Genomic DNA, 288,358 nt, shown 5'->3' with positions numbered 1-288,358 from the left:
GTTTGAAAATAATTAAAAATAAACATGAAATGATGAACACATGCAAATATGTTTATTTGGGAAATTAAATGTCTTTATTTGGGAGATGAAACCCAATCACTGTCTTTCCCTTCGTTCAATTTCCATGTTATTTCTCAGCAATTTTAGTGCCATTGACATTTGGCAGAGTCTAGGGGAGTTGGTTTATTTTCTGTGAAGAAAAGTATGGACAAATGTTACTACATCTCCTGGTCTCTGTCTTTTTATTTCTCGGTTTTCTGTCCATTTTCTATCAATTTTTGACTAGAATGGGTAGAGGCAGGCAGAGGCAGTCTTTGAGGCTTTCGGATCAAATTTACCATGAAATAGAACATCTTCATAAAAGGATGAGGTCAGTGCTTTGGTTAGGACTCACTCCTCTGGCACCTCCATTCTCATTTGGAAAAGCAGAGAGGTCTTATAAAGCTTACGAACTCTGGGAGAGAAGCTAAACATCAGAGGAGAGTGAGGGCCATAAAAAGCCTATTCATTCTTCACTGTATTTTGTGCTCATAAATTTTGGCACACTAATAAATACGTGTTTTGAGTGTAAAACAAACACCCCTTAGGGTTTTTTGTTTGTTTGTTTTTAAACATATGTACTCATTTTCAGTTATTGCACTTTATTTACCCTTCTATGTGTTTAAAATGAGATTTGAAAGTGAAATATGATTAAATCTGTTTCCAAGGGCTTTGAAAAAACTCTGTTGAGTCTTGAGATGCAGATTCATCACAAATTCAGTGTGAATTTCATTCTTATTGTTGAATGCCATCTGTACTACAGTGTTTGAAAGTTGAAATAGATTAAAATAGCTTTCCTAAACAATTAATAACTTGTCTAGGACAAAATAGCTGTCGACTGAGTTCACTTGGATTGAATAGTGTCTAAGAAGATTGCTGAAATTTAATTTTGGTTGTATTCTGCTCTAAGTAATGAATGTTTATGAGATGCCTCATTGGCATTCAGAAGGGATAAACGTGTTGAATAAAGAGTCGAGAGGTAGACGAACAGAACGCCCTGGAGGCAAATTACTGAAATCACACGTACGCACACACAAACACTTTACATTTTTCACCTGTTTTACTATTATAGTTGTTTTTTATATTTTCACTATCATTCTCACTTCAATTGTCAACTGCCTTTTCAGTGAACTTACACTATAAGACCCAACGGTCATGAAGGACAGCATTTAAATAAGCATTTACAGTTGAGTCACTTTGGCATGTGGGACCTGCAATTCAGTTTAACCTCTAAAGTTAAATCGTTGTTATGCCAATTATAGGTTTATTATATATAGTGTCTTTTTCACAAAGCTTTTTACCTGGTGCAATCCATGTTGCACTATTACTGCCCATGAAATTGAATTTTAAAGAGATATTTTGTTTTGATTTTCTGTTGATCATGGCAGCAGTAATTCATCAAATGATGTACAAGAGCATTATAACCGGGCATATATCTAGATATGGAGGGTAGATAAGTGTGCTTTTTGTGATTTAAATGTTTAGATTACTGTGATGGAGCGATGCTGTACACTCCCACTAAAAGTACTACCATTCAAATTTTTCGGTAGGTAAAAGTCAGGTAAGATTTTTTTAAAAGGCTTTTGAAATAAGTCACTTATGCTCACCGAGGCTGCATTTATTTGATCAAAAACTGTAAAAACAGTAATATTGTGAAATATTATTACAGTTTAACCTGTTAGATACAATATAAAAGTCTTTACTGTCACTTTTGATCAGTTTTAATGCATCCTTGCTTAATAAAAGTTTTAATTTCTTTTAAAAAAGTAAATCTTTTGAATGGTATGTCAGATCCTGATATGTTAAAGGGTTAGTTCACCCAAAAATGAAAATTCTGTCATTAATTACTCGCTCTCATAATAAAAGCCTAAATTAAATCTGTTCATCATATAAAGCGATCGTGTCTCTTCAGAAAATTTGGACTAAACCACTCAATTCAGCCACGTACACACTGCAGCTAAATTCGGTTGTCAGCTCACCTTTTAGTGCTAAATCCCACTCTGTACACACACAGTTCAGTAAAATACGAGAGTGACAACCGAATTAACTACCGAAAAATACAGGTAGTGACAACCACATTTACAGAAATGCTATGCAGTGTGTACGGAACCGAACTGAACAACTAGTTGTTAATGACGTTAAGGTGCATTGGAGGTGTCTCTCTTCTGTATGCGTGCTGAATCACAGGGAAAGCGTGAGCCTTGGCTCATTTGAGTTGCCAGATCTTGCTAGAAAAATCAGCAAACAATAGAATAAGCCCACCATTAACCGAAATAAATCCAAATGCTTTATGCTGAAAATAAGACCAAAATATCGCGATTAATGTCTGCTCACTTTAATAACTCCATAAACCCGTTCGCTTTATGAGACGAGCTTAAACAACAACCCAAAAACGCTTATAATGAGTGATCATGGCAACACAGAAAGAGCGCGCTCTTTGTGAAACCGGCTGTACAAGCATAAACAAAACACGACGCCTCCGTCGACTGTTTAGTTAAATTGCTTAAAATAACGAGTGTTTTGTCACTGTAATATTACTTTGCTCACCATAACGGATACCAAACACGCGAGACGCCAGAACGTTGCTATGGTTTCCAAGCTGTCAATCATTGCATTTTCGAGAGTGAGTCGTACACACATGTAACGATAATTTAGGGGATTCACTCCCGGTTGTCACTCCTGAAACTTACAATGTGTACGTGGCCATAGACTATTTTTACGATCTCTTTATGAACTTTTTGAAGCGTCAAAGTGGTAGTCGCATAGCTGTCTATATAGGGACAGTGAGCTCTCAGATTTCATCAAAAAGATCTTTATTTGTGTTCCAAAGATGAACGAAAGTCTTATGGGTTTGGAATGAAATGAGGGTGAGTAATTTATGACTTAGAATTTTTATTTTTGGGTAAACTAACCCTTCAATCTGAATTCTTTGTTTACCTTTCTAAAAGTTGTACAAGTAATTGAGTTTTAAAATGATATTCAGTATTATTATTATTGTTTTATCAAGAACTGAAAATAAAAAAAAATAAAAAAATGTAGACAATAGAAAGAAACATGATATCACATTAGCTAACAGTAGTAGATTATTTTGGTCATCTGTAATGGTCTTGGCTGTAGCACTTTCAAGTCACAGAGAATCTTTGATGTCTAACGTAACATGATTCCTGGTGCACATCTGCCATAATGGCACAGAATAGCACAGAAGCTAATATGAGCGCTTTCAGGCATATTAAATCAGATTAGGCAGGCAATCACCTGAAACAATGTGTCTAGCCAAGGGCTACACTGCCCCATCAGAGCCATTCAACTGCCGTCATTTATTTAATGTAATAGAATGTAATTCAGTTTGTAATTTAGAATGATTAATTGTATTATACTGTAGGAACATCAGTGATCCCAAAGGGAAAATCAGACGGGTACTGTCACTAATATTTGTCTGACTGTCTGTTTCATGTTTACGGATAAAGCTCACATCTGGATGAATCATGGAGTCCCGAGGACATGCCTGGAATCAGCCTCTCTCATTTAATCACAGTACGTAAAATGCATACAATAACAGACTGTTGAATACAAACACAGAGGTTAACTGACTGATGGCATCTTTAATATATTAAAAAAAAAAAAAAAAAAGAACAAATGTGCAGGTTGTGAATAAGACTATTCATTATAAAATAAAAGCTCACTTTAGTCCACCAAAACACTGACATTTCTCTGTAAATTTTTTTGTGATCCTCAATGTGAAGCACAAACATTTCAATGTGCCTAACTACCTGTATTCTCCCATCTTCAGTAAAAACACGCAGATAAGCAGAAGGTAAGAATCATTAAAGTTTATGACTTCAGACATTTCAGATGCCAATTCTATCTTCTTTCTCCCTACAGAAATAAAATTTGATTAGATATTATAAGGTCAACAAAATATTGATGCATCCATCAAATATTATTTTCCAGGCCTCTCTCAGAGTATTGCAATCCCCACAAGAGCTTATTTACTTGGATTATGCTGAGGGGGTTGAATCCAAAGGGATGTGAAAGTTTCTTTCTTTCAAAAATGCTTCAAGATTTCCATTTATTTCAATGAAAATCATTACCCATATTAGAAAAAGAACATACACACAAAACCCCATCTTTTTGCTGTGGAGGGAGATTCTGATTCATCTTTTGGTCGCTCTGCATAGAAGGACTGAATCCGATAATGCTGAACTGAAACCCCCAGGTGTCCCGTTAATACCAAGGAGGTCTATAATACTTGGAGAAAGTTATCTGTTAGGATTCACATTCATCTCACTGGCAGTTGCTTGTCTTCTGCTGCACTGAATCAGAATAGCATGAAAATTAGTTGCATTCATACAGTAGTGAGTTGAAAATGTAGCTTAAAAGTTTAGAGGTTTTTCAAACTTTTTTAAAGAACAGGAACATTTTGTTTCCTTGGTAACTCTGTCTTAATAGATAATAGCAGCAATTTTGCATTATACAGGAATTAAGAGATTTCAAATGAGAATACTTTATCACATATCTAAAGCTGTTAACTTTTCAAGTCAGCCATCTTGTTCTGTTTAAGTCCAACAGATACTTATGCAAAATTCACTTTTACATTTTGTTTGAACATAAATGTATGTTGGCAGTGTACACAACCACCTTATAAAAATCCACCCACTCCTTTTTTTTTTTATCCCCATAAAACCTCAACAGTCTCACGACCTTTGACACCGTGAATCATCAGATCCTTCTGTCCACCCTCTCATCATCACAGGAACTCCACTTCACTGGTTTGAAATGTATCTCACAGGCAGGTCTTTCAGGGTTGCCTGGAGAGGGGAGGTATCCAAAGCACATCAACTGATCACAGGGGTTCCTCAGGGTTCAGTTCTTGGACCGCTCCTGTTCTCCAGATACACTACATCACTGGGTCCCATCATACAGGCACATGCTTTCTCCTAGCATTGCTATGCTGATGACACACAGCTCTACCTTTCATTTCAACCATGTGACCCCCCAGTAGCTGCAGAAATCTCAAGCTGTCTGGCGGACATCTCGGCATGGATGAAAGAACATCACCTGCAGCTCAGCCTGAGCTTCTTGTCCTCCCTGCCAATCCGACTCTACAGAATGATTTCACCATCCAGCTAGGTAAATCATCAATTACCCCATCAGGGTCGGCCAGAAATCTTGGAGTAATCTTTGATGACCAACTGACCTTCAAAGACCACATTGCAAAGACAGCTCGGACATGTAGATTTGTACTACACAACATCAGAAAGATTAGGCCTTTCCTAACAGAGCATGCAACACAACTTCTCGTCCAGGGCCTGGTCATTTCTAGGCTTGATTGCTGCAATCCATCACAGAGAGGCAAAAAATCATTCTCCAGAACATTTTCGTTCACTGAAAAATGATCGAACATTTTCGATCATTCCACCTTGCTGGTGGAATGATCTCCCTTCCTTCATACAGAATGCAGAATCCCTGGCAACACTCAGAAGACAGCTGAAAACTCATCTCTTTCGTAAACACTTAACCTCATCATTAAAAAAAACTGCTTTCACTTCTTTTAATTTCTCTCTATTTTAGCTTATGCTACTCTAAGCAATGTCTGAAACTTTGTATTTTGAGCACTTCTTGTGTCTATTTGCCTTTACGGAATACGGAATATCCGCGGCACTGTTACTTGTAACTGATTTCGCAGATAATTTGTTTCAGAATAAAAATGTCGACACAATGTAGAGTATTTGCTATGTATGTTTGGAGACCAGCAATATTAATTTCTCATCCATTTTGATCTGTTCTCTGCTTGTTGATGTTGTTGTACAGCAAGAATATTGTGACGGTTGGTGTTGTATTTGTCCCGCCCCTCCTCCACCCTGACTGGATGGCTTGCTAAAAAGTGACAGTGATGAGCACAGCTTTTTACTTGAAGTTGAACATTCTTCAACTCAAGGTGACCAGTAAAAAATGCAAAGTGCTCAGCACTTCAGCGGAATAAAGATGCTCAGTGCCTCGTTGCCCTCTTGGCGTTTAAAAAACGTGGTGCTCCCATTGAAAACAACTGGAAAGTTATGCTATCCGCCGGAAAAAAAACGCTTAGGTGGACACACGGCCTAATACTCACGAGACGTGCCATCTGAAGCCAGCATTCTGCGTGTGCTTTAGATGTGTGTGCTCAGAGAATGATAAATTAGAAGTTTAAACTGATATAGCTTTAAAGTGCATGCAGATAATAAACTTTCATGATGAAGACCAACTGCAATGTCCCTGATTGCGATATAGATGATAATAAAAACCAAGCAAATGTTTTGTTAGTTTTGTTAGTGGCAGAGTATTTGATGCAGACAGGAGCTGTTGAAGGAAGCACTTTTCTGGAAAGGGGATGGGGAGCAGCAGCTCATTTGCATTTAAAGAAACATGCATGAAAACAGCATGTTTGGGTATTAACAACATGGTATTATAAACTATCTGTGGAGTATTTTGAAATTAATCTTTCACAGACACATCCTGGGACACCTGAGACTTAAATTACAAATTGAAAAATTGGCATAATAGGTTACCTTTAATCATAGGCCATATACACACTGTAAAGTTTCACAAGTGACAACTGCATTTAAATATGGGAGTGAATGCCCTAAATTATCGTTCCGTGTGTGTAGAACACGGCTCACTCCTGAAATTGATTGACAGCGTGGTAACCATAGCAACATTCTGGCATTCTGACCAAATCAATATTATATTGACCAAAAACTCCAAAAATGATATTGTGCAATTTTAAATTAACCACCATCCACAGATGTGTTTTGTTTATGTGTGGAAGGCTGCTTCGTGGAGTGTGCACTTGAAGTGTTGCCATCTTCACTTATTATAAGTGTTTCTGGGCTTGTTTGAGCTTGACTCATGAAGCGTTTGAGTTTAAGGAGTTAATAAAGTAGGCAGGTGTGGGTCGTGATATTTTGGTCTTGTTTTCAATATTAAGCATTTTGATTTATCTCGGTTTATTATAGGCTTGCTGCTGTTTGCTGTTTTGTTTTGTTTTTTTACATTTATTTAAGTGCAGTGTGTACACAGCCATAGTTTTCGGTCGTTGGGTTGAAGAAGTCATTCTCTTTATGTTTGTTCTGTTTACTTGGTTCATTTATAGCAACAAAGGTACTTAAAAATCAGATCAGAAAACAGCATACAAGCTCAAGGGCAGAAGACTTTCAGAAGTATCGTTCAGCTGAGTGCTTTGAGATTGAAAGGTGCTTTTACTTCATCTCTGACGTTCCATCTTCATCATCATGACATTGTCATTGTAATACAAATGACTTTATCATGCACCATTCTTTCAGATTACATTCTCTCTAATGTAGCTTTTAATATTTCCCTTTCTAAAAGGGCTGGGAAGTTTTTTTTATATGCTCCATTTTCCAGACTTCCATTTTCTGGATTGTTTGTTATTGTCACTCCCATACAAAACTGTAATTTATGCTCAGGCCCACACAGAACCTGCGCCCGGAGAAAGCTCAGCAGATTTTCCACAGAATCAGAACAGAATTCCGTTTAGAGGAACTGTCATTCACAAAGTTCTACTTCATCCTCTACTTCTTACATAATTGAAATATTTTGGGTAATTTGACCATCTTTCATCTACATTTACATTTATGCATTTAGCAGACACATTTAACCAAAGTGACTTACAAAAAAGGAACAAAAGCAATTTGTCAAAGAATCAACAATATTCATAATACTGCATATATAATCTACCAATCAGAGCATAGGCTAGTACTTTCATACGTTTCACCTAAATCATCTCCATTTGCCCATATTTAAGGAGACTCCTAATTTAAAAACACCTCACGGCTCATTTAGCTCTGGATGTGTCTCATATAGTATATATCATTTTGAACATACGATTTATCATTCTACAGATTATGTGGTAAAATTAGTTTAAAGTGTGAGGTTTAAACTGAGAAGACATGCTCTCTGTCTAATGTCTACACACAAACTGAGTTTCCCAAACCCCTATTCAGATGTGAGAATGTATACTTGCACACAAAACTGACACAAATGATCTGTTCCTTCAAACAAGCATCTATCTACACCTGAGCTGTGGTTTTGTATTTTAAAGGGGCTATATGTAGAATTCAGAAACCCTTGTTATTAGGAACACCAGTGGCCATTAAATGAACTGCAGCCAGCAACTTTTTGCTTGTGCACATGTAACATACAAGAGACTGAACGTGATTCAAGGCCCTGGTATAGTCACGACGGAGTTCTTTTTTGTTCTTCTTCTCTTAGAAAATACCTCTGTAGCGATATACTTTTAACAAACATCCCGACACCATCCACACTGCTGAGAGCGTTCGTTTAGATAAGTATGTAAATATGTGCTGCACGCTTTCCTCTCAATAACAAAATAATCACAAACAAAAATGACAGCGGTGAGAAAACAGCAGTTGAGAAAGCATCTGATCATGACACATTCACATTACAGTACAGTACTTTCAGCATTATCCTGAACATTAGCATTCGTTACATGTGCAATTGAATGGAAGAAAGGTTCTTGAAAGTATGTGTAAACGCCATGTCCTTTTGATATTTCCGACAAAAACGTCCCAAGCCCTTCACATAAAAATCAGTCTACAGGTTTTCATAGACAGGCTAGGAAGTCGGGGAAGGTCTAATTTTGTTTCCTTACGAGCTGTTCACACATTAGCAATAAAATACATGAAAATTCTTACATGTAGCCCCTTTAACAGTGCATCTTATGTCCCTTTGTTTCCTATTTTAGTCAGCCATTCTGTTTACATAATTGTAGTCTATTGAGTTCTGAGTCAAGAGGTCTTTTAGAAACATCCTTTTCCTGTGCAAATTTATATGTCAGAATTTAACAAGCTTGAACTTTATATACAGAGACAAAAGTTTATTTTCACTCTGCAGAATTCTCATTTGAATTAATGGGGAAAAAGAAGAACAAGAACAAGAAGAAGAAAAAAACAGAATATAATGTCTAGCAAGACTGCACCTTTAATGTTATACAACCAGAAAATGTCCATGTAAGTTTTGTCTTCATTTTGAATAGCCACACCATATCGATTGTTTTAAAATTTGTAGCTTACACACTTCACTTTGTAAAAGTTAAACAGTATGCTTATATATATATATATATATATATATATATTGTAATATAGTGCAAAAAAACATTCATACATTCAGTGTGTCTTTTGATGGCGACTGTACAGAATATATTTCTTTAGGATAAAGTTTATTATTTATTCATCAATTCTTATTTATACAATAATTACATATATTACATATAATAATTAAGTATTTCAATTTGATTGATATACAGTCTGTACAGAATCTGATATACAGACTTTTAACTGTTTGTATCATACCTCTTATCTGTCTCGCACGCTACATCGTTACGCCAGTAGTGACAAGTGATATTCTTTATGAGTGAGTCATTCATTCAACATATTTGTTCAAAAACACTGATTCATTTAGAAACAAAAGTCATTGAATCATTCATTCAACCAATTTGATTTGAAACCGCACTGTTGTTGCTGCAGTTTTGCTGTGACTTTGTTTGGAACTATTTTCGTTGGTGGAGAGAAAACACATGAAGTCACTGACAATATTGTATCTAGAATTACTAAATATTACATTATTTTATTATTTTTTAACTATATTGTATAAAAGCCTATGATCAAATCAAGCCATACAGCCAGATATATGGCCAAAACAAACTCTTGCTCATGTATTATTGCTTTATTATTTCTTAAACTTTCCTTTTTATTTACTTATTTATTTTTATAGATTTTATATATATTTTATAAGACTTGGCAGGTGTTTATGGGCCTATTTACAAGTCACTTCATGCATTTTTTAAAATTATTTATTTATTTTTCCCCCTCTGATCGGATAGCTATCCGATCGTGAAAAGACCGGGTGTAAATGCCCTCTGAAATGCTTTTCGAGATGAATTTTAATCAGATCACTCAAACCACTTGGGCTATGTTCAGAATGAAGACAAATCAAAACATTTTCTCTCAGCAGATCTTTTCAGGCAGACCAAGATAGCTATCCGATCAGTAGAAACACATGAAGTGAACAGGTGTAAACAGGACCAAAGAGATGTGTTAGATGTGTTTAGATTTTTCTTTTTTCCTTTTGATTTGCAGATAATTACTTGATCTAAAAACACTAATATCGCTTTAACTTGTCACAGAAAAAGAAGTGGATCTAATGACATTGTAGAATCCTCACAAGTTTTTGGTCCATTAGAAGATCTTAGCCTCAGGTTGAAAGATCAGAAGCTCAACACCAGACAGCGTTTCATGTGCCCAGCATGACGCTGCCATATGCTACAGATTGACACTTTCAGTGTGTTTAATATCCTTATTTAAATCAGCTCTCTCTTGCTTTTGTTCTTGACATAAAAAGTGAGAAGCTAAAACTTTAGAGCTCAGCGAACTCGATGACTGCTCTGTCTTTAGAAATAGTGCAGTTTCAAATCTCTGTTGGATTCTCACGTCCAGAAGGAAGTTATGTATAGCCTTTGATCATCCCCACCACCGTCCTGACATGGGGATTGTATAAATAGACGATACTGCTTTGCCATTTTTTGGCTTGCCCTGCTTTTTCTCCTGATCTGCCTGTGTAACCACAGCTACTTAATTATTTAAGCTCAGAAGAAGAAAGTGATGTTAATGACTTGTGTAATCAAGACTGAACATCACTCCTACCTGCTGATATTTAATGAACACAGAATACAGTAAACATGGGCCCTCGAGGCATTTTTGTGGCCTGTGTGATCTTGTCATCGTCATGGCAACTGAAACGATCATGTGTTGGCGGCGTCCGAAAGCTTATGCAGCTGACTTGTTGCCTCGCTGCCATATCAGGCAATGACTTTGCAGGCAACGTTTGCGCATGAAGGTACCTCACGAAACTGATTTCGGACAGATTTCTGAGGCAGCATAACGGTTTAATGATCTACAACAAAATAGAGAGAGCTTTAGTGATAAGCAAATATTTAATTACAATACTTTTTCTCGCTACAAATGACATCAAAAGTGGAAAATGTTGGTCAAAAATGTCCACCAACCCCAACATTCTGATGCCATCTTTATTTTTTAGCTCAACTGTCACAGAATGGAAAGCACAGGATTGTGGGATATCAAAGGCAGTGAAAGGTACATCTATGCTACCTTCAAAAATTGACTAGATTAAGATTCTCCGGAGACAGAAAGTGAAGTTAACATTAGATTGGGATGTGTTTTAATGCCTTCCTACCTTGGAATGCATCCTCCGAAGGCAGCATTTTTAAGCTTTTGGATGCAGTCGTTGTTGTCATCGTCTTCGTCTTCTGCTTCTTCTTCTTATGAATAAATGTTATTACTCTATAATAACATTTGTGAGTATGTAAATTGCTTTAGTATGATGTACAGTATTTGTACTTTTGGTCATACGAAAAACCCAACATCCATACATCCAAAACAAACATCTCATTAATATAAAAATAAAATAAATAAATGAATATATTTAAATAAATAATATATAAATAAATAAAATAGGGTAAGTTGTGGTAAGCTACTCCTCATCTTTATGTATTTTATTTTATTTTATTTTTTTATTATTTATTATTTTTAATAAATCTTATCTCAAAACATTTATTGATTATTTATACTATTATAATTTGTTTCCATCTGAACAGTTTTAAGGTTAGATTATCTAATTCTTTGTAATAGTAATATGTGAATTTATTTTATGTTGGATATTTTGAAAGTTTTATCTTTATCTAAGTTTTATGTATTTGTTTAAAGGGCAATTTGTGTATTTGTATTATATTATATTATATTATATTATATGTAAGCAATAAGGTACGAGAGGCTGTGCTGTATCGTGAATAAGTCACGGATAAAGGGCGTTGTTGGGGCCTGCAACCCCTTCAGTTGTGACTTATTCACGATACAGCACTAGCCTCGAGTACCTTATTGCTTTTATAAAACGTTTACCACACAATACAAATATTAAAGCCAAAAATATATGTATCAATGCAACTTTCATGAAGTAAAATCACTAAAAGCCTTCCTTCCGCCGAAAAAAATAGTCCCTGACCATGAACAGCAACAGAAGTTACATTATTATGCCATTAGATGGCAGCAAAGACTCTCTTTATGAGTCTGTCAGTCAGTAGCGAAGACTTTTACATTGAAAAGACTGAATTGTTGTGAACACAGAACAAGACACAACTGACAAATGCTTTGACTAGTGCTGTTAGTCATGGGAAAACCCCTTAACTGTTAAAAGGACAAGATATTGCAGCAGACGTTTAAACAGATTTTTTAATATGAACATAGGACTGACCTGAAGGAAAATGCTAAATCTGAATGGAGGTAATAAACTCACTCACTTGATCTCTTTCTCACAATTCTATATAATACAGTAAGTTTCAATGAACAATATCAATTGAGAACAAACAGTTTATGTTGCTAAGAGTGGTTGCTAAGGGTGGTTGCTAAGGGTGTTGTGTAGTGATACACAGAACCGTTGGGTGAAGCGTTCATAGCCGTGTTTTATAGTGAATAAAACACAGCTATTGACCAATCAGAATCAAGGACAGGAACTAACCATTTTATAATATATTATAAAAGATCCCCTTAGAATTGTGATATTCATAGAATTATATTTTAAGATTGTTATTGGTCTGCCTGTCTTTATTCAACTGTATTGTCAAAATGCTTACACTTATGTAGAATGATTGATTTCGTATTTGGTTTGATATCACTGGTAAAAAACAGTGGCCTATCTAAAGTTAATTACCGCCAAGCTTACTACCATCATACCCTTGACTGTAGCAATATATAGACCTATGTGTTTTAGGGTTACAGTATGGCAGAATTTGTGTCCATCCACAATTCTCTGACTGAGAGCATCCACATTCAATTCATCCAAGTGAGAGAATTCCCACACACGGCAAACTGCTGTGCATGAGCCAAACAAGACCTTGTTCGCATTACGCCTACAAACAGCATTTATTTCTCAAACTCATTTACATGTTTTTCAATTATGTTTGAATGAACCCAGTGTTGTCCCGTAAACACGGCGCAGCACTGCTCAATGCGTTCATCCCAGAACACTGCAGTTCTTCTTTAGCCATTCCCCAGTTTGGTCGACTGACCTGTTGATGTTGCTGTTTTATTTCCCAAGGTATGTGACTTGTCCTCCTGAGTGACTGCAATTTTTGTCATCGCCTAATTGAATGCATCGACCTCTGCATCAACCGAGATGAGGGGAAATTGAATTATGATCTGCTGTCCCTGAAATTGCCCTTATGATTTCTAGTCGTAGGGATCAAGGGCTCCTGGAGGGTTATTGCACTGGGGGGTTGATGAGGGGGTGGGGGCTTCTGTGAGGAAGTGAAAGGAGATTTTGAATAATGATGATCAAACCTTCATTTGTCTTTCATCATGCACCATTGATGGAGACACTCACATGAGGGGGAAAAAAAGATGACCCTCAGGACACGTTTCTTTCTGATGAACAGAGAAAGGAGGTACTGAAGGAATAGTTCACCCAAAATGGAACATTCTATGTCCATTTACTCACCCTCATTTCTTTTAAAACAGGTTTAACTTCTTTCTTCTGTGGAAATCAAAAGGAGAAAATTATAGTATTATGTCCAAGCTGCTATTTCCATACAATGAAATTGAATGGCTACCACAACGCTCAAGCAGGATTTTCTGACAGATCATTTCTTACGTATTGTGACGTACATCCAAGTGAAATGGATAATCGAAAAAAAAAAAAAAAAAATGTAGGGGAGGGGCTTGGTTCTAGTGTTATCAAATGTACTGACTTCGATACCAAGTCGGTACTGAAATTTTAAAAATGTGACACTTTGAGCGCTGATTCGTAGACACCTCTGATTGGCCATTGTGTTCATGCGCTCAACATATATGTCTGTGATTGGCTACAATGATCAACGCATGGGAGCGTTTGAATTTGAAAGCGGGAGCTGGAGCATTTGAAAGCCTGCTTTCAAACGCTCTGGTAAGTATCTGTGTAAGCGTTCGGTGAAGAATGTCATTGTTGTCTATTTACAACATGTTTTTGATGCGTTGATCATTGTAGCCAATCACAGACATATATGTTGAGTGCGTGAACACAATGGCCAATCAGAGGTGTTTACAAATCCACTCAACAGTGCTCAAAGAGTCAAATTTTTTCAATTTCAGTACTGACTTGGTATCAAAGACGGTACTTTTGACAACTCTACTTGGTTCAGTCCACCAATTTTTGATTGAACGGAGGCAGATCTGAATTTGAGTTTGCAGTCGATTGAATGAAAGGAGTGGGGTGTATGTAGACGAAATGGAGAAGTCTGTCATTTTGCCGGAAGATCCAGTTATGATATTTTGATTAAAACATTATGAGGTCAAAACATTAAAAAAATAAACATACACTGTAAAAATAATAATAATAATAATGTAAATAAAATAAAAAAATGTAAAAAAAAAATTACAGGCATCCATGTAAAGTGGCTAACATTAGGTTACTAACATGTTATAAAATATAAGTCATGTTTGAGGTCCTGCGTCACCTTCTTGTGGTCATTCTTCACCCCTCGAAATGTTCCCACACTTTGGATTTTCAACCTGACATATCGCATGGACCAGCGATCTGTCACTGCGTGATTTCGCCAATTCCTGTGGATTTTTTTTTTTTCTGCGACTACCTGACTAATCAAATCAATCAATCATATTCTGTTAAACTTCAGGATGGGGAACACATTCACTATTAACTATGAATTGCCTGCTTATTAATAGTTAGTAATGTAGTTGTTGTAGCATTTAAGTTTTGGTATGGGATAAGATTAAGGGATGTAGAATATGGTCATGCAGAATTAGGCATTAATATGAGCTTTATAAGATACTAATAAACAGCCAATATGCAAGTTATTAAGAAACTAGAATTGTTCCCAATAGTGTTACTAACTTCTCTTTTTGTGTTACTGTATGTAAACAACATACAGGTGTGAAACCTTATGAAGGTTAAAAACAGTGAGAGAATTTTTGGTTTTGGCTGTATTATCCCTTTAAATGTTTCATGGTGACGTTTAACCCTGCCTTTCCTGGTCTGATAACCTTGCCATCCATCTCGGCCCACTTCCACCAATGGATCTCACTGAGGGCTACTGTAATGAGTTTGCTTGTCTTGCATTACTGCCGTGATTGAGTTATGGAAGGCTAAATGAACTCTATTATGGTGCGTATGTGTTTATTATCAACCGAAACTCCATGGAAATAGCTGTTGAACACTGGGGCCTCATAACCTGACGGTAAATGAGTTAATCTGTGGTTCTGATGTGATGCTGGTTCATTACCCCATGTTTCTAATTACCAATACTAAAGACAAAACCTCCGCTTCGTTCCTTCATTTTTCTTTCCCTCTCTTTCAACTTCACTATTGTGTGTCCGTCCTCTCTCTCTCTCTCTCTCTCTCTCTCTCTCTCTCTCTCTCTCTTTTTCTCTCTTGCTCTCTCTCTCTTGCTTGCTTTTATTAAGCAAGGGATCTTAGAGGTTATACAAGGGTGGTTGTTAGTGCATGCAATGTCTAGAACACTTTGACTAGAAAATAGCTCTGTTATTTTACATGTTCCTTTGGGGTTTAAAGAAGGAATAACAGGGGATGGAGGCTTATTATTTGGAGGATTTGTTATTCATAAAATGCTGTTTTAAGTAGCCCATTTAAAAGCAACGGTCTCTAGACCTGCAGTCCCTGTTGAATTATCTGCATTATTAAGCTGCAATACTTGACGAGCCCTTATGGTTTTAAATCAATCTGAAGAGCAGGTATGCTGCATACCCGGGCTGAATTTACTCACAGCTCTTGCCGCTCCGAGAGAGGAGCAGAAAGAGAGAGTGAGAGAAAGAGATCAAAGAGACATGTGAACACTTAGATAAGTGGAACAAAGTGTGATTCAGAAGCCTGAGTAATAAAAGCAGAATAAATCTCTCTCCGTTTATTTCAGTATTGATTCATGCCTTTGTGCCATTTCTATCAGTCCCCGTGCAACATTCTATATCAAATCAAATTTCTGATTGGTTCATTCAGCCTGGAGAACAGCCCTTTGAAACAACTTGTTTCTCCTCAACAGAACAAATGATGAATTAGGGTTGCTCCAACCTGTTCTCAAAAGTTCACACAAGTTAAAACTTCTCTCTTACGAACTTTATACTATTACATTGATAACCATTTTCATTCACAGCTCAGAAATGAAAAGAAGTCAAATGTTAATGAAAATTAATAATTATTTAAACACCTAATCACCAGGCTCTTCATGCCAATTGTTTTTGACATTTCATTTTAATAGCACAATTATCAACTTATTGCTTGAATTTCAATACCATGCTTTCAGAATATATTTAAACTGCTCGAAAGGTTTTACCTTAACTATTGGAGATTGGATTGTGAAATTCAAATGAATGGTTCACATTGTGCCATTAATCTCAGTGCAACATGTCCTCCAACCAATACGCCCATATAGGTCGTTTATCACTTCCCTGCAATACGACCCATAGAGCGTTTACTAAAGTTGCGCCCCTATCGACAACAGGACACATTAATTTTAATGCATTGTACCCTTTTATCTGTATCATATTTCGGGTTTTGCGTAGCTCAGTTGGTAGAGCATTGCAATATACAACAATATGCAATCATGCGATTGTGGGATCGATCCCAGGGAACGCATGTGCTCATGTAGTGTATATGCACTATAAATCACTAAGGGTAGGTTTAGGGTTGGGGTAGGTGTAGTCGTTAATAAAAAATAAAAAAAATGAGTTTTGCTAAATGGAAATAGGACAAATGGCAGGTAAGGGACCGTGTAAAAAGTCCACACATTGCATGAATGAAATGAACACACATTTTGATTGGTAACGACGGTCATATGTCATTTCATGACGACAGACATAACACGACACTGTCATTATTTTTATGCCAGCTAGAGGGTGCATGACTTTAAAATGTAAATATAGGTCATAATAAGGTGCTATAACGACCTTTTGGTGACGTTTTTTGGAGGAGGACAGTCTCTCTCAATAGCTATGTTTCTATCCAACGTTGTGAAGTTAACTTATGCGCAAAATTAGTATATCGCATTAAACATTTGCGAATAAAGCATTGTTTCCATTCAGTGAGTCGTCGAGAACAAAATCATCACTTCCTGATAAACTGGTGCTAAATATCACTAAGAAAACTGGAAGTTGCTGCAGTAGGATAAGGCATTGTATACATGTACGTTTAGCTTTTCTCTAAATTCACCCTACATAAAGAGGAATGGTAACTGGTTAAAGTTTTGGCCTGCCAAGATTCTCACATTTAAAAGGTCCAGATCTTAATATCACAATATAATAACAAAAATAGAGGTGTGTGCTTGTAATAAAAGGGTTCAAGGCACATAACCCAAAATCTTATTGGATTTTTAAGTTATTTTCCCCCAGAAGACGAAATAAAAACAGCCTTTGAAAAGGTTTGATTTAACGTCAAAGTGAAATGATGTTGCCAACCTATTTTACTTTCATAAGCTGACACATTTCAGACAAAAAAATGTAGGAAAAGTGTAGTACTGTATAACACCCAAATTAACTCAAGTCAAAAATATTGTTTATTATAACTAAATCAGCCTGACTAGGGATGAGGTTTTGTGAGCAAAAAATATAAATTTTGGAAAAATAAATCAATGGCAGCTCAAGAAGAAATAGCTATTAAAATGAATTTTTATAATGTGGCCGTTTAAAATATAAAATCGGTCCAGGTGGTTGGATAGAAGAGAAAGAGGGGTTTGTGATGTCAGACAAAAATTATTACAAATTACAAAAACAAACCTATTTTAAAGGGGTCCACTGCTTTTCTTTTTCTTTTTTACATTTTCAACCTTCTTTAGTGTGTAATGTTGCTGTTTGAGCATGAAAAAGGTCTGCACAAAGCACAAAGTCATTCCAAAGATAGTTATTCTCTACTGTACATCAGTAAGCACTGTTTCTGAACTCCCTGAAACACCTCCACTGTAGTCTTGAATTTACCTTCGGGAATGTACACGCCACAATATCCCTCATTTAAATAACTCCTGCCTAAAGCCCGGGACACACTGCACAATTTTTGGCTGTCCCAAGACGAAAGATTGCCATCGTGAAGCAATCGTGGCGGTTTCTGTGATCGTGGCTCTTAATCGGTGCTTGCGACCAAAAATAGCCTACGATAATTTTCTGACAGTGTCAGAAATTCAGCATAACGCACAGTGTGTTTGCTGCTACGACCTACATCTACTGACCAGCCAGTAAATATGCAACATGAAAATGTTCCCAAATTTTTGACTAATAACAACACACTGGTCCAGCTGACCAGTCAGAGCACCTTGCACTTTTCAGAAGGACAAGCCTCATAGAGACCGGAACTAATCAATCTGTCTCATTTCGAAGGCTTCGTCCTCCTGAGGTCGCATTTGTTGGCCGCATACAACATAAAGGATGTCTTGTTTCAGAACAGTAACTATTATAATATTGACCATTATTCCTATTGAAGCGTAAATTGTTGTAATTTCTTAATGATTTTGGAATGTAATGATCAGTTTACTGAAATGAAGCAGGACGCAATCTTCGAAATGAGACTGTGAAGAGAGGTGCTGCGATAATGTAAAATATGTGATTTTTTTAATCAAGCATGAAAACCTATTCTAGTAGACCCCATAAACAAAATCAAGACTTTTACAAAGAGTATAATAGATCCCCATTAAAACAATTTTTAAAGACCATCAGCGTCCATTATGGAAGTAAACAGGGCCCATTTTGATTTCATATTGACTTCTAAAATCTTGTTCACTGTGAATTTTCTCTCTTGGTGTAAATAGACCTTAGTTTATAATTTCTCTTTGATGTTTCTTCCATTTAGGATTAGGGTTACAGCCGTGCACAAGGAATCGTTCACTATTTAAATATTCTGCTGTGAAGCCTGCTTTCTTTGTTCACCACAAGTCTGTGCGCATACTGATTTGTGCTTCCATTAATGTTGTATGCTGTCCATTGTTTAGCTTTACTGATTATATTCTGTGTGTGTGTGTGTGTGTGTGTGTGTGTGTGTGTGTGTGTGTGTGTGTGTGTGTGTGCGTGTGCGCGTGTGTGTGTGTGTGCGTGCACGTATAGGGAATGGCTGCCCAGTTGATTCAGTGGTTTGGATCAACATCAACCATATGTTGAGGTTAATGATTAATGTTTACTAAGCCAGAGAAGATACACACAGTTTTCTGAAGGGGGAAAAAAAAAAATGATGCATTACTGTTTTTATGTAACCTTCCAGATCTTTTATTAAAGATTTAGTGGTGGTCGTTGAATGCAATGCTTTTTAAATGCTCTCAGGATTAGGCTAATGACGCATGAATTCATATTTTCTATATTTTCTGCAGAAGATCCATATCACCAGGCAGAAGCATATAACACATTATGTATTCCAGCCACTGGGGACAAAGTGATGGAACAATGCCACATATGAGAAATACCCAACATGATCTCATTAGTATTCCTAGGAATTTGTATATAGTCCTATACCACATATTTCATAAGATTGGATAGACACTGAAACCTTTGCAAATCATTTGAGGTTCATAAAATATTGATGGTTTTTTTTATTGTATTTATAATAAATTTGATTAATTGTGTTTAACTTTTTTAAAGTGTTTTAAAGTTTCTCAGCAGTTTTTTATATATGCTATCAATATGTTGTTAGTGTCTATTCAAACTTACACACAGTTGTGTAAATAATGAAATCACGAGGCTCAAAATGTTTAGCAAGTCCTGCTTGGAAGACCGCTTGTCCAATCAGATTAGAGAACCTGAACTATCTTTTGAATAATGATAATCAATGTTCACGACTACCATTTTAACCTGTAGTTTCTTTAAGGTGGAGAAAAAAAAAAAAGTTTCTCCTATGAAATCCATCTTTCTTGGACAGATGTGCTTCAGGGATTAAGTGCACATTAAAGTCTGCTTCATGTCAAGATTTTTCACCTTTGATCAATGCTTTAATGTGTGTGTATATGTGTGTGCTCTGACAGCCATTATGCAGGTTCAGACTTCAGAACATTTTTCTCTCTGTCCTGTCTTGTGAAATGCAGAGCCATAGAGATTGACAGATAGAGTGAGTGTCTTAGAAAAAAAAAAGGAAGAAAAAATATGGTTTGCTTTTACCCTTCTACTCTAGTGAGTCCACTAAGAACAGGCCTGCATTCCTCAGAGGCTTTTATTCACCAATGAAAATGGATATCAGTTTTTCCTGCAGCGGGAACAGCGATCCTATCCGGAGCTTCTCTCATCCTAGATAAAAGAGAGAGGAAAAGAGATCTTGAGCTTAGGCAGTAGGAGGTATTGTGCTGCATTTCCACGGCCTGTGATCAAACAGGTGTCAACAGCAGTGATGCTGCAGAATTTCTCTTGTGATTATGTAATTTATGTCAACGGAATTTCTTGAGCTGTGGCACTTTTCAAGCCCCAGTTAAATCTTAAATCTGAAGGCCTAAAGTCTAGAGTCTAGTTGGTGTTGTGCAATTTGTTACACTTTTAAAGTTTGTGAACATTTAAATATGAGTGAAAACACATTTTCAGTCTGAGTCTTTCATGTGCTGCAGTTGGTCTTAGCATATACTATTAGGTGAAAGTTACATAGCAAATTAAACAATAATCTGCTGATTCAGATCAGGTCATTCATTTAACATCCATCAACCTGATTGCAAACCAAATTATAATCCTTCGTGGTTAATTTATACTTCTGTAACAGCACTAAGAAAGTTGCTGTTTGTACATTTATTGGTCAAATAACACACTGATCAAAGGACAGTGGTGTTAGATTGTGCCAAAATGTTAGATCGGAAGGATCTAATGAAAAGCAAACAGCACACCACCCAAAACACACCATACCTACTGTGAAGCATGGTGGTGGCAGAATTATGTTGTGGGGGTGTTTCTCTTCAATGGGGACTGGGTGATTGGTCAGGATTGAAGGGAAGAGGGGCAGGTCATTCACCTTCCAACACGACAATGATCCTAAACATATCACCAAAAGAATAACATAATTCGCTTAAAGGGTTAGTTCACCCAAAAATGAAAATAATGTCATTTATAACTCACCCTCATGCCGGTCCACACCCGACTTTTTCAGCTCTGAGGTGTGAACGACCAGGCTAAAACGGGGGTGTTTTAAAGGGTGGCTCTACGAAGTATTAAATCAGGTGACTGATGACTCTTCCCAACCCTGTTATTCTAGTTTTTCAGGGTTTTTTTTAATTAATTTTCTATAGGCACTAACATACTTCATCAACAGAGGAGTAAGTTCTTTATCAAATTCAAAAAATATAAAAGTACAGGAATTTGGAGCAGTCTTTGTCTGAGTTTCTGTCTGAATTTCCTAATTTCTCCTAATTTCATAATAGCCAACTTTTCTGCAATTATGTTGTTAATCTTTAAAGGGATAATTTACCTAACAATGAATTGTAATTCTGTCATATCTTCTTTTGTGTTCCGCAGAAGCAAGTCATACAGGTTTGGACCACAATGGTGATTGAATGACAGATGACAGCGTTTTCTTTTTTGGGGTGAAAGATTAAATATATTTAAATAATTAAATATAGGCCTACACTTCTGTTCAAACATTTGGGGTCAGTAAGATTTTTTTTTTTTTAAGAAATTAATACTTTTATTCAGCAAAGATGCATTAAAAGATTAAATTGATCAAAAATAATGGTAAAGACATTTATAATGTTACGAAAATTTAATTTTCCAAATAAATGATGATCTTTTTAACTTTCTATTCATCGTGAAAAACTGGAGTATCGAGAGGTGCATCATTTTTGGGTCAAGATCTTGTATTGATAATGCAAGAGGTGAGCACTCTGTAAAGTCTCCTCCAGCACATCCCAAAGACTTTCAATGAAATTAAGATCTGGACTCAGAGGTGCCAATTCATGATTCTTCATGCTCTCTGAACCATTCTTTCACAATTATAACCCTGGTGAATCTTGACATTGTCATCCTGGAATATGGCCATGATGTGTCTTCCTACATGGTTGTTTAAGAAATGAAAAGCTACACACTCCATCTTTAAGGGTTAAAAGAACCGTTGCCAAACATATAACATGCTAGAAACATAATAATCACTGTAATAATGATCCATTCATAGATTCTTAAGTATTTGCCTATTAAAATCCAAACAGTGACTTTTGGTTTGGCCGGGCAGTGTATATTAATATTTAAAAATTGTAATAATAATTTACAATATTACTGTTTTTACTGTATTTTAATCAAATAAATGCAGTCTTAGTGAGCAAAAGTGACTTTTCAAAAACATTAAAAATCTTACCGACCACAAACTTTTGTTTTAGCTAGATTGCATGGGCCCAGTGTTGAGATTGTGGGAAGGTCTTGGATTAGCTCATATAGGATTAGTCCATCTGAGGAGGGTTTTTGTCTGAGAACAAATATGAGAAAAGGTGTTGACTGCATGTGTGTTTGCTTTTTTTTTTTTTTTTTTTTTTTTTTCCCCATAGGAAGCAGAGGATGTTAAAATCAACCTAATCAGGTTTTTGTTGCTCATTTTATTACACACACAGTTCTGAGCATTCAACACAATCCTTCATAATCCTTCGTAAACATTCAGAATCACAGTCGATGCCATCCAGGCAGTGTCATTCTTACACAATGCTGTTGTCAGAAGGATAATGTTCAGATTTTGTCACGCTGAATTTTTAAACAAGATGCCATTTAATGGAATGAGCAATGTATAGAAGCACATACATCTGTCTTGATGGAGAGCTGCTCTTCTGTGTTGAATATCCTTTCGTGTCCCCGAAAGGTTAGTTCTTTTGTCAAAGCAAATCCCCATTATTTGTGTATCGACTGGCTTGCGGTTTAACAGGTGTATACAAGTCTCTGTATCACTATCCAACATCAGCTGAGGCAGTGAAACATGCTGAGTCCAGATAATCTGATCTCTTTGACGCTCCAAAAGCACATCCTATATATAAAACATCCTATGTGTGTAGAATAGGAGGGGAAGCGGGATGTATTTGCTCTCTCTTTTCCTCTGTAATGCTCTGGGCCATTCTGTTCTCTTGTAGTTTGGTTCCTATTATATTAATGAGCCATCTGTGAGTATCTATAATGAATCGGTGCAGACTTTGCACCGTTGTAAAAATAATGGTTCTTCAATGGTTCTTTGGTTCAGACAGTAGCATTCTTATCAAGAACCATTTTTTTTCCTCAGGTTTTTTTTTTTTTTTTTGGAGATTAAAAACATTCTTGAAGCTGAATTTGCAGCAGCCATTATTCCAGTCTTCAGAGTCACATGATCCTTCAGAAATCATTCTAATGTGCTGATTTGGTGTTTTAAGAAATATCTCATATTATTAGCAATGTAGGAAATGGCTGTACTACTTTTTATCTTTTATATATATATATATATATATATATCTATATAAATTAATTTGCATGTCCCTATTCATCAACATTATGTACTGTTTACTGAAAACTTACTTTAATGGTGTTGGAATAATATAATGCTTTAGGCTCAGGATTAGGGTTGACAGCCATAAATAGCTTTTTGTGCTTTGCAAAGCTGTAACCAATTTTTTGGATTTGGGAATTAGTCATTGAACCCATAACCCATATTTGTTGACCATTATTCTGAATTACTGGGGGCAATGCACCCCATATGGTCATTACAGCTTTAGTACTTCGGGTCTGAGGTGGGAACATTTCTTGAATGCAGTAACCTTTTCAAATGAAATAGAAAAGAAAAAAAAAATCCTTACAATCAGGCACAAAATGGCACCATTTTCTGAGAATGACCATTTTTTTCTACATAGATATTCTTCTGTGGCATTAGTATAAACAACTTAAAAGTGGTTTGTAATTTACGAGCCACTAGCTTGCAGCTCACAGCTATGGAAATAACTTTTGATGATGACATTATGGCACTTTTTTATTGTTTCCAAGAAACTGATATCAGTCATTTTTGAATAATATAGTCATACACATGATGAGGTAAGAGAATTACCGATAATGCCTCATTTTGATAAAGAATAAAAAAGATGTACAGCCTTAATGGCAAATTTCCTCAAGCAATATGTGACCACCTGAAGAGTTATTTCATAGCTGAGACTCAAAACACAAAGCTGCCTGCTGCCTGTTGTGAGCACTGATGTGCAGAGGCTATTATTTGAACCCTCTATCACTGAACTGCCATAAACATGCTAGTGCTTAAGAGCAGTCACAGCTCTAATTAATCACTATGTGGCCACGTGACTTGGCATGTCCTGGCATGGGTATTATTCACATCCATATAGGACCTCGAGAGTAAAATTGCTGTATTCTTAAAAGGTCACATAACACACAATGAGGCAACAGCAAGTGCATTTACTGTATTATAATATAGGCTGATTAATCAAGAGTGCTACACTGTAAAGCCTGATGAATTGAATTTGCTTGTTTGCCTAAATTAAATAAGTAATGGAGTATTTCAAAACTTGTCATCAATTTCATAATTATCAAAAAGACATTTACAAATAATGATAATTGTTTTGAATTTCAGTTTAATTGGCTAAAATCTATTTCTATCATTACAACCCTCTGAAGATTTTTAGCATGGTAATTGACATGACAATGTTAATGTATTTGGTCTTGGTGGAATAGATCTACTATGCTGCTGCTGCTGCTGAATTGCTGATATATATATCAGCAATTCAGATCTATACAAGTGGAGCTGGGAAAGGTGGAGGGTTTCAGAGGAAAGCGCACTGCAAACTGCTATAGTGAATGCTAACCAGCCATTTAAATGTTGTGCAGCAAGCTCGATGCCTGCAGATGTGACTCGAACCAATCAGCTTCTGTCAAGTAGTTAACGCTGAGAATATCATCAGTTTGCGTTAAGGACCCATCAGTCTGTGCCATCTAGAGTTTCATGACAGAACTAGGCATTTATATATTGAATATAAATGCCTTCTGTCATGAAACTACAATTCTGTCATGAAAAGGTTATTTAAAAGTGTAATATTTTAAAATATTACTTTGTTCAAAAACAGGTACCCTTATAATTATCTTAATATTTATTTAGAGTAATATTATAAGTTATATTTAAAACAAGTTGAATTTTCAGCAGCCATTTCTCCAGTCTTCAGTGTCACATGATTATACAGAAAACATTCTAATATGCTGATTTGTGCTCAAGAAACATTTTCTTATTACCATTGTTGAAAAGTAGTTGTGCTGCTTCATATTTTTTGTGAAAACTGTGATGCATGTTTCTTTTTTTTTTTAAGAACAGCATTTATTTGAAATAGATTTGAAAGTGATGTCTTTACTATCACTTTTCATTGGTTTAATGGATCATTGCTGAACAAAATTTATATATATATATATATATATATATATATATATATTTATTTTTTTTTTTTTTTTTTTTTTTTTTTTAATATTCCCATCCCGAACTTTTGAATTGTAGTATACATACTTTTATTGACCAAGCATACAAAATTAATTTGTGTAAGTGCATGTGTTTATGGGTATTCCACACAGCATATTTTTTGTATTTAATCATATTAGCACTATATTAGCACTTCTTAATCTCAAAATTTTTAAGCAAAATAAATACAGCATACAGTAAAATACAGTATTTCAGTTATCTGTCCAAAATGTGACATATCAAGTACAGTTTAATTAGCCCAACTTGATTATAAATGCTTGATTGTCATTAATAAAAAACAACAACAACAACAACAGTAATTTAGTTACTGTATTAAATATTATTTACAGAGAAAGAGAGAGTTTATGCCTTTAGCAGTGGATGAGTTGACCTTCAGTATTTATTACTCTAAATATATCCACCAATGATGAGAAAAGAAGAACAGACAATGGGGGGAAGAAGCAAAACAAGTATAAGGTGCCAAACTGTGGACCTTGTTTGAAGAACAAGACAGAGAGAAAATTAGTGCAGTTACATCCTGTTGTGCTCAAACATAACTATGGCGTCCTATAGTCCAATACAGCACAAAGGCAAACGGACGCAAGCGCACACAAACACAGTCCACGGGATGCCTGCTGAGCGACAGTGCTGGATTTAGACTGATTACAGGTCTATTAAAGCAAAAAGAGGAGACTGAAATTACAGCCCATCTCCAGCTGAGCTTTAGACATGCTGCTTGTCTTTTCTTTGTATTGTTTCCTGTACATTCTCTCGTCAAATACATGTGTGATCCATCGCTTGTCCTTCATTCCCAATCTTCTTTCTTTTCACTCTCTGTCACTTTTACTGTGTGTGGCCATTTGCTTCAGAATGGCCTTAGACTTGTATTACTTCCAATCCAAATTATGCTATTTACCTCTCGTTGTGATGGTACTCTGGAAACTGCAACTCATTACGTGGACTCATGGGGTGCTGCCTCTGAATTCAGCCATAGTTTCACACTTTTTCCCCCCAGCATCTACTCATTCCAAACTTTTCTTTTGAGTGAAACAGGCAAAAGAAAGTCCAAATGGTTGAGCTACTGAGTCTAGGCAAATGAGTTCTGCAAATGAGTCCAAATCTAGTTTGGAGCTATGTTCTAAAGCATACATATTTAATAACCGAATGGCTCTAGTCGTTTGCAAAAGTATTCTCATGTTGTTGGAAGGGTCGGTCATATTTGGGGTTGGCTCATGATATGGTAAGTTGGGAGACGTCCAGCCTGTTTTCAGACATTACATTATAAGATGTATCACTCACGATGTGGTTTTTACTCAACCTTATGTTACTCCAAACCTCTAAGACTTTTCTTTATTCTGTGGGGAAAGGAAAAAAAAAAGTGTGATCTCATTAGTAATCATAGGCATTCATACATAAAGTGTGAAAAGTTATTTACAGCATCTAAAATAAGAAATGTAGGCCTATGTACTGTATGTATGAACAACTTTAGACATGTACAGATGTTTACAACTCCTTTATAGGTTCTTAGAACAATAAATACATGGATTTAATAAGAATTACTATTACACAGCCATCACATTTCTTAAAGGGGTGGTTCATTGCAATTTCACTTTTTAAACTTTAGTTAGTGTGTAATGTTGCTGCTTGAGCATAAACAGTATCTGCAAAGTTACAGCGCTGAAAGTTCAATGCAAATGGAGATATTGTCTTTTAAAGTTATGGCAGTTTAATGCCTACAAAAATGACTGGTTTGGACTACAACAAGCTTCATCCCGGGTTGGTTACATCATAAACCCTGCAATTAACATAAACCCTGCCCATGGGAACACGCAACAAAGTGGGCGAGGCCATGTCACGTGGCATTACGGAAGCGGAAGAGTTGTTTACACCAGATGCGCGTGACGCGACACAACATAACCAAAGGCAATAGATAATAGAACCCATTAGAATCGGTGATATTGTTTACACTGGATGTGGCGCTGAAGACAGCTTCCAGAATCTACACGAATTCAATGCTGGATTTGCACCAAGGCTATTACTGAAAGATGAAGCAGTTCCCACTTTAAAAGCAGAAGCTGCTGTTTATGGGCCCCTAACTGTAAGTACGTTTTATTGTTTATACATGTCTTTTAAATGTATTATGTTGCTATTTTTTGGTTGCATCAAGGACGTAAACAAAGACCAACGCGTTTTTGCTTCGCTAGCCAGTTAGCTAAATTCTATTGCATACTTCAACAAACGCCAACAAACACCAACAAACTTCTATGTTCATAGACAAACAGTGTTCATGCTATAAATTAAACGATACCTTTACCAAAATGCTACTACTCAGTCATGTATTCAGCTACAGTAAAGCTTTAATCAGGATAAAACCGTATATTGAAAGCTAACAAACAACATTTACAAGTGACAGCATATCTAAACACTTTGACACAAATACAAACGGAAATACTTATGATTCATAAACTTCCTTTAAAAACTGTGCTTGACCCTCTTCATCATTACTGCTATCTGGGTCTGATTCAGGCTCAATTTGATAAGGCAATATAGATGCCATTATTTACATTTCCAATGAAGCACATGTAACAACTAATGGTAAGGGGCGTGGCATTTCCAGACGCTTCAGCGAATCACAATACACTAGGCCAGCTAATCTGAGACCATTGCTATTTCGGAGGGAGTGGTATCATAGAACCAGGAAGTCAAACCAGCCGTTCAAATGACAATGGAAACAGCTGTGTAGAATAAAGGTAAAATATATGAAAAATACAGTGTTTTTTTTTTTTTTTAAAACGAAGCATTAAGACATGTTGAAACTGTGCCCCATAAACACAATCAAGCCTAGAAAAAAAACAGTGAATCACCCCTTTAAATGTATTTACCTAATTTGACATTATAACGGTGTCTTTCTGTTCTCTTTGAGTTCTCTTGAAATCTCTTTACCCAGTCATTTTTTTTAAAGCTTCTACTCCCAGAGGCCCGTTGGTTTGATTTATACTAACAAATGAGTTAAAATGGCCATAAATGGTGCGAGGACAAAGGCAATATTGCATCTAATCTGAAGTGTTCAGGCGCTAATGCTGTTTTAACCAATCTGCTACTTATTTCAGGTTATTATATACGTGACAGGCTATTCGTTTGGAGTCTAGTGTCTCCCTTGAGGTTCTTGCACAGCGGAGAGGCGGATTGGCCTGCGGCTTATCGAAATGTGATGATGCTCAGGATGTTCACTTCATGATTTAAAACTGTGGTCAATTGGCCACTTATCTTCCACCACCTGTCTTCATTGTTGCTCTTCTAGAAGTGTGAAATAATCGTTGTTTGAAAAGATCCTCTTTGGGAGTTGCTGATTCTGCTGGTTGTCGCCAATCAGATTTCCATCTCTTTTGCCTGTTGGCAAGTTGATTTCATATAGTTGATTTCTGAGGCCTGCTTAGCGTTAGCTTTGGCTAACAGCCCTATATCTGCTAGCTCACCTTGGAGAACTCCTGAAAGGCCTGGGGGAGAAAAATTCTGGGCGTCGTAATTTTATTTTTCTATTTATGATTCCACAAATGCGCCTCTTGAGAACAAGATGTATGGATAAGCAACTACAATGCTACGCTAATGCCTAAGAATTATTTTTGGGCCGGCTTTTCTGCAAGCATAGCAGTAGCTTGTTCATTAACGACTTTTGGAATAAGCAATTTTTTTTTTCGTTCCCTTCCGCTCCGCCTCTGTGTGTGTGCAGATATCTCACAGAGTATGAGATGGATTATGGTGAGGAGCTACACCTTGCATTACTATGCATCCTGCGTCAGGCTCTTGTCCACATTTTCGTAAGATGGCATTTAAAAACACAGACGAAGACACAAATGTGCATCCAGCACCAGAGATTGATGGATTGGCATTGGATGAGAAGTTCAGTTTGTGGAAATATAATTAGCATCTGTTTGTTTTCAGCAAAAACTGAAACGACCAACCCATTCAAAGGCTCTGAGGTAAATGAACAGCCAAAGGCACTCAGACAGAGAGAATGAAATGTTTCCTCATGAGGTAATGAGCTGATTATAGATACCATTTAGAGCTTACGATTTGTGTCCGAGGAGCTGACAAAATAGCACAATGTGGCATAATGGTTAAACACATCCGTCTGATGCATGTGTACCTACAAAGACGATTAGTAAATAGTGCAGATGGAATGTGCAAATGTCCCGGATAAACAGCCTCTATGTCTCCTTCTGATAGATGACTTTGAAATTTTAAATTATTTTGTTAGAAAATATTGGGTCATACATTTAGTTTAGGGTCCAAATCTCACTAAACTAACTATTAACTATGACTTTGACCTCAATAAACTTGGAATTACTGCTTATTTTATAGTTAGTAAGGTAGTTTTAAGTTTAGGTATTGGGTAGGATTAGTAGTTAATAGTTAGTTAATAGTGAGAATTGGAACCTAAACTAAAGTGTTACCAAATATTGATAAATGGGATTTAATTAGGCCTATTAAAACATATAATTATTAACCATTAATTACTTTTTATTAGCCATTACTAAACTAGTAAAGTTTGCTAGTCACTAGTACATGTGAATGATTTTCAGTGTAGAACAACATAAATCTTTGAAATGAAAGATTGCTTTGCAGAGTGATGTTTTCCATTGCCTGACGTTTCTCTTTCTTTCTTTCTTTCTTTCTTTCTTTCTTTCTTTCTTTCTTTCTTTCTTTCTTTCTTTCTTTCTTTCTTTCTTTCTTTCTTTCCATACATGTATTTGTTTGTTTATTTGTTCAACAAAATGTATTTATTTAAATTTTCATTTTCATTTGCAGCATTTTCTTTTATACCAGGGTTGAGCATATATATACCTATATCAATTTTTTAAATGAAAGATTGATTTACAGAGTGAAATTTTCCATGAGCTTTGATTGATTGATTGACTGATTGACTGATTGATTGATTGATTGATTGATCGATTATTTGATTGATTGATTTGTTTGTTTGAATGCTTGATTGATTGATTGATTGATTGATTGATTATTTGATTGATTTGTTTGTTTGAATGATTGATTGATTGATTGTCTATTTGTTTGTTTAAAAAATTACATTTATGCTGTATTTCATTTGTAGTATTTTTATACCAGAGTTTGACATAATATAGATACATGTGTCTCTTATTATTGTGTATTCCGCCATGTAGACAAAATAGGACAGAGACAAACAAAACCGTAATCATTCATCATAAATTTACACATACGTCTCTGACTCATCCATTTCTAGTCTATGCACAAAGATAAGACTGTGTGGAATTGCTATAGATTGTGGAGGGTTGACTAAATGGGTTTATTAGTAACCAAAGTCATGCATGAGAGTGAGAGAGCGGCCTCAATATCTACTGCTTTCCCCTTGTGCTGCTACACAGATTCCTATCAGACAGCAGCATGTCTTTCTGGAATATTCCACTCTTTTACTTCCTATTTCTCTCTGGCGCTCTAACATTCTCTTTTCTCTGTCTCCCTGCTCAGATGGACACAGCAGTCTTATGTCTGTTATCAGCGCTGACAGATAGAGTCTGGGTAACAGCATCCTTCAATCTTTTATCTCTCTCACCTTCACACCAGTTCAGTCAGAGACCGTGAAAAAGCCCTTATACACACACAGAGCTGGGAGTAACGCTGTAATCTGTGCACTTTCTCAGTAACATAGTAGCGTAACAAAGTGGTAAAGTGCTTTCCGCTGGTTTGAACTCAACAACAACCATTTTATCACATACAATCTAGAAAGCATTATGCTACCAAAGGTCATGAGTTTGAATACACAAAACTGACAAAATGTGTACCATAAGTTGCAGATAAAAGCATCTGTCAAATGCATAAAGGTATTTTTTTTATTTTTTTTAATCATGTTGCTGAAATGTTGTTATGGCTTTCAATTAGCATTAAAGTGCTAAAAGCACTTGGGTGTTGCATTGTATTTTCTGTATATTGCTTGTGAGGGTTTTAGTAGCAAGTCATTATTTGTAGCATCGTGGTCAAGCAGAAACCTTGTATCTCCATATTTCATCATTTTTATTTTTCTAAATCATTATTATTATTGGTCATCCTTTATTGTATGTATGTCATGTCTGTGGGTTTTGCAAATATTTAACCAATGAAAAGTATTTAAAAGAGCTTGTGACTAAACATTCTAACTTATCCTCGAACTGATGGTAAAACCTCATTACTCCACCCGCTTCAATCTTGAATGAAGTTTTGCACACATTTTGGACTGTCTCTGCTTGTTTGCAATGCAAGGGTAAATAAAGAACTGGCTGTTTGAATAAGTACAGCATTTTCTTTATTTAGCAAACACTATAGGGTCATTCCGTGTCAAATCAACCAAATTTCGGAAACTTCCCCGGCTCAAATTTTTGATTTTGTTAATATTTTTTCTGTAGAAAGACAAACACAAATAGTGATGAAAGCCAAAACATTAGATGTCATTAGATGTGTATTTACTGTGTAATCCATTATTTTGTAGAGGGGGGTCAAAATGACAATTTTCACCTGAGATCTGGAGACGATTTCAGGGGTGTAAAAATGACTTTAAAAAGATGGCAGCATCATTATTTTATTTTTACACGGAGATTGCTATGTCTGTTAGTAAAAACTTTAGCAATCTTTTCATTATATGCCAACAATGACAGTTCAAAAATGGCAAAAGCACTTTTTTTTTTGCCTCAAGTTTGCATGCCTGTACCTCAAGAAGTATTAAAGATATCTTAATATCGTTTTAGATTCTGGTTCATAACCAACTGTCCTTTTGTTATCTGCATTTTAAATGCCCTCAATGGTTCAATCCCAGAGATATGGAGATCTTAATGCGGCTCCATGGGTAAATTGGTAAATTGTACAAATTTTCAGTGGTCAAAGACCAAATGTGGGTCACTTTGCATAGAGCTGATACTTTTGTTTCTTTTAAAGAGGAATATCTGAAAAACAAATAACATTGAAACTATTAATGTATCTCATGTTTTTTTCTATCAACTCAATTGCATAGAACATACCTGTCTGAGTGCCATAAATATTCATTTTTCAAAGTTTGCCTGCCTGTAACTCTAAAAGCATTCGAGATATCTTAATATCCTTCTAGATTTTCATTCTTAATAAACTTCCCTTTTGAAATCTTCATTTTCCATGATTGAAAACCAAATGTGGTTCGCTTTGCACACAGCTGATACTTAATGCATTTAAAGAGGAATGTCTGAATAAATAAATTTTAAACTAGAAATGTATCTTGTTTCCCTCTATCAAAAGAATTGAATCATTAAAATGAAGATACCAAAAGGAAAGTTTGTTAAGAACCAGAATCTAAAAGGATATTGAGAAATAATTCTTGAGTTACAGTCATGCAAACTTGAGGCAAAAAAAAACACAAGTAGTGCTTTTTGCCATTTTTGAACTGTCATTGTTGGCATATAATGAAACAAAGATAGCTAAAGTCAACCGATTTTACTAATAGACCTACCAGTCTCTGTGTAAAAATAAAATAACAATGCTGCCATCTTTCTAAAGTCATTTTTACACTCCTGTAAATTGGCTCCAAATCTCAGGTGAAAATTGTCATCTCTACAAAATATAAATTCAAAATGTCTTTCTACAGAGAAAAAAAAAAAAAAAAATCTAAAATTTGAGCCGAGGACCTCTGGTTGATTTGACACAAGGCTAACGCCCAACACCGACTAGTGATTACTTTTTTCGGTAACACTTTAAAATAGGGTTCTATTTGTTAGTTAACTATATCAGTCACTAACAATGAAAAATAATTCTAAAGCATTTATTAATCTTAGTTTGTGTTCATTTCAACATGGACTAATACATAATTAAAACAAAAGTTGTATATGGCAATATTATTAAACAGCTAACATAAACTAAGAATGAACAGTTGTATTTTTATTAACTAACGTTAACAAAAATAAATACCGTAACAAATGAATCATTCATTGCTAGTTTTAATTAATGCATTAACTAATGGGACCTTATTGGAAAGTGTCACACTTTTTATACCTTATTATAAAGTGTTACACTTTTTATATATGAAAATGTAATATATTATAATTTAGGAGAAGCTAAATGTACATATGGATAGCCTAACCTGTGGGCGGATGATGTGAGTGTAGCTGATACCAATTAGACCAGTCTGCAACATTATTATAAACAGCTGAATATTTGCATATTTTTGTAGCTATCGAAATAAAAATGCATGTTTTTGGACTTGAATTGACCTGCTGTCAAATCCAACTGCCCTGCGAACATCTGGGTATCTATGTGGAGGGAAAGCGTCTGAGTGCATGTTCAGTGATGGCGTCACATTTTGGTAAAAAAAAAAAAAAAACGCCACTAGAGGGCATATGTTTGACATTAAAATATTTGATTATGGTTGAATCAATTTTTTCAAGTTCCCTGAACCTTAAAAAAAAAAAATAATAATAATAATAATAAAATATTTAGTGTTAACATAATTCTCTGATAGATGTTGAATGAACTCAAAAATAAAAGTTAGTTAAACTTTTTGGCACATTTTGAGTAAAAGGTACTTTCCATTATAAGTTAGTTATACTGTTTGGGTTTACAGTGTACAGCAGATCTACTTTACAGTGTATCCTCATATCTTTAGTGCTTATTCTTTATGATGTTCTTGTAGTTCACTCTGCAGTAAAAGTTCACTCACAGAAAAAGAATATCACCACCTTCGCATCATTATCCAGCAGTGTCTGTGGGTATGGGTTAGCTCTTAATGCATTCAGTGAGCGTGTTTGGACTTTCAAGAAGACAAGTTACCCAAAAAGTTGTATCCATCAGCAATGCTAGGCCACAAGCGATGTACATTATGTAATCAGGTCACTTTTTTAAAGTAACTTTTTGTGCTACTTATTTCAAACATGTCATATGGAAATATGGAAATATGCATTACATTTATGCATTTGGCAGATGCTTTTATCCAAAGTGACTTAAAATGCATTTACATAAGTATACAAAATGTACACTATTTTTTCAGTATATGTATTCCCAGGCCAATCTATACTAGATGCAAATGAGCATACAGATGTATACCATAGGCAGTTATACGTATACATATGTAGAAGGCTGAAAAAATAATTAACATTTTTTTTTTAAATCATACATCAGCATATTATATCACATATGCAGCAGTGCAAACCCATGAAAACGATTAATCACCAATAAAACACCTAAAACTTCATGAAAAAAAAAAATAAACGAAAAGCTTTTCTAAGGGACTTTTCTATAATTATTCCCCACTCAGAGATAAATATTCCTTCCCTGAAGTTATCCCCATGTAGCCCGTTCTTTGTCATATTAATTGATTTAGCAGTGGTTCACATTGCCAAGCAACACAAGTTCTGATCAAGCAAGAGAAGATTAAAAACAAACACAGCACTGTGATGAATAATTGAAATTGTAACATAGTCTTTAATTAACATTCTTTATTTCGGCACCAAGATGTATTGTGGCCAATTTATCTGAAAATTTGATAAACATATCCATCAAATAAAAAGAGTGGTTGCATTTTAATATGGGCGTCTGTGGTTCATTGAGCCAGTCCGTGATGTTTCTTGGGTTTAATTAGACTTCATTCTCACGCGGGTACTAATCAACTCGCAGTTGGAGTCTTCCCTTGTATCACCATGGAGCCAGAGAGCATTCACACCCCAGAGCCCTTAAAACACAGCCACAGTAAGGCGTGTAAAAAAATTAGTTCCTACAAATTTCCCGTTCACAATCCTTCCAGCCAGAAGAATTACTTGGAACCTATTCAGTTAAAAGCTCATGGTAATTGTGAATCTTGGCTGCTTCTTTGGCGCTTGTCAGAAATATAATTGCGCTTGTGAATCCTAAAGTACAGATGCTAAATTGAAGGATATTTGAAACTCTTTCAGTTATCTTTCCTTAGCACTTGTACATATGCTTCAGCCTGCTGCTTTGTTGTACGTCTGAGTAAAAATGCTCCCTCTTATGGACTCTTACGCACTCTCTCCATTCATTCTCATCCACTTCCTCTAGGCTAGTAGTCGAGTAACTCTAGTAAACATGAAGATGTAAACTTCAAGAAGTTAGCTTTTGAAATGTAGCCTTGTTACAGAAAGTGGAGTTGTTTACTCCTCTAAAGAAGGGACATTTATTAGCGGCCGGAACTAACAGGACAAACAGCAATTAAGCACTGAATTGACGTTTTCACTTCTGCTGGCTCAATATTTCAGTATGCACAACAATACGTAATCACATTTGGACAATATGTCTCTTCTAATCCTAAGTAGTTTTTAATTTATGGTTTCCTTGAGCAATCTCATAAATCAGCAGGCTTATTTCAGTGTAAGCCAGCAATGGGGAATGAGCCCTTGGCTCTTTTCCACAAACGGTGTGATAATGGTGCTCTTACGTACTGCTGTCTCTCTTTTTCTATCTGGAGGTGTGGGTATTATCCAAGGGGTCAAGGTTTGGCCGGTTTCGTGTGGCCTAGTTATTCCCTGCTGCTAGGTGCCATAAGTACACCATCTGCCTGCAAAAATCATTGTATAGGGGAGAGCGGGGCACAGCCTAACGCTTTTTGACTTTCTCAGTTTGTGTAAATGTACTTAGGGTTCAGAGAATTTCTTTTGTTCCACATTCATTTTACACGTGTCTGGTACAAATATGTGGCTTTGTCTCATTAATACAGTGTATACTTTTTTCTTTATTTACCCTGAAAGAAGGGAAGTGAAATGTGACAACATGCCCCATAGGTGGGGCACATTGTAACATGTGATGGGGCACGTTGTAACATGACCATATGACAACTAAAAATGTTATCTGATTTAATTAAAAAAATATACATGACAAACTAAAATATTTTGTCAATAAAAGATAATTATTATTTTTTTCATATAAAATAATGGCATTTTTTTTAGAAATTCAGAACACGAGATAAATAGACGAGCCAGTACAAATGCTGTAAATTTCTTGAAATAATATTTTCTGAATATTCAGGTTCTTCCTCTCAGTCTTTATTCACCTTTTTTCCATGGTTTCTCAACAGACATTCATAAAAGTTGATTATGCCAGTTATATCGTAACTGTATAGAATAGTATAGTTCTAATAGCGGGGCACATTGTAACGCAGTGTTACAACGAACCCTATCTGCGCAACTGGAATTTAAACCTGGTTAGTGTCTTCTGAGTTAGTGAAGCATTAAAGAACTACTCAAACTGCTAAACAACAGATTGGAGTTTAAAATAATATTAGATTTTTCTAATTTTAAATAAACACAAAAAATATAGATGAAAAATTAGCTTAAGTAAGAAATTTACTTTTGCTATTGTTAAATAAATGTTCAGTGATATCTTCCAAATATTTCTGAATTTTGGCGCAATCTTTTCTCTATATATTGACGATATGGCAACTAGTAAATATGCTAAGTTTCTTCATGCTAGCATGTGGAAGTATTTAAACCATGCATCTAACCCCAAGTTTGTGCACCGCGCTCCCCTATTCAAGGCCATGTTTCATCTTTTTCTTTAAATTGCACATCTAAAAGTATTTCTGCATTCTTTCTGACCATATTTTTTTGCAAGCAAAGTAAATCTGCATTTATTTATTTACGCTATATTATACAGTAGTACAGTAGATGTTTCACCTATCTGCAGAAAGGAGTGTGCGCGTGAGTTAGGATGGCTTTTTTTCAAATATGGCCATTTGCCAGCAAAGCAATTGCAATTGTGATGAATGGAAATGCTAACGGATGGCTTTCTCCAGATATTAGAGACCTCCTTGGCATTATAACTTAGTGTATGTGTGAGTGCATGTCTGTCTTTTTCTCCTTCACCTCTCCTTAACTACTGTGTCCTTAATGTGAAGGAATTTTTTTTATATTTGCAGGGCTGAATGAAAATGGACAGAGGTCAAACTTATGAGTGCTGCTAATTGTAAGTTGAGCTTTGCCCGATTGGTTTCATTTTCTTTTCTAGGGAAGTGCTTAGTATCAGAGGTCTCATCTCCACTTCATTTGTTCTCAGGCTGGAAAAATGATTTTATGCTTAGCAGTAAATTGTGTTGGGGAAGACTATAAGTATACTGACTAGTAAACCATTTGTATTATTATTATTTTTTTTTGTGTGTGTGTGTTGGAGTTTATTATATTATATTATATTATATTATATTATATTATATTATAAACGGTTAGTTCCTGTCCTTGATTCTGATTGGTCAATAGCTGTGTTTTATTCACGATAAAACACGGCTATGACCGCTTCACCCAACGGTTCTGTGTATCAGTACACAACACCCTTAGCAACCACTCTTAGCAACGTAAACTGTTTGTTCTCAATTGATATTGTTCATTAAAGCTTACTGTATTATGTAGAAGTGAGAAAAAGATCAAGTGAGCGAGTTTATTACCTGCATTCAGATTTAGCATTTTCCTTCAGGTCAGTCCTATGTTCATAATAAATAATCTGTTTAAATGTCCGATGTATTATCTTGTCTTTTTAACAGTTAAGGGGTTTTCCCGTGACTAACAGCGCTAGTCAAAGCATTTGTCAGTTGCGTCTTGTTCCGTGTTCACAACAATTCAGTCTTTTCAATGTAAAAGTCTTCGCTACTGACTGACACATTCATAAAGACAGTCTTTGCCGCCATCTAATGGCGTAATAATGTAACTTCTGTTGCTGTTCACAGTCAGGGACTATTTTTTTCTGGCGGAGGGAAGGCTTTAGTGAAAGTTTACTTCATGAAAGTTGCATTGATACATATTTTTGACTTTAATATTTGTATTGTGTGGTAACCGTTTTATAAAAGCAAGAAGGTACTCGAGGCTAGTGCTATATCGTGAATAAGTCACGACTGAAGGGGTTGCAAGCACTCCGCGAGTGACTTATTCACGATACAGCACAGCCTCACGTACCTTATTGCTTACATATTATATTATATTATATTATATTATATTATATTGTTATTCCCTACATTGTTTACTATATAGAAACTTTAAATGAAAAAGAGTAACGTCTAAAATTGGCTTTTTATTTACTTTTGAAGTGCTTCCAAATAAAAATGGTTAAATCAAAAGTCAATTTTTGCCATTGTAGCTTTAAATGTTGCACTAGAAGGATATGCAAACACACACTTCAAAATTAATTATGATTAATTAATGTTGGAACAGCTTAGTGTGTTGTTAAGACTGAAGAACTTATCTCACAAATGCAGACCTTTGCATATGACAAATGTGTTTCATACATTATAGTTACACTTTCAGGAAGACGTTATGTCTATATTTGTGCTTTGATAGTACTGATAGTAACCAGTAACCAATTTTTTTTAAAATTGGTTACTCTATTTCATTTAAAGTTTCATCAGCTGCTAAAATTGTCATTCAATGGGTCAGTGCATTATGGAGCTCTCAGCATGATATTGAATATACGCACATCACATGTACACATTAATCGCAACTACATGTCCAGATGTCTCGGACTTCTCAGCTTAAGCATGTGGCCAGTGTCTCCCAGCACCTAGTGAACGCCTCATTCATTGTCAGCTGCCCTACTAACGGAGGAATCTATTTCTGTTATGTATCAGCCCTGACAGCTTTTTTCTGAAGCCTGCTCTGATTTATGGATCTCTATAGTTTAGTGTGTTTTGGATCTGTTCCTCTGGAGGCCATTGTGTGGCACATACACACACTACACACAAACACACACATCCTTCAATCTCCACAGAGTCTGAGAGTGTCTGTCTCATCTCTTTAAATCACCTAGAACAACAAACCCCCCACATGCACACACAGAACATGTATAGAAGGATGAGGATTGCAGAAGCAGAGATTACATTTAAAGCTAAATAACATGAGTTTGCTATATGCCTCAAGTATTTAATTATGTATTTTAAGAATTCATCAGCTGCTATTTTTTTCTTCTCGTCACCTCTCATCTCGTCTTGACTCAAGCAGGCGTGGGTGTATTTATTTCTTTTTCTCTTCTAATACCTCTGACGAAAAGAGATGAGACCCTGAGGTGAGATAATAAGAATCTGTTTACATGTCTGATTAACACAGGAGTCTGCAGAGTGTGAAGAACAGCAGAGAAAATACTATCTGCTAACCGGGGCTTTCCCTCCGAGCACCATCAGTTCCACTGCCAGTGTCAACAGTTCCACCGCAAGGTGAGGCTTCACTGGATTGCTTAAGAGAGCCGTGCTGCATCTCCATTGCCCTCTTATGGTTGTGACCAGCACTACAGCAGGTGCCCAATGCCGTTTTCTCTTTCACACTTATCCATTTACCATTAGCCTCTCCTGTGATGCATGTCAAACTACCTCCTCATGTAGTCTGAGCAATCGGATTGCAGTCTGGATTGCTTCAATACATGATGTTACCCTTATCTGATCGCTAAACGATCAGACCAAGACGCATGATCTAACTCAGCGTAAATAGGCTTCAAGATTTGCAGGTTCTTGCACATGGGTAAGACTGTGAAAGCTGGTCTTAGATCAAGGGCAAGAGGCAATTTAGAGCTTATGATGCAGAGCAGAAAAGCCATAGAGGAAATTAGCACAGAAGCAGGAACACGTCCATTTGTTCTTTTTGTATCACCACTATAGCACCGGCAAGTCTCCTACATCGATGTTGCCTAAGATAAGGATCGCTTTATTTAGGCTGTTAAGTCTCTTAGGCACATCTTTGTGCAACAAAGTTTCTATCTAGCAGAATTTACAGGGCAGTCATGTCTCTCGTAGCTAGTTGAAACCATTTATCTCTTTAAAGAGAGCTCCAACAATTTGATGACTCAGGTTTGCCTTTTGCTGCCTGATCTCTTGTTATGTAAGAATGACTGAATGTAGCGTAGGGATCAGAGGAAAACAATTAAAATGCCATCTGGTGTTCTTCAATGAATCATCCTTTCTCATGCTTCAGTTATTGTTATGAATGCCCACATTTAATTGCAGTATTTATGTAAATTAGCAGTGGGTCACCACCCAAAAATGGGTCGCAAGTCGCTTCTGAAAGGGTCGCGGACAGACTACATTAAATACAGGTTCACTTGCAGAGATGATAAACATGAGGTTTGTCTGAAATTGCATTCTGTCTGAGTAGGTACTGCTTTTGATGAGGAACAAACTTCGCGACCCGTTCTAAATAGTATGAATGTGTAGTATGAATGAAATTCTATCCAGTACATTGTACAGTACATTGGCTTTGTCATGTGACGTTCAGCATCATTTGCCATTCACTGCCTTCACTGCCATTCCCAAACTCCTCTTCTCATGGCCTCATGCGATAGTAAAGTGTCCATTGGATGCGCACTTCAGAATCTCTGCAGAAGAAGTATGTCATCCGGGTATTTTTGCGCACTGTTTTATGAGTATTATGAATTTGGACATGCTACTCATTTCACATACTGTTTTTCACCTATCACAAAGTATGGGGAAGTATGCATATTTGGACGCAGGTATTTTGTTGACCATAATGTGTTTTGTGTGAAATATTGTTGTGAAACCATAAAAAATTTTGTATGCTAAAAAAATGTTGGTGCTGTGTTTGGTTCAGGGTCAACAAATTTACTGACAAAAACTTTTAGTTTGTATTAACGTGCATTTAGCTTGCAACTGTACAAATTGACATGAATGAACAAGTGAACTTGAACTAAGTTGTGTGCTAGTCAGATTGTTGAAGTCACATTGTGAATATATTTGGTAACCGCACACTAAAAAACAGACAATGAATTTCTAAAGGTTTCTGTTGTGTAAGTGGTGCGACTGTACCGTATCCCTTAAATCAGGGGTTTTCAACATTTTTGGGCATGTGGCCTCTTTTGTTTATCTAAAAAAAAAACACAAAAAACATGAACATCATTGCTATATTACTTAATATGCCTGAATACAGTGTGCAAAAACCATTTCTACACCCCGGACGTGACCGTTGTCACATCGAGCCTTGTCGTAACACCTTGAGGATGTAAACACTGGACGCAACAAAGTGACCATTGCAAATCAATTTGTTCTTTGTGTCAAAAGAAACACAGGCGCTTTGGAGTATGTCAGAAATACCGGTAGAACAAGGCATCAGTTTACTGTTGGGGATTTTGTGTTGCATCACGGCGATCGCGTCCAGTGTAGACAGGGTTAGCTAAAAACTGAAACATTAAAAATATAAACAGCTTACCGACTTTAGAGTGACGGCTGAGCTTGTTTTTTGTTCAGTTTAACCTTAGTTTTGATCATCTCTTGTATTTTTACAAGCCACCAGTCCATTTTGTTTTTAGTTGTTTTTGCTCAAATTCAGTTGCGCCAAACCTGCTGTAACCATATCCAACGATTAGCTGGGAGAATAGTCAAATTGCCCCCTCTAGTGAATGACTAAAGATTTGCTAGTAAAATCTTACTTTTATAGCTGTTTCACTCAAGAATTTCACTTTCACTTTTGAACTAACAGGTGCTCGCTCCCCACTTAATGCCCCACAGGTTGAAAACCCCTGCCTTAAATGCCCATCTAGTGTGCTTCGCTAGCAACTGCCCTCTCTGCGGAAGCTTTGCGTTTAAAGAGCTAATAAAATATGTCAACTCAGATCAGTATTTCGTGTCTATTTATTTACTTATGTGTAATAACCGGGATAATGTACATCCAACCGGTTGTTATCTCAGAATAAAACCCTTCAGGCTGATGCAAGACCCCTTCGCTTCACGTCGGGGTCCTGATCACCCTGTCGGGGTTTATTCTGAGATAACAACCAGCTGGATGTACATTATCCCTTACTTATACTACTCTAAGCAGTGTCTGAAACTTTGTATTTTGAGCACTTCTTGTGTCTATTTGCCTCTTCACTATGAATCACTTGCTGTATTCTTCACTTGTAAGTCGCTTTGGATAAAAGCGTCTGCAAAATGAATAAATGTAAATGTAAACCTGGCAGTCTGAGCAACAGTTAAAGATGATTTTTTTATTATTATTATTAACCTTTAACTACCACATTCTTGTCAGAAACGGTCCCACAGCTGTAGCTCTTCCTAAACCTGACAAGCATGGAAATTCATGTTGGTCTAATCTGGTCAACAGGGAAGAGAAAGTACAACACGTGTGCAGCGTCCAGCTGGTGAGTCCGATCAGACAGCTCTCTTTCCCCCCTGCAGACCTCCCTAACAGTTCCCCAGCCTCCACAAACCACAGATTAGCTCCCATTCCACAATTAACTGGCAGGGGAGGGATGGGAATCGAATGATTTAAAACATGCTGGCTTCTCTCCCGCTGGCCCTGCAGACACCACGCATTTACCACATGGTGAAATGAGAGCATGCTGCGCCTGGCTCCCTCCACGTCCTCCGATCGTCCTGGGTGGGTAGACCACCTTCCTCCAACATTCTATCTAATTACCTCTGGCCTCCTACTGTAATACCAAGACTACCCATTGGCACCCTCTTATTCACCCTGGTTTGTCTGGACACCCTCTGGAAGAATGAAATATTTGTCTTGTGTTGTGTGATGTCACCTTTGTCCCCTCAGCGATGGGGAGCTAATCTTTAATAGGTTAATATTCATAAATCCATAGAGAACATGGTTTCTAAAACCCATATCCAAAAATGGAGTTTGAAAGAGTTGTTCCTACTACTGTCTGATTTAAGCTCTCTCACACTTTTTGTTGGTACCAAAATTCTGCTTCAGCCGCCCTTATGACATACCATGCACCCCATTATAAGCCTTTCCGCCATTTCCATGGGCAGCTAAATAAATCAGGGCTGTTGTTCTCCCCAGGAGAGCCTGTAACAATCCCGAAGCTGCTCGTCCGATCCACAACAGTCCAATTAGCAGTATTGGGTTGGTGCTGATCCAGCGGTCCCAGTTGGCTACATGGCATTGAGGTCATGAGTAGCAACACTATGGGAACATGCAGAACAGATTTTAGAAACTTTCACCTCACAGCAAAGAGTCTTGAGTAAAACTCCCTTGGTCTAGTCGACTTTAACTAGTGTTCACCATTAGGTGAGAGGCTGCTAATTCAAAAACGTGACGATGAAAGGATAAAATATGGTACTTGTTGCATTAAATATGCTCTCAACAATGACTTTTTTTAGGGGCGATTTAATCAAATTTATTTGAAAAGGAAAGGCCTTTTAGACTGATTGAGTAAAGAAGAGATCTGACAACAGATGTTAGATTAGATGAGAGGTATATGTTTAGGCTACTATATACATTTACAATGTCACTTCTTTAGTCTTTTTGAAATGATAACTTTTGTTATGTATGTATTTAATAGATGGAGATGGAGTAGAACTGATGATTCTTCTCATTTATAAATATGTACTCCATGGCATTGTTGAATACCTGTTTCTGATTTGCTGGCTATAGGGGCCCAAATGTAACTCAGTAATAATTGAGTAAATGATACAGTAAATGAATGTAGAAATCAATAAATCAACCAACCGAGAACTGGATAAACCCTTATTATGGCATTTGAAAGGTTCCTATTTTTGTTTTGGGAGTCCCCAACAACAGGTTTACATGCATGCAAGGTCAAAAAACACTTTCATTGTCTTATAATATGCATTTATTTCAAATAAATTGACTGCGCGAAAAAAAGCTGCGCGAAGCGTACACAACACACACAACTAAATATGTATTGTGCATGCTACAGAGAACATAACAGCAACAATTATTAATCAAACTTACAGGTTGTGATTTGGAGGAGGAAGAAGCTGGTTCAAATAAACTGGGTACTGAACCATCCTTTAATAACAACCGGCTTCGAATCCCTCGTTGAACTCATTTAGGTTGAAGAAGCAGTCGTCAGTAAAATGACGGAAACACTGCACAAGGTTCGGGCTATACTGCTGTGGTATCGTTGTAAAGATGAACTTTAACCACTGATTCTTCACATGCTCATCCTTGAGCAGTGAAAAAAAAACCTGGCTTTACTTTTACATTGTAGAGCACAGCGTCTTCTCAACATGATGCTATCCAGTATCCACAGGAAACAGCTGCAGCGTTTGAGGGGGTTAAAGTTTTCCCTGGTGTCTGTGCGCACAATAAGTGGGTGGGCAATATGCTAATGTTTCGTCTCGACATCACAACGAAACAGCTTGGGATTCGTTTTACAAATGACTTCTTTAATTGACTCAGAGTTGACTCTTACTTTTGAAAGACAATAACTTTATATACGGTGCACTTTCAGATTTAAAACTTTGCAGGATGTTTTCATTCACTTAGAGCTATGTTACACACCACATGAAAGGTCATTTTCAAAAATCCATAATAGGGGCACTTAATAAAAAATAAATAGGCAAATTGCACAATTATGGATGAATCTATTTTTTAATTTGTCTGCTTTTTAGCTTTAGTTCCTGAAATAAATATTGAGTGTTTCAAACACATTCCAAGGGTGTTGATTTATTTTCTGTAATTACATGGCAAAGTAGTAGTTTCAGGTTTGTTGAACTACATTACAGTTGCAAATCAATTCACCACATTCTTTCCAAATGGTTACAGGACAGACTGGACTGTTTCGAAAGATGATGAACCACTTGATGTTGTGCCTGCATTACCACCGAAAGCACAGTACATTTTCAATAATCAATGTTTGCTGTCAGTTATTGCTTATCTGGTTTGGTTTGGTTTGGTTTTGTTGACCAGAATGTTAACCCATCTATACCACAGCTGTGTATGTATCTCAGTATTTCCTGTACCTAATTGATTCGTTTTGGTTAAGGGCCAGGGTCAGTGTTGATGAGTGGATTGATTATGTTGAGGTTCTTTCTTCTGTCAACTCCTCCCTTTCTTGATTCAAGTGATAGTAAACTGTGAGAGTGTGTGTGGGCGTCCGTGCGTGAGCATTTGGTTGATGTGTGTGCTTGGCAGCCTGAAGACAGAATAGTGGTAATCCTTTTATTAAATGCTCAGATGGAAACAGATGACTTTTGCTCCCTCTGGGCTAATCTCCATCACCATGGCCAAATCATTAAACATGAGAGAGTAAGGGAGGGATGGAGAGAGACAAACATCTGAAGGTCAAATCTGTTCATGCAAAATATACATATAGGCCTACAGTACAATACTAAGGCTTACAGACACACACCAATATGTAAAGCAGCCTTAGATTGGAAGCGGTTGTTATTTGAGCTACATTTCTCTTTATACCGTATTCTCATTCTTCACACTTAAGATAATATAAGTGAATCAGCCTAAGTACATTCAGTTATATCAATGAAATTAATTTGTAAGGGTTAGATCTAGTAGAAATAGCTATCCAAGGCAAGGTAAGGTAAGACAAGTTTATTTATATAGATTTCATGTACAATTGAAATTCAAAGTGCTTTACAATGACCTAATAAAGAGATAGAGAGAGAAAAATGTAAAAGCCAATTTTAATAAAGTAAAAAACTTTAAGAATATAAAAAAATAATAAGAAATTAAAGTTTCATTTAAAAAAAATGCATCAAAATAATACAAAGGATTGCAATGTATTCACGATGTGTTGGTCCAAGGTCACTGAGTGATTTAAAAAGTAGTAAAATTATTTTAAAATTGATTCTAAATGTAATTGGAAGTGAGTGTAAAGACCCAAAGACAATATTATATTCTCACAGCCTATTTACACATTGATATACATTAATGTGTGTGTGTGTGTGTGTGTGTGTGTGTGTTTGACTTTGAGAGTGATTAGGTAATTTTCTCCAATTTGATGAAGCAATGAAGAATTACTTTACATGCATCACCTTTAACATAGCATTCATTTGTTTTCGTCTCGCAACCACACTTGATTGGGCATTTATAATTGAAACCTTGAAACCTCACAAATACGACGTTAACGGTCACTAAATATGCACAAATATTTCTTTGTGAGCTTCTTAATCAGCGCAACCATTTTAATAACCACACAGTTCTGTGATTAATATGGTGATCGCGGGATGCAGACTTTACAATCCGACATCATAAATCATCAAGAGCACAATAAGACTTTATGCGCCACATGTCGCAAAGAATACATTTAGATATTATCTGAACAAGATAAGGGAGGATAAAGAAGAGTGGAAAAAATCTAATCTACCACTAATCTAATTCTACAGAGAGCACAATGACATGTTTCATTTAAGAAAATAAGCAAACACAACAGGGCTCAGTAAGAGGAATAACTGATGCAATTAGTAAAAAGAATGTTTTGCTAATTAAATTTTCCTCACAAATCAAAAGGGGTAGAGAAAGAGGGAATATGACATGATGCCAGTTTAGCTGAGCTTATAGTCAAATGGAACAGATGCTTAGAAGCCTTTTCTTTCTCTCCCATTCTTTCTCTTGCAAACACAGATGCAATATATACAGTGTGTAAGAATGTGTGTGCTTTTCTTTACAATTTGGGGATGAAATTGAGTACAGAAATTAGACAATTGTCCTTTAATAAAAAATGTTTTGAATGTTTAAAATTTGAAGTTAAGTTTGAAAAGCTCATAATGTTTAATGGGTAGGCTGTAGTAAAACTGTGGTATGACAAGCACCCTCAGGTGGTATGCAGCACAACCCAGAATATTTGGACACACACACATACATAATTAAAGACACCCCAGATGAATAGGGTTAAAAAATAATTTAAAACATTCTTTTTTTTTTTTTTTTTCAAAGGTGAATCTCTTTGTATCTTTGTATTACTATCAGAAAATACTGTCAACAGCCAGATTTGTCACACTCCTGATGCTTGAGGTCAAAGAGATCAATATTAAATAAAAACCTGAAAAGTTTGAGAACCACTGGGATAGGGTTTAGGGTATATCAATAAATATCAATACAGTAAACCATTATGTATATGAGAGGTCCTCACTAAGTTAATGAATTAATGAATGAAAGTGATCTTAAGACTCTCCAATTTCAAAAGTCTAACATGAAGAAAAGTAATTGTGTGTGTGTCAGTCAGAGTCAGGCTGCTCTCTGCTGGCCCTGATCCAAGAGTGTAGTGGCCCAGAAGACAAGTCCTCTCATCTGGGTAAGTGCTGTGGGCCAATGTGTGTGTGTGTGGATGCATCTTCAGAATTATCCAGACGAGACACACTGGTGTGACAGCTCCAAACCTAGTGGTTTTGTATGTGAGAAACAGCTCGATCCACACCTCTGTGTCCTTATGTGGATTTGTCCTTCTCAATCTTGAGGGTGTATCTAAGTGCCAGTGTGTGTGTATATGTTTGTGCGTGTGTGTGTCTTTCTGTGTGATGTGATTTTTATTATTATAGTTATTTTATTTAATGTGTAATCAAAGTTTTTGTTGTGTGATCTCTGTTGTATGTTATCATGTCCTTGGATGTTTGACGTCATTTCTGTGTGTAATTGTGTAAATATGTTTTTCTGCATTCTGCAAGTGTATTTCAAACCTGGAGTGCAATGATGAGATTCAGTGGCAATACTGGGGGAAAAAATGGTGTAGAAGCAATTTTCACTCATAAATTGCTAGTAAATTTTACAAACAATTTTCAACAGCAAGCAACACATTGAATTAAAACATAAAATTTTGAAACAGAAAAACTGAAATGGTATTTTCTTGTAAAACATACTCCAATAATCTTTGTTTTATTTACATCTTCAATCAGCATTTTTTTTTTACAGTGTGAGTGTCACGGTTGCTGTGTAGTTTAATCCGAAGAACAAAGCGTGAAGCAGAATGAACGATCAAAGGAGACTTTGATGAACACAGAGAACGAGAAACACTACATAGTACACTCTCAGGTAAACAGGAGCAGGGAAAACCATGAAAACGTCCTTGTACTATAACAAGGCCCATGTGGAACCGATGGAGAGAGTAGCCAGGGAGGAGCCAGGAACCTGACCAACAGAGGTGGAGACATGAAAGGTGGAGACCCAGGTGGAGCAGAGGTGACGAGGGCCCAGGATGACACCGAAGGTCTGGAGGGCTAAGGCGGAGCCACAGGCACATGTGACCGAGGTGGAATCTGTGGGACTGAGGACAATGTTGGAATCGTAGGGAAGGAGGAGCCCCGGCGGAGCCAGAGGAGTGGAGGGTCGAGGCGAAGCTGGAGACCTGGAAGTCCGAAGCAGAGCCACAGGGACAAGGGAGCCTGGTGGAGGCTGAGGGATGACAGACCATGGTGGAGCTAAGCAAGCATGGAGCCAAGGTGGAGCTGATGGGCTGGAGGGTCAAGGTCGAGGCCCAGTGCTCAGAGGTTCGAGGACATGAAAGGTGGAGCTAAAAGAGCTAAAAGATACTCAGACCAAGGTGAAGCTGGTGACCGGGAAGCCCAAGGTGGATCCAAGCAGCAAGGCAGAGCCACTGAGGGATGAGTCGAGGGGCTGAAGGCAGGCAGGAGAAGCATGGCCATGGAAATGGATGGTGTTGGCAGAGGAGGAGGGAGAAGGAGGCTGGACGAGACTTGGAGCTCTCTTGGAGTATTCTCAACCACTTGTTGAGGCTGGTGTGGAAAAAGACGCAGAGCGAGCAGTTGGGATAATAGGTGAGGCATGCCAGATCTAGAAAATATCTCGTGTGGTCCTCGAGGGAACGACCCTCCTGTTCCAAAAGGAGGAGATGAACATTTTTCTTATATACAGAATATATCCATTTTTTCTTGATTTTTAATCCTCCCTTGCGGTTCGGTATTCTGTTATGTATGCTGTGTACTATAATCCAATAATCAAAGATACATGATGCAAAATACTCAAAACAAAGAGACTTAAATGACACACAGAGAAGCAGGAAAAGCTCTAAACTCACACTAACATATACCAAACCAAGAAAAACGAGAATAGACTGCTTATATACACACAAGGATAATCAACGGAACAAGAAACATGTGCGTAACTCTTGTAACTTTAAAGACCCAATAAAATAGTTTGACAAAAAATGTCATCAATATTTTAGTCTATTCTTTGAGAAGATAAAGACTACATTGTGAATGTTTCCTGTAATTTTTTTTCTAGAAGTAAACTAGTATATTGATGATCTAAAAATTCATATTTGGACTAAAAGACACCAACCTTTAATTTTGATTTGTAGCTAGAATCCTGCAAGATTTTAACTGATTGCCTTTCTGGGCTTGTATGTATATGGGATGTGCGTATGTTGGATGCATGAGTGACAATTATTTTGTGTGTGTGTGTGTGTGTGTGCGTGTGTGTGCGTGTGTGTGTGTGCATGTGTGTGTGTGTGCGTGTGTGTGTAAATCCTTTTTCCATTATCATCAGGGTGAATCAGTAGTCTCTCCAGGGACAGGGCTCAGTCTGATCCCAGGCTCAGCTGGCCTCTCTGGGCTTCATCTCTCAAGCAGGTGTCTTCATATGCTGGAGCCTGTTCTCATCAGCCTCTCACAAACTAAAGGATTCAGAGAAACCTGCAAGACCTCAGGGGAAGACTCAGGAAACTCTGCCTGGGAGAGATTTTTTTTTACTGTGTATTGCGTAGACATAAAGTTTTCTGGAAACTTTGCAAGTCTGTGCAATCATATGTCAAAGGTAAGATCATTCTGTTTCTTACTGGGTAGAACTGCAGAACTGTCCACACTCAATGATTTTTTATATATATATATATATATATATATGTTATTGATTCAAAAAATTAATCTTTGCCATCACATGAATAAATTACATTTTAAAATGTATTAAATAAGAAAAAAAAACTGTTTTAAATTGTAATCATATTTCACAGTATTGCTGTTTTTACCATAGTTTTAATCAAATAAATGCAGCCTTGGTGAGCATTACTGTGTAGCTGACACTTTAATCCAAAGCATATGTATTATAACAAAACAATTTCTGTTAATTTTATTCATTCATTAATTCATTGATTAATTTATTTACAAATGTTAATTTTCCTAACTCATTGAATTGGAGTTAGCCTGGAGTGAGATGACTCTTGAGGATTGCGCTATATGGTATTGGGATGCTGAGGTGTTCTGTCAGGCATGTGTTGCTCTAGATTCATGAATGTTGTGGTGAACCTCTCTGCTTTGCCCACTCAACCACACAGTCATCACACACTGCTGTTGGCATTAGCCTGCTAGCTTTGTTCCAACCTGAGCTCCATAATTATGTGTGAATGTTTGAGTGTTTATTCGTGTCACAACCAGGCCCACATGGAATCTGCACACAGAACTTCACAGTAAGATCTGCGGTATTGAAACACCTGTTATTTACAGTTTTACACTTCCCCCAACTCTTGCATGTTTGTTTATTAAATATTTGGACATATTTGATTAATGCTTTCTGTAATAAGTGTGTAGTACTTATAGTTTCATTTAATGCATTTTTAAAACACTTTACAGTCAAAATCAGTGCAGAAAATGCTGAAAAGTGCACAAATTCTGTCTAGGTCTGCTCATAATTGTCTGGTTTATAGTACCTGACTAAAAAGTTATTACAGCCTCTCGATATGCCTTTAACCCTGTTCCAACCCCCAGTGAGCCGTTTACTGTTATTTAAGGCAGCAATATACACAAAATGGAGACTCATAAGTAGCTGATATGAAATGCCCTTTGTCACTCACACACACACACACACATACACACACCGCATAAATAGTAGTCCCCATATGAAGTGCATGAAAGATAAAACTCGCATTTGATTCAACAAAATTTGACAAAGGCTCAATATTAATTAGAAATTCATGTTGGGTGAATTTTGATTGAGATGGAACTATTTTTCAATACTCAATAATTAGATATATGCACTACTGTTCAAAAGTTTGGGGTCAGTAAGAATTTTTTTAAAGAAATTAATGTTTTTATTGGTCTCACTTTATATTAAGTGTGTGTTCACACTTGTTGTTCAGTTCTCTTGGTCTTTTGGTCCAGACGGAAAAAAAGAATATGATACATTTAGGCCTGGTTTGCTCAGTGTCCACACTGTCATCTTTGAAATCTTTAAAAACATTTTTTTTTGTCTTACCAAACATCAAAAACAATAATTGGGCTAAATGCTGGGCTAAATGTATGGGCTTGTTGTATGTCTGTACATAAGATGATATATTTACAGTTGAGCTCAAAAGTTTACATACCCCTTGCAGAATCTAGAAAAATGTCAATCATTTTAACAAAATAAGAAGGATCATGAAAATTGCATGTTATTTTTTATTTAGTACTGTCCTGAATAAACTATTTCACATAACAGTTGTTTACATAGACAAAAAAAATGCTGAATTTATAAAAATTACCCTGTTCAAAAGTTTACATACCCTTGTGTGGTTACCTGGATAATCCACGACTGTTTTTTTGTTTTGTTTTGTTTTGTTTTGTTTTGTTTTGTTTTGTTTTGTGATGGTTGTTCATGAGTCCCTTGTTTCTTCTGAGCAGTTAAACTGAGCTCTGTTCTTCAGAAAAAGTGACTGTATGATTCTGAGATCCGTCTTTTCACACTGAGGACAACTGAGGGACTAATAAAACACAACTAATAAAAAAAGGTTCAAACATTCACTGATGCTTCAGAAGGAAACACAATGCATTAAGAGCCGGGGGTGAAAACTTTTTGAATTTGAAGATCAAGGTAAATTGTACTTAATTTGTCTTCTGGGAAACATGTAAGTATCTTTTGTAGCTTCCAAAGGGCAGAACTAAATGAAAAAATATGTTCTTTAAACAAAATTTAAAAAAAACTTGCACACCAACTTCTTGTTCAAAAGTTTTCACCCCTGACTCTTAACGCATTGTGTTTCCTTCTGGAGCATCAGTGAATGTTTGCAGCTTTTGTAATAGCTTTGTCTGAGTCCCTCAGTTGTCCTCAGTGTGAAAAGATGGATCTCAAAATCATATAGTCACTGCTGGAAAGGGTTCAAATATGCAGAAGATGCTGGAAAACTGAAGAATCTGCAGGACCTGAAGTATTTTTCTGAAGAACAGAGCTCAGTTTTACTGCTCAGAACAAACAAGGGACTCATGAACAACCATCACAAAACAGAAAAAACAGTCGTGGATCATCCAGGTAACCACACACAGTATTAAGAATCAAGGGTATGTAAACTTTTGAATGGGGTCATTTTTATAAATTCTGCTATTTTTTTGTCTTGTGGACTTTATGTAAACAACTGTTATGTGAAATAGTTTATTAAGGACAGTACTAAATAAAAAATAACATGCAATTTTCATGATCCTTCTTATTTTGTTAAAATGATTAACATTTTTGCAGATTCTGCAAGGGATATGTAAACTTTTGAGCTCAACTGTACTATCTGAGAACTCACAAAAAGCTTCTAAAATGTGTAAAGGAGTCAAAACAGCACCAGGAATTCCTCTATCGCACACAAGCGAAGATCTACTGCAAGGAGACACATTTCTGACGCCTGTACCGAACTGTAATGAGCAACATCGCTACTATGACGAGAAGACCCAGGTATCCTTGAGCATTCTGTCATTTTTAGGGTCGCGTCCTGTGACATTATGTCCTACTTTTGGTTTGTTTAGATGTCTTTGGTCCGAGTTGTGTTCATATTTCAGTCAGTCTGCACCAGAGTTTGTTTGTAAGTGGACCAAGACCCCCTGAAAACATGGGTCTCAGTTCCGTTGTTTGGTGCGCACCAGGGTTCAGATGGCAGTTATTCAAATGAACCACACTAACAGAGCAATCACACCAGAATTTGTTTTAAAGGGGACATATCATAAAAATCTGACTTTTTCCATGTTTAAGTGCTATAATCAGGGTCCCCAGTGCATCTACCAACCAAAAAAAAATGTGAAAAAGGACAACCCAGTGACATTATTTTGGTAAGCCTTTCTCTGCAAGCATGTGAAAAAACAAGCCGTTCAGATTCCGCTCCCCTTGTGATGTAGGAAGGGGATCTTATTATAATATTACCACCCCTTAATTTGTATGTTTACAGTTACCATTGTTTCTTAGTGTATTCACCTTGACCAGAGCCATGTCGTTATTGTTATTTTTAACCCAAAAACACTTGCAGTCTGTATAATTCATAAATGCATCTTCATTGTTATTGAGTCTCTCCAACAGTGTGTAGCTTTAGCCATGTTAGCCTTGCAGAACACTATCAAACTCATTCAGAATCGAATGTTAGCAAAAATCCACAAAATACATGCCATACCTACGTGATCCTATGCTGCATCACAAACAATTTGTAATGATCCATTATGAGAGTTATATTTGCTGTGTGAGCTTCTCCTGTATTGTTTATGCCTTAGTGTGTAGGAATCACGAGCTTGGGGGCGGGGAACATGAGCTCATTTGCATTTAAAGGTAAACACACCAAATCAGCGCATTTTTTCTCCCACCCAAAAATAGGCAGTTAAAACATGGTATAATAAACAATTCATGGGGTATTTTGAGCTGAAACTTCACAGACACATTCTGGGGAAACCTGAGGCTTATATCACATCTTGTAAAAATGGGCATAATAGGTCACCTTTAATTGAACCAAATTTGCCAAGTCTATATATACTATATATATATATATATATATATCTATATATATCTATATATATAGATATATATATTGAAAAATCTCACAGACCATTAATTTGTGAATGATAGTGTATATAATCAACATTTCTCTTTACTCCATTTTAAATCTTGGCCGAAGTGTGTGTTCTTAGTTAAAAATGTGAAGTAAAAACTGATGTTGATCTCTATAGTGCTTGAATGATAGCTTTACAGTACATCATGAATGTGATTATGTGCCTAAAATCGTTGTCTAGGTGGGAAGCTCACTAGATTTTGGAACAGATTTTATGTCTCTATCCATCAGACCTGCATTTTCCGTGTGGGTTACAATGCAGTTGTTTTTCTACATTTTCTTTCTTTTTTTCCTCCTATTTCCTCACCAAATACACTTTGAGCTTGAGTTGGAGAACTCTAAATGAGATTAATCTTTAGCCCAGGTCATGAAATCCCCTTTTATACAATTATATTTGAAATGGTCAACTTGCAATAGCTTATTTTCTCCTCCACATATGAATTTCTGTGTGATATACTGTATAATGCAGTGAGATCTCTTCAAGATTCCCATAAACCTGCCACCATGGTTTCTAATCTCCTTTGTTGTGGATGTTAATGAGAGCATGTAGGCCGATGAACTTGCATACGCTGCTATCTCCTCACTCCCCCCGATCTCATGCACACTCCTCACGTGCACAGCCCTGAGTCTTCCTGTGAGCCACTTCCTTCTGGTGCTGCTGTGGCAACCGTATCTAGGGACAGAAGTGTTGCCTGGACCTCTTCTGAGGTAGTCATGCCAAAGCTGACAGTTTCCAGGAACACACACACACACACGTGTACACACACTTACATATGCTCTGGCTGTGCAAGAGCCCATCTGGCCTGATGTATGACAATACACCAGGATGACTACAGCTCGCTGTGTGACTCACGGTTAGTCTGGGAAAATATACAAGTATTTTCAACCATGAAATAGACATTGAAAACCTCCATTTTGACGAAGAATCGTTCAGTCTTTTCGTGTTTTATGAAAAGGATGGAACATTCAGAAGCTATAACCTTTCCCTAACAGGCACACAAAGCTCTTTCTTCACAGTCAAACACGAGCATGACCTTTTTAAAAATAAACATGATTCAAAGATCTTGAGAGATTCTTCAATGGTAGTGCCAGGAAGACCACAATCTGCTGAAGCTTTTATTCGGTTCCGTCTCCCTCTCTCTCACATTGTATGGCAGAGGCTTGTCTCTGGTATCAGGCTTCCATATTCATCTCATTTCATTTGCACTGTGGGTCAGATGGCTTTAATTTCGCTGACTGCACCCCGGCCGGCCAGAACACTGATGCAATAATGTGGCAACAATAGAAAGCTGTGCATGCCGTGGGGAGCTGTGCTGGACAGGCTCTGTTTTGGCATCCCATTATTCTAGGTTTGATTTGTTTGGTGGGTTTGCATCCACAGTCGTCTCCATAGATTTGTTCTTTGACCATTCTTGCTGCTCCCCCCATCTAGACTCTCAGCTAAGCCATAAAAAATCTAGAGTTTCTCAGTAACATGATAACTTTCAATACCGAAGCACAGTTTTGCCTTATGTGTAACAGATTGTTAATGTATTATATTTAAAATTATATGTATAGAATATCTGTTCACACTTTTAGTTTAGGGTCCAATTCTCACTATTAAAGGGTTAGTTCACCCAAAAATTAAAACTCACCCTCATGTTGTTCCACACCCATAAGACCTTCGTTCACCTTCGGGTCACAAATTAAGAAATGTTTGATGAAATCCGAGAGGCATATGACTCATGCATAGACAGCAATTTAATCAACACTTTCAAGGTCCAGAAAGGTACTAAAGACATTGTTAAAACTGTCGATGTGACTGCAGTGGTTCAACCTTAATTTTATAAAGTGACGAGAATACTTTTTGTGCGCAAAAACAAAACAAAAATAGCGACTTTGTTCAATAATCTCTTCTCTTCCCTGTCATTATCCTTACACAGTTGACGCAGTGAAGGCTTCCATGTTTATATCTGAATGCCGGCTATACCAGCGTTCTGATGTAGAACCTGGAAGCACTGGACATAAACAACGTATGAGAATGACACAGAAGAGAAGATATTGTTGAATTTGTTTTGTTTTCGCGCACAAAATGTATTCCCGTCTCTTCATAAAATTAAGGTTGAACCACTGCAGTCAAGTTGACGGTTTTAATGATGTCTTTAGTACTTTTCTGGACCTTGAAAGTAGTGGTTAAATTGCTGTCTATGGACGAGTCATATACCTCTCAGATTTCATCAAAAAATATCTTAATTTGTGTTCCAAAGATGAACAAAGGTCTTACGGGTGTGGAACGACATGAGGGTGAGTAATTAATGACAGAATTTTCATTTTTGAGGTGAACTAAGCCTTTAACTAACTATTAACTATGACTTTTGCCTCAATAAACTCCTTATTACTGCTTATTAATAGTTAGTAAGGTAGTAAGTTTAGGTATTGGTATTAAGGGATGTAGAATATGGTCATGCAGAATAAGGCATTAATATGTTCTTTATAAGTACTATTAAACAGCCAATATCCTAGTGATATGCATGCTAATAAGCAACTAGTTAATGGTGGGAATTGGACACTAAACTAAAGTGTTACTGAATATTTTTTTAAGAAATCCTATAGGCTACTTTGATATAAGGATTACTGAGAAATGATGGCCAAAATATATTTTTTAATGGAGAAATATCTTGGTTTTATACATTACCCCCCAATGTTACATTTTCAGCTATTATTTTGTTTAATTACTCTAAAAATGTCAAGTGGTGTAACCATCAAGAATTGAAAATAATTAAAGATAAATAAATAAATCATACACCAACACACTGAGGTTGTTCTGCTTGAGCTTAACCTTGCCTTTTCATAAAAGCTTATAAAAAATCATCAAAAATACAATATTATCAGAAAGAAAGAAAGAAAGAGAAAATCAACAATTGGTTATGTCATTCTTAGTAAGTACTTGACAAACAAATATAAATAACACTTTAGGTAACACTTTATTTTAAGATGACATAGTTACACATGGTACATGTACTAATAAAAACAACAGTAAATTGTGCATAGTTACAAGTAACTAACCCTTATCTAAACCCTAACTATAACCTGAAGTAAGTGCATATATTTATTAATCAATACTTGTACTCTTCACAGTGACAGTTGAATCTAATCTCATTTTATCTCATCCATCCATCCATCCATCCATTCAACAATTACTGTCTTTTGGACAGTTACACAATTCAGTTACAAAATTTAAGCATCACAAAACATTTCAGTCACAAAATTCATTTCAGTTCATAAAAATCATCATTAAAGATTCATATCAATAGTCAGTATTCAAGTCAGAATACAATTTTTAAGGTATTTTTTTGGGGGGGGAAAAAAATATTCAGAAAGGAATGCAGATTACCAAATGAGTGTTCTTGCGAATGCATTTCAGCATATTATGTTTATTTTAAATGTCTATTATGCAATGTGTAACCATTTGTGCTTGTTAATGCCATAGGCTGTTAGAAAGGCCCTACCTGTTCCCTATTTTGATTTCTGTATTCATACACTCATGTAACCAGAGACAAAACACACACACATGGTGAGGCAACAGCACTGTAACAATACTGTCCTGAGCTAACCCTCAGCTGAAACCAAAGAGACCACACTGCCACCTGCTGGAGGACTCGAGTGAAGCCAGTGATCTGTCAGTTAGGCAATTTTAGAGGATTTTTTAAAATTTATTTTATTATTTTTTTTACAATCACTAGGACGCATTTCTCAATAGTTAGGTCACTTTTTCAAAACTCTTCCCACAGTTTTCCTAACTAACTTTCGGCTTGGCAAAAGCAGTTAATTTCACATTGAAAACACACTAAAACTACCAAAACATGCCTAAATCAACTCATTCCTCCGTAACACTAGCAAAGGTTGTCAACCAGTAAACACACTTTGTCACTCATAAATCAAAGATCTAAAAATACGAACAATAGGTAGCATTACACAGTTAAAATTTCTTTACAAAACAAGAATGACACTCTGTTTAGAATTCACTGCAGTATACATTACAGTACAAAAATATTCCTAAGTTTTCTCCTTTTGTAAAGATGGTAATGAAATTGAAAGACTAACATCTGTGTAGGTGTTCAGCTGCATCTAATTATTTTGATAGTATTTTTAGATATATTTCAATATGATATTGTTTTAGAAATGTAGCAAGTTGCTGTCTGTCTTATTCAGTTTTGTATTATGTAAGGTTTTAAACTCATAACCATAGAATTTTTTGAAGTTTTGAAAAAGTGACCTAAGTATTGAGAAATGTGTCCTAGCGAACACAACATGTTACGAACATAACATGTTGGAGGTAATATCATGCCATATGTGCTGATAGTATTTTGTCATTCAAGACATTATAGTATGAAAGGGTTTAGAACACTTGTGTTCACCAGCAGTGCAAGCACAAAATAGATCAAAACATCTGTTGTGATTTTTTTTCCACACTTATGAGGCCCTGTTACTATTAATTGTAACAAGTTCAACCAGTCTAAAAGACAAACGCACAGCATGTCAACTGACCTACTTTGTGTATCCAGGCAGACAAAATCATCAACAACTTTTTGGTGGTGTTATTTATTTACAGCTTCTTTTGTATTATTTCTCTCTTTTTTAATCTTATTTATTTTTTATGAAGAATTGCTGGAAAGCAATACTCATTACAGATATATGGCCTCAGTCCAGCAATACCCGCCCACTCCTGCCAGTCATGATTTGCATGGTTCTGATTGGCTGATTGTGCTCATCAGTTGCAGATGGGAGCTTACTGCCTTCATCAAGGGAGGAATATAAGCAGCCCAAATCGCCTTAGCTCTTTTTAGAGGAACATTGGAAGGCTTGAGTGTCTGGTAATTGTGTTTCTTGTAATGAGATGGATGGGAGAGAGTGAATGAGATGAACACAGAATGAATGAATAGAGTGGGAGAAAGAGAGATGAATAGCTCTTTGGACAGACAGGTGTGGTGTTTCTGGAGGAGGATGAACACAAACACCGCAGAATTATACAGGCCATCAGAATAGACTATTGCTGAAACCATTGGTGTCCTTTAGCTGGGTGGTTCTCAACCAAGGGTCCAGGGCCCGCTAGGGGGCCTCAAATCAAGATGACTTAAGATGATTTAAAATAAGACAAAACAAGTATTAGAATAAACTAAAACAGCTAAAAATCAAGATATTTCTTATTTTTATTCACAGCCCAACAACTGTCATTACCATTTAAAGTCCCATAGTCAATAAATTTATCCCTTAAAACTCATTTTTAATCACCAAAATGACATATTTAAACATTTTTTCCTGAGAAAAAAAAAATGTATTTATGCCTTAAAATAGCTTGAATGCAACGCTACACCCTTGCTTCATTTAGTATACGTGAAGCTATGAATATGCAAATTAGCCCCACCTTCACTCAATCAGACCAGCTCAGAGATCCACTCGGTCAACTTTACTGTAGTAAAGGCTGCACAATGGCAAGTGGAAATACTGGTTTAATTCAGCCATATATGTTTTAACCAGAAACTGATTCAGAAGAAGAAGGGGAAGAATGAATTATGCCGACTCGTCTACAAAGTCAGAATGGTAATCTCTACAACGTCAGACGCATAACAGTAATTAATATGGTTAACCTTTTGCTTGACTACGTTAACAAACAGCTAATAATGTGTTGCTAATGTTACACAAACCATGATCCTGTTTGCCATCTCAGAGTCAGGCAGCTATGTACCCAAATGTACCCAATTTTTCATATCAACAGAAAAATATACTAGGATAATCTGGCTTTTCTTGAGACACCCTACTTCGATATGTTACAAGGTAGATATGATGATATGAAGTTACAAGGTAGTGACGTAAGAAACATTGGCGATTTCAAAACGTGTTTTTTGAGAATGTCTTTTTTCACTGCAGAAAATACTCAGCAATAGTGTTGACTTATGAATATGCAAATGGCTTGTCTTAAAGCATATTAAAAACACCACATAGACATATAAACAACATTAAAACCTTGGTTTTCACCACAGGGGGTCTTTAAGAATGGTATGAGGAAGCTTAATTTTAAAAGTGTGGCTTTCTAGATCTGAAAAACTCATGTAAATTAATATAATCTTAACAAGCCATGGATATTTTTATAATGAATATTAATTTATGAACACATACATGAATACATGTAGAACTGCAATTCAGAGTGGAGATCTACAGTATGGCAAACGACTTCTAAAATTTCTGTTCCTCATGCAAAGCTTCCACATGACTTTAGAATACGTCAAATATCACACACAAGTCATATGGACTACTTTTTATGATCCTTTAACAGTGCTCTTTGTCGTTTTAGAGCTTGGCAGCCCCAAGTTACGGAATGAAAAGAGCAGCACTATTTTGCATACATAGTATCTTGTTTCCACAGAAAAAAAAGTCATACAGGTTTGGAACGACATGACGGTGAGTAAATGATGACAGAAATTTAATTTAATGGTGAACTCTTTAACATACAGCTGATTTGTTGTGACTGTCCTCTGTTTCCCTTTTCACAGTGTTGGCACACAATTGCTCAGACAAGGCGTCTCAGAGATACACATTTGTTCCTGTTTGTGCTGTGCCCGTGAGGTCTGATTATGTGGTCTGTGGGCATCTAAAAGACATTTCTTCAAAAGCGCTATGACACTGCTTCTGCTTTGGGTCAGTGCATCAAGCCGCATGGGCCGCCCAACACTCCAGACTCCACCGCACAGGAAAATATAGGTGAGCTAGTGGTGGGCACGGAAATAAATCAAGCAAGAGAGAGAGATCAGTCCTAATTAAAACAGACTTGTTTAAAAAAAAAAAAAAAATGAATCTTTGAGAGGTGTTATCACGGTTAATGAGCAGGAGGAAATCTGCCCACATCTAATGACCAACGATGCCCCTTTCCACACAATGCAGGAAAACACTGACATTTGCCTTTTTTCTCACACTTCATCACTCACTAGAACATCAGTCAGTCACTCACAAACAATCCCTTGCTCGCAAACACTCTCACGGTAATGATGATAAATGGTAGAGAACATTTACCTGACATCCACCAACTAAAGGTCCAAACCTCAGAAAGTTTAGAGAGATGACTAGGTTTTTTCATTATCTGAAGAAAATGTAAGTGGTGCTTATTTGTACAAAACTCACTGCCGTGATGCTTGGGTGTTGTGTTTGGTTGCTAGAGCATCGTATGTGGTTGCTAGGGTGTTTTAGGTTGTTGCTAAGTGGTTATTTACATTCCCAAGGGCCAAGGCAAAAGGCGATTTTTTTTTTTGACGATTGTTGAAAAGTGACTTGTTGTTGTGCATGTTGTTGTCGTTTGTTATCATTGTACAAGCAGAATGTGACGGTTGGTAGGTGTGGTATTTGTCCCACCCCTCCTTCACTGTGATTGGATGACTGGGTTACAGTGATGAGCGCTGTTTTACCCAAAGATGAACATTCTTCGACTCTTTGCGACTGGTAAAAAATTATGCGCAGATGCCTCATTTCACCGCTCGGCACGCCCGCCATCTTGCAACGGTCAGGGTGTTGTCACGCACAGTAAGAATTGCACATTGCGCAGCTTCTGGTTGTGAAACCGCTGAGATTTAAATTCCTGAAGAAATGGGATAAACTTTCACAGGTGAGAATGTGTTAGTTTGTGTTTTTATATGTAGGCTTTTAACTCAATATTACATGTTTTTACTATGGTACTTTAATGTTTTTTACTTTTACTATGGTAACTTTTTCATGTCGTGCCAGCTGACTCCTTCGTCTTGTTGTAGCTATTGTTTAGTTTAGCTAAATCATCTTCTGAAGTCTATTTCATATAGATATTCATACATGCATCTGACTTTGGTTGCAGACGTTGTCAACTTGCTCTCAAATGTTCATGGACTGCTCCAATATGGCGGACGGCTTACGTATATCGGCCCATTGAAACGGCTGCTAATTAGGCATCTATGTATATATTTATTTGCTGCTGCTGCAGAGCAAGTACAGGAACTTGCTACTGCCAATACATATGCCGATATGCTGTTGTGAGTAAGACATAGTGCTGCTGCACAATAGCATATCAATAACCCATAGCATATCTATACAGGTGGAGCTGGGGAAGGTGGAGGGTTTTAGAGGAGCTCTAAAGCGTGCTGCAAACTGCTATAGTGAATGTAACCAGCCATTTAAATGTGTGAGCAACAAGCTCAATGGCTGCAGAAGTGACATGGACCAATCAGCTTGTGCCAAGTAGTTAATGCTGTAATTATTGTCAGTTTGCGTTAAGGACCCATCAGCCTGTGCATCTAGAGTTTCATGACTGAACTATGTATGTATATGTTGTAAAACGATGAGTGCTTGGCACTCAGCATGAAATAGGCACTCAGCGCCTCGTCACGCTGCTGGCATTTCAAAAACACGGTGCTCCCATTGAAAACAATTGGAAAAATATGCTAGCCTCTGGGTTTGGGAGGAAGCTTTGGTGTTATTAGTGCTGATTGGTTATTTTATTTTGGTTTTCACTATACAGAAAGAGCCACTATAAAATCCCTCAAAATCTCAAATAACAAAATAAGTCTGTGTTTTCCTAAAGAACAATACAGAGAAACAGAAACATGACTAGTGATTAATGGGGAATATTCAGTCATTTACCTTCTCAATAACTTTGCCAAATTCAGAAACAAAACAAATATTTAATCATTTGTTTAATTTAATTAAATTTTATTATATTCAGGCTTTAGTCACATGACTGAATCAATATGTATGTCATATTGAAACAAATAGTCTAATACATTAATGCATATTAATAAATCAACCAAAAATCCATTTTAATATGCACACAGATTGTCATATTTGGAAAAGCAGTCATAATGCTACATTGTGTTTTGAAAGCAAATGCAAGTATAATCACATAAATTGGTCTGAAAAAAATGAAAGTGAAAACATTGAAAAAATTATTAATTTAAGCTGAATAATGAGAAACATTCAAAGGGGATGAACAATTTTAACTCAATTTAAATTCCCATTAAAAACATAATTACCCAAAGAGGACAGAGCGATTTAATCAAAGTTGGTAATGGTTTAGAAAAAAAAAAAAGAGAGATCAGTGCTGGGGGCAGTGAAAGCCATCGTACAGAGAGAATACAAGAGCATACAACTCTGGAATAAATCCAAGCATCCCAGAAGTCAAGCACAGTCACCATTGACCTTGGAAATGGATCATCATCCAGAACTGTAATTGCAAAGGCAGAGAAAAGCTCAGTGCTTAACCCAATGCTTTGTTGAAGGCCCATGTGTGTGTGTTTTGGGGTCAGCCATGACCAGAGATCGTGGGAACAGGATATGGTGGTTATTGCATATAGTGGTGGTCCTGATCTCCAGGCTCAAGCAATCAATCTAAAGCTCAGTGTAGGGTTCCGTGTTGCCAAAGAACACACTGGTAAGATCTGGGATTGACTTGTCTCCCTGGTCAAGCTTTGCTTTCATGTCTGCCCATGCACTGTTGTATATCTACTTGAAAATTTCCATGTTAATTAAATACTGAGTTAGAAGCTTAACATACAAAACACACAGTTAGATATTACTATAAAGCAGCTTCAGCACCAACCATAAATTTGTTGTGTAGCTCATACTATACTGTGCTTGACTTACGTTATCATTAATTTTATTATTATAAAATGATTTTATTATCTTATTTAATTATTATTAAAATCAGAATTATCAGTTTTTTAACCAAACCGTTAATTTAAAAAAAAATAAATAAATAATGTAGAAATATAAAATCTTATAGCATTAAGTTTGATATGAAAGGATGGAGTCTTTACATATGCAAATTTGTAATTATGTATTGATTCTTTTTTTATTACTATTATTTTTATTTATGAAACTAACATCATTAATTACATACTAATTAATATTTTCACTGCCTTAAAATTTAAATGCGTAACATTTTTATTTTAAATTAAAATATTAAATTTCCATTTTATAGATTTAACAAAATCAAAAATCTGGAGCATGTTTATTATTATTATTATTATTATTATTATTATAGTATAATCATCAAGATTCCCTTGTAAACGAAACTTTAAAAATTTGAGAAAATAACATCTGTTATTTATAACTGCATTTAGTTTAATATGAGTTTACATATGCAATTTTGTCATAAATACATATATATATATATTTTTTTTTATTAAATTGAAGACATTAATTTGTTGCTAGATGCTAATTCATCTTTTTGCTGCTCTAATATTTTTATTCTAAAATTAAAATGTCAATTTCTGTTTTTTAGGGTTTAACAAAATTAAAATCGGGATTTGCTTATTATTATTATTCCTAGTCTGGAATTGTAATCAGAAAACTGAAGTTTGCAAATACTTTTGATGGATATGCACAGTTGTACCTGATCTACTTCCTCCCACTTTCCATGCAAATGATGAAACCGTTTGTCTTCCATCTCAGTAAGCAGTTGTCAGACATTTGTATCAGATTTGAAGTTGACAACTTTTTCACTTTCCCCTTCAAGTGAGCGAAACTTTCCAGCATCCCCACATGGCCACCTCAAGTTAAACTGACCATCCACCAATAATAAACTATACGACACAGGAATGTGGGAGCATTTCCTCTGGACACTCTGAGCAATGCTTATGGAGCACAGGGCAGACCAGATGGGACTTCTGAGCACTTCATGAATGGCTCATTCTTTATCCAGAGTCATGTGACTAATGATGCTGTTATGTGAGAGCGGAACTCTCATGGTCCTAAATGGGCATTCTTCCGCTCTGGAGGAGCAAGTGTGGGTGTGTTTCAGTATTTTGTAGCAAAGATGACAGGTTCCTGCATATATATATATATACACCATTTTCTATTACTCATAGTTAAATAACAGTATAACTTAACCTCAAATGATGAATATGGCTGAGAGCAGCAATTTTTTATAATATGCATGAGCTGTTCATGTATCAAGGTATTATGATTTTCAAAGTTTTAGGAAGTAACAGTTCATTTTGGTCAGAACACAAAATTGCATAGTGAAGCTGAATATTTTAAATGTAATTAGTGGAGAAACTGAGTCACACACACACATGTTGGGTTTCCATGGTTTTTTGGGGACATTCCAAAGACATAATAATTTTTATACTGTACAAACTGTATATTCTATCCCCTAACCCTACCTGTAGCCCTAAATTACCCCCATTTTCAAAAACATCACTTAGTATGATTTATAAGCTTTTTTTTTTTTCTCATGGGGACCAAAAATCATTGACAAGTACAATGATTTCAGATATTGCCAATTTTGTGGGGACATTTTGTCCCCATAACGTAGTGTATACCTGAACACACACACACACACACACACAAAACCAACTATTCCTGGTCTTTCAAACAGTCACAGTCTGATCTAGACCTACTTTGTGTTGTCATGAGTTCATGTGATGTTTGGCCTCTGGTCAGAGGAGCAGGAATAGCAGAGGTTAAGAGCAGTTAGAAATAGGACAGTACAGTTTTCCCATGAAAAACTCCTTCAAACAACCTCCCACACACAAGGCTTCTATCTGGGAGCTTGTGAGTGTGTTCAAAATCAATTTGCTTAACTATCATGGAGAGAGTGAAAGGATGGTTTTGGCTATACAAACAGAAGGCCATGTGATAGATAGCGTGTTTGTCCGTTTGTGGGTTTTATTGTCTGCTTTTCAGTTTTATCCATTTTGTCAGTTCATAACAGTATCATTCCATATGTGGAGCATATATTATGTCCACAGAAAGTTGGTTTGAATTTGATGGACAAAAAGAATGTAACTGAGAGAGACAGAGATACAAAGGAAGATGGTATTTCTTTCTTTCTATTTTGTTTTACAGAAAAACAGTAATGAAATGAAATATTATTACAATATAAAATAACTTTTTAAAATATATTTTAAAATAAAGATGTAATTCATTCCTGTGATGGCAGTGCTCAGTGTCACATGATCCTTTAGAAATCATTCTAATTTGCAGTTTTCAGGGCTCTTTGATGAGTAGAAATTTCAAAAGAATAGCATTAGACATTACATATCAAAAGTACTATTAATATTGTTATTAATAGTATTAATATATAACTATGTAACTCATATTATTTGATACTATTTTGTACTTTTTACTTAGGCATAGGCATAATTTGCAGTTGGGACAGGTGCGACATGTCCCCAACATTTTCAAGTCATTTTTTTTTTTCCTCACCACTTTTTGAAAGCCACTGAAAAATGGTTTATGGTGAGCTGAGTTATTGGCTATATTGAATGTATGATCACAAATGGGATTTCTATTCAAAATACAATGTCATTTTATTTTGACAAGGAATCAGTTTTCTTGCTGCGAAATATGAATATTATGCAGAGGAAAGTGTTTAGATTTAAACTCATGCTGTGTGTAATACATCATATCATGAATAAGATGAACGAGTATCAATATATGAATCACTCACTCAGAATGCCGACCATTTGTGGCATGGTTTTCCTCGTATATTTATATATATATATATATATATATATATATAATTGTATTGTTGCATGTGGGGCAGACACAAGTCATGTAGTTCAAGGCAAAGCTTACCCAAAATTTAAAATTCTATCATCATTTACTCACCCTCATGTCATTCCAAACCTGTTTGTGGAACATAAAAGAAGATATTTTGAGAAGTGCAGAAGAAAGAAAGTCTCACATGTTTGGAACCACATGAGTACATTATGACAGATTTTTTATTTTTTATTTTTTTTATTCCTTTAAATCATAACATTAACATTAAGTCACAATAGTAACTTTAGCTTCTTTTTTGTCTTGCCTAGATTAATTTGCATAATGGGTATGGGTAACTCATATGGGTTACACTTTTCTCAACTGTGTTGTGTTGCTGGACACAAACATGTCACCAACAATCACTGTTGCAGGAAATTGCTAATCCTCATTGAAAGAGAACTTCCGGTCACTTAAATGGCCGTCAGTGTGAACGACCCTTTACTCTGTATGGGTTCCAGGTCCTTTCCCTTTAAACAACAGATCGAGAGTAACAGAGAGAGGGTGACCATCAAGAAACATGTCTATATTAGGCAATGAATAGCCAACTCACACACTGAAATGCACTGTACCTTGTTTTTCTTTGAAGCTGCCCAAGAACAAGCAAGCCACTGTCAAAGAGTTTTGACATGGCCCTTTTCCAAGATATGTAGAAAAATGTCCCTCAAGCAATTCTGGCTATAAGAGTTCTAGTGATTTGATCAAGACCTCTTAAAAATCATTAATAATAATAATAATTATTATTATTATTATTATAACAACAATAATAATAATAATATAATTATTATTACTATTATTGTTGTTGTTAATTATTTTTTTATTTTATTTTAGAAAGTACTTGTGTAAAGGGTTAAGTTATGTTTCTATATAAATATAAGAAGAAAAATAGTAATTTTATATCAAGTCTATAATAATTGTAAAATATTAACAACAACAATAAAATAATAATAATAAGCTATAATAACTGTAATAATTATTTTATCAACATTTTAAAGTATTTGTGTAAGGATGTTTGAGCTCATTATTATTAGTAGTAGTAGTAGTAGTAGTATTCAATTTTAGAAAGTACTTGTGTAAAGGATGTTTTTGCTAAATATAATAAGAAAAATAGTAATTTTAATTAAGTCTATAATAATTCAATAATATCAATAATAATAATAATACTAAACTATAATAACAGTAATAATTATTTTATCAACATTTTTAAGTATTTGTGTGAGGATGTTTGAGCCAATAATAATAATAATAATAATTATTATTATTATTGGCGTTTAAGTGTTTGGATAAGAATGCTTGAGCTGTTGCGTTATAAAGTTGTGTTAGTTATCAGAAACGCGTGCCAAAACATAACTGCAATCTGACTTGGCCCTCTGACTCAAACCTTTACACAGCAGCCTGTCTGCTTCTAATCAAAACCGGAGAGTGCTTTTCCCAGCTAACACACTGACACACACACAGAGAGAGGCGTGGAAAGAGTGCATGTGTGTGTGTCTCTGTGTGTGAATGTCTGTGAGAGGAAAGGGAATGTGGCATGCCGATTTTATAGGAAGAATTAAATGTTATGAACAGCACGAAAATCGAGAGGGGGGAAAAGAAAAGCAGAGAGAGAGAGAGAGAGAGAAAGTAAAGGGTAAGAAAAGTATACAGCTGTCAGTTTCCAGAAGAACTGCACATTAGAGAGGATATGAAGAGCCTGGTTTGTAAAAAGAAAATTTGAGGAAGAGAGAGAGAGAAAGAGAAACAGTGACTTAAGACTGTCAAAAACAAAAACAGTCATCCCAAGCAAAGACTTCTAATACTGTCAAGATGACAACACGCTCTCCACTTTTCAAGCTCCACGCGTCTCTGTTTTCTTCTCTTCCTCCTTGTTTCTTTCAGAGAGAAAAAGCTCCGACGGGAACTGACCAAGATCAGTGATCGCTCCAGACGTCTGGTGAGAGATTGGTGGAAGCGAATGGCTTTCTCCTCCCTCTTGTGGAGTTCTTGCATCATCTCTCCAACCGCTTCACTGAAGGAAAAGCGCAAATTGGTTGCTGAACCAATTAGGGATGCTTATTGTAGAGGAGCGCTGCCGTTCTGACAGCTGAACATTTGATATATCAACAGAACTGAAGTACTAGTCTAGAGGCTTCAAACTTGGATTCATTTATATCTCACCTTGGAGAGTTATTTAATACAGAGTGTATTTTTCTGTATTTCCCTTTAGTCCTCTTCAATGCTGGAATTGTGTTTGATTGCATTGCATGGGACCATAGAGAAGTTGTTGACCCCTGGAGACACATGACCTTGACGTCCTGGCTGGCTTGAGAACAGAGCTAGCTGTGTCAGAGGGTGAGCTCACCACACGACGGGGAGAGTGGGTAACTGGCCGCTCCATCGCCACAGACGAACCATACCAACACGGAGTGACACAAGGCCAGAGGAGAACAAAAGGAGAATCATCCAGGTACTAATGCTTAGACTGTCCATCTGCTTATGAACCTCTTAAAAATGTCCACTGCGCTGGCTTAACTGTCATTGTTTATATACAAATTAAGACATTTAGTTATTCTAGCAGGCACTACAGACTAATACTGAGACTTAGAAATTACCAAACATGCACAAAAAGTAAGTTCAGGATGTCAGTGACGTGAGCAACTAAGGATTATCTTTCTTTACGACAAGATAACTGTCTTTATCGAAAACGAATAATCCACGAAAGCGCTTGCCAAAGGAAAGCAAGCTCTGTCAGGCTGGACTTCACAACCAGATGTTCCAAAGAGGGAGTAACTTCTGGCCAGATGTGAGAGGAATGTCCTGGTTAGGACCTTCTCTGAATGCTCGCCACTAACCGCTGACTTCACATAGACGTCATGAAGATCTATCAGACCTAAGGGACTACAAGAGCTTCTGCCATTTCACCACGCTGTGTGGTTTTCCCCCAACGGTCTTTTATTACTGCACTTCTTTCCATCTTAAGACTTTCCTTCTGGTCTAATTTTAAAAAGAAGTTCAGTCCTTGGTGGCTAATCACTGAAGAATGACTTGTGCAAAATGTAGAGAAGTATTACTGTACTTTTGAGTGGGTGGAGGGTCTGGTGAAATGCTTGGCTGACTCAACGTTTGGCGCAAGGGTAAATGTGATTCGTCTATTTTTTTCTCTTCATGATTCAGTCATGCAGCTGTTTTTTTAAATCTGTGTTATATATATACAGTCAAACCAAAATTTATTCAGACACCTTGAACATTTCATTCATTAATACAGTTTATTCACTATAGTTTAAAAAAAAAAATGGTAATATAATATGATCTCCGAGTTAAACTGTGTCAGAAAAAAATTATCTTAATTATGTCAGATAACACTTAAGCAAAACATGGTCAGGTCAAAGTGTCTGAATAATTTTTGGTTCCAAATTTTCATACATTTTGGTAGTCCACAGTATGAGGAATTTTTGGGTAGCCTATAATATGTCAGTTTATTTTGCTATCCTCACATAAATGATCTATAGTGTCTTGCGCGCACTAGTAAAAATATATCAAAAATATCAAAAACGTCTGAATAATTTTTCATTAAGGTCTCCTGTTAATCGCAATAAGCTCTGTGTTTTGTTATTTTCGATAAGAAACAAAGTGTCATCCTTCAAATTCTGTCCACGAAATCACGAAATTCAAACAGAAAATGCCGTTTTGACGCACTTTGATGTGGCGTGACAGATCTCTGTTCATTCAGAATAAACATGAATGAACATCTAAAGGTATGTTGAAAGATACAGTACAACTTACTGAAACGGTCATATCTCTTGTAACCGCTCAATCTGTGTTTCAACGGCGGAAAGATGTCAATAAAACAGCTTGTAAACAATAGGCTATTTCACGTAGCATTTACCTCAGAAAAGCCATTCAGTGGCCGCAGCTTGTTAGTTCGCCAGAGAAACTCTTTTACTTAATATATGCACTGTATTAGCCCATTCATTATATTTTACTTAACCTGTTAGTGATGTCTTGATTATTTAATGTATGTTTAAATAAATCTGTCAATGACAGCCACTGTGTATATATGATTATATTTCAACAACGAATTGGAGAAAAACTTAATTTTATAATTAGATTTTGTTATGTCTTATGTGCAGCTTACAGGTTTGCATACAGTTTGTTATTTGAGTGTTGATTATTATATCAAAAAATAAATAGCGATTGAATTTAGGCTAATAGTTTTTAATATTATAGTAGCCTAATGTTCAAGTAAGGGCTCCCTACATAGTTTATAGCATTAGCAGAGATATTTTTTTTTTATCCTTAAGAGACAATTTGTTTAACTACTGTTTAATAAAAAATTAAAAAAAAAAAAAAAAAAAAAGCAATTTTATGTTTAGTTTACTCCCCACCTGCTGAACCGTGACTTCAAAACCGAGGTACGTACCGAACCGTGAGTTTTATATATATTTTTGTGGCATATTAAATTGTCAATGCACTTTGCAGTATTACATAGAACAGACTCTTCAGACTAAACAACTTTAAGAGCACTTGAGATTCAATGTCAGTAACATTCATAACATGTGGCATTTTCATTTCTCTCACATATAAAGATCGCATCATAAGTGTTTGACAATGAAGTAAGAAACTCTCTCTCTCTCTCTCTCTGCAGATCTGGTTTTGTGCTTTCCGTGGGCCGTAATAATAAGGCTCTATGGGCTAACAGAGGGATCTGGCCATGCCTGTTGCTGTTCGTGAGAGAAGCTGGGAGGATCATGTGACCCCACGCACAGGATTACAGTACAGCTATGATGACCTAGACTTGGTCTGCTGCCATGTGCGGTACCAGCGTGGCAGGTGTGCCTCGATGCCTGAGTGTGGCCCTCACCGGACTTGGACTTTATCCTGCCCTGAAAATGATATTGGAGATGAAATGAGAAGGATTGAGAGAATAGTGCAGGGTGGATCTCAACCTAACTGTGATGGTGCAAAGGGCCGATCATTGATGCTTGGAGACACTGTCAATGAGACAGCACAGCACAAGAGTGACCAAGATAGCAGGCTACCTTCAGACAACGTGGCAGATCAAGATGAATTGCAGTGTTCTGCTTCGGGAAATTTGCAAGCTCACAATGGAGATTCAGATAATAAGGAACTAAACAAGGATAAAGTATCTGCTCCCCATAGCCTGACACATTCTGTGCCTACTACCACAGTATTGGCTCAAATGGAGGAAACGGATGATTTATCAAATGTGTTGAAGGACAGTATCTCCTTAAACAACTCTGTCAAAGTTGACTGTTCTGAACTGACTTATCCCAAAAGTCGAACTTCTGTAGAAAATGCAGAATCATTGATGAAGGTCACTGTGAGTAGTCAGATGTTATGTGTCACAAGCGGGATCACAGATATAATAAATAAACCTCCCACCTATGACTCACAACAGAAATCTGCAGACCCACACATTATTGAGGAAGGACAATGTTGTGAAATGTCTGAACAGACTATATTAACATCTGGCAAAGTTGAATGCTCATACACAGATGAAACTATGATCCCGAACTTTTTATCATCATCAACTTCTCAAGAAACTCATCACGTTCCAGAAGCTAGCTTAGATGCTATTAAAGCAAGTCTAGTGTGCAAACATCACATAGAGACTCAAGGTCTACAAGACAATGAAAATCAGGAGGGTCATGGCATTTTTAAAAGTTCTGATCATGTGATGTTAAAAGTTGGAAGTTTTAAAACACCTGCTTGTGAAACTTCTCAACTGGAACCATCTGGAAAAATTGACACCATGGAAACATGGCATGATTGTTCCTCAAAACTCCAGACCATCCATGAGGGGTCCTTTCCTGAATCAGGAGATGATGCTTCTGCTCAGATATCAGCAGAGATGCCAGAACATTCAACATTTACAGACTTAAACACCAATAACTGTGAGAATTTGACAAACTTAGACGATCAAAACTCAAGGCTAAAGGAGCCAACTAGAGGAGAACCTCAACCTGAAGGACTCTATGAGGAAAATCGGGCAAATCAAAATACAAATACAGCTAAAGGCCCTGAGATTGTCCCAAAAGCAGAAATACCCCTTGTCAAGCTTCGTACAAGGAAGGTAAGATGTTTTACATTATGTTCTTTTGTGAGTTAACAATAATGTACAGGTATGATTTTGATTGGACTGAAATAGTCAACATCTTTAAATTATGTACAGTTCAATAACTTTTCCATTCAGTTTTATTTATACTAAAGGAAAATAAAAAGAAGAGTAGTGATGAAAAAATGTGCTTTTTGCCCATGAGTTTGTTTCCATTATGTATCATGCTTATGAAGGTCAGCAGTCAGTCAGTAAGGGAAATTCTGGGGGAATTTCCACATAAATTTTCTGTAACAAAGCAATTAAGCATGCAAATAAATTCTATTTTATGCATCACAAGATTTCAATTAGTTTCGCATTAAACACTGCATTGACTGTGTTTCTTATTTATTTATTCTCGGGTATGCTTGCAGTTTTTATTATAGAGGCCATATAGAGAGCAAATCGGGAGTTATGGGGGTGGAAGACAGTGGGAATGGGATCAGGCTTGATTCAAACCTGCATCTCCCATGTGAGCACCACAGCTCATACTGTACTGTAGTTCTGTGTTTTTTTTTTTTTTTTCTCTCTCTCTTTTTTTTATTTCAATACTCCAAACTCCAAAAAGTGTTAAACTTTAGAGTGCAGTTCATCCAACACATTTGTGTTACAAACATGATTGTACTGTAGCTTGTTGAAGTAACACAAATGATGTGTTGTAGCTTGTTGAACAGATGTGTGTCATTACCTTTCTAAGTTATCAAACTTACGATATTCACCTGAATCTCACCTATAAAAGAGGTGAAAAAATTGTGTAGACTTAGTCATATCTATTCACACAAATGAATGGTCACTTTTGACTTCAGTCAGTAAGCAACCTAGTATCCATCCAGAATAACTTAGCAACCTACCCAGCAATGTGCTATCAACCACTCAGAACACCTTATTAACCAAATAGCAATGCCATGGTATATATTTAAGAAAAAAATTGTTATATTTATATATAATATAATGTTTTCACATGCAGAGTAAGCACTTTTTTTGTCCAGAAAATGTTCAGTTCAGTCAAAAGTTTTGAAATGATGCTCATCAAGACTGAATTTGTTTGATCAAAAAACACCAAAAACAGTAATATTGTGAAATATTAATAACATTTTAAATAATTTTCTATTTGAATATATATAAAATGTAATTTATTTCTGTGATTTATTTATTTATTTATTTTTTTAGCGACCATTACTCCAGTCTTCAGTGTCACATGATCCTTCAGAAATCATTCTAATATGCTGATTTGGTGCTAAAGAAACTTTTTTTTTAATATATATTATTATTATTATTATTATTATTATTGTCCATGTTGAGAACAGTTTTGCTGCGTAATATTTTTGTGGAAACCCTGATTATTATTTTTTTCAGGACTCTTTGATGAATAGAAGTTCATAAGAACAGTGTTTATTTGAATTAGATTTTTTTTTTTTTTGTCACTTTTGATCAATTTAATCCATCCCTGCTGAATAAAAGTGCTCATTTCTTTCAATAAAAAATAAATATATTTTTTTATCATTGTTCTGTGCACTGCACACGTCTCTTTATGAGTGGTCAGTATGCATGCTGGCTTTTATTTTTAGCTGCTTACAAACCAGTTCCAGCATGTTTCTTCTACAGACGCTTTCTTCCTTCTCCATGTTTGTTCTTGCTTGTATACACAGTTCTGATTAAAAGCATTTATAAAGCGCCATGCTTTTCAAACACCACATCCTAAATCACTATGCCAGCTCACTGCCACGCCCTTCTGAAAGCAATGACATCACTGCAACTTACATCCTTGGCCATGGGCATCTGTGGAATGTTCCACAGTCCAAGAAACTGGCGTCACAAGAGACCTAAAAGGGCACGAGTATGTTCGAGAATGTGTAGTCATTGTGTGTCTGCTGATGTGTGACGGGTGTAGTATGTGTAATCTGTTGTGGGTGTGCTTGTATGCATATATATTTTTACCTTTATGTGTTTACGTAGGTGATTGACAGCAGCCCGCCTTGCCAACCTCGGTCCCTTAGGTAAAGTCTCTCATAGCTTTCTGTGTTTATTCATCCTTGCCCTATTCCACAAGACCCTGGAGGCGTCGTCCAAAACACAGTCATTATTTATACAGCAGGATCCATTAGACAGGAACCAGCCCAAGCAAAACACGCCATGCTGTGTAATTGTCATTTATTTGTGAGGCTGAAATCCAGGGCTGGTGGCTGGAGTTCTTGTGGGGATTTGTGTTTGTTACGGAGCGCTGGAGTGAATGCTAGCCATTTAAGGGCTTGAACGACTCTTTTTTTTACTGCTAATGGAGACATGGACTGTTATAAGTTCAAGGACAGAGTGAGAAACATGAGTCTTGAGTGTGGGAGTTTTTGTTTGACATATGAGTACAGAAGGAATCCTGCTTATTCCAATTATCTCTTTCTATGAATGAGCAATAAAATTAGCAAAGGATTGTATTAGTAATGTAGATGGAGAGATAGACGCTCATTTGGTTATTCTCTGAACAACATAGCAATGTTGATTATGGTGATAATATGACCAATGCTAACTGAAGTATTTCCCTTTTCACGCATGATGCTGCTCACACGCAGACACTCTGAATGTGCTGGATTGTGTCAGTCGGGGGATTTATCAGTGAGTTGAAGTATGAATCTGGGCTTCATGGTGGATTTGAGATTCTTGGAATCGTTTAAGTGGCACTAACACAGCGACTGTTTCAAAAATCACTCCCCATATTGAGCAACTGTCTGGAGATCACATTCTCTCTCTCTTTGTGTTTGTGCGCTTTTGACTGTGTGCATGAATTTGTGCATCTGGTAGGGGTGTGAATTGGGTAGACAGAGAATTCGATTTGACTGTATTTTTTATACAGAATATTATCTGATACATTCAGTTTTCTAAACTTCTCAAGCAAATATATTAAAAAAAAATAAAAAAAACAGCAATGTTCTAAGACCGCTTAAATGTTTTCTGCTTGCCTAAATAAACAATTATACCAGTAAAACAACAGTGTTTTACCTTAAAGATAAAATGTCCCTGATAATTTGCATATGTAAGTAATTTAATGTTTGGAATATTGAATGATTTTTTACCGAATCGTGATTCATTCGAGTTTTAGCATTTAAAATTGACTCTTGACCTAAACAAACAATTCAAGATTAAAAAATCCACGTTTCAATATCATATGCATCTGCATCAGCCGGATTTGTAAACGATGCATCAAGATAACGAGTGAATCATTACACCCGTGGCATATGGTTAAAATGATAATAATTTAACAGGACATGTGAAAATGAAATATATTTTTGTGCATATTAACACAGAAAAAAATCAGAGGGAAACCGTCAGGGCCCTCTAGGCCCTCAGAGAGTTTATTGTAAAATAATAATAATACTATTTAAAATATTTTAAATAATAGTTTAAAAAGTAAAAACTTTTTAATAAAAAGTCATCAGTTCTATTGTTATTTTAAGAATTCATCATTTGACAATTAACATCTAAATCTTTTTTTGAGGAAATAAATGCTTTAAATCATCATGAAATCAAAATTTACCCTATTTACTTTGCGTCATAACACTGGAGAAAAGTCGTTTGCAACTTCCAGTTCACGGGGCCTATTCAGTTTGTGTTGTGTTGTGTAGACAACCGTTTTCTCCATATTAGGATTTTTCCGCCTAATGCTTTCAGCTCTGTGATTGGTGGTCCAGCTGTGAAATTACAATGAGAGACTAATTTTATATACAGGAATATTAACCAATCATATCGTCCCTTTTAATGGGTGGGGCTTGTTATCACTTTTATTATGACGCGTTCTGCCTGCTGTAAGGTAACAACATTAATGAGGTTAATCGGCTAAGGAAGACCTACACCAGGGCTAATTTGGTGCAGAAAGCCAAAGCTTTTTAAAGCATTTCAACCCCAGCAATTACAAGCGATGCCACTGGATAACAGCATCAAACAAGAAGCTAAAGCTTCACTGCTGGAATTGTTTGCCATTTGGGTGAGTTATTTAAAATCTAACAGGTCACATGACTGATTTTATTCTGGCCGCCACTGCAACTGTTTTAAATATGTTAATCTTTATTTGAGAAAACAGTTTTGTTGAATCACTGGTCAATTAGTACATTTACAAACTCAGTGCTGACCTGGTTCAAGAGTGATGGTTTGCTAAAATAGTGGTTGGGATTTTGATTCAAATCAGTGATTTTTTTTTTTTTTTTTTTCTCTTTTGAATCTGTTCAGCAAAAAGATTTGTTCCGATGCGTTCATTGAACTCTTTCAGATTAGTTGCAGACACTTGTCTTTTGTTATCGATGAATCACCAAATCATTGAACCAAATCAATTAAACAATTTGTTAAATAACAGTGTTGTTCACAACTGAAACAATTATTTATTATCTATTTAGAGACTTTTTTTTTTTTTTAATCAAGTTTGTCAGTGAAAAATAGGAGTCAGTGCATGAATTCATAAATGGATAAAAGATTTGTTCAAAAATACAGATTCACTCATAAACAAATCACCACTAAGTCATTCTACCACTCGAAAAAGAGGATATTTAGCACTGTTTCCTACAGTGGTATGTTCAAAGAACATAGCATACCTGTAGTATATAGCACATGCTAAGCTGTCAGAGAGTCTATGTGTTGGTGCCGTGATGCTAGACATCAGTGCCCTTGATGTGTGATACAGATTTATTCTCCATTACATGTTTGTTCTTTACATCAAGGCTGTGGTTTTGTATTGTTAGAGTTCTTAGATAGCGCATATGTGTATGTGCATGCATGTGTGAATTTCTAATAAAGTTTCTAATAAAAAGGCAGTACCTCGCCCCATCATAATGGTTTATATATCACTTTTCACTCACCCTTAGAGACAAAAGGATCATTAAATTGTGCAAAGGTACAGTAATTACGATGATACAGATATTAATGATGAAGATCAATCTCATAATTAGCTCCCTGATGAATACTGCTGATTTGGCCTTGAGATGCTCAAAGTTTCTAGAGCAGCCCTGTTGAACATATAGTATTTCACTTTTCACATTTTTCACATTTAATGAGCATGTTAACCAGCAAAACTGATGAAGCAGTTGACCAGCATGGCCTTTTTAGTGATGTTTATTGATCAAGAAAGTGGTAGTTAAGCTAGTTAGTTCACAATTTCATCATTTACTCATCCTCATGCATGTGTTTCTTTCTTCTGTGGAACACAAAATAAGATATACTGTAAGTGTCTCAGTGGTTTTTTGGGTCGTCAGTGGGTTCCAACGTTGTTTGGGACCCAAATGATTTTCCTTCTATTGACAAAAACAGCAATAATGTGAAATATTGTTACAATTAGAAATAATTTTTTAAATATATTTTAAAATGTAATATATTCTTGTGATGGCACAGCTGAATTTTCAGTCTTCAGTTTCACATGATCTTTCATTCTAATATGCTGATTTGGTGCATTTCAAGTTACATTTCTTATTATTTATTATTACACATTTTTTTTGTAACAATGTAAAAGTCTTTGTCACATTTGATCAATTTAAAGCATGTTTGCTGAATTAAAGTATTAATTTCTTAAAAAAAAAAAAAACCTTACTGACCCTAAACTTTGAACAGTAGTATACTGGTGGTCAGTCAGCTATGTTAAAAGTGCTGGATAAGGGAGAAAACTGATGATGTATGTCTTGTTTAAATGCTCTGAGGTATACTGTAGTGCCAAGCACTTTGTCCTGCAAAGCTAGAAACAATAAATACACGTGTCAAATGAACTCAAAATGTCTAGTAGGAGAATGAAATGGGCATCTTCTGTTCTCACAATCACACTCATGCTGAGTTATTCTAGCCCCCGACAGGGTTTTTGAGGAAGAATTCCGTCAAGAGCTGACTGTGCAGTTTTCTTTAAATGAGAAAATAGTTATAAGAACTTATTAAACACCCCCTGTAGTTCACACGGCATTTTGATAAGCCCAATCAGGCTTAAAATATGGACTCATAATTATACTATCATTTTTCGTGTTCCTAGAGCTAGAGTGTGCGTGTGTGTGTTTTAAATTCATTTACCATTCACAAACAATCAGTGTTCTGCATGTACAACCAGCTGCACTGCAGTATGTTTGATTCCTTTGAACTGTGTTTTAAACTCGGTGAAAGAGGTCAAACTACCCGCTAAAGGCCTCTGTGTACATAGAGCATTTGATGACCCTTGTTCCTCACTCTAGTTCCTGTGCCTTTTATTTTCAATAACTCCCAATAAATGATTCAAGTGGGAACTCTAAAGCAGGACAGGAGTTCTGAACTCTCCTCTGTTAAGAAAAGCTTTATGTCAGGGCCAACCAGCAAAACAAGATTAGAAATATGTGCCAGCAAGTTTCAAAAGAGGACATGTGGCTTAACATAGAAGCAATATGTCCAAAGGAAGAATTTACTATAAAGTGCAATTTAGCCATCAGACTGTAGTGTTCCCTTTTCATATTTGATCTGGGCAGTATCTTGTGATGCTCTTCACCTGCTGCTTTCAGTGAGTGAACTCATGTCACCACGTTTTGTTTAGTCTTAGTGGATTGAAAGTGTAATGACAAAAGTGTAATGTAAAAGTAAATGACAAAATGTCCTGCAGAGCATTTTACATCCAGTAGAGGGCGATATGATGTAGCATAATGACTGTGGGCTATCCAGGCTACTAACAATATAGCTTATAATTGGCAAAGTGAAGGCTCAGAAAGGATTAACGTTACAGACAGAATCGCAAACTATCCAAGTCTGTTAAAAGTATGGTAGAGGTAAAGTGATTATCTGACAAACTCGAAGTAATGCGCATACGTCCATCTCGCGAATGTACAGTCTTCTTCTGCCATCTTCACCCATTAGCCGCTTTTCCACTTGCCAGCGCGAGCACAGAGGCCGAAATCATGCCGCGTTTCCACTGTCGGGCCAGTAGCCTCGCTGCACTCCTGTAAAACCCGCCCTAAACACGCCTTCACTGGACTACGTCACACAATACAAAGTTACACCAGCGAGAGGGAGATGAATGAAATAAATCGCTAAACAAATATATCAGAAGCTGTCATTTAGTTTTTATTTACAAACTTGGACACCACACGCAGCTATTGACTGACCACGAACAGGTAATAGAACTTACTTGCGACATTTTTCATTCGTTGAAGTCCACTTTCTAATAAAAATTTCCTGATAATTTACTCACCCCCATGTCATCCAAGATGTCCTTATTGGACTTCAATTAGCCCCAAACGGTTGAAGGTCAAAATTACAGTTTCAGTGCAGCTTCAAGGGGCTTTATCTAGCGAAACGATCGGTCGTACTCTTCAAAAAGTTTACGCTGAATGTCCTACACCTTCCCTATTCAACTTACGTAACGAACGGCGCCAGTTCCATTTTTTTCCGTAAGTTGAATAGGGAAGGTGTAGGAAATTCAGCGTAAGGTTTTTGAAGAATACGGAATCGCGGTCTGGTGGAAGCACTTGTGATGTGATCATTTGTGTCTAAAGCATATACATTTTCATTTTTTAAAGAAAACGACCGATCGTTTCGTTAGATAAGACCCTTATTCCTCGTCTGGGATCGTAAATCCCTTTGAAGCAGCACTGAAACTGTAATTTTGACCTTCAACCGTTTGAAATCCACTATAAGGAGAATAATCCTGGAATGTTTTCATCAAAAACCTTAATTTCTTTTCGACTGAAGAAAGAAGGACATGGACATCTTGGATGACATGGGGGTGAGTAAATTATCAGGACATTTTTTTTTAGAAAGTGGAATAATCCTTTAATGTCTCGCGGTCTCGCCGGTTTTTTTTTTTTTTTTTTAACAATTAAATTTTGGGCTAAAAGTGTGTTGTAACGCAAGCGTTACTGAACATGTACCGAGTAAAATTAAAATATTACTGAAAATTGATGCCTTACACTACTGCGTCACAACAAAAAAGTAATATGTTACTGTAATGCATTACTTTTGTAACGCGTTAGTCCCAACACTGGTGTTGACGAGAGAATGAGTTGAATAAGATGCTAACATCCATGGTATTACCGTAGATTTTGCACTTGGTATTGTAAAACTATGTAAAGAAATATGCCATATTTTAAAAATATATTAAAATAGAAAACTTTTTTAAATTGTAACAATATTTAACAATATTACTGCTTTTACTGTATTGTTGATCAAATAAATGAAGCCTCAGTGAGCATGAGACTTCTTTCTCAAAAAAAAAAAAAAAAAAAAAAGTTTTGAATGGTAGTGTATATGGTAATCATTCAGTATGATGTATGATGTACAGTGGTGAAGTATGAAGTACAACTGTAAAATCGTCTAGAATATAGTATTACTATGGTACATGTCCAAACAATGCTGGATGAAATTATGAATATCAGTTTAGATAAAAGTTTAGATAAAAGTCATTCTAATTTTGCTAAATATTAAAACTAAGAATGTATAATCTCACATTTGCGACAACATGCTAAAGAAGAGCGATCCTTCCAACCACAAACTGCAACTTTATTTTTTCTTTGGTATCTGCTGTGTCCGTAGAGCTGAAGTAAGGTAAAGGATTCCTCTGTGTGTCCTTGAACAAACCAGCTCTCTGATTGACCTTATTCAATAATATCCAGCACAATAATTGGGAAGGAAATTCTGAAGCTGTCTCTCTGTGCCTTCCCATAATACACCCAGTCTCTGTCCCACTTAAACATTGACATCTGCTCCAGTCACATGATGCAGTAATGTCATGTTCAAGACTTAGACCAAATATCTAGCAAAATACTTAAAATACTGAAGTAAATGAGTTTACCAAAGGAATGTTGTAGCTTATGCCATTTCCTGAAAATCTGTGATGAGGTTATGCTTGCAAACACAATATACAGTTGGGCTTTTCTTCAGTATGTTAGGCCTATTGTTTCAGTTTTATTATGATCATGTGGTTTTTTTTTTTTTTTTTTAAATAACCTAAAATAATTTTATAATGTTTTCAAATGTGTATCTGCAGTGACATTTTTGTGGTGGTCGATCATAAGTGAATTTGTAATACTGTGAGCTAACTTTAGGCAAGTGATCATGTATTTTTGAAAGTACATGAGTCATACTAAATGAGTCATCAGGTACCGCTGTATGAAACAACATGTGAAAGTAAATATTGTATGCTGACGTTTTCTATAATTTGTCATACTAAAACAAGGTAATTGCCAAGTTTTTCCATGACCAATGTTCTGTATATTTACTTTATGATAATTAAATTAATTTAGCTCAGAGTTCTTCAGCCTTGCTTCTGGAAACCCACTGCCCAGTAGTGATACAAAGTACCATCTAAAAGGTTGTTGTCATTTTATTTTATTTTTAAAAGAAACTAATACTAAAACAGAATCCTTAAAAAAATCTAGCACCGTTTCCACATAAATATTAAGCAGCACAACTGTTTTCAACATTGATTATGATGATGAGAAATATTTATTGAGCACCAAATAAGCATATTATGAAGGATCATGTGACATTGAAGATTGGAGTAATGGATGCTGAAAATTTAGCTTTGCCATCACAGGAATAGTTTTAATTTGAAATTTAATAAAATATAAAAAAGTCATTTAAGTTTAATTAAATAAGTACAGCCTTGGTGAGCATAAGAGACTTCTTTCAATAACTTTAAAAGGTGGAAAATATAAACTTTTCATATCTTGACTGAAGGATTTACTGTAATTGTAAGGTAGGATACAAATCAGAAATGCCGTTCCCCTGATGCATAGTGTGAAATCACTTCATTACAATAAGAGTTAAGGCCTGAAATTGTGCCATAGCATCTTTCAGGAGTTTTATCATGTCCCTGCTCTCTCTTCTCTAAGCCTGTCTTCCTAGTGAAGGATTATGCAGTATAGTTGGCTGCTGACAGCTTCCATTTTATATTAGTGGCTAACCAGCGATGTGTCACTCTGCAGGACACACTCATTTCAGATGTTGAGGTCTTAAGGAAAGATCTGTGGGGTCACTGAGGACAGATTTGAGTTGGCCATAAGCACATTCCCCAGAGATCCTTGGGAAAGAGGAAGAGAGCAGGAGGATTCTGGGAGATCTCACAGTGTGGGGATTCAGTCATATCAAAACAGGAAGAGGCCTGTAGGAATGTGACCCCTAGAAGACACTAAAAGACAGTGAAACTGGAATAATTTTCATACCCATTAAAGATGCAGTTCTTAAAAAAAGTTTTTTTTTTTCTGGTATATTCCTCCATTTAAGACTCTGCAAGACAGTTGCCACTTATATCAGAGATGGAACAATACATCACATGAGAGTGAGAACAGAGGGCTCTGTGTGTATGTGCTGTGTTTATGAGCGTTTCAGAACAAGTGTGTGTCATGGAAAAGCTTAGGCATACACAACTAGCTTTCACCACACACACACTCGCATAATTCTGGCTCACCTCTGCAAATCCAACAGCAAAGCACTGACTCTGACAGGATAATTCTGTGCTAAATGGAAAATAAACGGGGAGGCAGTCACAAGACATAATAATAGAGAGAGAACACACAAACTTGCGCATAAATCTTTTGATTTCTTTCTGGCCCTCCAAGGCCTTCTTAGCTCTGTTTTACAGCGTATGCAGAAAGCAGTGTACATTTACAGGTTAGTTTTTACACTGCCCATACAGTATAAATTATATATATATATATATATATATATTATACTGTATATACTATACATATATGGAGTCTAAATGCTTGATATATGTCTGAATATTTGATTCTGATTGGCCGGAAGGTGCATTAAACCGTTTAATGTACAGGTAGTACCAAGTCAGTTTAATTATTGTTCTATATTAAAGGGATAGTTCACCCAAAAATGAAAATGATCCCATGATTTACTCACCCTCAAGCCATCCTAGGTGTAATATGACTATCTTCTTTCAGATGAACACAATCAGAGATATATTTAAAAATATCCGTGGTCCTCCAAGGTTTATAATGGTATTGAATGGGGGGCTGTCTTTTGAACACACACACACACACAAAAAATGCATCCATCCATAATCAAAGTAATCCATACGGCTCCAGTGGGTTAATAAAGAAAGGTCTTTATTAACCCACTGGAGCCGTATGGAAGTGAAGCAATGCATTTTTGTAAGAAAAAGATCCATATTTAAAACTTTATAAATTCAAATAACTAGCTACCGGCGGATGACTATACGCATACTGCGCAACTCGACTTGCACCAAATGAGTAATTCCTCTGACGCAATGTATGACAAAGGATGTAGGAGTTTGCTCTCTCCTCTGCGCCTCCGCATTTGTCATTGTGTTCGGGTCAAAGTTTGCTCTTCCGGCCAAGTTGAGTTGCGCAGTATGCATACGGTTGTCCGCCGGAAGCTAGTTATTTGAATTGATAAAGTTTTAAATATGGATATTTTTCTTCCAAAAATGCTTTACTTCAAAAGGCCTTTATTAACCCAATGGAGCCGTATGGATTCTTTTGATTATGAATGGATGAATTATTTATTTATTTATTTATTTTTCAAAATGCGGTCCCCCATTCACAACCATTATAAACCTTGGAGGACTAAGGATATATTTTAAATATATCTCTGATTGTGTTCGTCTGAAAGAAGATATTCATATATACCTAGGATGGCTTGAGGGTGAGTAAATCATGGGATCATTTTCATTTTTGGGTGAACTATCCCTTTAATGTGCTGCTTTCATTGATGCACACACAAACACATGCCACTCGCACACAGAGATTGTGCTGCGCACACACATTTAGGAGCACAGAGACATGTTGTCAACGTTGCCCGGTGTCTTTTATTAAAGGCGCAGTATGTTTTTTCGCCACAAGGGGTCTCTAAACTCTTCAAAACAATAACAAAGGCGTAAATTGATGATGCAGTGAATGAGCGTGGACTCTTGGAACTTGTCCTCATTCCGATGGATCTAATTATGTTTATGGCGAACTAATGTTTATGGATGAGTGAATGCATTCATGTTTTTAACATGACTGTGGTATAAAGCAGGGCGTGGCCGAGAATCACAGGCGCGATTGCTAATGAGAGACAGATATCTGTGCCACACGCGAGTCCCAGGGGATATAAAGGAATGAGGACATTTCATTCTACCGAACTACTCGCAAAGCTGAAATACTACTAATAGTAATTCAGTTTATTTGACAAATTAAAATTGTGAGGTAACGCAGCACTGTTTCACTTCGTCTCACGTCACACTATCATACTAAACTGCATTTGAGTGTGTTGATGTATTAGTTTGTTGGCTGTATGAGACTAACAGTAAGCTAGATTAACATTAGAATATCATACTGATGATATTCTGACATTTTGTCGTGTTGAGCTATATAACATTGATAAGTCTTATGTAGCCTACATTTGCTTACCTTGTCTAATAACGAAAAGTTGTTGCAAAGTTCTCATCTCGGAAAGCACACAGCTGAACGAAATATATAACACAGTGCAAGTGGTTTTTGGATATTCTAATATAAATATCTTACACATTGTACCTTTAATATATTAGCTTCGCTATACTGAATCGCTACATTACTCAACAAGGAGTTTGTAACGTTGCTGTTTTTGAAGTAATTCAACTCACAACTTCATTGGTAGTAGAGAGATGCTACACAGCCGCAGGTAATTCACACGCATATCTCTGTGTCTGATTTAAAGTAGACAGAATGCTAGATCTAGAGCGGTAACTGACAAAAATAACTGTCATTTGTTAGCGCTGCAAACATCAATGAACTTTAACTTGTCATTGCTGGCAAATGACCATGGTATGAGTGGGATTCACCTTCCAGCCATTCAGAATCAAGTATTCAGACAGACCACGGTATATGTAAACCACGGCTAGCTGTGCATTAAACAATTTTAATGCACGATTTGGAGGCAAAAAACCATACCTCTATTGTACAAATATTCTTTGTTACAGGCACTTGCACCAACAAGTCAAAAGTAAGATTTTATTTTTTTTTTTTTTAAATGAAATTAATTTTTCTTTCTTTTATTCAGCAGGGATGCATTAAGTTGACCAAAAGTTACAGTAAAAACATTTATAAAGCTACAAAAGATGTTTTGTCAAAAAAAAAAAAAAATCCTGAAAAAAGTATTCACACTTTCCACAAAATGAGCAGCTCAAATGCTTTCTGCATTGATAATAATCTTGAGCACCAAATCAGCATATTCAAATTATTTCTTGTCAATGTAATGCACAGACTCAAGTGTTCAGTGACACACAGTATTCATTTACATTTAATCATTTAGCAGACCCTTTTATTCAAAGCGACTTACAAATGAGGAGAACATTTGTATTCCATCAGTCTCATAAAGAGACTAGCTATACAAACAGTATAAGCCAAACATTTGAATCTTTAGCTTACCATGCAAAGCATCTTTATCACCAGAATGCTATGTAAGATGAAGAAAAAGTATGAGAGCGGTGTTGGTCAAGGTCAAATGATTATTAAGCATGAAGCAAAAATCTTGACACAAAAAGAACTAAAGCAAAGGAAAAAGTAGATTACAGTTTAAAAAAAAAAGGAAAAAAAAAAAGATACATAACGGACAACAGCTGTCCAAGGACTGAATTGGCTGAAATCCAAATACTGGGAATAAACTCAATGACCTGTACCATTCACCAACTTTAATAATTTTCTCTATTTTCAGATCTATATTAACAAATCAGTCATGGGTGATAGTAAATCATTTTATTTTTTGAGGAAAGTGTTTCAGTGTAACATTCAAATAAAAAATGCACTTCCAGTTTCACACTTTATATCGAAGCTTATTAAAACACAAGCAGATGCACAGTCGAAATGTCAATTAAAGGTCACTGTAGTGAATGGTGTGCTGTGTGAATGTGGAATGTGTTGTGTAGTGTGAGAGCATATGTGTGTGTACATGCTTTGCTGTCCTTGTAGCTTTGAAAAGCCTCACCAAAAAAAAAGAAAAAAGAAAAAAAGACATTGGGGACAGAAAATGGTCTATAATGACATAAAATGTCCAAATTCCTATCTAAAATGTCACCAAGTCTGCTTTCTCCATCAAGGGGTATTATTTGCCGCCTGGAGTTGATTTTCAGGGGCATTTTTTATAAATTATACTGAATATATAATTTGTTCTTTTGAATAATTTTTTTTGAATATTACTTCTTTATAATGCTTACAGTATATCTACAAGCTATGCTTATAATTGAATATTAAGAGCTATATCAAAACACATTTACCTCCTCAATTTTAATTGTAGGTGCTTGCCACTTTCTGTGGAATTTTTGCCCCGAGCTGCCCTTAATTTCTGATCCTATATACAAGCTTGCGTTTGTGTATCTGTGTAAAGCTTAAAGCTTGGCTTAGAATGTCCACACCTGTAGTGTCTTTCTGAAAACACACCACCTGAGGTCAGTGTAACACCTGATATCACATACAAGCAAGACAGATGAGAGGACTCTTTCTGTAGTTCGTAATTTCAAGCTCGCATACATTACGTGCAGGAATGTGATGTCAATGTCTACTTATAGGTGTTACCGTGACCACTATTTACAATAAGCTTTTAAAAATTTCTGTACCATTTTACTTTTTTCTGATAATTAAGTAATTTTTTAGTTATCAAATGTGTCCTCTTTTTCTTAAAAAATACTTTGGAAAAATAAAAATACAAGCAAATAAAATATAAGATATTGTCATTAGTCGAATTAGAGCTATGAATGTGCTGTGGATAGCACGTATAGCTTGGATAATTTGGTCTTGGAAGTACTAGATAAATCATGTTTGAGTTTAGATTGAGATCTCTGACTTTTGATTGCAGACTTTGTTATCTTGGCAAACACAAGCAGAGTTTGTGACATTGTTGAGATCTCTTCTGAAACTCTAGAGGAGATGTATGTGGCACAGCTGTGGTCACCAGCTGGGGAGGTTTTCTCTTGAGAAAATCTGAGAAGCAGGAGACTTAATCAAAAGTCTCTATTTGCTCTCCATTTAATTTAATTTGTGTTAAAGAGAAACCATTTAGATTTTAAAGAGATCTCATTTGTAACTGTGATAAGTGCATTCACACTGTGCATTTTAATTGCCGTAAATTTTAACTTCAAAATTTCAAACTTTATATATGCGTAATGGGTATTTCGTGTTTGTTTTCTGTTTGAATGGGTTTTGAATCATGTTTCAGTTCTGTGTCCTAGTTTTCAGTAGTCCCTGTCCACACAAACGTGGGTATTTTCAAAACCACAGATTTATCTGTGCGGTTTGGCCATCCGTCCACATGCAAACGCAGTATCTGGTCACTGAAACCGAACTTTTTTGAAAACTCCTGCCAGGGTGAAGATTTTTAGAAACTCCGGTTGCATTATTGTCCTGTAGATGGTGAAACCAGAGATTTTGGCTTGTGACATTAAAACCGGAACCGATAATTACTTTTTTTTTCAAGCTTCTGATTGGCCAACATGGCTTTACAGTTAGGGTTACAGGTGCTGGTCATATAATTAGAATATCATCAAAAAGTTGATTTATTTCACTAATTTCATTCAAAAAGTGAAACTTGTATATTATATTCATTCATTACACGCAGACTGATATATTTCAAATGTTCATTTCTTTTAATTTTGATGATTATAACTGACAACTAAGGAAAATCCCAAATTCAGTATCTCAGAAAATTTAAATATTACTTAAGACCAATACAAAGAAAGGATTTTTAGAAATCTGGGCCAACTGAAAAGTATGAACATGAAAAATATGAGCATGTACAGCACTCAATACTTAGTTGGGGCTCCTTTTGCCTGAATTACTGCAGCAATGCGGCGTGGCATGGAGTCGATCAGTCTGTGGCACTGCTCAGGTGTTATAAGAGCCCAGGTTGCTCTGATAGTGGCCTTCAGCTCTTCTGCATTGTTGGGTCTGGCATATCGCATCTTCCTCTTCACAATACCCCATAGATTTTCTATGGGGTTAAGGTCAGGCGAGTTTGCTGGCAAATTAAGAACAGGGATTCCATGGTCCTTAAACCAGGTACTGGTAGCTTTGGCACTGTGTGCAGGTGCCAAGTCCTGTTGGAAAATGAAATCTGCATCTCCATAAAGTTGGTCAGCAGCAGGAAGCATGAAGTGCTCTAAAACTTCCTGGCATACGGCTGCGTTGACCTTGGACCTCAGAAAACACAGTGGACCAACATCAACAGATGACATGTCACCCCAAACCATCACTGACTGTGGAAACTTTACACTGGACCTCAAGCAACGTGGATTGTGTGCTTCTCCTCTCTTCCTCCAGACTCTGGGACCCTGATTTCCAAAGGAAATGCAAATTTTACTTTCATCAGAGAACATAACTTTGGACCACTCAGCAGCAGTCCAGTCCTTTTTGTCTTTAGCCCAGGTGAGACGCTTCTGACGCTGTCTGTTGTTCAAGAGTGGCTTGACACAAGGAATGCGACAGCTGAAACCCATGTCTTGCATACGTCTGTGCGTAGTGGTTCTTAAAGCACTGATTCCTGCTGCAGTCCACTCTTTGTGAATCTCCCCCACATTTTTGAATGGGTTTTGTTTCACAATCCTCTCCAGGGTGCGGTTATCCCTATTGCTTGTACACTTTTTTTTACCACATCTTTTCCTTCCCTTCGCCTCTCTATTAATGTGCTTGGACACAGAGCTCTGTGAACAGCCAGCCTCTTTTGCAATGACCTTTTGTGTCTTGCCCTCCTTGTGCAAGGTGTCAGTGGTCGTCTTTTGGACAACTGTCAAGTCAGCAGTCTTCCCCATGATTGTGTAGCCTACAGAACTAGACTGAGAGACCATTTAAAGGCCTTTGCAGGTGTTTTGAGTTAATTAGCTGATTAGAGTGTGGCACCAGGTGTCTTCAATATTGAACCTCTTCACAATATTCTAATTTTCTGAGATACTGAATTTGGGATTTTCCTTAGTTGTCAGTTATAATCATCAAAATTAAAATAAATAAACATTTGGAATATATCAGTCTGTGTGTAATGAATAAATATAATATACAAGTTTCACTTTTTGAATGGAATTAGTGAAATAAATCAACTTTTTGATGATATTCTAATTATATGACCAGCACCTGTATATCGCCACCTGTTTGTTTAACATGCTCTCGACAGTGCTTCATAGCGTGTTTTTGCATTTTTATGTGGACGCGTTATGTGTGAACTAGGCCTTAGTTTCCTGTGTTTCAATCATTTACTATGGTTTCTCATTGTTTCATTATCGTTTACACCTGGCATTCATTCAGCTGATGGTTTGGTCCATCTATTTAAGCTCTGTGTTACTTTCAGTTCATTGTCAGTTCTCGTCGCATTTGGTTGTTTTGTTCATGTTCTTTGGTTATGAGCGTAAATAAAAACGAATACTGCTTGTGTTTAGATCCGTTTATTCATTCTTTATTGCAACCAACTATGACAATGGGGAAGAAGTTTATTTGTTTGTTTGTTTGTTCGTTTTAGTTAGGTTTTTTGCATCTTTTTACATTTTACTTTAATTACAACTTCAGAATTTTAAACTATTTAACAAGACAACTATATGTTTGATTGATTGATTGATTGATTGATTTGATTTGATTCAGTGTCAGAGATTAACTAAACTTGTTAACTAAAAGCATAAAAATGTCATTACTTCAAATAAAATAAACAATAACTGAAATAAAATATAAAAAATAAAAATATTTCAGCTAACATTTCTATAATACAGTTCTATAATAACTAAAAAAAAAATATAAATATAAACATTTTTTTTATAAAAAATAAAATAAAAACTAAATCTTGAGATATATATATATATATATATATATATATATATATATATAGATGTAGATGATATAAAGATTCCAAGAATTTATCATTTACATTTTATCATAGTGTATTTCCAGGAATAGATAAGAGATGACAAATAGCGCGTCTTTGTCTGATAGCGTCTCTATTCTGTCTGACTCTTCTGACAGAGAATAGTCCTAAACAAGCAGTTTATTCTCTGTGGCAAAGTGCTCTAAATTAGCGCACACACACACACACACACACACACACACACACACACACAAAGCAGAATGAGGAACTTGATTATATGCATGTTTATACCTCCATCAGGGAGAATGTGTGAGCTTTTCCTGTTCTCTGGCCCTGTTGTCAGCTGATGTATCATGGGTGGCACGATTGTGTTTGTTTGACCTAATTTAATGGATTCATGCTTTTAAATAGAGAGAGAGAGAGAGAAAAATACATAAAGCACAGTGTATGGAAATTCGAATGAGATTTTCAATAAATAATTATTTGAATTTCAGTCAATTTGTCGTGTTAAGGCTCGTGTTAAGGTTAAAGTTTAAGAAGTATATACAGTACACATATACAGTATATGAAATAGTATAAAGTTAATGATAGCACAAATGAACATTTGGCATTTTGGGGGCTAGACAATATCACTCCCCTTTCACTTTCATTATATAGAACAGAGCAACATTCTTCCTTGTTTTCCACTCAAGATAGTGATACAGTCATAACATTAAGAGAGAAATTTTCTTTTTTGGTGAACCGATTTTTAACCCTGCAAGTAAACTTCTAAAATGGCTTGGGCAAACTTGTTTCCACATAGATTTGCTCATCAAAGAAGTCTATCAGCTAATCCTCATGACCTGTGCTCTATTGAAACACTAGAACAAAAACAAACTCTTAAAAACCTTCAAGGTGTCTGGAGATAAAATGTGTGTTTTGGACAATGACTTGTATTTTTGTTAGCTCATTATTAGCAGAGTGTCTCTCTTTCTCTCCCTGTGTGCTCTGTGATAGACAAGCGTGTATTAAGGGTAAATACCAGAACAAGCTACGCAAGCCCTTTACACACTGCACTGCTTTGTGTGGGGCTGTTTGCACAGGCCTGGTTCAGACACGGGGCAAGTGCCAGCATCATTCCTCTCTGCTTGAGTAGCATTACAACTTCTGTTTTCCAATCTCTCTGTCTGTCTCTCTCTCTCCTCTCTGTGTAGCTCTCTGCTAGTAATTTAATCATTCCGCCACTGTGGACTGTGTAGATGCAGAAGGTCATTTTGCAAACCAAAACTAATTAAATAATACTATCTACTTTCTGCAATTTCTATTGTCTTCAGATTATTTTGATCCCTTTTTGGTAAAGAATGCAACATAAGCAATTCTGGTTGTAATGCATTACTAAGTACTTATTTACTCTAATTTAATTACTGTTCCTTTGAAAATTGCATTACAATTTATTTTTTTATTTTTTATTTTAATTTTAATGCAGTATTTAATTGCATTAAATAATGTATAAACAAACACAATGAAGGTCAATTCTACATTAGTTAGATAGAAGTCTACATTCTACAATCTTTTGTTTTCTATCGACAAACAAAACTCTTACAGGTTAAGAAATTATAGATTACATTTCTCAAATAAAATCTGATTATATTTCTGTTTTTCTCATTTCAGAGCTCACGGGAGGAGAGGGAGAAGGAGAGGTCACGTTTGGACTCCATGGTTCTGTTAATAATGAAGCTGGATCAGTTGGACAAAGAGATTGAAAATGCTCTAAGCTCCTCCCTCAATGACACTCCCAATTTAAAGAGGCGGATCATCTCTGTGAGTGGCCACCAATCAGAAGCTTTCATGCAAATGATACACTAATTTCTTCTGAAAGATGTGCGATGATGTATGAAATAATGGTCAGCAACTGCATCAGATCTACCAGTACTAAATCTATGTAAAGTACCTGACACAAAGGTTTGATACAGTATGTGGTTGTTTTTAAAGTATGACAATGTTTTTTTTTGTTTTTTTTCTTTAACAGGAAGTTGATTTAGAAATGCTGGATTCAGCAGGAAGTCTTTCAGCATCCTCCCAGTCTCTAAACACCCCACTTTATCGCTCTTCATCATCACTGTCCTCATCAGGACCCTCTGGAACTTCTGGAGCTAGACCAAAAAATGAGGTTAGTTAACTAAAACCTGTCATTGATCAATTGATTAAATCAAATACAAATAACTGGTATAATACAAGGTTTTCAGCTTTTCATTATTGTGAGGAGTACCTTTACATACCATTCATACTTTCTCAGGGTTCTGGAATTGGTTAAACCTGATGTCAGTCATCACTTATTCACTTGTTAAAGAGGCGACTGAAGTGTCCAACATTTAGACATGCTTTTCTGTACGCTGAATGACAATGTAAACAGCAAAATAGAGTGTGCTGTGGTACCAGCAGCCACTTTAAAGTTTACTGAGGAGAGACACTCTCTCTCTCTCTGTCTCTCATCCTCCTTCTCATTTTCTTCTTTCTGAGTGGCTAAAGCTGCTGGAACATGATAATAACAGCCTTTACCGCCTGCCAAGCTAAAACACACTGAGAACATACTTATGATCTTCCCCTCTGGTGCATGCACATGTCTGGATGACTGTTGATGTGAGCGAGTGATTTTTTTTTTTTTTTGTGTGTGAGTTTGTGTTCTGAGTTAAGCGTAAGAGTCTTCCAACTGATTACCCATTACATGCTTGACTCCACATTTCAGAAGCACATGGCAAACAACACTTAAAGTGTCAGCGAGAGGCAGGGAAAGATGGACAGAATGTTTCCATATCTGAATGTGTGGACAAAGTTTAAAAAGGTCTGTTTAAGAGCAGAAACAAGTCAGTAAAGGCAGATATGGGTAAGTGAATGTGAGGAAGGACATAAAAGTTGGTGTTATTTATCAGTGTCAAAGGTCATAATATTTTCAGTAGATAAGTCAATGTCATCAAAAATCTTTGAGTTACAGATATATCAGCAGATTATAGCATTTATGAACAAAATTGAAATTGGTGATATAAATTTAAATTGTGTCTGACTTATAGACTCTATAATTATACAATTTATAATATTTAAATGTTATAATAAATTTAAGGCAGCGGCTATTGGCACTAAGTGCAAATAGCAATAGATTCTATTTACACTAAGTGCAAATAGCTGTAGATGCTATTTACACTAAGTGAAAATAGCAATATATTCTATTTACACTAAGTGACAATAGCAGGATTTTCTTAGCGATATGCTATTTACACTAGGTGAAAATAGTGATAGATTCTATTTACACCATGTAAAAGTATCAGTTCTTTGCAATAAGGGTAAATAGTAATTATGCTATCTATACTTTATATTGGCAGATACTATTTGCACCTCAGTATTTTTGTACATTAACAGGATTCAATAATATCATAGATTGTAAATGATTAGCTATATTTATTACAATTAAATGGATGCTGCCTTATTGGGAGAATAAAAACCCTCCCTACACCTTCCTCTAACCCCACCCAATAAACACTTTTAATATTATTAAACACTCGTTCACAGTTTATTTCCACTTTTAGAACATTATTTTAATTTTTATTGAAAATAAATGTGAGCTCAGCAAAAGGCGGATTCGAACCCACATCGATCGCATTAAAATTGCTACTGCTGCACCACTGAAGACGTTGAATTCTACATGTCTTTTTTAAAACTTGAGTGGTACAACCAGACATTGGTGGGTGGAGCTAGTGTAAATAAAGTTTACCAACAAGGGACGCTATTTGCACTTAGTGCTTAGGGCAAGGTAATGCTTTACAATAAGGTCTCATTTGTTAGCATTGATGCATTAGTTAACATGAAATAACAATAAGCAATATGTGTTTTACAGCATTTATTAATCTTTGCTAATGCTAGTAAATAAAAATACTATTGTTCATTGTTTATGTTCACAGTGCATTAAGTGATGCTAACAGATACAACTTTAAATTTTTAAAATGTATTATTTAACGTTGAAATTAACATTAAAAAAGATTAAATTCTGTAAAAGTATTGTTCGTTGTTAGTTGTAGTTAACTAATGCTATTTATATTAGTGTTAATATTTATGATCACACTTAAGATTAGGGTCCAATTCTCACTATTAACTATTTTGCCTCAATAAACTCCTAATTACTGCTTTTTAATAGTTAGTAAGGTAGTTGGTAAGTTTAAGTATTGGGTATGATTAAGGGATGTAGTATATGGTCATACAGAATAAGGCATTAATATGTGCTTTATAAGTACTAATAAACAGCCAATATCCTAGTAATATGCTAATAAGCAGCTAGTTAATAGTGATACTTAGAGCCTAAACTAAAGTGTTACCCTTTTATTACACTAATTGATACTTTTATTCATCAACAATGCATTAAATTGGTCAAAAATTTCAGTAAAGAAAGCTACAATACGTTTGTTTCGAATAAATCCTGTTCTTCAAACTTTCTGTGTAACAAAGAATCCTGAAAATAAAATCACAACTATTTTCAACATTGGTAATAAGAAGTTTTAGAGCACCAAATCAGCAATGTATATATATGAAAAACTTAAATTGTCTTAATTTTTTACAGTATGTTTCTGAATGTAATCTGTACTTAAAATTCCCCCTTATCTCAATTTGATCCTTCAGTTTCATCTTTAATTCTGTAGTCATCTTGACTGAGATAATGGAAAAAATGAAGCAAGTTTCTCACTGAATGACTGTATCCATTTAATCTTGATTAATGGGTCAACATAGCTGAGTGCTCAGACAGAGGTCAAGGAGATGAGATGAGATGAGAAATGGAGCCAGAGAGAAGATCATTAAAACACTATAATGCATGGCACAGGGAATGCAAGCTTACACATTTGAGCAAGTACCCACAGACACACGCAGACATCGTAGCGTACGTGGAGCATGTGTCGCAAAGTACAGATTCCTGTTTACAAGAGAAACTACTGTTTACACTGACACTTATTCAATGTCTGTGTCCATCAAGTGTGTGTGTGTGTGTGTGTGTGTGTGTTTGTTTGCAAGTGTGTGTCCACTCAAACACCTTTTTTGTTTGTTCGTTCCTGCCATTCCTAACCGGATTACATAAGTGTACCTGGTAAACACATACAAAAAAAGATTAATCCTTTTGATACACACACAAGCTAACTAGCACATACTTTCTCTTGCTCTTACATCTTTGCTCTTGCTCAGGTATGTTAAACACTGACGGAGTACTGCAAGCTAAAAGGCCACGGCTACCATTCATTGCTAATGTATGCCATTTGAGCTACCAATGACAGTGAATTTCAAGAATTAAGTTTATTGAGGTTTCACTGTATGTCCATAATATGTTTGTGTGGTTCAGTTACGCTACGTTATGAGGGGGAAATGTCCCTACAAAAATGGCAATATCTAAAGTCCTTGTCCTTGTGGGGACATTTTTTGGTCCCCGTGAGCTTATAATTCATATTAAGTGTTGTTTTTTGACTATCTAAAAATACAGAATGTTTTCTGTGATGGGTAGGGTTAGGGTTAGGGTTAGATGATAGAATATGCAGTTTGTACAGTATAAAAATCATTATGTCTATGGAATGTCCCCATAAAACATAAAAACCCATTTATAATAATGGTAACACTTTACAATAAGGTTCATTAGTAAACATTAGTTAATGTATTAGCTAACATGAACTAACCGTGAGCAATACATTTGTTACTGTATTCACTAATCTTCGTTAACGTTAGTTAATGAAAATACAGTTGTTCATTGTTTGTTCATGTTAGTTCACAGTGCATTAACTAATGTTAACAAGATTTTAATAATGTATTAGTAAATGTTGAAATTAACATTAACAAAGATTAATAAATGCTGTGTAAGTGCAGTTCATTACTAGTTCATGTTATCTGTAGTTTCTCAAAAATATTAAGCAGCACAACTGTTCAACATTGATAATAATAATAATAATAATAAAAAAATGTTTCTTGAGCAGCAAATCAGCATATTTGAATGATTTCTGAAGGATCATGTGACACTGAAGACTGGAGTAATGGCTGAAAATTCAGTTTTGTCATCATAGAAAGAACTGTTCACAATAATCCTGTTCAAAATTTTACTGTATTTTTTAATCAAATGCATAAAAGAGACTTATTTTAAAAGCATTAAAAAAATACTGACCCTAAACTTTTGAAAAGTACCCTTATTTATTACCCTTAAAATTAACATTCAGCTGTTTTCTAAGTAATGTATTGTAGTTTTAGTACCAATAAGTAGCAGTGAAGTGTGAACACTCTCTGTCTAAATCCTTTCTAGCTTAGAGAGTAGTTCTCTTCAACAATATTACACATTTTTCAACCCAAAATATTTCAGTAGTTTTGTCTGGTTTTGTAACCCCTTTTACTGCAAACAACATTAATTTGTACCACTTAACCATTAATAATTCAAAACTCCATCATATCAAAGTTATGTTACCACCTTCCCTAAGAGTTTATGAATAATCTACCTCCGTTGCTCTTAATGGAGCTGAAATTAAAGGATGTGTTTGTTCTTTTTTGTTTGTTTGTTTGTTTGTTTATTTTTTGTTTGTTTTTTTTTAGATACCAAATGACAGGTTTTCCATTAAATGCTGATAAACAGCTAAACTGTGGAGAAGGCTTATTTCCCCTATCAGTTTTAAGTTAAATCTGGCCTTGAGAACGAAAGAGATACTGGATAGCAAAAAAAAAAAAAAAAAATGATGTTTTTAGAGAAGGATGTGGAAAATTGTACCTCATTTTTGACCTTAAGCAGGAAATCTGTGTTTTCCGAAATGTTCAAGGTCAGGCGTGCTGTATCAGGCATTCTTAGAGTGCAAAACAAGGGCTTTGTCTTGCTCTGTGTATCAGAGAAAATAAGGGAAAAAGCAGACATGACACATGAATAGAATGATATCATTGATTTTACACATCACAAAGACCCACTCTGAGATTTTGGTTTATGTAAGAGGATTAAAATGAAAGCGATAGTTGTGTTTAGGGGATGCTAGCAGTCATGGAAAACATCTAAGCTGCCTTATGAATATGCTTTCTCCACATTCAGATTAATTTATATCTGCCATGAGTATTTCCAGAAGTTGTTGACTAATAATATTCATTCACTCAAAAATGTTCTCTATCAGCAGACTGAAGATGTGGTATAGTACATCTTACACGTGTGGTTGTGTTTGCCTGTAAGGACCATATTACAGTCTTTGTGTCTGTCCTCATATGAGCCAGAACCCTGAATGTTTCGGCCCACTTTCATCTCGTAACTCAAGCTTGTCAAGAGCACAAGAAGTTTAGTATATTTGGCTTGCAGAGTGGTGTTGATAGCTCATTGGCCCGGCATGGGCAGAACTCAATATATTTGTCTGAGGCCCCTGAGGTCTCAGCATAAGAAATCTATCTGTCTTAAGGGGTTTTCATCCGACGGAACTGCCGTCATATTTGTATATCAAACAGAGGATGCCAGCCAAAGTGAAGTATAGTCATTTGTTGACTATACATTTATAGGTTTGAAATGGCAGGAGATTGAGTGGATGTGCGTGACAGGATCCCTTGTGTGTGGAAGCATTGATAACTATAAATCATGATGTAAATATGCAAACATGCACAGACAGAGGGGAGCTGGAAACAGGTGCTATGTACAGTACACACCCACAAACATGCATGCTTACAGGGATATTATATTTAATGTTTTTTTTTTTTTTTTTTTCAAATGTGAATATAAATATCACATAATGCAGCACTTTGTATTATGTGATATTTATAGTAAAAATAAATGAATGAATATACTTGGCATTATATAATATTCATAGTAAAAATAAAAGTGAATGAATTAATGAGTATACTTTGCATTGTGATATTTATAGTAAAAAATAAAATTGAATGAATGAATGAATGAATATACTTTGATGATCATTGATATTATGTGATATTCATAGTAAAAATAAAAGTGAATGAATGAGTATACTTTGCATTGTTATATTCATAGAAAAAAGTGAATGAATGAATAAGTATACATTGCATTGTGATATTCATAGTAAAAAATAAAAGTGAATGAATGAATGCATGAATTAACGAGTATACTTTGCATTATGTGATATTCATAGTGAAAAATTAAAAGTGAATGAATGAATGAATGAATGAGTACTTAGCATTGTTATATCCATAGAAAAAAATTAATGAATTAATTAATTGAGTATTTTTTGCATTGTGATATTCATAGTAAAAAATAAAAGTGAATGAATGAGTATACTTCGCATTATGTGATATTCATAATAAAAACATAAAATTGAATTAATGAATGAGTGTATTTTGCATTATGTGATATTCATAGTAAAAAATGAAAGTGGATGAATGAATAAATCAAGTTTTTATTAATTATATGGCTTTGTATCTCATAATATGACATAGTTTGGGGTTTTTATCTCACCATTGCAACATTATATCTCGTAACTGAAACTTTATTTCTTATTGTGACTTTTTTTTCTCCAAAAGCAACTTTCTATTTCACTATGTCTATTTCACAATATCTTATTGCAAACTCATTTTATTTTAATAAATGAAGGAATTAATTCTTATTTATTTATTTATTTATTTATTTATTTATTGTGAGGCTTCCATATTTATGTGCAGAAAAATGTCATTGCTCAGAGGTTCCTCTTTCATTGCTCTTGTTTTATTCCATTTAAGTATCGGCTTGGTGTTTATGATAAGTCTAAAGGAAATTTAAAAATAAATACAAATTAGAAAAATGTTACATAATATAAATATCCAAAGCTATAAATGAATATGAATAGGATAACTCAGATATGATCTTGGAAGAATTTGATGAGAAATGTTGGAGTTCATGTTAACATCTCTGACTTGTGATTGTAGACTTTAGTGTCTTGGCAAATCTGAGCAGTTTGTGAGATGGATCTTTTTTGAAACTCACATGTGAGAGTCTTTTACTCAGCAGAAAAATCTGAGTAGCACAAGACATAACACAGTATCCATTTGATCTCAATTTATTCTTATTGCTGTCCAGGACTAGTCATGTGATTTTTTTTTTTTTTTTTTTTTTTTTTTTTTTTTTTGTGTTGCATACAGTGTATATGGTTTCCAGGTAGAGTGAAATGTATAATATAGACAGATTTATTAAAAGTATAAAAAGACATTGTCTACAGTATCTGAAAAATGACAAACCAAAGTGGATATTTCAGAGGTTTTAAGATGGATGTACAAGGCTAGGCATAAATTCTCAATCATCTTTGATTTTTAGCATCCAGGCAGCATTGGTTTTGCTCTTGTGTCTCTTTCTCGGACCACTGTGCCCAGCAGGGTAGTTAGCCCCCTCCTCATGTGCCTCTGCATGGCACCCTAATCCTGCACCATAGGTTAGCCTCATTTCTTGTTTTCCCAAAGTGCCGTCTGCTTAATTCAGCATCTTCCATTGTTATTGGAGCCTGGATTATACTGGATTACAGGGATTAGCATCCCGACTCTCTTTCTCTAATCCACAGAGTCAATTAGGGCCGGAAAAAAGGGGAAAATACCAACTATTGTGAGGTTAGTGACATTTGGAGGGAATGTTCTTCACCCTAAGAGTATGATTCTCTTCAGAAATGAGACATATTTCCTGATCTTGCCTTTTTAAATATTTTGTATTGAGCCATCAACCTTTCTAGCCTATAGGGAATGCAAATGTACTTTCAAGGCATAGAGAGAGAAAGCTGTCCCTTATTGACCAGTTCCGTTCAATTCTAATTTTGATATATAGCATTTTACAGTACAAACTGTTCTAAACCAATGGATGAAAACCCCCAGTGAGCAAGCAAAAAGCAACTGAGGCACGACAAAACTTAAAATACTATTAGCTTGGGATCAGTCATTGTCCTCTTTATGTCCTTCGTAAGTAAAATTGGTACAAATGTTTTTTTCTTTGGTACCCTGATTGTCCACTGCTGTACTTTTACTTCCTGTGGGTCCCTAAACATAATATTGTTCAGACCATACCACATGCAGAAAAAATTGTAATATATTTTTACAGTGGCATGATAAGACCATTTTTTTGATATTGCAATATCGTAATGATAGAAATACCAGGATATTCTTTGAAATACACTTGTTGGTTATAGGATTAATCATAGTATTAAACTTTTGAGTTTGTATGTTCAAATTCTCATCAAAACGATTGGACCGTTTCCGTATGCAGCTGGCTGTTTTTAGCTTGGATTGTAGCTTGAAATGTCAACAGTGATCACTGAGTCAGGGATACAGTTTACACCATGTAACATGCCCTGAGGGACAATTTACATCACTTCCTGCCAAAACGGTTTGGATAAAACATATGGAAGTTATTATGGGGTAAAGAAGAGAGTGTTCTCACCGTGGAGAGGGAGAAAAAAAAAGATGGGTCGTTTTTTTCCCACGTTTCTCAGTGCACGTGCAGGAATGCCTTCATTAGTTATGGAAAATGTTTGCAGTTCGGGGGTATAGATAGCATCTGTGTGTCTACATACTCTATGAACAGAATGTGTGTATATATATATATATATATATTATACAGTGGGTATGGAAAGTATTTAGACCCCCTTAAATTTCACTCACTCTTTGTTATATTGCAGCCATTTGCTAAAATCATTTAAGTTCATTTTTCCTCATTAATGTACACACAGCACCCCATATTGACAGAAAAACACAGAATTGTTGACATTTTTGCAGATTTATTAAAAAAGAAAAACTGAAATATCACATGGTCCTAAGTATTCAGACCCTTTGCTCAGTATTAAGTAGAAGCACCCTTTTGATCTAATACAGCCATGAGTCTTTTTGGGAAAGATGCAACAAGTTTTTCACACCTGGATTTGGGGATCCTCTGCCATTCCTCCTTGCAGATCCTCTCCAGTTCTGTCAGGTTGGATGGTAAACGTTGGTGGACAGCCATTTTAGGTCTCTCCAGAGATGCTCAATTGGGTTTAAGTCAGGGCTCTGGCTGGGCCATTCAAGAACAGTTACGGAGTTGTTGTGAAGCCACTCCTTCGTTATTTTAGCTGTGTGCTTAGGGTCATTGTCTTGTTGGAAGGTAAACCTTCGGCCTAGTCTGAGGTCCTGAGCACTCTGGAGAAGGTTTTCGTCCAGGATATCCCTGTACTTGGCCGCATTCATCTTTCCCTCGATTGCAACCAGTCGTCCTGTCCCTGCAGCTGAAAAACACCCCCACAGCATGATGCTGCCACCACCATGCTTCACTGTTGGGACTGTATTGGACAGGTGATGAGCAGTGCCTGGTTTTCTCCACACATACCGCTTAGAATTAAGGCCAAAAAGTTCTATCTTGGTCTCATCAGACCAGAGAATCTTATTTCTCACCATCTTGGAGTCCTTCAGGTGTTTTTTCATGTGTCTTGCACTGAGGAGAGGCTTCCGTCGAGCCACTCTGCCATTAAGCCCCGACTGGTGGAGGGCTGCAGTGATGGTTGACTTTCTACAACTTTCTCCCATCTCCCGACTGCTTCTCTGGAGCTCAGCCACAGTGATCTTTGGGTTCTTCTTTACCTCTCTCACCAAGGCTCTTCTCCCCCGATAGCTCAGTTTGGCCAGATGGCCAGCTCTAGGAAGGGTTCTGGTCGTCCCAAACGTCTTCCATTTAAGGATTATGGAGGCCACTGTGCTCTTAGGAACCTTAAGTGCAGCAGAATTTTTTTTGTAACCTTGGCCAGATCTGTGCCTTGCCACAATTCTGTCTCTGAGCTCTTCAGGCAGTTCCTTTGACCTCATGATTCTCATTTGCTCTGACATGCACTGTGAGCTGTAAGGTCTTATATAGACAGGTGTGTGGCTTTCCTAATCAAGTCCAATCAGTATAATCAAACACAGCTGGATTTAAATGAAGGTGTAGAACCATCTCAAGGATGATCAGAAGAAATGGACAGCACCTGAGTTAAATATATGAGTGTCACAGCAAAGGGTCTGAATACTTAGGACCATGTGATATTTCAGTTTTTCTTTTTTAATAAATCTGCAAAAATGTCAACAATTCTGTGTTTTTCTGTCAATATGGGGTGCTGTGTGTACATTAATGAGGAAAAAAATGAATTTAATGATTTTAGCAAATGGCTGCAATATAACAAAGAGTGAAAAATTTAAGGGGGTCTGAATACTTTCCGTACCCACTGTATATTGAGTATAAACACTAAATAAGGCCTGAGACCTGAAACAGAAGCAAAAATGACCTGGTTTGTGTATACATGCACAAAATATGTGTATAGGTATCTTTATCATTGCGTTTATCTTTAATAAACACATTTGTATCTGTCAAAGACGGTGCAGTAAGAATGGTCATCAAGACACATGTACACACACACACACTCACACATACCCAGTCAGACTTTGGGTGGGCCAGTCTGACCCCTACCAGCTGCACATTCTTAACCAGACTAGGGGGCTGGTATATTTTGCTCTTCAACCTGCTACACACACACACACACACACACACACACACACACACACACACACACACACACTCTCACTCTATCTTTCTCTCAAAATTTCAATAATTTTATGAAGTGAATAGCATAATATTAAAGGGCAATGTAGCGATGTAGAACTAGATTTGTACATGTTTTGCACCTTACAGTTAGGGAGTTTTGAAAATCCTCTAACCCCAAGTATGAGCAATGTCGTAGCAAACATCAAAAATAACAGTTCAAAAACAATAATACATTTTCCAGACCAGAATTTTATCACACACATACCAGTAAAAACAGTCTTAAAAAAAAAAACACTTTGGAATAATGTCAAATCAAACTTTAAAGTACATTTTAAATCATTGTTTCAAAAGCAGTGCAAGTCTGCTGAATTTAATGTTAGTTGTCTGAGTTGATGAGTACAACATATTTAGCTGGTGGAGTTTTAATTATTGATAATCATCACATGTTTGACTTCAGATTTTCCTAGTTTAACTGAGTGAATGCTGACTTTCAGTGTATATCCACATAATTCAACCCTACCAACTGGTTAAATAAGTTTCTGCTCAATGTTTATCCCATCTCTCTATCTCTCTCTCTCTCACTCACACACACACACACACACACACACACACACACACACACTTTGCCCCATTGTTTTTTCTGTTGGACACCTGATACGACCTCTGATCCCTAATGCCGTGACAACCTGTGCCCAGGGACCTTACAGGCCAAAAAATGTGACCCAATCCTGCCCCATAACGACATGGGACACACACTTGCACACATGATTGCATACTTAAACACACACATACAAAAAAAAATACCTCTCACTCTCATGACTGAAATGTAACATATGACATTTGTGTACTTGGGTGGTCCAGTGCTGCGGGGCAAGTGTGATGGACCCTGAAGAATTACTACACTGTAAACAATTTTTCCGCACTCAATTTTAAAACGGTGAAATGTTTTAAGTTCTAGATTTTCAGTTTTGTCATTGCAATGATTCTAGGGTGTTGTTGATAGTTGTCATGGTGTTGCTATGTGTTTGTTAAGGTGTTCTAAAAAACATTAAGATGTTTTTTGGTCGATCGGATCACAAGTAGACGAGGCAGACACATAACCATCTAATCCATCTCTTTTGTCCTCTTTTGTCCACTTTCAACCACTTCTGTCCAGATTTCTTCAAGGGGAGGGTCTATGGGCAGGTAAATGTATTTTTTTTGTTGTTGTTGTTTTTTTCAGATCTTTCAATGTAATGGACAAAATAAGCTTGAGCAACTTACATATGAACGCGTACATGACGACGGAAAACATACAGAGAGCATCAGCTTTTGTTCCTGCTCCGACAGCCACAAGACTACGCCAAACGCTGTGAGTGCGTGTTAGAAATCAGGAATGGCGAGAGAACATTGTCCTTGGTACGTTTTTCGTCTTCAAACCAAACTTGGGGCCCATCTGGCTAGCACGCTTCCGTAAACATTATGTGTATTCCCATAATGTTTACACATTAAGTCAGTAGGCGGAGAGTAGGCGGTCTTTTGTGTCTGTTTGAACAGACCGCATGATTTGAGGTATCATTTGAGCTTATAACACAAATGCAATTTAATGTTTTATAAAATAAATATAATAACATGTAATTTGTAATGTTCATTTCCATATGCACTGGCTGTTTTTATATCAATTAATAATTTCAACAAACCCTTGACCACAAGTATGGGAGATGGTAATAGGTCTTGCTTGTCTATTTTGCTGTTATTTCTATTATTTATTCATTTCTATTCATTTATTCATCTCATTGTCCTATTTTTATTCCACCTCATTCCCTGCTTCCTCTCTGTCTTTTCTTCTTTTGTTCTGAGCTCATTTTATCTATCTTTCCACTCATATGAGGGTGGTGGGTGGTGTGTTTGGAATAGCACATGATAACAGTGCTCTGACTCAAATATAGTTATTCTGGGTATGCCAGAAGCTCTCCAAAGTATTAATAGTATTTCACTGTCGGTGGCCTTGAGTTGTTTCTGTGAATTTGAGAAAACAACAGGGCCACACATAAAGGAATGTAGAGTGTGTTACTGTGGTGGTCACAGTCACGCTATGATAATATGGCTAACTCTCTACTGCATCATGTTTCATAGTATTTGCAGACTCGTAATTTGACATTATGGTTGCGAAACCTGAGTTGATGGGTTGTGGACTTTTTAGTGCACGTCGAGGTATATTTTGTGCAATACTTTACAATCGCGTTGGTGTTGGCGTGCATGTCTATATATGAGTGTTTGTGGGTGATTTACTTTTGATATCTCGCAGTGTGCCAGCAAGGGACTTTTTTTGCCGTTAGCTAACATTGCAAAGGTCATTATTTAGCTGTAAATCTGAGAACCATCACTGTTGTTGGGAAGTTTTTTTTTTTTTTTTTTTTTTTTTTTTTTTTTATACTGATTATGTCTATCTATGTTTATCTGTCTGTGTGATTCAGATAAACCATTCAGGTATGTGTGAGTAACACCATGTGTGTATTGGTGTCAGTGTGTGTTCCCTAGACAGATTGGGTGCAAGACAACGCTTTATCCAGACATCAGTATCAGCACCATCAACAAGGAGTGGAATGCAATGGGTGGATTTGTCCTCAGCTATGGAGAAATAGTGCTGTTTGGTAGAATATATTTTAAGGAGAGAAAGTCTTCAGTCTAACCTGAGCATTTCAGAAATTAGGGATCTTATTTTTTTATTTTTTATTTTTTATGTTAAAATACTTTCTCTTATTCCAGCTTAATGCAGATAAAAGGTGCTTTCACGCCATGTCGTAATTACCGTAAAGCCTTCATGTGCTTGTAAAACGTGTAATTACAACTTGTTTCTGAGAGCTATGACTTGTACCACGTGGCCGCTGTACCACCTGACCACTGCAGATTGAAGGCGTTCGAGCAGACCAATCGGTGTATAATATCAAAGTACTACGAGCATTTCGAAAGCATACAGAGCTTTATTTACGGTAATTACAACATGGCGTGAATACAGCTAAAGCTATAAGTTAGCCAAATCCTGACCAGCCAAAATGCAACAATGATTTGACCAATGGTGAGAGTTTGAGGCAGGACTATCTGTTTTTAATTACTATAATATTAGGTTACAATTAACAATAGAGCCCAAACTATTCAATTCAGTTCCTGTTTATTTTTAGATATAATAACAAAAAGTCAAACAAAAAAATAAACATGTAAATTGCACAAAAGGCAGGTTTTGCAATAACTTCTAAATCCAATTATAAAATTATTTTTTAATTATTTTACTACTCTTACTACTTTTACTACATTTTTGAAATATTATCTTTTACACAGTTACTGCACTTGTTTTCATGACAAGTTTATTTCAACATAAATAATTAAGACATTACTAGCACGTAAAATAAGTATAATGAATATATAAGCTAATATAGTGCATATGTTTAGTGAAATGCTCCCCTCTAGAGTTCATTTCTCTAGTGAACTAACATGCTGTGGACACTAAATGACTTGCCTGAGGTAAATGTAATGCTATGTGAGAAATTATTCTCAAGCTGTTTTTTTGTCTTTCCGTGGTTGAAATGAGAGATTAGACATAAACATATCTATGCATAGATCGTCTGTTCTTCTTCTACACTTTTTCCTGTTGTGGCAGTTAGCAAACAGCATTGCATTACCGTGCACGACCCCTTCTGGACTGAAGTGTGACTGACTGTATTCATCGTCACACTTCACCTTTGAACATTTGCTCGTCATTCACACCAAAAATCCTTTAAAAAATTTTCCATATCTCTTTATAGTGATGCACATGCTTTGCTGTGAGAATAGATATGATACTAACACGAAAACCAAGGCAGATATTTTCACATAATGTGATTTTAGAATGTCTGAGGAACACTATGTCCATTAAGATCACAATCACTCTTTAGATAACACTCCTTAGATATGACACTCGCACCCCTCACATGCATGTATAATACCCAGCATGCATCTGGCTTCATGAGGGGAGGATGGGTGGACGCAAAGATGAGGGTATGTTAACAAAAGCAAAAGAATGTAGACAAAAAACAAGGGTAGATAAAATAAGACAATGTGATAACAGAGGGCAATAAAGGAATTGGGAGATAGAGATAGAACATGAAAAAACACAGAAGAAAGAGATAGATAAAGAAGAAGAATATGCTCTGATGTTTTGAGGAGCCACATTCTTCATATAACAGGATGCATCGCTCTTTTCGAGGCAGATGATGGAGGTGTTTCTGTCAGTATGATCTGTTCCAGGGACTTTGGGATTACACGAGGTCAAAGATCAGCGGACAGAGCTGAAGTTCTATGGATGAAGGTCACCCGGAGACTGAGACCCCGACATTCCTTTGGAACCACAGAAATTCCTGTTCTGTCTGACTAAAAAGTCAACACACACGAATAATGAACAATAACTAACAAAGGAACAGTTATTATTAGTCATTGCTCTTTCAGGAAAGAGAGTCATTTAGAGGCCCCATTAAATCAAAATTAGCTTTTTGTCAATGTCTTTTAGCTTTGAGGTCATCTAGTGTCAGTGTTATTGTAGTATTCTTAGTATAGTACAGTATTATTCATTATTTAGTATTTATTAATAATTTGAATTGGCTTTTATTTTATAATTTCAGTTTTCATTTTAGTGTACATTTTAGTAATTTTGTTTGTGCTTAACATTTTCTTTAGTTTTCATTTTTTTATTTATTTATTTATTTTTATTTAGCTTTAATTTATTTTTAACTTGGTTTTATTTATTTTAGTACTTCAGCTTAAACTTATTTTAGTCAGTTCCCAAGGCAACATTTGTAATTTATAATTTGTTTTTTCACATGCAAGTTTTTAATCTAATACTTATTTTATTTTAGAAATGTTAAAAAAAAAAAAAAAAAAAAAATATATATATATATATATATATATATTTTTTTTTTTTTTTTTTTTTTTAACTACACTTAAAATTTACAGTCTCTCCTTTCTAGGAAAACAGACCAAAAGTATTAATGACTCATCCTAGACTATGTAGATTTTCTCAGCAATGAAAATGTCCCACCACAAACTACCACCTGGAACTGACTAGCATGGCAAGGATAGTATGGCAAACCATGGCAAACCAGTCATTGTTGTGATATAACTAAAGCCCTTCAATATGTCCCACCAAAACTTCCTGTTTAAGTACAGGAAGAGATTTTACAAAGGTCATTAACTAAATCCGCAATTGTGCTAAATTTGGAAAGCATATTAATGTCTTTGCCAAGCAGATTAATCATTTTTCCAGGCAAAATACTGTGGCTGAAATAATCACTTAGACACACTTTTTTGGTATTTTTCATTTGTGTGTTTTCCACTGAGACGTGCCGACATGGTAAAACTATGCAGCGGTTTCTTTTTGTCTCATACCCTCCGTGTTGAAAAACAAACTTTTATCAGTGTTATCAGTAAGTACATGCATGATCTAACAAATTATGGATAATCACATTCAGTCATATGAAGATAAAACAGACTATCAGGCATTTTAGAGGATATGTAAGCATATATGTATCTCTCTGTCTGTCTGTCTGTCTCTGTCTCTCTGTCTCTCTGTCTCTCTCTCTCTGTCTCTCTGTCTCTCTCTCTCTCTCTCTCTCTCTCTCTCTCTCTCTCTCTCTGTCTCTGTCTCTCTGTCTGTCTCTCTCTCTCTCTCTCTCTCTCTCTCTCTCTCTGTGTGTGTGTGTGTGTGTGTGTGTGTGTGTGTGTGTGTGTGTGTGTCTCCTCACAAAGATGGCAATATCCAAAATCCTTACGGGGAATTTTTTTGGTCCCCATGAGGAAAACGGCTTATAAATCATATAGAATTATGTTTTTTGAAAATGCAGAAAGTTTTCTGTGATTGGTAGGTTTAGGGTTAGGGGATATAATATACAGTCTACAATATAAAAATCATTATGTCTATGGAATGTCCTCATAAAAGACGAAAACCTAATGTGTGTGTGTGTGTGTGTGTGGTGGGGTATCTCGTATCTGGTTCATAAGGAGGAGGGTGTTTTCAAGGTTGCAGAGGCTACACAAATGGCCTTATTTCTTGGCCAGCTGCACTTGGTGGGCATGAACACATACACAAACACACACAGTGTTTTACTCACAGGGACAGGTGGTAGGCTAGTTTATACTGGCTTGGTTTGAAATGTAAACTGTGTTTATAGAGTTACATTGTGAAACTGAACTGTTTTATTGGTCCTCCCTGGATCTTGATGAAAAGTGAAATATGGATTCATACAACATTATCTGAATTCCATTTCAGGAATTTCAAATCAAAGCTAACCTTCAGACATGATAAAATGGATTTAAAGGGATAGTTCACTCAAAAATGAAAATCAAAAGAAGATATTTTTAAGAATGTTGGTAAGCATATGGGGCCCCATTGACTTGCATTGTATTTTTTTCCCCATACTATGGAAGTCAGTGGGGTCCATCAACTGTTTGGTTACCCATATTCTTCAAAATATCTTCTTTTGTGTTCAGTAGAAAAAAGAAATTCATACAGATTTGGAACAGTTTGTGGGTGCAATTACAGAATTTTCATTTTTGGGTTAACTATCCCTTTAACATACTTTTTTTTTTTTAATCTTATTGTATTTACTTGTCATTTGCAAAATATTAATTTTTCTTCATTTACTTTCTTTCAGACCTCTGCTGTACTTTCTGAGAAAGACAGAGCAGGTAAGTCCACATAATCTCAAGTTTTATTATCATTACCTACATTAAGCGATAGAAGCGATGAAGGATTGATACAGTATGGAAAGCAAAACTGTATGTTCAAAAGAAGAGAAAAAAAGAAAGTGTCTTATGATATGATAATGTTTCCAATATTAGGATATCAAATTCAGTTAATGTTTTCAATACTTGTTTCTCACCATTTTATTAAAGTGAAAAGTCTTATTAACAAGAAGGTTATGAAAAACGTTTATGAGATTTTGTAAATCCAAGTCAAGTCAAGACATACAACCTTGCTTTCCCACCAAAGTATGTCAAGTGGTGGCACTGGATCTGTCTTAAACACTAGCAGATGTTGTTCAGTCAGACAATGAACTGCCTGCTATCAGAACAGAGACCTGTAGATGTGGCTGGAAATTGAAGATTATTACTAGAGTGATATATATCTAGAACAAACCTCTTTGTTCCCTTATGGATACATGACCATTTGCTGGCTAAAAGAGATGCTTTGTCGAGGCACAGGAAAGCATTTACCCTGATTTCAGTCTCACCCTCAGGCTAAGGACAAATGTAGCATGCTAGCTATTAACAGATAGCCGTTAGCCATTCGCTGCTGCTCATGTGGTCATTTGATGTTCGCTGACTGCTATATATCAACTGTTATACTTGTACATTTGTCAGTTGTTGTGTACTTTTTGTTAACTAAAAGTTGTTTCTTAGTTACATCAGTGCTGCCATGCTTTTTACCAAACATATCATAATCTAACTTTGAGACTTTTGATTGTCATGTAAAATGTAATTACACCAGGGTCAGAAATTACTTTGGACATTCATATGATAAAAAATAAATAAATAAACCAACACTACCATTCAAAGGTATGGGGTCACTAAATAAAAAATAAAAAAAAATAAAATAAAATAAAATACTTTTATTTAGAAAGGAAGAATTTAAATTCCTCAAAAAAAAAAAAAAAAAATTTTTATCATGACCAACAATTTTGCCTTTTTTTTCTTTTCTTTTTTTTTGAATTAGTGTAAGTGTACTTGTTAAGCAAAGAGACAGTAGAGTTAATATGTTCTAGGGTTGAAATTTGTGAAGAAAACAATCTACAAATCTGGAAAATCACTTTTGAACAGAATATTTTTATGCATCATTTACAATAAAGCCTTATTGTTACAAAATGTTGCTACACGTATGAAACTATTTAATTGTTTCTATTTAGGATACATAAAATGCTAGCAGAAAGGAGTAGACCACTTTGTGCAATAAATAAATAAATACAAATGTAATTTTCCACACAGAATGCTATTAAACACATATAATTGAGATGTGATTCAAATGACACTGTGGTGAAAATGGCTTTCATAAATCTCCAGTGATGCATGTATATCCAAAGGTAGGTGAAGTGTGAGTGGGAAACTTCTGGTCAATCATGTTGACCAGACACCAGACGAACCATAAGAGATCATTCCGCTTTGACCCCTGTGTCTCCCTGGAATCAATACCAGAAAGCAACAGGAGCTGGAGACTGTCTGTCTCCATCATCTCCTTACTTATAGTGGTGTGTATGCAATGGAGACAAAGGGATGAAAAGACATTGCATCATGCATTTTCCAGAGTCCATCAGATTTTGGTGGTGTTGATATTATTGATATCACTTGCATGCTCTGAATTTTGAGATGATCAGAATTTATGTGTAGGCTATTTTGCGTTATGTAATGACCCCCTGTGGCTCTGCGGCTTGGTATTCTGGTGTGTGATGGATGATAAAATGCAGGCCAGATTTTAGCACAATGGCCCCCTGTTTCAAAGCACATCAAAGCTTCTCTGTATCAGCCCAGGAATGTGGGGTGCACAGCCTGGTTACATCACGCAAACCTTGCCCCAAGATGGAGAGCATTCATGGTTAATTTTCGGGTTGTTATGGCGATGGACTTTTGGGTCACAACACTGGAGCAAACAGTATTTATGTTGTGCAAGGAAAGTGATTCCCATCTAGGCGTCATTCCTTACTGTACTATCCCTTTCCAGACTGGGCTAAAACACAGCAGGGTTTTGGCAGGAGCAAAAAAGACCAAAACTCCAGCAGCAGTGATTTTGAATGTGTGTTTGTGTGTGTGTATGAGTGAAGAAGTTCCTGTTATCTAACACAAGCTCCATGGCCATGAAAGTCTGACATTGTTACTGTAATTTGCATTCAGGGTCATTTTAAGGGATATGGGGCACCAGAATGGAGTATTTGGCTGCATTATGTGCTCAAGTTTCTTGCTGAGGTCTTCACTTTTCCTTGCTTTATTGGAGACAAATGCAAGTGGCTGGAGGATTTAGGTTTGTAACTTTGTAATGGCATCTTATCTTTAGAATACTATCCAGGGTCCTCACATTTGTACACATAAAGATAACCACGTAGAACCCAATGTAAAGACTATTTTATTTAAAATAGAAATCTTTTATAACAATGTAAAAGTCTTCACTGTCACTTTTGATCATATTAATGCATTTAAAGGGTTAGTTCACCCAAAACTGAAATTTCTGTCATTAATTACTCACCCTCATGTCGTTCCACACCTGTAAGACCTTCGTTCATCTTCGGAACACAACTTAAGATATTTTTGATAAAATCTTATGGCTCTGAGGCCTCCATGGCCAGCAAGATAAATAACACTTTCAGATGCCCAGAAAGCTACTAAAGACATATTTAAAACAGTTCATGTGACTACAGTGGTTCAACCTTAATGTTATGAAGCGACGAGAATACTTTTTGTGCGGCAAAACAACAAAATAACAACTTTATTCAACAATATCTAGTGATGGGCGGTTTCAAAACACTGCTTCATGAAGCTTCAAAGCTTTACAAATCTTTTGTTTCAAATCAGTGGTTCGGAGCGTGTATCAAACTGCCAGTCAAGTCACCTGATTTCAGTAAATGAGGCTTTATTACGTCATAAGTGTTTCGAAATTTCAGTGGTTCACCACTGGGGGCTGTGACTTTGATACACGCTCCAAACCACTGATTCAAAACAAAAGATTCGTAAAGCTTTGAAGCTTCATGAAGCAGTATTTTGAAATCGCCCATCACATTGTCGAATAAAGTCGTTATTTTGTTTATTTGGCACACAAAAATTATTCTCGTTGCTTCATAACAATATCGGAACACAAAAATATCTTAATTTGTGTTCCGAAGATGAACGATGGTCTTATGGGTTTGGAATGACATGAGGGTGAGCAATTAATGACAGAAATTTCATTTTTGGGTGAACTAACCCTTTAATTTAATAAATAAATAAATAAATAAAAATATGACTGACTCAAAATTTTTAGGGAGAATATTTTTCTGTACTAGTAAAATTGTACTCTTCTGTCTGCTTTTGCATTAGATTCAATATTTTGATCTAGACTTTTCTCACCAAAAAATGTTTTAATGGTATAACTACTGTTGGCACACATACATGTTTCTTCTACTAAAAGATAAAAGGTAGATTTGTGGTAACTTTAATCATAACTTTAATCGTAAAATATGCTCGAAAGAAGCGGCAGCGGCCAACTGCAGCATATAGAGTGGTCTGAGAGTTATGGAAAATGTAAAGCATTACAGTTTGGCTTTTCTTTCCCATAGAAGGACAGCGGAGGAAATGAAAGACACAGTTGGCGGTTTTCAAAGCCTTTGCTCCCTCCTTGATTGTAATTCCCTGTAATTCTGATCTGGGATCAGGCCTCCACATTCTCACTAACATCTGCCATTATTAAGAGAAACTACAAAACTGATCTCAGGTCTGTGCCTGTCAAGCGCAACAATAACCTCTCATTCTTCCTTATCACCAGTGAGTTCGGTACCTATAATCATGTCCGCAGAACGCCTCCCTCTCGGGCCTTTTGCCTGTAGTTCTTTGATGTGCGTTCATCCTAGAGAATTCCTGCCCCTATCACACCCATTCCCCCTGTCACGGCTCAGGCTCTGGGTCCAGAACAATGGGTCTATTGCTAACTTCTGATCTCTCTACCTCACCTGCATTTAGGGTCAAGCCCCAGCTGGGTAGAGCCAGGTCAGTCCTGGTACAGGTTGGTAAGAAAGTCTCTGGGAAGAGAGGAGAGGAAAGGGGTGAAATTGTAATGGAGTGCTTGAGAAACTGTCAGTGCTGGGATTAGCCACACAAGCTTGCTACTTCCTGGAAGCAGTTTCCTCAGATCCATGATTGCATGAACACAAGCAGCAACCACATACACATACGGGCCTGGCTAGTGATACGGAGTGTTTTCTTTCACATTTTATATTTTTAATTTGGAATACTCCTCCCATTCTTTTCTTCCGGCTTGATAATTAAAAAGTGTGGAGGAAAATAATTGCTTCAGGTAGTAATGAAAGTATAAAGACATTGTATGTAGGGATGTGGGTATTTTCAGAAATAGTGATGGTATGCCTGAACAACTTGACAAAGGATGACCATAGACTGGATTCGATTGACTGGGTTTCTTAGTGGGTTGTTGCCACAAGACTCTTGTGTATAAAAACTGTATGGAGAACAACAGAATGCACTATATATGTACGTATGTGTATATATATACTACTGTATATATATATACAGTAGTTAATTTGTGTAAGTGAGGATAGCAAAATAAACTGTGACATATTATACTCAAAAATCTTAATACAGTGGACTACCAGTAAAATTGATAAAAATGTAGAACCAAAAATTATTCAGACACTTTGACCTGACCATGTTTTGCTTAAGTGTTATCTGACATAATTAAGATTCATTTTTTTTCTGACACAGTTTATCCCTGAGATCTTGTCATATTTTATTACCATTTTTTAAACTATGGTCAATAAACTGTATTAATGAATGAAATGGTCAAGGTGTCTGAATAAATTTTGGTTTGACTGTGTGTGTGTGTGTGTGTGTGTGTGTGTGTGTGTATGTATGTATGTATATATATATATATATATATATATATATATAGATATATAACTGATATATGAACTTTCTATTCATCAAAGAAGTCTGAAAATCTTGTAGCTTTCCATAAACATTTGAAGCAGCACAACTGTAAATACTGATAATAATACGAAATGTTTCTTGAGCAGCAAATCAGAATATTAGAATGATTTTGTGGATTATGTGACACTGAAGACTGGAGTAATGATGCTGAAAATTCAGCTTTGCCATCACAGGAATACATTATATTTTAAAATATATAAATATATTAATTAAAATTATAAAAATATTTTGCAATATTACTGTTTTTCTTGTATTTTTTTTATCAAATAAATGCAGCCTTGGTTAGCAAACGTACAGACCACAAACTCTTGAACAGTAGTGTGTAAAATATAATGTAATATAATTTATATTTACATGGTTATATATTTTCTAAAACTGTTATAACCTTATTGGCATAGCATATAGTTTTCCTCTACTTAAAATCTGCATCTCATAATGTCCTGATATGAGCATTAAATTCCACCAGTTATTTTTTAAATGCATAATAAAAACACATCTTGTGAGACCCATCCATAATCTGTATGTGGTTCAAGAATATGCCCAATACAAATGTTATTCATGATTTTGTTTGTACTTAATATATTTATACAATGGCTGGTTGTATAATCTTGATGGACCTTTATAACCTTAACAACCTTTAATTTTATGTCTAGGCATCCAGGAAGTAGGAATGCCATTTTCATAAATGGCTTTTATGGGTAAAGGGTTATCAGAGCAAGATTTCTGCTTTGTCTATTAATATTGAAAAGGGGAAAACATCAACAGCACTCAGTTCCCGGCATTCATCCAGTTGGAATGGTACTGCCTGACCTTTTATTTGAACTGCTCAGTTGAAGAAAGAACACCGAATACAGCACATGCGTACATGAAGGAAGCTTTCATGACATGACTTTTTTAATTTACGTCATATTCCGTAAGCATGCATGTTTAATCAATAGTCCACTTACTGGACCTTTAATCTTGGGATTTTATCTTTTTCTATGTAACCCTGTTAAATTCCACTTAAGTCATCAAGTTCTAACCATAGTTTTAATACCTGTGTTCCCATCAGTCTGGATGATTAATATATATTGCTATGGAAGCATCATTTCGAGAGGCTATGGAAAGAGGAAGTTGTTGAGTCACTTTCTGAGAAAAGTAATTTCCTTTTTGGCTTTTTATTTTGGAAAATCTCTTGGAAATGTGTTTCCTCGTCTGCATAGAGGCCTTGATTAGCTACCTGCATTTCCTCTCAGACAGAACTGGTGTTTTGTTATTGCTAGCTTGTAACTTCATTCTCTCTCTCCTGGTTTTTATTCTTAATATGAATTTTACTTAAAGAGATATTTTATCATTATTTTCTCATCCTCAGGTTGTTCTGTACCCTTATTTCTGTGGAACACAAAAGGCAAAGTTCTGAAAATCGACTTGTGCATTCTGCATACAGTCATCCACCGGAAGCTAGTTATTTAAATTTATAAAGTTTTAAATATGGATATTTTTCTTACAAAACGCATTGCTTCACTTCAGAAGGCCTCTATGAACCCCCTGAAGTCGTATTGTTTTTTGTTTTTTGTTTTTTTATGAATGGATGCATTATTTTTTACTTCAAAACACGGTCCTCCATTCACAACCATTATAAACTTTGGAGGACTAAGGATATTTTTAAATATATCTCTGATTGTGTTCGTCTGAAAGAAGATAGTCGTTTACACCTAGGATGGCTTGAGGGCTTGAGTAAATCATGGGATAATTTTCATTTTTGGGTGAACTATCCCTTTAATTAATTGCATTTTATTTATTTATTTATTTATTTATTTTCATATCCACCAATGTTGTTATGGTTATCTAAAACTCTTAATTATTAAAAATAATTTCTGTTAATTGAAATAAAGCTGAAATAAAATCAAATATAAATATTAGACAAAAAACATAAACTTAAGTTGAAGCACATAACAAAATGATTAAAACCTAAAATAAAAACTGAAAATATTAAAATAAAAAAGAAATTCTAAAAATTAATTCATACTTTAATAGTATATACAATTGAAAAGACTGGTATTCACGTATTTGCATATTGTTGTAGTGATGTGACAGAAATGTACACCCCAGCAGCAAACAACCCAATAAATTCATACAAACATGAGAGAATCTCTAACCTATGATTCACTGAATCACCTCAAAAACCCTATACTGAGTCCCTATCTAACTAGCGATTCCCATACATTTCCATGCCAATTTTTGGAGACGGTCATGCCCAGAAGGGTTAGGTTTCACATGAAATAACCCAGCTGACACAAATCCACCCTCTTCTCTGAACAGATCCTGTCCTGATCTCATGTTTGTCTTCTTCATGTCCAGAAGCAATAGTAGCATAGCATTAATGAGAGTCTGAATTTTGGAGCTAATGTGTTCTTAGGCATGTCTGTCATGCTTATTTGATTCTAAGAACTTAATGCCCTCTCAATCCTAGCCTTTTATTTCCCACAGTTTTATTGGCTTTGAATTATTGGTAAGGAGACTTAGGGTTTGCGTAAGGGTATAATTCTTGGCCACTTCATCACTTTAAAGGTAGGGTAAGCAATTTTGGAGCGGCTAGCAAAAGCAAGCTAGCTTTGAGAGCATTAGATCCCACCCTCCCTTTAGCAGGGCATCTCCAAAGCCACGGCTCGTCCAAAACACATGAACGCACAGGTTGTGCACATGAGCAGATTCAGCAAAGCATTGTAAGAGACAGCGTTAAATTACCTCATGTCTAAAAGCACATACATTACAATAATAATGAACGTAAACAACTTACAGATCTCTTACTTGTACCACCTGACTGCTGCAGATTCATTTTGGCGTTGATAGTGTTGACATAGAAATGCATAAATCCAAGTCTGAGGATGTGAACAGCTCTGAGTAGAGCGTCACGTCTCTAAATTACGGTTATGACATGGCGTGAATGCAGCATAAGCTCATTGTTTTGGTTCAGGAGGAACTGTAAAAGTGGCTGCTGTTTGTTAGACTTATGGAACGCACTGATGACATGTGATGTCTGCACGAGCAAGGTGCGCAGAGGTACCTAAATACATATGTTGACAGGCAGGTAGGACATTGTATTACTGCATTAGGACTGAATGCAATGATTGGGCCTTTTTTTTGTTTGTTTGTTTGTTTGTTTGTTTGTTTGTTTGTTTTTTGTTCCTGAGACCACTTCTATTATTGATTGCAATTAGGATGTAAAGAGAGTTTCAACCAGAATAACAAAAAATGTTTATGAAAACAAAAAGCCCTACCCTACCTCTAAATCTGTCTTGAATCTGTTTCCACTACTAACATCCCCTGTTTTTATCCTACTTCTCTACTTCCTGCTGTGTCCTTTGACTCCCAGACTTCTGAGTTTTACTGCTTTGTTCCCCTTTTGGAGAACCAGAAGACTGAGCTGTTCAAATCTGGAGAATGTACACTTACAATTCCTGTGCTGTTTTTCATCTGTTTGACGACTGTTGTTCTGTTGGAGGGTGTTTCTTCAACTAGGCGCTTTTAGGCCTGTGGGCCTTTTCGAAAAGAAACTTTATACAACACATTTCTCACACTCTCACAAATTTATTTAATCATTATATTTGTCTACTAAAAAAGCATAACATATATGTATTTTTTTTTTTTTTTTTTTTTTTTAGACTACAGTGTTATTTCACATTGGCACTAAAGGAAATTACATTCTGAATACTTTTTTAAATAACATTTCTCACTTCTTTATGAGTTTTTCATAGCTAATAGTTTATCCTAAATACACACAATAAAAAAAAAAAAAAAAAAATACTTAAATATTTTATTAACATTTCATAATCTTGTCTATAAATCTCCAAAATGGCAGATTCATAATTAAAACATAATAAAAAAATCTGTTCACAATTTTTATATTTACAAGTACAAAATACTGTCTGAAACAGACATTACATTTCTTTTTCAAATTTTAGAAATAGTTTTCAAACAATAAATATCAAATTTGTTTATGATTATTACACTTAAATATATGACATTGTAAATATGACATTTATTATGGGTTTATGTGAAGAAGTTCACTTAAATTATAAGTTCACTTAAATTAAAATGGTTATATTTTTGAAGCCTAATAAATGTAAAACAAACAAACAAAAAAATTATATAGCTTTCAATTACACTGTAATGTTGAATGGCTATAATTCATGTTTAAAATTGGGGGAAAAAATCAATTTCATGCTGTAAGCTATTAGTATCAGTGATACTGGCCTTCATTCATAAAGAGATGCCATTAAACAAGTATTTAAAATATACTGTCTTCATGTTGTTTCTTTATGTTATTTTAATTTGGAGATTAACTGTAAATTTATTACATTATAAAATATATTAAAAAACGTATAAAAACGTAAGTGTTTTTAATTGCGATTAATCACCGAAAAAATGTGTTAATCGAGTTTTGACAGCACTAATATATATATATATATATATATATATATATATATATAGCCACTTGATATTAGCAAGTAATTGATGAAGGCCTGATAAAAAGTTTCCAAGTAACCTTCATGTAACAACAAAAAAGCTTTAATTTTAGTTTTCTGTTAGTTTTAATAAAACGGCACAGTGCCATAAGTAGGAATGTTTCTGTTTGACTAACTGAGAATGATCTGACACTTTTTTATTTTCTTTTTTTTTTAGCTGATGTCACTGGTAATTCCCAGTTGTCTATTCCCAGGGTCATTCCCTGACTGTGGTAAGATATAGGGCTGCTGGACAGGAAACTGACAGTTGTGCATTATGAGTTAATGGGATGAGCAGCTTGTTCAGTTTTTGTAGAACAGGAAATCATCATTTCAGATTTCTGTAAAAGAGCACTTTTAGCCCCATATGTGGGCCTTGAGCAGTCTGTGATCTGTCCCATGATTCAATAGCACAATACTCAGCATGGGTCTTATGATTTTAATGTCAGCTTGTTTGCTTATCTCTGTGTTTGTCTCTGTGGGGACTTTAATATTCTGTTGACTCCATAGATGTTACCTCTTGAACTCATTCCCTATTGTTTTGTGTTGTAGGTCATTGTGTATACTCAGGTAATCCCTCTGTTAAGAGTATCGGGATCAGTATTTTGGCTGCTACACAATATCATGATGATCCACCAGCTTTCTTTTGCTTATTATGTATCTGTCTCTCTCTATCTTAAGAGCATCACCTTAATAACGTTTCTGTAACAGTGTCTCAGGTGAGACATAGAGTGAAAGAAAGAGAGACACATTTATTATCCTTCCAGAGTGCTAGCCAGAGTGAGACATTTGTTCTTCTCAGACAACAACAAAGGCTCCTCATTCACTGACAATGAGATGAACTTTTCATGTTATTGATGCAATCACTCCAGGAATGGAATGTTCAGGAGAGATGAATGAAAGAGTTTGGATGAGTCCCAAAAACGTGTGCGCTTATTTGTGTAAGTGATTGAGTACAAAACTGAAAGTTTGGGCACTGAAAGTAGGGCGAAGTGTTTCCAGACTTCTAACATTACACATGGGGAGACTTCTTGGTATTTCCAAGAAGTTTGTTTTTATATTGTAAATTATATGGCGAGGGTGAGGTTTCAATGTATGCGTTCACGTTCTCTTATTTGAAAAACTTGACAAATTTAGATCATTCCCTTCATGAATTATGCTGATAACAAAGGTTTTTTTTTTTTTTTTTTTTTTTTTTTTTTACTTTTTAATACTTGTATACCTATAAAATCTTACAATTGGGGTCCAAATGAACTTTTTGAAATTCTTTCCAATGGCAGGTGAATTTAGAAAATACATATTTTTTTGTAAACAAAATAAATATTTTGTGTCTGCAGTATAAAAATTTAGTTGTCTTCCCTCTGTTTGCAATAAACTTTAAATTACTTTATACATTTCGTTTACTAACCCTAACCATTTCACTGGTCATTTCCAGCCCTTACAGTTTTTTTACGATTGCTTAAGCACAATTTTGAAAACAGGGCCCGGTTTGTCAAAACACTACACACAATTAACACAACCCTACACCATAGTAGCACAACACTTCAGATCATTTGCAAAATGAAACACTTTTGTCAAAACTATACACAACTTTATAAAAGCAATATTTTGTTACCATACGAAACACACACATTTCATATGACTTTAATCTTTTTGAACCAGTTACACACTGCTGTTGCTAACCTAAAACACTTTTAGCAAGTCTAATTCTCAGTGATTAGAGTACTGTAAATTAAGTACACAGAGAAAGTGCAACTATACAATAGTTCACCAAACACTACACGAGACCAATGCTGCAGACTGAGGAAAATATCATTGTTTTCTCTCCATATACCCAAATCAGTCAACATGGAGAATCACAACAAAACATGTCCTAGTTGTCATGCTACTACAGTAGTGTGCATAACACTGTTAGCTCAGCAAACAACAGACAAACGTAAAATACTGTATCCAGTACAGGTTACAATTACAGTAAATAACAACAACAACAACAACAAGAAACATAAAAAATAATCTGAAAAAACTGGCAGTATTGTACAGAAAATACTACAGTAAACATACTATACATTATCTCTTCGCCTAGCTGGATCGGGCCAGAGAATTTCATCAACATCACAAGCAATATCCTCATTAGCAAGACAACGCGGGAAGAACCGTCTTGAATGTCGAATCCATCCTTGCACAGCTGCGGCGTCGACTTGGTCACAGGCGTCCTCCATGGCCTGAATGAGGGGTACCTGAGCCTGGGGCTGGAGATCATAAACCTTCCACCGCCATGCAGAGAAAAACTCTTTGATAGGGTTTAGAAATGGAGAGTATGGTGGAAGGTATAGTACTGTCAACTGTGGATGGTGTTGAAACCAGTTCTGGACCAAAGCAGAGCAGTGGAATGACACATTGTCCCAGATGACAGTGTATTGTATCTGGTGCATTTCATTACCTGCTGTGACGATGTGGAGCAATCGGTCCAAAAATGCGAGAATGTGAGGTGTGTTGTAAGGGCCCATTTTGGCATGACGGAGGAGAACCCCATGCTGTGAAATGGCAGCACAAAGGGTGATGTTACCCCCACGTTGCCCTGGGACATTGATTATAGCCCTGTGGCCAATGATATTTCTGCCTCTCCTTCTTGCTTTTGTGAGGTTGAACCCTGCCTCATCAATATATATGAATTCATGCAGGATTTCCTCAGCATCCATCTGCAAAACTCTCTGAAATACAGTGAAAGACAACATTGTGTAGTATATTACAGTCAATGTAAAAAAGTAATGTGTGGAGTATGCAACATCACAGTGCTAAAGTGAACAATACAACCCTCAATCCTATGTAGAGAATAATACATGTAACTTACTGTACTATGTCACAGGAAGGGGTATCACAAGTGCTGATATGGTGCTTACAATAAGCGGCTGATTACTGTAACTGTAGACAGATCTTTTTTTTTTACCTGTTTTCCTGTCGAAAAGTCCTTATGACAGATGCCACTGTATATCTGCTAAGATTTGGCTGAACTCTCAGTCCAGCCTCCCTCAGTGTCAATCCGTTGTTCACAACATGGTCCACTAGTGTTGCACGAATGTAATTTGATAAGTTTGGTCCTCTTCTTCTTTGTGCACATTCTCCTCCTGCTTCAGGTCTTCCTCGGCCTCTGCCTCTTCCTCTACCTCCTTCTCCTCCTCTGTGTACTCCTCCTCTCACCCTCACTCTTCTTCTGACTCCTTCCATTTTGGTTGAAGGCAGGTGAACCTACCTGCTGCATTTTTATAGTGCTTAAATCTGATTGGTGTGTCTACAATTTAGCAATCATGTGTTTGTGCACCTGATGGCTGTGTTTAACAGATTGGCTCATAGGTGTGGTAATTTGACAGTCAGTGCTTTGGAATTGCAAGGAAGTGACATCATGATATACTTCTGTGTCAGATGTATACAAGTGTGTTTAGTGTTTTGCAAATCACTGTGTGTAATGTTTTGCAAACAGTGTGAAGCTGACAATGTGCTTACAGTTGTGCAAATCTATCCTTGTGTTTTGCTCCTTGAGTGTAAGGTTTTGCTAATTGTGGGAAAAGTTTAATTTTAGTGTGTAAGCAATCGTAAAAAAAACTGTAAAACTCAATTTTTAAACTATTTTAGAAGTGTTTTTATTTATTTTACACCATGGTGCTGTGTGAAAGCTTTAATGATTGAATCCTGATCTGGATCTTTGAGTAGAAAAGACAGGAAGAAATGAAGCTTATCTCCTCTAGTTTTTCCTCAGAGGTCATAAAGTAATTTAGCTGCTGTGTGTGTGTGTGTGTGTGTGTGTGTGCGCGTGTGTGTGCGTGTGCGTATATGTGTGCATATGTGTGCGCGTGTGTGTGCGTGTGTGTGTGTGTGTGTGTGTGTGTGTGTGTGCGTGTGTGTGTTTTCTGTGCTATTATTAAGCATCCATTGTAGTGCAACTCTTAGCTGGCCAATTAGCCGTCATCGCTCGCTTCAGTGGTGCATTACTAGGAATGCAAAAGCGCTAATCCCAAATTTACGTTCTTTTGGCAAAGTATTCTGAATACATAGTTGTTACTATTATCTTCAGTTATCAACTCTCTTTGAACACTCATAAACCCAGTCATTTCCCAACCCAACACACACACACACACACACACAGAGAGAGAGAGAGAGAGAGAGTTCGTCTCCTTACTTTTAGAAAATTCAACATCATTAATTTTTATACATTAGAGCTAGTGTTAAAAAGAAAAAGAAAAAAAAAAATACTGTTGTGGTTGTTAAGTTTGATTCATTTATGTTTGAATCAGTTCAAACTGTCCATTTCATTGTTGTCACATCAGAAGTTTGAAGTGATTCACTCAAAAATCTTTATTAATAAATATTTATTAATAAAATGTAGGTAATTATTGCTTTGTATGTATATGCTCAATATTTGAAATATTTGAAAATATAAAAATATGTGGTAATTAATCAGTAGTAAAGCCTCGGTGGAATGGAGCAGAGTTTTTGTGTGTTTTTTTTTTTTTTCCATGGAAATTTGACTGATTGTATTCCTGTGACGTTGTAAACTTAATTATTATACTATAAAAAAAGGAGTTACCATAAATCATGACCATTCCATTAAGAATAAATCACAACGACAGTTATGTGGTTCTGAGTGTGTGAACAGAGAGGCAGAGTGAATGAGTGCATGTTGAGTGTGAACTCAAATAATTAAACCTGCAAATGATTTCTCTTTACATATATATATATATATATATATATATATATATATATATATAATATACTGTTACAAGAGTGTAAATTATTTCCCTGTCCAAAAGGCATGTGTATCTATTAACAGCTCAGCCATGCAAAACAGCATCTATTTGACAGGCCTAATCCGGTTCATTTACATATTACTGTTACATAACTAAGAACTTCCATTTGGAGTCTGGTACTACACTGTAGCTTAGAGAAGAGTGTGGATTTACTTAAATTAGCAAAAATGTACTCAGATGTTAGCTAAACCAGACAAAACCATAACATTTTTTTTTTTTTTTTTTTAAATGCAATTATATTTCTAAGTTATTGCATTCTTCTGCAATTATATTGTAACTATAATTAGTTTTATATGAAAAAAAAAAAAAAAAAAAAAAACTAGCTTGATTAGCTTTATATGAGTCTATGTTGTGTCCTCATTTAGATTGAAAAGATGTGATGCACTGAATATAATATATATGTATTGTGCTTTAATGCAGGAAATTGTTTCCTATACTTAATGTACTTCAAAGCTAGGAAACAAATATATGTAACCCTGGACCACAAAACCAGTCATAAGGGTTGAAACTGATTTATTGATTGATTGATTTATAATCTGAAAGCTGAATAAATAAGCTTTCCATTGACGTATGGTTTGTTAGGATAGGACAATATTTAGCCAAAATACAACTATTTGAAAATCTTGTTGTCCAAATGAAGCCTTTAGCAAAGCATATCCACTCACAAAAATACATTTTTGATATATTTACGGTAGGAAATTTACAAAATATCTTCATGGAACATGATCTTTACTTAATATCCTAATGATTTTTGGCATAAAAGAAAAATCGATAATTTTGACCCATACAATGTATTGTTGGCTGTGGCTACAAATATACCAGTGTGACTTATGACTGGTTTTGTGGTCCAGGGTCACATATGTGGGTTGTTTTTTGTAAATGTGCAATACCTGCTTCTTTTTGGTTGCATGTGTAATCTTAGTGTAGGACGATTGTTTGTTGCTTCCTCTCGTGTAAGAGTACATGCTCGCTCAAGCAGAATGAATGAATTCGCTAAGATGAATGCAGATGACGCACGTTTTGCCTCCATCAGTACAGCCACTTAGATGTTCCGAATGCAAACTGACAACATGAAGACAAGTAGCAGCTTGAAGGACACACAAAGAGAGTGAGTGAGTGCACTTAAATTACACAAATGTGGCTTTTTGAAAAATTCACATTGCGGGGGCACTGAGGCCTGAGTCGGAAAGCACTCTGTCCTCACGCACACACACTCACACAGTAGCGCAGGACTGAATGTGAGAGCATTGCAGTGGGAACTCCCTAATGCACACTGCAGCACCGCACGCAGAACCGGACATAGAAAATGGACTGAGTAGAGAACGACAGACCCGGGAGAGAGGAGGAGGAGAACGAGAATGTAGAACCGAAAGAGCACAGGAGAAGATGTCGAGGTCCATGCGTCTCCTGCTTCATCAGAGATCTTTGAGTGAACACATCAGATACTCCACCTGCAGGGCTCTGGATCTGTTTAACGGAAACACACGAGATCAGAGGCTGACAGGTGAGTGTGTGACTGGATGTGGAAGAGGGTGTGGATGTGCGAATGTGGACGAAGTGTTTAAAAAAAAAACATGTTTCTAAGTACGAATATGGCCTCTTTATGATGCTAGAGGTGCTATTGATCTTTTAAAAACATTGTAATGGTACCATAGTACAATGAGATATGGAACTCGAATATATGTACCATTGTACTGAATGATTACAACATTCATATAACATGATAAGAGGTACCTCAGAGAATACTCTGTTTAAAAAAAATGGCTCTGCTTTGAAAATTTTTGGTCCCACTTTATATTATGTGTCTTTAACTGCTAAGTATTATCATTTAAATGAATTGTTTGATGCAGTGCTCTTATTGTGCACATACATGTTATTCCATTTATATTTACCCATTCCCTACATGTTAACCCACTCTTAAACCTAGTCATACCACTGACCTGTGCCTAACCTTACCTGTATCCCACCTCAATAGCAGCATGAACAGCATGAACACAATAAGTATATTGTACCTTACACCTTTTTTTTTTTTTTTTTTTTTTTTTTTTTTTAAATGTAAGTACATAGTACACTGTAAAAAGAATTGTTGGTTTAACTTAAAAGTTACCTTAAAAGTAAGTTACCTGGTTGCCTTAAAATTTTGAGTTCATTGAAATGAAAAATTTGAGTTAATACAATGAAGGTGATTGGTTTAATCAACAGAAACTCAAAATATTCTGTTATCTTAACCACATTAATTATTGATTTGACAAATGAAAAAAATGTGATAACAAATCATCAAAATATTTTTTTTTACAGTGTAGTTAAAGACACCTAATATAAGGTGTATCTAATATACACCTAAAATAAACCAAATTTTCCACTTTTGCAGCATTGAAATGTGATATGACTTAAAAGGGGTTGCTAGATAACCCACTTGTACTATCCCTTTTAGGGTCGTAGTGCATTTTTGAGTTAGGTTATCTTTTGTCCATAAAGTATTGATATTTCGAATACTTTGTGATTCAATGCATTATGAATATGCCACCTGATACTCAGTTATGAACTCTGGAGAAGACAGGAAATGCTGTGTCATTATTGAAGTGTTTTAAAGATGGCTGACTATTAGTGCCGGGAAATCATAAGTGATTTATTGTGTGAGAGAGCATGAGAGGGATGGAGAGAGATGGATTAAGTTTTTGTGGTTTTATATGTGTGCATCTAAGGTCTGGTCTATAGTGCTTCCCAAAGACTTAGTCTGCTAGAATGCATGCACTTCACTTTCTCATGAATTAAATATGGCAGACAGTGAGCCATCAGCTAGTTGAAACATTTATGCTCTGTTTTGGTTTAATTCTAGTTCCTCATTTTCCTGCCACTAGTTAGTTTTTTATGGTAATTGATTTGAATTACACACCTAATTATCTTCCCATGTGTATTTAAGCCCTCAGTTCATTCAGTTCCTTGTTTGGTGTTGTCATTGTATATGTGGTTGTTTTATTTCTCCTGCCTTCTCCTGTGTGTTCATTTTGGATTTATTAAAGACGTTTTTGTTTCTACTCCTGCTTTGTGCGCTTCATCACAGCCTCAAACCCTGACACTGGTAAGGCAGTATTTTTCCCATAGCTATTTCAGCAACAACAAAAAATAAACTCCAAGACAATCTTGAAACCCACCCTGGATGCAGCAGACACTAAAATTTTCATGACCAGTATAGCTGTGTGGTCTAATGGTTTATTCAATAGTGTGGGCTTACAACCTGTCCATGGATATGGGTTTATTTGTGCGCGGAAAGGTCTGTGCAACCGATCATGTCAACTAACAAACAAAATCAAGTTTTTTTAAGAGGTCGACAAATGACTTTTTATTGTTGTTGTTGTTTTGATTATAAGTTCAATTTCTAATGTAGTTTAAAAATGTAACTCCACAGGTTTTCTTTCCAAAAATAACCCAATATTGGATTGATTGATTGATTAATTCATTCATTCATTCATTCATTCATTCATTCATTCATTCATTCTCATCTTAAAAATAAATAGGCAAATGGTAGCCCATCCAATACAATGATAATAATTAAAGCAAGTTTAGTTCTCTTTTAATATAATATATATTTACTTTTATTATTTTTTTAAACTATATTTATTTTTTAGTTTGGGTTTTAAATTTTATTATTATTATTATTATTATTATTATTATTTTCTATGCCTCCCCTGGCATTTTCACACTTCAGCAGGCAAATAAATAAATAAATAAAAATTATGACCTAAGTGGTTGAAAAATAGCTTGTTTCTAATATTATTTTGGAGATTTAATATCAGTGTGTGGAACTCTTTTCCTCTCTCAACAAACAGCCACTGACAGTATTTAAAACATAAAAGCATCACTCTCAAAAACAAAGTGATCTGTGTCTCAGATTAGAATAGGCTATTCAGGGACAGTCATGCTTACACTCAAATTGATTTTAGCTTTTCTAATCCTTTCTTTTCCGTATTCTCATTTTTTTTTGTGTGTGCTTGGTCAATTATTATTTTTTTCTTTCATTTCACAGTAAAGAAATAGACTGAGAAGCAGCTTTGTGGAGAAACATCGCAGAAACGTTTCAGGAAAAAAAATGGCATTGATCCACTTTCAAAAAACACTCTTGAAAATTATACTCATTACTGGCTCCCCTGTTTTCCAGCTTATTCGAGAGTGATCAAACCTGGAGGATGTGTTCATGTCCTGGAGTATCTGTGTACAGAACATTCAGAGCTGAGCTATTAGTGCTGAACAAACACAAACACACAAAGCCAGCATCCGAGAAAAAATGTTTGCTTTAATAAGCTGTTTAGGTGATAAATAACTTTATAGCTGAGGTGTGGTTTATGTCTTTTTTAGGTTGGCAGAATTTTGATAGCTACTATTAGTAAGTTGCCAATTGGAGACCTAGAATTATCGGTGAGCAAGTAGTCATTGAGCAAATGCTTTTAACCACTATCAGCTTTCTCTGAATGCTCTATTAGCGGTTCATCTTTCTCTCTTATTCTCTCTCTCCATACCTCAAAGCAGGAGCATTAAAAAAAAAAAGACTTTTACCATGCTTTTAGAAATAGAAACAAGCAGTTAGCTTCTAGCAACCAGTAGTGTTGGCAGTGAACTGACCGAAAGCCCAAGCAGTAAGCATAGGTCTGGCCAATACCGATAAGCTGATTATAATAGCCAATATAAAAATTTTACACTATTTTGTCTAAATAAATTGAAAAATAAAACACTAAAAACTAAAATCAATCATTTTAAATACTTAGGCATAGGCATCACATGAATGAAAGATGCGATTTTTGGATGTATTTGTTTGATGTTGTTTTTCCACCATTTGTGTCATGGTTTTTAAGTTCCACTTTAGACATTCTGTTAGCTATAAGTACCTTTGCAACTACATGCCAACTAGCAGTCATTAGAGACAGAGTATTAGTAGACTGTCTGCTTATTATCTGACAACACTTTATTTCGATGGTCCAGCAACAGACATTCTACTGACTATATACTTTGTAACTATGTCAACTCTGCTAACCCAAACTCTAACACCTAACCCTAACCTAAAAGTCTACTAACAGTACTACAGTCTACTAATACTCAAATGAGAGTTAGTTGACATGTAGTTGCAAAGGTACTTATAGTTAGCAGAATGTCTAAAGTGGACCATCAAAATAAAGTGTAACCTATTTTTTTATAGTTTGTTTGTTTTAGTTTTATTGTTTGTTTATGTATTACGGCAGATGATGATAAATAGACAGTATTAAAATTCTGTATTTTTTATTTAAATAAAAAAGCAAAATCACTGAAAAATAAAATCCATCGTTTTAAATGCTACAAGTTAATTTAAACATATAATGGATGAAAGGAATGTAGTGTTGTTGTTTTAAAACCTATTTCTTTTATTCGATTTTATGTTTCCACAATATTTTAATGTTTTTGATGTATTATTTTTTAATATTTAAATTTTTTTACATGTTTTGATCATTTATTTTTTATTTTATTTTATGGCAGATGAGCGATTACTTTTTTTTTTTTTTAAAGGGAAAAGTAATTATATTAAAGTAATCAATTACTTAGTAATGTAAAACACTGAAGTTCATTTGAGCATCACAATATTATAATGTACAGTATGAAAAAAAATTTATTTATTCTGAGATTGGCTATAGATTACATGGAAATTACATTTACTTTATTAAATTATTAGTGTTTTTAAATATAAACTTTAAATGAGCACAACAAATGTAATCTAAATATAAAAGAGGAAATGTGCATGTATAACTAATTCAGCAAATCATTTCGAACTATACTGGAGGAATATTACATCATGAAATTAATATTCATGAGGAAAGCTGGCAAATCTTGTTACATCTCCTCCCTTCGTCAGACTGTTCTTACTCTTGTACTTCTAAGTGTTTGTTTTTCCATTACCTCACTGTCTTTCATAAATCACCCTCGCTGACCTTCCTCTCTCAGCAAATCTCCTCACATTAGCCATAAACCAGCCAGGGCCTCTCTTGAAGTCCTATTTGTCCAGCTTTGGAGGACCTGAGGGTGTGGATTCCAGGTCAGAGGCCTACCTTCTCCCATCCTTTCTCCAGAAGTAGTGGACAGGTCCGGGGTGATGGATGTTAGCCTTCCCCTGCCTTTTTTTTTTTTTTTTTCCACAGAGTGTGACGGTATCTTTCCCTAGCCTCAGTACCCAAAGATGAAAGCAAGGTGGGTCACAGCAGCCCATAAAGCTTTTTCAGACGTTCTTTTCTCCTTATCATCCCTCCATTTCTTCCTCTTGACACCAAACCATTGCCCTCTTCCCTCTTTCCAGGCAAGGGCAAAAATGTTGTGGCTTCAGTGAGCAGGATGTTTGTAATTAAATAAAAATGTATCGGAAATGACTGTATAACAGAGTGTGGGTGTTGACATGGTAAATGAACTGTGTGTATGCGTATGCATGTTTATGAGTGTGTGTAAACAAGCAGAGCATATAGTCATAAAGCCTGAGGAGACTTACATTTGTCACATGCAGACTGTGAAAATAAGATGTTTCTTAAAGGTACAGTGTCTAATTTCTGGGCCACTACTGGTACCAAATGGAAACACAATTTTTAATTGTTGAGTGACAACAAACTGCAACAGTTTGTTTTTGTTTTTTTGAAAATGGGACCAAAAAAAAAAAAAAAAGGAAAACAGCTTGCTGGTTTCCCTACCAGACATAATATCTAGCTTAAATATCAAGACTACCTTGGTCAACAAGTCCATTGTGAATGACCAACATCACTTTTTGCTAGTGAACAACATGACTAGACCAAAGCCTACTAGTAGTAAGCAGCACAAAGCAGGTTGGACTAGCATTAAAATTCATCCTCATCTGCTCAGGATTCTACATGACATTAGTATGATTTTCTCAACGTACTTTCTCCACTGACAGATTTTAACTGGATTAGCTGAAGCGTTTAGCGTCATAACCCAGCAGGCTAACGGCTGATGAAAGTTCAGATTGCTTTAAGGTCAGAGGTCACCCGCGCAGCTGCAGAGTTCAGTTTACGTGATGTCTGCCTTCCAGGCGACCAGAGAACAAACTGTTTAATCGAGGGTCTTAGCGCTTAGCGGCTAATGGAATTACATAACTTATAAACGGCTTTGTCTGACATTAATCATTAAAGAAATCTTGTGAATGGAAGTCAGGACACATGCTTTCCATTACAAGACTGAACAAAGCCATGGGGACAGAAAAATAAAAGCAAAAATGATTCTGAAAGAGACTCTTTATTCAATAAGATCCAAATTTGGGTCTTATTTTCAGATTTGATTAGAACAAATCACTTTGAGACAATGAAAATCAGAAGTAGCCGACATCACTATGAATTAAAAATATATGATTTGACAATTCAGTTTAAAAGTCATATACAAGTAAGTGTCTTGTTAAGTCAAGTCACATATATTTATATAGCGCTTTATACGATACAGATGCAGCTTCACATTAATAAAAAGGAAAACAACAGTGTTAATGATGTGAAATGAATCACTTATGAAACAATTTCAATTTCAGCTGTAATGCAGCTCTACAGAAGATAATAATGTCATTATTCAGTTCAGTTCAACATTGTTTCAATTAATTTCAATAACTGTATCAATGTTACAAAGTCCACAAATCTACAGTAGCAGGTCTACAGAAGCAATAGTGCCATTTTCACCTCAATTCAATTCGATGTTGATTTAATTCGAAAAGTTAGTCATTAGTTAATATTACTGAATATTAAATGTCTTTTAAACTCCAACTGAGTAAGCCAAATTGTTTCATGAATATGAAACAAGATTAAAGAACTGTGTGCTTCACCAAGTCTCAAGTGGTCTCCATCAGGTCCAACAGCTTTATTTGTACATCCGCTGTCATGCCGTGTGACTTTGCTGCTTTTGCTAGTGGGTGTCAGTCTTTTGTGTCCTGAGTGAAAAGATCACCGGTGGGGAGTCTTGTTTGCTGGTCTGATTTAAAGGGTCCTTGTCGCGCTTTAGCCCTCAGACCAAAGCCTCCTCAGCTGGGTACATGCCCACTGAGACCCAGAATGTGTGTGTTCATGCCTGCTAGTCAGTGGAGGATGAAAACTAGGGGTGTGGTATTGTGCCTTCAAGTTGTTAAGTGTTAAGAATAACAAAGCCACACGGAAGTGTCAAATTAGCCGTTTTGGCTTGATCTCTAACTTTTCCGCCTCTCTTTTTCTCTCACACTCATTCACACACTCACTCTCTGCAAAATTCCATGGCATGTTGTTGATCCCCACAGCTGGCCAATTTTAGTTTGAAGGCCTTTTTCTCAAGGTCATCCTTTTTCCTTTCCACCTGCTCTCCATCTGGCTTGCAGCTCCCATATCGACCCTGAGTATTCAATGATTTACAGCAGCTAACCTGTTCCAGCCGGGCCACAGGCCAGTCCATGAGTCTGAGTTGTGCTGTTTCAGGAAATGTCCACCATGGAATTGGTTGGGGTCCAAATGGACTAGGCTGTAAACCCTCTGATTAATGCTGGGTAAAGCTACATAATAGAACCAGATGATTGTACCATTTAAAGCACTGTGGTTTGCCTGTTCTCAGACAATAACAACCACATCTGTAGAGTCCTTTTCATCTGAAAAGAGTTTGTGCCATAATCAACTTCAGTTGAACTTTAAGTGTATTGCCCCAGTTATGGCCTGGGGAATGTTTCACACATCATTATACAATTACTGAGACCAGAATTCACATTCAAACATTGAAAAATGTTTTTTAGAAACACACCCACATTCAAAAAATCATGGAATCATGTTTCCACTATTTTATTGCGTTTGATATTATTTGAAATTATTTTAATTTTCCAACTTTTTTCATGTTTTTATTTATTAATTTATTTGTATTTTCATCTCTTTCAAGTTGTTTAATGTTTTTGCGTGTTTTTATTTTATTAATTTGCTATCTTTTTTACGTTTTTCCACCTTTTTTTTATTTTTTATTTATTTTTTTATTGTTTTATTTAATCATTCATTTTTATTTAATTTTATTTATAAAATTTTATTTCATTTCATTTCCCCATTGGTAAATACTTATTTAAAAGGTTTGTGGTAACAAGCTATACCTGAACTTTAATAAGAAAATGTGTTTTTATTTCTTCTGAAGTATGCTTGACATTTCAGCCCCATTAGTGTTAATGATGGCTTATATCATAAAGAAAGGACAGAATGTGAAGACTCTGTCTCATATTACAGTGAAAACCACCAAACAAAGAATGCCTAAGCTATGCACTGTTTTAGACGCTTAAGAAGGCGGATGACGAGTGATGAACATTCAGCTCATGATGGGGCGAGAGCTTTTACTTTTCATACCAAGAACATGTCAATAAAACCTCAGTTCATTTTCACCCACTGGCGTTTATGAATACATTTACATTGAAGGGGGGTCTGGGCCATATCTATAATATTAGACTTGGGTGTGCATGGTTTGTTAGATGCTGTAGTAATTATTTCATATTTTCTTATGTCAGTCATAGCTTTCAGTGTAACCCTGTTTGTATGTGTACGTGTTTGTCACGCTGTGTTCAGAATGTACCAAATCCTCAGCCTTGAGCCATGTAGCATCTTCAAACACATTGTCCACGCCCATCTCATAAAGTTGTGGAGAGAGAGAGAGAGAAAGATAAAGTTTAATTAGACCACAATCTCAAGGGAGTTTTAGTGTGTGTTTGGGGGGGGGTGTGGGGGGTCCAGGAATGCGATGTGCGCCTGTGTGTTTGTATGTGTTTTATGTGTTTGTCTATCTTTATACCTCCTCACCAGCGCTGATGTTCACAGTTCTCTTATCTTCCTCATAGTTTGAAACATTCCTTCCTGTTTTCTGTCAACGGCACTAAGAGCCTCGCAGCTGCCACTTTGCAAAACACATACTCTGCAATATACCTTTGCTAGGAGCTTAAACAATTTTTATCATGACTGAAAGTTAAATTATTATTATTATTATTTTCCTTCCCTTTTTTGTCTTGTCACACCAAAAAAAAAAAAAAAATTTCAGGTCAGTTTCATAGATAAACATCCATTGTGACATGTTTACAATTTAGCAGTTTCCAAATACACATTTCTTAACTGTAGTCCCTTGTACAGTAATCTGGCCTAGTTATATATTTTTTAAAAAGCTGTAAAGTTTAACGGCCTTCAAATTTGTCCTATTAAAGTTGACCGTAAGTTAGGTAGCACATCTTTTAAACAACATTGCAGTGTTTTATGTGTAAGCAAACACGAGTGTGGTATGTCAGGGAGTACTGTGAGTGTGTTACTCTAATTCTACACTAATGTTTTTAGTCTGCCTGACTCTCTCTCTTGCTCTCATTTACTCTTTCAATTCAAGGGGAGTGAGAGGAATGTTTTCCTAAACCCAGTGACACTGTGAAACTTACACCAAAGGGTATTTGCTTTCCTTTCATTCCTTCTTTTTTCACTTGCATCTCTCTCTTTTTCACTTTTCTTTTTGTTTGGGGACCTTTTGACATTTGCTCATGACTGTCATGTTAACTAAACTACAACCCGAATTCCGGAAAAGTTGGGACGTTTTTTAAATTTGAATAAAGTGAAAACTAAAAGACTTTCAAATCACATGAGCCAATATTTTATTCACAATAGAGCATAGATAACGTAACAAATGTTTAAACGGAGAAATTTTACACTTTTATCCACTAAATGAGCTCATTTCAAATTTGATGCCTGCTATAGGTCTCAAAAAAGTTGGCACGGGGGCAACAAATGGCTGAAAAAGCAAGAAATTTTGAAAAGATTCAGCTAGGTGAACATCTAGCAACTAATTAAGTTAATTGCTATCAGGTCTGTAACATGATTAGCTGTAAAAGGGATGTCTTAGAGAGGCAGAGTCTCTCAGAAGTAAAGATGGGCAGAGCTGTAAAAGAGTGCGTAAAAAGATTGTGGAATACTTTAAAAACAATGTTCCTCAACGTCAAATTCCATAGGCTTTGCAAATCTCATCATCTACAGTGCATAACATCATCAAAAGATTCAGAGAAACTGAAGAAATCTCTGTGCGTAAGGGACAAGGCCGAAAGACCTTTATTGGATGCCCATGGTCTTTGGGCCCTCAGATGACACTGCATCACTCATCGGCATGATTGTGTCAATGACATTACTAAATGGGCCCAGGAATACTTCCAGAAACCACTGTCGGTAAGCACAATCCGCTTTGCCATCTGCAGATGCCAACTAAAGCTCTATCATGCAAAAAGGAAGCCATATGTGAACATGGTCCAGAAGCACTGTCGTGTCCTGTGGGCCAAGGCTCATTTAAAATGGACTGTTTCAAAGTGGAAAAGTGTTCTGTGGTCAGACAAGTCCAAATTTGACATTCTTGTTGGAAATCACGAACGCCGCGTCCTCCGGGCTAAAGAGGAGGGAGACCTTCCAGCGTGTTATCAGCGTTCAGTTCAAAAGCCAGAATCTCTGATGGTATGGGGGTGCATAAGTGCATACAGTATGGGCAGCTTGCATGTTTTGGAAGGCACTATGAATGCTGAAAGGTATATAAAGGTTGTAAATCACTATCACTAAATTGATAGTGAGATGTCACCACAAGGATGTCACCACAAGGATAATTAAAACCCAAAATTTTTTTGACAAAATGTCAGTCCCCATGAGGAACAGCTTGTAATGATGATTTGAGCTAAAGAAGTACAATTTATGATACCGTTTCAGATTACTAGCTATGTTTACATGCAACCTAATAATCTGTTTATAATCGGATTTATGACTCAGTCAGACTGAAAAACTTCATGTAAACACCTTAATCAACCCATTTAAGGAGTCACAAAGTAAGTTCTTATTCAAATGTAGTACCTACTTGTCACACTTGGGTTGCAATGAAGATGAGAAAAGGATATAATTATGTATTTATTTATTAAACTACTGAAAACACTGAAACAAAACAACTGAAGTACACACGAAGTAGAACGGAACAAAGGAAACTGAGGACTTAAATACACAGAGGTAAACAAGGTAACTAACTGAACAACAGATGAACTTAATTAGTGATTAACTGGCACACACATGGAAACTAGGTCAACATACAATGATAGGGAACGGAACAGAACCAAACCAAAGCACAATGAAACTATAAGCATAACTATGACACTAATCAGAAATTATGTGATTTTAGACACAGCTTCTGAAACTGAATTGGATACATTTGGATTGAGTTCATGTAAACACATCTACCGACAAACAGTTTCAGAGATTTTGGTCTTTATCATTTAAGTAGATAAGAGCTGTGGATGACTGGAAATGGTTGCGTTACCAAGACAGCTGCTAAGTGAACACACTTGCCAAACATTATATGTTAAATGTGAAAAAAATGTGGTAGTCATTCTGCCATTTAATGTGCAAACACAGTAGAACCTCAAGACAGACGACTTCCCTTAGATTTGACTCTGAATGTATCAGTGATGGAACTGAAATCTGTAAAAACCAATGAACTGAGATCTATTAATAGCCCCAATAAAAGAGGTCTTAAGGTGATGTCATTAGTCAGTTATGAGCTCAAATCCAGACATTGTCAGACAATTTAGACAGAAATGGCCCATCAAACAGAACCCCTCAGAACAGCCCAGTCTGAAAGGAACCAATATATGTGTTTTCACGCAGAAAAGGCATCCTGAATAGTAGTATGCACAAATATTTGGAGACTGCGCTGGGTGCTTACTCTGAAGAATGTCTGATTTTACATCCTGTCTAAAAAGACCAACTCAGCACCATTTTTAGAGCTGCACTGGCACAGCAAAATCCAAGGGGATATTTTCAGAGGTATAAAGCATCTTTTAATATAAACTGACACAATAAATATGGACATGTTTTCTAAATTGTAGTGGCATATTAGTTTAACATGTTTGCGTTATTACTGGAACTATGATGATAAGTAAATGTTATGTATTTGAATGCTTTGAGAGCAAAACCCAAAAAATGCTTAAGAGCAAACCCAACAGAAATGAAAAGTAGTCAAGGCCACCTTTGTTTATATTTTCAGTTTTTACCAGAACAAGCAGTTGTTAATAAATCTACCAGTGGTAACAGTACATCACACACATGTGGATTATATACGCAAAGAGAGTCCCTGGGGTTCCTTATGTCTGTGCAGTACTGAGCATGTTTGTGTAGATTTGAGCCCACGCTACATACCCCAGTCTTATCTTCAGTTCTTCATCTGTTCTGCTGTGTTTGTTTACCTGTGGTGATAGCTGAGACTGTGGGAGCTCCACAGCCAGTTATCAGGGGCCCTGTCTTGCTGACTTAGCAGCCCCTGCCAGGTTAGGGGTTCCTGGCTGTGTAAGTGAACCACATCCCCTTCATCTCTATTATAATCACTCAGAACTGAAACAAAATACTCATTATTTAACCGAGTGTGCAACGCTGAAGTCTATGCTCTGAGATTCATTCTCTTAAGAATCTGCTCATGCATTTTCAGTTGCTGGAATGCCTGTGATATGATGTTGTGTTGCGCCATTTAAATTTAGATGGGTTGAATATTCATCTCATGTTCCAGGAAGGAAGATTTGAGGTTTTTTGAGGATTTCAACAGCTTGTTATAAATGATGGGAGGATTTTAATAAAAGCATTGCTATTGTTCAGTCTCAAAGGCATCATAATCTCCGGCTTCGTTGTTTTGGTTTTACAGACCTATGCTTCATTTCCTCTTCGGGTGGTTGTTGTGGCTGCATTGGGTTCTGCGTTTATAAGACATGGCCTTAAACCTGTGTTCTGTCCTTATCATCAACATTCTTTCTCTCTCTCTTGATCTCTCTGTCTCTCTCACTCACATATCTGTGTTAATGATAAGTGAAAGTTATTTGGGAGATATGCTGTGTCTCCAGTAGTGCAGTGTTGTGCGGGCATTTGGATCCCCTCAGAATAAACATACTAAAAAGTGAAATTGTATTACTATTTTTTTTTTTTTTTTAACATGGTTCTATGGTAATACCATGTTTTTGGATATGTACCATGATAGAAATGACTCTTACAAAAAAAAATACTCTGGCCTTAAGGAATGGTCACATTTATCTTTGTTAAGTGAATTTTCATAGACAAAATCCAGTCATTTTTATAGAAATTCACGCATTCGGAAATTTAGTGAAAGACTTCCCCATGGAGATTATGCAACGGGTTCAAGTTGGTCACGTGGATTTGCAAAAAAAGGCTGGCCTACATTTTGCTAATTTTGCCAGTGATGGTATAATATGGCAATTCTATGGTATTTTGAAACAAATTGTGGTGTGGTTTATGTACCATGGTATTTACATGACAATCCATAGTACCTCCAAGAACACCATAGCTGTCAGGTTTATGTTACATTTCATTGTGTTTTATTTCTGTGCCTGTTTGCCTGTGTGACCCATTTTCCTAATGTATGCCAGTTTGTTCCCTTGATTGTGTATCCCGTTCACCTGTTGCCCATTAAATATCTTTTTTGTTCTTCTGTGTATTTAAGTCCTGTGTTCCTATAATTCATTGTTCTGTGTCATCAATGTTGAGGTGTTTGTATCTGTTTCCTGAGAGTTTCCTGTAGATATTTGGATTAAAGACTATTTTGTTGAATCTTTGTCTTAATGTGCTTTCTGTTAGCAGTACCCGTGACAGAACACCAAACCAAAACAGTTTCATTATTTGTGGCGTTTTTGTTTCTTTTTCTTCCCACTTCCCATCACCATGGACTTCCACTGTTCAGCTATTGTGCCTGGAACAGAATGACCGCTTCCTGGAGTCACACACCAGGGACTTTTTGGAGTTGGCATGCCTAACTCACTATCCAGACTGCTCGCTCTGCATTTTTTACATCGCCAGCCTTAGCAAGTGGTCTAGGGCACACCCCCCCAGAGAGAGGTCCACGTGAAGATGTTGGCGCAATTGTGTAGTGGGTGCTGGTGAACAACGATTCCAGCCATCCACCACCATCTACCGGCACGATGAAGATAGAGAACCCACCGCAGACCATGGACTTCAGCCTGCCGCGATGGACGTGCCCGAGCCTGATATGAGTATGGAGAATGACATCACCCCGGAGCCTGAGCCACACAGAGAGTCTGACCAGGTGCATGAGCCCACAACACCGTGCGTCACAGAGGGAGTGCTTGTGGAGTTTGAAGGCTGGGATGAAAGCCCCACCCACAATCCTACCGCTGTGGATGCGATGTCTATGGATTCTGGAACATATATAAAAGATGTGTTTGAGGAGGTGATTCCCCTGTTTCTCCCATCCCTACTGGTTCCGCCCAGCCCTGAATTCTCTGTGTCCCGACTGGTTCTGCTCAGCCCTGAATCGCCTGTTTCCCCTCTGGTTCCGTCCAGCCCTGATTCTCCTGTAACCCTGCTGGTTCCGCCCAGCCCTGACTTTCCTGTTTCCCCGCTGGTTCCGCCCAGCCCCATGTCATCTGTGAACCCTCCCCCTCCCACCTCCTTCCTCAGTCCCACCTCCGCTGGTTCCCTTCAGCCCCTCTGCATCTCCTACACTATCCACTGAGGATCTGCCTCGGTTCCTCAGGCCACCAGCTCTGCCTAGCCCAGAGGATCCACTGGCTCCACCTCCAGCCTCAGTACCCATCACTCCATTGTAGCCTGTCGACCTATCGCCTTCGCCTTTTTTCTCCCTCCCTCATCCCACCGGCTCTGCCTTGGTCAGACATCATTCTGCCTTTACCTTCGGCTCCATCTGGCTCTGTCTTACCCTGGGCTCCGCCTTCACCCTCTGTCCCACCGGCTCCGCCTCAGTCCTCTGGTTCCCTGGTTCTACCTCGGATGCTCGTCACACTCCACCTCAGTCTCCAGTGTCAGCGATGTCATGTGGGCTCTTCCCAGTTTCCTAGTGTTGTTCCTAGTGTTGCCAGTTTGTTCACATGATTGTATATCCTGTTCACCTGTTGCCCATTATTTAGCTCTTTTGTTCCTCTGTGTATTTAAGTCCTGTCTTCCTTCAGTGCATTGTTCTGTGTCATCAATGTTGAGGTGTTTGTATCTGTTTTCTGAGAGTTTCCTGTAGATATTTGGATTTAAAGAATATTTTGTTTCAATATTTGTCTTTGTCTAACTGTTAGCAGCACCCGTGACAATTCCAACAATACCATCATTCATTACTATGAGAAATCTCAAGTCGTGATATTACCATGTTATCATGATATTATATTTGCATGGTACTTATGAAAAAGTACCATGCAAATACCTTTTGTATTTTTGATATGTACTATGATATTTGAAACATGTACTACTATCGTATTCTTCAAAGTATGTGGAGCCCCTTTTTTACTTTGCTAAGGTTTTGAAAGGGCTGTGAGCCAATCTTTAGATGGATCTGTCTTGCCATTTATGCTTACAGCAGATAGTAGAAGAACTTCAGATAGACTAATAAAGGAAGTGGAGTTTTGTACAAGATATGTCTTTATAAACTTTTTACAGATTGGAGGAGTATTTATGTGTGCTTATCTGTCGGCGTGCCTGATCTTGTATCTACTTATGGGTCGTGAAACCAATCGCACATGATGACCTGGCCTACTTCTTCATTACATTAAGGGTTTCTCAAGTGACAGTCAGTAGAAGGTAATTTCCAGCATGTTTCTTGGAAAAAGCAATTCTTTACAAAGTTTGACCTATTTTCTGTATTGGTCTACGTGCCAGACACAAGGCTATTAGCATCTATGTGTAATGTTACGGCTGACACAGGTTAAAGATGTTATCAGTGACACCTGTCAAAATTATGCCAGTGCCAGTAGCATCACGGGGATAACCTGTATTCCTGACATCTAGCCAAAAAAAAAAAAAAAAAGCTCTTGGCAAGAGACAGGTCTGAATTGTGTTTTCTAGTATTTGAATGAATTTGACCTAGATGTTAATGATTATTTGGCACTTTCAATTGCCAACCAGATATTGTGTATGCAAGTTGATGTTCAGTTTATTTAAAATGTATAAGACTGCACCTGATTAAATAAATATGTATAAATAGACATTGTTACACTAAATACAACCCACCTTTGGGCTCAAAGCTACTTAAATAGGAAAATAATATCCAGCTCCCATATTTTTCATGAAAGACTTTAATACAGCAAATAAGAGGCTTAACAAAATTTTGGAGCTTGATACAATTATATATACATTACAGTTCAAAATAAAATAATACTTCCATTCAACAAGGATGTAATAAAATCATAAGATGTGACAGAAGATATTTATAATCTTACAAAAGGTTTCTATTTCAAATAAGTGCTGTTCTTTTGAACTTTCTCATCAATAATCTAAAAAAAATGTATCATGGTTTACACAAAGATATTAAGAAATGTTTTTTGAACACCAAATCAGCATATTAGAATGATTTCATATTAAATCATGTGACACTGAAGACTGGAATAATGGCTAATAATGGAATACAAATATTTAAAATAAATTAAAAACGGAAAACAGTTATTTTAAATGATAAAATAAATAACTTTGATAATAACAAATTTGAATATGAATTTTCACAGAGCCTTTGAGTATTCAAAGGTTGTGGATAAATACAATTCTAAGACCTTCTAATATTGCAAATATTTCAGAAATGGAAATAGTTTATGTTGTTGGTAGATAAATCCATCCACCCTATTCTCTTTGCCAAAAGCCTCTCTGTCCAATATACTGTAGATGTTGTGTGTAAATCATAATTTTATGTCAGTGGGGGATCTGTTACTCAAACTCTTATACCACACCCAACCCAAACTTTTTAACCCCCTACCATTAATTTCCTCAAAATATGTAAAAAGTTGCCAAAAACCAGGCAGTAAAAAAGTGATGAGATTATCTTGTGATTTGGTATGCCGCAGGAATGCTTTCTGGAAAATTTTAATGAAACTCTTAGGATGGTAAGCAGACAGCTGATTTTTATTTGCCATCTTAAGACATTACATTTTCAAAGTGTATATTAATGTGTATATGACAATGCAAAGATGAATGAAATATCCTTAAATTGCAGTAATGAAAAGCATCACATACAACACGGTCTTTCACATGCAGTGTTCTCATAAATAATATGAATTGACTCAGAGGGATCTGACCTATTCCATCATGAGCAGAACTAAAGAAATAGATACAGTCACAGATCATCTCTTCCACAGAGAGACTGGGAGAGACCACAAATAGCCAGGGAAGTGATTGAGGATGATCTGCTTTTTTATTTTTTATTTTATTTATTTTTTGAGAGAGAGAGAGAGAGAGGCAGGCATTCTAGAAAGAACTTTTATGGTTAAAACATTCAGTCACACTTGTGGCTTTCACAAATGAATATTTTAAATATGCACAAATTACATATTTTTTATTTTATATCATAGTTTTTATTTATTTTATTTATTTATTGCAGAATGTCCAATCTGCAGCTCTAAAAAATGACAGAAGCACCATAAAAGTATTATAAAAGTGGTCTGTGATCTTGAAGATCGAAATTTAAATAATCATATACTTAAGCCTCAATGACAACCAGAATATTTGGTTTACCTCTTTCTTGGAATGGTTAGGTTAAGGGGCATGGGTGGTGGTATGTGTGTGTGTGTGTATGTATGTATATATATATATATATATATATATATATAATATATACACATACCACCACATACCGCCAAAAGTATTGGGACACCTCTCCAAATCATTGAATTCACGTGTTCCAATCATTTCCATGGCCACAGGTGTATAAAATCAAGCACCTTGGCATGCAGACTGCTTCTACAAACATTTGTGAAAGAATGGGTCGCTCTCAGGAGCTCAGTGAATTCAAGCATAGTAACGTGATAGGTTGCCACCTGTGCAATAAGTCCATTCTTAAAAGAAAACTGCATGGCCAATCAAATTCATAAACCAAAACCAACTGTTGCATAATGTAAATCCATTGTTATATTTATATAATAACCCATTTCTTTGTTTAACATCATTCAAACACATGGTATCCAAAGATTGCTGAGGCAGAATCTTCGAAATGAGTGACAATATATTGCTCCAGCAATATTTTCCTTGTGGGGCTACCTGAAAAAGGAAGTCAGGGTTGGGGAAAATAAAGAGATTAAAAAGAGACAAATTGGTCTCAACTAGTGTTGTTATTTCCAAAGAAGAATGAAAAGGAAGAAAGGATGGAAGAAAAGTACAGATAAAATGAATTGAGATTGGTGTGGACTCACTGGTAGCCTGGGGCCTCCATTTTCCTGATCTGACTTGTACATCCCACTCTCTCTCTCTATCTTTCATTCTCTAAAAACACACACTTACTGTCCAAGCCCCGTTCTTCTCCTCCTCAGGGCAGCCTCTCAGCATCTGAAGCTTTCTGATAAGGGCGGTGTCACTGTCACCTTTAACCTCTGACCTTGAGGTCACAGACTAAGTGTCATCCTGACAAGCTCAGAGAGCCACCGCAGCGCTGTGTCACCCCCCAAGACGTGAAGCCTGTCGGGTGAACTTTGACACGTGACCTCAACAGTGCTGTAATGATGGGGTAATAATAGGGGCGATGGAGTGCCCGAATGTAGTGCTGACACTATTTAACACGTGTGTGTAGGTATGTGTGTGAGTGTCGTCAACCGCTGACCGTGTGTGGTGGTAAAGACGGGGGTTTCTGCACCATTACTGAAGAACATGCACAGTCAGTGAGGTGGAATCTTATCTTGGTCCTTGCTGGAGTGCATCTGGCTCATAAACCAAACACTTTGTCACTCTTAACACACACACACACAGCTCTTTTTATGTCTTATTTGAGGGGCCATTTCAGATGACCTGAGTTTCTGTTTTGAGACTCGTCTTTTAGAAAAGTTATATAACCACAAGCTTTCACAAAAATGTAAATTTTATGGCAAGCTTTATGATAAACAAACTTTATTTCTGAGTCTCTGTGTATTTTTCTCTAAACATTTTCTCAATTTTTCTTCATGGCTCTAGGATCTAGCGTGAGAAGATGTGACAGCCAACAGATACAGTTCAAATGCTTGCGGCATGAATGTTAAAAGTCATTAATAATGTTTTTGCATGTTGTCATTTGTTTGTTTATAGTCACCATGGTTACCAGCATTCCTATGGCGTAATCATTAGCACATTAATCTTGAGGTTAATCTACAAAGGCATCAATGTTGCACAGCTATTTTTCTAGGTCTGTTCTGACCCCTCATACAAAGCTTGTTTTATGATGCTTGAAGATCATTCTTCCAGCATCATGCTTGTCCCAACCCAACTTCAATAAGGCCTCTGTTGTGTTGTATACTTCATAAACGTAATTCATTGCATTGTGACTGCGTTGTGAAAATCATATGATGTTTTATTTCAGTGAGTTCCAAGTGTAGTTTTAGGCTACTGAAATTAGATGTACACTCACATGAGATGCAAAAACATGAGATGTTATTCTACACGAGGCTGGTCCTCCCCCAGTATCAGTGACTGATATGTCAGTATCAGTCCAAGATCTGTTATTATTCAGCAAACAAAAAGTATTACTTTAAAATGTGCCTATGAAAGCGGAATTCAAATTGCAAGATGATCAGGGCTACGATTCCCAAAAGCATTGTAAGCTTAAGTAAATACATTGATTATCATCAGAATATCTCTCTGGGAACAACTAGTCATGTTTTGTGGTGCTTACCGCACAGCTATAATGTTTTAGCTTAGGGTCAGTCACTCCAGATGTTCCTGGAATTCAATCTGTTGGGGGCTGGGAAGGTAAGTGAGGATCTAGATCTTTAGAAGTGTTGTCATAGCTTCAAGACTGCAGCTGGATGGTATTAGCACTAAGCCTGACTCGGGTCTAGAATTCTAACTAAACAAATTGAAAATTTCTAGATCTCTATCCATTTCATCTAGGCTTATATGGCTTAATTAAACTAGAGTTGTTGAAGATTAAGCCCACAGTACTTGATTAGTTTCTCACTTCCTGATTCACATCATAGCAACCACTGGTCACCAACTCCCACACTAGGAGGTCATAAGGGCCAGGACCCTCAAATGTTTATCCAGACCTTGTCTTTGGGATGGCCCATGGGGGTGATATTGATTTGACTGCTTCATTAATGTTTAGAAAGGTTATCTGCTGTGATGAAGTTTGGAATGGTGTAAAGGACATTTATTTGATTGAAATTGAGTTGTTTTGCTCTGGAGACTTGAGTTCTGAGATGGTGACCGATCTTTTTGGAACTGCCTCTCCTCTCAGTCTGAGATGGATGATGTAGACAGTAACTTCTGTCTATGATGCCTATTTGTTTTTAACCATCTTGACCTCTCTCAGCCCATGACGTAAGGACTGTCAGTGGTTCTTGGAATCTATTTTTTAAGCTAGAATGATGAAGCTGGAAAATACTGTGAAAAACCTGTGTATCTGAGGAGCAGCCATCCATGCTGGTGTGTTAGTGTAAGAATTATTTAATATTAGTCATAATCCAACCATTTAAGGAATCTCAACGCTGTTTGGCTGCAAAGTGAAAATTCCATTCATTCTAGGGGATGCTGATAGCAGTTTATCTCGTGGGAATTGAGCTCATATTTTCACTTTAATTCACCAGTGGTGCTTTGCCAGCAAGTTTTGGGTGTTTTACAGCAACAGAATGACTTACACTTTTGTGGGTTTTGGATTATCGGCTTGGCTAATTTTTAACCAGGGATTGTTCTGTTCTGTTTATGTAGTACTTAGGGTTGAGAAAGCCCATGATTGAGGATAATACTTTATAAAAAAAAAAGTCAAAGTGAAAAAAAAAAAAAGATGAAAAAAAAAATATGTATGTGTGTGTGTGTATATATATATATATATATATATATATAGTATAACTGTGCCACAAAGTGGTGCTAGGAAGTCTGATTGATTGATTGATTGATTAACAAAAACTATAAATTTGTTTTTAATAGAAATAAAGCTGAAATAAAACAAAATATAAATATTACGTGAAAATTGGCACGCTTGTAGTGATGAATAGTAATCTGACCAACTTTGGGGTCTTTAGGACCAACTCAATTGTGGCATTACCAGTTCAAGGGAGGTCTCTTGCAAGGGAATTGTCATATTTGGCGTTTCTTGGCAATAAAAAGTTTGAAAAACCTTTAAATAACTGAGCATGTGCCATTTTAGCTCTGTTCAGTTCTGTTTATATAAACTACTCATGAATGTGGCCGAGCAAATATTAGGCATGAATATATCTAGCCCAAACTCATTACAAGGAACACTTTGAGTACTATTTCAGGCATATATAGAGGCTCTCTGACCTGCACAATGAGAAACTATTTCAAAATGAGTGGTTTTAGGAAAAGTTTTTGAGGAATGCAAAGAGTGGGCCGAAACACCTGGGCTGACTTGCGTCATTCTTCTTTAATCAAATCCCCTTGCACATAATGTGTTTGTTTATTCATCTTGGTCAATAGGATTCCATAGATTCCTTCTCAAGAGCCCTCAGCTTTGTGTGGGCTGCAAGATTAAGATCCATATGCGCCTTCTGCAGAGCAATAGGGACAGCGGTCTCTAAGAGTTACCAATGGAGAATTGTTAGGTTTTTTTTTTTGTTTAAAAAAGCTATGTTTAAAAAAAAAAGTTTGCTATATGTCCCTCTTCAATGGTCCTCTCTGTGCCCACTGTCAGACCCCACCTCTTAAGAAAATACAAGAAATACCCAAACTTTGGGGTCCCACCCAACTCTCACTACTGGTTAAAGAGGAGCATTCACACACATGCCTTAAAGGGACCAAATCCCCCACCACACACACATACACATACACACACACATACACACACACACACACACACACACACACACACACACACACACACACACACACACACACACACACACACACACAAACACACACATTAACCAAAACAAAAAAAAGACACAGGACACCAGTGATGTCTGACAAACCAGACCAACATCCATGGCATTAGTTGCTTATATTTTACAAAATCAATGCTCAATGTTTAGTCATGTTTAGTTTCCTAATTCTTATCATTACTGTCTTATTTGTGGTCTCTATTGCTTGATTCACAAAGACGTTGACTATTTCTTTCTTTCTTTCTTTCTTTCTTTCTTTCTTTATTTATTTATTTATTTATTTGTTTTCTGATGGGACAGCAGTGGCAGTCCTGGTTCACCTTAAAAAACAAAACAAACAAAAAAAAAACACTTTTAACAACTTAGTTATTCTTTATTTAAAGTGTAATTAAAGTGTAAAATTGGATAGTCCAAAGCAGGGGTTGGGAACTTTTTTTTTTTTTGTTGTTTGTTTGTTTGTTTGTTTGTTTTTTGTTTGTTTTTTGACCAAATCTGATCTCTAGTGATGTGTCTAATTTTTTACTGATCATTTGTTGGTAAAGGGTGAGAGACCTGGCTCATGACCCATAGGTTCCCAATCGCTGTGTGGCCCGTTTTTTTTTTTTTTTTTTTTGCTTTTTTTTTACCACCACAAAAAGGGTCTTGGTTTTAATAAACCAAACAAAAATGATCATGCAAGTGATCATGTATTTTCATTGTAGAGCAATTCTGTTTGTAAAAGTGAAAAGCGTGACTGACAATAATGTGTGATTTCTGTTACAGGATTTTTCACAAATAACTTAAAGAACTATGCAGAATTTTTTTTCTTTTCTTTTTTTTTTTTTTTTTTTTTTTTTGCATGGGGTTGGTTTGAATGGCCATGACACTTCTGCATTACCTTGTGTCCACCTGGTTTGGTTTGGTTTGGACATAGCTCCTGGTGGTTCAATATGCTTCATCTGAGGTGAGAGTTCAGTTCAGGGTCAAAGGTCAGGAAAGGTAATGTTAGGTGCTTGTGCTGTGTAACCCATTGACTGCCAGTGCAGAAGCTCGGACCATATGCTGCTTCAACCATAAGTCCTATACCCATCTGCTGCACCAAAAGTTAACAGAATTCCCAGTAAATGGATCTCAGCTTGCCTTTCACAGTTCTCTGATTACTTGACTGATGATGTTTATATTTTTTCTTATATTTATCCTGCTGAATTTCTATGCTGGTTAAGACTGGTTTATGCTGGTATGTTACTGGTTTGGCTTGTAGACCAGTATAAACATGCTTTTCACCTGCTAAATTGCTGGTCAACTAGCATGATCTTCCCAGTAAAGCTGACTGACTTATGCCTGGTGTGAACAATGCTTGTGTTTTTAGCAGGGTAAAGATGTAATCCTAAGACTCTAAAAAGGTTTGGCATTAACAGATATACTTTTATATTGGTTTATATCTAATTTTCACTGTGTGCTATGTTGCAAATTTTAACCTGTATATGAAGCCTACTTTGTGGATGTTTATTTAAACAGTATTATAAGATTTCTTCGCCCACGGCCATGACTAATTCACAGTCGTAGTTTGTCGACTGGCACATGCTTGGCAGCCAACTCACTCGATCTCACCTTGGCTAAGTTTACACATTACTGAAGCTGCACATTATTGTGCCAGTGATAGGAATCCACGTGAATCATGATCCATGAAATCACAGCCAAATAAAATTTTAGCCCATCTGTCTGAGTGTTAGTCTGCCATATAACACTTCTGAAGCATGACATCTGCTTTGAAATGCTAGCTCATGAAAGCGCATTAGTCACACAAGACAAAGATAAACCAGATGATGTGCTCCCTTAAAAGCTCACAAATGACTGCATTTTGGTTTGCTTGTTATCTTATTATTGCCATGCACACCGGAAAAACAAGCTGAAGTTCATGTTGTGATTGTGAATCTACAATCTGTTGAGATACTGACATTAACCAAATTTAGCAAGGCTGTCTACTGAAGATATTATCTGGAAGATCACTGCGGTCGTGAGTAAATGACTCTGTAAACAACAGGATGTCCTGATCTTTGCTTGTTAGCCGCATCATTAGGATGAGAATGCTGCTCATGGATCCCCTAATCGCTAATGGTACACAACAAAAAAATGTGTTAGATAAATGTATGTTTATTTGTTTTGTTTTTTTCAGATCTTTCAATCTAATGGACAAAGTAAAATAAAATGAAACTCCGCCCATTACAGAAATGGCCATTTTGAAAAGTACAGTTTTCCATTTTTTTGCCACTCCTCCTTTAAATTTTGTCAAATTCTCTCCAAAATCCGATCAGATGATCTTTGGACCAAGCCGCACAGAAGTGACTGAACAGATTTTTGATATTCATCTTTGTTCACAAGTTATGATTTTGCAAACTTAACAATGTTGATCCAAAATTGGATCAGAGGCTGTATCTCGGCAATGAAAAAAAAAAAAAAAGGCTAGTTTTGCTCATAACCTTTGAACAGTTTGTTAGAAAATCATGTTCTTGGATTGGTGTCCATGGATGTCTTGTCATTCTGAATCCCTGGATACTGATTTTGCCAGGATCGGACGAACCATCAGTCCACCATTTTGTCATAAATTGCAATATCTTTTAAACGATTCGTCATATCGGCACAAAATTAGGTAGGAATCATTGTTAGCATGTCCTGAAGGTACCTGCGAAGTTTGAATTTTTTTTTTCAAAAACGCTTATAACTTTGTAACAGCTTTATAACCTTTATAACAACACAAAACAAATTTTCATTTTTCATTTTCAGTTATTTTGTTTGTCTGCCATTTTGAAATTTTTTCACTCCTCCTACAAATGTTGTCCAACTTTCCAAAAAATACCTTTCCTAAGTTGACTGTCTCTGTGTTTGTTGTCTTATAGCTTAGCATGCTAATTGGTTAGCATACTAACCAGTTGATATTCTTTCTAATGTGGCTCTTCAGCTATCAGGTTAACCGTAAGCTATGTTACCTGCTAAGTTAGCTTAGCATGCTAATCGCTTAACATGCTAAATAATGTTTTTTTTTTTTTTTTTTTTTTTTTTCTTTGTGCTCATTCTCACACTGAAAGCTCTCCGCGGCAGCTTGGTGAATGTGTGTCAACTGAGTGGCACACCATTATTAGCAACAAGCCCTGAACCTTTCAGGTCGTGGGTCCAACTCCCGTGTGGAACATGCCCAGACCTCAAGAGGTGCTGTGGCCAGAAATAGTTCCAGACAATGTATCTTTCTTAGAATCTAATCTGAACTAAATATGAATTAAATATCACATGTGGTGCATCTATATCTTCACTTTGAGTACATTCCCACATGAACTACTGAACCTCTGTGAATGTTGGTGAATGCGTGTCTTCCGAGTGGCACATGATGATAAGTGCAACAATCGTTATCGGCCGATAAAAGCTATTATTATCACTATCGGCCGATTGTTTAAAAAGCCGATGATCAGGGCCGATTATATCCTGTCAATCAAAAGGGTGCAGAAAGACGTGTTCAGACTGCAACTCATACATACTGTGTGTGAAGAAAATCACTCTTGTGTTGAATTTTAATGCATTAACAGTTTAAAAATAGTGACGTTAAAGCAGGCTCTTTTTGACCCTATGAATCACCTGTAGTTTAAGCCAGGGTTGCCAGGTCTGCGTTTTTTTTCCTACATCAAATATTATTTGTAGCACCTTCCATCCAATAATCGCAAAACGATTTGTGCTTTATTACTTCTGATAAGAATTCAAGTTTCAGTTTTCAAATTCTGTCCATTTTATCATGAAATTCAAACAATAAATGGCGTTTTGACGCTCTTAAATGTGACGTGTCAGATCGCTGTAATGCCTCAGTTCAGGCGGCAGCTCTTGAAAACCTTGAAAATCTTGAAAAACATGAATGGACATCAAAGGTATGTTGAAATATATTGTACAACTTACCAGAATGTATCATGTCTCATGTAATCACTTTATTTGTGTTTCAACCGCGGAAAGACAAGTCAATAAAACAGCTTGTGAACAATATGTCACATCATGTCACTTTTATCCTCAGGAATGTTTTCCAGTGTTCACAGTTCTTTAGCTATCTACATATAAAAAAACACTAGAGAGGAGCTTATTTACTGTTAATTATATGTTTGTGCAAATTTGCCATGTAGACAAGTGCTTATGAAAACTACCTTATGTGATATGTGTTCTCAGTTTTTGTTTGAGTGTAATTATTATATCTGAAAATAAACAGCAGCTGAATATGATACCTCTGCTGTTAATTGTAACCTCTAATATTGTAGTGTACCAAATGAGAGGGTTCCCTGTATAGTTTGCAACATTTTTTGGGAGAGATTTTTTTTTCCTTAAGAAAAACCAAACTATCGGTATCGGCCGATATCATTCTGAATAATCGGCTATTGGTATCAGCAGAGAAATTTAGTATCGGTGCATCTCTAGTTGCAAGGAATGGAAAAATTCCATGATGTTAGATAATAGATAAAAAAAAAAAAAGAAAAAAAAAAAAACCTTAGAAGAAACCAGGCTACACCAGGGGACCAGTTTTATAACATTATGTCTGTAATTATGTAGCTATGTGATTGTATTGATTGAACTGTAAGATTAAGAAGAAAGTGTCTTTGAAAAAGTACACTTACTACATGGAGACAAAAAGTAGAGCATACAGAAAATGGAATAGATTGACTGACAAAGAAAAAAAAAAAAAAAAACTATATGTATATATTTTACATCAAAGAGTTTACCAGAACACTGTTCTGGATTGTTCTGGCTGAATTTAACCCCTGATATAAAACAAGCAAGCACATTCAGAATTTTCCAAGGATTACACTAGAGCCCAAAATATTCCTTTTTGTTAACTCTACAGTCATTTGTTTGTTTTTTATTAGTCATGCAGAAGTATGCCAGTGGTTTCCTGACTAGACTTCTATGAAGTATTTTTGAACATGGCACGAAACAGTGCAGTTCTCTGTATGCTAAAGGAGTTCTCTTGTAAAAACCATTTCAGCTTATGCTGAAGTGTGTTTTTTCAACACTGACTTTAAATTTATCGTAGTTCATGATCTATGGGTTAGAGAATCTGTTTAGAGTCATTAGGAAATGCAAAATCATATTTATCATCATTTGGTTCGGGGAGGTGAGCAAAGGCTGGAAAGGTTTACCAGTCTCTCTAGTTATGTCTCTCCACCTCCAAATCTCTTCATTAAACATCAATTATCTGAAATGGACCATGCCTGCTGAAGACTCAAAGGCAACTGAAGCAGCTGAAAGTGTTGATAAGAATATATATGAGGGCAGAATCAGACATTTCAAGTGAGGGAGATTGATGGCAACCTTTTGAATTATTACCAGAGACCCAGTAGGAGAGAAAAAAAGGAGAGGGGATCCAAAAATGACTCATGGTAATATGAGTTACATAAAAAAAGGCTAAGTCAATTGAGCTGAGGAAAAGTAAACATCACTGTGGCTACTTTATCGTTTGCTCTTATGTTGAACTCTTGATCTTTTTCTCTTTTCACCAGCTTCCACGCGCTCACATCCACACACATACACACTTATACCCGATTGTCTCTGCATGTGTCTGCCGACTAAAGCAAACCATCTGTAATCTCTTCTCTCCGTGCATGACTAATTGAAAAAATATGAGCCATTATTTGGAGGTAGTGGGTTCATTGCCCACCATGCATACACATTTCTATGAGTGAGTGGTAATGCATGTGTTGCTTTTTCTGCACACATGTATCTAATGACAGCAACATTTGTTTCATTCGTATCTACACAAGATCTCAAAAGTGAACAGAATATAAACATTATTATCCAGACCATTAGCACAACTGCAAATGTGGTATTGCTTCTATACAACTGTTCAAGGCATTAGATATCATGAACTAAACATTTTTTTGTAATATTTATTCATTCATAATCAGTGTTGGGGAAAATTACTTTTAAAAGTAATGTTACAATATCGTGTTACTCCCTATAAAAGTAACTAATTGTGTTACTTATTTACTTTTTTCGAAAGTACTGTTACACGTCACTTTACGTTACTTTTTCTCACCTGGGCTGGGCTTGCTTGCTTCTTTGTTTTATAATAACAAAAGAAAAGTTCATATTTGTCAAATGTAACAACTTTTTGCTTATTCATATGGTTGAATTTGATCTCCGAAGGTCAGCAGCAAAGAGATTGGTTAATAAAGTGAGATTAAATTCATAAAGTGTTTTTGTGTTATATAACATATTTATAATTATTGCAGGTTTGTGCAATATTCTGAGTTTGTATTTCACTGTTTTTATTCATTTTGAAGAATACTGAATCTGTTTTTTGAAATTGAGATGAGTAAATGCATGCTCACATTTAGTCTAAAACTAAATATCATGTTTACACAGCGCACACAACACCTCTGCACTTACTGCACGTCCCATTATATTAAATATGAGCTCTTAGAACACTGTTTTGCCAATCGGATTAGAGAAGGGAACTGTTGCATAATTATATTTTAGGTTCCTTTACTACTGCATGATTTGAGTGCGAGCCTTAAAATCCACCATCAGAAATACTATTTGTTTATAAGAATAACAGAAGTATTTATCCAACACTGCTCCAGTCACAATGTACATGTTGTACTATTTACACTTCTTCAGCAATTTTTAAAATACTTTATGTGGATTTTAAACTTGAATGAGCAACAAAATGCAGTTGTTTCCCCAACTTGAAGTTCCTTTTCCCAAAGTCCACTTGGCTTGGCCTTTAGTGGATTATGGGACATTTGTGAAGTTTAGTAGCCATTCCATCCATAAAGCTCCATAGTTATTATAGTTTCAAAGAGGCCTGTCACTTTCATTGTGGGAAAACTATTCCGTTCGGCCAGCTGACAACACTCTCAAGTTGCAGCCGTCTTCTAATATAGCCTCATATAGCCAGGAATGTGAGAACAAGAGATGAAAAAGAGATCTAAAAAGAAGTGCAGTAGAGATGGAGTGCGCATGTTCAGGGATGTTAGAGTTGCATTTGTCATTAATTCTGTGCCACTGAAAAAAAAACAAAAACACAAAACAACACAAGGGATCTGCAGTTTTATCAGTGAGGAATAGATGAACTTCAATCAGGGAAGAACATGTCAGACTGTTTCTTATTGAGGGCTTTCGTAAAAGGTATAGTTTGTCATTATTTACATACCCTCATTTTGTTCCAAACACATTTGACTTTCTTTCTTGGCTAATTGGCCAAAGATGTAGTTTAGGAAGATTAGGAGACCAGCTTCCAAAACACAAAATCCATTTCTCAATACCACATACGCCAAGTTCGGACTTGCGCCCTTGGTAGTTCATACCTGGCAAGTTCGACTCAGGAGAACAGACTCCCGAGTCAATCAAATGTACAAAGTCAGTGCTGTAGTAGGCTACAATGGTAAAGTTAAATAGTCCAAATATATAAAGTTCTGAAACATCACTTTGCCCTCAGCCAAAAGGATTTGTCAGGGAACAAATTATAGATTCATAAGACCAACGATCACCCGTTAGATATACACAAGACGAATTATATCTTGTTTAACCACTACAGAGACATTAGTGTCAGCGGCAAACGTCAGAAGGAGTAGCCGAGGTAAGGGTGTTCTCGGCTGGGGTACATGAGTGTTGAGAGGCGGTGATAGCCTAGATCTCACAACTTCGAAAACGTCAGATTAAATTTTCAAATAGGTGCTATCTTTATCAATTAACCACAGATTTGAGCTTTAAACCAGTATATTCTCACCTGAAAATTTCTTAAAACTACATTTCATGACATAATAACAGTAGTATTTTTAAATTATGCAGGTTTTCTCCTCTATTGACACTTGTTTTTTTTAGTGCGAGATGCACTCTGGGATACCTGGCTGACTCAGGTCCACACAAGTCACCTCTCGATGCATCCTCAATAAAAGGGGGTGGATCAAGAGCACTTCCGGGGATTTTAACTGCGCTTGGCTAGATGTGAGCTTTGAATTGGAACAGTACGTGGGCAGCGACTGATGACATTTCGCAAGTCCACAAGAACACAAGTACAGACATGAACGCATATTGAGAAATGGCCAGAGTAGGCTGGTCTTTTTAGCATGGTGATAGCATGGAAAAGTTATTTTGTGACCAAGAAAGATGTTGACTGTCTTGGTCACATTTACCATTGTTTGATGAATTTTTTGTGAGGGAAATACAGTCATTTCAATAAGAATCGATACGATCAGGAATTTCGCATAAGGGCCAGATTTCAAAATAGGTTCGATTTGGTCTCGCAAATTCATTGCGCTTAGTTTGAAAGTGACTTCTGTGTGAGCTGTGCTTCATATATCGCTACACTATTGACAATAAACCATAGAAATTCCGCCAAAAGTTTGCTGATGTGACCACACCTTTAGGGTAAATCACATTAAAGGGATAGTTGTAATATGTAATCATATCATAAACTCTGGATTACTTTGAGAATGCCTAAAAGTGTTGCATGTAAAGTTGGAAAGGACTCCTGTGGAGGACAGTGGTTTATTTGATTCATACCTTAATACCGTAGAAGGTAAAGTATTTCTGGTGTACGTGGTTGAGTTTGCCAAGACATACAGCTTAAATGTGGATTCAACAATATTATATTGTTAATATTGAGTCATGTTTATCAAGTCTATGAAGTAAAAATGCATAAACATTATAATTTTTCTTCCCATAGTTGCTAACTTCATTAAAATACTAAGTAGCCTGTAACCTTAACTGACTTTCTCACGCATGTACAGTACTGTATGCTTGTTTCTTGAGTGAACGCCATGCCTGGCTCATCTCTTTATGGCTGATGGCCTGTGAACACCACCTCTGTTATCGCCAAACATTTGTTGGCCATTTTCTGGACACGCATGTGGCATTGCAACACATGCTTAGACATAAATCATCTTTCATACACACACCAGGACGTACATTCACCTTTTAACCCCCATTATGGGCAAATATTCTAAATCTCAGACTTGTCAAAATCCATTGACTCCATGTTGGAGAGAGTCTATCTCAGTCATCTCCCTCAGGGCCTCTTGGATTCCAGACAGCTTCTGAGGAGAGCCAGAAGTCTTCCATCTCTGCACTCTGTATATATCTCCATAACAGCTGTGTACACTAATGCCTCTGATACACGTAAGACCGCTTAGCTCATGGAAAAATCAGGAATGGATTGGGGAGCTTCCAAAGCAGCCAGTTATAAATTACGTTACCTTCTGAAAATGTAGGGAAATTTTGCAAGTCAGCAAAACTAATATCGAATGTCCGTTTAAAATTATAGGGAGAACTGGGAGTTTATTGCTAATTACATTGATAAAATTGAAGATTTGATTGCATATCCAGATGTCAGTTCAGAATTGTAGAAAATGGAAATAAATCAATGAATTCATGTTAAACTGCTGTTCAAATGTTTGGAGTCAGTAAGGTGTTTTTTTTTTTGTTGTTTTTTTTTTTGTGAAAGAAAGAAATGATTTTATTCAGCAAGGTTGATTTCCATTTCAAATAAATGCTTTTTTCTTTTAAATAAATCAACAGTGGTTTGAAAATTGAATAATATTGTGTGTATAATAAAATAATGTTGTCTTAATTAATGAATTCCTACAAGTTATATTGATCTGTTAATATTTGTAAACACTGGAATGAATCATGGCTATTACCTGTAACATCAAATTATTAGATGATTGGTAACTCTTTTACAGTAAGGTCTCATTTGTAAACATTTGTTAACTATAACGTTTAGTCAGGGAAGATGCAGAAAGTGAGGTGTGGATCACTTTGCAGAAGTTTTATAGATTAAACAAGAAGATAATTCAAAATGTGAAGGTAAAGGCAAGCAAATGTAAGGCAAGCTTTTCAAACAAAGACAGTAACCGACCATGAACTAAAGAAACCATGGAGTAACGCACAGGATAATGATTCATACAAGAAACAGGTGGAGAACATAATCAGAAACTACAGTAACAGACAACGGAATAATTGGGAAATTAGGGCTGCGTTGAAGGGCTTAAACCTAGGGCTTCCCTCCATCTTGTTCACTCGGATGTATGTCATTGCTTACTTTGCATGAGCGCCCACTACTGGTGGAACCCTTGCAATGTGTTTAAATGGAACACCCTAAGCCCTTGATCACTTGGAATCCGCAATGGAGCTAATTATTATTTACATTTTCTTTTCCCTATGAATTTGTTTTACACACCATTCTATAGGCCTGTAGTATGCTTGGGCTGTTGAAGAAAAATTACACAAATGAAAATGATAACAATACAATAAACTATAACAGTCAGCTTAAGGTAGCTACAAGTATTATGCGGTTAAATGTCAAATTAACTCCAATATCATACACTAGAGTTGTGTGGATGGGGGTAAATTAAGCGCGATCTGCTGTGACGTCACAATCATGTTGCATTGTGGTCTATGGATCTGCCTGAAGTGTACATATTAAGTAGACTTTCTCCCTCTGTCAAAATCGAGGGGTCGAAGGTCCGTCCAAATAACTTCCCTCTCCCACTTGAAGAAGTTGAACGCACTTCAAAATGGCGGCGGAGATTCCCCCGAGGGAAGGTGCTTAGGGAAATTTGCGAGTGTATGTCTAAAAGTGGAGTTAAATGCAGTCTATTGGACTGAGAAAACAGGAACTAAGAACACATGAACTATAATGAAATGAAAATCAAAATAAGAGTCTTTGAACAAAAATAGTTGTGACATTACATTAGTTAGCATGAACTAGGAATGAACAATTCTTTTAGAATTTATAAGTCTTAGTTAATGTTAATTTCAACATTTACTAGTATATATTTTTAAGCGCAAAAGTTATCTGTTAACATTAGTTATGCACTCAGAACTTGACCAAACAATGATCAATTGTATTTTTATTAACTAACATTAACAAAGAAAATATATTGCTCATTGGTAGTTTGTTAGTTAATTAATGCATTAACTTACATTAACAATTAAGAACTTTTTAAACCGGATTATCTTACTTTTTAAAAAAAGTATTTCAGGTAAGCATTAATAAATGAGCATTTTATGATTTATAGTGTAAGTGCAAGTAGCGATAGATGCTATTTACACTAAGTGAAAATAGCAATATATTCTATTTACACTAAGTGACAATAGCAGCATTTTCTTAGTGATATGCTATTTACACTAGGTGAAAATATTGATAGATTTACACCATGTAAAAGTATCAGTTCTTTGCAATAAGAGTAAATAGTAATTAGATGCTATCCATACTTTATATTGGCAGATACTATTTGCACCTCAGTATTTTTGTAACAGGATGCAATAATATCATAGAGTGTAAATGATCATATTTATTAAAACTATTAAATGGATGCTGCCTTATTGGGAGAATAAAAACCCTCACCTTCCCCTAACCCTACAAAATAAACACTTTTAATATTAATAAACACTCGTTCGCAGTTCATTTTCACTTTGGGAACATTATTTTCGTTTTTAATGAAAATGCAACTGCAAGACTTTGAATTCCGTGTGTCTCGAGTGGTCCAACCAGACATTGGTGGGCAGATCTAGTGTAAATAGCGTTTGCCAACAAGGGACGCTACTTGCACTCAGTGTAAATAGACACTCCATAAAAATAATTAGATTAAAACTAATGAGCAAAAAATACAGATTAAGTTAACATTCATTCTGTGATAGCTGTTAGTTTCAATATATATGTTTAAAAAAAGAGCCCTTATTTTAGAATTAGGAAGTGTGTGTACTGTATGTGTGTCATAGTTGTTGTCAGTGTAGTCTACATATGTTTGTGTGGAAGTGGAAGAGGCTGAGTAAGAACAGTAAGAACAGGGTAAGAGGTACCAGTGCGTGTTTGTGGCTTTTTCCTGTTTTTATCCTCTGGATATTAAAGCTGGCACATTCTGTACATACATATCCAGCTTATGTCTGATGAAATACAGTATGTACTAATGCACAAGGTCCCCATTTGTTTAGCATGCACAATTGCAAACAAAAATACATCAGCTTACTTCCACTGCTTAAATATGTGGTGTGTAGAAATGCACACGCTCACACCTGCTCAGTTCTATTTCTGATTGTTTTGAGCCTGTGCTGGTTTATATATAGCTGATAATAACAATTCTATTCTTCTGTAGCTTCCCTCTTGTCTTACTTTGGGATTTACTCTAGTGGCCTGTTGTGAAACATGCACACAAATACATTCAAATGTTTATTCGCTACAGTCTTTTGTATTATAGAATAGGAACTAGCCTAAATGAACTAATATAGCAAATAAAAGTGTCACATTCACTCACATATAAATACAAATTTCAAAATTCTCATATTCGTCATATTTCATTTTCTGTGGAAGGCAAAGCATTGTGGGAGTAAAAGTACAGGATCCGGTGGATTTCAGACAGCGCTAGGGTGGCGTCTCTTACATGCTCCTTTAATTTGCAAAAACACCCTGCTAAATATAATGTCCACAAAATATAATTTCAGTTCAGGCCATTTCCAATGTCCTTTTCTGTGCATCACATTTTTAGCAGTTGGAATTTTTGCTCAAACCATTGGTGAAATTTTAAGCGCAGTTAGACATTGTCTCGGTTATTGGCGGCTGACACAGTTATGTTCAGTTTGGATTTTGTTTTCGTTTACACTGTTTTCAGCCTGAGTTTGTTGTCATAGTTATTTGGTTCAGCTGTGTTCACCTCATTATCCTGTGTCTAAGTTCTAGTGTTTTCACTTTTGAGTTGTCCGGTGTCGTCTGTGTTTGACTTGTGTTGCCTTATTCTCTTGGAATATATTGTGGATACTATTATTAAACCTTCGTCTTTGTGTATTGATACAGTGCAAGTTTGTAACATTAGCACACACAAAATGTGAAAATGGTAACCCAAAAATGAAAATACCTCACCTGTTGAGTAATAAAAACTCCATATTCGTGTCGCCTTTACAACATTTCAAATCCCTCAGTTCTCGCTGCTATTGCCAATGTTGATTCTCGTTTTATTACAAGCTCTGTCTTGTTCTTTTTTTGCCAGCAGACTCTCCTCTGTTTAGCTTTTTTTTTTTTTAAACTGGTGATTCCCCAGAGGTTTGAGATTTAGCCTGCTTCATTAATCTTTCTGGCTCATTGACAATTAAAGTGTGCCACTCCCACACCATACACAAGTTAAATAGTGTACCTTTTACAATGAAATGGTTTTATGTTGGAAGAAAATGATTGCCAGGGTGGAGTGAAAGAATAAGAGGTGCAGACATAGCGATGACAGACAGAGATAGGAAAAGAGGGATGAAACTGGTGAATCAGTTTCAAAACCACACATCTCTCACTCAGTCTCTCTGGCATGTCTGAATGCAGTTGCTGAATTTCTGGAGAGTGAGGAATAAAGGCTGAGGTAGAGATTCCACAAGTAAAGCAGTTTCCCCTGTAATAACCTCATAAGTTTTTCCTTGTGAGTCACACATGCTGCACTATTTTACAGACCCGGACAAGAGAAATTAAAGTATGCTTAGCATAGTAGACATACATGCTATATATATATATATATATGTAATGTCATTTTTGGATTTTTTTTTTTTTGCATACATATGACTCCAAACACATGCACAAATGGATTATACTCGTAAAAAAACTTCTACTGATCAAAGCGATGCATTTGTGTAATAAAAATATCCATATTTAACAAATTATAAAGTAAAATATCTAGCTTCCGCCAGACCGCCTTACAAAAAAAGTTGAATACGGAAGGCGTAGGACATAGCGTAAGCGTTTTGAACTGCGAGAGTTGTTACACTTTCTTTGTAAGTTGAATTCGGAAGGCGGTCTGGCGGAAGCTAGATATTTTACTTTATAATGTGTTATATATGGATATTTTTCTTACACAAACACATCGCTTCACTTCAGAAGGCCTTTATTAACCCACCAGAGCCGTGTGGAGTAAGTTTATGATGGATGGATGCACTTTCTTCAGCTCATACTTGTTTGGTATAGCTCACTGCCATTATAAAGCTCGGATGCGTCAGGATATTTATTAATATCCGATTGTGTTAATCAGAAAGAAGAAAGTCAAATACACCTAGGGTGGCTTGAGGGTGAGTAAAGCTTTGGCTAATTTTCAATTTAAAGCGAACTAATCCTTTAAGTGAATATAAGGTCTCTATTCTTTGTCATCATTTTAAATGAACCAGCAAAAGGAAGTGAACGTGACTTTCTTTTGACTTCTAAAGCAGGAAGCTTCAGAGAGGACCATAAGCTTGTTTGATCTCAATAAGAGCTCCTCACACAATAGAAGGTCTTGCTCTGCTGTGCAAAGCTACTGTTTCACCGCTGCACCTATGGGCGAGCGTGCGTGCGTGCGGGAAGAGACGAGGATCAGGGACGCCTGTTGATGGGGCTTGTTGGAATTACCATAGCAGAACGGACTCATTGTCTTCCCCTTTCACAACATCATGTCGCACAATAGCGGCTTTCAAACGGCCCCAGTACTTAATGAAGACCTCTAATGATATGCTAACGTCGCGCCGTTTTAATTGCAGTTTAAAGTAGTTAAGTACAAAACAATGTCGTACAGCCAAATGAACAGTAGGCTATTCGAACCCACTCTCACTTTTGGATGATTTGAATATGCTAAAAAAGAGAAAGAGAGATAGATCATTTTAGATTGGACTAAATGGCTAAAGACAGACAAGGACGTCGACCAGTAAATCAAAACTATTTTTTAGCAGACTTTAAGAAGAGTGCGATTTATTTATATCGACAGTGCGCGTTTTGCGCGCAGTGGTAACTACAGTAGCCTAAGACGTTTCTTTATTTTAATATATCATAATTAGTTTGATATTAATTAACAATATAATTTAATTCGCATTAATCGGACGTAAACCATCCAGGTAGGCTACTAATTAAAAGCATCTGGACTGTTAATCATAAATAAATTTTCACTTTCTGTAACAATAGCTCCTGTAGCCTTTGTAGTGACTGAGAAAACTGAGATGCTGAGAAGAGAACCCCACTTTCTCCTTTACTGCCAGTACAAGAAAACATTAATAATAAACATCTCATTTAATGGAATGTTTATCTAGTTTTCGCGGTTTGGTAAGATTAGGCTAATGTAGCGTCGACGAATTCACTGCTTTGGATCCACTGTTTTTGATTCATTAAAAATGGAACCGGAAGACGTGTAAAATTTACATTCTATTTAGTGAATCGATAACATAGGCTATATTATGTTGTCGATTCACTAACTAGAAAGTAAATTTTACGGAGTTCCGTCTTCATCAGTGTGCATGGGAACGGTTAATGTTGCAAACGTCATGAATATCATTTAATTGTTGTATTTAAAAATATATATTTCTTATAATGTAAATTATGTCTTGTAATGTTTAATGTCTTGTTTAGTCTTTAATTTGCTTATCTTATACATTGTTATTTTCCTATTAACATTTCTACATTTTATTATTTTCCTGTCACTAATTTTATTTTGTGCATAATTCTATGGAAGTATGGTATACTCTAAACATGCCAATAAAGTAAGCTTTGGAAATTGAATGATAGCTCCACCTCCCCGGCTAGAGCAGCGAAAGCCCACCTGAGGCTGTCCTGGGTGGGGAGGTGGAGCGTTCTCCCAGCTTCTCATTCCCAAACAGTGAATCAGTCTGTTCATTCACATTCACATGCGGGCCAGTCCGTTCACAGGCGTTTCAAACACAGCTCTCTCGTGGAGTGAGGAATTTTTTTTTGCTCTGGGCAGACAGGAAAGGAAATCAGTCATGGATTTAATTTTTTCCTCTTTGGTCTTTGGACCTTCTATAAACGTTATTTAGTTCGGAGAAACTTTTTTGTTCTTGTTTTAACTTATAGAATTTGCGAATTCACCTCGTAGGATATTGGAATACTATGCGAGCTTCGCTGTAATGTTGGAATAAAACGAAGAGGACTCGTGAAGCATATCGCACCGGGATTCTCGCGATTCATAGAAAACACAACATGATCCTTACTCGTAAGTACTTGTGTTTAATAATAACCTTGTTTAACTTTAAATCTTACTATCTTGTCTCTCTGTTGAGTTTTTTTTAAGTCTTTAGATGCAGTGTCCTAATTCAATGAATCACTTTTCATTGGTGTTTTAAACTCATTTGGTGGCACCTAAATCGAAATGGATTATTAGATTAGATGCCGCTAAATCAATCTATGAATGTCATATCACATCTTAAACGACAGAAAGAATCGTTTTACTGGCTGACTTGAAGTAAATCTGACATTGATAGCCTAAGACAAGTCATATTTTTAAGAACTAGCTACATTTTGTTTATAAAGTCCATTATAGACGGTGGTTTTAGTGGAAGTGGTAGTAGTGGCTATACTAATGCAAAACTGCTTGATTTCAGTAAAAATCTAATTGTATTTTGTATTTGCCTGTAACTGCTATTGCATTATGGATACATTCAACTTCAACTAGCCTAATGTCTCTTTGGAAACTTACCAGTTTTGTGTCCTGTTGGTTGCAAGTTCGAACCTTGCAGACTGCAATCCAGCTGTCACTATACTGAACCATGAGAACAGTTAAAATATTTCAGCATTATTGTCCAACAATGAAATCATAATCATGACATCATAAATAAATGCGCTAAACGTATTTTTATTGAATGTCATTTGAGGGTGCATTTAAACATATCTTGTGTCAGAGCATGATTCGAACAGTTTAAGATGTAGAAATGGATATGGTAAGCTATGTTAAATATTGAATGATTTATTCCGTTATAGATTTTCATCTCGTCCTAAAGTTTGGAGTTGCAATTACTTGGGTGGTGCGTGTGATATGTTTCACGCGCTGCCGGCGCCCCAGGCTGTCCGATAAGTAGCCTAATCTCCCCTCGCGCTCCCCGACACGTCTCCATTGGTTTTACGTTTATTTCACATAGTTCGGAGATAAGAGTGTTTCGTCAGTGTTGGTCTGCGTTTTCATTCATTCAGAGACTTGGGGAAGGTTGTGCTTAAATCTGGCATTGCGCAAGAGTACGCTGTGGTCCTCTGAAGGCGCATTCGTGCTTCTTTTGAGGGGTGGCTGTCGGAACAATATTTTTACATCTAGGCTAAGTATAGTGGTGTTTTTAAAGAAAGCTTTAGTTGCCAAGACAAAAAAGTTAGATTAAAAGCTAGCCAGGATGCGCTAAATAGACACTGTAAGAAGTAGAGATCACCTGATGAGGTAACCATAGCAACAGTACGCTGCTTGAGCGTTTTCTGTCGGACTAACATCATAATAATAATAATAAAAATAATACACATTAGTACCGACATTATCTCGTTATTTATAAATTTACACATCACAAATCTAAATCTAAGTAAACTAAATTAAAATAAAAAATAACATGATTACCTAGTTTACTAGTTTACAGTTAACATTGCAAGGGGCAGCAAAGGACAATTTGGGTTGCTCAAGATGAAATAAAGTTTGTTCTCTGTTTACTGAGAGAAAGTGAAGCCCCCTTGAAGTCATTGAATAATTCACATAGGCCCACATGACTATATATTAACCCAACTGTGAGAATTTCACTCAGTTGACAAATTGCCATGCTCAGAATAGTGATATTTTTAGCATTTTTTGCAGCATTTTAAAGTATATTATGTTGTTGTAGGAGGTTCCATGTTTTTTTTTTTTTTCCCTACCTAAGCAGAGGTCGATAAACTTGGGGTCATGTAAACTCCAGATGATAAGGCAGTAAGCAGGTCAGTTAGGAGTCAAACGAAAGAATGTCATGCTTAAAACATGTCACTTTGAAGATGATATACATGCACCACCTCATAATCTAAGGTCATGGTTTTGGTGAACATAATGGACTCACATAAGTAAAGAGCCTTGAAACTCATACACACATTCTTAAATGCTCCACATGGCTCCAAATCCATTGAAGCCTTCATATTTAAAAAAAATTCTGGAAGGTTTTCGGCCACAAATCTCCTTTATTGCCTCCTGAGAACTGTCCGATTGCTAGGTTTTAGTCTATAAAGGTGAAGAATACGTTGGTGTGTAAGAAGCCCTGTTATATTAGAGGAGGGTCTTTCTTTCTTCACCTCTTTAAGTAATCTTTTGATCATAGATGAAATGGATAGGGTGACATATCATTGAGCGTATCTAATCATCTGACCTGAGATCAGCCTTGCGTTACATAAAGTGGCCAGTCACCAGACCTGGCCAAGCTGGCTTTAGGTCAGTAATAGCTAATGTTTAAATCTGTCAGAGAGTCCAAGTCAGACATAAATGGACCCATCTGTCAAAGTGTGTGTAGGTGGCTATAGGATAGTGGTGTTGAGTGACTGTGATAATGGTGTAACCCCATGATGATCATGATCCCCTGTGTTTGTGACCAGATGGAGGGGATCTTCTCATTTTCAGAGCTACCTGTCTCTCACTCTCTACCCCCATATGTCTGTGTAAGGCCATGCCAAAATATGATATGCGTGATCCTCAACAAATGATGTATGACTGCTCTTGATCTGCAGATTTAAAGTTTATGTGTGGAAAGATGAATGATAAAGAGCTTAGTGTCTTGGAGGCAATTTAGCGAATAGGACATCAAGTCACATGAAACGTTGATAAAATTCCTTCTAGTTCCGCTCAAAGACAGATATTGATGTTTGAGTGCTGTTCATTTGAAACAAGGACTCTTTAACTAGAATAGCACAGCTTTACAATGAACCCACATACACTTGAATCCAGGCTATTACATTTTATTTGGGTTCGCTCTAAAAATGAAAGGTTCTTTATTGGCATTGAGAGTTCCATGAAGAACCTTTAACATCCATGGCACCTTTCCATTACACAAAAGGTTCTTTATAGTGGAAAAGAGCTCTTCATATTCAAATGCTCTTTACACTAAGAAAAAAAAAAAAGGTTCTTTTAAGAGTTGACCACAGGTTCTTTGGGGAACCCAAAATGTTTCTTCTGTGGCATTACTGCGGAAACCCCCTTTTGGAAACTTTATCTTTAAGAGTGTTGGATTCTTGTTTCATAGTAGAGAGGTCTTTCTACACAAACCCGCTTGCACACACGCACGTATTCATACACACAGGTTCCACCTCCTCCCTCCCATGCTGAGGAACCATCGGCCAGCGATTGTGAGAACTTCCTGTGACAGGAAAAAGAGGACGAGGAGGAGAGAGAAGAGAGGAGGAAGGAGAAAGGGAGGAGGAAGGGTAATTTTAGAAGCGTCAAAAAAGGTCCAGCTAGCAGGAATCAAACTTTAGCCGGGTTCATAGGACGTTTTCCCAAGAGATTACGCCTGTCTGTCTTTCTCCAGGTCTGGAGGCTGTAGTCTGCCACTTTGTCTTGCCTGTCTCTTTTTTTATTTCCCCCTCTCTCATCAACATATATCAAAAATTTTCATTCATTAGGTAAAAACTGAAGCATTAGGTGGAGACAATATTTTGTATGCTTTGATGAAATGAGAATGCACAAAGGAACATGTTTCTGTGACGGATGCCGCCTAGACATCCTGTGTGCTTGAATCAGGTCACCGTGGCATTGCAGAGTTCACAGGTCATGCATCCACTAGGTGGCTGGCACCAAGATATGAAACAGATGGATTGTAGATTAAGGCTGAAGAAGAGAGGAAAAGAGATGGGAGGGGGTGGTGATGACTGTTGGCTCCCTTATATTTGCACTGTTTTACAATACTAAATCAAAACTATTTGATGAAGAACATGGTTTTCACGGTTTTCAGGAACTTTGTTGGTGATCTTATGTGTTTTTTGTTCCAGCGTTGTTAATAGATAATATTATTTTACTCTACTAAATACTGTGTAAAATCAATTTTTATGTAAATTCTTGACAATTTGTTAAATATCTAATTTGCTATTTTTAAATATTATTATATATCGGCATTATATTGACCATCACCGTTAATGGATTTGGCAGCTCTGCCACCATCGGTCAACCACTAGGCGACTTTAACTTTGATTCTTAATTATGTCACTTGTATAACACGTCACATCTATGAAATAATGACTTATGTAGACCTTCTGGGATATTTTTTTTGGCTTGGAAACATACTGTGTGCCTCAATAAGAGGAAAAAGTGTTAGAACATCCAGCTCTGTGAAGTAATACTGACGTCAATCTGGCTTTCAACACAATGTTAGTTCAGTTGCTCAGTCTGATGTGTTTGTAACTGAAATGTAGTTTCCTTTAAATATAAATGCATGTACTTTACAATCAAGAAAGAATCAAAGGCTGTTTACTTTACTGGGGAGGTTCAACCTATTTCACATTTTTTTCTGAGGTCGAACGTTCGACATTCCATGTGTGTGTTACAGGATGTAAGGCGTTCTCTGTGTTTGTGTTGGCGCTGAAGGCCTCTATTATCTGGCCTTGAACAAAAGGAGGTGTGTCCTCCAAAGTGACCATGGCAACCATGGAATGAGCCACTCTTATTGGCTTCCCGTTGGCCTCGGAAAGGCAAGGGAAGTGTGGTCGCCGCCTGGCGCGGGGATCCGCACAGACTTGTGGGGAGAGCACAGGATGCGACGTGCGCACACAAACAAAAAAACTCTTGCGGCCCATATTCAGAAATTAAGCGTGGATGTGTGTACTGCTTTGAGTGCTGAGATGGCGAAGAAACAGTGTGTCAACAGCCTGTGCTCATCTACGTGACATCCAGTAGTGTGAGAGAGTGTGCAACAACTTCTCAAGTGTGTTTATACTTATCTATCTTCATAAAGACAGCATGTTTGAGTGTGTTTTGGGTGTAGAGCTGTGATGAATGTATCCTGTACTGCGCTTAGTGAGCTTACCTCTTATAAATGTACCCAAAGGAAAGAAAAGTCTCAAATCAGATCACTTTAATATCTCAATTGCTTCTTCTAGAGATTAAATGAAGAGTAATGTTTCTTGTTTCATGAGCAAAATGTCAGCAGAAAAAACGTTTGTTGTCCATTGTCAGTAGCGTAAAGATGTATAAAGCACTGCTCAACAAAGCAGCTTTCTATTGATTAACGCAGTAAATTCGTCTTATACACAAGCAAAATATGTGTGGTGAACTGTTTTCACCCTCATGTGAAAGTACTGATCAAACAGAATCCAATGAGAATGACAGGATTTTGCTTACATAATTTCGTTGAATAATGTTAAATGTGATCGGACCTTTAGACCAGCGTTTCCAACCCTGTTCCTGGAGGGACCACATCAGTACACATTTTAGATGTTTCCCCTATCTGACCTATCCATTTCAGGTTTTGGAGTCTCTACTAATGAGCTGATGAGTTGATTCAGATGTGTTTTAGTAGGTAAAGTTTTAAATGTGTATAGTGTTGGGGTGCCTTCAGGAACAGGGTTCTCAGACAGTTCTCCTGAGAAAAGGCCCCAGTAATCTCGTTGTCTCTATGTGATTTTTGTGATGCCGTCTCTGGTAAGAAAGCCTTATTTACCGTTGGTGTCAGACAGGCACCTGTGTGATACTGGCCCATTGTGACCAGGCAGGGGTGGAGGCACCTTGCTGATAAAAGGAGAAGCCAGTCGGTGAGACACTGCCGTGGAGCCTGTGTGTGTTTATGTGTCTCTCCATCATTTACATTTAAATGCATGCAGTCCTCTAACATTCTTGCAGCTGGATGGTCTTCAGTGGTGCATAGCCAGTGCAAACACATATCTATACACACACTCACACAGGAAACCACAGTGCTCATTACAGACTATACCAGAAAAGTGTGTCATTATTTTAAGTGTAGGACATTCTTCAAAGTTCATGAACTCCTAGAAAGCGCTTTCGGGCAAAATTCTGTCAGTTGCTTGAAAGGAATCCTGCCATGTGCATGTGGATTCTTGAGATGGATTCAGTTGCATGTGTGCAGTTATTTGCACATTGCCATTCTTGCTGTCAAAGCACGTTTTGAAATACTCCTTTCTCTCCTGCTTTATTCTTCTCTCTCCACCGGCAGAGGACCTCCCTTATCGCGTGCCTTTGTTGTTGTCATGCGTGCCGTCACTCTCACGCTCGTTCGAGTGGGGAGTCACGTATCCCCGCTAGTAGAGACAGAGTCTGCGTCCTTTCCTCTGGGCAAAGTCGGCAGTGTCTTTTTACGCACGTCTTTCTCTCACGTCTCTTTCACTTAGCCCCTCCTAATCCCCAGCCTTTTTTCTTTGTTGAAATGATGGGGAACCTATCTCAGGTGGTCTTTCAATTTTGCATGGCATCGTTACAGTCATTGCAATTAGAATAATTGGAATTTTAGAGTCTGGAATGTGCGCAATTAGCCGTCGAGAAAAGCGAGAGGTCCCTCTCTGCTGATTACGACCTATTGTGAGCTGTAATTGTGTAGATTGTGCTTGTGATAGACCACAGCAGGGCCAGCAGAGAGATGCATTAACTGTGTTACACCTTTAGAGGGCGCTAATAGGTTAATTGTAGCACTTTTACACCAATACAAAAGAGTTTAGATGCTTTTTTATCCAAAAAAAGTGCATTGATAGTCCATGATAGTCCCCCTGGAGCAACCCGAGGGTAAGTGCCTTGCTCAAAGGCACAATGGTTATCAGGAATGATTGCGATCTCAGTAACTCGCCAGTTCCTGCGTCATGCCTGCTTGAGTTCAGTTCAGCAATCTTTGAGATCCTTATCTGCCCATTCACCGTCACATAGTCTAATAAACACATATACACACACACACACACCAAAAAAAAAAAAACTTGACATATTAACTTTCTAGGACTATTGAAGAGCTTTTAAAGTACTCTGGTCTTGTAATTTTATACCACATCTTGGTTTCGTATAAGCATTTTTAAGCAAGTATTTACATGGGGCGAGTGTAGCTAGACAGAGAATCGTCTCTAGTGACAAAATCGCAGTTAAGCTCCTAATTCTGACACCTCACTGTGTGAAACAGGCCTCCAGAAGGAGTCAAGATGACTTCAGTGGTGTTTGCCATTTGGCATGTGGCGTCTAAAGGGCCGTTCACAGTTAATGGACAGGGATGTGTCGCTTTTCCACCGCCCCAACAACAGTTCTGACTGCTTTGGACGGCCACTTAGCAGTGCTGTCTTAAACATTACACTATAGTGCCAGGTTGAAAAGTCAAGATAACCACGCAGCACTCAGAATGGAACTACAGCAAGTTGATGAGTCTTTCCACTCAAAAGATTTGGGAACCCTTCTTCATTATATTTCTGCTTAATGTTGTCATCAATTTTAAATGTCAATCTCTCTCTCTCTCTTACAGAAATTGAGGCGAAGGAGGCATGTACATGGCTGAGAGCTGCAGGTTTTCCACAGTATGCTCAGCTTTATGAAGGTAGGACCCTTTTCTTTCCAACATCACCAGTTCCTGACCAAAGCACACTGCGTTACAGCTGCCAGTTATACCTTGTTAACATGCATTTGTTTGTCAGAACAATTAAAATAGTAGTTTCAGTTAGAGACATTGCCTAGTGTTTAGTGCACAAGCTCATCATGCCATTTCCCATTGCAGTCTTCTCGCTATCATTTCCTGTCCTCCCAGTAAAGTGGCAAAAGGCTTAATAGGTCCAGGGAAGACTTAATCAGTACATTAATCATGATAATATTCTTCTTTGTATGGGAATTTTCACTATGTATGTCACAATTTACCTTTGACTTCAGAACTCAAAAATGTCCTTGTACATAATATTTGAACTATTTTCTTTGGTCCTATTATGATTGCCATCACCTCTATTATCTCATTATCCCTCAGTCATACCATTAAGCAGCACCTAAGGTATGTTAATGATTAGGTGGAGGTGGTATTGTGTTTTTATACAAGAAAAACCACTGTCATATACAGCTCATACAGAGAATAAATTAGATAACGCCACACCTCAGGTGTCCAACATCACACACTTTTGACTTACTGACTCCTGCCGTTGTGCCATGTGTGAGGTGTGTTATCGGTTTCAGTAATCTGAATTGTGTGACCAAGCTGTCATGATTGCCCCACTATAGATAAGAGAGACCCAGTACAGTAAGGTAAAGGTCTTCAGGAAGACAATAACAGAGTATTATGTTATCAGTTTCTCACCTGTAAAGACTCACGTACACAAGTTGTTTGGTCTTGAAAACTTATAGAGTTGTGAGTTTGCCCCCTCCAAAAAATTTCTAATTAATGAACATGTGAGTTATTAAAGACTTAGGTAATAAAGACAGTCTGGGCTCTCTGAGGATTGCTGAGTGCCTATTGTGATTCCAACACCCCCTTCTTACACACACACACCTCCCACTGTTGAGCGCTGCAGTATTGCAGCTGTGTTTGTTTGGCTGGCTAAAACGTACTTCCTCTACCTTTTCAACACCGGAGGAGGGGAGGTTTGTGTGTGTGTGTGTGTGTGTGTGTGTGTGTGTGTGTGTGTGTGTGTGTGTGTGTGTGTGTGTGTATGATAGAGGGCAGGCACAAATTCCACTTGCTCCCAACACTCCCTTACACACATACATACACTTCAGTCTGTTAACTGGGACTAAATCATTTTTATATTGAATTTATTTTCACTTCATTTCTATTTTCTCACTCTTTTTCAGATGGTCAATTTCCGATTGAGATTTCCTCAGTTACCAGAGATCATGACTTCTTGGATCAAGATGCCATAGAAGCCTTGTTCAGGTGAGACACACATTTCCCCAAAGGATTATTTTGTCATATTTAACTAATTTATTGATTCAATGGTAAGGCTAGAGAAAATCTAAACAATTTCATTTTCATTTGAATCTAGACAAAAATCATTTTTAAACATAGTTCTCTTACATTGTTAGGCTTTTATAATGAGCTGATTTTGATCATTTTCAGAGTTCAGTTCTATATATAAACTGACTCATTATCTTAGAATAATTTAAAGAAAGTAAGAGAAAGTGAAGGACTCAGTGTCTTCACTCAGAGAAGGGTCCATCAGAGACCAGCTGGAGCTCACAGACATCTGGAGGCCATTTTCTGGTGCCAGCCCCCCGATGCAGACAAACACACATTACCCCCCCCCCCCCCCAAACTCAGGGTCACATGACACCAACCAGGTGGCTTCTGGGATAAGCTTTCCATCTCTTTTGTTGTATTGTTGTCGCCACTCCAGATTTCTACCTCCTTCTTTTTCTTTTCTTCCTTTTTAATTCTCTGTCTGTCTCTTCCTCCTTAATCTGAAGTTTATCCCTCAGCAGCTCATTATCGGGCTTGGCTCCCACCTCTCTCATCCTCTTCTCATCTTTTTCTATCTCAGTCTGTATCTCTATCTCTTGCTTACTCCTCTCTGCCCCCCTCCTCTCTTTCTGTCTCTGTCCAGGGTTTTGACTCTGCCAAAGTCTGTTTGTAGGCTAATGACTGGATTTAGCCTTTGTTTGCAACCCCATGGTTCTTTTCAAGGTATCTGCTTAAAAAACGACTGTCACAGTTTCGCTCATTTATCTATATGTGTGTGTATTGCAGGAGACTGAACACCCTAAACAAGTGCGCTCTTATGAGATTAGAGATCACCCCTCAAAGAAAGAGAGTAAGTGTCTTGTCAAAAATCCCTTTCTCTTTATTTTGTTAAATCATTTCACTTACCACCCTCTTACATTCTTTTGTCCAGTCAAAGATCCTAAGTATGTGTACCTCATGTTTGCTTTCCATGTCAGTTAATTATAAAGAGGGTCCCAAGGGCAGTGAAGAATGGCTTTTATGTCCAAATGAAGGGCTTTCATTAGCTCCTCGCCTTCTGATTTCCTTTGCTCCTGTTTGTCATGTTTTTCTCACCATACACATCCTAAAACCCCCCTCCATACCATAAAAGGAAGAGAATGCGCACACTGCCGTCGGTTGTTGGTCACTCTGTCAGCGTGGTTTAAGAGTGAGCGTGTATAGTCTAAGACTGCCCCAAAGCCATGACTCAAACTACGTGCAGGTCGAGAATGCAACAACAAACAATCCAACTATGTAATCACAACAGGGAGCTTAGGAAGATAACCGTCATGTCTGACTGCAGCTTCTTTTTCTGCTCTTAAAACTTGTAAGCCTGAACAATGGAAGCCTTGTCAAGTGTGCGTCCTGTTAAGAAAGCTGATGACCCTTCAGTGTCATCTTGTGTTGATGGAGTCAAAGGTAGAGGTCAGGAGATGACTTGAGGAAGTGATCTGCCCTTTTCAAACATACAAGCAGAAACCATCCCTGGAATGCATTGATCTGTTCAGGTGGCCTCTGTAGGGTCCTCCTCTGTTCATCATCTTCCTGTCCAAGCAGCTTATTTTAAAGTGAAAACAGTCTTTTTGAATTAATAGCGCATTTTCTGGTGGCCAGTGAAGAAACGTTGCACACCAGGTCTGCGTTCCTACTGATCAAAGGCTTGCCCTCAGGGGCTATAAAATAACAACTCAAGTTTTACGAACTTTCGTTGCCTCCGTTATTATGAACCGTGAAGGAGACACCTTTGGATCCCGTGACCCCCTGTTAACCGGCCGACTAGTTTTGCTTTTGCTGATTAGTTAGTGCTCCAAAAGTCTGTTCTACAGATCAACTAACTCAACTAGGGTGTAAAATTGTCAACTAGTTCTATATTCCAGAATCCACTAAATTAACTCCATAATCTCTCTTGGAAATGTCATAATTATTTAAGACTATTTTAACAGGTTGTGAACTTTACAGCTACAATTGATGATAGAGATCATGCATTGCAGCACATACATGTAGCTCTAAAGTATTTTCACCTCCCATCCAACCCCTTTGTCCAGGATTTCCATCACAGAAGACATGGTTCTCCAGGCTTGCTTGAGGTGATTGCATTGATGGGGGATGGGACCAGACATGCCCTCTCAGGCTGGGGTGTGAACCCTGAGAGCTGGCCTGGAATTTTGTGTCCACCACCCCCTTTCTTCCATCCCTACCACCCTCAGGGAGGAGATAGATTAACCCGAGTAAAGCAGAGAGGGGGAATTGTGAACATGTGACTGTGCTGTGACATGATTAAGCCAACCACAATAAAAGCTTTTTTCCTTTAGTGGACCCTGGTTTCAAGCATATGACACCTTATCAAGCCCAAGAGGCTCGCAAGAGTGAGGAAAATGATACCTCAAACGCTAGCTTCATAAAGTATTGGAATAAATTGGGCCAATTTTGACACTAAATCACTTCCTGCAGTAAGGAAAGGTCACTGATTTAGGTCCATAGTACTTGTCTACTTTTACAAATGTGACAATAACACTCATGTCATTAATGTGCTTGGCTGCACTGATTTTAAACTAATGCTATATCTCTCTTCCATATCATTTCAGAGTGAGGACTCTGATGAGGATGAGCCATGTGCCATAAGTGGCCGCTGGACTTTCCAGAGGGACAGCAAGCGTTGGTCTCGCCTGGACCAGCTGGACCTGGATGTATTCTCCCCTCCAGCTGGAGACACTGGTTCCTTCACTCCCTTCCTTTCCCAAGATGAGCATTTTGCTAGAGGACCCCTTCTAAAGGAGGGAGTTAATGCTAGTGCTGAGAGCATTTTAACAGATCTTAGTGAACAGCCAGAGGTGGGCTCTCTGCACAGTGCTGGTAGTGGAAGTCGAGGAGGATCCCTGAGTACTACTGTACCATCCAGCCCTGCAACAACCATCTCCAATGTTAACACAGCCACCACAACCAGGGCGAGCTCAGTTGCTAGCGTTTGCTCCTCTGGAACGTCAGGTGCTAATGAAGACTCCCTCTCTGATGGGCTTCCATCGCCACTGGAACGTGGTACCTTTGCATTTGATGTAAAACCAAGCTTGATAAGTAGTGGTGCTGAAAAAAGCACACGTTCAAGAGCAAAGAGCTTCTTGAAGCGCATGGAAAGCTTGCGGCTACGCACCAGCAGCAATGCAGCCTCCAGGCGCAAGAAGAAGGGTGTAGCTGGGCAAGGTAGACTAGAGATCAGTGGGCCAGTGCTGAAGGAGGGTCTTGACGAAGACAAACTGCGACGCCTCAACTGTGTGGACATCGCAACTCTGGATCGCAATGCAAACCGAAACATCTCCTATTCAACGCAGACAAGCAGTGGGAGTGCAGCGAGTAGCCAGTCAGAGGCCAGCAGTGGGAGTGCTGTAAGTACACCTAGTCCGGTCTCAAGAGCACGTAGTCTTAGCACAGCAGCTGCGTCCACAAAGAGAGGTGGTATGTACCTGGAAGGCTTCGACCCATTCAATTTCGTTGTGCTGCAACCTTCGGAAGACCAAGAAGGAAAGCAGAACCACCAGACCCAAAGTAAGAGGATAGAGCCCAGCTCAACTGCAGAGAACAATCGACGCAACCGTCATAGTTCAGATAATAGACGAATGGAAATAGAAGAGAGTCGAGAAGAGGAAGGAGGTGTGATCTTCTTTTATTTGCCTGAAGGCCACAAGCCTGGCACTTTTCCAAAAGCACTTGCGGATGGAGGATCCTATCGTAGTGGTGACAACAACTTAAGTCGTCGCCCACCCCGGAGGGGCTCTGCCACCTCACTAGACAGTCGACTGAGTATCTATGATAATGTTCCTTTCTCAGAAGTAGGAGATGATGAAGACGAAGCAGAAGGAGAGGAGGAGCCAAAACTTGAGGACGTGTTGGAGCGAGTCAGTGGCCTGCAGCGACTGGTCAATGCCTGGTCAGAAACAGGAACTGGGGAAGAAGAGGAGGATGAAGAGGAAGAGGAAGGCGATTCAGATTCAGCCCTTGATTCTGCATCTCCTTGTCCATCATCCCCACTGCAGAACCACTTAGAAGAAACCGAGAACGGCAGTGACCAGGACAGCACTGGAAACCCGCTAACAGAAAGAGATGAGACACTCAGCTCACGTGAAAGATGTGACTCTGGCGTGGGAGCATCACTTACACGAGCCAACAGGTGAAACTCATACACACACTGAGTAATCGATGAAACGAGATGTCTTAGGTTTTCTTATTGGCAGTTCTACCAAAACCGTTCCTGTAGTAATTTCAAGCTTTGGCAAAACTCTGTGGAAAACTATCATGGCAATAAAGCATGCTGAATTAAGGGAAAGGGAGGGAGAGAGGGAGTGTGAGAGCATGTCAGAACGGCTCTCCTTACATAACAAGGGACTAGAAGGACACAGAATCCTAGTGGAATGTACCACAGGAATTCTAACCCCCACCTGGTGATAGAGGCCTTGATTAATCTCTGTTATCTGCAGTTGATCCTTTAGCTTGTGTTTATGTGTGTATACACAACATGTGTAAGTCAAGGTACTTATTCTTTCAAGTTTGTTCTGTGTACTTGTGAGGGTGTGTATTGTGTTACCATAATAAATTGTGTGTGGTTCATGACTTGCCATTTATAAACACTAATTTATATTTGTCTACAATGTCTATGTTTTGAACATTTTGTGATTGTTTGAGCTTGGTTAGGTGTAACATTTGTGTGAATGTTTATGTTGCAGACCTCAGAAACTGCGCTGGCCAAGTTTCCAGATCTCCCACAGGCCAAGTCTGTCATCAACGGTGCTACAAGTTGGATGTCAGTCAGTTTTGCAGATGAACCTCCTCCAGAAATACAGCCTGCTCAAACTTACTGCTCTACTGGAGAGATACACACCCACCAACAAGCATGGCTTCAGCTGGTAAGGACACAAATCAATCAATCAATCAATGCTTCCATCCATCCATCCATCCATCCATCCATCCATCCATCCATCCATCCATCCATCCATCCATCCATCCATCCATCCATCCATCCATCCATCCATCCATCCATCCATCCATCCATCCATCCATCCATCCATCCATCCATCCATCCATCCATCCATCCATCTTCCCTTTTCCTCGCTTCCTTCCTCTTTATTGGGGGTTGCCATTGCTGTGGTTTTGCAGTTCAATAAATTTCCTGTTCCTGTTATTAGAGTTCACTTACACACACCTGCACATCACCACATATAAATTAAGAGATTTCAGTATGTAAAACTACCATACATCATCATAGTGACAAACCTGGTATTCAGCACCTCGGAGACATACACACTTACAAATTCACAGACAAATACACTGTCGGTCGGAAACACAAACAACCTCCCACACAGCAGGGTATTTTCCCCTTCTGCTCAGAGCCATTGTCTGCTGTCACAATGTTTATCTTTTTGTCTGTAAAGGTGGAAACAGCTTTTAGTGGCCCCTTAGCTTCTAGAAGTTTTCCCGTTAAATACACAATTATCTACACACTCATACACTTGCAAACCAGCATCCTGTTGAAACATGCTGCTCATATGTAGCCATGTGTGCCTCTAAACATCTATGTAATATTGAAGAAAAAAATGTCAAAACTGCCTTTGCTTGGTATGTAATGTATTATTTGCTCTGTATAACTTGACATTAAATTACTACTATATAATGTTGGGAGTAAATAATCAAAAATAGCAAGACTACTTCCTTACATCCGACTTTTTGAAACAAGTACTATATCTGTGTAGCACCATAAAACAGCACTTCACTGTTTGTAATGTCAATTTGTATTTATATATACATTTGTGTGTGCTTTACAGGGCTGTTCCCAAGTTTATGAAGCGGATCAAGGTTCGAGACTATAAAGACAGGAGTGTGTTTGGTGTTCCACTGCAGGTGATAGTTCAAAGGAGCGGACAACCCCTGCCTCAGAGTATTCAGCAAGCCATGCGTTACCTACGGAGCCAATGCCTCGACCAGGTGAGAGATGACAGACGTGCACATTTGCAAGTACGCACATGTCCAAACATATGCTTCAAAGCTTACAGAAGATTTCACAAACACGTCATAACATACCTAACTTTGGTTTGTTCAGTGGTATATTCAGTCCTTTATAGAAAAACAACAGTCTAAATATTTGTTATTAAAAATCTGCAAAGAGAAAAAAATGTCCGGTCAAGGTCATAACCTAGTTAAATGAACCCTATTTGAACAGCTGTTCAGTTGTACGTTCCCTGTTGTGTTGCTACATGCAACAAGGCCATATTTAAGCACAAGACATCTGTTGTTTTCTCACCACATACTTGAGTTCAACACTCTGTCTAAGTTTGCACGTAGCAAAATATGCCTGAATGTCCTGGTTCCATAAATCCACTAGTTACATATTACCAAAGTTAGCCACATGGTTGAAATTCCATTCCAAAGGTGTTTATGAGAAAGCAAGTGATCTATGGACTCTCTCTGGTGTCAGATAGGAAGACTACTTGACAATTTACATAATAGTTACAATTTTAGACATTTCCAGGCTTCATAACTAGGTTATGTAAGAAGCGGTAGGGAGTTTCCTAGAGATATCTTTCCTGTATTTGGTCACGGTGGTAATCCATCCATTTAGTTGTCAGTTTGAAAAAAGAAAGAGAGCGTACAAATGAATAAGGGAAGATCATTTAAAATACCTGCATTTAAGGACATTTTGCATTTCAGTAGCATCTTCAAAACATATTTGGACGTAATTGCTATTGCAAAGTGGTTTTACTATTTATACTAAATGCCTAACCATCTTTCTTTACAGGTGGGGTTGTTTAGGAAATCAGGGGTGAAGTCACGTATCCAAGCCCTTCGCCAAATGAATGAATCATGTGGCGCTGGTGGGGGTGGAGTCAACTACGAGGGCCAATCAGCTTATGACGTGGCCGACATGCTAAAGCAGTATTTCCGAGACCTTCCAGAGCCTCTGCTTACCAGCAAACTGTCTGATACCTTTCTGCAAATATATCAATGTAAGAACATGCATATAATTCACCTTTCAGGTGTTTTGTAGAAGAACACACACTTGCACTGACATATGCCTGTACAAAATGTACTCTCAAACATTCGATATCTTGGCTTTTTAAGCAAGAACACATACATTAAAAGAGCAAGGCATTTCATATCCAGAGGGCAACTCACAACTATACACAAAGACTGTACTATACTGTAGATGCTTGTTCTTGGATCGGTGAATCATTCCAAAGGGTAAAGAAATCTAAACAAGTTCAGGAAATAGCTGTCAAATGACGTTTCGACACCTATAAATCAGAATGTGAATCAGTGCCAACACAAGTTGTAACTCACAAGCGGTCTAGTGTGTAGCGCCACAGCTACTTCACAGCAGACAAACTTTCTAATATGTGTGTGCTCACCTCAAATATCAGAATCTTGAACAATTCCAAACACGTACATCCATAAATTAGTCTGTAGATGATGCCAAGGTACATACATATGAAATTTTGTCTGGCTTGGAGCCAGAACATTTTTCCATCAATAAAATTTTCATTTTATATTTATCATTGTTCCATTTAAAAAATGTAACAAGAATATAATAGGATTTTATAGACTTCTCTAATGTGATTTAGGAGGCCTATCGGCCAAGTGTCAAAAATTCACAGTGATTATTCCATTTGTAGTTAACAGAACATGATATTATAATAATAATACTGTGATATTATGGTACATTGTTCTTGCTTGGACAGGCTCACAATAAGCAGCTTTATAACTCCAGTTTTTCAGGAAAATAGCTTGATTAAAGTGGTCAGTTACCCCAACCAAAATAACAAAGAAAACAACCAGCACAAATATGTCTTCTCAAAGACTATAGCTGACCCCAACCACAAGAGAGGTCTCAATCCCACACAGAGAAGCAAGGGTTTGTGTATGCCTGTTTTGTGTTCACACAGGGTCTTTCATTCCCAAGGGTGAAAATAACAGACATCATCTTACGAACACTCACACACAATTCCATACGTGACATTTCAGTTCACATCAATCCGTCCTTTGCTGTTCAAAAGCCGCTTTTTTCAGTGGCATATTACAACACGTTGCACATATGCTGAATATAAAGATTGAATGTGCTAGATTCTTCTCTCAGTCCAGTCGATTTATATTGTTGATTTCTGAAGTTTAAACACCCCTCCCTGATCTGGACTAACTCCCTTCCTTCCTTCCTTCTCTGAATGACATAATGAAAAAAAAAAAGTGTTGTGGGTGTATTGATTATATTAACTTATTATATTTTTAGATTAATATATGTTATATAAATATTCAAATATTAAAAATAATAAAAAGAAAATATAAAATACACATAATATAAAGGTTCCAAAATACAAATATAAATTACATATTAAATATATAAATATAATACATATTTGAATTAAATTTAAAAATATTATAAAAATACAAATATACCATTAGTAATACTGTTTTTGGACATGGTTTACCATAGGTTTTACATGCTGCTTGGAATGCAAAGAATATCATGATTATCTCTGTACCACTGCACTGCCACAGTACCTTTTGTGTGTGTGTGTGTATCTTATTCCTCACACTGTGTTCTGAGTAAACTAATGAAACACCTCTGTCGGTTTCAGACGTTCCCAAAGAGCAGCGTCTGCAGGCGGTGAGGGCCGCCGTGTTGCTTTTACCGGACGAGAACCGTGAAGCCCTTCAGAGTTTATTGTGCTTCCTGAGTGATGTAACGGCCAGCGTGGGTGAAAACCAGATGACCTGCACTAACCTGGCTGTGTGTTTGGCACCCTCTCTCTTCCACCTCAACACACTGCGGAGAGAGAGTTCCTCACCCAGGTGTGTGTGCGTGCTGTCTGTTAACAGACTTCACATAGATCTGCACATCTTTTTAATTGCAAACTGCTTGAGGTGCCATCATATTTGGCATGCAACCACTTCAAACTGTTAAATCATGCAATTATACTCACTTGAATAACCGCCCTACAAAAAAAAAAAACAGGAAACCAGGGAAGAATAGGTCAAAAAAAAAAAAAAAAAAAAGATGACTTACGTAAGGCTTTGATTGCCTGCTGCACTTAAAAATGTAGCATTAAATTCTAGCCGTCACGCCAAGATTAGATAAGTGCTTGCATAATTTTTACTTTATCCGTTTATCCCATTTAATGTGTTTTCCTTATCACAGGGTCATGAACAGAAAGAACACCTTGGGAAAACCAGACCAAAGAGACTTGAACGAGAACCTGGCGGCCACACATGGCTTAGCACATATGATACAGGAGTGCAGAAAACTCTTCCTGGTGAGCATGACTTTATCTCTGAGTGGAAGCACACACACACACACACACACACACACACACACACACACACACACACACACACACACACACACACACACATGTTTTAAGAAAAAAGCAAACAAAACTTCCATCTCTCACGCACATCAATGTTATCAAAACCGTGTCAGTAACAGTTTAAAACTGCTGGTCTTATCACTCTGCACCAGATGTGTGTCTCTGTCATATTCTGCTCAGGTACAAAGACAAATGCTTGGCCGTTTAACCTGCAGATGCTCACGCTACAGCATGTCGACACATCTGCTACCAAAACAGCAACCAAAAACCCCTGAATTTATTTAAGATTATTGCAGTTGTTACGCAATGACCAATCCCTCCTAACTGCCCATACAAACACTCATAAACATGTACATACAGAATTAGCAGCCATGGTTACAGCTAGCAGTGTTGTTTTCTATCAATACAGCTAGAACCTTTTCTAGCACATATAATAATAATGTTGAAATGTCCTTGAAGGGTTAGTTCACCCAAAAATAAAAATTATGTCATTTATTACTCACCCTCATGTCATTCCACACCCGTAAGGCCTTCGTTCATCTTCGGAACACAAATTTAAGATATTTTTGATAAAATCAGTGAGTCAGGCTCAATCAGGCTCAGTGAGGCCTGCATTGCCAGCAAGATCATTTCCTTTTTCAGTGCCTTTACAGTTCATGTGAGTACAGTGGTTCAACCTTAATATTATAAAGCGACAAGAATCGTAAAAAAAAAGTAACGACTTTATTCAACAATATCTAGTGATGTCAAAACACTGCTTCATGAAGCTTCGAAGAATTCCGAATCTTTTGTTTTGAATTAGTGGTTTGGATTGCGTATCAAACTGCCAGAGTCACGTGAACTACTGAAATTCGAAACACTTATGACATAACGAAGCCTAGTTTACTGAAATCACATGACTTTGGTGCTCCGAACCACTGATTCGAAACAAAAGATTCGTAAAGCTTCATGAAGCGATGTTTTGAAATCGCCCATCACTAGATATTTTTGAATAAAGTCGTTATTTTGTTTTTTTGGCGCACAAAAATATTCTCGTCGCTTTATAATATTAAGGTTGAACCACTGTAGTCACATGGACTGTTTTAAATATGTTTTTAGTACCTTTCTGGGCATTGAAAAAGGAAATGATCTTGCTGGCAATGCAGGCCATCGGATTTTATCAAAAATATCTTAATTTGTGTTCTGAAGATGAACGAAGGTCTTACGGGTGTGGAATGACATGAGGGTGAGTAATTAATGACAGAAATTTCATTTTTGGGTGAACTAACCCTTTATTACAAAAAGTTTTTTTTTTTAAATTATTTTAATAAATGTTTTATAATACTGTTATAATAATTATTCTAATGACATTAATTATAAATGAATAATAAACAGGGCAAGGGTAAATTTTAAAGTTAAACTGAACTAATATATATATATATATATATATATATATATATATATATATTAATTCAGTGAACTCATATTTTTACTTGCAGTGGGCATTGTAGAAAACTTTAAGTAAATAAATATCTAACCTCTGGTCACAGATTTATCACATAGACAGTAGGTTTGTCGCAAATATTTTTGCAATGTATACACATACATAGACACATACTTTCCCTTATAGTACCTATTCAGAGGTCAGGAAGGAAGTTCTTAACTGGATAAGTGTAAGATAATGAAAGCCAGAAGAAGTTGAAAAACATAAGAAATTCAATTTTGCAACTGACTGACCACAAAGTAGCATTGTGTTGTAATGTTCACCTACTCACTTGCACTTATTGTTATACCTTGTGCTACTGCTTTCCCTGAGCAGATCATAACAAACTCTATTATTAGATTAAGCTGATTATGTGGAGCCAATAACATAAGAAAATAACTCAATTTATGGCTTTTAGCAAAAGTTATTTTCTTCTTAATGGGCTATTTATAGAGAGCAAATAATTCAAAATGAGTAACAGAAAGATAGCATCTTGTATTAAAGGTCTTCCGCCCCTAAATCTGATGAGGAAGGTCTGGCTGCTCTGTATCCATCAGAGTAATGCAGATAACAAGTTTATCTCAACAAACACTGGAAAGGGACAAGCACCATGAAATGATAAACATCGTCAGTCAGGCAGGAAAAGAACAGAGAGCAGGACAGGACACGCACAAAAACACTCACAGTGGATAAGGGTAGAGCGCTGGACAAGACACACACACAAACAGGATGAGCCATTTCCAGTTACGAATGAATCACTCTTGTCACTTCTCTTCCCTTCACATTCATTTCACTCACACCAAGAGCAGTTTTTACATTTAATGTTCTGATTTAGTATAATTGGTAGCTATGATTTAAACATTTTTAAGTATTTGAGGCTGACAAAACTACTGTAAAAAATGGTTTCTACACCAATTTGTTTTCACTGTACAACCATATTATCATGATTTGTCATGGGTAATGTAATATTGAGCTTACGATGTTCACTCTCTGCTGGTTGCTCCCATAGGAGAAGCTAATGCTAATGTTAATTTGCATGTTATGAACTAGTCATGAGTTTCTCTTTCAATTAATTTTGTTCTCTAATACGTCCCTCCTGAAAAGACTAGCTTGTATATGTTGTCTTTTGTTCACTGGATCCTAAAATGGGTTGCTGGTGTGCTTTTTTTAACATCGGGCCTTTGACTATCTTAACTAGCAAGATGTGTTTCATCCTAGGCCCTTTTTACACCTGGTATTAAGATGCGTTTTGGTCGATCGGATCACAAGTAGACAAGGGATACACAAACCCATTTACACCTAGTGTTTAATCCGTCGTTTTTTGTCCACTTTTGACCACTTCTGTCCTGATTTCTTTAAGGGGAGGGTCTATGGGTGGGTAAATGTATGGGCTTTTTCAGATCTTTTGATCTAATGTACGAAATAAGCTCACGCAATTTACATATGAACACGCATGGAGACGACTGAAAACACAGAACAGCAGCTTTCGTTTCTGCTCTGACAGTCGCAAGACTACACCGTGCGTGTTAGAAATCAGGAATGGTGGGAGAACATTGTGCTTGGTACATTTTTCGTCTTCAAACCAAACTTGGGTCTTCAGCAGACAAAGTTTAAATCCTGTGTGACTAGCATGCTTCCCGTAATGTTTCCACATTAATGCATTTGACCACATCCGCATTAATGCATTGAATGCATTCGACCACATGAGCGTCTACACTAGGAAAGCAATCAGGTCGAATGCGTTTTTGACTACCTCTGGAAGCTGAAAGTGGACAAGCTCAAAAAGTTTTAGACCCTGTTTACACCCGTATTTAGCGTCCACTTGTGGTCCGATCGACCAAAACACATCTTATTACCAGGTGTAAACAGGGCCATAAAGATCACGGTGATCTCAGATTTGGTGGTGAACATTATGGTTATGCTGGCCTACCAGCACCAAACCAGCCTGGAACAGCATGAAAAATACCTGGATTGTTTTCAGGGATTTATTAGTTTATAAATACCTTCTTTTTTCTTTCAGATCCCAGAAGAGATGTCATGCTGTCGGAACTCTTATGTGGAGCAGGGCTTGAGTCCCATGCGGATGGAGGTGTTGGTGGAAGACTGTGGTTCCTGTAGCTACCAAAGTCTGCTCAAAGACAGTATTGATGCCCTGCTCAAAGAAGCCAAGGACAAATTCAAAGGTTATGACAGCTGCTCGACTCCAGAGAATGCTGAACTTGCATATAAAAAGGTAAGGGGACAGCCTATTCGAGTCAATTGGACACTATTTCCCATTACATGTTCAAGCTCTCTTCCTTCCTTTACTCATTTTCTTGCTTGTGGCTAATGGAAAAGCTGTGTCTTTTTTTTCCTTACATCACTTTTTTTCATGTGAAAGTGTCTTTTCCCAGCTCTGTTTTGGAATAGAGCCCACCATGACATCAGTTTGTCGGTTGTTATAGCACTTCACACCAACCAAAACACACTTGCGTGTTTCACAGAATTCACTCAGTCTAGATCCCTTGTCCTTGGACAGTATTTAATGTACCCATGAAGCAAGAGTGATCAATCCTGCTCCTGGAGGACCACTACACCACAGAGTTTAGCTCAAATCCTAATAAAACACATCTTAACCAGTTAATCAAAGATTAGTAGAAACTTCCAGGAAAGTGTGTTGGAGCTAAATTCTGCAGGATATTGACTCTACAGGAGCAAGCTTGGACACCCCTTCCAGTACCGAATCCTCTGAGTTACCCATAGAATTGCATGTTTTTGGATGAAATCACAATTAGGAGTAATATCATGCTAGTCAAGTACTATTGTGTTGGAACTGTTAATGACTGTATAGCATCATCTTTCACGACAGGTTCAGGACGGGTCGTCTTTACGGCAGTGGAAAGTGTGCGTGGATGTGCCTGCGCCGGCTGAGGACGTCTTGCAGCGGATTCTGCGGGAGCAGGAACACTGGGATGAGGACCTGTTAGAGTGCAGGACTGTGGAGACACTAGAGAATAACACAGAAGTCTATCAGTACGTCAGGAACTCCATGGCTCCCCATCCTCCAAGAGACCACGTGGTGCTCAGGTGATTAGAAACACACAGTCTTTTTACCTAAAGTTTTTCATTTTTCATTCATTCGAATCAGAAGATTTCTTTTGTGATCATAAAAATTCTAAGCATTTTTTTTGTTTGTTTTATGTTCCAGGTCGTGGGTGACAGACTTGCCCAAGGGAGTGTGCGCTTTAGTGTGTGTGTCGGTGGAACATGAGAGTGCAGCAGTGCTGGGTGTTCGTGCTAACGTTCTGACCTCTCGCTATTACATCGAACCCTGCGGATCCAACAAGAGCCGTCTCACACACATATCCAGAATAGACTGCAGGTAAGAGCTGCACAGGAATCTCAGTATCTCCTCAGAACAAATACATTCTATATTTACTTTAATATATTCTATATTTACTTTTAACATTTTAATTCCATTTTTAATCAATTATTAGGATGAGGTAGAATTTTGTGTGAATCCTAAAACTTTTTTTTATAAGATAAAATTTAATATTTTAATAAAGTTGTAATATTAATAATTATTATATATGTATTTTTAATAGTTATACTTATTTATAGTATTACATTTAATTTATAAAAATATATTATATTAATATATATTCATAAAAATGTAAATATTATGTAAATTAAATATATAATTATAAAAAGTAATATATATATTTTTTTTTTCATTTGTATTTAAATATTAAACATAAACATATTATATATATATATATATATATATAATATATTATTTTCAAATTAGATATTTATTTATAATTATTGAAATAATTTAATTAAAATAAATTTAAAATGAATAAATTATATGTAATATATTATTTACATTTTTATTACATATTTTATATAAAAATCTATAATTTTTAATAATAAAAAAAATATTTAAATAATTATTTCAAATATTTTTATTAAATATAATGACATATAAATGACTTCATCACTCACAAACCTTTTTTTCTGTGATTTTAGGGGTCGTTGCCCTGAATGGTACAATAAGCTGTATGGCCACCTGTGTGCTGCAGAGGTGGTCAGGATACGAGACTCCTTTACCTGCCTGGACAAATAAACAAACACACACACACACACACACACACAAACACACACACACACAAACACACACACACATCCGGTGTGCACTTTGACGTTTCATTTCACCTCTCAACAAATCCTTTATATTAGAAAGGAAGATGATGATTTTAAACTCCCTTAACTTCCGATCTGAGCCCTTAGATGATACGGACTGACAACTGTGCCGAAATCAACAAGCTACATAGGTCAAAGGTCTTGCCATTTTGATTGCCATCAAATGACAAGCCTGAAAGACTGGAAATAGGCGTTCCTGCTGCTATGACATCATCATCCTTGACGTCACAACGGTTGACCTTGTTACTGAATATGTCATAGGGTGACGACACAAAATGGGAGGTGCTTTTGCTTCTGAGAAGCAAGTATGTGTGTGTATTTTTGAATGACTGTGGAAGTGAGCATATGTATAGTGTGTCTGATGTTTGTGTGTGTGTATTATTGACAAATGAAACATATTCCATGCACTGGCACCCGCTGCAATACAGTGTTTATACCTATTCCTGTGTGCGTCACTGTTACATAGTATCTGCAAAGCTGTGTACAGTGCTTTCGTTATAGAGAATGGACAGATGGACATGACATGTTTGTCTATAGACAAGACAGAAGGTGGTGGCTGGCACACCTTTGAAAGGAAGACAGAAATGTGTGATAGAGGAAAAGACAAGTGCGTGTAGACACTTAAACAGCGCAGAGGGTTCCAACTGCACCAAAACCAAAGCTGAGACCAATACAACGAAGGACCAATTCTTGAAAGCAAAGCCATCCCAGGATTCCACACAGGACTCCAAATACAGTTTACTCACCACGATGCCTGTGATTGGTCGAGATCAGTGCTGCAAACCAATAAAGTTCATGTGAGCTCAACAGTCTTGGCCATTTAACATCTCGAGCCCTGGGAAAAGATTGTTACGAAAAACTGAAAGGATAGGAAAAGCTTTTTGTTTGGGTTGGATGTTCAGGTTTGATTATAGGGGCTACCAAGCTAGCAATTTTGTCAGAGGATGGTAGAGAATGTATGAGGAGAAATGATGTCTGTTTGTTTGTCAGTGTTAACCAGAAATGAAGTAAAAGTCTAAAATAGTAACAAAGCTTGCATTTACACTTAAATATAACCAGGCCTGCGGTCACACAGTAGATCAGAGTAGGAGTGCTGAAATCACCCAACAGAGTTCTTGATGGTTCGGATGAGTCCAGTATTCCTATTGAGGTGCTTTATGACTGTCGGTCCTGGGTTTGATGTCTTGATGTATTACTACTTACATGCCTGTCCACGGCAGGTGTATCATAAACGTGTGTAAATTAAGTGTATGCTGCCAAACTGAGAATAACGCATGACAATGACAGTTAATTTAAACCTCTCTGTATTTATATCACTCATATCGTGTTTTTGTATGTATCTTATTTTATTGTAAATGTTACACTCTAAGTTACAAAAATGAGAAAGTTGTTTATCTTTTTTATTATTAATGTTATTTCTGTACAGATTAATCATGGTCAAAATGCACTTTTAAATGTATTAAAACAGCATGAATGGCTTCCATCTATGATGCGTCTGTGTTTACCTGATTGATGATCAATTTTCACGAGTAATTTTTAACAGAAATTTCTGTACAGTTGTGTTCAACACTCACATTATTAATCACAAATTGATACTAAACTTGCATTAAAACACAAATTAATTGAGAATACCAATACTTCTCATAAAACAATAAAAAACTGGCCAAGGTATTCCGATTGTATGTAAGGTCCTATACAGTATTTTTAAAATTGTCATAATTTATAAAAAAATATAATTTATAATATTATTTATAGGGCTATCAAACGATTAATTGCATCCAAAATAAATGTTTTTTTTTTTTTTTTACATAATGTGCATGTGTGTACTTAAAGGGATAGTTCACCCAAAAATGAAAATTCTGTTATCATTTACTCACCCTCAGGTTGTTCCAAACCTGTATAAAGTTCTTTGTTCTGTTGAACACGAAGAAAGATATTTTGAAAAATGTGGGAAGCTGAACAGTTCTGGGGCACCATTGACTTCCATAGTATATTTTTTACTAATATGGAAGTCAATGGTGCCCCATAGTGGCCTGGTTACAAACTTTCTTCAAAATATCTTCCTTTGTTCAGCAGAACAAAGAACTTTATACAGGTTTGGAGCAACTTGAGGGTGAGCAAATGATAACAGAATTTTCATTTTTGGGTGAACTATCCCTTTAATCTACCAGTGCTGATACTAGGAGAATATCACACAGCTCTCAGCCAATCAGATTCGAGAACCGTTGTATAAATATGAATATAATATATTTCTGCTAAATATATACATGTGTGTGTATATATATACATAATAATTATACATAGTACATACACGTGTATTATGTAAAGACAAACTTTTATTTTGGACACGATTAATCACTTGACAGCACTAATTATTTATAAATAATAACAAACAAATGAGTAAAGTTTATTAAAACACTTAATATGCCATAGTTTTCATAGGCTTATAGAGTTTACTAACGCCAAAATGTTTCAAATTAGCCAATGTTTGAGAAGTAAACAGCTGTGTGACTGGTGATCTGCAGCATCTGCTTACATAATGCATCTATACCGCTCAAACAAAGAGGGAATTGTCATTGCAAAGCCTGCAAGCCGAGGCCAGACTTATACCTATACCAGCCAGACAAATCCGTCACCTTTACACCCTCAACACTTCCAGCAATCTGATTTCCAAGAAAGGTATATAACCCCTCTTATGGAGTCACATTTATGAACCAATCCAACAGGGAAAAAAAAAAAAAAAAAGTAGTGTTTTTCTGGGAACTGAAAAACAAGCCAGGAAAGAACAGATAAGATACGTGTGTGAAGAAAGTTGGGGTGGATATAGAACATTCCAGAGTTCTCGCTTTCTTCTGAGAATGAGTTTGAGGAGAGTTCCCACATTGATAAATGATAGCGCAGTAATATGTAAGAGGGAAAACAGGACAACAAATTCCTCAAGATTGTGTGTATGCAGTTTATGACCACATCAACATAGTTTTCTTGTCAGACAGCTCACATGGCAAACTATATAGAACAAAGGGCAATAACATTCACAATAAAACATCAATAATTTATTGAATGTCATTTATTCTTGTCAGTACATTATTTCTGTGCTTAATGAAGCAGCACTTGCTAGGATACCAAAATTTCTTAAATATCAGTAGTTACAATTATTTACAAGAATATGATGTAGCCTTATTAAGCATTATGAATGCAATACGAAAAATAGCATAGCTTAATTTTAATAGAACAGTCTGCCTTTATAATGTTTTACAAATACAGTACATGCTTATATAGCTTTTTTTTTTTTTTTTCCCCAGTCAGTTTAACGTTTAAAGGGATAGTTCACCCAAAAATGAAAACTCTGTCATCATTTACTCCCCCTCAAGTTGTTCCAAACCTGTATAAATTTCTTTGTTCTGTTGAACACAAAGGAAGATATTTTGAAGAATGTGGGAAACTGAACAGTTTTGGGGCACCATTGACTTCCATAGTATTTTTTTTTCCCTACTATGGAAGTCAATTATGTGCCCCAAAGTGGCCTGGTTACAAACTTTCTTCAAAATATATTCCTTTGTGTTCAGCAGAACAAAGAAATTTATACAGGTTTGGAACAACTTGAGGGTGAGTAAATGATAACAGAATTTTCATTTTTGGGTGAACTATCCCTTTAAGGTCTGACGTCTTTTTGTAGTCAGTTTGAATCTATGCAGGTGCTAATACTTTCAGGAAACTGTAAACTGGTAGTCAAAAGTAAAAACTATGTCCATTTGACAAAACAACAAGGCAGTTTATTTCAGCCGATTCCCTATAGCATCATCGTTTCACATACGAATATATATTTGATAGACATTGTGTTTAAGAGAACATGATTGAACAGCAAACTGTGTACTCGTTTCGTCTCAGTGGGTGATTAATCAACTTTTTGGCTTATTTTGACATGCAAGATACAGCAAGGAGAAAACTATTCAGGATGTGGTCGATGTTATCAATGGGATTCTGTCTCAGCCCGTGAGGACGTGGTGTTCGTGAGTGAGTGAACACTGCCACCTATTAGTCACCTGCAGCACTCCACACACGGTAGAAGTAGCAGACGTAGTTCACACAAGTCACTTTGTCCTCTGGAACAGGACTTCTGTTACAATAACATTACTCACTCTAGGTTTATACAGGTAGGTACTACAAAGTTTGAAGCAAAAACACTAAAAATATGAACACTTTCTTCACTGCAAATACAGTAAGTAAGGTGGACGAGCTAAGTGAGTCCGGTTTTCATTACGTAAAGTGCCCACAGGGTGGCAGCACAATGACAGAACAAGACTACAACCCTTCAGAGATTTTGGCTATCAACCAGGAGACCAGGGGCCTCAAAATTACTTAAAATGATCTAAAATAAGAAAACAATCATTAAAATAAGATAAAACTACTTAGCAATAAGATAAAAAAAAAAAAAAAAAAAAAAGCCCCCAAAAAAGCATTTAACAGTGGTTTACGGAGGAAAAGATACAAAATAAATAAATAAAAATAAGAATGCTGGCTTTAGAGGTGATGATCGGCTACAAACAAATTGAGAACTTAAAAATAAATAACACTAGGTCTATTTTTACCAATACCAAAGCTTTATTTTTTTTTTTTTTTTTATTTACTTCATTTTTAATATACAGCTCTACTTTAGCAACCGTTCAGCTGGAATACAAAGTCCAAGATGCATACACGGGATTGTGTGAAAGAGAGAAAAAAACCTTTTGGAATTATACTTTTACCAGGGGCTTCAAATCACCCACTTTTAACAATGTATATACTGTTACCAGCATCCTGTTACATGATCAGCAAATACATTCATCATATTAAATACCACGGTCACCAGTGTTCCTTGGTGTTGAAATGTCCTCAGGAGAAGTGTAAAATGTAAACTTGCAGGATACATTCAAGCATTTTTTCAAGTTTAAATTACATTTTATGCATCATTCTTCATTTATAATATCTATATTTATACTTACAAAATAATTGGCAGTTGAGAAAGGCTGTCACGACAAAACTTCAACATTTTCAAAGAACGATTCCCTTTTGACATTCCAACTTGACAGCCAAAGTGAGCTGAAGAGGAGAATTCTGGGAAAAGGCTCAGGAAAACAAAAGGCCTCAGATCCTCCACAACAGACCTCTGTGCAGTCTTTTAAGTCTCTCTCTTTGCTACATTCATCCAGGAAGTCCTTATCAGAAAGTTCTCCATCCAGTGTCTGAATCTGACCCTCGTCCATTTTCACTCAGTCTTCCTCCTCTCTGTGAGGCCCCTTTACCAGGAGGTGAAAAAGGGTCTCTTGCAGTGAAACGTCTGGGTAAAAGCATTGCCCAGTTGGACCACACGACCCTGGCCTCCTCCACGGCTCCTCTCCACCACCACACGAGGCATCTGCACCAACTGGATGGGGCTCTTCCCATCTTTCAAAGCCTGGGTCAGGTTTAAGATCTATTCGAGAAGAACAGGAAAGTGAGATTTTACAGCTCTTACAACACAATACAACTTCCTGATGAACTCCAATGGTTTGCTTCTAAAAAGATTTTAATTTTTTTTTTTTTAAATTAACTTAATACTTTTATTCAGCAAGGATGCTTCAAATTGATCAAAAGCGAGAGTAAAAAAAAAAAAAAAAAAAAAAGTTAAAAATCTTTAAAATAAAAGCGGTTATTTTAAACTCAATTCAAAGAATCCTGAAAAAACACATCACCATTCTCACAAAAATATTAAGCAGCAGAATAGTTTTCAACATTGATAATAATAAATGTTTCCTAAGCATCAAGCATATTAGAATGATTGGGGTGGATCACGTGATCTAAAGGATCACGTGACACTGAAGACCGTTAATAATGCTGAAAATTCAGCTGTCATCACAGGAACGTAATATTATTATATTACATTATACATATACATATATATACATATACATATACATATATGTATGTATGTATATATATATATATATATATATATATAATAAAAATAACAATATTTCACAATATTACATTATTTGAAAACAAATAACTGCAACCTTGGTGAGCATAAAATACTTAATTCAAAAACATTTTGAAAAAATTCTTATCGACCTCTAAACTGTAATGTATAATAGCATATAAGAGACGACTGGACAAACTAAATCATTCATTTGCAGAAAGAAATTATGTAATAATGATAGAGACAATCCTTTTCTTGGCATTGCAAAATCTGAGGTCTAAATTCAGGTCTACATCTCAACTGTGATAGGCTGAAAATAGCTTCCTGAATGGGAGTATTAATATACGTTAGCTAGCTGTGAATTTTTCATTGTGAAGAGCTCCAGTACTTAGTGAGAATGAAACATGAGAAAAGAACTATGAACTATGAAAAAGAACTGGAATAGCAGAGAAAGCGTAATGTAAAATGATCACAACACATAAAACATACCTGTCCTCTCATAACGGACATCTGTTTCTCAAACATGGTTTTGTCAAACCCTTTATCCGTCTGAAAACACAAAGTGGTTAATGTGAAAACTCATTTAACTTTAAAAAGAACATTAATTCTTCCTAAGACTCTTGCTAATTGATGCATAAATGATCAACCTATTGCACTGCAAACCAGTGAAAACAGATTTAGTGAGGTTAGAGAGGTCAGTTAAATGATTTATCTAGACTTTTTCTTAGTCTTGTGAATTTTAGCTTGAATATTTTTAGCAGTGCCACTTAAAATGGGATGACTTTAGTGACGCAACTTCTTTAAGGGTTTTAGTGTGCTGACAGCATGCTAAGCTTCAACTTGCTAACAGAAACCGGAATGACAGCCTGCTAAAGCCCTGTCCAAGAAGTCGAGTCTCTAAATAAACTACAGCCAAAGCAACTCTTTTATAACAAATTCACTGCACTAAATGGTAAGATTATTGGTACACTAGATTTCCTACCTTGAACATCTCATAAAGGTCCTCACAGAGGTCCTGTACAAAGTTCATGTCAGAAATGCGTGAGAGCACAAGGTCTCTGGTCTCCTGGGAGAAGGGCACTTTGGCCTGAGGCAACCAAGCCCAGTGGAACGGATCTACACGCACCAAAACACCAATCATTTATTCTGTTAAGTATTTATTCTGTAAAATCTGGACATACAAGACTGTATTTATGTTGAATTTATGCTTAAATATTTGAAATGATAGATAAAATAAACTGTGCATATATAGGAACTCCTTCAATGTTGTTTAAAAATAAGAAATGTTTCCTAAGCATCAAATCAGAATATTAGAATGAAATTTTCCTTACATGCTCTCCACTCATCAGGGTGCTTAAAAGGGAAGGCCAAACCATTATCTATAGCTGCAATCTTTATGGCTGAGTCTTTTGGGTCAGTCCATTCAGATTCCTGAAAAAAAGACACATGGAAGAGAAACTCAGCATTTGTGTGGGACTAAGAAACAATCATCATTACGTCCATAATTTAACATTTGCAGCAACTTAATCAAACAGAAATACAGAAAGAACTTCAACAAAGCTGCTTTCACAACACTGAATAAGTCTTATGTTTGACGTGGTGTGATGTTTAAAGAGCTTTACTGTGAATATGGGAGGAACTGTTTACTAAGAGATGTTATATATATATTAGGGGTGTAACGATACACTCATGTCACGATACGACACTATCGCGATACTGAACTCTTGATACGATATTATCGCAATACTTTTAGCCAAAATAATTATTACTTCTAAGACATATGGTAAAAAGTTAACAAAAATGTATTATTGATTAAAATGCTAAATTTGGTATTACAGGGTGGACTTAAATATGCTTGGACTTGGTCCTGGTCCCTAATGTACAGGGCAATGGTGACACCAGAATAAAAATATTCATGATTTTGAAACTGAAAATACAGAATTGTGTTAGACACATATACTTGCACTCTGTCACCAACTACATATATTTAAAATATTGTTTTTTACTGGTAAAACATTTTTTTACTGGTAAAATCAGACATTTGGCATTATCAGGACTCACAAACACTTCCCCATTGCATTATTATACATTATATTCAACATTATATGTAGTAGTTTAACGCCTGTAATGTTGTTGAAAAAAAAAAAAAAAGTTTTGCCTCACACAGTACACTCACACTTTCAATGCAGGCAGACACACAGACTCATCCGGTGCTCACTATATCCTGTCTCTGCCTCTATTAATGCACTTCCATGATAAGAATAAGCCATCTAAAATGCTTTGAATCAACATACTACTAAAACTAAAAATGCGATATGGCAATTTAAATGTTTGTGCTTACACTTTGAGGAGTGCTGCTCCAGTGCATATGCTCTTCAGATCAATTCAATCAATCACAGTTCTAATCGCAAAGCATGTCAAAATGACTTCTCCCAAACTTTAAAAGGGTTAGTTAATCCAAAAATTAAAATTCTGTTTTCATTTACTCACTCGTCGTTCTCGCACGTACGTACATACATTTGAACGTCTGTTTACTAAAGTATGCGTGTTGTAAATCCGTTCATCATAAAAGCGATAGGCTCTCTTCACAAGACTTGGATTATTTTTACAATGCCTTTATGGCCAGTTTTTGAAATTTCTTCATTTGTGTTTCGAAGATGGACAAAAACATTATGGGTTTAAAGCAACATGAGGGTAAGTACATGATAACAGAATTTTTGTTTTTGGGTGAACTATGCTTTATAAATACAGTAAGCTGAGACCTGGATAAAACTAACTCTATCGTATTTTCACATTGCGATATTTCGATATAACGACATATCATTACATATTACATATATAAATATATTAGGGGTGTAACAGTACATGTATTCGTCCCGAATGTCATGGTACGGACGTCACGGTTCGGGTGCATACAGTCAGACAACGAACGCAGTAAGTCACAGTCGATTCACACTCCAATCCTGAAGGGAGTGCGCATGGTAATGCAACGCTGTCTAACCGCCATTATAGGAAAAAGTGCAAAAGAAGAACAAATGATCTATACATAGATATGTTTATGTGTAATCTCTCAACCAGTGTTTCAATTGCAGAAAGACATCTCTATATCTCTATCTCTCTATATCTATATCTAAATCTCTATATCTAAATCTCTATATATCTATATCCACACATATATCCACACATATATCCACACATGGTCATTTGGCATATGAAAAATAGGAATATGACACCCCTGCATTTGCCTGCTTCCATTACAGCAGGCACATGGTTCTCAGTCATGCCATTTTCTTTGAGCTGCCCAGCAGAGAAGCTCTATAAATATCCCCCAGCTCACCTTCTCTGTCAGCTCTCCATCGCCTGGCTTTTCATACTTGATCAACCAGTTATCGTTCCCTCTGTCTGAAGAAGCCAAAAGAGATATCAGATTTCCTTTTCAAAGACACAGTAAACAATTAGCATTTCTTTTATATGGGTATAACATGTTGTGCTCAAAGACATGGCACATTTGTATGGTCCGGGAGGTAGAAAAGGAGGAAATGAAGAAAGATCATGTAAAAGCCTGGCTGTGAAAAAAAAACATGGCAACCACAGTTTTGTCCAAAATACCATAGTAATAAAATCATAAAACATAAATTAATACCCTCCAAAAAGTGTAAAAAGCTTTCATTTTTTGACAATAGTGACTAATATCAAGTTACTCTATAGCATAGGCTCTATTTTAGTAAAAAAATAACTCTAGTAACAATGAGATTAAGTGGAAACTATGGTTACCATGGTAAAGCTTTGCAAAGGAATAAGTTCAAGAACAATGGATAACGCTCAAAGGCATTATAATTCATAAAATGAACTTGAACATCAGCATTGCATACCTGTGTTTCTAATGACATAATCCAGCACCACCAGCCTCTCAAACTGAAACTGAAGCTGTTTCCTCATGTTCTCTGGAAGAGGCTCTGCCTCAAACTTCCTTAGCCAGTAGTCTGCTTCATGATAGCCCTCCACAAACAGCTGAAAGGAGCCCACCTACATAAAACAAATCAAGACTTTGCTGAAAATCTTGCCCTCTACTGCCCTCAATTTTCTTCCATGCATTCTAACCCTAACCCTAACCCTAACCCGTCAAGACAGGTTTAATATCTAAAATGTTTGGTCACAAACATGTAAAAGTGCAAATGAGATTTTAGAGCTACAGCGAAACTCAACATTTTCAGCAAATAATAATACTAAGCAATCGTATGGCTTCAGAAAACCTAGAAGTGTCAAGTCATGCTTATGCAACATTAACAAAATATTTCCTTTTGTGTTCCACATAAGTTCTGTTTAGACAGAAAAAAATTGGGATAGAATTACTATGAGGCGTTTCGTTACCTTTGGAGGAAGGCCAACTCTGTGAAACCTCCGTCCAACTTTGGGGACTTTCTCCAATGCATATTTCTTACCACGGGATTTGGCACGGTCAATTGCACTATAGTGAAAAGTCTCGCTTGCCAAATTTACAACCTGGAGAAAAAAAAAAGAAAAAAAAAAGACAAAAATGTTTGGTTCTTAATTCCAAGATCAAAGCTTTATTTTAAATTTAAATATAATGCCCATCCTCACCTTAGTTTTGGGTACGATCCCCAAACCCAGTTTTTGGTCCACGAGTGAGGCAGCTGCCTCAGAGAGGTAGCCTTGGTTAGGAATGAGGCAGCCACGGCCAAAACAGCACGGGCAGCAGACTTTATGGAAATATTTGGTCCATTTAGGGTTTAAGTGACCATAAGGCTCCTCTGATTTTGGTTTAAATACACCAATGATTTTCTGAAGAAGAGAAGATAGAGGAATCAAGAGAAAATCACATTTAACTAGATATGAATGTAACTACAATGAATCATACTATAAAGTGGAAAAGCTTTCGGAGAGAACAAATCCAAACTAATGACGTTCATACATAATTGTATGCGTTTAGCTCACAGGAGAGAGGTGATCGTGCATACATAATCTAACGGTAGACGCTCATGACGTGGTGTGCAAACTGCACAACGATGTGACGTATGCATAGTGCTCATCATACACCAACTAAAAAGCTATAAGAAGTTCTAGGTGTTCTAAGGGTGCTTTCACACTTGGTTCGATTGCCTTGCCTGAACCAGAGTTCGATTGCACCCCCCTCCCCCTGCTGGATTAAGCTCACCACACTTTTATATTTTGGTTTTTGAACATTTGGTTTTGCTTTCAAAGTGTCAGAACACAACAGCACTTTCGTCTATCTACTGCAAATGTTCTAAAACGAGGGTGTCTATTTGTTTTTAAGGCGAGCTGAAATGAGATATACATTCTCTCTGCTTGCAGTGTGTCAGTCACGCTTGTCAGGAAAGTGAGTGAGAACACACACAGACATACAGTTTTATCAAATCAAATGTCATAAATAGCAGTTCAATTCCGTGATTTAGTAGGACTGCATTTATATAAGCAGTGAACAGTCCAGCTTCCAAACCATCAGTACTTACTTTGCTGGATCTGTCTGCTGCTTTTGACACAACTGACCACCAGATTTCCCTGTCAACCCTCAAGACAATGGGCATCTAAGGAACCACACTCCAGTGGTTCAAGTCTTATCTCTCAGGTAGGTCCTTCAGGGTATCTTGGAGGGGTGAGGTGTCTAAGTCGCAACATCTAGCTGAAGGGGTGCCTCAGGGCTCAGTGCTTGGACCACTTCTCTTCTCCATTTACATGACATCACTAGGACCTGTCATTCAGAAACATGGCTTTTCCCATCACTGCTATGCTTCTGACACACAACTCTACCTCTCATTCCAGCCGGATGATCCAACAGTAGCTGCTTACATCTCAGCCTGCCTAACAGATATTTCTTGCTGGATGAAGGACCATCACCTCAACTCAACCTTGCCAAGAAAGAACTTTGTGTGGTTTCAGTCAACCCAACACCTCATCACAACTTCTCCATTCATCTAGGCTCATCAACCATAACTCCTTCCAGGACAGTCAGGAACCCTGGAGTTGTGTTTGATGATCAGCTAAACTTCATAGACCACAATGCTAGAACTGCCCGGTCCTGCAGATTTGCCTTATATAACATTAGGAAGATCAGGCCCTTCCTATCGGAGCATGCTACACAGCTCCTTGTCCAAGCTTTGGTTCTATCAAGGTTGGAATATTGTAATGCTCTCTTGGCAGGCCTTCCATGTACTGTCAAAGCTCTGCAACTGATCCAGAATGTGGCAGCGAGATTGGTCTTTAATGAACCGAAGAAAGCATGTCACACCTCTCTTCATCAATTTGCACTGGCTGCCAAAAGCCACTCGCATCAAATTCAAGGCACTGATGTTTGCCAACAGAACAATCACTGGCTCTGCACCCCTATACCTAAACTCACTACTTCACACTCATGTGTCCTCTAAAAGCTTGCATTCTGAGGTACCAAAGAGGTACAAAATCACTTTCATGGACCTTCTCCTTGACAGTTCCCTGCTGGTGGAATGACCTGCCTAATTCAACCCTGGGTTTCCATCAACATTTGACCTATTTATTCTAACACTTTCTATTCTGTGTTTTCTAAATATAAAAAAAAAAAAAAAAACACTTGATACGTGTACTGTGCTAGACTAACTGGGCCTTGTCACAGCACTTACATATTCTTCAACTGCTTCTATTGTTTCCTCAATTGTAAGTCGCTTTGGACAAAAGCGTCAGCTAAATGATTAAATGTAAATGTTCCTCTGTTATGGCGCTTAAAAATGATTTTCTTAGGGACAATCTCAAGATTTATTTAAATACACATACCCCTTTAGGATCCTTGACAAAGTAGCTTCCGCTGGATCCTTGCGAGATGCGTTCAGGAAAGACGCCATTTTCTATTGCCTGCTCCGCCCTCTGGATAATCTCTCCAAACTCTGGGTCTTCTGGGAAATGGTTGAATTCTCCACTGCTATTACCTATATGCACACATACAAAGTGAGTCAAATGTACAGTGCAGCGAATATATTATCTTGTATGTCTGCATTTATATGTAAATATGTCCCCTCATCTCAAAAGGCCATATAGCAGAACGTTTTGGGGAATGACTTTCTTTTAATAATTTCCATCAGAGTGAAATTCATGCTCAAGGCCATTTTTATCTGGAACAAAATTGAACCTACTCCTAGAAATCCAAGCTTCAAAGCTGAATCACTAGTGAGCATGCAATTTAGTCAAACACTTTTGCTCTGTCTGCAAACCAGCCTTCAAAAAGATAAAAATTAAAAGAGCCCTGTGCATTTCTGGAGTGCAAAAAAGCTGGGGGAAAAAAATAAATAAATGTATTATATTATATTATATATACGCGTTAGATGAAAGGTTCAATATCAAAGCGATTCATCTAAAGACCAGCAAATGCAATGTTTTCATGTGCTGTACCAGGTCTTGACAGCTTACATGTGGGTTCTCATACCTACTTTGTAAAATATGGCTAAAGAAAGATGAAGACAAAACAGAATCCAGCTAGTAAAATTCCTGTACAAGCTAAGAACACTAGTATGTGTGCACACAATATAAGCACCACAAAGATGACTTGAACATATTCCTTAAATTTGGCATGAAAAGGAAATTCACCTTTCTATTTTTAATTCCATTTTTTAAACGCATGACCTCGTAATTTTTAATCAAAAACTTGATCTTCCTGAGAAATAACAGATTTCTCTCTGGTGAGGTATGCAGGACTTCTCCAACCATTCCATCCATGTAAACACCACCCTTTCTTACAATCAGCTGCAAACTCCCATTTAGATCTGTCTTCATCTACAGTAATTAAAAAAAATAAAAAAATAAAAAAATAAATACTTGGACGTATCTTACAATATGGAAGAAATGATGTTGGAACTTCCTATCAGAAATCTTTTTTTAATTTTTATTTATTTATTTTTTGAATTTTGTAGTGCTACCAAAACAGCTGTAGGATTTACTTTGAAACAATTTTCACTCAGAAGCGTCTAGTAAATTTCACCAATAATTACAACGAAACAGCAAGTAACACATCGCATTAAACATACAATTTTGAAAAATGAAATACAGTGTACACAGAGTGCATATTATATTGTTCTTTAATCATTTTATTTTTCTCTGAGGTTGACTTAAAATGTCACTTTTTTTTGCAATATTTCATTTTTCATGCCCATTTTGGACTGTGGATGAACTGAGCTATCAACTTGAGAGTGTAAAGTATATTTGTGATACTCAGAACTTTTATTTCAAAATATCAAATAATTTTAATTTTCGATATTTTTGACCCTTTATTAAGTCGGATTCCTAATGCTTACACTTTTATCAGTGATGTTTCACATGCAAATTACACACTTGTGTGATCTGCGAAGAGGCAGCTGATGATCAGATCAGATGATCCAGTCACTATCCATTCCAAACTAAAGTAAAGAGGGCCTTTATGTCTCTTATTAACACTGAACTACATACACAACTTGCTCACTAAAGCTTTGTTTAGAAAGGCAGCAAAAAAATGGTGCATATGATTCAAAAGGATTTCGTTTTTTGTAGTCTGAACAAACCACACAAAACCTGAAGTTTACAAACCTGATCAAAGCCACATCCGTAAGTGGTTTGACGCTCTTGGCTGTTGAAAGAGCCTTGCAGCATCTTGCAGATACATGCAATATTACTATAGCAACAACTACACTGCACAAACAGATTATCAGATTAAATCACTTGCAAAATAACAGCGTAGACAGTAAGTCCCAAAGATTAAGTTTGAAAACCAGTGCGAACAAAGCCTAGCAACAATACATATCACGTGAACCCCATGGAGGTTATTTATTTATTTCACTATGGATTTCAACAAAACTCTCATTCTTTTTTCAGAATCTACTACAATGAATCCATACACTGCAGTAAAACTAACACAAAGTGGTCTACATAGGCTCTAAAAGGTAAAACATGCATAGACTCAGCTGATGGTCTCTGGCCAGCTTTGCCTGGGAGAATAAGAGTCCATTAGACACAGACAGATAGAACCTCTCTGATGGCCATTAAACATTTAGAAGACAAGAACACTTTCCCTCTCTTGTACACGCAGACACACCCATACAACACACACCTCAGAAAACATATCTACATGTCATAAATATCAATTATCAGAATAGCTTGATTTTTAAAAGACTTCATCTTAGCTGTGTAATTAAGACATGTACTTGTGCTATTTCCAAATTCATTCAGCCTTTCAATATTTGATCAAACTGATTTGTAAACATGCTGTGAGATCTCATTCACAAAAATAAAAAATGGACAGTCAGATGGATAGCTGAACAGCCGCCGGAAAGCGTCTAGTAAAAAATCCATTGAAATGAATAACAAATGCAAGCGCAGATGTCTTTTGTCATTTCACCAAAATTGCATGATTTCAAAAAGACTAATTTCCCTATTTTCAAATATACTCACATCCAATCCAGCTCCACATTACAGTAGAGGCATAATTAGGTTTTAGATCTAATATGACCAAATTTAAAGGTGCAGTAGGTGATCTGGGAAATGCTAATGTTAGCCTTCTAGCACTGAAAGCATACAATCCCACCCTGCCTGCAAATCACCGTCCAAAGCCACGCCTCCTCCAAAACACAGGAACGCATCCACAGCTGCTCTCGGCAAAGCGTCACAAGAGATGACGTTAAACTACCTCATGTCTCAAAGCACATTACATTATGAGCGTAAACAACTTAAAGAACTTGTACCTGACTGCTGCAGATTCATTTCGGTGCTGATACTGTTGACATGACTGAACAGCTCCGTTGCCATCTCTTAATTACGGTAGTTATGGCGTGAACGCAGCATAAGCTCATTGTTTTCTTTTTCTTTTTTTTTTTTTTAGTAGGAACTGTAAAAGGTGGCTGCTGTTTGTTTTCGGTGCTCCGTGACTGAAGTCTGTCTGTATAAACTCTGCATAGCATGAAATGCGCTGATGACGTATGATGTCTGCGCGAACAGGGTGCCATAATATTAAAAGGACATATAAAAGGACATAATATTAATTCATTCGGACTGAATATAATAATTGGATGAACATTTTAAGATCCTTCCACAGACATACAGATATGTATTTATAAAAATACATTTAGACTGTTTAACAGTGATTGCTATCAGGATATGAGGAGACTTTCAACCAGTATAACAAAAAAAAAAAAAAAAACCTTTCTTTCTTTCTTTCTTTCTTTCTTTTTTTAATGCCATGCCAGCTTCTATGGCTATATTCGTGGTGGTTTAGTTTATAAAAAAAAAAAAAAAAAAAAAAAAAAAAAAAATCATTTTTCCTAAAAACCTTAACTAAATTTGGATTTACTTGGTTAAAAACCTCTTCAAAAGAATCAACAGAATAAAACAATTTTCTTAAAAGGGTAGAAGTGTTACAGTCCAGTAAAATATGTTTAATGGACAAAAATAAATAAATAAATTAATTAATTAATTCTGTATACAATCACCTATTGCACCTTTAAAGGGGACCTATTATGCCACTTTTTAAGAGATGTAAAATAAGTCTCTGATGTCCCCAGAGTGTGTATGTGAAGTTTTAGCTCAAAATACCCCACAGAGAAATTTTTATAACATGTTAAACTTGACACTTTTTGGGGTTGAGCAAAAACACGCCGTTTTAGTGTGTGCCCTTTAAATGCAAATGAGCTGCTGCTCATGGCCTAAGATGGCAGAGCTCCAAGAGCTGATGCTCCGAGCTCTGGTGACAGAACTAATAATGTCAGAAACTCTCTGTAGCAGTGTTTAGTTCGAATCAGAGTCTGAAAATGATGCTTACAGAGCCAGAGAATATATGCTGCATGGAGACAGAACAGGTATATTTTAGTTTAACTGCGTTTATATCTTATGTTGTCATCTTGCTTTTATCCACTATTAGTACAAGCCTGTTGTAGCGAACCCGTCCGATTGATGGCCAAATCTTTACTGATGAGTTTATGAAGTTTATTGTACATCACACAAAAGATGACACACGTTATCACTCAAAAAAAATCACCATAAGAGCTGAATAAAACGCAGTACAAAAAGTGCACATTAAAGTCTTTTATCTATAAACTCTCCCTTGCATTATCATTAACATGCACAGCGATCTACAGAAAAACACTTGTTACAACTAACAGTAAACAAATATATACAGACCTACCTTATGCCTTTTCGGGGGTGCTTAATAAACTGGTAAACTTTATATCCGTAAAACAACTCCGATGGACTGTAATAAAGTGCGCAAGCTCTCTCTTTCTGCCGTGACCAGTATCACTCCGGAGAGGATCACGTACAGTTTGTACCGATCCATCCTTGAGTAATGACTTCAACCACGGTGTCCTCAGTGTCTCAGATGACAGGAGTCTATGGAGCCTCATATGTTCATTGGTACATCCAACAACAGAACATTTGTAATGTTTTTTGGCACAGACATTGTATATCTCTAGCTGATACAGCGAGTAAACAGAAATGGCGGACTCTGTGCTTCTCACTCAGGGGTTTGTCTATGCTGACAGGGCAGATCGTCACCAGTCATGGGCAGGGTTTCCCTACTCTTACGTAGGAGTAGGGGGAAATATCAAACAGCGTGTTCTGAGAGATTAAAAATGATAAATGAGGATTATAAAAAAAAAAGTATTGGGTTGATTTTTACCATTATAGGCTGGTTGTTTACACACACTGGACACACATCTGTGTTCAAACACCTTAAAAAGTAAATTTTGCACAATAGGTCCCCTTTAAAGTCAGCATGAAATGAAAATTCACACACTCCTCCTCCTACATGGCTATCCACATGATGTAAAAGAAAATGGGATTTATCGGACAAGGCGACCTTCTTTCAATGCTACAAAGTCCAGTTCTAATGCTCATGTGCCCATTGTAGGCACTTTCGACGGTTGACAGAGGTCATCATAGGCACTAATCATTGGTCTGTGGCAGCGCCATACGCAGCACTGTGTGTTGTGACACATTCCTCCCGTAATCATCATTAATTTTTTTTGTGACTTGTGCCACAGTAGACCTTCTGTTTCCGGATGCTTCAGCGAATCACAATACACTGGGCCAGCTAACCAATCTGAGCACATTCCGTATTTCGGAGGGAGTGGTATCATAGAATCAGGAAGTCAAACCAGTCGTTCAAATGACAATGAAAACAGCAGTGTAGAATAAAGGTAAAATATATGAAAAATACAGTGTTTTTTTTTTTGTTTGTTTTTAAATGAAGCATTAAGACATGTTAAACTGAGCCCCATAAACACAATCAAGCCTAGAAAAAAAAAAAAAAAAAAAAAAAACACTGAACCACCTCTTTAAGCATTTTTTTTTTTTTAAGTGTTATGTGACCTTCTTTGGGATGTTATTAATCATATTGCTTTGTTGTGTAAAGGCTGTACTTATATTTAATAACTATATATAGTATCTGCATCCTTTGTTATGCCTATAAAACAAAGAAGAAAATAGCATATCACAGTGATGCAATTCTAATATCACCTTCATTTAAACTAGTCTTTCACTGAAGACTCAGATGTGGATCTCAAAGAGAAAACCGAAAGTGTGTTTCTGCTCTCTAGCTTATCCGCATCCAAATGAACCGGTTATTAATATGCAAGGAAACTTTACTGCATCAATGCACCCCACAGCTGCTCAAGTAATCTTGCGTACAGACGCACATGGAAAGATGAAAATATATGCAGCACACAGAAACAGTCAAGCATGCGTATCAAGAGTTCTGTAGATATCTTAGCAGCTGATGTGGTGTCACCTGTACATGTGTGCTCCAGGTCCAAAGAGCATGTAATCTGAACTATGGACATGGTTGCATAATGGACCATGCTCTGAGATAAAGCAGATGGAGTGACAGGCAGCACAAGACGTGTGGAAGTCTATTTTGAATATTTAATATTATTTTGCATGAAAACTTGTTCAATATGTGTAAGGCAGGAGGCAAAAAAACTACTTTCTCTGTAAAATGCTTTTGATTTAATTCCTTACAAAGTTCCCCAAGGTATATTAGCAGTTTTTTGGAACACTGCGCGTAACAAAAACAGAACACGCGCGGTTGCTATGGAAACTAATGCAGACTGGTCCCTTATTATGCGTTCTTTTCCGATTGAATTCAGATTATACAACAAAATGACGAAAAGTGGCTGTCATTCGAAAAGGGGGGAGTGGCTATATTTAAATAAAGGCGTGGTCAGTAGCCTTATGCTTAATAACAAGTGTGAATTGTGTTTTGTTAAAAAGTAGCAACAGAAAAAAAGGAATACTTTTTTCAAACCGGAAATATTGCACTGAAACAAATATACACCAAAACAATGTATTTTGTAAGAGAAGCAAAACAAAAGGTGTCGAAGTGTGTGAAGACACCTCTAGCTTGAGCCAGTTTAATCTGAACAAAATGTTGATCAGATTATGAGCGGTAACATCCAGCTCATATTATCTCACCTGGAGATGCCAGATTATCAGATGATGAGCTATGTCTGTTCCTCCGCGTCCTTTTTTCTCTTCCAGCCCTAGGTGAGAGATTTCCGGCAGGTCCTGGTAACAGAAGCGCCTCTTCCCCCGACCCGTCCGCTTCTAGCTCCGTTAGCACGCTTTCCGTCGAGTCCGAGATCCGGACCGCTGCCCCGGGGTTCAGCGAAAGTCCCAGTGACGGAACCGGCCGGGTCTTTTCAAATAACACCGCGGGCACCTCTGACGTGAGAAAGTTCGTCTCCGGTGTTAAATCTCCGCCGCCTTTCTCCGGCTCGCCGTCGGTGGGATCGCATTCTGCCATCATCGCGGACTGTGGGTGTATTCTGTCTCTGTCCAGAGAAACTCAAACACCTCTCAAAAACCCCGCTTCATATCCGTGAGTCCGTCTTTAAGAGGTTTTTTTTCTTTCTTTCTTTCTTGAAGACGCGCTGATGCTCTCGACCGATTCAGGTCCACATCATCCGTCACCATTACCGACTTCCTCTATTCTTAAGCATGCGCACTGCTACCCGCACCTCCGGACAGGTTTTTTAAAGGCGCAGTAACGCTTAAAGTCCCCATGAAATCAATATTGACAATTCTTTTTTTTTTCTGTTCTAAATCATTTATTCGTGAACATCTTTTTTTTTTTTTATGTGCCCTGTAATATTTAATCTTTTTTTAAGTTGTGTTTGGCTTCCCATAACAGCAATAGAGTGAAACAGTGCGGTTCCAGAAGAAAAAACTCCATTAATTTTCTCCATAGGGAAATCGATTTTTAACAATAATTTATAAACCTTTATAGACAGCCTTACTGTGAGCTACGAAGTTGTTAACTGATAGCATTTGCTTCTGCGTAAGCCATCAGCCCGCATTATTTTAACTTAGTTTTAAAATTGTGTTTGAGTGGAATTCTTGGTGAAAAACTACATTACCCATGACGCTGTACAGAAAATTCTACCAATCAGAGTCAAAACAAGCAAAAAGGCACCAAAAGATCTTAGCCCCGCCCACTCCCATGAAGCACTGAAGGACGTAATCAAGTCGGTCTCCCTACACTCTTAAAATATTTCAATATTTCAAAATAATGTTTCATGCGATTGTAGTTTTTTCCTCACTAAAGCCATTAAAGGGTTAGTTCACGCAAAAATGAAAATAATGTCATTTATTACTCACCCTCATGCTGTCCCACACCCATAAGACCTTCGTTCATCTTCGGAACGCAAATTAAGATATTTTTGTTGAAATCCGATGGCTCAATGAGGCCTGCATAGCCAGCAATGACATTTCCTCTCTTAAGATCCATTAATGTACTAAAAACATATTTAAACCAGTTCATGTGAGTACAGTGGTTCAATAATAATATTATAAAGCGACGAGAATATTTTTGGTGCGCCAAAAAAACAAAATAACGAATTATATATTGATGGCCGATTTCAAAACACTGCTTCATTAAGCTTCGGAGTGTTCCGAATCTTTTGTGTCGAATCATGATTCGGATCGCGTGTTAAACCACCAAACTGCTGAAATCACATGACTTTGGCGCTCCGAACCGCTGATTTGACACAAAAGAATCATAACGCTCCGAAGCTTCATAAAGCAGCATTTTGAAATCGGCCATCACTATATAAGTCGTTATTTTGTTTTTTTGGCGCACCAAAAATATTCTCGTCGCTTTATAATATTAATATTGAACCACTGAACTCACATGAACTGATTTAAATGTTTTTAGTCAGTAATGGCTCTTGAGAAAGGAAATGTCATTGCTGGCTATGCAGGCCTCACTGAGCCATCGGATTTCAACAAAAATATCTTAATTTGCGTTCCGAAGATTAACGAAGGTCTTACGGGTGTGGAACGGCATGAGGGTGAGTAATAAATTACATTATTTTCATTTTGGGTGAACTAACCCTTTAAGTACACAGTCTTGTACTTTTGTATTTTTACCTCAAAGTATTCATTTATGTTCCACAGGAGAAAGAATGTCACAGAGGTTTGGCGTGACATGCAGGTAATGACAGAACTTTTTATTTTTGTATGAGATTTAATGGCAAAAAAAGTTTTTTTACCAAATCTCATGTTGATAAGTATAAAACAAAGATATACATGAAGAAATGTAGTTCATAGATCTGTAAAATATCCATTATCCGTTACAAAAATGGAACCGATTTTTCAAGTTGGCAACAAACAAATATGGTGGATCAATATTTTCCCTTCTCTTGGAACAATTATTTTCTCAAGCAGCATTGTGTATGGGAAATATGTCAGTGATTAGTGTTATTTTCTGTAATTTGATTTATGCTTGCGGTAGAGGTAACAAGTTATGGTAAACTGTAATAAACAAGGACATTGTTTTATCCGAGAAAGCATAAAGTACACTATATTTGGCACTCCAAGCTGTGCAAATCTCCTGAGTTTTTGAGAAGGCAGAACACACAAATACACATCATTTTAACCATGATACTTTCATTTTAAGATATAAGGATTAAAACCACAGTATAAAAAAAAGATAAAGACAGAGTCCACTGAAGATAAAAAAAATACAACACAATCCCAGAGTGCTCATGCTATTAAAAATGAAACATAAAATTGTGTAATTGTGTAAAAAAAAAATGGATCTTTCAGCATATTTTGTGGACCTTGATGGAAGACTGTTTTTGGCATTTTGGGGTTTTCTTTCCTTCTCATTTGCTTTTAGTTTCACAATTGTAGAAATCAATTATTTCATTAAACCTAAATTAGTCCAGAGATTTAGGAATTTAGAAAATTCCAAATCCAATCATAATGCATCACTGTGCTTCAAAACATCATTAATTAACCAAAACCAGTAGACTAAATTAGAATTTAGCAGGATCTGCCCTTGGCATCTTGGCATTCGTTCTAAAGGCTTGGTTGAGTCCACAGAGGTATCTTTGCACTGCCACGTGATCTTCTTTTTTCTTCCTTCTGCTCTTCTCAAATAATAGCCAAGATCTATTCCTGGATCACGTGTGAGTTTTTGTCTCCCCACAGATGTTCAGAGATCTGCTGATTTTCTATATCTAAAAATATCCCCCCCCCAAAAAAAAAAAAAAAATCTCCTTCACAATGATAAGCAGGTCCTAAAATCTGCAGGACAGAAACACTTTTAAATCTTCCAGAAGATCTTCTTCCTGTAGAGCAGGTAGGCTATGAACACCCATATGGAGGTGGCCAGGAGGTTCTGTGCTAGATGCTCTGCGTGTGATTGGTTATTGGCCATCTTCCAACGAAAAGGGAAGTATTCTTCAAACACTTCATGACCCACATACACCAAGATGGAATTCATACCTGCCAAATAAAAGGTCAACTTGAAAGCAATTCATAAAACACCATAGTAATGTGCTGCATTCTAAGTAGCGTAATAGCGATAATTAGCATAAACATGATTATAGCTAGCTGCCTGAATAACAACAAATGAAATCAAAATTGACAATTCTTATTCTTTAAGGAATATTGTAGTATTTATTATAAATAATTTATCTGTGCAGATCATTATTTTTTTTTTAAATTCATGTGCCCTCATAATCTTTAATCAAAATAAGTTCCTCTCTCTTTTGCAGCGACATCTCTTCTCTTCTCTGATGACAAGTTTAGTGGTGTGAGGGCGGGACAACCTTTCACTCATATGAAATCACAGAAATACCAAACCACAATTATCCAATCAATTCCCAATGGAAAAATTCAAGTCCCACCCTACATTTTTCTTGTTCAAGAAGCCATTTTACTCTGATATATGTCACAACAGGAAAAAAAAATATATATATTTTGCAACTTCATTTTCATGCTGACTGGCACAGGCTTTTGAAGGTAGCTATATCGTCCCCTTGAGTATTGTTACTGCCACAATAATGCAAATAATACAAACACAGATACAGATATCTAAGTCATAGGGGTCGAATCTTAAAGGGATAGTTCACCCTTCAAAAATGAACATTTTGTCATCACTTACTCACCCTCAAGTTGTTCCAAACCTGTATGAGTTTCTTCTGTTGAACACAAAAGAAGATATTTTAAAGAATGTTGGTAAGGTAACCAAAAAGTTGACAGCAGCCATTGATTTCCATAGTAGAAAGAAAAAACTATGGAAGTCAATGGCTAACATCAACTGTCTGGTTACCAACATTCTTTAAAATATCTTCTTTTGAATTTGAAGAAAGAAACTCATACAGGTTTGGAACAACAAGAGGGTGAGTAAATGATGAAAGAATTTTCATTTTTTTGGGTGAACTATCCCTTTAAAAGCAAGAGCCAAATAAAGTAATTTTGGGTGCATTCATCAGTCTAGGTACATTGATTCTGACTGTTTAAAAATCTTACCAGGGTAGAAGAAAGGAGCTCCAGACCACCACTTCTTTACATCCACCATGTAGTAAAAAAAACCCAGAGCCACAAAAGCAAAACAGCTGAGAGTCGTCACATAGGACAAAGACCTGAAAGTCACACAAGGCAGAAGCTGTGAATCGTACATCAAACTAATACATTCCTCTGCTCATGAAAGTGCTGTGCATACTTTCATGTATGGACAAGATGTTTGGACATTTGTGACCACAAATAATGACAATAACCATGACAATATCAAAAAACATTAATAATATCTAATGAAGACTGAGAGGGAGACTGAGTTTACCACAAGTTTTTGTTGACAGGGATGAAGCCTTCATTTCTGGAGCACTTGGTCAATACAGCTGAGATAATCCCCTTAATGCAAAGACAGACAACATGAGGTTTCCAAAAACAAAACTTTATAAAAATATTGACTGACTGTGAAAATTCCAAATTGTATTTGAATCTTCTGATGTGTAGAGGTTAAAAATAAGACAACTGTATTCATTTAAAAAAAAAAACACTAAATGCATCCCTAATAACATTACCAAACATTGTTACATGACTCTCTGAAGCACGTGATTCTTATTGGTCAATCATGGCATTCTGTGGTGAAATATGTTTGTATAACAACTGCTAAACTATATAAATGACCCTTATTTCTTACATAACTGTGCCAATATCAGGTCTCTTTCTTCTCACATAATAAAATCATTTTTACTCAAATCAGTATTTAATGTTGATTTATGAATGTATTTGTTGAGTAGCCGTGTAATAAATGGCATAATCAACTCATTATTACAAAACATACCCCTTCACACAGGGGTCCTGATCACCGTGTTGTACTCTATTTTGCACTAATGACTGGCTTTTTTATATTATACAGTAGGCCTATATAAAATACAGTAATACAAAAATAACAGTAATATTGTGAAATATTATTACAGTTTTAAAAACCTGTTTTCTATTTTAATATGTATTCCTGTGAAACTGATATTTCAGCAGAAGTTACACCAATCTTCAGTGTCACATGATCCCTCAAACAACATTCTAATATGCTGATTTGGTGCTCAAGATACATTTCTTCTTATTAGTAGTATTATTATGTTAAAAACAGATGTGATGCTTAATATTTTTATGGAGACTGTAATGCATTTTATCAATATACTTTGATGAATAGAAAGTAAAAAAAAAAAAAAAAAAAAAAAAAACCAGCATGTAATATTGTAACATTCTAAATGTCTTCCTGTATAAAAATCTTACTAAGTCTAAACTTTTGGGGTATATTTTTAATTCTGGTTAATGAAAGTTATTATATAAAGTGTGTAAAACAAAAAATAATCAAATGGTAAACATACCAGTATGAATCCCCAAATGAGAAATCGTGTGATTATTTGCCTGTGTTGATCCCTGTAATGCAGCAGAATTTTCCCTGCCTGAAACACAAATAAACAAAAAAGATGCAATAGGATAAGACAATTATTTGATGTGATTCCTGAAAGCACTGCAGAACAAAAATAGTTTACATGAAGCATGTGACTTGAACTGCTGAAACGGATACAGTAAGGGGTTGGGGGGAGGGGGGTGGGTATTACTGATGCTGCTATGTGGTTTAAATAAAGAGAGAGAAATGAAATAAGAAAACAGGCAATTTCTGGGGTTCTCAGAAGTGGAAGTCATCATAATTGGGTCAACTTCTATAGTTTTGAATGAGAGACAACAGCAAATATAATTTTTGTATTCCCATTTGTTCCAATAGCAAAAGAAAAAATATGTGATAGCATTTCCACGATGTTCCAAAAGAGGGAAAAAATATCGAAAGATTGATTACAGCAGTCAGAAGTAAGAAAAATGGTCAAATTTGCTGTCACTCTCAGCCGTTGTTTTAGAAACACCCTCACAGCGGTGATAATTAATTTACTGCCAAGGTATTAACAAACTTTTGCGATGTTGGTAACTGTGAAAACGCATCATCACAGTCTGTGAAAAGAGTCCATAGATAGAGCTACTGTGAAAACAAGATTCCTTTTACTTGACTTACCTGAAGACCCAAAAAAGCCATCAATATGGAGTTGATGCTTCCCAAAACACCCTCAGGGTCAAAGGGCATCACAGACTGATATATAACCTAGATATATGCACAGACAAAAACACAATGCCATCAGTTAGTGCTAGTACAGCAAGTAAGAATGGAAAATTATCTGCTGCTCTAGCAAATGGTGACTAAATATTGACAATATAGATTTCTGAATTTTAATCAATTCACATTTTGATGAATTGATTTTGATTCTTAAAACCCAAGAATCGATCTTTTAGTCTATGCTGTTTTCAGTTGATGCTTGAACAAAACTTCACTAAACATTATTTGCAGTGTGCCTAAATTGCAATAAGCTTTTTGCTTTGTTACTTTTGATAGGAAAAAAGTCTCAGCTCAAGTGAAGCGGCAGCACAGAGCGCATTTGAATGGATCATCTATTCTCTTTACTACTAGCTATAGCACTAAAATAAACATGAATGAACATCAGAAGGTATGTTGAAAGATATATTACAATTTACCGAAATGTATAATGTCTCATGTAATCGCTCAATCAGTGTTTCAACCACAGAAAAACATTAATAAAACAACTTGAAAACAATGTCACTTAATGTTACATTTACCTCAGAAAAGCCATTCAATGATAGTTAGCTAGAAAAATCAACTCTAGAGAAGAACATTTTGCTAAATATATGCACTATATTACACATTCATTATAGTTTTACTTAACCTGTTCTTCAATATTTTATGTTTGAATAAATCTATCATGAAAACAAGTTATGACAGCCACTGTTTAAATATTTATGTTTAAAAAAAAATTTAATTGGAGTAGAAACCATTTTACAATTAAAAAGATATTATTATAAAAAACAGTTCATTTTAACCTTTAAAATTATCGTAATGTACCAACTGACAGGGGTCCCTGTATAGAGAACAGCATTAGTTAAATAGGCAAAATATACATGTACTGTATCTGACATATATCCAAATTAATCAATATAGAATCTAATCGAGATCAGAACTGAATCAATTTGCAAACTTGTGAATCGAATTGAAATAGTGAAACTATTGTCAGAACTCAGCCTTACTAAATATGTCCGGCAGAATGACAACCAATTCTCATTGTTTTGGTGTCTGTTTACCCGTGATGAAGGTGTCTGGTAAATATGGTCTCCGAGCAACCAGCGATCAATGTAACCTGCAGCTCCACCGGTGCAGTTTTGGTACTGACCAAAGTCACCAATGCCCCCTGGACCCAAATAACCACTGTAGGAGAGAGAGACATCAAGAAGAAAAATATAGCAATTTCCAAACAAAAATGTATATCATGAATAGAAAATTAATGGGTGAGTCATGCTATTCAAATCACATTCATTTGCATATTCATTTTAATGTACATAGCATCTATCCCTCCATTCAATATAACCAATTACAACTGGCTAATAACATTATGCTGAACAATGTAAATCGCAGTGTAAAAGAAATGTCTTTTTTCCCCTTTATAATTTACCAGGGGGGAAAAAAAAACTTTTTAAAAATGCTGACAAACTGTTTTGCACTTCTAATTAGCAAACAAATCTATTTTTTCTGATATATCTTACTGATATTTATGCAAATGTCCTATAATTTAAACAAATCAGAAAAAGCGTTGTTTCTGCAACAGGTTCCCTTTGTAATGAGGCAGGGGACATGGGGAACGACATTTAGACAACTGTTAAAAATGATACACTCATATCATGAGTATGAGTTTACTAACGTTGGACAGTCTGGCACTGAGAGGAGGAAGGTCAAACATAACCATATCGCCTCTAAGACAATCACACACAGCCATGCGGGCCAGTAGAGGCAGACATCATGCACTGAGTACCAGCTTGTTTCCTGTGAACAACAAGAGGATGGAAAATTTCAATTATTATTATAATTAAAAAATAATTACGGTAAGAGTTAATGCCAGTTTGAACGTCACTCAAGCAAAAGGAAATTCAGATTTTGAACCCCACTGTATATTATTACAAATAGACAAATAAAATATTATGTTAATCATTAAAGAGACAAAGGCCTTTAAAGTACATGTGATATGATCTGCGGAAACCCATCACATGGTGAAATTTTACCTATCACAGGTTTCAATACCATATAAAAACTGGATTCGAGCCCTTTTCAAATCTGTTTTTACTGTAACAAAAGTTATGGTTATCTGAAGTCGGCTGATCGCTCTGATTTTCAGGAACGGAATTTTGAGAAAAACAGGTTTAAATAACTGTCACCCCCTTTTTTCACATAGACATGAAAATGCACTATCCAAACATAAATGTAATTCAAGAATGCTTTGGAATATAGACCTAAGGTTGGTCTTGTTTTAAAGAAGACACTTGTCAGATTATTGTAGAAGTGAAATAAATTATAAAAGTGAAATAAAAAAAAAGTTATATAATGAAAATGTAAAAATATAATTGTTTATATTTTATAATAATATATTACAAAGCATGTTTTACTCTTAAACTGCAAGAAAATAAAAGCCAAAAATGTCAACATTCCAAATTTTAGGTTAGGGCTGGGCGATATGGCAAAAAAATAAAATCTCGATTTTTTCAGAACGATTGACCGATTTACGATTTCGATTTTTTTTTTTTTTTTTTACCGTTTAACTAGTCAACTTAAAAACTTAACTACAATATAATTTAACTAACATTCTCTTTATTAACAACCTGGTTAAAAAAAAAGTTCCATTCCAAGTGCACCACACATGAAGTGATCAACATGGTGTACTTTAAAACAATTTGTTAAATATCTTTGCAGAAAATATGCCTGAAATATGAAGGCAAATGTTGTACAAACTTATCTTAAACACATCCTATATACTCAGAAATAATATAAAATAAGAAAATGCTAAATATTTCTTAGCCAAAAAGTAATAGCAATAAATAACACCAGTTATAGGCTATTATTAACAGCAAATGCTTTGTAACAAAAAGCAGCTTTCAGCCTGTCACCATCATGCAAACATGTAATATCAAACAGGTTTACAGGTTTTTGCATTCCATTGCACTATTTGTCCAGTAGTTTTTATGTCTGGCGGACATGTTTAGGTGTTGCAATTGTGTCTCACGTGTTTTGCAGGGTCTCACCCATGAAACGGCATTCTAAAAACACGGCGGTCAAGTTAAAAAAAAGCTCAACTCGCGTTTAATATCTTTGCCTTTTTTTCTCATTCCACTGCCTGCGTCTCATTTTTATAACACAATAACGCATTTCTGAATGAACAGCTGCTTAAGAATAGTGATGTGTTACGTTCATAGAGCGTCACATGAGAGCGGTTAATCAGGCACGCCGGCGCCATCGTGAGGTCGGATCATTTTCTTCTCCTAATATGGTTATCATTGCTGTATTGTCAACATGTCTAATTGTAACGCTTGCTAACATTTTTATTCAAATTCGTGATTTCTTGATTTAAAAAAATAATAAAATTGAGGCAAAACATTAAATTCGAATTAATCGAAAAAATCGGAAAAATCGCCCAGCCCTATTTTAGGTTGATATATTTAAAAAATGAGCTTTCAGTAAGATTTTGTTTGGGCGCAGATGACTAGATGACACCCAAGCTCCTTATCTGACCATTTAAGGGCGCCTTCATTTATTTGAGTAATCTGAACCATATATTTCCATATTTTCATACATTTTATTAAGTAGACATCCTATTCAGAAGTAGTATGGGCAGTTTGGCAGTATTTGATTTGAATTCAACCTCTAATAAACACATAATTAGAACATGTGTGTTCATTATAGCTCCGTTGTTCTCTTGTGCTCCGCCTTCTCACGATAACGCTGTATTAGAAAAAAAATCTTTGCGTGCCATAGTTTATATACAGGACTGGCAGGAAATTTGCATTAATACACCTTCATTCTACATGTTATGTGGTTTATTTTGATAGGTGAACTGTCTTTGCAGTGTTAAGAGAGGGAACGCTATGGCCGTTTTTTTTTTTTTTTTTTTTTACCTCCGCTGGGTGTGTTCTTAAACAGTAACGTTAGAGAAAGACAGCCTTGCCGCTATAAATCACTATTTTTCTGCACTTAACAGGCGAATTTTGCCAAGATATTTTCAGAGATGATAGACAAGATGTTATAGAATGATAATTTAATGAAAACCCAATTTTGACAAAAAAAAAAAAAAAAAAAAGACATTCAACATATTTTTTGACTTTACTGAAAACGTTCCATCGTACCATCCTGAAAACGTTCCAACCTTCTACTGCTTAATCCTGTTCTGTACACATAGTTCAGTAATTTTCGGGAGTGACAACTGCATTCTACAACTGAATTAACTCCCGAAAAATGCAGGTAGTGACAACCGCATTTACAAAAATTCTATGCAGTTTGTACGGAACCAAGCTGAACAACTAGTCGTTAATGACGTACGAAGAGAGATATTAGAGATTACAGATTAGAGATCCATCTCTGATGCACGTTAAAATACATTTTTTAATGTGCATCAGAGATTTATCTCTCATCTGTATGAGAGATTGGTACGAGTCTGACACATTCGTGTTGCCAGATCTTGCAAGTAAATTGGCGAATGAGAAGCCCATTTAAAAAAAAAAAAAAAAAACACTGAATAAATGGAAATGCTTTATGCTGAAAATAAGACCGAAATATTGGGATACTATTGGGATACGCAATACTCCCTTTAATAACTCCAGACGCAAGAATGTTGCTATGGTTACCACAATGTCAATCATCACAGTCGTGTTCCATACATACGAAAATTTAGGGGATTCACTCCTGCATTTAAATGCATTTGTCACTACTGTAACTTTACAGTGTTTGTAGTCATAGATAAGTGTGTTATTTTTTATTTTAGCTTCATTATATTTTTATTAATATTTTGAATTAGCTTTCATTTTTATATTTTTAGTTAATTTTAGTTTACTTTTAAGTAATTTTGTTATGTGCTTTTGTCATTTTATATATATATATATATATTTAAATATTGCTATTTAGGTTTAATTTATTTTAATTTCAGTTTTAGTTTAAGAAGGTGTTTACACGACACCGTTTTCAAATAAAAACTGAAAACTTTTTGTGCATTTTGGCCATTCATTTACATGAAAATGGCATTTTGGTGGCCTGAAAATGCAAACTTTTGAAAACGGGTTTCAAAGTGCAAGTTTTTGAAAACGATACCGTTATCATCTGCAGGTAAACTACAAAAATGTGAATTTGTGGACTATAGGTCTGTGTTTGTGCTGCTCAAGATACTGAGTTTATTAACACTTCTCCAGCAAAGTGTAGATTTACTACACCACTACTTCGACCAGTGGAATCTCAAAATTTGCATACGTAAAAGAATGCGTATGTGTGCAGACGTGTAGTGATTCTTTACAAAATGACATCGCCAACTACTAGCCTGGCATGCATAATAAAGTGTTTTTAGTTGTTTTCGCAGATCTGTGTGAACAGGGATCATTTTGACAACATTGTCATCTGTACGCAAAACTTTTCAGTTTTTAGTACATCGCTGTCGTGTAAACGTACCCTTAGTTATAGTTTTTATTTATTTACTGCTTCATCTTAATTTATTTCAGTTTATTGCCAAGGCAACATTTCCAATTTTCATTTAGTTTAGATTTTTCAATCTTATTTTATTTCAGCTTTATTTCAATAAATGGAAATATTTTAATAGTTTTAGTTTTAATTAATGATTATAACCCTAGTATGTGTTTTTGTAAAGTGTGTTTATGATTGCGTGTTTGCATTTTACGTGTGGAGAAGGATAACATGACTCACACTTGACCGGTTGGTTGGTCCGCCCTTGGCCACCAAAAGATCCAAGACAGCAACAACAAGATACGTGAAGCCTAGACGCTGTAATACGCCAGGAATACGCAAGGAATCCCAAGATACTGTACAGATACATAGACACATGCATGAAATAACATTGTTTATATTTTCTTTTGCATTGTCTTTATAGTTTTAAACTTCACATTCAGAAGCCATATAAAATTACAATTAAAATTCAGTGAACAGCTTACTAAAAATAATATCGATTAAATGAAAATGTTGGGCTTGAATATATTATGAAATGACAATATTAAAGACCCCATGAAACGGTTTGACAAATGCAGTGTTCTTTCCTGTGTTAACGTATTTTGTATTGAAAAAGGAAGTTAGGTTGGAAATATTTTTTAAATAGCCTAATGCCCTATTTTTTTTTTTCATAGGGTCTTTAACTATCCAATGCAAAAAAAAAAAAAAAAAAAAAAACTGGTTCATGCATGTAATCCAACAATGAGAATCTTAATTTTTATTCATACTGATGATAATTTATATTCATATAGATTACATACTGATGTGTTCACACTGTATTTGGTTTATAAAAAAGTAGAGAATGTAGAGTTAAAGGTGCAATATGTAAGATTTTTGCAGTAAAATATCCAAAAACTACTAGGCCAGTGTTTTATATTTTGTTCACTTACAATACTTACAATATCCCAAATGTTTCCAACTATTTGTAAATCGTGAGAAAATTGCAATTTTAACCAAGGATCCGGGACTTGTGAGGAGTCGCCTGTCAATTGCCTCATACCCGCGTTAACCCTCGGTTTCCGGTTTATTTTGTAGAAACCATGGAAACACCAAAGACGCTTTAATATATTACATGTTTTAATAGACAAGGGAACAACTGTTTTGATATATTTATAGACAGAAAACTAATTGTTGTTATACAGCTCAACACGTTTAGTCTTACTATTTAAATCCAATTTTCTTGATTTTTTGCGAGTACCATGCTTTACCATGCCTCAGAGAAAAACACTATTTTGTCAAGTAGCTAACATAGCATAATCAGATGCAGCTTTATTTTTAGTAACAGTAATACAGAATTTTCTCCATCATACAATACGTTTTAAAATCAACTGCATGCCATTTAACAACACAAGCCATCCAGAATTTAATATGATATTCTAAAATCGATCTATCTTACTGCAGTGTGTAACAGTGTCTCACAGCAGCCGCCGAGCGAGCGCACAGAGTAACGTTATAACATCATTTTTAACACCCTCAAATGTATCTAATATGATAAACAGAGCTGCGTTACCTCATACTCATGACTGGAAAAGCTGAAGCGGCGCCAGCGACTGTGGCATAATAAAAGTTCCGCTACTCGTGAGGCGTGTGTTGCACAATCGCTCCAGCGGCCTCGTTCAGCTCCCACAACACTCGGTCCTGCTCTGCTTCATACTACAATAACGTTAATAATCGCATCCATGAACATGATTTCTTCCCGAGTCCTATCCCTATTGTTTTGCACCGTTCGTTGAGGTAAAGACCACATGTCCCAAAATTCTGCGCTTAAACTTGGCATCATCAAGCTACGCCTTTGTTTTGAATAGGCCTCTAGCGACCTCTAGCGGACAGAAATCCTACATACTGCACCTTTAAGTAATATCTTCAGGGATAGAGCTACACTATTTTATGAAGAAAAAGAAGGAAAATGTGTTTCTACTCACAGGGTCCTTGGCAGTAGTTAGGATTGATGATGATGACTCCAATAAGAAAGAGTTGTAAGCTCCTCCAGAAAATCTTCCACAGCAGATGAGTGCGTTTGACACCTCTCCGCAATGAACCGCTCAGGGACAAACCAATAGAAGTACCCATAATGAACACAAACCTGTGAAGAAGAAAGTTAGATGAAGTAAGACAGAAGGAAGAGAGGAAGAAAATAGATACTCATTTCAAGAAGTGCTACTTTCTGGCGTGATTTCAAACACACAGATTAAGCATCATCCACAAATGGAACTGTGTGAAAGCCAGTTTCTCTTCAACATCTGTAGCACACATTTGTCTGGAGTCTTCCTCATATTATGATCCCACTGGTTTCTAGTCTCTCTATATTATCTTTTTCTAATAAAATACACTGTCTTTATCAGTGAAGTCATCCAAAGCTTAATCATCTTGGCTTAATATACTGTGTAAGAAATGCAAAACTGTATATATTGCCTAAAAACACCATAACCACAGAGCTTAAGAGATTAAAGAAAATTAAAGGGGTGGTTGATTCTGATTTCACTTTTTTAACTTTAGTTAGTGTATAATGTTGCTGTTTGAGCATAAACAATATCTGCAAAGTTACAATGCTCAAAGTTCAAAGCAAAGCGAGATTTTCTTTTAAAGAATTCTCTGTTTAAGAACTACAACAAACGGCTGGTAGGGACTACAACGAGCTTCTTCCTGGGTTAGTGACATCACTAACCCTAAAATTTAAATAAACCTTATACCCGAGAACAGGCAACAAAGGGGGTGAGGCCATGTTGGGCTGCTTTAGAGAAGAGTTGTTGTAGTAGAGTGTTGTTGCCAGGCCGTCATTTTACGCCAGACTGCTTACAAACGAGGGTCAATTCAATGCTGGATTTACACAAAAGATTAACATGATGGCACATGCTAGTCAATGAGTTGAATCAACTCCACAGCAACGACATAAATTCACTAACCATTCAGAATGCATTCTAAAAGTTGTAACTTGTTCCTGAGTCTCTCCATCAATGTCCGAATGTGGTTTGAACAACGTAAGGCTGAATACCGTTACTGGCAATCGTTATTTTTGGCTGCGTGAGATTCTCCAGTTTTGTTATTGGTGAGCAACCGAAGCAAAAGCTGTTAAAGCTCCACCCTCTTCTGGAAACCAGGCCAGGAGCAGCAGTACATTTGCATTTAAAGAGACAGACACAAAAACGGTGTGTTTTTGCTCACACCCAAATAGGGGCAAATTTGTCAAGTTATAATAAATGATCTGTGAGGTATTTGAGCTGAAACTTCACAGACACATACTGGGGACACCAGAGACCTATATTACATCTTGTACAAGGGGCATTATAGGTCCCCTTTAAAGAGATAGTTCATTCACACATGAAAATTCTGTAATTATTTACTCGCCTTTATGTTGTTCGAAGCCCATTTGATATTCTCTCTTTTGTGGAACACCAAATTTTAGATCATAAAGACACATCATTCTTATTACGTGATGCCAATTTTGATTATGTAAAGGAATGAAAGAGATTCAAGAGCTACAGGAGATTTTTAAAGAATAACTACATATATTTCAGTCTATTTATCAAACAAGGGAATCATATGGTTTGAGAGGACTTAGACTACACTGTCATATAAACTACGCTTCAAAAGTTTGGGCCAGTATGATTTTCATACTTACAGGAAATTATACTTTTATTCAGCAAGGATGCTTTAAATTGATCAAAAGTGACAGTAAAGACATTTACATTGTTACAAGGTTTCTATTTATAAAAAAAAAAAAAAAAAAATGCAGTTTTTTTTAACTTTCTATTCATCAAAAAATCCTGAAAAAGTACTACAGTTTCCAGAAAAATATTAAGCAGCAAAACTGTTTTTCAATATTGATAAATAATCATTTCTTGAGCACCAAATCAGCATATTAGAATGATTTCTGAAGGATCATGTGACAATTCTGAAAATTCAGCTTTGCCATCACAGGAATAAATTACATTTAAAAATATATTAAACCAGAAATATTAATTATTTATTAGTTATTTTAATTGTAATAATATTTCACAATATTCATGTTTTTTCTGTATTTTTTAATCAAATAAATGCAGCCTAGGTGAGCATAAGAGACTTCTTTCAAAAACATTTTTGAAAGACTTTTGAATGGTAGTGTGGATTTGAATGGACTATGTATTGTTTTTTTGTCCTTTGAGCTTGACAGACACTCATCTCTTTCATTGTATATGAAAGAGCAGTGAGAACATTCTGACTACCATCTCCATTGTGTTCCACCAAAGAAGGAAAGTCATGGTTTGGAACGACATGACGGTGAGAAAATGATGACAGATTGTTCATTTTTATGTTTTACTACACCTTCCATGGTCATTTCATACAGGCTTCCTAAAACCTAACAGAGGTGTGATGACTTTAACTATCAAGTAGCACTGCTGCAGACACTTTCTTCAGCTACACAGCAGAAAACAAGGTTATTGGGTTTAGTTGAGCTGTGAAACCAGTTTATGCTGACTTTGCTGTGCCACTTCATTTGTGCCACAGTGATAAGCGCCAATGCTTGGCTCCAATACACTACAGCTTATGCCAGCGCTGATGTGGCTTGCAGATCGATCAAAGCATGGTACAGAAATATAAAGCTTTACTGCTTCCCTATAAAAGAATAACTGAAGCAGAGTTTGAGGAAGCTGCTATAGATGCATGTGGAATGAAGAATATATCATTTGTGACGTTGGATTAGCTTACCAAGGAAACACGAGATCAGCCACTGTGAGCCCTGCAAGAGGAAGAACACAATCAGATACTTGTACTTCCTGTTGTCATACCACAGTCTATTAAATTCATGACAAGTGCTTTTCATGAACATATATATTCTAAATATATGTTTATATAATAAATGTATTCATTGTTACCAATAATAAATTCTCTAATGTTTAAAAGAGATGCTAACAGCTATTGTAAAGAAGAAATGAGTTCACCATTCCAACTTTCATGCCTAAAGAACCAGTAACGTCCACCTCCATAGTTGACAAACACCATAATGACCAGGGAAAGGCTGTGGAGAAAGCAGAGCGAGGTTCATTTTTGTCTTAACAGAGATCTAGAATTAAATCAGACCACAATAAATAATGAGATTGATTTGTTTTTATAAATCAGACAGACAGCAATACAACACTGAAAATGAAAATAACTGTTCCAACTGTCAGGTAAGGTTACCAGCAAACGTAACCTTGTTCTAACAAGTTCAAATTTAATCATGCTATTTCAGGATAATAAGAAATGAAATGTAAATTACATGTTGACAACCAGCTTCACAGTATGCAAAGTAGCAGCTTCTGTGCAACATCATTTTCACCTCAATGTTTCAATTCCCATCTCAAGAGCAACGGACCCGAAACAATTAGTGAAAGAGCACCATACCCACGGAAAGTATCCAAAGAACGAAGCCTCCGTCCTGTTGTGGCAGGAATTATCGATTCCGTGGAGGCATTTACCAATCTGTTTGGAGTGCCAAGCTCCTGGAGAGAAAGAAAGACAGCGAGAGAGTGAAAATTAATGAGAAAAAAAAAAAGAAAAGAAGGATTATTAAAATTCCTTTTCATGTCTGCAATATTTCCCACTTAGCTGATACCTGCAAAAACACTACAGTAAATCAAGCATAATGACATATTTGAACTACGACAAAAAACTATATTTGGTGCTTTGAGTTTCTATTTCAAAGATGTTAAAATCACGCTGAGAAAATATTAAAAGTGTAAAAAAGGTGTAAAAGGAGTGAAAAGCACTCTTACCGAGTTTATCAGCCTCTCTGTCTCCACTGTGCTCCCCAAGCGAATAAGCAGATTTGTCACCACATCCAGCCTTAAAAATGGAAGAACTCTATTTTACAAGCATATAGAACAGCTGCAACAAGCCGTTTTGGCTTGTTTAAATGTTATCATTACATGGTCAAAAGATTTAAAGATGTCCTTACCTTTTAACTGTGTTCCAGATAGCAGATAATGCAGCCAGAAAAGCAAACACCAGAAAAGCAAACAAAATGGCTGGAAAAACAAAGAAAATATATATAATATAAAAATGTATTATAATTAACATACTTAATTATTACAAATTACAAGCTACAAAGGTGATTTTCTCTTTCTCTTTTGTTGTTTGATTAACACTGGTGACACAAACAGCTGTAGGTATATTAGGCTGCTGTCACTTTAAGGCGAATGCGCGAATCCATTATAATGATACACATCCGTTTCTTTCTCAAAAACACATAATCAACTGTGTTTACAAGGATACTTGCCGAGACGGGCATTTTGACTTAATTTTCTGTGCATGTGTCAGTTTAAGCTCAAAAAAGAAGGGAAAGAGAACTGAATTCGGTCTTCATGTGCTGTCTGGCGTCTCTGCATGTGCGCACAGAAATGCACTTGCACTTGATGTTTAAACTGACAGGACTTGTAAATGATACATGTAAATGATAAACTCTCACTCTATGATGGTTAAGCTTTGCAATTAATCTGCGAATCACATGCGTTCCGAACCGGGGGGTAGCTGGCCTGTACGGGTCACGAATCAGCTATCCCTATACTTGACATCGCACATCCTGCGATGTGACTATTGCGGATGTGCAAAACAATATATCGTGCAGCCCTACATTATGCGTATACTGACATTAAATCGGTCAGATACTGGCATCAGTATTAGCCGCAGAAAAAACGTTATTAGTTGACAACAATTAAGATTTTTTTCCAAAATTGAAGTATTTATAAACAATATCCTTATTTCATGGCCATGTATACTAGTTGACCACTAGTAAGAAGAAAAACCTCAATTTAAAGACCAAACAAAAAAGGTATCAAAACAAAAAATACAAAAAATACTGAATTGCAGTTTGCAGATGTAAGGTTGACTCACGCAGGTAGCTGTTGATGGGCTCTGAATCAGTAATCATAGTGCAGCTGACCCGTGACGGCTCATTCAGGTTCTTCACCCACAGAGAATAGTTCCCCTGCTCCCCAAAGTGGAAGTGAACACTGGAAGAACAAATCAATTATCTAACAATAATGCCTGGCCTTGATAATAATGGCCAAAAGTAATAAACATGGTGAAGATGTATTCGGTATTATAAAGTTGGTCAGAAACTGCCATTGTTTTGTGTTAAATGCATCTATGCATAACTCACTTGCATTGTTCCAGGTTTGCAGAGGTGCTGTTGAGCAGCAGTGTCAAAGCGTGTTGTGTGCTTACAACAAACCCTACTGTAGTGGGGGTCCCAGAAACTGGCCTTGCAGGTACTATTCCCAACGGCTGGGGCAAACACTAATGCACACGCATGCACAGACAACACAGGGATAAAGAGGTCCAGTTGGAACAATACTACTATTATACTGGTACATTCAATAATGTTATTGCCATATAATTACTGCAGCATTTAGCATTAAAGTCAGCATGAAATGGCAGTTACAAAGTCTTTTCTTCCCTATTGTAACACACAGTAGTGGCCAAAATTAAAGTGATGTCCAGCCTAGGAAAACTGACTCCACCCTTTATTCAAACTATTAAAAATGTGTTAAATATTTTGTAAGCATACTGTGTATTTGTACTTAGAGTCAGTTGTTTTATTTGTGATAACACATGAAATGTCAAAATGTGCGGACATAATTTTTAGTCAGGCTGTCATACAAAAAAAAAAGAACACATGCAAAAACAACAGCCAACGAACAGATTATGCTGTAGTTAATGTATGCCTTTTCCTGTGAGCTTTTTGTTTTTCTATGCATTGTTTACATAGTAAAATAAAACCTGTAGCTGTAGTTTAACCAATTTACCAAGTTTAGCATTTTTTGTTCCCTCATATTTCAAATATTTCAATGGGTCATGACATAAGAAATCAAATTTGCCTTCTTTTGACATATAAGTGGTTTTTGTACCAATAAAACATTCTGCAAGTATCTTAAATGTCCTCCTCACTATAAACAAAGCAATTATTTAATCAAGCTCCAAAAACAGCTTGTTGGGATAGTGGGGGACCTGTGACGTCACATGGGCAAATTCATTTGCATATGCCTGCCTCCAGAGCAAGACATCAACGAACAGTTTTACATCATTGCACCATAGGCTCTGCCCACTGGTGTTCAGTCACTTAATGGCTGACACTTATACACCAGATATGAGCTTCGCGTCAAAACCAAATAGAACCCATTATAATCACTGATGCTGTCTACACTGGATAGAGTATACAGCCGGCAAGAGGACAAATGGAAGAGTAAATAGAAGCGTATAGGAACAATCGCTTTAAACAGCTCGTTTGAGTCTCTGTACAGGCTTCAGAAGGATACCAGTGTCAGGAACAAGTAGATTGTTTATTCTTAATGGGATCCTGGCTCACATCAGAGGATTATATGTTTGTTCAGAGAATTTGACTGCAGATTATTTTGTAAACGTGGCACAGTGTAATGGAGAGTTCACAAAGAAACTTTTGTTGACAGATGGAGCAGTCAGCTGTATTAGATCTGACAGTAGGGACATCACAAATTGTAAGTAAACAATTTCATAATGCTTTGTCTGTAAATGACGGTTGTATATGTTTTCAAAACACTTGCTCACATTCACATTCAATTTTCCTATGCAATGACAATCATAACAGTGGCCGTTTACTGACAAGCCTTTCATGAACCCTTTAAATATATTTTCCTCATATCTTGATGATTTAATCGAACTTGTAGGGTCATTAAAAACCAATCCCCTCTGGACATCACTTTTGGCCACTACTCTATATCCGAGTGAAATGGCTTCTTAAACAAGAAAAAAAAAAAAGGACGGGACTTGATTTTGTCCATCGGGAATTGATTGGATCGTTGTGGTTTGCTATTGCCGTGTTCTCATGTGAGTGACAGGTTGTCCCGCCTTCACGCTTGTGAACACGTCATCAGAGAAAAGAAGAGATGTCGCTGCAAGAGCGAGGGTACGTTATTTTGACTAAACATTACGAGGACACATGAATAAGAATTGTCCATTTTGATTTCAAGGTGACTTTAATGCTATACTGCCCAAGATCAGCGATTATTGCATGACTGGTAAATTTTGCATGTATGCCTAGAACATGAATATTTGATACCTGATAACAGTGATCAGAAAGCACATATAACATCATTTCATTCTCGATCTCATTGACAACCGAAAGAGCTGCCTCATCCATCTTCAGCACAGAAGTCTTGCGGTGAGGGTGAGAAACTGAAAGCAAAGCCACTTGATGATCAACTATGACGCACTCTAAATATTTAGCTTTTAAATGAAACACACCTTTAACACCCAAAAATTCTGTGTATGAAGGAATTTCACTGACAAACCCTCAGATTCTCTTTTAAAAACATTTAGCAACAATTTCTAAATATACTCACCACTCTGTAGACTTCAGTTGCTACCTCTAATTCAATTCAACCCAACTGTGGGTCTCCTAATGAAGCTAAATGGTCAGCTGCTTTAGTGCACTCTACTACTGCAGTATTACAATAGTGACTCTGTCCCTCCTTAAGTCACATGCCTGCACTAATCTGCCTCACAAGAAACATCATAAAACTGCCCAGATCTGCCAAACGAGGGAAATTTGAATCCATTAAATCTCTAAATGTTTTTGTTGTGGCTATATGCATAGGAGCATCATACTATATAATATGAAAAAACAAGTATTTAAACGGCTAAGATAAAGAATAAGTCTAACAGACAGAACATATATGTGTATAATTTAGATGTCTTACATATAGTTTAAAAAATACATTTAGGTAAATCACAACAAGATGCTCATATATTTTTTTTAAAAATATAAAGGACAGTTAGCATAGGCTAAAAACAGCTAATAGTGGTGCTAGCTGGTTAGCTGGCTAAAATAACTAGAAATAAAAACAAAATGGAACCATAACATTAGAAAATGTGTTTTATATTTAATATCGTCGATCATATAGAGAATAACGCTGGTGTTACGGTATGACACTCACAGGCAGGTCGATCTGTCATATGGGCTGCGCATAGAGCTATCAAAAGCACAATCACAGCACAGACAGTCCATCTGTATCCCCTTTCAGATGCCATAACACCAGATCTCACTGCCTCCTCCTTTCGATCCTTTCTTGAGGTAAAGATGTTCCCCTTTTTCATTACAACATACTTCCGATCCCTCCTTTCTAGCAGCGCAAGTAGTGGAAGAGAGGAGGGTCAAAGTACATCGACTACTGTGTGTGTTTCATAAGCTAGCGATCGCTATTTGCTACTAATAAGCAGCATTTCTGAGGCAGCATCACATACGTTTTTTGGGAGTCTCTCGATAACCAAAAAAATAAACGAACCTTTGAACAAATATTTGAACGCGCTAATTATATTCATGAGTAGGCTAAATTTGAAAGTTTGAAGTTAAACGCACCTACGACGCCCATAAATGCTGTCTATGTAGGCAGCTCACTAAGTTCAGAGACACGGCCGAGCCTCTCTGGTTACATTATTCACCTGAATGTCTAAAAATAGATGGACAGATTGGGCAATGGCCAACAGTATGGCTACTTGTACACTCAAATTTTGTGATCACACTGAAAATCTAATTTCAACTTGAAATAAAGGATTTCAGGAGGGTTTTAGGATTTTGAGAAATGTACAACAAAGAAACATTATGATGACATAAAATAAGAAATTTCTCAGAATATTTCAGATTCTGCACTATTTATAAGCACATTTGTGAAATTGATCATGTGTTCATGGAGCTTGAGTGCTGCTTTCATTTAAGTAAAATAATATAATCATGATATATAATGCATAATTAATCAGTACCTGGACATTAAATTGTTAAAATTATTATTTGACAACATGCCAAAAATCTCATGAATATTCTTGCAAAGCTTTATTATTATTATTATTATTATAATTCATTATTTTAGGAATGAAGTAGCCTAATACATTAGTAATGCAATGACAGTAGTGTGCAATGACATTAGAATAGCTGCAGTAAATGTGGGATGTCAAGTTAAGATGTCCAAATATTGTGGCAAATCACACTTTTTTTTTTTTTTTATCTTAATAATACAAGCATAATGACATTTTTTGTATGGTTGCTTAATCCATTAAGATTATTATCACAGCAGTGGGATAATACGTGTGTGTGTGTGTGTGTGTGTGTGTGTGTGTGTGTGTGTGTGTGTGTGTGTGTGTGTGTGTGTGTCTGTGAGTGTGTCTACAAATTAAGAACTTTGCTTAAATGCAAAAAGAAACAGTTGCTGGAAATTACATATAGTAATGTCTTGTATTTTAGCGGTAGAAAATAAGCACAGATGCTTGTATGAGCTCTTTAGATGCACCATATGCATTTGTTGCACCGTTATTTGCACCAAGATAGGCGAAATCGCTGCAAAAAGTGCTTGGAAAGTAGCCACCACCACCAATGCAATACTGCAAAACACATAAATGTACAGATATAAATACCAATAGTACCAATATAGAATAAACATATGGCACAAATGGGACAAAACTTATATGTGACAAAAATCCAGCCTCAATTTGCTGTTAAAAGATTTTGGTCAAACATTTCCATTTGGAATACTCACATATTGTGCATAGCATCCTTTTGGCCTGACCCCAGAACACATTGCAAAGGCTTCATTGTAATTGTTGAAAACTCTGAATGTTACATATCCAGGGTCAAAATCCGCTGTAAGAAAATCACTGAATTATCTAAAATTATCTATTATCTATTAAGTCTAAAACACACAACTCATATCTTTTTGTCATTTTTCTGAAACATTTTAGTTGAACGTCTAATGTTTTTTTTTTTTTTTTTTTTTTTTTTTTTTTAAATGTTATTACTTGTTTCATAACTGAATGTGTGTTTACATGTACCATTGTTTGGCGAATTTTTGCAGGCAAAATGCAGTAATTTCAATAGGAATCCACGCCGTTGAGAATTTCACATGAGGGCGAAAGATTTCCACATGCAGACAACGGGTTCACTAAGTATTGGTCAATTAAATTCTGCTTGGTTTGAAAGTGACTTCTGTGTGAGCTGTGCTTCATATATATTGCTACACTATTGACAGTAGACAATTGGCCTTTTGCCCTTGAAATTTCGCTGTTGTGACAGCATTTTGCCACCATTTCCCTGAAATGTAAAGTATGTTGCGAATTGCCGTAAGTGTGTTGAGCCTACTTAACGTGTACTTGTGCGTTGGTTTGGCGGTACAAACCTCAGTCAATACTCAAAGGAGCTGTAGAGTTGCATTCGAATCATTAAGCCTATTATTCAGGTAAGTTAGTATAATACATCGACTGTAAGGTGCTCAACAAACAAAATTATCACTTTAAACTGTTTGCTCACTGAAAGAGAAAACTGACCGTAAAGAAGACATTTATTATAATTCTCACTATAGCGCAATCTTGTGGTAACGCCAAGAATGCAACGCGTTGTCTTAGGTAATACGGTTGCGCTCACATTTTAAAGCATGTGAGAGTAAACAAGCAACATGCAGAGTACGTTTTGGCTTGAATGTTATTTGAACAGTGTTTGGGGTAATACTGCATTTAACGCAGGTTACGTAATCAGATTTACTCATCTCACTTTTATTTTTATTATTATTATTGCTGAAGTAAGAGTGTTGAATTTTTATCTCCTATGTCATTCCACTTTTGGTGTGAAAAGTGCATTTACATTTGCCAAAAACAAAACTTTTGTTGTTGTTATTGTTGTTGTTGTTGTTGTTGTTATCAAACAAACAAGCAAGCCCAACCCAGGTAAGAAAAGGTAACACAAAAGTTACTTTTTCTTAAAAAGTAACTAAGTAACACAATTAATTACTTTTTTAGGGAATAACACAATATTGTAATGCATTACTTTAAAAAGTAACTTTCCCCAACACATGAATTTGTGAATTGCTTGTGTTATTGTTGCATTCCTGAGACTAAAGACTTTTGTATAAAACTTAAATTCCCAAATTAAAACTTCAAATAAAACCTTCAAATTTAAATCTGTACTGGCTACACTGGCCATTAACAATTCTATTCTTTTAACAATTCTATACTTCTATATTTTTACCAAAGTTATTATGAATTTGAGAACCACTAATCTCAAGCTTTCTGTTCTGGAAGTCTCATTTGCATGAGTATTATCAATATTTGTACTGCTCATGAATAAATATAAGACTTACCTCTAACATATTCTCCATACAATTCTTTAGTTCTCATCTCGTTGCCAACATCATAAACAATAGGAACAGAAATTCCTCTATCAGTACTACATGCCCCTCCACCATATTTTAAAGGGTGTTTCTAGGTGAAAAAAAAAAAAATAGATATTTGTGACAAATATGATAAATGTAAGTTTAATTATATATTCTAATTTAGCTTTAGTACCTTGAAGAAGTTGTAAAGGTTCCCCTCAAAAAGTGTCAGAAAGTTGGTATTAGTATGGTAGCGTAAAACAGAAGCAACTCTCCAGTACTCTAGTTCATGATCATTGGTAACATGCCACACAGCAATATCTTTTCCACGGATGTCAAAATATCCAGGGTTCTGTAACACCAATAAGCAATGACTATGTATAATGCTGATTTGTTGTTATATCTATACACAATATATTTCCTGCAATTTTAGCTGTACCTTGTAGTCATCATTGGTTGCAGCTTCTGGAGTTCCAAATATGACTTTATTAGCCCATGTTTCATCTCCCGCATAATAATTTGCATCATTGCCTTGTTGGCTTGTCCAGCGATCACCTACTGTGCATTTACCATTTATGTTGTTCTCATGCACACTGGCCACCAGTGTCCAGCCTCCGCCATCGGTGGTCATGTCACAGTAGGTTTGGTAAATCTCATTGTTTTTAGAGAGCAAGTAGTACAAACCATCTGCATGGGAAACATAGTCAGAGTGTTATAGTGCTGAAATGAATGTGTTGTGCTGAAAGTGATCATACGTACCTTTTTTCTTTCCATGTTTGTTCCGAAGTTCTTTGCAACTTCTTGCAGTGACTTTTAGCATCTCTGGGATATCAGCTGTAGGGGTATTACCTGTAGGAAATAACATTTTAGAATTAAAATATTACACCTTACCTCAGTTAATTTGCTCTTAAATTTCTAAAATTTACAGATGAATAAGTGATAAAACATTTTCAATAAGTTAATAATGTTCAAAAGTTGTAAATTATCCAATTATAATCAAAACATTTAGTTAAATGAATTTACCATCAATTTCTTCATTTACCAAGTGACCACAGAAAATAAAGAATAAGAAACATGAAATGTGTAGCATAATGAATGTTTCATTATGCTACATATGCTATTTTTTTGCTCACTACTTACTTGATTCATAGAGTAGAATACTGAGTGAAATGAACAACAGGAGGAAACCAGCTGACTGCATGTTATAATGGTAAATAAATCCCTGAACAATGAAAATATAAGATAACAAAAATAAAATTCCCAGCTTACAGCCACTTCATTATCAGTCTCTGAAAATTTTGATGTAAAATTAACCTGTTATACAACTTGCTTTATAAACAACAGCACAAATTAAACCATTAAAACCTCTTTAATTTTTATAATAATAATAGGTTAAATTGTACCAATTTCACAGAGCCCAATATGTTGTATTTCTTACCTAGGTGGAGATCTGATGAATGTCTGATGAGGTTTAAGTTTATTACATTAGAGCAAAACCTTACGTGTGGAAAGCTAATTCATCTTCACCGTCTGTGGTTGATTGCACAAAACCAAGGATGCAGCTGCAGCAATTGACCAACTGACATATGATAACCATTCACTGTGGTCTTACTTACTCTTATTTTTAAGACTTTGAGATAGCCAACTGTTTGAGATAGCCAAAACTTACCCATTTTTTTGATTAACAATACAGCAAAACAGTAATATTGTGAAATATTATTACAATTTAAAATAACTGTTTTTTGTTTTATTATATTATAAAATGTAATGTATTCCTGTAATGGCAGAGCTGAATTTTCATTTCTATCAGTCTTCAGTGTCACATTCTTGTATGCTGATGTGGTGCTATATAACAATGTAAAAGTCTTTATTTTCATCAATTTAATGCATTCTTGCTGAATAAAGGTATTTTTTACTATCTTTTAAAAAAAATTACTGACCCCAACAAAAAATGAGTCCAATTTGAAGGTGATCCAATTCTATTTAATGTGTAACTTGATTAAAAAAAAAAAAAATGTATGGGTATTGGCCATGTTTCTTTGACAGATGTGTTTTTAATTATTTGAACAATGAAAAAATTATATAGGGCCTGTCCAAATACCCACACTTGCAGTCTTTGCACTTGACCACTTGTTTACTTACATGACATATTTCCTGTAATTGGCCCAAGTGTTCAAGTGAGCGTGAAGACCGTAAAAGTGTGTGTAGAACTTTGATGGGACACACTTATAGTGTTGTAAAAATGCAAGTGTTTACAGAGCTTTATTGTGATTTTAAAATAAACTTCTAAATGTCTGTTTAGTAGTCCCTAACAGACGACACAAATATAGTAATTGTGGTTCTTCTAATTAAGTGATAAAAGCAAATGTTGTTCAAAATACACATACTCTTCTTGTGCAACACTTTATTTTTTACTACCAAATTATGTCATTTCTAATTACAGTTTTTCTCAATCTATTTGACACATTTCTCCAAAGTAATGTAACTGCTCTCAAAACAGTTAACATAGTGATCTAAACACACTCTTACCTTAGCCAAACAGTTCAACTTTACTGCAAAATAAAGCACTGCATTTTTTTCTAGCAATGCATTTATTAAAAGTAAATGCTAACATTATAACTACAAGTGTATTCTCTAATGATTTTAGAACACTTTCAGTTGTAGATGTACAAATACACTAACAAAAATACACATTTATTGTAATGTTTTTCCAAAAGGTTTTGTTATATGGGTCATTGAGCAAATAAATCTTCAAAAATGTTTTTTTTTTTTTTTAAATCAGAATTGATGTAATGCATATTTTGGAGTCATGAACAATGTGTTTCAGTTGTTACATAACATTTCAAAGTGTTTAAATTAATTTTAAATTTTTTGTCAGGTGGTACAACCAAATATTTGTAAATATATATCTACCCATACTTGAAATTAGCAGTTTTTTTTTCAGTATTTGAGAGATACGTATCCCTTTTTCACTTAAACACAATGATCTACTGGGGTCCTCTGGGTGTTGCATTACAGTATCAGGCTTACCCAGGTGAAAAAAAGTACATTTCTATAATGTACTTAAAGTGCTCTATTTTCGTGCGCTAATTTTGTACTTAATATACTAAAAATTCTTCTTCAGTACTTCTTAAGATAATCTTAAGAACATCTAAGTGTACTCAACTGTGCTATTTTGAGACACCATGAATATGAACTAAAATGTGCTTTTAATATACTATCTCTGTATTTAAAAAAATGTATTTAGATACAACTTATAGTACACTTGAACCCATAGTGTACAACAAGTGATTTTCATGTTAGAAGTGTTTACCACTTAGGGACATGACTCAAATCAAAGAATTAAATTAAATTCAGTGTTGGGGAGTAGCTAGCTAAGTAGTGCCGCTAGTTTAACTACATTTTCAGTAGCTTGTCATTAGCTCATACTTTTAAAACAGTGTAGCTTTTCCAGTAGCTAACTACTTTTTCCAGCAAGTAGCGGTGTAGCGCGACCAAAAGCTACATTCTGTTTTGCGTTCTGAAGAGTTACGAACCTGTAAGTACTACTTTTCAGAAGTGTAGCTTGAATGTAACTTAACTACTTTTACTTATGAGTAGCTTGCTTGTCAAGCTACAGTTTCAGAGTAGTGTCCCCAACACTGTTTAAAATTCATTGCCATGTTCACTTAATTTGGATATATAACGAAAACGTAACTAATATGATTTTCATCTTTAAAAATTATGAGTTTATCTAGCATATTAAGACATGTCAGAACTTTTCACATGTTTACTGCGAAACAGGAATGACCAATTAATGATTCATTCTGAATATTACTTTTTAAGAAGTTCACAAGACAGCATTTCACATCAGATTTTCACACAGATTACTCATCAAAACAGCATTTCACATCAGATTTTCACACAGATTACTCATCAAGACAGCATTTCACATCATGTATTTTAAGAAGTTGGATAGCTGAGTAAACTGATAAAATATTGTGCCATTTCCTGATGTGGCAACTTACACGGTTAGCTGCCCAATTCATATGACATGGTTATGACATGCCTTATATTTCTGTTCTTGACTTGAACCTGGCCAGTAATGTATTTAATCCTTATACAAAAACAGCTTTCAAGAAAATAATGTGGCCTACAATCAATGAATGTGTACCATGGTCAGCAAAATCTGTCAACACAGTGGGCAACTAGACATTGATTTTCATGTAAACTGACAGAGGAGAATAAATGAAGGTCAATAAATAACAAAGATTTTATAAAATTATATAACATGACTTTTTGTAAAATATAATTATTTTGTGATTTTTTTTTTTTTTTTTTAATGTACTTTTTTTACCAGCAACAAACTGAAATTGTTTAGGGTCCACCTATGATTTGAGAACCACCACCTTAAAAGCAACAGGAATGGAATGCAAAATATCTATACAGATATCTACAGCTGACAGGAGAATGATCTTTTAATTGATGCATGATTAGTAATGTTGTTACATGTGCCCTGGGTCTGTGTTCTATTGTTGTCATATGGACTCCATTTCCCACAATTCCCCATCTAGAAACCAATCACACACTCACACCTGTTTCCCATCAGTGTCACTTTATAAGCTGCACTCAAACACACACACATTGCTGAGTATTGTTTAGCCTTGTTTTCTACCTTGCCTCCTTGCCTCCTTGCCTCCTTGCCTCCTTGCCTCCTTGCCTCCTTGCCTCCTTGCCTCCTTGCCTCCTTGCCTCCTTGCCTCCTTGCCTCCTTGCCTGTGTTTTTGACCCTGGTCTGTTTCTTTGTTTGATGATCGTTTGCTGCCTGCCTTGACCATAGCCTGTGTTTGGATTACTCTTTTGCCTTTCCCTCTTGTATCTGTTTGCTGGTGTTTGACCTCTGCCTGTACGACTACGCTCATATTAATAAAGCCTGCACATGGATCTCCAACTCCGTTGTCCCGTCCCATACATTACAGAATACTCAGCCACACCAAGATCCAGCGGCTTTTATGAGCGTTTCCAGCCACAACATGGATCCAGCAGTATGTCTTGTCCACCTATGTCAAGGTAATTGTACCCTCGAGGACCACATCCAAAAGTTTCTGGACATTGCACATTTATCTGATTTGCCTGACTTTGCTCTCATTGATTTCTTCTGTCACGGATTAAACAAACCACTACAAGATTATTTATTCAGTTATGGTCCTGTTGAATTTTTGGATTTTGCTCTACTGTTAACTGGCTCTCTTTTCACTGCGGGGGTCATGGAGGAACGCGACATTACTTCTGTGCCTTTAATGGTGGCTGCGCTAGAACCCACTCACAAAATGGTGGCCACCACAACACCAAATCAAGTCACAGTTGATCTTCATGAGCCAAGTCAAGTCACAGTTGATCTTCTAGAGTCCTGTCATGTCTCAGCAGACCTTCTAGAGCCCTGTCTCTTCTCAGCAGATCTTCCAGAGCCTCGTCTCTTCTCAGCAGATCGTCCAGAGCCACGGCACGTCTCCGCTGGTCGTCCAGAGCCTCGGCACATTATGTCTGACACACCAGAGTCACGTCTTTTTGCGGTTGTCGTACCACAACCCTCCTCTGTTCTGTCAGGGGAACCCGCCATCAAGCGTCAGAGGTTGGCATCCAGCGTGGAGGATCCACCGTTGGTGTCAGTACATACCGCTGGTTTCCCCAAAACAATTAATCTTAGTCCTCCTGCTCCTGAACTGATTCCCCTGTCTGCAGGGCTCCCCATAATGGGGATCGCCTTATGGTGTATCTGGGCCGCGTACATCAGAGAGTCACTGCTCCGCCATGGGGGTCTTCAAGCCCATCTGACCTGCAGTGGTGGTCGTCTGCTCCGCCGTGGGGGTCTTCAAGCCCGTCTGAACTGCTTTGTTGGTCGTCTGCTCCGCCGTGGGGGTCTTCAAGCCTGTCGACCCAGCCGTCTGTCCAGCCTTCTTTGCCCTGGCCGTCTGCCCTGCCTCAGTCTCCAGGCCGCCTTCCTCTCCATGGACCTGGCCCTCCATCCCGCCCCCTGTTCCGCCTCCGCTCCACCTCCCTCCTGGTCTGTTTAGGAGTGTCTGGTAGCCACTCCTTTGAGGGGGGGGGGGGGGGCTCTGTTACATGTGCCCTGGGTCTGTGTTCTATTGTTGTCATATGGACTCCATTTCCCACAATTCCCCATTTAGGAACCAATCACACACTCACACCTGTTTCCCATCAGTGACACTTTATAAGCTACTCACTCACTCACTCACTCACTCACTCTCACACACACACTGCTGAGTATTGTTTAGCCTTGTTTTCTACTTTGTCTCCGTGTTTCTTGTTCCTTGCCTTGACTGTGTTTTTGACCCTGGACTGTTTCTTTGTTTGATGATCATTTGCTGCCTGCCTTGACCATAGTCTGTGTTTGGATTACTCTTTTGCCTTTCCCTCTTGTATCTGTTTGCTGGTGTTTGACCTCTGCCTGTACGACTACGCTCATATTAATAAAGCCTGCACGTGGATCTCCAACTCCGTTGTCCCGTCCCATACGTTACAAATGTAAAGTGTGCATCAAAATCAATAACAGAGGGAAAAAAATGTCTTTAAACAGGGTGACAAGCATTTTTCTTGTAGAATGTGATAGATTTAATATAAGAGTCTGACTGAGCCCATGATGGGCCCCAATGTGAATCCAAATTAAGCATGCAGAAATGTACATATACATGAGCAAACAGTAAATAAATGTACTTTTTTTTTTTTTTTTTTAAGCCAAGAAAAAAACTACCAAATATATGTAATCATTTGACTTTGGGAAACTTGAATGCTTGGTCTGATAATTCATTCTACATTATGCATTAGACATGTTTCCAGATTGCTTAGACTATTCACAGAGCAAACAAAATGTTAACATGCAGGACTAGAGAAATGATCGGACATCCCTGATGTTCTAAAGCTAATGGCAATAAAAGGGACACTGAAAATGGTGGAGAAGTACAAAAATTTCAAAAGTAAGTGAGCTGTTTCCAAAACTAGAGCAGCATTTCTATATTCCACTGGGATGAAGGAATTCTTGAAAAACATCATCCTCCCTGAGCAGCTCTGTTCTTCAAAGAACTCTGGCTCATTGAAACTGCCTTCAGGGGTGAGTTCCACGATTTTAATTCAGGCGAGTTCCACAAAATTTTAGATATTCTATTACATCAGCCAGTACTCTGGTACAACTTTAGTAAAGACCACGGGATTTCAAACTGGGGTCCTAGAGGCGTGCTAATGGGTCTGTGGAAAATTTGAAAATAAAGACTCTACAAAATGTATATTAACAGTAAGAAATAATAACCAAATCTGCATGTAGTTTTAAGAGAAAAACTGAGAAATTTGCTTTTACAGTGCAAAACACGAAATGCAATGCCAAAGGATACAATGTGAAACAATGTAGTGCCCAGACGTTACAACTAGTCATCTTGCATAAGAAAACTAATCATAAACTAAACTCAAAAAAGTGGTTGCCCATTTTAAACATTGCAGTTGTGCAGTTTCGGCATCTAATGATGCAGTTAAAGTGTTTAACAAATCATAATTAGTGGATTTATCTGGCAACTTAACCACTGATGGACAAGCATTAAAAGTTGAGTTCTATCCTTGTCCAATCAATTTATTTACCTCATAAATATGCAAATAAGGATGTAAAAATGTACTCACACTAGCAAAATTGTAGTAAAATTTCATGGCCAAAAAGAATATATTGTCTATTGTCAGTACTGGAGAGGTATGAAGCACAGCTGACAAAACTTTCAAATCAAGCAGCTTTCTGTTGATCAACACAGCAAATATGTGTGATGAAAGTGAACCAGTGAAATGTGGTGTGAATTTTTTTTCACCCCAGAAATTAGTTAACATTTTAGCAGTTCCATCATTCTGAATTAGCAATTTGGTTAAATGCCTGAAATAAGGTCTGTGGTTAACACAAGCTCAAGATATTTGCTTGTTTTATTCTATGACATAAAATGCATTTGGAATACCCCTTGGGGTTTTTCTTTTAAAGCTTTTGTTTTGAAAAAGGCAGTTGCTAACAAGTGGCTAAATGGGAATACAGAAGTTGTTGGCATCATTATACACCCATTTATACACAAGTCCGCTTCCATAGCCTCCTTGTGTTTCAAGCTTGTGCAATCTATTCTAACTCAAAACTTCTTACCTTCTTGCTGTGGAAATACAAACCAGAAGACAACACAATGATCGTAGCTCTGAAAAGGAGTGGGTCTAAATACGGTCTATAGCCTACATTTAGCATTTTTACATCTGTTGATTATTTAAGCTTCAAAATTCATAAAAGTTCACTTTTCAAGATTATCATGATAAACAAAATGTGTAAGAATCAAACTTTTGTTGGTCACAGAGCTTATTTTCTGCAATAACCCAAAAGCCAATGAAAAAATCATATTAAGTTGAGGGAAACAGGGTGATGCTAACTTCTGGATTGGCCTACATAAATATGTCATCACTGCAGCATTATCTTATCACCAGATTACCATATTTAGACACATCAACTTTTTCTACAACCACGCTGATTTATTAAGCAGAAGGAAAGCAAGCTCTGCATCCATTTTTAACCATGATTCGCTCCCTCCAGCGATGTAAAGCTTTGACTATATTCACTCTCATCTTGTTTCTTTTTCTGGCCACTTTTTTCTCTGTCTATGTTTGGCTGGGTAAGCCGTTGTTGACAGGTGAGAAATCATAAACTTTTCTCAAAACCCTTTTTTTATTTTACTATTTAGGGCTGTGGCTGTCAATGAGATCCATTGATATGTCAGCAGTTCATTCTTAAAGGGATAGTTCACCCAAAAATAAAAATTCTGTCATCGTTTACTCAACCCTTTTGTTGTTCCAAACCTGTAAGACTTTCGTTCATCATCAGAACACAAATGAAGGTTTTTTTTAATGAAATCTGAGCGATTTCTGTCTCTACATTGACAGCTATGCAACTACCACTTTGACGCTTCAAAAAGTTAATAAAGAGATCGTAAAACTAATCCATATGAATTGAGCGGTTTAGTCCAAATTTTCTGAAGAGACACAATCACTTTATATGATGAACAGATTGAATTTAGGCTTTTATTCACATATAAACATTGATCAAGATTGACAGAATTTTTATTTTTGGGTGAACTATCCATAAAAAACAATCTTATAACACCTTTAACCATTGGGTTTACAAAGAAATTGAAAACCCATTATTAATCACTATGCAGGGTGATAAAAAGCTAAACAAAACAAATCAGAATTGTGTTAAACCAAGCCGTGAACGTGAAAAGAGAGATCAAAATGTGTTTTTCCAAATGCACTATTTTATGTGAGAGGACACTCAGAGGTTGTGAGGTGAATAAGAAATGTAATTTTCTGTTTTACCAGCAGGGTGCAGGATTGCAAAAGAAAACTTTATCACTGTGTGTTCAGTAATATGCAATCAATATATGTGCAAAAATGAATCAAACATTAAGTTTCAGTTTCAGTTTCAAGACTGAAAAAGGAAGCAGAACACGATTTAAAGGTGTTTTAATGTCAAAATCAAACTTTTACATGTCACATACCAAACTTTCAAACCATTCCAACCCCCTTTGATTTGTTATTTGTCATAACAAATGCAATGAACGCAATATCTCCATGAGAGAGAGAAAGAGCTTCAAAAACTCCTCTTTCTCATAGCATAAAAACAGAGAAATAAAAAAAACCCAAAAACATTTTCCTCACAGGTGCAGGATTAAAGACCGTCAACATGCCTTTCAGGTTAAAGTTCAGTGGTCATTTCTCTACAGGGTAGCAGTAAAATGGCGGATGTTGGGCGAGTACATGAGTTCAGTGTTTATCTCATAAAAAAGTTCAAGTGAATGTTACTCTTTAGACACAATGTTATTTTGCCCTCCCCATCCCTCCCCATTTTGCAGTAGGTGAGTTGAACTGTTAGGTAAACGTGCAGTAAAAAAGAAGAAAGAAAAGACACGGTTTCATATACATAGTCCGTTATGCACCCCATACTGTACACTACTTACAGACTGCTGTATAACAGCATATTTAGCCTAATAAACCTGGCAAAGGAAACACGCCATCTTTAGAGACAGATTCCCTCTTCTCAAGTCCTCTGGTTTCACAAACCCTGTGCAGGCCAGTTTAACAATTTCCTCTCATCCAGGCACTGAACCGCAGGTTCTGGGCTAGTCTTTTTCAGGTAAGTTTGTGCACCAGTGCTTCCAGTAAAACCAGAAAAGCTGGACAGATTTTGGCATAGATGGACTGGAGTCCACCAGTCCCACTCCAGACCCAAGGCTGTTCCGTGAATTGAAAGGGATGAGTCTGCGATTCTCACCGTGGGAAGCCAGGAAACACGCACACTTCGGGCACTGTCGCCAGGTGCAGAGTGTCTGAAAAAGGGAAAACAGGCTCCCCAAATGTATGGCCTTGTGAGGACAAATCGGAGCGCAGACTAAAGCTCAGCATTGATAATGAGCCGAGGACACACACTGAATCTCAAGTTTCCTGAGAGTTGGTGAAATACATGTCACTTTGTTCTTATCAATCAGATTGTACTTACAATGCATAACAAGAGCTAAAAATGCCATTCCAAAACTCAATTTTAAAATTCCAGAGGCTTGATGAAATGCCAATTGTGACGAAGACCTAGACTAGGCTGCCGTAAGATTAACAAAGACTCATTTGATTAGTTTGAACTGTAATACAGGTATTTGAACAACTACATTGTGTGTGTCATTTCTGGCTAAATTAAATATCTAGCTCTCCTCTGCGACGTTTACACACCGACCTCGCTTTGCAGTCACACACACTCACACGCGCTCATCCTAAAGTGGTTATATCCTCAGAAAAACAACAAAATCTGATTCTTATTTAACAAAATAAGCATTAGCTTATCGTCATGCAGTGTTGCCTTTAAAGAAATTTGGTTTACATATGAGCTCTACTTAAAAGGGATGAGATACAGTATATTTTGTTGTTTATAGTATAGTATAGATGTATCTAAACATTGTTTAATGCCCCTGTGTACGCACTTTACACAGATGATTAAGTTATTCAAATACACTTCAGTGTCTTATATACTAGTTGAAGATCAAGCAGGCAAAAATGCTACATCTACTTTCAAAAAACCATTTCTTAAAAAAGCCTCAGGTATGCCAAAATTGTCTGTTTATACAGTACATACACACTTGTACACAAACATCTGCACTAAATGGATATAGACATGTATCTCCGTGTGTGTGCGTATGTTTTTGTGCTGTGCACAGAGCATGTGTCGCATGATTTAATTGGCTGATTTAAACTCTGAGGTCCTGATGGGATGGTAATTTAACAGTCATTGTGATAATTGTTCCATTACAGAATAGCAAAGAATTCCATTCGAAAGTTCTGAAGCACTAATGAGATCTGTAGTATATTCCCATATTTGTTAAGAAAGGAAAACAAGTAGCTTAACAAATGATAAAAATGGATGACCGGATTTTTTTGTTCTCATTTTTCTCTAAAAGTCTGACATGAAAGCATTTACATGACTAGTGTGGCTGTAATTAAATAACTGTACCAGTTCAGCAACAGGAAACTAGTTAGATTAAAATATATGATTGGTTAGGATTCTTTTTTCCTGATGCTACATGGTTTTATTTCCATAATGTGCCACAGTGGCATCCATTTATGTGGTCTGTAACCGGATTTTGTTTATCAATCCCCACATCGCCCCCTGTCTGTGGGAGCCCTAACATGCAAGTGTTTTCCATTGACAAAGTCCAACCAAGTTTATGAAAGAATAAACGATGATTCACTTTTTTTCTCCTCAACTTTGATATTTTGCATCCAGAGCAATGAGTTGATGATGAATTTTTGGCAAGGAGAAGATGCCTGTTTTGAACAGGTATGCACTAGTCTCTTAATGATCCTCCTGCTCCGATGCAGTGAAGTTGCTCAGGCCGGTCCCTTGGCGTGAGGGCTGGCTACAGCTCACAGGTACACTTCCCTGCGAGACAGAGTGAGGCACGAGGTGGTCTTATAGTCGCCCCCCGTCCTCGTGAGCGGTATGACCTCTGGGGGGTGTGAGTCTTCTTCTTCCAGACGACGGCCAAAGCCGGCGCTGCTGAATGTGTCGTAGGACGCAGAGGTCATTTTACGATTCAGGAGATTACGGTTGTGGTCGCCCATGTTCCTGTTCCGGTCCCGGCGGCTGAGCGTTCCAAGTGGGTCTCCATTTGCAAGCGAATCCTGGACCTCCTCGCTTCCTCCGCTGCTCTTATCCATACCCCCATCTCCGTCTTCCTCTCGGTCACTGTCGTCCTCCGTGTTGTTGTTGTTATCTCCGGGCGAGGCGAAGGTGGAGAGTTGGGGTGGTTCCATGCGTCTTCGTGGTGACGGTTGCACGGGCATCCAGCAGGTGTCAGAGTGACCAAACTCGTCACACTCTCGTGTGCACTTTCCTGTCAGAGCCACGTCAGGGAGCTGCCTTGGGTCTGAGGAACAGAGAAAGAGGCTTTTTTAGGATATCCTGTCAGGGAACTGTCTCAACTGAAATATGTGCAGGTCATAGTTCAAAAATTTTTGTTCAGACTGTCAAGTTTTAGACACTCATGATGTCCTTGGAGAATGAATGACTGTCTGTCTACAGTGGTGTCCAAAGTTCTGGGACCATGTTCATGTCAGCTTGAGCACTGCTGTAATTTACTGCTTTAAATAATGCAAAAGAGAAAAAACCAAAATGAGAACAAACCATATACTAAGAAAATGTTAAAAATGTAATCTGTCAGTTGCTGGAAATATAATTTGTAATGATAACAACATGGTGTAAAATTAGAAAACAAAAATCAAAACAGAAGCAATATAACTAGTGGTCTTTTGAACCTCATTCTACACTGTAAAAAATACTGTAAAATACTGTAAAAATTCTATGTTAAAACCTGTTAATTGGTTAACGGCAAGTTCACTTTTACTGTATATGGTGAAAATAGATCTAACAGGACATTGTAAGTAATTTTACAGTAAAATACTGTTAAATGTACAGACTTTGGAAGTAAAAATAAATATAATTGACTTATAATTTACAGTGAAAATGATATTCCCACAATTCCCTGTGTAAGACTTTACATTTGATGGTATTTTATTTAAACTGTTATGTTTCTTGTTAGTTTTTGTTATCGGGCATGTACATTTGGGTTTTATCTTAGGTTGTAATATAATATAATATAATATAATTAAAGCTGCAGTCCATAAGTTTTGCCTCTTTGTCACCATCTCTGTTTGAAACCTGCAATTGCAGTTATTTGCGGAATTATCAATTTTACGTGGGTTGTGTATTGGCACGGCTCCTCAGCGTGGATGAATCTAATGTTTCCTGTCAGTCACCACATGGATACTGTACTTCTGAATCACAAATTTTCACCGCAAAATGTCATTAGAACAAGTAACATGTCTGCCACTTTTGTTCTGACCAATTGAGAAAAAAATGTCTAACGATCACTTAGCTCAGATCACGTCAAACCGTGCAAATTATTATTATTGTTATACTTTGTTAACAACATCAGCATTGTGTGAGTATTTGCATATTTAGTGTGTATTAGCGTTACCTGTGGATTTCAATTTCTGTAGTCTTTTGCTTTTGACTTCGGGTGAATCTCCAGTTGTCACTGATGATTGTCATTTTGACCTTTCTGGATTACAATCTGCCATCAAAATGATAAGTTTAATTATTGCAGCTGCTGTGAGAAAAGGCTATAAAGCATCCTCCACATGCCATATAGCCTACTAGCTGGGACTCGTTCTTTATGTAAATAGACGTGACATAATGACGCAAAGACGAACGGCTGCATGCTCGAATTTCCCGCGGAAACCCACCAGTACCATCCGGATTAGGAAACATTATTACAGGTTTTCCGTTGTGAGTCGGGCTAAGGTAAGGAGATAGTTTTAAACACTGGCTGGTTATGTACTTTCTCAAAAATTGATTTTGAATAATTTTTAACTAAAAAAAGTTACAGACTGCAGCTTTAATATAATATAATATAATATAATATAATATAATATAATATAATATGCATGATTAATCGTCATGCTACTCTATTGCTACTGTAATTTAAGTGATAGTTCACCCCAAAATGAAAATTCTCTCATCATTTACTCACTCTCATATCATTCCAAACCTGTATGACTATGATTTTGAGAAATATCTCAGTGTTTTTTGTCCATGCAAATAAAAGTCAATGGTAACTGTTTGGTTACCAACATTCTTCAAAATATCTTCTTTTGAATTTTCATTTTTGGGTGAACTATCCCTTTAAAGCGAAAGAAGAACACACACACACACACACACACACACACACACAAAAATGACAATGTCATTTTTCACTTTGTGGTCTTAGACCTTTCCCACAGATGAATTTTTACCATTTTCCACATGCTCCTCTTCGCCTACGCTCCCTTCTGGTGTCGTCCTTTCATATCCGTCCTCAGGCAGTGGTAAAGATCCCAGTCTGGGTCCAGAGGAGCTCTTGCTGCTCGGGGTCTCAGAGTCCTCCACCCCACTATCATAGCAGCCTTGATCAGGAGCTTGACTCAAGACCGAAAATGTCACTCTTCTGAGGGGCTGCAGAGAGACACAGAGAGACATGGGATTAAATCATGATAGGTAACAGTAGGGATTACATCAATAAGGATTATCTGTATAAAACATTTGATTGATCTGATTTCACAATAATCTCTCAATGAGACTCTGTGGATAAATAAATAAACATCTATACAGTATCATTATACTAAGCAATAAACAGCATGTAATGGCACCTGAATGTCACAAAGATTGGTGGGCTCTTTTGACTTAATTAACCACAACACCCTGCATAGCAACACCCTGGCAACCAATCCAGCATTAATTTAGTGTTATTTATATACTATTACACTACTATTATATACTATTATTATTATTAATATACTATTACTCATATTTATATACTATTACACAGAAACTATTGTTGGTTTAACTTTAAAAAGTAACCTGGTTATCTTAAATTTTAAGATTAAAATTACATTTTAAATAAAATTAAAATTTTGAGTTCATTGAAATTAAAAATTTGAGTTAATACAATGAAGATTGGTTTAATCAACAGAAACTCCAAATATTATGTTATCTAAACCACATTAATTATCTGAGTTGAATTGACAAAAGAAAAAAGTTGTGATTTTACAGTTGTTATTAATAATTTGAATATGCTTTTATTTTTATTTTTTCAGTTTTCATTTTAGTAGAATTTTTAGTAATTTTGTTATGTGCTTTTATCATTTTAATTATTATTATTATTTTAATTATTTTTTTTTAATTACTATTTAGGTTTAATTTATTTGAGTTTTAGTTTTTATTTATTTCCAGATAGTAATTGTAGTGCTTCAACACACTTCAGGCGGAAGTGAAGAATGAACTGCTGTGATGTCATTCAGAACAAAATCAGGCCAAAATGAAGTTTCTTTAGAGTTTGCTTCGGGATTTCGAAACTGTTTTACAGAAAATTTCGCTGTTGCTGGTAAACACCTTCAAACTACCATTGGTCCGTGGTGAATATGTAATAGGTAGGAGTGTTCTGAGGCTCCGCCTTCTTCAACATGGAAATCTTTGGTTAATTTCTTCCGTTCAATCAAAACATATAGAGTACCTCAGGGATGACGTGTTTTTGTAGGCCAACCTGGAAGCTAGCGGCGCACGGGTTCCCTCGATCGAAAGCCTATGCGTTTTTCCCATAGACTTTTGGAAAATCGCAAAAAATAAGCTCTGTGTTTTAGGGTTATGACACTTACACGTTTTGTCTATCAAGATAATCTTTACAAGTTAACACAACATTTATACATTTTGAAACCTAAATAAAGTCGTCAGATATAAAAAGCTAACAGTAGGCTATAAACGGACTACAGCACACCATGGTCGTGGATCAACGTCACCACCACCAATCTTCCTCAAACTTTATTTAAAAAACAACTTTATTTAAAAACATGCTCGCTGATTATGATCTGTGCTGTGTATGAATACTTATCCACTTTTTCATGAGAAATGCTGTCCCCGCCAAAGGAAGTAGTCCCTTTTAGCAATTTGTTAGCAACTGCCATTTTTAAGACACAATAAAGGTTTAAAAAAAATCACAAGCGGGTTATAACTGGTGTGTTTTACGTCATAGATCAAAACGTGAAAATATTTAGAGGCTTTGTTAACCACAGACCTTATTTCAGGTGATTTAGCAAAAACCCATTCAAAAAGCCCATTGACTTTAGGGCGATGGAACTTAAGCTCTTAAGCGAAGAATGAAAAAAAAACTTTGCTATAAGTATATCGGGTATATTTCGAGTATATTTCGCATTGCCATTTAGTTTAAGTTATTCATCTAATATTTATATTTAATTTTATTTCAGCTTTATTGCAGTTAACAAAAATGCTTGTAATAGTTTTAGTTTTAGCTTTAGTTTAGTTTTGCATGGGCAATCACCACTCACATTTCTTTCAGAAAATGTAAAGTTGCACATATAATAAGAAACAACACCTTTTATTACACCATGTGGAATTCTTTATAGCATGTGTTTTATGGCCTCATCTATGGGTATGACTCCATCTCCCCAACCTAATCTCACACCAGCAAATCAGCACATTCAAAGTCTCCTACAAAATCATAAAGTCCAGTTCAGGCTGTTTGAACCCGAAGAGAAAGTCTAGCCAACCAAATGAGTCCCACAATGTCCCTTCAGTGTCTACTGGAGCGATGACTGACAGCTGTTAGGAGAACTGCCTTATGAGAAGCACATTTATATGCTCCGGTGTCTGCCCTAATCAAGACAATGTGAACAGCGAGAGAGAACGGGAGCGAGAGAGCACGCTAAATGAACAGAGTAATTAACTGATGGTTTCATTTTTCACTGGGGGGAAGTACAATCGTAACAGAGAGGGGAGAGGGTGATGAATCAGTCTTTATGGGTGTCAGGTGTCAAATGTAGCAAGCGACAAATGAACATTAATAGAACAAATCATCTGTTTTGTCTGCGAGCTGATGGCTGACATGGTCGTGACACTCGAGAGGTTTTGCGGGACAACAAGCCTTATCCGGAAACAGATTTTACAAAAAAAGACCACACATACTGTCTGCTTGTTTTTTTACGTACAGTAATCTGCATATTGTATCATTATAAAATAATTCTGTGATTTATCAGGAGCATAATGCGTAATAATTTGATGGTAATGCTTACAGTCATTCCTAGAAGATCCTTGAATCTTTAATATAGTCTTTGTACCTTCCTCCGTTGTACGCTTTTCTCTGGAGGCACATAAAGAGACGCACACACACACTTTACTCAGCTTTATGTTGAGCCAATCAATGCAGCGCCCTTGACCCTTGCTGGAAGTCTCAGTGGAACGCTGTTTTATTGACCCATAATCCCCTCCATCGTTTACTAACTCCGCTCCTCACTTTTCTCGGAATGTCTGCCTTTCAATTAAGAGTGGGGATCTCCTAGGGTCTAACTCAGACATTGAGCGCAGCTCTCCTGTACGCTGGAGAGAGAAACATTGTGCAGTTACAGATGCATTTTATAAGTGGTTTCTCAACTGGTGCGTAGCAACCCAGAAATGGGTTGCCGGTCTTTTCTGATAATAAACAGCAGGGGAAAAACAATGCTGCATGGAAATCATAAAATGCAACTAACCAATGAATCATACAGTCATTTAGTCAGCATGGCATAATAAACAGCCCTATGAATTTTCACTGGTGTGGTCAGCATTTACATTTATGAACTTGGCAGACGCTTTTATCCGGTGCGACTTAGGGTGTACTCACACTAGGCGTGGTTTCCTTGTACCGTGACCTGGCGCAATTGTCCCCCCTCCCCATTCCCCTGCTGGCCTGCACTCACATTGCACTTAACGTTACAGGCCGGAGAACGCTTACGTCATTTACGATGCAACTTTTTGTTTTGAAGAAAACAGGTAGAAAACACTTTCACTAATAAGACTGTCTAATAGATTTATCATTTATGCCGGGCAGCGATTTTCACTTGATTGTGCTGCACGTATCAGAACATTATTACAGAGGCAGCTGACATTGATGGGGGAATTTGAAGCTTTACTCGCAAACTACATTTCCTGTTCATCAATAAGCTGAAAACTAGACCTGTTATAAACCTAAATATACCCGATTTAATTAAATTAATTGAAAAGTGTACTATCCAAGTAGTAACAGAAGATGTTTGCTGTCATAATGATGACAGTAGCGCACACAAGAGTGGTAGCTGTTCCCTGCTCCGGTGCGGCTAGCGATCACACCACATGCGTACCACGCTCGAACCGTGAACCATGCTCTGGCGCACCTCTTCTAAGTGGGCCAGGGATGGTTAAACAAACCACGCCCGGGCAAGTTACGGAGCGATCACACTAGTCAAACCAGACTTTGGGGGTCAAATGTGCTCGGGCACCCTTCAGATTGTCTAGTGTGAGTTAGTCTCGCGTAGCCAGACCTTTAGACTGACGGCAGAAGGTCTGGACTCTATCGCAGCTTTCATTGGCCAAGGACCGCCCAAGGGGACATTTGACTGACATGTAACACAACCAATCACAGTTAGTTTTTTCTGTGTCATGTTTAGGGGCGTGAAAATGTAAAGTCGATGTCTTTACAATAACAGGCCGGCGTTTATCTAATAAATTATTCATTTAAAAACGTTGAGCAAGTTTACTGCAACAATGGAGCCGCAAACTTTACATACTTTTGAAAATCCAGCGTTTAGTTGATCATGGAAAACGCTCGTTGTCACAGTTGTAAACACGACGGCTTTCTTCTTCCATGAGGGGGTTTATGTCACGGCATTTGTTTCTAGGCAGACTGTTAAAGAACGCGACACACATGTTTCCCGGACATCCTGTAGAATTCAACCAACCAGATGACAACGTCGAAAATCCTTAAGTGTGCCATATACATCAGACGTTCAGTCCACGGCTGAGACTAAGTGTGAGTACACTCTTACATTGCATTATAGGTACATTTTATCAGCTCATGCATTCCCTGGGAATCAAACCCATGACTTTGGAAGGACCCTATGAAATGGGGGCCCCAAAGTCTGTGTTTTCCATTTAAATTTTTCTGGGTTCCATTTTAATGGTTTATTTACATTTTTATAATCAAAAAAGATCTCTAAATGAATTCATAAAACATTTAATTTACAAAACAATTTAATAATTTATTATATTTTTAACAATAATAGTGCCCTATGAAATATTGTGTGATAATGTGTGATACTTCTTAAAAAAACAAGTTTTAATAAACTGTACTATTATGGTATTATTACTTTGAGAAGTACATTGCACTGTACAATATAGTAACAAGAGAAATATATTTCTGTCATCTTTTTTTTTTTTAGTTAAACCAAACTTTTATTTTGAAGGGTTGTAATGAAGATATTTGAGTTTGACGATAGTTTGTTATCAAATGAAATAGTGAAATTGGGAAGTGAACTCTCAGAGCAGCTCTGAAGATACTCATGTAGTGAGAAAGCAGATGCTGAAACCACCATAAATGTCATGCATGCTTTAATATGTGTTGTAGATGAAAATGTGCTATTCATTCACACAGAGACAAGCAGAACATGCAGACTTTATATCTTTTTGTGGTTTAATATTCATAAACACTAGTTCATATCGCGATTTTATTAAGTTTACACCCCTACTTTTGATTTATTCACCCAAATTTGGCCAAATTCCATGACATTTTGCATTATACAGTACATTCCATCATTATGACTGTATTCCGTGATACCATCCGTGTTTTCCACATCGCGGTAATCATAGCACCTTAGCTTGGCGTTGCTTACACTATACTATGCTGAGCTACAGGAAAGCATGTCAAGGCTGCACTTCCAATCAAACTCTACTAGTACATTATTTTGGCCCAAATTCATGCTAATTCAGTGAAACCAGCTGCTTTGTATGAGAACTGTACATGGTTGACTCATTTGACTGTATGAGGGTGGGTCTAGAGGCTCAATAACATGGGTGGGAATATAAGCCTGTTTGCTGCATTGTCTTATCGACACAGTGGAACCAATCAGATTACGGCGGATTTCATGTTGAATTGCCAAGCACTGCTGGCTTATGTTTTGCCACTGTATACCGATTACCCAAGCCCACATTTACACTAATGGCTGCATTTGATTTGTTTGATGAAGATTAATTAAGTTCATATTTAAGAACAATATCTTCACTTAAATCAGTAGCTAAAGAGCATAGCTCATGAAGAGCATTTCAGAACATTGTAGAGCATCATTATATCCACACACTTGCCTCAAGGGTTTCTACAAATTACCCACTGAATTGAGTATCACCTTCTCATTTAAGGGGTTTCATGAGTGATGTTGCTATAGGTTGCTCCAAATAAGTGCCACAGTATCAACTTTAGTTGACTATTTAGCTTCTTTGGCTGAGAAACAGTGTATTCAGCCCTATTATGAGTGTGAGAAAGTAACTAAAGGTTTGTTTCAAGGTTTGTCACAGTTGACAAATAGCAAGCCATTGTTCTAAACTGTCATCATTAAGCTTAGTTTTAGAGTGATTCTCACTGTTGTTATGCATTATCTATTTAGAAACGCTTTCAATTAAAGCCTTGCTAACCTGTCGGTGAAGGTCTCTTATAGGAAGGAAAAAAATCGCAAATGAGATCACTTTAACATCTTTGTTTCTCTTAAGTGAGTTTAAATGGTGAATAAATGGAGCAGTTACTTAAGTCTCCCGCTTCTCTGATATTTCTTCTGAGACAAAAAGACCACTGTAATCTCAAGTGTGTCTCCTCTAGAGTTTCAGAAAAGGCATTCAATACACTTCAATAACAACATTTCTTATTCAATCCTTCAAAAGCCAAATAATCTGAGCAGTGCTATTCATATTAAAAGTGGGGTAGGCAATTTGTTTTATAAACACTTTTTGTTATACTGGTTGAAACTCTATTCACATCCTGATATCAATCAATAATAGAAGTGATCTACATATTAAAACATGTACATATATCTTCTGTGGAGGTTTCAGGACCAAAAAGTGTTCGTCCAATCATTGCATTCGGGCCAAATGCAATGATTGGACGAACATTTTTTTGGTACAATGTCCAACCTGCCTGTCAACATATTTCCATACCTTTTACAGTTCCTCCTGAACCAAAACAACAATTTCATGCTGTGTTCATGCCATTTCGTAACCGTAATTACGAGATAGCAACCCGTGGTGTTCTACTCGAAGCTGTTCATGTCCTCAGACTCAAATTTATGCTTTTCTATGTCAACACTATAAACGGCGAAATGAATCTGCAGCAGTCAGGTGGTACAAGTAGTTCTATAAGTTGTTTATGTTTATTATTATTGTAATGTTATGTGGTTTAAGACATGAGGTAATTTAATTCCGTCTCTCGTGACGCTTCACAGAATCTGCTGTGTGTTCGTGTTTTTTTTTTTGAAGGAGGCGTGGCTTTGGAGAGCGCTCTGAAGGGAGGATGGGATCTTGCCTACCCTAGCTTTAATAGTAAGTAATATTAACTTTATATTACTGTATGTCAACAGTTTTCTCGATTATGTCTAATTTTACGTCTCTTTATGAGGGAAAAAAAAACTACTGTTCAAAAGTTTGAGGTGAGTGACTTAAAAAAAAGAGAAATTAATACTTTTATTTAGCAAGGATGCATTAAATTGTTCAAAAGAGACACTAATGACATTTCTAATGTTAGAGATCTATTTCACATGAATGCTGATCTTTTGAACTTTCTATTCAACAAATAATCCTGAAAAAAATAAGCAATAATATATTAATAATTAGAAATGTGTCTTTAGCACCAAATCAGCATATTAAAATGATTTCTGAAGGGTCATGTCACACTGAAGGCTGGAATAATGGCCTGCTGAAAATTCAGCTTTCCCACCACGTTACATTTTAAATAATATATCACTGTTTTTATATTTCTGTATTTTTGATCAAATAAATGCAGCCTTGGTGAGCATAAGATACTTCTTTCAAAAGCATTAAGAAAATCTTACTGAACCAAAACTTTTAAACTGCAGTGTACATCTGAAAAAAACAAACAAACTTATAAACAAATGAAGAATAACACGGAACTCCGCTCTCTTCTGAGCCATAAATGAGAAACATTCGAGTAATAAAATGTTCCTCAGGGCTCTTTAATATGCATATGTAATGCACACTTAGAAGCTGCACCTGTATATCCTGTCAAACTGCTATCCATGAAAAATAGGATGTTTTACAGTATAATAATTTGAGTTTCTACATTTGTATCACACATGCTATGCCATATTGTCGCAATATGATGGCATAACGTTTGCGTGGGAGACAGAAACAGAGAGCGCGTCAGTCACAGAGGTTAAGCTTTTGGCTTTGTGGTTGTTTGTGTTTGTAAGAGAAGAGTTTGGCTAAAGACACAGAGGTTTGGCTGTGTGAATGTGTGTGAAAAGCAGAGTCTGGCTAAAGTCACAAAGGTTGGGCTTTTGGATGTTTGTGTGTGTGTGTGTTTGGGTCCTGGCTGGGGTCCAGTCAGTGCACCACCAGCAGAAACAGAGCTGATAGAATATTAATGGACTTTGACGGCAAACATTAAAAACCAACCCTTTAATCTGACACAGGCCATTTCCTTTCCCTTTCCAGCATGACATCCAACTGTGTCTGTGTATGTTTACTGATGTGACTGTCTGTTAAACCAGGTGTGCATCACCGGCTGCCTGCCTTTGTGTGTGTGTGTGTGTGTCCACATCTACAGCGGTGTGCATGCACATCCAACAATCTTGTTTGTGAGGTTTCAGACCCGAGTGTGTGTATGTGTGTGTCTGCTTTCCGCAGTCATCAACATAATTAGAGAGAAACACTCTTACCTGACGGCTCAAAGGAAATTAACGAGGCCTGATTAATTAGTGCTTAGCCTCTCCTCTGCGTTCCATGACTCTGCATATTGAAAGGGCATGCCGCATACGATGAATAATTCAAGCGAGCTGATTTGGATATGGATCTATAGTGTGTTCCAACTATAAGTACATTCAATTAGTGACATCACTCAAACAGCACAGAAGAGCCCCTCAAGCCTCCGCCATTAACACGAGAATCAGTTTTATTCACGATTAATGTGTACAAACTGTCCTCTTAACAATTCCGCTTATTCCATAAAATGATTCATTTGCATTTATGTCAGAATTATAATTTTTCTCTTCTATTAATATTCTCCTCTAGTCTATTCTGTTCTCAATTTTTTAGAAAAGCCACACACTATTTCTCCAAGAGAGCAAAAGTTCTCAGCAATATCTTGGACTATGAGATATACGATCAAAGTCTCCAATCAAAAGCCAAAGATTTCAAAGCAAACTCAAACATTTATCATCAAATTTTACAAGACTGAAACCTCCAATGGCTAGTTCAACCAAAAATGAAATCACTAATATTCAAAGAGAACCAATGGCATGATGCATCTTTACTCATGGTGTTTTGTTCATTGGTGTTTTTGAATGAATCATTCTTGTTCACTTACATGTACTGACTCACTTTGTTCAAAGAAGACTCTCCCTTATGAATCACATGGCTGCTTTACCTCCCCTCAAAGACTGACTACTGAATGAGCAAATGCCATTCAAGTGTGGCTTAGGAGCATATCATTGGTTGGAAAAATGCTGGGTTAAAAATGCTGGGTTAAAAACAACCCAAGTTAGGTTGAAAATGGACAAACCTAGTGATTGGGTTGTTTTAACCCAGCGGTTAGGTTAAATGTTTTATTTAACCCAACTATTGTTTAAAAATTACTATATGGCTGGCTTAAAATGAACCCAAAATAGGTTGGAAATTAAAAATCAGAAATAATTACTAGAGGCAACAATAATAATCAAAAGGTGAACATTTATTAATAAGTAGGGCTGGGATGATACATTGATTCTTGATCGATACAATGAGTCTTAAAAACTAGGCTAGTTTTTAACCGCACTCTCTCGAACGCTCACGAAGAAGACTGCTGGACAGCGCTCGTCTGTTCGGCTGAGTGATGTACGTTAAGTGGTTAAATATACTTGCACCTCAGCTCAGAATGCTTTTATGATGCGAGATTTGTAATTCGTTTCAACCTTTTCGAACTTTATGAATGATTATTTTAGGTTTAACTGGTGTGTGTAAAGGAACTGGAAGCAGGCAGCGTACGAATGTTTCTAAAGCACGTATAGTAGTGCCATCTGCTGTTTAAAAACTAAGCTCAGAATCGATTCGAGAGAGAATCACGATACGTCGAAAAATAACAGAATCACTCCAGATTCTTCGAATCGTGAATCGAGATTCGATGTATTGTCCCAGCCTTATTAATAAGCAATTTAATAAATGTTTATTGTTTAATTATTATTCATTAAACATATTAATACATTTTAAGCAATACAGATATAATTTTTGAACAATAGTTGAGTTAAATAAAACTACCCAGCAGATTGGGCAAACATTTAACCCAACAGCTGGGTTAAAACAACCCAATTGCTGGGTTTGTCCATTTTCAACCCAACTTGGGTTGTTTTTAACCCAGCATTTTTTAGAGTGCATTATGTTGCTTTTTGCACGTTTAACAACACTTTTAAAGTGAAATGCCCAGTGGTGCATGTGTTTATTATTATTATTATTATTATTATCATTATTATTATTATTTATAACATATTAACATGAATGTGACAAAATTTCAACCTGGTCTCATGAAAAAAAAGATGTACCTGTGGGAACGTTTTCGCGAGTCGCAAAAATACGTATTTCATACACAGTTACGATTACAGGGTCAGATTATGGATTAATAAAGACTTGTTTTTACGTCTCCTTGCACAATATTATGTTATGACTTCAAAACGTACCGTGCACTTTGGTAAACGTTTTTTACCAAAGTGCACGATTTGTAAACAAATATATTTTGGACTTTGCATCGCTTAACCAGCTCCATATGTTTCGCTTTTCTGATATAACAAGCTTGCTTGGTAGCTCAGCTGATACGAAGTTGGACTTAGGATAAGGATAACTTGGGTACGAATCCGGGGAAAAATGAGTCACAGTAAAAGAGCTCAAAGATGAGAGATCAAAACAAGCTAAAACAGCATGATTATGGATGCTTTTTATGTCACATTTGCTTTTGTTAACACTATCGGGTAGGTTTAGGTGTAGAGTTGGTGGTACGTTATTTTAAAAAATAATGGAGCACTACACTTTTAGTGCCATTCACCAAAAATTTCAAATCAGAACTACGGTGATTCGTATAAAAACCAACGTCATAAAAACGTACCATATGCACGTTTATCTGTTCCGGCAAAACAAATGAACGTGCTTTTAGCGCCACTCAGTGGACATTTCACATTGAAACTGCAGTGATATGTACGTATCATAGACTGTAAAAAAAGATGGATGACGCAACGCCGCTTCCTTCCATTGTAATGAACTGAATGTAAAACGTACGACGATGGGCGTTGACATGTTACGCAAAAACGTCAGTTTGGAGCCTGGGCGTGCGCAGAAGGAATCGTCAGTGGAGCCTGGAAGCGGAGTCACGGTATCAAACTTCCGCCCAGATGACTGCATCATCATTGATGTATTTTAAATAGGCTATATAAATTATACACTATTTAAAATTCTACCTATAAAATAATAGGCTATTCTGTTTCTAGAGCAATAATATTTTTGAAACAGCAAATTCAGTATATAAACTCAATATAATATGCCACTAGAAACAACTCTAAAATGTCAGAAACGGTCCTGCCATTTTAAATAAAGTTGAACTAACGTTACAGGAGATCGATTGCTGTAGACAGTGCTCCACAATTAATTAGAGTAGGCTATCATTAGTTTTGTCAAGCTAATTATTATTTTATACCCATAAAAATAATAGTAACTGCCAGATAACGATCATCTGCTTTTTCCCAACATGGCTAACGTCAGGCGTGTTATCTTAACTAATAACATTTATTAATTAGCTTATAAAGCCCACATTTAACGTTACCGAAAAAAGTTCAGTGATCCGTCAGATCCTGTAGGTCGGTTAGTACAGTTTACTGCTGAACAACTCATTTTGTCGGTGTGAAATAACACAGAAATCGAAAATTAATAGTTAGTTTATCTTCAACCCTCGAAGCTCCGACAGTCCTCAGAGAAGCTGTCAGTCACAACTGTCAATCACAACGACACGCCCCATTTCTATAGCATCAAATTGCTAGCTAAAATCAAACTTATCGCAAAAACGAACAATTGAATATATATCAGCGTGATAACAACTACCTTAAATGACCAAAACCATCTTTCTGAAAATTTTATTTGAAGCGTAATTTTTTTGTTTTGACTCAAGTCCTGTTTGTTTGCATTGAGAGGACGAGGTTTATGACCTGTACTGCATCCAGCCACCAGGGGGCGATCAAAGAGCCTGCAGCTTCACTTTTCAGGACGTATGAGGCACACCCGGTACGTATTGGTACTTATTTTGTGACTTCTTATGAGACCAGGCTCCAAAATGTTATTATATTACGTTAGTTGTTGTACGTATCGTGGAAGTCCGAAAAAAAAAAAAAATGTCCACCAATTGCCGCTAAAAGGTTAAACGTGTTTGAAAATAACGTGTGATACTTGTTTCTTGCAGTGCTGTATCAGGTGAGCTATTGGGCAAGTTTACTACATCAGAAAAGCCATACATATGGAGATGATTATGTGAGGCAATTTGAAAATATATTAGTTTACAAACCTTGCACTATGGTAAATGTGTTTTATAATAGGTCATAACATTGTGCATTGTATTGTGTATTGTGCAAGAAAGAAAAAAAAAAGGTCTAAAAAATTCCTCATTTTCTAACAAGAGAGTGAGAAATGGATTTTTTACAGAATTTTCTTTTGTCCTGTGCTATGAAAGAGAAACCTCTGAGCAATAAGGTTTTCTTATGAAATAGCAGCGTTGCCCAAAAGGCAGCAATACACCATTTAAGTATTTACAAATGTGGAACTTAAAGATGTTGAAGTAGGATGCAAAATTGCACACACAGAGAGAGACAATTTGCCATTGTTTGTATACTTTAATTTAGTATTCACTCATATGCTTGTCCTGTGGAAAACAATTTCATCTGCATGTGTGCAACCACAGCAAACACTGACAGTTATTAATACAAGCAGGTGGCAAACTGACAAGCGTAAGTTTGTGTAGGACGGAGATAGACGGACAGACGCACACATCATTTACAATTTCCTCTACGTCTCCTGCTCAATGACATGAGAAGGATAAGTGAATGTGTGCACAGGACTGGCGTTTCTGCGGCGGGATAAAGGTCACGGAGATGCGTATGTGTTCTGCAACAGCGTGACAGATACTCCCGATGATCATCCTGCACCACGGCTCGCTCTGACTGCAGCATTTTACACTAACGCTCCCCTCTCACTCTTTCTTTCGCTCTCCTCCTTTTCCCTTGTTTCTCCTCTTTATCCATAACTCTCATCCCTTTTTCTTCCCTCAATTCCCTTGCTGTTTCAACCTCTTTCGTTCATTCAGCCCACCTTGAATTCTTTCATCTCTCTCTGTATATCTCTCATCCGCTCTCTTTCTTCCTCTCTTTCAGCTCCAGGTGATTTACAGGGCTGCTCAGCAGTATCTGAGTATCAGCACTGAGTCTGTGTGAGGAATAATAATCACCATGCAGTGAAAGAGGCACTGCAGAGGGAGAGAGAGAGACACAGAGGGAGAGAGAGAAAGAGAGAGGTGGAGAGTGTCGTGAGAAGAGCAGAGAGCAAACAGAGGTAAGAAGTGGTTGCGCTAGAATACACGCACACAAACACACACAGATATAGAAGCGTGGATTAGCGCACATTAACTGTTGCAGAGGGGTCATCGACTGACTGCAACACAAAGTCACAGAGGAAGACGGCACTAGTGCCGCTTAGTGGCTGAAATCAAGCACTGTCAATTTCTCAAGCATGCTGTGAATGGAATGACATCAGTGCTTTCCTACACATTCTTTAGTAATGAAATTGTGGGTAATTATAGCCTTAGGTCTGCTAAACATTTTGATTTGTTTAACTTTTATACTTTTTAAAATCTTATTTTTGACATTTTTATTGACAGAGTGAACAAGAAATGATGAAGAGCAGAAAAGAGGATAGGGATTAAGAAATTGCATGGGCGGAATTCAAAATATTGGATCGTGAGCACTCTTTGCTGACTATTAAAGAGTTTCAAAAATGTAAAATCTACCATAATATTTGCATTAATATTAGTCATTCACACTAGTCATTAGGGGCATTCACACTGACAGCGATTTACAAATTATTAGTTAATCTAAATATAAAAAATAATAATATAATATACTTTTAATGTTGCTGTTTATTTGAAAATTAAATTATTATTATAAAGGATAATAAAGGATTAAAAATATAAAGGATTTTTTAAGAAATTATTAATACTTTTTACTGCATGAAAGCATTAAGATGATCAAAAGTGAAGGTAAAAACATTGATAATGTTACAGAAGATTTCTATTTTATTTGAATGTTGTTCTTTTGAACTTTATCATAGTTTCCACAAAAATGTTAAACATATTGAGAACCAAATCAGGATATTAGAATAATTTCTTAAGGATCATTTGACACTGAAGGCTGGAGTAATGATGCTGAAAATTCTGCTTTTGCATCACAGGAATGCATAACATTTTAAAATATAATAAATATAAAACAGCTATTTAAAACTGTAATAATATTTCACAATATGACTGTTTTTACTGTATTTTTAATAAAATAAACTTCTTTCAAGTACTTTAAATAATCTTACTGACCCCAAACTTTGTAATGTTAGTATGTGTGTGTGTGTATATATGTGTGTATATATATATATATATATATATATATGAGCAATATCACACAAATGAGGCACGGTTACCTATGGCCGAATCACAGCCGTGCTGATAAACAGCCATATCGCACGACTACGAGTGTGATATTGCGTTTATACAACAGTTTGACGGCACAAATGTGTAAATAAATAAGAAATAACAACGGAGTGTCTTTAAAACCCTCTCACCCTTTATGCCTGTTTAACAACTGAACATGATTTTGAAGAGCTTGTGACAAAACCTCGTAACTCCATTGGATCCTCAAACTGTCAGTCAAACCTCATAAATCTGCTCCACCTCTATCGTGAATGAAGTGCCGCACGCAGTTTGGAGATCTCTGCTTCTTTGCAATGCAAAGGTAAATAAAGATCTGATGTTTGAAAAAAAAAAAGTACAGCGTTTTCTTTGCTCAAGAAACACTTTGTCTATAAAGGCTATTGTTTTATGTATTTGAATAGCGGAGAAGAGTCTTCGTCTGATATTTCCCATCTAGTTGTAGCCAATATGCTATGCTATAGAGGATGTAAGTTAGATGTAAATATAGACATAATATTAAATTATCACATTTAACATAGCACAATTCAATTTGCTCTGGAACAAGTAATAGATTAATAAGACCAAATATTGACCATTTTATGTCCCTAAAATGAATTATATCTCATGTTTAACTACTATAAGACTCAGCGGCAAATCCCCGAAGCACTGGCCGAGATGAAGCTGATCTCAACGGATACACGATCACTGAACGGCCGCTGATGGCCTGGAGATCTCCAAAAACGTCCAAATAAATTGTAATATAGGCGCTATGATTAAATATGAGTCACATATTTCAGGTCTAAACAACTACATTCTCATCTAAAAAACTCTTAAAACTACAACAAGTGTAGTACTCGCAAAAATTACGGTGGATTTGCTCGGCCGCCGTGACAGTCTCTTCAAGCGGAGTGATACAACGGTGAAAAGGTAATGCTGTTATCACTATATATATATATATAAAGGCTGTTATACACATTCCTTGACCTTATAGTGAGTTTTCATTATTAAAATTAGTTTAATGAAGTCAGACATCTGACTTCAGTCAAAATGCCACAGCTGAGTCAAAGTCAAACAAGTGTGAGCACTTAATTCCTAGAGGAACCAAAGAGCATCGTCTGAAGCAAAGCTGTTTAACCAACCACACGGCGTTTGGGACGGATTAAGCTCCTGAGGGGAGGGCAAACTAATCCATATATGATTGGGCTTTGACTGAATAAAAGATAATGATTAGGTGCATGTCTGACAGACGTCTCTTGTCTTCCTGGTTCGTTTCTCTGAAAACAATGCTCACTTAATGAGGGTGTCCTGATGTTAGCAAGCACCGTATGTGTGTGGAGATGATATTTATGGCTTTTCCCTCATCATCGTCTCAAACTTCCACATAAAAGTCTCCATTGTGCCTTACGAAGAAAACAGGATGCTTCAGCTACAGCTTTGCCTTCATATGTGTGTGTGTTGTGCATAGGAATTTCACATGTGTGTCCGGGTATATATCTACATGTATGGTGAGACAGTGAAATTTAATGAATACCCACTTGTGACGAAAAGTTACACCCACACACACACATGCACACACACACCGTCCCCTATTGTCCATTTTATACTGACCAGCAATGAAACAAAGCAGTTCTGTTACAGATGCAGAAAAATAAACAATGAAGTGAATAAGGATGTCTTGCAATGTGTGTATAATGAGCTGTATAAGTATGTCCCGTGCCGGGTGAGTTATTTTCACACGAAGATTAGCTCATGCTATTTAAGACATTTTTAATCAGTTAAGCTACATACAGTTTTGCCACATAACAAATGCACACACAATCCTGGCTCTGTTTCCTGTCAAAAACTTGTCACTGAGATGACACACGGCGAGATGAAAAATCCGAAATCATGCGATTTGCACAGTCTCTGAACACAAAACAATAAATTCACACACACCTACACTCAGTGGCCCAGACAGTGAACACACCCCTGTGACACACATAAATTTGAACCGAATGTCTCACGACATGCTGCGGTTGCTGTGACAATAACTTCAGTGTGTGTATGCGTGTGACACAGAGGGGCGTTATTAAGCAGGGCACACTACACTCTTTCAGTCCGCCCCCCATTCTCAGATCCTCTCAGACGCAATCGCTCATCTCTCTGAAGCCTTCATCATCTAGGTTCATCTCATGACGTCCACTGTGAGAATAGGCCCTTTCTGTGACAAAGGCATAATTAACATCTGAGTAGCTCTAACTAAAAGTAGCAACACTGCAAAGTTAACTTCCATTTTTCAGACTGACAGTATTTCTGCTGTTTTCAAAACTGTTTTCCAGATACAAGTGACTTTTTCCAACAAGTAGCAGTTTAATGTACAAAACACCAAACAAATTGAGGTACTAATCAAACACTGTTGGCTAAATATCTTCTTTCTCCATATCTCAAATGAATCATTTATGAGATTGATTCATTTTTGTGAACTGGTTCACCTGAACAGTTTATTTATATGCACTAGTTCAATAAAACGATTTGCATTTGCGTCAATGCTGTAAATAACTCATTTGATTTGCAAGAACTCAAAATAAAAAAGTTAATTAACTAAATCTTTTATGTTAATTGCTATCAAAATGAGTTAGCTAACTCAGTAATTCAAGTTAGGAGCAATTAACATGGATGAGTACTACAAACTTGATAGTTCTGCTTAAAATTGGGAACATCATAACTCAAAAAATTTGATGTAACTAAAATTTTTTGAGTTAGCCCAACTTATTCATGTTTACAGTCTACACAATATTGAATTACAATATATATATAGCAATTTAAAAAAAAATAAAATAAAACAATATTATGTCACTGTTGGTCACTATGTCTTTTTTATAAAATAGTTAGTTCCTGTCCTTGATTCTGATTGGTCAATAGCTGTGTTTTATTCACGATTAAATATGTGTATCACTACACAATACCCTTAGCAACCACTCTTAGCAACGTAAACTGTATGTTCTCAGTTGATATTGTTCATTGAAGCTTACTGTATTATGTAGAAGAGTATTGTGAGAAAGAGATCGATTGAGCAAGTTTATTACCTGCATTCAGATTTAGCATTTTCCTTCAGGTCAGTCCTATGTTCATAATAAAAAATCTGTTTAAATGTCCGATGTATTATCTTGTCCTTTTAACAGTTAAGGGGTTTTCCCGTGACTGACAGCGCTAGTCAAAACATTTGTCAGTTGCGTCTTGTTCCGTTCACAACAATTCAACAGTCTCTTCAATGTAAAAGTCTTCGCTACTGACTGACACACTCATAATGACAGTCTTCCGCCATCTAATGGAGTAATAATGTAACTTCTGTTGCTGTTCACGGTCAGGGACTATTTTTCCGGCGGAAGGAAGGCTTTTAGTTAAAGTTTACTTCATGAAAGTTGCACTGATACATATTTTTGGCTTTAATATTTGTATTGTGTGGTAACCGTTTTATAAAAGCAATAAGGTACTCGAGGCTAGTGCTGTATCATGAATAAGTCACGGCTGAAGGGGTTGCAGGCATATACAGCATATACAAATTATGTTTTTTTTTTAAAAAATAGAATGGATTCATTTGAGTCCAAGTGCAGATGCACTGTGTAGCAATTTTTCCATTTTCTAGCCATATAAAAAAATTAACAATATTTTTAGCAATTTAAAAATAATAATATTTGGCTAAAATGCTTTTAATATAAATTATGTTGATTTCTAGCTTTATACATGTAATTTAGTGTAAATAAATTGGTCAAATGCTTTTTGTTTTGATACAAATATTTTTTTTGATACAAACAAACAAAAAATAAATAAATAAATAAAGCATATATATTAAAAAAGGTATTGTAGAGTAGCTAACTACCTTTTCAAAAGCATAATTTGACAAGCTAGTTTCAAAGCACTGTTCAGCTCTCCATTCCCTCTGCTACTGTTTTTTTTCTTTTTTCTTTTTAGCTGCCGTTTTAGGCTATAAAATATTCAGACCATTAAATGCAAACGTTAAATCACTCTGCACTTTAATAAATACCAATCCAGCGGAATAATGACCAGCATAAACCACCATAAAGACACCTGACAATATAGGCACCGCTCTTTAAAGACCAGGTTGTTGTAAACATCAATTTGATTCAGAATGTTCAGAATGTTCATCATATCCTTGAACGTGCTGAAGGTAAACTGGTTGGGTTTGCTGTCCACAATGAAGGGGCTTGAGTCCACCCCCACCTCCCGGAAGTATTTAATTATAGAAATTAAGGTGGAGTCAGGGTGGTGGAGAGCTGCCAGAAGAATTATCAAAGGAGTGAGGTAAACAGCTGTGTATATATCCTTCGTGGCATGATTAGCAGAATTAGATGAACATGCTCCTCCTGAACATCCATTTGGAACTTGGTTATTATGTCTCAAGTATCTGTTATATACTGTACATATACAGATGTCATAATTATTTATTATTTTTCACCATTACTGAGAATGGAAGTAGACATAACTTAAAATGATGAGGGGAATAGAATCAATACACGCCAGATTCAAACCTACATTTCTCACATGAAAACCACAGCTCAATGTGTCTAACCACTAGCCTGCAGCTCAAACAAATGTCAAATGTTATGCGGAATATCATACTGTACGCTTTATCAGATCCGAATATAACTGATGGCTTACAGCGCTCCTGAAGGAGATTGCTGCCATGTTTTCTTATGAGATACTAAAACTGCCACAACCACTGTATTTTAAGGAATGGTGATATAAACTGAGAACAGGTCAGCAATAGTGGCCAGATGGAGACTAAATCTGATGCTACAAAAGGCTAAAAAGGTTAGTTCACCCAAAGAATTGAAGTTTGGCTATCATTTACTCACCCTCATGCCTTTACAACCCTCTATCACTAACCTAAGAAGCTTAGAACAGAGCACAGTTCGGGAAAAGACAGTTTATAGTGCTGCCTCTGGTAATATCAACACAGGAGAAGAAAAAAATCAATCCATTTAGCAACAATAAGAAATCGTAGCCCACAACTTAGACTAGTTGTGTGTGTGCTTGTTTATATGATTTATGAGGACATCTAATTGTATAATGACATAGGTATTACACTGGTATTACAACGTAAACATGGTTTATGAGGACATTTCCTGAGTCCTCGTAAATAAAATGGCTTAAAAACATACTAAATGTTTTAAATGTAAAAATTCAGAAAGTTTTCTGTGATGGGTAAGTTTATGGGTATGGTTAGTGTAGGCGGCTAGAATATACAGTTTTGTACAGTATAAAAACCATTATGTCTATGAAATGTCCTCATAATGATAGTGCAAAAAAAAAAAAAAACGTGTGTGTGTCTGTGTTTCAAGTATACCCTACGTTATGGGGACAAAAGATGGCAATATCCAAAATCCTTGTCCTTGTTGGGACATTTTTTGGTCCCCATGAGGAATCAGCTTATAATTCATACTAAGTGATGTTTTTTGAAAATGTAAAAATGATCATTATGTCTATGGAAAGTCCTAATAAAACATGAAAATCCAACTTAAAAAAAGAGAGAGAGAACACAGGGAATTAGGAAATATATATTTAAAAGAAACTGAATGTAATTTTCAGATACTTAATTGCATGTTGATTGCAATTAAATGAAAATGCATTGTAGTTTAAGTTTATATTAAATTCAATTAACTGAACATTAGAATGCATTTTGGCCCACTTAAGTAGGACAGGGATTTCACAATTACTTCTATTGTCTTTGAAATATGATTAAAGTGACTAAAATATACTTTAATGTCATTTATATTGAAACGTGTATGCCATGCATTTAAATTTATTTTAATTACACATTTTTAAAGATGAAGTTGCAATTTAGTACATATATTAACTTTAAAAGTAATATTGAATAACACACTACAGTCAAAAATTATAATAAAGTACGTGCTTTAGTACATTAGTCAGCACTTCAAAATAAGTGTACTTCTTTAAAGCATGACAAAAGATGATTTTTATGTACTTTAAAATAAAACTTTTAATTTGACATTATTACAAAGTGTACTTTTTTTTAAAGTGTGTTAAGATACATGAAAGTGTACTCTCTTTAACTACACTTAAGTTGTTTTTTACTATTTCATTAATATTATCTGCAAGAAAAGTTTTAAAAAATATATACATAATGATTTGAGGTACACTCAGTGCATATTCAATATAAATATGCATGTTTTTTTTGTTTTTTTTTTACAAGGTGATCAGTAAAACAACTAAATATTGAAGGCTTGAAGCTGACAACCATCAGTTGAAATTCTGAACCAAACAATTGTAAATGTCAAAATTTACTTTGACATTTCCTCGTTTGGTTATTTGATCATATCTATTCATCAGGCATTTCCACTTGGTGTGAAATACTGTGAATTTGTCTCTCCTCATAAGCTGTTTCACTCATCAGCAACCACACAAACACATACTGCAACTGTGACATCTCAGCGGGAGTTGTCTGACCGTGTCGTGCGACTGAAGCCCCAGCCACAGCTTGAACGTGTTTATGTGTGTGCATAGATATCAGACATTTTCTTTCTTCCTAGCTGCTTTTCCAGCACAAACGTCTTTAAAATCCCTTCTCTGTTGTGAGAAGCCTGAAGAACTACTGTGTGAAAGTTGAACTTCAAAAAAAGCCTCTCCATCTCACGTTCTGCTTTTCGCTTAGCAAAGTGCACCCTCTGAATTACAAAGAAAACGAAGCACTTACGGCCCACATAGTTGACAGTCTAACTTATGTTCAGCGAATCTCCCAACACAAACGCACACACATACACTCGTTTCCCTCTCTTCTCATTGCTGCGTTTCCAAAACGTCCTTCTCAGGTCTGTCTTCTTAGATGTATTGCCCCTTTTATCCGACCAATTAGGCGTCAGCATTTCATCTCCCAGGAAACGTGTTTGTGGCTTTAATTGGCCATTTGATTTGCATCGCTTTGATTTAATTCTAACCGAGTGAAGAGTTTTATTTTCGCCCAGGCGGCTGTTGTTTCCCCCGGGGCCGGTGCCACGTGTGAGTGTGTGTGGGTTGTGTTCATGGGTGTTTATGGGTGTTGCTGCATGTGTGCGCATCAAAAAGCAGACCGAAAAGTGTGTGTGTGTGTGTGTGTGCGCGATCCAGATTGGGGAGGGTGTCGGATTTAGATTCAGGGTTAGAAAGTGTGTTGCCTCGGTTGCTTTACTTTCAAACATTTTTAGCATTCTTTGAAGCGTGGTGGGTGTTGTTCTGAACACTGTTACACTTGGGCAGTGCGGGGAAAGCATCATGCCTTATCTCTGTGGGCTTCCGGTCGACGTGTACAGGCAGGTGTAAAGGATCACACACAAAAACACTAACACACACACACACACACAGAGGAACAGGCCCACAGGCCCCAACTTGCCCACACACTCATTTTCCACCAGTGGGATGAGACGGAGGGGGGCGGACGGCTGTATAGTGGTGTATCCAAGGAGAACGACAAGTAGTTTTTCTTCTACATGAAAAGCTTCTTTACCAACAGAAGCACAGAGGAGCAAAAGATTATATCTATAGTGCTCCTATAGTATGCCTTAAATATACAAACAACTAAACAAACAAATAAATAAAGCAAGTAAAGAGTACAGCCTGTGGTTTGAAGCAGAATAATGTCACAGTAGTATATCTGAACACTTCCAAGACTGTAGTTCACAAACCCTATGACTCCCGGTAATGCTGCATTCAGCCACTATTCTTCCACCCATCATCATGCTGTTCACACACGGACTGCGTACAATGCTGTAAAAGTGGGCAATCCAAAAACACAAGCTTATTTTATTTGATTGGCATACATCTATACATACATGAACAAACCCTTGGGTGGTCTTGTTCATGGATATACAGTATGGGTAGCCAGGAATTAGTGAGCCAATGTAATGATCTGGTTTGCATGCCTAACAATGTGATGAAAGGAGAATGGAAAAACCTCATCGCTCTGTTTTTATCTTATTTCCTTCCTGAGCTTTCTTTCAGCAAGAAAAAGTTGAGCCAAGGTATAATCCCTAATTACAGACTTATAATTAAGTGTGCAAGTCCAAACAGACTAAAACGCTAATTAAAGACTGTGCCCTTTATTCTTTGTTATGCATACTGATATATTGTGCATATGGAATTTCAACGTGATCTCATTAGTGTTTAAATGTAATGTGCAGTTCTAGCACACAAATAATTTAGACGAAGGACAGCTTCACTAAAGACAATTTCAGAGAGAAATCTTTATGAAAATCATAAATATTTGTATTTACAATAAATCAAATTAATGTTTAAGTTAAACACAGATACGTTTATTTAATGAAGTTAGCTATATGTAGCTATTTGAAATGAAGACTTGTTAAAATAATACATACTTATTAAGCATAACCAAAATGCTGGAAGTCATTTATAAGTAAAATTTCCATTAAAAAGGTGTTACAATATGTTTCAAAATCCATCATTGCTGAACAGTGCCGTCAAATGGCTCTCTTTATGAGTGGGTCACTGAATCATTCATTCAACCGATTCTTTCAAATACAGCGATTCATTCAGGAATAAAAACTACAAACATGGCGGATATGTGAGACCGATGGCTAAGTAGAGAAGGGGTTTGAGTGATTAATAATCAGTATCTAATCTGACGAAAAAATAATCAATGTTATCAACGTTATATTTCATCTGCAACAACACTGTGAACTTTTTTAAAGATACGTTTAATCTAGGGATGTCCCGATCAAGTTTTTTGTGCCCCCAATCCGATCTGATCCGATACTGAGTATCTGCCGATGCAGAGTCCCAATCCAATACTTGTATTTTATATACACTGTACAAAGACATTGGTAGATGTCAACATGTTACAATGATTGACATTGTAAAAAGACTGTGTGGTTATGAATATGGGACTACTGATATTAAAATCTTGTATTTTATATGTACAATAAGCAGAATACCAATACCAATCAGTAAAAAAAAAAAAGCTTAATCGGCCCCGATACTGATCCTTGAAATAGGCTCGGGACATCCCTAGTTTAGTCATTAACTTTAGTCATTGACATTTAACTTAGACATTAAATGCATAATTATGCAAACACATGAGGAGAGTTCTCTGCTTGAAAGACTCACGACTGACAGACCAATGTGCTACTACATTTCTCTCCAATACGGTAGGAAATTGAATTAAATGTAATGTGGAGGATGTTAACTGTTATAAGATGATTGACAGGGCAGTTTAAACTGTGACAGCGTGTATGTAACTAAGCGACAGAGCAGTCTGTTAAAGACACAATTATGATGAAGTAGTGTCCCATAGCTTGCCTACTCTTCTGCTACACACTCAAAAGTATTCTGCTACACATAATTTTAGGGCATAGTATAAGTAGGCGAACTGGGACGCAGTGAGTCATTGAATCATTCATTTAACTGATTCATTCAAAGCTGCTAATTCATTCAGCAATAAAAAATGACTGCCTTTACGAGTGAATTTTTTAATAATTCAACCAATTCATTTAAAAGTGAATTTTTTCTTAAATTAATAAATACTTGTAGGTAAAAACTTTTAAATAAAACCTACACATCTGTAATGTTTCAATCATCTTTGCCTGTGTTTGTTTTTAAGTATGTCTAGCTAACAGTGTGTAAGCTAAATACTTTATGTAAACTGTTAATTGGATTTATATATTTCCATTCATTTCATATTGACATATTTTGATTTACATGCTTCCTACTTTTTATTGCATTTTTTTTAAAAATAGACAGAGTAAAAAACATTTTGTCAGAACCTTGAAGTACAAAATAACGTACTTTGAGGTTCTGACAAAATGTTTTTTACTCTGTCTATTTAGTAACCTAATGTTCAAGTTTTGTAAATCACTGAAATTTTCTTCAGAATCTTGAGAGAATCGTGATCTCTATTCTAAGCAAAAAAGAAAGAAAGAAAAAAGAGAAGGTGATTCTCAATTTATCCAGAATAATGCAGGTCTAATATATATTTATTACACTGTATATATTTGTATCTTACAGTAATACTACTTATAATTTGTCAAAAATAGCTGCTCTCACTCTCTTATTCTAGTATTTATTTATTATCTATTATATATTTATTAACTTAACTCTTTTTTCTTTCATTACTCAGGGGTTTAACTATGCATCTCTCTTTCTCTGACAGGCAGTGACAGAAGCAGCCTGGGGTGTTTGAATAAAAGATGAATACTCAGGCTGGTTCATGACACTGGGGTAACCCTGAACTGTAACTGTAGAACCACAGAGCTACAGTCAGACCACAACAAAAGGATCACCCCACAACAACCTTCAGTACGGGGAACCAGGGAATCGGAGAGCCGAGTTAATGCCGGCTCAAATATGAATGCAACTCAGTAAGAGCTGAATAGGAAATGACACTGGGACTCTAAATGCTTGAGCTTTCCCACTCAATGCCAGCAGTGTGCTGAAGACACAATACATAGAGCTAACAAAGAGGTGTGTTATTGTGTGGGGTTGTCTGCTCTGGGTGTGTGTGTTTAATTGTTTAAGTTTGTGTATGTGATTTTGTGTGGAATTGATGTCTTTTAAGTGCAGCCAGCACAGGAATATCTCTAATAATAGCCATCAAACATTTGGCCAGTTGACATTTTGGCTGCAGATCTAGAGTATGGTGCATCATTGAAAGATGATGAAGAATAATTCTGATCCCAGCATTCCATTAGCATCTCTTTACAAAGGATTCCCATTCAGTATTCATCTAGTCAACAAAATTACTGACAAAAATGTTTGTTGTCAAAGGGTTTTTTTTTTTATCAATGATGGTGAGGTGAGGGGGAAGCAACACTGCAAGATAATAACAATGCACTAGTGATGTTTTTATAAGAAGGCAAATATAGAAAGAATTGATTTAAATAATCCAATCATAGTACATTGGGGATTGACCCACTTGAGCTGGAAGAACTGAATACCGGTAAACTGAACCACTTTGCAGACGGATTAATATGTTCACTCAAACGCATCCTATATGTACAGTATATGAGATTAGTCAGCTAAATCCACAACATAAACATGATATTACAACTTACTTTTGCACAGACAATGAAGTGACTGAATAAATGACTGTAAACTAAATTATGTGCTAGTCAGAATGTGTGAATGAATATGTCAAAGGCAAAAACTAACTAAAACACAAACTAAACGCTGTTCCCAGTTTGGACAGAGAAGAAGAAACAGCAAAGAGTCATGGCCTACATCTTGTGCTAGAAACTGATGTAAGAGGATTGGAACTTTTCATCTCCATGCGTACCTTTGCATCTCAGCTTAATATGTGTGTGTTTTCTTGGTTCTGTTGCTGCTTGTCTGGAAGGATATGGGTAAGGAATACCCTGAATTCCTGTCGTGTCTCATTTTGAGGTTGAAACAGTTGGGCAAACAGGTCTGTGCATTACAAAGCTCTGACAGCCTTAACTCTCTGACTCATTTTAGATTTATACGATGTGGCAAACAAAGCCTTTGTGTCGGACACTGAAGGAAGATATTTTAATAAAATTGTGTTTTGCTAGCATTTATTTCCATATGACCTACTTGAATGAAATGTACTTTTCCTTTTTACTATTTAGGTCTGAAAAGATGAATGTGGGAGGTAAGCTGAGGGTAAGAGTCCATTAGGCTTTATTTAGTATTAAAAAATGGCTAAAAGTCAACATATGTCTCAATTGACCCCATTTACTTTCCAAATGCAGATTTGTGGTTTCTTATATTGATTGATTCTTCGTTGCATGTTATTCAAAAGAAGAAAAATGACTGAAATTACTTTTCATTTTATGCTGACATCACTAAGCAGGCTATTGGTTAATGTTAATTAATAGTCAAACAGCATGTATGCATTATTGTAGCAAATTTGAATTCAGTCTGGTAAAAAGCATCCACTTTTCAAGATCCAATTGATTCCCTTCTACATTATTTCTAGCTGAAAATCTTGTTTCAATTGGAAATATGTCACATTATGGAAATAAAATGGGTTGCGACTAGCAATTCACGCTGACTTTAAGGTCTCTCTGCATGACTAACTTTTCAATAAATCAGAAAGCGTCTCCATATTTGGACCCTTGGAAATATAACAAAGAATTACAAATCAGGTATACATGTATACACTATTTACACATCTTCTCTAATTTCAATTATCATTCAGTTTCACTGGAGGAATATCTGGATAAACAATGAGTAAACCTTGCTCTAATGGCTGTTGTTGCAAAGATATGTGGCAGTCACATGAGAACACCTCCCATCTGGTCATGGCCATCAGTGTTACTAACCTAATGTGTCATCTATAAATTATTAACCTCTCATTTTTCAGTACGTTACACTTGGCCAGTAAAAAGCATCCTCTGTCATTTTTATAGCCTTGCGTTTCACAGATGTCCAGAACAATTTTATGGGAAGTACACAGTACTGATGTTATTTACTGCAAGTGTACTTGCATTTGCACTAAATGACTTTTAATTGAGCGGATGACATAAAATGTGATCAGAAAGGCAATAACAAAACATAAAGCAGAAACAGAGAGAATTGAATTTTTTTTAACGTGTATATAAATGGGGACTTCTAATTGCCTTATATTGAACTAACATTATTAATTCTAATCACTCCAAACTAAACCCAAATCTGTCCCTAAAATAAACTGGCATTTTTAGAGGTGAATAAAAACATAATTTAGTGACTTAATAAGCCATTTTTCCTTTTAAGTAAGGCCCCCAAATTATTATTTTTTTCCTCTTTAGATTTAGAAAACTTCTAGACATTTTTCATCAATTTCCTCCCAATAACATTGCTAGGTCAATCACACATGCACACTTACACACACACACACACACTTCCACCATCATTCTCAATCCTTTATAACCATTGCAGTGCACGTCCATGTAAAAGCTTTCATAATGCTTTCCCAATGAAAATCAATACAGCCCTGCAAAAGTGAGGTGAGCATTAGCAATCTCCCCTCATTTCTCTCTCTCTCTCTCTCTCTCTCTCTCTCCATGTGTCTCCCACTGTCTCCTGGACCCTCCATCACTAGTCGCCTCCATTAATTTATAATATCTATCTCTGGAGTTGGCCCTCACTAGCATATGCATGGCCCCTCGTGAGCATGCAAGTGTGAGTGTCAAGTATATCGGCTATCCATCTGACCTGTTGCCTGATCCCAAGTGTGTGTGTTGAGTTACACAGACTCACCTACTGCCCACCTGTCTGACCATTAACCCTGCACACCCGAGCGGCACATCTTCAGGTGTGCATCAGTGCTAGCAACATTAACAAGCCTAGTATATTGATTGCCACTCTGTCTATTCAAATGTGGGCCGCCATGGGGACAGAATGCAGCCAGTCGATAGGTGTTGGCGTGAGTAGGCGGAAAGGGGAGGGGCACTAGAAAAAGTGCGCTGCAGCAAAGAGGGAGTTCGGAGTTTCACTTAGGAAAATGCTGAGTTGTGCATTTATAGAAGATGGGAGAGACGTGCGATAGAGAGAGTGAGACAGATATAGGTCAACGAGATTTCCATTTTCATCGGCGTTCAATTCCGAGAGTGCCGTTTATGCATGCGTCCGCACACGGGCCTATTTGCAAATTCAGACAGCGGTAGGGTATTGGCTTCCTATCACGCTATACCGTCCCATCATGGAAGCAACAGCCAAGTACACACATACACTCACCGACTGCACTGAGCTCGAGTTAGGCTAGGTCACAAAGCTCCACGGTAGAGGAGTTAATTACAGTGTGATCAATAATTGATTGAACCGTCAGAAAGAGTCCAACAAACTCGCCAGTAAGCATTAACGCTCTCTCACACGCACCAAACTCTTGGCTGAGTATGAATGCACACGCAGAAGCATATAAATACGCAACCGAATTCTCTATTAAGCATTTTCAGAGGGAAAAAATGTCAGCAGATTAAGAGGATTGACTCGGTATTGGATTAACCCACCCACTGCGGTCAGGATCACACCAGCATGGATAGATTGATTAGGTCTTGCGAGGCGCACATCTCCCTAACGACTGCATCAGCTGTTTTTTTAGGCTCTGGGTAAAGAGACTTACAATCCGACTGTCAGTCATGCTAAAAAGACCAAAAATGACATGTCATTTAGGACTCAATATCTTGCGTGTAGACCTCCGCGGATTTGGTTTAAGCTCCCAACACCTGTCAGAAAATGTAATGCGATCCCAGTGTTCAATTTAACCATGTCTCTCAATAGTACGAGGCCACCCTTTGGTTCGGGCTTAGTCCAAAGCACCTGTCAAAGGGTGCACAGGTAATCTTTTTTTAATGCTTCTGTTAAGTGCTAAGCTAGCAGTTTGGATATGCTGCATTAAATATATGACCTGGATAAAACTGTAAAGATGACAGATTAAGTAAAAAAAGACAACTCTGCAAGCCTGTGTGGTTTCCCTCTGAAGCGTTTCACGCTCATCCTGTCAAACACACTGGCCAGTTTCCGCTCAAAGCGGGTAGACATACTGTATATCCACTCTATATTTAACACTTCCAAATGTGTCAGAAAAATGAAACAACATGTAAAGGAGAGGAAAGAATGTCAAAGACAGAAAAATAAGGAGAGTATGATGGAGAGAATGATAGAAAGACAGAAGGAGAGATAGAGAGAGACTGAGCAAGAGGAAAGAGATCTATGGTGGTGTGAGAGAAAATGGGTTACAGTTCTCCTCTCTTCGACAGTCTATTTTCAGTAGCTACTCCTAGAAAGGAGAGCAGGCAGTTAGCACCATATAACCTTAACCACTCCACACGCAGTAACACAACAACAGTACAGGCTGATTGCAGAAGTTGTGACATTTGTGCTTGTCTACAAGTAGTTTGGTTTTCTTTAGTGTTTCATGGGATATGATTTCGCTAAAAGCAGATCAGCTTGAATTTGCCTCAGAAATGCAAATGAACCCCAGGGCCATTGACTACATACAGTACATAAAATAATGTGTTATCCAACCAGGGAAGCCCGTTTCTGCAGGAAAAATGTAATTGTGACATTACATCTCAAAATTATGACATTTAATTTCTCATCATTTCAATCTCCCAATCGTGACTTTAGACCTCACAACTGTGACTTCATATCTCGCCAAATGGCGTTATATGTAACAGTTACAACTTTATATATTACAATGTGGCTTTCTTTCTCACAGTTCCAAATTTACATCTCAAAATTGCAACTTTATGTCTCACAGTTGCCATTTTTGTGACTACCTGTGTATCTCACAGCTTGATTTTATTTCTGATTTCAAACATTATCTCACAATTATATTTTTTACTGAGGTGGAAAATGGCTTCTATATATACCAGATTATTTCTTGGAAAATCACATTTCAATTTACTCAAAGAAAATTTGTAGGGAGTCCAATGGCTGTCAGCGTTTTCTATATTAATATGGATGTATCCCACAGGACTCACTGAATTTAGGTTAGTTTTGGGCTCCAAATCTAGTTCAAGCTTGAGGCTTTTGTCCTGACAAGCCTTGTAACATTTTGGGTAAATGTTACTCCTTGCTAGCCAAACTGATTCAGAATTATTCTAAGACACTTGGTGAACATGGCCTGCGTGTACTTGTTGAAAGTGCAGTGATGAAACTGAGTCATGGATCTTTATGTTCTTACCTGTTTGCTGTACTTGACAGTTTGGCAGCCATAATCGGAGCACTGGTCTGAGCTGAGTGACATGGCGTCTGCATTACCGGTGCCGTTGCCAGTGAAGGTGTTGGTGGGGGGCAGTTCCTGCACAGCTTGGTGCTTCTTGCCTTCCACGGGTGGTGAGTTGGGTTGAAGATGAACTGCAGGCAAAGGTGAGCTGGACTTGTAGTGGCGGGCCAGATCTGGGCTTGATTGGTGACGTCGCGAGCCTAGTCTTGGGCTGCTGGGGTCTCCATTAGCAGCTGCACAATAACGGGCAGCAATCCTCTCACTAGCACTGCTCGCCTCTTCATCCTCCTCTTCTTCATCACCTCTCCCAAGTCTGCAGCCATTCACAGTCATAATTCCACTGTATAAAGAACGCTCAGATTTGGCAGTACCGTTATTACGCTTGTCTCTGCGTGGTTTGCGCCCACGTTCATTTTGGGAGGCCTGGGCTTGTAGAGGGGGAGGCTGTGGACTAAAAAAGTCCTCTTCTGGCTCTTTCTTGCCAGCCTCATAGCCGTTTTTACCCTGCACCCCACACTGTCGTGCTGTCACAACCAAAAGGATCACCAGAATAACGGCGGCAGCACCAGCCAGGACACCGATGGCAACGCTCAGGCGTTGTTTACCCAGAGCTCTCTCGCTGTCTGGGTCACCTGCAATATCCATATAGAGGGGGATTGCAAGGCTGCGGGCTACCTGAATGAAAGAAAGACAGACATACAGAAAGAGGGAGAAAGAGAGAGAGAGCAAAAATGGAAAGTCATAAATGGTGTGTCTGCCCTTTGATAACTGCATCCTCATTTTACAGCTATGTCTGCTGAACCACACGCACACATACACATTCATCCCAACTGCAAGGCCCAGACTTCTCAATTATCATGTCAAGGCTTGGATATTCAATCATAGTTATTCTGCGCAGGCAAGTGTGACTGTGTGTGTATGCGAGTGTGTTTGTGTATCTTTCATCTTTGTATTTTTGTGTGTTTCCTTCTATCCAATATCCAATGTGGGTCAACAGCAATTTGATGCATGAATATTTATAAAGAGCAATATTTTAAAAAAAAAAGTGCTATTTTGTGCTAGGATTTCCTAGTTGTGCAAAGTTATCAGTAAGTTTCTGACTGCAGTTCACTTGCTCCATCCTCTCATGTCTAGTAAAATGACTCCTTTCAATTTAAATCTTTTTCACTTTAATTGTTCTTATTTGGTTCTGTTCTACACTGGCTCGTTGTTCAACAGCACAAACTGTTATTGTTTCTCTATATTGAATTACACTTTGTTTGTGTTTTTTCGAACAGCATGCTGCACTGATGTGTCTCACCTGTGCATCCACCAGCGTAGCATTGGCCAAGCTCTCATTGATGAAGACATGCACCAGTGCTGTGGCACAAAGGGAAGGCACGCCACTGTCATTGACCCGGACCACCAAGCGGTGCAGACCCCTGTGTCTTCTCTCCAGGGGCTCTGCCAAGGTTATGACCCCACTACTAGAGCCAATCTCAAACAGACGAAAAGGGTTTCCGCCTACCAGAGCATAGCGGAGATCGGCATTAGACCCTGTATCACCATCAGAGGCTGTGACTGTGCGGACTACAGTGCGGGCCCCGCTGGCGGGTGGCAGGAGGGTATATGATTCATTAGCGGGTGATGTGATGGATGGCGCGTTGTCATTTTCATCAGTGACAAACAGGGAGACAGTGGCGGTGGCAGACCGTGGCGGTTCTCCGCCATCAACAGCACGCACGCGGAATGAATATGCGCTACGTCGTTCGCGGTCAAAGGATGCAGAGGAGAAAATGGTTCCAGTGTTATTTTCAATGGAGAAAACTTCTTGCTTCCCCTCTTTGCCCTCCTCTCCACCCTCCTCTTCATCGTGCTCAACAAAAAGACTCAACTCTGCATTCTCGCCTTCATCTGCATCGGTAACAGTCACCATGCCGACGGGGCTATTGGTGAGCAGGTTCTCTTTGACATAGAATGTGAAGACTTCCTGGACGAATTTGGGGGCATTGTCGTTTCTGTCCGTGACCTGGACGACAACGGTAGCAGAGCCCTGCAGAGACGGGGTGCCCTTATCCCGAGCTATCACACGAAATTCATAGCGTTCCCTCTGCTCTCTATCTAGTGTCCCAGTGGCACGAATATCACCATTATCGGCATCAATGTAAAAAGCTCCATTAACAGATGGGTCCAGTGAGTATGCAATTTCTGCATTCTTGCCACTATCTGCATCAGCCGCCACTACAGTGACCACTCTTTCTCCTGGGGCATTATTCTCTGCAAAATGCACTTCCACTAAGCTTTGGGCAAAAGTGGGAGCGTGGTCGTTTATGTCAACCACTCGCACCAGAAGGGAACTATTACTTGAGAGGCTGGGGCTACCGGAGTCCACCGCCACGATAGTGACACTATACTCACGAGTAGCTTCATAATCCAAAAGTGCTGATGTGTGGAGAAAATATTTCTTTTTGTTTCGTTCAAAGGCATCATCCGTGGCTGGTGGAGGTGCTATAGCTGTCTCACCTGCCGGTTTCAATGTGAATGGAACATCCCCAACCACAGTGCAGGTAACCGCACCATTCTCTCCCTGGTCGCGGTCTGACACCTGCACTAACGCTACTGGTGTGTCCACCAACACATTCTCTGGAACCATTGCAGCGCCATCCCGAACAAGGATTCGTCCAATTTTTCGAATTTCCACAATGGGTACGTTGTCATTTTCATCCCTTACATTGAGAACGACTGTAGTGCGGTCAGTGCGGGGTGGCTGGCCACGGTCACGGGCTGTGATGGTGAAACGTAGTTGGGCAACTTCCTCACGGTCTATACGATGCAGAACACTCAGCCAACCTGATGCCTCATCCAACCTCAGGAGGCGCCGCACTGATTCCGTCGCTGCTCCAAACACATACTCAACCTGCCCGTTCACGCCGACGTCACGATCTGTGGCACGCACCTGCAAGACAGGTGTGCCCGGTGGGGCGTTTTCTGCCATTTCTGCTTCATACACTGCTCTCTCAAAGCGTGGACTGTTGTCGTTGACGTCTGTGATGGACACACGCAACAGAGCTTGTGAGGAGCGGGATGGGTTGCCGCCATCACGAACGCGTAGCACGAGTTCATAAGAATCCCGTGCTTCTCGGTCCAGAGGCCCTTTCACGATCAGCTGAGGTTGTTTCTGTCCTTCAGGTGTGTCGGCAACTTGCAGTTCAAACACGCTGCTCCTGCTGGCAGGTCCCGACCCTGTTTCTGACCCTCTCCTACGGTCACCACCGTTCCCATTTGTTGGACCATTCGCAGGTCGCCGCAAAGATGACCCCCCATCTCTACTGTCCTGGATAAGCTCATAGCGATCAATGCCGTTGCGACCAAAATCGCGGTCTGTGGCTGTGGGAAGGAGATAGAGAGTGCCGATTGGGCGATTCTCCTCAACAGATAGAGTTAGTACTGGTGAAGGGAAAGAGGGGGTGTTGTCATTGATGTCTGTGACTACAATACGGCCATCAAACAGATCCACCCAACTTTGCAGGGGACCTATGACTGAGACTTCAAAGTTCAAAAAGCACTCGTTCTCGTCAAATATCATCTGACACTGCGGCAGCTTCTCTCTGTCAATCCTCCTGCTGCCTGTAGTAAGCTCTCCGGTGACGTTGTCAATTTTGAAGTATTCAGAGCCAGATTCCAAAGCAAAAGTGACATCACCAGTCCCAATCCCAGAGGTGGACAGCCCCAGGTCTGAAGCCACGTTTCCAATGTGCACATCGGCCGGCCCCTCTTCCGCCACGCGGTAGCGCAGTACTGAATTGGCGCGCGGGAGCTGAGTCAGCAGCTGCAGGATAAGCACGAGGTAGCAGCGCGCGGAGTGCACTGCGCCAACGCTCCTGCTCCCCATGACTCTCTCTCTCTTTCTCTCTCTCTTTCACTCTCTATCTGCAGCTTCCTCCGGTCCAAGACAGAGTCGCCACCGAATAATTTCTATAAACGCTTCCTTTGGCAAAATCTTATTTTCTCCGACAGTCTTTTAGTTCCCCAGTCACGTTTTCAACACGGTAAAATAAAACATCCACTTTGTGAAGAGCTCGGCATTGGCGATAAGTCTTTACAGCTCTTTTACGGACAAGAATGGTCCTTTGTGCCTTTTAGGAGTAGACGAGAGTCAAATTTGAGCAGTTTAAATGACTTTGTCCGGCTCATTGAGATGCTGCGGAGCGCGGGCTCCTCTCGCGCTTTCACTGTTTTAAACTGCAATGCAGTAGAACACAAAAGAGATCTGTCTGTGAATTCAGCTCTCACATTCGCATCCCAGAGCTTTCGCTACTGGCTGGGAATAAGCCAAAGTGCTTTTTAAAGTCTTTCCCCGATATTATATATTCTCTTACCTTAAACACAGCGAGAGGGAAATTGGAAATCTTTCCCCGCAGTCTTACGCGCGCGTGCCAAGCTCTTATAGATTCCTTTACGGTGAACTTGACAAAGAGAAGAGCTTTTCAGTTCGACTTTTCAGAGCACGTAAATTAGCCACTTATGGAAAGGTGGAGAGCAGGATAGAGAAGTAGCAACAAAAGCCTTTAGTAATTCCTCCGGAGTCCGTAGTGGATGTGTGTGAAGTGTTTGAGGAAAAAGTCCCGCATTCTCCTCCTCCCCTCACCTGCACGTTCTACTGCACTGCATGTGAACGTCCCTCAAATGATGCTGCAGTCTCTCCCTCTCTCTCTCAACCTCTCCCTCTCTCTTCCCCCTCCGTTCACTGCAACACTTCCCTCGCTACGTAACTCGACCGTTCAGATGAAACGGGAGACCGAGAGTGTCTCGAAGGAGCTCGCGCGTTCCTTTTAACCAGTCTAAACGCGCAAATACAGGGGGTGTGTTTGCAAACGACCACAAAACAAAATACCTCAGAAGGAAAAAATACACTGATACAACTAGACAAGTCCTATTAAACACTTGTGTAAAAACAGAACAACTAATTAAATCAAAATAATTTTCACAACACTGTCCTAAATATGAACGGACATTTAAAATTAAGCATCTCGTATGTGTCCGTTTCATTTTTTTTTTTAAATGTTCATCAACACAGCAAAAGCAGTACTTATTGACAATGAAATGTATTTTTCTACAAAAACCAATTAAAATAAATAGTTTACATTTAAATAATTAATATGAAGAAAATACAGTAAAAAAAGAATAAGTAAAAGAGAAAAGTAAAAGAAGGTTGTAATAAATTCAAAAAAATCTATAGCATTAAAAATCTAGTATTTAAAGAGGTGTCTGTGTGTACATACAAACAAAAAGAAATAAAGCAACCATAACAACCATTTAAAGCTGTTTTGTATACAAGTATGCTAGTGCTGTTCCAGAGAGACATGCTGTTGTGTTTAACAATCTTATAGCCTGTGGTTAGAAGCTGTTTTATAGGAAACAGACAGAAAGTCAGGGGATCATTGAGGGCTTTTTACAATGGACCTGGCATTTCTAATCTATAGGCATATTGGCCTTCACAAGAACATATGAAGAAATGCTTTGGATATTTGATAGTTTATGGTCAGTGTGTTCAGGTTTGATCCTTCTTTCATTACTGCTATGATCAAGTTGAACACAATGATGATATAAAGGTTAGTGGTGAAGGTATTTGGCCACCAAATAATTCTTTAAATAGGAGATTCAAATGTAAAATAAAAACTTAAAAGTGCAATATTGTACACTATATTGTAAGTGTAGTGTGCAAGATAGATAGATAGATAGATAGATCTAGACGTTTTTCTTTTTGCCATAATGGACCATTTAGGTTAAATAGCTTAAGTTATTATTAGTCTATCAATATTATTGTTATTATCTTATTGGTTTTGTTGTTATGTCTCTGAATCACGAAGAAGAAGTGTTCTCATTGTCTGAATGCGGCAATGCTTTTCGCTCATCCTGTTAACAATGAGCATGTATCGCACACACTCTCTCCGGTCCCAGCACGGGCTGCCCCGTAGCCACGCGGATGCGCGAGCGCAATGCAGCACTGACTGAACGTAATACAGTCACACAACAAAAGGAGCAGCCCTTCTCCGTCTATACTCTCCATCCCGTGTCTTTAGTCTCAAACATGCGTTTAATTCGTGGGTTGGGATAATCTGAGATTAACGTAGGAGGGTTTCCCTGGTCAATCTCAGTTCGTTTGGTCATAGCAGAGGAGGTTGCGAGCGGAGGAGCGGCTCTCGGTGCGGCTCTCCTGATGCTGCTGCACCGGGGCTGGTTAACATTCCACCGGCGTCACCACACGTGCGTGCTGTATGCTCTGCGTCTCGCGCCCTCTGTTGTTCCACCGCGCGCGTTTTGATTTCGCTTCTGCAATCAATCGCCCAGTCGAAGTGGGTGGGGGAGTGGATTCAGCGTTCGTGTCCCGTGAGCACCCTCCATCTTTATCCCATCACGTCAACGCGTAAGTCTAGTTAGCATACAAACCACCGGTGAAACTTTATCATCTAAAGAACAGACTCGAATAGCAAACACCATTGGCTATGAGACTGCATACATCTCCTCTGTTTAAAGCATGTGAGAAAAGACAGCACAAAACATGTCTCCAAAATATACAGCGATTATATATGTTTTTGAACGTATCTTAAACAATAAATAAAATATAGTGCATTCTTTATTTTCATCATCCAAGCAGTAGTCAAAAGCATCACCCTAAAAGAAAGAAAGGTACGGCAGGAAGGTAGATGGATAAATACATTCTTTTTCATTGACAAGTAGTGATTTTAAGAATATGTAATCTAATATTTATCCTGGGTATAAATAAAATATAGTGCATTCTTTATCTGTATCTTCATCATCCAAGAAGTAGTCAAAAGCATCACCCTAAAAGGAAGAAAGGTACAGCAGGAAGGTAGATAAATACATTCTTTTTCACTGACAAGTAGTGATTTTTGTGGGGGGGTGGTCTGGGGTTTAGTTATGAGTTACAAATTGCTAGTAGCATATGTAATTTGCATTATTACTCCACTAATGCTGTGGCCATCAAAAATGCGTTCTCTCAGGTGCGTGACTCAAACTCCCACCACTGTGCAATCTTGCATTTTCTAACTGATGCGTGGAGTGAGGACATGAATTTTAAACATGTAAAATGAGCTGGGGGAATTGCCTATGTATTGGGAGCACCAATTAGTTCACTGTGCTTTTGTACTTTGTTTTTATGATGATATGTTTGTTTTCTGCATTGTAAAAAGAACGTTTGCATGGAATTTCATTATATTCTTTAGTGTTGCACTTTTTACTATCTCCTCACAAGAGTTTTCTTAAAGCCAATTAATCAAGGATATGTTGCTGATCTCATATATTACATTTACTTAAGTTTCCGTACTGAAACGTACAATATTGACGTATTGACAGCACTAAAAAGTAAATTATTTACATATGAACAAATGTGTACAAAAACCTTATTAAAGGGATAGTTCATCCAAAAATGAAAATTATCCCAATATTTACTCACCCTCAAGCCATCCTAGGTGTATATGATTATATTCTTTCAGACGAAAACAATCGGAGATATATTTAAAAATATCATTAGTCCTCCAAGGTTTATAATGGTTGTGAATGGGGGGCCGCGTTTTGAAGCCAAAAATAATACATCCATCCATAAAAAAAAAGGTAATCCCTACGACCCCAGTGGGTTAAGAAAGGCTTTCTGAAGCAAAGCAATGCGTTTTTCTGAGAAACATATCCATATTTAAAACTAAAAATAACTAGCTTCCAGCGGACATCCATACGCAAAGTGCGCAAGTCGATTTGCGCCAAATAAGTAATCCTTTGACGCGATGTATGACGCAGGATGTAGGAGTATTGTAAGCTTAGATGCCTTTCGCAGTTCAAACAAATAGGGCTGTGCAACAAATTTAAGCTCCTCTTCTCTTATATCAAAATCCTCTGAAATTTCTCTTTAAAAATGATTGTTTTAGACTTATAATCCGTGACCGGTGATTTGTTTTGCTCTATCCGCTGCGCCTCCGTGTTCGTCATTACGTTGTGTGTCAGGTCAAAGGATACTCTACCGCCGCAAATCGACTTGTGCATTCCATGTACGGTCGTCCGCCGGAAGCTAGTTATTTGAATTTATAAAGTTTTAAATATGGATATTTTTCTTACAAAAACGCATCGCTTTGCTTCAGAAAACCTTTATTAACCCCCTGGAGTCGTATGGATTACTTTTTTTTTATGGATTCATGCATTATTTTTGGCCTCAACCCCCCCGTTACCGAGTGCACTCATTCAATCCCATAATGCACCACAAAAACGAGTGTACTGCTGATGTACACTCAATATCTACAAAGGTGGCTGCGCGCTTGTTTCTCTGGCGTATAAGGTCTATAAATTTAAAAATTGCCGCTGTCATGAGAAATCGAGTCCACCCCAGGAATCGGGTCTCTTTTAGGACCCAGGCAGTAATATCTGATCAAAAGTTGTTATCCTGATGTATTGACTAATTATAACCTATTTCACTGTTGTATGATGTTTATTACAGTAAGTGCACAAACAACATGCTTGAAATATAAAATGAATGCCTATGTATTGCATAATAAAACAAACTGGAAACAGATTTTGGAAACAAGAAACATACCTAATAGAAGCTAAGCTAACAGGCTAATCAGGGTAGATGTATTTTATGCTAGTACATAAGCTAACTAAAAAAAAAAAACAGTAAGAAGAACAAATGCTTGATTTCACTACCTATAGCCTCAGTTATATACTAGTATATGAACCATGTAATTTAAAAGACATTAATGGTCATCATAACGCATTTTAAAAGATATAAATCATTACATGATTTTTGCACGAACTATAATCAGGCGGTAAAAATAGTACTCATTAAATGTCCGTTGAACCAATGGGATCACTCAGGGTCCTAAAGGAGACCAGATTCCTGGGGGGGACTCGATTTCTCACCACACAACCTCAAAAAGCTTTACAACACAATTTATGGCGGTGATATCAAACTCTCCTTAGCTCTCGCCTGCATCGTCACAGATTGCGACATGCCGTGTTTCATTTGATGTGCGTTTGAATGAGAAGTGCACGCCTTCACAGAGTGGATCGGGATAACATTTTCAGCGATTAATAAGTTAAATTCTGCTCTGTACCTCAGGCAAAACTATTATATACTACCAGAGAGGACTGTCACTGCAACACATCATCATTTGAACTACTTTTGGTACCGCTTTTGACATTTTTGCAATTAATAAATTATTGTGATTTCACTTGTCTGTCTGTTATGGTTTTCTTTATAACTCTACATATTTTAAAAAAAAATATGGGTTATGGGTAGGTTTAGAAGTAGGAGTAGGATTAGCGGCTCAAAATACATTGTCAATGCTATATTGCTGCTAAAATTGTAATTTTCCTACACATTTCTGACTCTACGTATATATTATATTCTTTTTATATACTCTACAAAATGGTTATGTTTGGGTTTTGGGGTAGGGTTGCGGGATCTAAAAATGTATCTATAAAATGGTAAAAGGGCAATGTTTACATTTAAATGTTGTCTCTATATCCATATTGTATGTTTCAGCATCTATCCAAAGGTACAAAAATGTACATTTTGTACCTGTAAATGTTACGTATTAATAACTACATAATAACAATGAGACCAGGCTGGTTTATTAGGAATTTTCACCGCTTCCTCTACACTGTCAGTTGCTAGTTTATTTACAGTCTCTTCAACATGCAATCTGTCAGTGAGCGTATCCATACAATCTGTGGCTGATTCTGTTTTAGTCCTTATTTTACCAAGGTAACCAAGGATGTAATGCCTCTTTTCTAATGGGAATGTCACATAAACCCAAAAGACACCATCTGAGTCAAATCTAAGAATCATCTATAATTAAAACCTATAGGGATTCTACTCTGAACTTTTATCCAATGTGTAAACAACTGGGGAGGAGCACAATTTTAGCTCACTTACTTTTAGTTACAGTGGTTTCCATAGTTACATTTCAAAATTAAAGAATCAGAACAGACAATTTACTCACTTATGCACAATGGAAATGCAGACTGAATTGAGAAACCCTGTGGGAGAAAAAAGACAGAACATATTAAGCAATACAACTGATAGGCATTATAGCAAAATCTCTGATGAAGGAGACTAAATTCTTGTGTTAAGCTTAATACCAAATAAAAGAAATATATATATATATATATATATATATATATATATATATATATTAAGGCTTAAAATGCTTTATAACCACCTTTAACATAAAGAAACAGGAGAAAAATTGACCGAGGGTTCTCAGAGTGCAAAAGCAAGCAGGGGGCTTATGAAAATACAAAAAAGTGCAATTACATGATGTTATAGTGGAAATAAAACTTGAGATGTTCGAGTCCTGTAGTGCTCTTAAATGTAATGAATAACTTTAGGACTACTTTAGTCCCATCACAATCAACTTATTTCAGTAACTAAAATAATTCTTTTTAAAGCAGTGGTGTTTCTAGGATGACAACTTGGGATGGTCATTTGAATACTAAAATCTGTATGAGAAGAAATAAAATTCAAATTAAATTTTTCCAGGGAAAACCTGTTAACTGTCACCCCCCTTTTTTGAGCATTGATCTGAAATTAATACAGACACTCAGCAGATTTTTGCAGAACTGAAGTACTTCAAACAATGGAAGGGTAAAGAAGTTATAGAAGTTTAAGTTTACTGTAAAGCAAATAAAACGGTTTTTTTTATACAAAATATATTTAAATCATGACAACTCTTGGAATATTTTTAGCATGTTGCTGACAATGGCAATGTTAATGCATTTGGTCTTGGTGAACGAGATCTGCTAAGGCCTGGGACACACTAGAAAATTTTCAAATCTTAACCGATTTTAAACTGTGGGAGACCACAGACATAATGACAGTTTCAACTGAATTTTAGCATTATAATCCTCTGAACGCACATACTAGATGATTCGACTGGACTGGGACACCACACACCTGTTGATTGCAGAAATAATTTTACAGTGAGACAAGATCTCACCAAATGTGACTTAAAGAGAAAAACAAATGGAGGACAATCGACGTTGTCAGCTGGCTCCCCTGCCACGCGTTCTGCTTTACAGTTAAAAACAAAATAGAAAAAAAATATTAGTGATCTTCTTTTTCAATACTCCATTTTCGTGGCATGTTTGTGGCCGCCAAGTTTCAGCTAAAGAAGCAAGCAACATCCAGTAGGTGACATTTGCTTACTCTCATTGGCTATCGCGGATATCACGTCAGAAGCAGCCCAATCAAGAGTTGTAAATGTTATACAATACTGTGTATTATTATACACAGACACGCTGCTGTGAACATGTAAGATATGCTGTTGCTGCAAAAATAGACATGCATAAATCCCATAGCAGATCTAGGCAGGTGGAGCTGGGGGAGGTGGAGGATTTCAGAGGAACTCTGATAGCGCACTGCAGGACTAGCTTACAGCAAACAATGAACTAGACTATTTAAATTTTGAGTAAGCAATCTCATTGGCTGCAGGATCAGCAGAGGCCAAACAGCTTGTGTCATGTGTTAATGATGTGATTGCTTGCAGATTGCATGTAAAGGACCTATCATTCTGCGCCCTCTAGAGCTTCATGACTGAACTAGATATATTTTACAAAATAATTTGGACTCTGCTAGAAAATCAAAGCTATATGTCTAAACAAATTTCCAAATATCAACCAAAGTTCCAAATTTGAAGTTGATATCACAAAAATTTAGCCTGCTAAATGGTTTTAAAAATTTCTAAAGTACAGTTTCCATGGTTATGCAATTATCAAAACGGGATGAATTTGCACTGGATGAATTTTGAAGCTTTCGAATGATACCTAATGATTACTAAACCTACTGATTGATACCTATTGATTACTAAAATATGTGATGGAGAAAAGGTAAAAAAAATAAAGGGAAACTGACAGTTAACAGTGTGTGTGTTTACCCATAGCCATGGCCCACAGCATAACTTAAAAAGAACATTTTCAGTGCTTTTCTGGCATGCCGTCGTTTACCACAGACAATAATTTTCAATCATACCTCAGTGTATAAATGAATGACAGACTCATTTACAGTAAATGCACTTACAATGATAGCCTAGCAGACATGCGAGCCACACTACAAAGAAACATTTCAAATATGCAAATATGACAACTTTTTGAAAGTACAGTATAATCATAACACTTTACAAATGTTAGCATGAGACTGCTGTGATTTACTTATAAACCCTGCATGTGCAAAATTCACTCTGAAAAAAACTATTTCAGCTCATATCATGACCAGCTCATGAAATAAAATTATTTTAGCTTAGTATCTTAGGAATTACATTTGTAGTGCAAGCTCCTCCAAGTAGGAAAGTAAAGTTTTCTGTACTAAAGAATTAATGGTATTTAACAAAAAATACAACCTTCATATTTCTGCCTTTAAACTTTAAACTAGGCTTGCACTGCAATGTGTTACTGTAAATGTGTTTCCTGTTTTGTGGATCATGATTTTCAGTCTCTTTGTCACACAAAGTTATTGTACGAAATTTTAAATATAGCACACAATCTGGGTGAGTATATGATGATAGAATTTTCATTTTGAGTGAATTATTCAATAAAACAGAAAACCTTTAACATTAATAGTTCTAACACAAACAAACAAACAATAAATAAATAAATAAATAAATAAATTCACAGCGAAACTGTAATTGAGAGAAAAAAACAGTATTTCCAACAACATGACCCACAACATAACATATAGGTTAACCCAGAATATTTGCAAGATACCGTAATTACACCTTTGTATGTGTGTGCATCTATTTGTGTGTTTATGAGAGATAAAATGCATTACTGGTCCCTCAGTCTATAAAAAAAAGATTCATTCAGCCATATAGGAAGGCTTTTGAAAATGATAAGCGGCACTTTTTTTTTTCAGCACTGCAGATTTTACGTACACAACCCGCTAAGCTAACAAGTAAACATAGACAGAACGTAACAGGTGATGTCTTTTTAAACACTTCAAAACCAATCTGTGCTTAGTGAGAATGCCTTTAAGACGGCTCCAGACAGATTCAGTGTGACAACAACAATGGTGATGATGATGATGGTGCATTGATGATGATTAGATGAGGTATAAGAGCCACACTCAGCAACACTTCCCTGCAGTAACACCTCACCAGGAG

General features: G+C 36.8%; 6 protein-coding genes across 16 annotated transcripts in view; 2 read left to right on the top strand and 4 right to left on the bottom strand.

Annotated features, from left to right (window-relative positions):
* LOC127514759 (zeta-sarcoglycan) overlaps positions 1-39 on the top strand; it is a 315,734-nt gene extending 315,695 nt beyond the window's left edge. The window contains exon 8 of the mRNA XM_051897924.1: positions 1-39. This exon is cut by the window's left edge and continues 3,353 nt beyond it. The gene's annotated coding sequence lies outside the window, so the exon portion shown is untranslated.
* A 68,709-nt stretch (positions 40-68,748) lies between these two features.
* On the top strand, positions 68,749-187,650 carry dlc1 (DLC1 Rho GTPase activating protein). 5 transcript variants are annotated; one of them, XM_051888253.1, is made up of 18 exons: positions 68,749-68,944; positions 71,123-72,571; positions 91,985-92,134; positions 92,343-92,483; positions 109,472-109,505; positions 169,742-169,813; positions 171,049-171,130; positions 171,941-172,004; positions 173,761-175,337; positions 175,891-176,070; positions 176,986-177,145; positions 177,957-178,164; positions 179,791-180,004; positions 180,351-180,465; positions 184,002-184,214; positions 184,830-185,047; positions 185,169-185,342; positions 185,990-187,650. In XM_051888253.1, the coding sequence occupies exons 2-18, from the start codon at positions 71,189-71,191 to the stop codon at positions 186,084-186,086; spliced, it is 5,082 nt and encodes a 1,693-aa protein (XP_051744213.1). In that variant the 5' UTR covers positions 68,749-68,944; positions 71,123-71,188; the 3' UTR covers positions 186,087-187,650. The 5 variants fall into 5 exon arrangements, with proteins under 5 accessions (XP_051744213.1, XP_051744217.1, XP_051744229.1 ...); XM_051888257.1 differs by lacking the exon at positions 68,749-68,944 and adding an exon at positions 69,421-69,611; XM_051888269.1 differs by lacking the exons at positions 68,749-68,944; positions 91,985-92,134; positions 92,343-92,483; positions 109,472-109,505 and having other exon boundaries at positions 72,443-72,571.
* A 3,093-nt stretch (positions 187,651-190,743) lies between these two features.
* pi4k2b (phosphatidylinositol 4-kinase type 2 beta) lies at positions 190,744-206,061 on the bottom strand. Its single transcript, XM_051899158.1, has 10 exons — positions 205,536-206,061; positions 198,885-199,036; positions 196,701-196,901; positions 196,470-196,601; positions 195,971-196,124; positions 195,436-195,500; positions 193,430-193,529; positions 193,081-193,214; positions 192,588-192,647; positions 190,744-191,615 (listed from the first exon to the last, which is right to left on the bottom strand). The coding sequence occupies exons 1-10, from the start codon at positions 205,867-205,869 to the stop codon at positions 191,442-191,444; spliced, it is 1,506 nt and encodes a 501-aa protein (XP_051755118.1). The 5' UTR covers positions 205,870-206,061; the 3' UTR covers positions 190,744-191,441.
* A 1,489-nt stretch (positions 206,062-207,550) lies between these two features.
* On the bottom strand, positions 207,551-227,911 carry hgsnat (heparan-alpha-glucosaminide N-acetyltransferase). 2 transcript variants are annotated; one of them, XM_051898888.1, is made up of 18 exons: positions 227,439-227,911; positions 226,562-226,677; positions 224,627-224,763; positions 224,359-224,477; positions 223,424-223,493; positions 223,242-223,311; positions 222,871-222,968; positions 222,429-222,505; positions 222,196-222,226; positions 219,432-219,592; positions 217,711-217,826; positions 213,680-213,801; positions 213,066-213,189; positions 211,930-212,016; positions 211,247-211,324; positions 210,193-210,263; positions 209,883-209,995; positions 207,551-208,853 (listed from the first exon to the last, which is right to left on the bottom strand). In XM_051898888.1, exons 1-18 carry the CDS (start codon positions 227,596-227,598, stop codon positions 208,672-208,674), a joined length of 1,932 nt encoding a protein of 643 aa, XP_051754848.1. In that variant the 5' UTR covers positions 227,599-227,911; the 3' UTR covers positions 207,551-208,671. The 2 variants fall into 2 exon arrangements, with proteins under 2 accessions (XP_051754848.1, XP_051754858.1); XM_051898898.1 differs by lacking the exon at positions 226,562-226,677 and having other exon boundaries at positions 227,439-227,567.
* Positions 227,912-228,316: 405 nt separating this feature from the next.
* itln1 (intelectin 1) lies at positions 228,317-232,203 on the bottom strand. Its single transcript, XM_051898911.1, has 8 exons — positions 232,075-232,203; positions 231,777-231,858; positions 231,396-231,485; positions 231,076-231,323; positions 230,830-230,988; positions 230,625-230,745; positions 229,032-229,135; positions 228,317-228,876 (listed from the first exon to the last, which is right to left on the bottom strand). The coding sequence occupies exons 2-8, from the start codon at positions 231,835-231,837 to the stop codon at positions 228,736-228,738; spliced, it is 924 nt and encodes a 307-aa protein (XP_051754871.1). The 5' UTR covers positions 231,838-231,858; positions 232,075-232,203; the 3' UTR covers positions 228,317-228,735.
* Positions 232,204-240,141: 7,938 nt separating this feature from the next.
* pcdh7a (protocadherin 7a) lies at positions 240,142-279,998 on the bottom strand. Of its 6 annotated transcripts, none has more exons than XR_007931894.1 (5): positions 276,514-279,998; positions 275,172-275,888; positions 245,034-245,232; positions 243,205-243,320; positions 242,959-243,106 (listed from the first exon to the last, which is right to left on the bottom strand). XR_007931894.1 is itself a non-coding variant. In XM_051907418.1 (4 exons), exons 1-4 carry the CDS (start codon positions 279,082-279,084, stop codon positions 242,604-242,606), a joined length of 3,990 nt encoding a protein of 1,329 aa, XP_051763378.1. In that variant the 5' UTR covers positions 279,085-279,996; the 3' UTR covers positions 240,142-242,603. The 6 variants fall into 6 exon arrangements, 3 of the variants coding, with proteins under 3 accessions (XP_051763378.1, XP_051763387.1, XP_051763399.1); XR_007931895.1 differs by lacking the exon at positions 243,205-243,320 and adding an exon at positions 244,217-244,312 and having other exon boundaries at positions 242,976-243,106; XR_007931896.1 differs by lacking the exon at positions 242,959-243,106 and adding an exon at positions 244,217-244,312 and having other exon boundaries at positions 243,214-243,320.
* Positions 279,999-288,358: the final 8,360 nt, after the last annotated feature.

Source organism: Ctenopharyngodon idella, chromosome 1 (assembly GCF_019924925.1).
Source record: "Ctenopharyngodon idella isolate HZGC_01 chromosome 1, HZGC01, whole genome shotgun sequence".
Lineage (NCBI taxonomy): Eukaryota > Metazoa > Chordata > Actinopteri > Cypriniformes > Xenocyprididae > Ctenopharyngodon > Ctenopharyngodon idella.
The sequence above is the reverse complement of the archived record's forward strand: the minus strand, read 5'-3'. Positions and strand labels throughout refer to the sequence as shown.

What these genes read in the sequence shown, in the direction of transcription:
- hgsnat (XM_051898888.1), bottom strand. Translation starts at nt 227,598, where the DNA reads ATGAAAAAGGGGAACATCTTTACCTCAAGAAAGGATCGAAAGGAGGAG. An exon ending in TTTCTGATCACTGTTATCAG is followed by an intron (nt 224,764 to 226,561) that starts GTATCAAATATT and finishes CGTGTGCATTAG; the next exon opens with TGTTTGCCCCAGCCGTTGGG. An exon ending in ATCTGGAACACAGTTAAAAG is followed by an intron (nt 223,312 to 223,423) that starts GTAAGGACATCT and finishes TCCATTTTTAAG; the next exon opens with GCTGGATGTGGTGACAAATC.
- pi4k2b (XM_051899158.1), bottom strand. Translation starts at nt 205,869, where the DNA reads ATGATGGCAGAATGCGATCCCACCGACGGCGAGCCGGAGAAAGGCGGC. An exon ending in GGATCGTACCCAAAACTAAG is followed by an intron (nt 196,602 to 196,700) that starts GTGAGGATGGGC and finishes TTTTTTCTCCAG; the next exon opens with GTTGTAAATTTGGCAAGCGA. An exon ending in ACCTTTATGAGATGTTCAAG is followed by an intron (nt 192,648 to 193,080) that starts GTAGGAAATCTA and finishes TTGTGTTTTCAG; the next exon opens with ACGGATAAAGGGTTTGACAA.
- pcdh7a (XM_051907418.1), bottom strand. Translation starts at nt 279,084, where the DNA reads ATGGGGAGCAGGAGCGTTGGCGCAGTGCACTCCGCGCGCTGCTACCTC. An exon ending in CTACGCTGGTGGATGCACAG is followed by an intron (nt 275,889 to 276,513) that starts GTGAGACACATC and finishes TCTTTCATTCAG; the next exon opens with GTAGCCCGCAGCCTTGCAAT. An exon ending in CTGTCAAGTACAGCAAACAG is followed by an intron (nt 245,233 to 275,171) that starts GTAAGAACATAA and finishes GTCTCTCTGCAG; the next exon opens with CCCCTCAGAAGAGTGACATT.
- itln1 (XM_051898911.1), bottom strand. Translation starts at nt 231,837, where the DNA reads ATGCAGTCAGCTGGTTTCCTCCTGTTGTTCATTTCACTCAGTATTCTA. An exon ending in ACCTTTACAACTTCTTCAAG is followed by an intron (nt 230,746 to 230,829) that starts GTACTAAAGCTA and finishes TTTTTCACCTAG; the next exon opens with AAACACCCTTTAAAATATGG. An exon ending in AAGGATGCTATGCACAATAT is followed by an intron (nt 228,877 to 229,031) that starts GTGAGTATTCCA and finishes TGTGTTTTGCAG; the next exon opens with TATTGCATTGGTGGTGGTGG.
- dlc1 (XM_051888253.1), top strand. Translation starts at nt 71,189, where the DNA reads ATGCCTGTTGCTGTTCGTGAGAGAAGCTGGGAGGATCATGTGACCCCA. An exon ending in AGAGAGAGTTCCTCACCCAG is followed by an intron (nt 180,005 to 180,350) that starts GTGTGTGTGCGT and finishes TCCTTATCACAG; the next exon opens with GGTCATGAACAGAAAGAACA. An exon ending in AGAGACCACGTGGTGCTCAG is followed by an intron (nt 185,048 to 185,168) that starts GTGATTAGAAAC and finishes TTTATGTTCCAG; the next exon opens with GTCGTGGGTGACAGACTTGC.